Source organism: Carassius gibelio, chromosome B13 (genome assembly GCF_023724105.1).
Source record: "Carassius gibelio isolate Cgi1373 ecotype wild population from Czech Republic chromosome B13, carGib1.2-hapl.c, whole genome shotgun sequence".
Classification (NCBI taxonomy): Eukaryota; Metazoa; Chordata; class Actinopteri; order Cypriniformes; family Cyprinidae; genus Carassius; species Carassius gibelio.
The window spans coordinates 18,027,108-18,270,900 of NC_068408.1; the positions used below are offsets into that span (position 1 = coordinate 18,027,108).

Below are 243,793 nucleotides of genomic sequence, written 5' to 3' on the forward strand. Positions count from 1 at the left end.
ATAGTCATGAAAATAAAGAAAACTATTTGAATGAGAAGGTGTGTCCAAACTTTTGGTCTGTACTGTATATATACAGAGAAAAATCTGATTCAAAAAGTTAGAGCTGAGTTCAGAGAGTGTTTGCAAAGATAAGTAGATGAAAAAGGGAAAAAAAAGAGGCCGGTGGTGCATGTGTACTGTATGTATTGATTAGGAGAAGCAGGCAGTAAATATTGAGAGGTAATGAATGCAGTTATTGGCCACAAACTAACTTCATCCATCATCTTCTGACGCCAGCCGGATGTTCGATGACCCTTCTCATATTCACACATCTCTGGTTTATGCCTTTTCCTGCTTTGTGAGACAGTCTAATTAGCGCTGCACCTTTCAGACCTGGTGGGATTCAGGTCTTGTGCTTCTATATTTTCCTGTGGTAGGTTAAAATGCAGAGATAGTTCTCTGTTCCTGCATGTGACAGTTTAACTTTTATCTGCACCTTCAGGTAGTATAAATTAATTTCGCCATATGTGATAAATGATGCATTTTTACATTTGAAAAGGAAACATTCCAAACCTGTCCTATCCCCAGCTTCCAACTACACTGGATATGGACACGATGAATCAGTTTCAGTGGCCCCATTTTGTCATAACAGCGCACTGTTAAAATAACCAGTTCTTCAGGGTATGGAAGGCAAGAGATTGGACACATTATCATCACACACTTTTGAGAGTTCACTGAGTTAAGATGTAAAGCTGCTTTTCATTAGTCACACCACAGAGTTTCTTACAAGACAGATTGAGTAGTTAATCAGAGCAACATTCTGCAGCCAAAAGTGCAATTGTCCATGATTTAAAAGGTTTGATTGCTTCAAAAGGAAGCTACTGCCAAGTAGTTTCACAAGCCTCCCAAACTTTCGGTAGTTTGCTATTTCATTAAAGGTGCACTCTGTGAATTACATTTTTTTACTGTTATTTTTCATTTTTACTAGGGCTGGTAATTTAACGCATTAATTAGATTAATTATGGAGAAATATAACGCATTAAAATTATTAATGCACTTGCCTGGCCCTCGACCTATGTGGATCATCTGCCATTTCATACATTCAATTGATAACTAATATGAGGCAGGCCACAATTTACTGCGTGATGGAGCCTAGAGAATATCAAATGTGCAAATGTGATGCTCATCTTATACAACAGTTCATTAATATTGTTAATATTGTGTTATTTTAGACACAGTGTTGTCTGTTTTGCTCAATTTTGCCAACCAAAATATAAAGACAAATCAGAACTGTTCATCTCCGAGCAACCAACAGTGGCATTTCATTTCTTAATCCACATTTTGAACGAATTTGGTGAACCATTTGCCATGTTGAACCATTGGCATATGCATTGGCTTTGAAGTGGCGCTGCAAAGACCGATGTATGACATCAAAGTACCACTAGAATGATTCAAAAGTACAGGGAGAGTCATCTACTCTCTTAAGCTCTTGCTGTACTTTGATGTCACACACCGATCGGTCTGATGATGTTGATCCATTTCAAGTCGAACAAGCCTAATGATTCAATGAACCATTCATAAAGAACCATTTACTTCACTCCTAAATGAATCAGCCATTTGAACTAGGGATGTCAAATTTCGATTATTTCCATGATCGATCGTCGTTTAAATTAACGATCAATTAATCGATTAATCGTTAATACTGCAAAATGCGTCTATTGCAGGCACGCAGTCAGCGGTATGACAGGATGTGCAAAAGCCACACACACACACAAAACGCTTTCTCACTTGAATTAAAGAGGTTTTAGTCTGAATAAAATGCTAGTAGCAGGATTATAAAATGAATAGATGCGATTATGATCATTTGATAAAAATGAAGAGAGCGCGCCATACTTTTGAGGTCATTTTACTTTGTTGACAGTTTCCAATCCCGCACGGAGAACGCTGAACGCGCCTCTTTAAATGGTTTTGTGGTGCTCGTTGTTGTATTTTAAAGCACAATTGCAATGTTTTCAACTGACATTATTGTATAAAATTATCCGAAATGTGGAGCGCGTGTGACTGCGCTGCACATTAAGTGAACTACATCGGCGCTGCTGCACCAAAACACAGTTGCTCACATTAATTTGATCCTGCTGGATTCTGTCCTAGAAAATGTCAGATTTTTAAAAATCCGGCATACAGCGCATTAGATCGTGACAGTGCATGCGTGGTGCAGACGAGGATAGATTTATTTGGAGGTTATTGCTCATGTCTCATTCGGCACAAATCGAAATGTTTCCATATTCGCAATGTATTTGAATGTTAAACTATTATTTATAATGTAAACTAGGCTTGTACTTAACACGCATTCGCATATAGACGGAAAAGATGATCCTCTTCATATGAGCAAAAACGTCCTTGGCATAACAGCAGAGTGGACCGGTATACTACGGTCTATTTAAACTGACCAGTGTAACCTTTTAATGTTTAGTTGACATTTTATTTTGATAATGAACAGACTGCGATAGTTTGAATCGCTAGAATATACGTGTGCAGCAGGCTCCGGGGCGATCGAAACAGCTGAGACATTAAAAAAATATATATATTTTCCGCAAAAGTGTTTACTTTCATTTGTGCACACTCACAATAAAAACAGAAGATTTGTGCTCTTGTAAAATAAAGCAAACAAACAGAATGCGTTGTCATCCTTTTTTTTTTTTTTTTTGTGAACTTATGGAGCGCCCACACTTCTGTTTTAAATCCGTTAATCTTAATTAGCCTATTTAAGTCGGATATATTTCGCATAGCCTATTTAAAAAAAAAAAAAAAAAACATGAAAACAAATTGTTATTTTTATGTTGGGCCTATTACTTAGTAGGCTATAAATTTTCCTTAAAGCATCCCATTTTGTCCCAGGGCTTAGAACCTGTGCCCTAGTCAGGTCCACGCAGAAACTTGTGAACGATGCTCAGCGTCATCGTTTAGTGACAGCAGTGATAGCTCCAGGAATGTGTCGGTCACAGCGCGTATTAATCGCTGTTTTGAATCCAGCAATTATTTATTTAGAAATTATAAGATCTGATTATGACAAGTGTGGTATAAAAGCTTTGTTTATTAGAGGAATAATAGGTTAACTGGAAAATGTTAGATCGCGACCATGCTTTTGGACCCCATAGTCTTCATTTACGCGGCTTTGTTCTGGTTTGCCGGTTGGTCACGAATTTCCACAAATTCAGTATATTTAAGCATTGTTTCTTTTCCTAAATCTTCATAGTCTAACCCTCTAATTTCCCAGGTTTATTTTATTATCTTTCGCTTTTAATAACTGTTTTCGCATCTCTTACTGTGGTAAACATGGGAAGGGAAATTAAAGATTTCATGAATAAAGAATTCGTTCGATTTATTAATTTGTTCCCTTATTTCACTTAAATCATGGGTTATTTAGGGAACAAAATTAATGAAACATGGACAATTGCCACATTAATAATTCGTAGGAATGAATTAACAAGTTGTAGGAATGAATAGAGTACCTGTCCTGTCACTGTGTCCCGCAGCCCTGCAAAGCGCACGATATAAAACAGTTATCTGATGAAATGATTAGTAACTACATTTCTATTGCATTTAATGTTGAAGAACTTTTATGTTGTTTCTATTTTAGTGTACTTTAAAGTTTAAATCACATTAAAAGCTTAATTTGTACATTGTGAATGAATGATGATGCTTTTATATATCGTCACCGTCACTCACAGCCGCTCGCACGTGTTGAGTGCGCATGAGCCGCACGCAGCCCAACATTGAATCGGTTAACCGACCATCCATAGCCTTAATCGATTGCATCTCTTATCGACAATTAATCGATCATCGATTAATCGTTGACATCCCTAATTTGAACGAATCAAACAAATGAATAAATGACTCGATGACTTAATCATTAAGACATTTACCACCACCTACTGACAGTTTTAGGTAATTATTTAGAGTATCATTTCATTAAAGAAATAATTTTATATTTTCATAGTAATAATAATAAAATTAAGAAAATAAATTATTAAAGTTATAGTTCACCCAACCAAAAATGACAATTCTGTCATCATTTACTCACATGTTCCAAAAGCGTATATGTAATAATTTTTATCAAACAAAATATTTCTTGCCGAACCTACTTTTGTAATGTCTGTTTGATGCTTTGCACAACAATGGCTTTAAATTATCTTTTCAGAGTAATTTTTCAAAATTTGATGAGCAATTAATTAGATTAATTACCACATCATGTAATTAATTAGATTAAAAATTGTAATCGCTTACTAGCCCTACTTTTTAATAATTCAAAGTTTGGGGTCAGTAAGATTTTTAATTTAAATTTTTTTGATAAATTATATATATTTAAATAGATAGATATATAAAGATAAATATATTTAGCAAAAATGTACAAACATGTTTACATCCAGATAATATTTAATCTGGATTCAGACAGATTTACTAAAAAGAAACATTTTGTGTGTGTGTGTGTGTGTGTGTGTGTGTGCACATTTACCTTCCATTAAGCTCGCCAGACTTTTGCTATGCTGCTTATGTGGGCAGTGTGAATGCTTTAAACTGTTAATATGGGCAGCAAAATAAATATGCAATGCTTAAGTGCTATGTACATGAAACATGGCATTGCATTTGCATCATTCTATCAGTATAAAGGGCAGTAAATGTTGAATCACAGCTTGGATCGACACAGCTTGACTGGTTGGTTTATGTCTACGTCTGTAATGGAAGCTACATTCTTTTTCCTATTAGTGTGACTGAATTACAAACAGCTCTCTCTGCTAATAGAAATGTATATTTACCCCTTCTGTAAGTCATCCACTTAATGAATTAATCCTGCTGTGTAAACCACTTAGGTTACCTTCATATTTTTTCCTTTTTGCTTAGCATTTTTTCAAATGATCATTTATTAAAGCTGTCCTGTGGTGGTGACTTGTACGATCATGAATTCTTCCTGTCCCTTTTCCCCAATGGACCCTCACAATCAAGTCCAGAACACTATAAGGGCAACACACAAAATAATCAATCTCTGCCAATAGTCTGTCTGGACGAGACGCCGCACAACAATCTGTAGTCCTCAGTGACAAGGGAGTGCTTGTCTTAATGACCCTCAGTTACGCAGAGTGACTTTCTTGCCTCGTAAACATGTTGTTAAACATGCTGTTTTCCTGCTTTATGGGGGAGAACTCTCCCACAAATGGGAATAGGTGAATTAAAGAATATTAACTTGAGTAGTATGTTTGCATTTGTTTAACGTTTCTTGATCGAATAGCCTCTCATTCCTCTGTTATATGAATTCTGTTGGTTAAATTAGCTATGTGGCTATTGAGAAAACAATAAAATGCACTGCTTTCTGTTGTTTTTTTTAATTACGAAAGGACTAATGAAGCAAATAAATTAGCTTTTCTATTTCTTCATTAGAAACTAGGCTGTCTTTTAGAGACTTGTTGTTTGGATACTTTTATTGTTCTCCTGTATTTTCTTGTAGCGTGCTGAATGAAAGAATTGTGTTATTTTATTTTATTTATTTATTTTATTTTTTTTTTATTGTCAGTTCAATGATCAGAAGTACACAGATACAGTGTCAGACATACAAAATAAGAACAAAGCAAAATACAATGGAAAGGAAGAAGGGAAAAAAAAAAAAAAAAGGTAAAATGATAAAATACATTACAAGTACAGGGAATCACAAATTAGAGAGTCAAGGAAGGTTCTTTATATAATGCCAAAGAGGTGACCATATCTAGAATTGTGTTTTTTAAGGCAATGTATAGCAACAAACCTTTTATATACACACATTTACACACAAAAGGACAGCTTAGAGACTTTTGTCAAAAAACATAACAGTATTAAGTTAGAATAGCCAAGGCTAGTGCTACTTGTTTGACATTAATGTTGCCCTTCACTAGCATTTCTCTGGGCTTTTGTATTATAAGCCACTGTTGCCAAATATTATTATTGACCTTTTCTTTCCTATATGTGCACAGTTATTTACAGTGATTTTAAGCAGCATGGTTTCACAGCCAAGCTGTAGTCGAACTTTGTAGTGTAGTACAAGAGTAAACAGTCTTTCTGGGGGCAAGAGGTGTGCCAGGTCTCTGAGAGCCATGTCCCATGTTTTGGTTATGCGCTGTAAGGGAAATAGTATTACGAAATATTACGTAAGGGTTAATAAAGGCCTCTTGAAGCAAATCGATGAGTTTGTGTAAGAACAAATTTCATATGTTAATATTTATTAAATAATAATCTCTAGCTTCCGCTAACTGTTGCACAGGCATTGACGATAGGACTGCACGATATATCATTTCGATATCGATATCGTGATGTGTTTATCCACGATAGTCACAGTAAATGTTGCAATTAATGTGATGTTTACTTTGCTCACACACAGAAAATGTGTCTACACTGGAATGCGGCAGCTGTCATGTTACGCTGCCCAGCACCGCTAAAGTCTGTCTACACTGGGCGCGACAAAGTGACCGTTGCAAATTATTTTAACTTTGATTCAGTACATCAAAAAAAGAACGCAGCATCAGTTTAATGTTGGAGATTTGTCGCGCCACGCTGCATCCAGTGTAGACAGCATCCCTGATTATAATGGGTTTAATATTATTTTTTTTTGTTGCGCTGCGCTGCATCCAGTATAGACCGTATAACCGATTATAATGAGATTCCGGTGCTTGCGTCCGGTGTAGACAGGGTAAGAGCCACGCAGATGCACATGAACACTTTTGTAGCTTTAAAACAGATTTATTTGATTTAATTCATACATGAAAACTATGCAGTGTTATTTTGCAATTGATTTTTCAATTTCTGTATCTGAATACTGTTAGACTTACCTGAAAAATATAAAGCACTGTTTATTTTATTTTTTATTTTTGTTCTATTATATTTTTCTATGCTTGTAATTTGTTTATTTTCTATGCTGATTTATACAAAATCATCCCAATCATTTTTTATTTTATTTTATTTTTTTTTCAAAGAAATTCTAGTAATCCGGTGATTTTTATTCATATCCCAATATATACAGCAGAAAAAAGAAAAAAAAAAACTATTGCAATGGGATTTTTTTCCAATATCATACAGCCCTAGTTCATGAGAAAGTGGCATTCCAAAGTGTCACATCCACACAAGGAGAGGAGAAGACGGGTAAGTACTTTCGTGAAGCTTTATTAACATAGGATTTCAACAGAGCTGGTAAGTGTGGTCACAGACGGTGAATCTTCAAGCACTGATCAATAGGTGAGTTCAAGCACAAAGCTAGGCCAGACAACAAAGAGTCACTTCCCTTAATCGCTGTATCTGAATCTCCACAGAGTCACAATACGATCCACAAGAAGCAGGCAGAAGATCCACAAAGAGCGTCCATGTAATCTTGATTCCAGCCGGTGAGTGAATGAGTGAGGTGAGTATTTAAAGGTGTGGTGATTGCTGGTGCAGGTGCAGGTAATCAGTATTCAGGTGACGGTTCACGTGAGCGGTGCATGGGAGATTGAGTGGATGGTGACTGGCAATGGTGACTGGGGCTAAGGGAACGAGCTGAGGGTGTGACACTACCCCCCGCCCCACGGGTGACTCCAGGCATCCTAGAGCGGCGACGGGGACGACCACGACCTCTGGGAGCCGGGCGGTCCGGGTGTTGTCGGTGGAAATCTTCGAGGAGAGCCGGATCCAGGATGTCATTGCGTGGTATCCACGACCTCTCCTCGGGACCGAACCCCTCCCAATCTATGAGGTATTCCAGGTGGCCGTTCCGCCGCCGGGAGTCGAGGATCTCTTGGACCTGGTAGATGTTGTCTCCGAGGATTTCGGGTTGGTCTGGAGGGGGAGGCGGTTCTGGTTCTGTGGAGGAAGGAGAAACTGGATCAGTGTGACGTTTTAGCAGTGAGACGTGAAACGTGGGTGAGATCCGGTAGTGTGGTGGTAGGTCCAGGCGGTAGGTGACGGGATTTATCTGAGAATGGATGGTGAACGGCCCTATGTAGCGGGGACTCAGCTTTTTGCAGGGCAGTCGGAGGCGGATATCCCGAGTGGAGAGCCAAACCTTGTCTCCAGGTAGATAGACGGGATTAGGCGATCTGCGTCGGTTAGCGGTCTCTGTATGCCTCCGAACTGCCCGCTGGAGATGGACGTGAGCTGAGTCCCACACCCTCTCGCTCTCCTGGAACCAGTGATCTACCGCGGGCACTTCAGAGACTTCTCCTGACCAGGGAAACAGCGGTGGTTGATAGCCTAAAACACATTGAAAAGGGGTTAAGCCTGTAGTGGTTTGGCGAAGGGAGTTTTGGGCATACTCAGCCCACGGCAGATACTGGCTCCAGGTATCCTGGTGTTGGGAACAGTAAGTACGGAGGTACCGTGAGATCTCTTGAATCTTCCGCTCGGTCTGGCCGTTGGTCTGAGGGTGATATCCAGAAGATAAACTGACGGATGTTCCGAGGAGTTGGAAGAACGCTCGCCAGACCCTGGAGACAAACTGAGGTCCTCTGTCCGAGACAATGTCCTCTGGAGTGCCATAATTCCGGAACACGTTGGTGAAGAGGGCTTCGGCGGTCTCGAACGCTGTGGGAAGACCCTTTAATGGGATTAGTTTGCAGAATTTAGAAAAACGATCAACAACAACTAGAATGGTAGTGTACCCCCTTGAGGGGGGAAGGTCAGTGGCGAAATCCACCCCTAGATGGGTCCAGGGTCGGCGAGGAATGGGTAGTGGTTGTAATTTACCCACGGGAAGTTGACGAGGTGTGGTGGTAACGGCGCAGACCGAGCATCCGAGGATGTACCGGGTAACGTCACGAACCATGTTAGGCCACCAGTACTTCTGCTGGATGAGCGAGAGGGTTCGCCTGCTGCCAGGGTGTCCTGAGCCAGGTGACGTGTGCGTACTTTCCAGTAGGGGGAGTCGCTGGTTGGTGGGCACGTACATTAGACCCGTGGGTACCTCCGGAGGTGCAGGCTCCTCGAGGGTGGCGGCTCGAATTTCCTCGTCGATCTGCCAGAGGATAGGCGCGAGGAAAACGGAGGGTGGTAGAATAGAATCAGGCTTGTTGGTGTCTGGATCTGGTGAGTACATACGGGACAGAGCATCTGCTTTAGTGTTCTTGTGACCGGGTTGATACGTGATCTGGAAATTAAAGCGAGCAAAGAAGAGTGACCACCGAGCCTGACGAGCATTGAGTCTTTTGGCATTCTGCAGATATTGGAGATTTTTGTGGTCGGTGACAACAGTGAATGGGAACTGAGCTCCCTCTAGCCAGTGCCGCCACTCCTCAAGGGCAAGTTTAATGGCCAACAACTCACGGTCTCCGATTCCATAATTGCATTCGGCAGGAGAGAGTTTTTTAGAGAAGTACGCACACGGATGGAGTGAGCAAGGTTCACCAGACCTTTGAGACAACACGGCTCCAATGCCGTGATTGGCCGCATCAACCTCTACGACGAACGGCTTGGACGGGTCAGGATGTCGAAGAATGGGTGCCGAGGTGAAGAGGTGTTTAAGATGGCTGAAGGCCTCTCGAGCTTGGGGTGTCCAGCGCAGCCGGCGTTGACCTCCTTTTAGAAGGGATGTTAGAGGAGCCGAGTGCAGGCTGTAGTTCTTGATAAAGCGCCGATAGAAATTGGCAAAGCCAAGGAAACGCTGGAGTTCTTTCACCGTTGTGGGCTCCGCCCAGTTGGCCACAGCATCTACCTTGGCTGACTCCATCTGAACTCCCTCCGCAGAGATCACGTATCCGAGGAAGGAGACGGTAGTGCAGTGGAACTCACACTTCTCAGCTTTTAGGTAGAGGTGGTGGTCTCGGAGTCGTTGTAAGACGTGGTGGACATGAGTTTGGTGTTCTTCTATGTTCCGGGAGTAGATCAGGATATCGTCTATGTAGACAATGACGAATTGGTGGAGATAATCACGGAATATTTCGTTCATGAAACTCTGGAAGATGGATGGACTGTTAGCAAGCCCATAGGGCATGACCTGATATTCGTAGTGCCCGGCAGGGGTGATGAAAGCAGTCTTCCACTCGTCTCCCTCTCGGATACGGATCAGATTGTAGGCACTGCGGAGGTCGAGTTTGGTGAACACCTTGGCTTCACGCAGTTCCTCCAGAGCCGCCGGAACGAGTGGTAATGGGTAGGCGAACTTGACGGTGGCGTCATTTAGCACTCGATAGTCGATGCATGGTCGAAGTCCGCCATCCTTTTTGGGGACGAAGAAGAAACTGGACGCAGCTGGAGATGTGGACGGTCTGATGAACCCCTGATCGAGAGCCTCCTGGATGTATTCCTCCATCGCCACCTGCTCAGGACGGGAGAGTGGATATATTTTCCCATGTGGTAGCTTGGCACCTGGCAGCAGGTCGATACAACAGTCCCAGGGCCGATGTGGTGGTAATCGGGTGGCTTGTTCCTTGCTGAACACATCGGAGTAGGAGGAGTAAAGGGCAGGTCTTCCTATGGAGGTGGAGTGCAATTGAAGGTGCGGTGGCTCGGACTGTGAACTCTGGATTGGTGAACGGTGAATGTGACTCTGGCATCCCGGATCCCGGATCCCATGCCTGGATCTCCCCTGTGCTCCAGTTGATTTGTGGGTTATGTTGGACCAGCCACGGCCTACCCAGGACGACGTCCACGGTAGCGCGAGGAAGTACGAGGAGGGCCAGTTGTTCCCGGTGTCCGTGGGGCAGAACGAGTTCCAGCTCGTGTGTCCTTCTAGTTATTTTGCCTCCCCCTAACGGTGATCCTTGGATGGTAGTGATACGGTAGGTGGTCTCATTCTGGGTGATGGGTATACGGTGCTTGGTTACGAAGTGAGATGAGATGAAGTTGCTTGCGGCTCCGGAATCCACCAGGACATGGATGGAAAGATTACGTGAGTTAATTGTTATCAGGGCTTTGATATGAGGTATGTGAGATACAGATGGGGTAATGGAAACTGTACTCACCATTGGGCGAGGCGGACGGACTGGGCAGGCGTGGATCAGGTGAGTGGCCTCGCCACAGTATAAACACAGCCGCTGCTGGATGCGGCGTCTCCGTTCAGAAGCATCTAGGCGGTAGGAGTCGGTGATCATGGGCTCCTCCTGGTTTCGTTGAGGCGAGGGCGTTCTGGCTGATGGAGAGATGGTATATGAAGCCGGGGAGGCACAAGCCGAGAGGTGCTGAGCAACATTTATAGTTTTTTTGATGAATGTCTCGAGATTGACATTATCGTCGTAAATGACCATTTGCTTTCTGATCTGGGGCTTTAAACCTTTACGGTATGCAGCTAGCAGGGCAGTTTGGTTCCAACCACTGGTGGCGGCTAATGTCCGGAAACGGAGAGTGTAGTCGTGAATTTCCGTGGCTCCCTGGCGGAGGTTTAAGAGTTCATCATGGGTTGAAAGAGGAGTTAGAGCCATCCCGAACACTTCCTGGAGGTGGGTGGCGAAGGCATCGAATGAGGATAGAACCGGACTCTGGGAGTTCCAAAGAGCCTCCGCCCATTGTAGCGCTCGTCCGGTGAGGAGAGAGATCACAAAGGCGACTTTGGTGGCATCATTGGGGAATTTACTGGTATTCGCGTTGACGAACAGTGAGCACTGCAGTATAAACCCACTGCAGCCACTCGGTTCACCCGCATAGCACGCGGGACGTGCAAGGGGCGTGCTGTTGGTGGTGGTAGTACTAGTTTCGGTGGGTGGTGAAACTGACTGTAATACTTGGCGGAGAGCAGTCACCATTTCGGTGAACGGGTCCGAAGCCGCTCCCTGAGCAGCAGCGTTAACATCCATGGGAGATATGAAGTTCTGTTTTCTGGGCTGGAATCCTGTCACATCCACACAAGGAGAGGAGAAGACGGGTAAGTACTTTCGTGAAGCTTTATTAACATAGGATTTCAACAGAGCTGGTAAGTGTGGTCACAGACGGTGAATCTTCAAGCACTGATCAATAGGTGAGTTCAAGCACAAAGCTAGGCCAGACAACAAAGAGTCACTTCCCTTAATCGCTGTATCTGAATCTCCACAGAGTCACAATACGATCCACAAGAAGCAGGCAGAAGATCCACAAAGAGCGTCCATGTAATCTTGATTCCAGCCGGTGAGTGAATGAGTGAGGTGAGTATTTAAAGGTGTGGTGATTGCTGGTGCAGGTGCAGGTAATCAGTATTCAGGTGACGGTTCACGTGAGCGGTGCATGGGAGATTGAGTGGATGGTGACTGGCAATGGTGACTGGGGCTAAGGGAACGAGCTGAGGGTGTGACACAAAGGATGACGTAGGCTACCAGATTTTGCTGCTGAAAGTTTGAGTGAATGATTCAGTTGACTAATCATTAGTGTTTAGTTTTCTAATGAATCAGTGTTTTAGACCAAATTGGTTTAATAACATAGTGGCTCACTCTAAACACAGTCACTTGATGCAACGTACTGGCATAATGTAAGCTGCAAAAAGGATCATTTAAAAAATCTGAAAGTTGCCAGTTGCTATTAACTGAACAAAAAGAAATACTCTCATTGTGATAGCGCAAGTGCACAGAGCAGAAGCAGAGTATTTCAAAGCACAAGAAGCAGCACAACACCCCCCTGACTCTTTCTTTCTAATTATGCTTTTAAGTGCTAAATGAGCCCAGAGAGACCTTCCACCCCACCAAGCTCATGAGTCTCCACCTCCTTAGTTTTACAAATCAATCAGTGTGTCATTGGCGGAGTGTTTGCTGTGATGATATGGCCTCTCTCTTCCATCCCCATGATGAGCTCACATAGATCTCCCACTCACAAGCTCCCTATAGTTCACTTACAACAATGACCTTGTCAAAATGAAACAAGCAATCAGCAGATTTTAATTTGAGGAAGGGCCTGATGAACCCTTCAGGGTCAATCGTATAACTAACATGTAAGGGGTAAGTTTCTCTTCTCTGATGATTGTTTGGATATTTGTTATGATAATTATGGCCCATCATGCCTCTAGTCTACAGTGACATATGGTGCTAGGAGCTAGTGGGTGGTAACGGTGGCCTTGTTGGTGGCTATTTCAGACCGGTTTTTGACCTCTGAAATGATCAAAAGGTGATTTAATGAGGCAGGAGTCAGACGCGCTGTTCAAAAGCTCATCAGTAGAGAAATAAAAGTAAAGGAGGGCTCAAAAATAAGGATGTCCTGGAGTCAGTGTGAAAGAGTCTCCAGATAGCTGATGGAAAAGACAGACACCTGCCCTTTCAGACCAGTCTTGTACTGCCACAGAAAATGTTACATTCATTAATCTTGTATATCTATTTTATTATACCTTGAGAACTTTTTTTGTTGTTGAACTTAAAAAACCTAGTAGTAGTAGTAGTAGGCTATAAACCAATAAAACTAATTTACCATGTAAGCCATTTTTTCATAATCAAAAGGGTGTTTATAGTCATACAGTGTAATTTATTCCCCCTCCCCAAAACCTCCCTCCCAAAATTCTAAAAATGTACAGTTAAATTACAGAGTTTGGGTGGTAAGACGTAAGAGGTTGGTAAAAAGGTTGCATTTATTTAATCATAAATATTGATTTCTTTATTATATATATATATATGAAGTTTCGTGTAGAATAACAAACAGCAATATGAGTGCAACATTCTCGAAAAAATTTATATGCAGAGGGGACAGCTGCCATAACAAAAGAAAAACATCACAGGCTTCAACCCAGCTGCATTTATGATTTAGGCAATTCAAAAATCTCCAAGATTATTTTAAATAATGATTCAATCCATTTCAAACAACTGTTCAAAAAAATGAAACTTTAAATGGACTTGATAACAGGCCATTTGTGTTTTTTTTTATTGAACATAACCGACTCTTAGGCTAGGCGTTACTAGGCAGGCATAATTAAAGGCTAGGGCCATTACAAATGTATTGGATAGGAAAACAAGTCGATCAACATTTTCGGGGTCCAGAGCAGAGCGTTTTTTACTCACTATATGTCGCGCTCCGACCGTACTGATGTCCCAGGGACACTCAGGTACAGCTGTGCAAGGTGGGGGTATCGCTGTCAGCCTGTAAGTAGATGCGTGAATGAGGCGAATTCGCATCTACCGTGCCGCGAGACCTCCAGACGCACGTAAACGCGTCTTTACATTGACTTAACATTGAAATCATTAGCGCCAGATGCTCTATTCGCGTTTGGTGTTAACGCAGCATAAAGAGGTTGCTTTCGACGTCACTGGGTCTTGTAAGGTGCGTAAAATTGCTGGTATTTTCTGTCTAGCTTTTGCAAGGCATACTGCACTTTCGGAATTCATTTTCTTTTTCTGCTTGTTTTTGAGTTTTGTTACATCTATATTTTTTTAATTGTTTAATTATTTTAAAATTAGTAGTGTACATATTTGGTTAAAATCGATTCCCTATTTTTATTTTCGAAACTTTTTTTGGTTGGTCCGATCGATTGTGCAATCGATTTTCGAACTGAAAGTGAGTGTTTGTAGATTTCTTCATTATTTTGTTGCTTTGCTCGTGAAAAAGGCAGGAAGCACTGGCTGGCAAAAAATAAAAGAAAGAAAAAAAAAAATGTTTTGAGTCATGCAAACTATATGTAGTATTTGATTATGCCTTCTTACAAGTAAACTTTGCTGTTCCATAAAATTGCATGTGGAAATAACATTCTGTGCTTTTCAAAAATAAGATAATTTCTTCCACATCTGTGTGCCAGCAAAATGTTGGCAAGGTTTTCAGTATAAATAAGTTCATGCTCACCTGGAAAAATGGCTGTAACTCAGATATATAGATATCTTGAGCAACAGGACCTGGTTTTACTGGAGATTTTCCATTTTCTTCATCAGTCATTAATATATATATATATATATATATATATATATATATATATATATATATATATATATATATATATATATATATAATTTTATTTTAAAAAATCAGTAATAACTGCGTAAATATATTGTTATCTGTTCTAATGCACTGAGAGTCTACGTTGATGCACGTTAATGTGACATATCAATTCGCTGACACAGACCTGCTCAAACCGCCATGCTTGCTTTGTGAGAAATGTAATCCAGCACTGCTCTTTACAAATAAATTACATGGATTATCCACTGTTTAGTGAGTGTGAGTTATATACATGTTCCCACGTTGTTGCTAATGAAAAAACGATGTAAAAAGCATCTGCGAAAGAGAGAGAGTCTGTCCGTTTCTTATGAAGAGCTGGAAGAACAAACAGCTGTGATCTCAAGCAGCAAGAACTTATCGTCCCAAAAGACTTATCCTAGCACAACCATCTGCCACACACACATACACTGGATGGGCAGTTTCCAAAATGTTACGGGGAAAGAGAAGTGTTTTTAAATAGAATGAAAAAACTGGGTCAGATATACTGCCATGGATGAGGGGGTGATATGAAGGTAGATGATACCATCCAGTAAAACAGGCTTATGGGAAATACTAGCACTTATAGACAAAGGCATGTCAGACATTTGTTCAATAAAGAGGCGAACTGTATCTACAGCAGAGGCTTTATAGGGCAAGTTATTAAGAGGAAGGGCAGTAGTGCACTGGGATTTGTTTTCGTTGGATCCACATACTTGCTCTGAAGGAGACCTTTATTGATCTGTTCGTAATAGTTTGCTCTTCAAGGTCAATAGGGCTGTCTTAACAGTAGCTTTGAAATACAGTGAGACTGAATGTCTGTTTGTCACCCATGAATGCAGGAGAGAATGAGAGTATGTGCATGGTTCAATTGTAATTGTTCGTTTTTCAGTTTAATTAACTGATTCTATATAGAATTTGTTGAGTAAATCATGCCTTAAATGCAAATGGTCTATGATAGTCATGATAATGCAATAAATTCCATTTCCATTTACATTAAGATGACATGAATGAATGACATAAAGGTCAGTCATTGTTCCTTTTGTTCAGTTATTTGTAAGGCTTTAAATTTAAAATGAAAACCAGGTATTCCATTTGGCAGGAGAGTTTTCAATTACTCAACTGCCAATATATATTATATTCAGTCTTCTGGGTCTTTTATTAAGACATCATTTCCCAATTAGATTCTGTTTAATTCTGATGCATTTGAGTATATTTTCTATCATTTTTTGAGGATCAGGTTCCATTAATAATTTTATTTATTCAGTAATTTATTTCTTTAATTGAACTAAACTGGTGGCTGTTGTTTTATTTTATTCTTTATTGCATGCTATCACGTACGGACTGCTAAATCTGCTATTTATTTATTTTTTTCCTGACTTCACGTCAGTGAAAGTTTAATATTGGTACTTTATCATACAAATTAAGATATTTTAAATATATATAATATATATTCAGTAATATAAATGTTACCGAAAATTAATAGAGATTGTTATTTAAAAGATATATAATTTATTATTACAATTTATTACAAATGTATATTAGTTAAAAAAAAAATATTGCAAATCAACACACAAAAACTGCTGCAAATGCCACAGGAAAAAAAAGTAGCAAAAATTCAGCCATTTTCGGTCACAAGACAGGAACAGCAGCAGAGTGAGTAAACGAGTGAAAGAAAGCATGAAACATGCCGTTCTCTTTTCTTTCCCCTCCAACCCATCCCCAGAGCTTAGTAATCACACATGGGAAAGTCTTAGTCATCTTGATCATTAATTAACCCTTGCTCAACCCAGACCTTTGTGTCTTCCCGGGCAGGCAGATGCTTGGAGCATTGTCTAATGAACCCTTTCCACCTTCCGGCCATGCATTTCACCCAACAGTCCTTTCTCTGTTTCTTTATTAAGTTACCGCTAACTGACGCAATCCTATACAGCCAGGTGGACCATAGCAGGGAGCAAGATAAGTTTGAGATAGGGTGCTTATAGTTCCCTCCACATGGACAAACTGAGCTCACAAAACAGACTGGAGTGGCTCCTCAAAGCCGATTGAGCAGGACAGATGTCCTCACAACGGAGCATTCCCGATCACTGGAGCAAATCGCATCTCTCAGTCAGACTGCGCTCCAGCCTTGCATACTGATGGTGGAGATGAGATGTGTCTGTGTGTGTAATCACTTTGGGAGACCGGTGTTTCGTGTCTCGCCGGCTGGTTCAAGGAGAAGATGAGAGTCGAGGGCAGAGCAGCGAGGTTGTCTTTTGTCTTTTGTCCTGGATGTCTGGGCTGTGGTTTATTCCCACCCACTCTTATCTCACACAGTCGGCTGAGAGAGCCAGGCAGTGACCAAGACAAGCAATTGGCACGTACAAGTCCTGAGAGAGACAAAACAGCAGGAGAGAGTGACAGAGACAAACATTTAGCAAGCTAAATGACGGTTCATTGCATAAAACGCAATAAAAGACTGTCTTGTGTTTGTGTACGCCTCTCACTTTATTTATTTTGTCTAGATGTGCAGAACATATGAATTAGGTATGTGCTTATGCAATCATATATTGTAAACAATCTACTTGTCGGTGTTTGTTTCGAGCAGACTATCAATCTGTGCATTAGTAGATTCATTTTTTTCAGGTTAGGTGGCAACATGTAACTTACTTTATGACTATGAATTTGTTTAACCAATTCTTTCAAAAAGAAATTATGAAGAAGTTTAACATTTACATCACCATCAATTATGGCAAAAAATGGCTGACTGTGAGAGAATGAGTCAAACACACTGATAATTTCAGTAAAAGAACACACGATTATGTGTTAGTCTAAATCATTCATTAAACCCATTTGGTTTAATAAGAATGTTGATTTACAACACTAATTGTTTCAATAATGAAAGAAGTGACAGACTTTGAGTGAGTTATTCAAATCATTCACTCAAACGGTTCAATAGAACAAGCAACTGTATAAGTCAGTGACCCAATGCATTGAAAAACCCTAGTTCATTCAGGAGAAACAAAAAGGATTGTCTGTATTCATTCAGTGATTCATTCACAACACTAATTCAATTAGTAATGAGTGGCTGACTTTGTGAGTGATTCATTGAATCATTTACTCAATTTAAATACACTGATTCATTGAGCAAAAAGAAAATGACTCACTGATTCATTTATTCCATTAATTATTTACACCAGTACTTCCCAAACCTGTCCTGGAGGACGCCCTGCCCTTCACCTTTTGTATGTCTCCCTTATCTAACATACCTGATTCCACTCATCAGCTCGTTAGTAGATACTGCAAGAAATAAATTCTGTGTGTCTGATTAGGGAGACATACTAAATGTACATAGCAGGGGGGCCTCCAGGACAGGTTTGGAAACCACTGATTTACACAATACTCAGCATTAACTTTTTGTTTCCTGAACTACTCCATTTAAAAAAGATGCGCATATCACCAAAGCAGTGCGTTTATCCCGGGTTCTGAGGGATCCTACATGTTGATTCCCCACGTATAGTGTGAGCAGTCCAATCACAACTCGACGTTCGGACCGCACAGTGAGCGCATAAAAATCGTGAGCTTTGGCTTTACATTGCATGCAATCTACTCGTACAGTGTGAGTTGGTACCTTGCCGAAATCGCACAGTGTATGCCCGGCTTAACTCTGAAACTTTGGTACGGCTAATATTGTAGAGATGGCCTCTTTTTTTCCCTGCAATTTACAGTAATTTCAGCATATATATTGTAAGGTCATGTGTTTCCTGGGAATCAAACCCATGATTGAACCCTGTAGCCTAAGTGTCTGCTAAATAATTAAATACAAATGCTAGATAAAAGTAGTGGCATTTTATTATTTATTTGGCATTTTATTATGTATTATGATGTATTTGATGCTTTTTAAAGCCACAAGTTAGAGAAAAAAAAAAGTTCTACAGATTGGGTTTTGATTCTGCTTATTAGCAGTTGGGGTGATCTTATTATTCCTGCAGTATTTAGTGCAGCACTGTATGATCTGATGATGCTGGTCACTGCAAAAAGAAAGAGACAGAGCTAGCGCTGGGCACTAATTACCTCTAGCCTGCCGCCACTCAAGTGCCAACATCTGCTGCAATCAGTTCAGTTCTGCTCTCAGCCGAGGAGCTATTGAAGAGAAAGCCTCTCTCAAGAGTCAACAAGCAGTGAAACGGCACCAACTCTACACTTATCTCTTTCTCCCTTTATTTTAAAAGACTGCACTGCAAGGACGGATAGTTTGAAAGCAATAAGGGTTGTAAAAAAGTGTGAGCTGCATGCATTTATATGTATGTGTGTGAGAGTGGGAATTGTGAGCATATGTGCCTTTCAGTGTGTTGTAATTGCCTCGAGTCTTGTAGATACGGCTCATGTTACATTTGCATATGCCTTTACCAGCCTATTTATACTCGTTAGCAGTTCCTGCTAATGGCAAGTAAACCTGTTAGTCAGCCATATGCTCTGTTCAGTTGCTTAATACATGTTTGCGGATCCAAACCTGTGCGACTTACTTTCTTCTGCAAAAGATATTCTGAAGAATGTTGGGAAAGAAACGATATTAGATCCCATTTACTTCCATTATATGAAAAAAGTAATTCTCAAAATATTCTGAAAATTATCCTTTTAATTCACTGTGGTGCCTTTTACAGGATCCATATGAGGTGGCAGTTTGAAACACAGTCCACATGTATAATTAAATATGAATCTTTCTTTGTTTAGCACATATGTAAAAAAAACAAACAAAAAAAAAAACAGTTCAGCATTTAGGTGGTTATTTTTGTTTTTTCCCCTGTGTTTTTATTTGCTTTATAGTGCACAAATGTCTCACAGCAGGTCTGACCTACATTGGCTTATACCCACCTTTGTACTTCATTTAGTGTCCTGACTTCCAGATTTTAAAATTTATTTCTCAGGACTCTGGGACTTTCTGGAAGTTGTTTTTATTTAAATTTTTTTTACTCTCAAATATAAAATTATTTCCTCCTCTCCTTGTAGACTCAGGCTAAGCTCTAGTGTATAGACATGCTGTGATGTGAGAATCTCGCTGGCCTCGTTTCCGGATGCCTGTGGAGACATCCCCTGCTGTCAACCTTACAGGCCTCACTTTGGACTGCTAAGACAAAACGTGTAACCATGTTTTCCCGGAGGTAACGAGATGCTAAATTCGAAGACACTATGGGAAAGAAGCAAGCGCTCTTAGGGATGCCGGAAGTATGGCTCTGAGACGCAGCATCTCATTCCCTTTGGGTAACCATGGTTGCATACAGTACGTAACCTGGAGACGTTCCACTTCAGCAACTCTGCTGCGTTCAAAGACACTGCATGGGAAAGAGTATGCCCAAACCGCCAGACTTGCAAATCCCTGTCTAGTGTGGAAGAGCACAGCTAAGAAAAGAGAACAGCAAAGCCAGGAGTGGCTCGCATAACAAGGCAAAGCATAACAAGATGAAAGTGAGTGGCATGGGCCATCCTGCTGCGTTGCAGATGTCCTGCATAGACACACCTGCTAAGAGGGCCTTGGAGGCTGCCATACCTTGGGTAAAGTGAGCCTTGATCCCCCATAGGTGAGGGGAGATCTAAGGACTCACAGGCAATATTAATGGCATCAACTGTCCACCGACTGATGGTCTGCTTCATTGCAGGAAGACCCCTCCTAGGGGGACCATAGCATACAATCAGTTGGTCCATGCTTCTCCACTGGGCAGCTCTGTGGATGTATGTGTCCAGTGCTGGTCTGGCTCCCTGAAGGAAGAAGGACAAAAGGCCTGTAGCACAATAGGCTGAGGTGTAACAGAGGGGACCTTCGGGACATTACCCCCTCGAGGGTAAATAAACACTTTGGCCATGCCAGGCGCAAAGTCTAAGTAAGAAGGGGCCACTGAGAGGGCCTGAAGATCCCCAACTCTTTTTAGAGAAGTAATACCCTGTAGAAAAGCAGTCTTAACTGTCAGATAGCGATCAGAGTGTAGCGGATCTGACCCGAACCAGACAAATTAAAGAGTCGATCAGGACTGTGGTTAAAACACGAGCCGAATTCCTCCGAAAGGCAACAGGAAGTCATAAATCATTCTGTGCCACAAGTCCCAAGCAAGATAACCAAACAACCAACTCTTTCACAGAACAGCTCTCAACATTAACACCACTAGAACAATCATTGACAATTTCAATTCGGAGAAGAGATTGTCAAATTTGGGGCGAGTAATTGAGATGCAACGCCGGACATCACATGTTAACCCATTAAAGTAATAAACAAGATTCTTGGATTGACTTCCCTCCCACCTAGCAGAACCCGACTGAAATTCCTAAGGGGGGACTTTGAACATTCGGTCTCCGCAGAAATCTTTGTCAGATAATGGCACAGAAACTGTCTTTTCTACATATATATGGACCAAAATGAACTCAAAAAAACTTATGAATATCAGTCCATTGCTTCACTCCATATTCATTTATGTGTAACCCACACATTTGACTATCATGTTTATAATCACTTATTGTGTATGTTTTTTAATAACTATGAGATAGCTTATGGATTCATAATCATGTTTGGTATGTATTTGTTTGAATCTGCTTGCTTGAAACAGTCATGACCATCAGTTATTTGTTAAATGAATCATATTCTTGTTATAGGAATCATGTCCAAAATTAGACACTGCAAGAGCGGGAAAATTCAGACCACGTACTTGATAAGATAACATATGATTTATGATACCCCCGAGCCAAGACTATATCTGATTGGTCAAGACAACATTTGAGGTGTTGGCAGTTTAAATACTTAGGACACCGTAAAATTTTGCTTTAAGTTGTTAGCTTTGCTTCTGCTACTAGTCATGCCTGCTTTTAGCCTTTGCTTTTAGCCATGCTTTTAGTCATCACTGTTCTTTGAGCGCGGTTCCAGCGTGCTTCGGCCTGCACGCCTGCTGCTACTTAGCCATGATGAGAAGAAACACCACCTAGTCTCATCAAACTTTACTTCTTTTCTTTTCCGTTTGAGAGTTTCGTGTTCTGAGTTAAGTTTTGTAATGCCGTGTCTCCGAGCCTGACCTCGAGTGCCCTTTCAACTTCAACCAGCCCACATAACTCCGTGTCTTCAGCCAACGCACAAACACGTGCTTCCCAAGACGTCACTTCAGCGACTACTGAACTTCTAGCCACTCAGTGACATCGGGAAACCCCTTTCTACGACAACTTTACACAGGAGATGCAAGTAGTACCTCCAGACATTTGTACTGGTGTATCTAATATAATTTTAACCTCATTGAGGAACTCAATGCGAGGGTTAATTAGTTGATTGATGGCTGTTCATGTCTATGCAATTTCACGTATTGCTGTAAACTTGGGATTCCACATTTTCATTCTCTTAAACTCCTATCTTCCTGCAACTTGTATGACTGTGTGAATGCATGTGCTTATGTGTTAGATTAGTTTATATGCCTTTGATTTATCTTATTGAGCCTTATTCATATTGAAAAGAGAAGTATCTTGTGTTTTGTGCTTACAAGTTAATGTCTTAAACTGCCGATCTTGTTACTGTGCTAATTGATAGTGTTTTAACTATACTTTGGATAATTATATCCAGTGCAGATTTGTTCAAATTCCCTTTAAAATCTTAAATGATTCTCTTTGAGCTAAATTTACTTGTTTCCCTTACAAGAGATATCTTCTATGGGTTCGAAAGAAGACTTACAAAGAGCTTCTAGCACCACAGCCAGGTCCCATGTCCCAGTCAGTCGATGACGCATTCTGAGGGACAGCACTCGATGGTGATTGGTTGGTTGGCTTTGCCGGATGGCGCTTCGTTCGCAAGACTTCCTGGATTGCGGGTTGCTATGCAACAGAGTTTTCTCTAAGTCTGGAGTGAATCTTTCTTTGACAAAGTTCAGCGAAATGAGTTTTGAGTGAGCTCTTGGTGTTTTGAAGAGTACACGCTGGACGATGGAAAGGTAAGCACAAAACATAGGCAAAAGCCCAAGTCACTGCAAGCAGGGCAAAAAGCAAAAAGCCTGTCATTTGGTTATAAGCGTGTCCATCTGACCCATCCTTCTTAGTGCGACAGCCAATCAGATATTGTCTTGGGTGGGACCTACACCCCGTTCTCCGGTTCTTGCATGTAATTAACGTAATGTCCACGTGATCGCGTGTGTCCAAACTCCTGAGAGTTTAGTTTAAACACTATAATTAGTAAACTTAATAGTTTAAATATGGTGCATCCTACACACATCTACTTAATATAAAAAAATCGAGAAATCATTTACCCATCAAGTAGGTACCAAAATACAAACACTTCCCATAGTTGAGGTGGAAGTCAATAAGGATTTAGCCGTGATAAGTGTTTAACACACAAAATTAACTTGAGTAATATAAAGCATGCATAAAACAAGAAATACACATGTATGAGGCAACTTCTGGTGATAACTGAGGTAGAAAACCCTACGAATAGGCTGTAATGGAAGTTAAACACACAGAAATAATTCCACAGGTTGTATAAAACATATATGATACTTTAAATATATGTGATGTAAAAACCTGGTGATCAATTCAGCTTATTGGAAGCAACTTTGAGACCGTTGTTTGTATTAAACCACAAGTGGGTTAAATTTCAGTCTATTGGTTTTGAAAGACAAAGTCTGTGGAACTTATAGCTGCAGAAAGATGTTCCCTGGTTTAAGTTTTATTTGGTGATCCTGTTGGGTTATTTTAATGAAATGGACTGTTCAAGGATAATCCTACAGCGTATTCAAGACAAGCACTTCAGTGAAACATTAGAATCTGAATAGTGCATTCAATGTGGGGGCATGGTCGCATTAGAAGATAATGAAAGGAGATGTGAAAAATGTACATTGCGTTGTTTTTATATAGATTACTTGATCACAGAATATTTGTTTTCGGCAGCACTTGTTTAGTTTAAAAGTAGACATGTCAAGCTTTCTATAGATATCTCTCTCATGTCTCTGCGTTGAGTATTCACTGAGTTACAGTTAATTTTAATGACGCGTGTATAAATGAAGATCAGCATAGAAAAAGGCTGCAGACAGCACACCTTGTTTGTTATCTTAATTATATAAATGCACAAATTTGTTATTATTTCTTTATGCAAAAAAGTAGAACCTTTACAAATTCTATTGATGTATTGCTCTTATCTGCACGATCAAAACTGAAAGTATATTTTAAGTTCTTTTCAGGGTAATCAGGAGAAAATGACTTGCATATACGCATTAATCGACTCCAGAGGGTTAAGCAGGTCGGCTTGGTACACCTGTAACACTGCCATGGTGTGCAGACACGCACCAGCCTGACCTGTGTCTTACTATCTTGCCCACGATTTCGACACATCAGTGCTGTGCGGGCATTCGATCCCAGAGAGCGGGCAGCGGATTTGGCTGGTGAGGAAGGAGATAGAGGCTCGCCCGTCTCCATTCCCTCCCTCCTCAAAGAGAGCCTTCCGGGAGCGAAGTGAGCCCCCTCAAGAGCCATTGCCGCATGCTTTACCCACGAGTCATCAACGCACAGACTGTGTGTATCCTCACTTGTAATATAGCAAGGGCAGGGAGGAACACACAGCCTGAAACATTGCTCACTTTCGCGCTTATGCTTTGTTTTCTCTGTGGCCATGAACATTGTGCTTATGACTTACTTATAAGACAGACAACACCAAATAAGACTCACAACAGAGATTTTGACTGACACAACACAGAGCGCTTCGCTGAATGATAGAAAGCTAAGCCCTGGTCGCTACATCACCTGCCTACGACGTCTCGCCCTTCCATTGGACTGATTACACATGTGATTCAGACCGTGGTCATGCTGGGGGCGTTCCCATAGTGTCTTCGGACGCAGCTCGAGTTCCTGAAGGGGAACATTAACTTTATAATGTGCAATATTTTGCATACTAATCCAACAGAAGTTTTGGAGTTTTGGGGTTGTTTATGCCTTTTCTGCTTTCTCTAATAAGAATCTATGCCTTAGGGTTGTGCTTACAACTTTTACTCTTTGTTGCTGGCCTGTCTTGCTTCTGAAGCAGGTTTGGATGCCACTGGTACTGACTGGCCTCTAACAAGATGGTTAAAATAGGCCTGCTCACTTAGCCCAGGGAAGAGTGAAATAAAAGCTTAGCTAAAAGCTTTGGATGAGACTGACCTACAAAACATTTCCAAACAATGCTTGTTGTGTTACTGTGCCATAAGTTTTGATGGCATAGAGTGGCTTTGTTATTTGGTGAAGTAGAGAACACATATTCACTTTACAAATTCACCTGTACTTCTTTCCAAGCAGCTTGAAATATTAGAAATATTGAAAATGTATTCTAAAACTACATTTGTTAATTCAATTTGGGTTAAAAATAATAATGACAAATATATGATGAAGACTAGAATAGGGATGTGCAACAGTGATCGAGTACTCGACCGCGACAGCGATGATTGATCACGTAAACGATGATCGAAATTATTTTTTATTTTTTTGATTGGTTATGGCAGCACGTTGGGCAGCGCCCTGATGTCTGATTGGTTAGCTTCCCACTTGATGCCTCAAAAGACGTTAGAAGACAGCTAATCATGGCCTCAAAGTCACGTAAGTGATGGCTGGTTTCCCTTTGGGAAGAACGATGAAAATACAGTCCAGGGTTAGCTGTGCAGCGCCAAGTTGTCACACACATACAACAAATATAATCCGCTATCATCTAAAATGTGTACATAAAATATTTGTCGATAACAGAGCGGAACTCAGACGAGCATTGAATCACCTGTCGTAAGACCTAAATGCAACGCAGGCAGAACCGAGAAGACGACAAAGCTATTCGCTGAAATGGTGGTGAAAGATTTGCTGCCCATTAGTTTCAGGTACAGAGAAGGTTTACTTGTCCAGTGGTACCTGGCTGTTCCTGCAACATCTGTTCCAGCGGAGTGAATTTATTCCACTAAATGTGAACAGGCTGCGCACGCGGCTCTCATCTGAGCACGTAGAGCGGCTTATCTTTTTGAATAGACATTTGAATGTTTCACCGGTCGTGGTAAATATAATATCCATTTTTAAAAAATAATATTATTATTTAGTTTTGAGCTTAAGCCATAGTTAAAATATCTAGGCTATTTGGTCTCTGTTTTATACCTCATAATAGTTGTTTGGTTAAACTTGGTGAACTTTTTTCTTTATTTTTTAAAAACTACATTTCACCGCTGGATCTAAATATTCTGCTAAAGTTATACTGGAAGATAATGTTTTGTAAAAAAAAAAAATGCAGTTGAATTAAGTAACAAAAAAAAGAAAAAGTATCTTTGTGTGTTAATTTTTAAATCACAGACAAATAATGAAATTTATAAAAGTCTTTATAAAATAAAAATGCACTGGATATATTTGTAGCTAATTACATTAAACATATCCGTAGAGATGACGAAAATTATTTGTTTGTTATAGTTTTTATCTTAAATATATTTTAAATCTTATTCAATTATTTAGCAATAATCAGTGATTTCCATGCTGTTAAATAATATTTAAATAATATTTTGGTTTATCAGAAAGAGCAAATTGAATACAAAATATTAATTAAATATTAGAATACATAAAAAATAACGATAGTGACACTAATGTGAATTTATTGTACTTTCGTGTTTGTAAAGCGCAATCCGAGTTACACTTTCGGTCAAGTTCACATCTGCATCCGGAGATTTTTTTTCAGATAAAAGTTGCAAGAGCTAGTCTATGTCTGATTAATTAACATGAACAATTATATCATATCAGCGATTCGTTTCATGCTCATATAAGCAATGCACGATAATGATATTGCTCTTAAATGTTTTGCAGCCAAACTTTTTTTTCCGTCATATTTGTGGGCATAATTCTATTCATATGGCTTTGAAAACGCGCATGTGGTTTATGGAAAATAAAACTTAACTTAAAAATACAGCTTAATTACAACTATTACACTTAATAACGTAGATGAAAATATAGCACAAATCTGCCATACATTTACAATGAGAACTTTATAGGAATCTATAGTAAAATCTGTCCTTGCCCATCTTTCAGCGCGCTGTCATTAAAACGCATCAGAGGAAGCTCGCGCGCGCTTGCGCTCTTTCTCTCTCTCTCTCTCTGTCTGACGCATAACTTAGCATCCTATTGTGCTGATACAAGTTGTAATATTACGTCTGATATGCATCTCAGTTATCTGATCTATCATAGGATGTGTCATAGAATTAGCTTCCGTTTATTGGTATACTCTTCACCTCAGACAGATATTTCTTGCTCCTTTATTAATAACATTGCTTCATCGTAATCATTATCTAACCTGTCCTAATCACGTGTTCATGTTTTCATAGACAGATTTTCATTTCAGATTTTTATTTTTTCATTTTCATAACAATTTTCATTATATACATATGCCCATATATATATATATATATATATATATATATATATATATATATATATATATATATATATATATATATAATTTTTTTTTTTTTTTCATCAAATGTCTATAGAGGGACGCTTCCAGGACTCAAAATGTTAGCTTGAGGTGCTCTTTGGGATAATCATAATATAGAACAAATAGGAAACTCCAAGGCACTCTCTTTTAGAAAAATTAAAAAGCCTTTATTTTATGGCTTGGTCATCATAAACCTTTAAAAAATTCTGACGCGTTTCGGCATACAAGCCTTTAAGTTTTTAAAGGTTTATGATGACCAAGCCATAAAATAAAGGCTTTTTAATTTTTCTTAAAGAGAGTGCCTTGGCGTTTCCTATTTGTACTATCTATCTATCTATCTATCTATATATATATATATATATATATATATATATAATATTATTATTATTATTATTATTATTATTATTATTATTATTATGGCTGTGTTCACAAGTTTACACAAGTTTACCCCTTGAAGAATGTGCAAAATGTTAATAATTGAAACAAAATCATGAAAATTGCATGTTATTTTTTTATTTAGTTCTGTCCTGAGTAAGATATTTCACATAACAGTTGTTTACATATGCTCCACAAGAAGAAGAATAACATCTTGGTTACGTATGTAACCCTCGTTCCCTGAAGGAGGGAACGGAGACGTTACGAATGGGATCTCGCCCGAGAGCCCAATCACCTTCGAGTGGTACAAAACCAGCCAATGGTACACAAAGTACCTTGGTCTGCGGAATTTGCATCGCGAGCTCCGCCCCGCAGAGCGGGTATATAAGGAGCAACGTGAGCAATTCGCATTCAAGTCTTCGCTGAGGAGACGAGCCAGTGACCCGGCCATTCAGCGGAACAGCGATGTGGCAAGGGGACGTAATGTCTCCGTTCCCTCCTTCAGGGAACGAGGGTTACATACGTAACCAAGACGTTCCCTTTCAGTCGGTCACGTTCGACGTTACGAATGGGGTCCCTTACAAAACGCCACATGGCTGTCTTCCAGCGACCCGTGTGAGTGATAGCACCCTGTCGTGAGGCCAGCACGAGTGAGGGCCTATAGCTCGCACAGAATACACTGGGTAGCATATTCCAGCTGGACATATGCTAGCAGCCTGCCTGCCCGTGGGAGGACTTACAGAAAGCAGGTATCTACCAAGGTGGTGATACATAAAAACTCTGAGGTACCCAGCCCGCAGGGTGGAAGTTTCAACGACAGAGCTGGCAAGGGGCTTTCCAAGGCAAAGACACATGCTGCGGAGAGACTTACTGTGGACATACACACGTGGGATTACCCAGAAAGGGGAATCACGACACATGGAGGCACCTAGTCCCACACATGGCTGAGCAAGGGGCATGTACGCAAGTGTTGGACATCAACAGTGCTGGAGGAACCCAGGGTTCTGACTGAGGAACTCACCTGAGGGGAATAGCGCAAGCATCCAGTCCGGAGTGGAATGGCGCAGCAAGCGGATTGACACCGAGCAGGTCCTTACTGGCCCGAAGGGGCGAGTACCCGGGAGGACACGGGCTCTACACGGAGATTATAAAATCTCGCGAATGTGTTAGGTGTCGCCCAGCCCGCAGCTCTACAGATGTCTGCTAGCAAGGTGCCATGCGCCAGCGCCCAGGAGGAAGCTACGCTCCTAGTTAACCCTCTGGAGTCTAAGGGTATTTTTGGGGCCTGGAGAAGTTTTGTCATGCCCTGATATTTGTGCTTTTTTCCGTTTCTTATAAATATCTAAATGGGTAAAGTCTAATACCACTGTAATCAGCACAAACTGGGCTATAATAATATGTGAAATGCATGCATGTACATGATTGTATTTTTGAGAAAAAAATGTTATGCATGGTTAGTGAAAAACTAAAAATGTTAAGTCACTTGAATAAGGCAATAAAACACATACATAAAATTGGTTGCCGGAAAAGTTGAGAACTGGAGCTTGTAGCCTAGAATTTTTCTTTCTAAATTATGTGAAAATCATCTTGTTTACTCATTCACAGAAAACAATATATTGATTTAAATTTTCTAAGACACTTTTTGTTGGTAAAAGTCATATGTGAGTAGGCGTCAACTATCATGAATATCATTGTGATTTACACCTGAGAAGACAAAGGCCTGCATAATGAGATGCATAATGAGCCTCTCATTCAACTGTGCCACTCTGAGGGAGGACTTACAAGAAAGAATGTGAGAACAAAATAAAAGTATATAATTTTATGTTTGTAGTTTATTAAGAATATATTTAATTATCCCACAACATAATTTAATATCCACTTGGGGGAGCAGTTAAACAGTTTATTAGGAACAATCAAAGTTGACTTTCAAACTAATTTTTTGGCATCCTTACTGCAGTCACACAGTCCTTCAGAAATCCTTTTAACAATCTTATTTTCTACCAAATAAACCCCATTTATTATTATCATCATCATTATTATTATTAATGTTGGAAAGAGCTGAGAATATTTTTCAGGTTTTTTTAGGGGGAATAAATCGAAAGAACTGCATTGTTTTTACATTTGTTAGAGTTATCTCTATTTGTCACATTTATATTATTTACATCAAGCTTTTGAATGGTATAGTATTGTATATTGTTATTGAAACTTCATAATGTTTCACTTGATTATACATTTAGTCAGGAATTATAGTTTGGAAAAAGTTTTTGGAAAAAGTCTGACTAGTAAAATGTTTACATTTTATGTGAAAACTAGTACAAATAAATAAAAAGAAACTTACTCATGTTTATGATCTCTGCTGAATAAAGTGCTTCATTCTTTTTTCTGAGGAAATCCATTTCTCAAATCCTCAACCACATCACATCTTTTTGGGGTGAATTATGTCTTATTCCTCTCATCGCGAAGCAAACAGTAAAATAAGATAAAAACTTGAAGAACAGTCTCGCTGCTTTTTCTTCTGTGTGGGCGTATTCAAGCCGCGCGCTTCAGTTTGAATCTGAATAGCGCGTTAAGCGCGGGGGCGTGGTCACATTAGATATAATGAGCGGATATATGAAAAATAGACATCGCGTTGTTTTCATATGGATTACTTTATCTCAGAATATTTGTTTTCGGCAGCACTTGTTTAGTTTAAAAGTAGACATTTCAGGCTTTCTATAGATATCTCTCTCATCTCTCTTCGTTGAGTATTCACGGAGTTACAGTTCATTTTAATGACATGTTTGTACATGACGATCAGCGGAGACAAAGACTGCAGACAGCGCACTTTGTTTGTTATCTTTAATTTATAAGTGCACAAAGGTTCTTTGTTATTATGTCTGTATCCAAAAAAAACTAGACCCTTTACAGATTCGATTGATGTATTGCTGTTATCTGTACGATTAAAACTGAGAGTGTAATTTAAGTTCTTTTCGGGGTTATCAGGAGAAAATTACTCAAAACTCATATATGCGTTAATCGACTCGAAAGGGTTAATTGAGCTCGCACCCCTAGGGGGCATGGCAGGTCTCGAGCCTGATAAGCCAGGACAATAGCATCCACTATCCAGTGGGATAACCTCTGCTTGGAGACAGCCTTTCCCTTCTGCTGGTCTGAGGTCCTAAGGCACCGAGTTCTGTCAACGTAGGTGCGGAGCGCACGTACTGGACAGAGCAGCACCAGGGCTGGGTCTGACTCCTCCAGTGGCAGCGCTTGCAAGTTCACCACCTGATCCCTAAAAGGAGTGGAGGGAACTTTGGGCACGTACCCAGGCCGGGGTCTCAAGATAACGTGAGAGTTAGCCGGCCCGAATTCCAGGCACGCTTCGTCAACTGAAAATGCCTGCAGGTCCCCGACCCTCTTCACCGAAGCCAAAGCCGTCAGGAGCACAGTTTTCAAAGATAAAAACTTTAGCTCTACTGAGAGCAAAGGTTCGAAGGGAGCTCTCTGCAGTGCTGATAGAACCACTGCGAGGTCCCAAGAGGGGACTTGCTGAGGGCGAGGCGGATTGAGCCTCCTTGCTCCTCTCAGGAACCTGATGATCAGATCGTGCCTTCCAAGATACTTACCTTCAACAGGGTCATGGTGAGCCGAAATGGCAGCCACATAGGGTGGCTGAGGCTGGAAAGAGACAGTCTTCGTTCCAACCCCTCCTGAAGAAAGGAAAGCACTGACCCAATCGGGCATTTCCAGGGGTCCTCACGCCGTGAAGAACACCAAGTGACGAAGAGGTTCCACTTCAAAGCATAGGCATGTCTGGTGGACATGGAGCGTCTCCGAAGTGTTCCCAAATCAGCTGAACCGACTGGGGGTGGAGTCTCCATTCCCCGGGCGAGACTGCTGTCGTGAGAGCTCGTGGGCTGCACGATTGAGTCTGCCCGGAATGTGAATGGAACGAAGCGACCTCAGATGCTTGTGACTCCACAGGAGGAGATGGTGAGCAAGTTGCGACATGCGGCGGGAGCGTAGACCACCCTGACGGTTGATGTACGCTACGGTCGCAGTGTTGTCCGTATGGACCAGAACGTGCTTGTCCTTCAGCAGGGCCCTGAAGCGGTGCAGAGCAAGACGTACTGCTAGCAACTCGAGGCAATTGACATGCCACTGAAGTCGGGGTCCTGTCCAGGAGCCTGACGCAGCATGCCCATTGCACATGGCACCCCAGCCCATGGCAGAGGCATCTGTTGACACAACAACATGTCTGGACACTGGTTCTAGGGGCACGCCGGCCCGTAGAAATGAGGGGTCCAACCGCGGGGTGAAGTATCGATGTCAGGCCGGAGTGATGGTCCCTCGCAGCATGCCCTGTTGCTATGCCCATCTCGGGACTCGGTCGTGAAGCCAGTGCTGAAGCGGTCTCATATGGAGTAGCCCGAGCTGTATGACTGCCGCCGTGGACGCCATATGCCCCAGGAGCCTCTGAAACAGTTTCAGTGGAACCGCTCCCTTGCCCTCGAATTGTCTCAGGCAATTAAGCAGTGACTGCGCGCTCATTCGTAGGCTGCACGAACATGGCGACCGAGTCTATTCCCATACCGAGAAAAGAGATCCTCTGCACAGGGGAGAGTTTGCTCTTTTCCCAGTTGACCTGAAGACCCAGTCGGGCGAGGTGTCTGAGCACCAGATCCCTGTGCTCGCACAACCGAGAGTGAGCTAGGATCAGCCAGTCGTCGAGGTAGTTGAGGATACGGACACCTTGTTCCCTGAGAGGAGCCAGGGCTCCCTCCGCGACCTTCGTAAAGACGCGGGGAGACAGGGCCAACCCGAATGGGAGAACCATGTACTGATATGCCTGCCCCTCGAAAGCAAACCGAAGAAACGATCTGTGTCGAAGAAGAATGGAGACATGAAAGTACGCGTCCTTCAGGTCGATCGCTGCAAACCAATCCATCGGACGAATGCATTCGAAAATGCACTTGGGCGTTAGCATCTTGAACTGGAGTCTGTGCAGAGCTCGGTTCAAGGCACGCAGGTCCAGGATTGGCCGTAACCCACCTGTCTTCTTGGGTACTATGAAGTAAGGGCTGTAAAAGCCGGACTTCATGTCGGCTGGAGGGACTCTATCGCGCCCTTTGCCAGCAGGGTCGCGACCTCCGCGCGCATGACAGGGGCATCTTTGCCCACCATCGTCGCGTGGACACCCCGAAACCTAGGAGGACGCCGGGTGAACTGAATTGCGTAGCCGAGCCTGAGCATCCGGATGAGCCATCGGGAAGGCCTGGGGAGCTCTAGCCAGGCTCCCAGGAACCGAACTAGTGGGGTCAAGGGGACTACAAGGCGTACCCACAGTGGGGCAGCGTGGTGGAGCAGACAGCCCCGGCATGGGAGGCATAGCGTCCCTTAGCGGGGGCGGAGTGCGGGAAAGCACGGCCGTCAGCTTGGGATCGGACTCGGACAACGCTGGCACTCCCGAGGGAGGCAACACAGCTGAACCCTCATCTCCTGAGGACTCAAGCCCGCCTTGTGATGCGGCGATCGACATACGGTCCTCTTCGCGAGCCCCAAATGTGATGTCAGGAGCCTGAAAGGGTCCAGCAAACTCATCCGGGAACTCAACCGGCTGCGGCGTATGTGAGGGGGGTGTGGCCCGAGGAGCGTCGCTTGTCGGGGAAGCCCACACTGTAACCCTCAGATCACCCTGGCCACCAGCCGAAGTAGCTCTCTTACGAGAAGAAGAGCTAGAACGGGGTGTGGCAGAGGGGACTCTATACCTTTTAAGGTAATCGAGTCTCGATCTCAACACCGAGATGGTCATGTCTCCGCAATGAAAACATGAGCCATCCACGAACGCAATCTCAGCGTGCTGGAAGCCCAGACACGTAACACAGCGATCTTGACCGTCACGAGGAGCAACCGCACCCAGAAACACACGGGCGAAATGACATCTTTAAAAAGACGCAAATCGGCCCGTATCTCTTTTTGTGAGAGAAAATGTCTCCTTTAGAGGTGTTGAAGCGCTCAGGGGAACGCGGAAGCTGTCGCAGGAAACCCAGACGAACCGCTGAATCGCGCCGTCACACCAACACCAGCTCTTGCTTTTAAACACTCCGGTGATTGCTGCAAGTGATGTGCTCGGCTCCAAAGCGAAAGCTTGAATGCAAATTGCTCACTTTAGCAGACCCAGGTACTTTGTGTACCATTGGCTCGTTTTGTACCACTCGAAGGTGATTGGGCTCTCGGGCGAGATCCCATTTGTAACGTCGAACGTGACCGACTGAAAGGGAACTGAATTTATAAAAATTACCCCATTCAAAGGTTTACATACCCTTGAATCTTAATATTATGTGTCTGAGCTGTGAGCTATGAGCTGTATACATTTTAATAATATAAAATCATCAGGAAAAGAAAGAAATATGAATCCTCTGAACATTTTTAACATTAACATGTAATTGTTCTCTTTGTTTTTTTGCGAATGCTCGTCGCTTACAGTTAAAGGGTTAGTTTACCCAAAAATTTAAATGATGTCATTAATAACTCAGCCTCATGTCGTTCCAAACCCATAAGACCTCCGTTCATCTTCGGAACACAGTTTAAGATATTTTAGATTTAGTCTGAGAGCTTTATGTCCCTCCATTGAAAATGTATGTACGGAATACTGTCCTTGTCCAGAAAGGTAATAAAAACATCATCATAGTAGTCCATGTGACATCAGAGGGTCAGTTAGAATTTGTTGAAGCATCGAAAATACATTTTGGTACAAAAATAAAAAAATAACAACTTTATTCAGCATTGTCTTCTCTTCCGGGTCAGTTGTGAGTAGGGTTGGGAATCGTGAGAAATTTTCCGGTTCCAGTTCCACCTAACGGTTCCGGTTCTGATTTCGGTTCCATTAAAATCATTAAACAATTATTAAGAAATAGTGGTAAGGAAAAATGCACAATACTCAACTACTCAAGGCTCAATACTGTTTATTACTTACTGTCAACTTAACTTAAAGGTTGGCAATGTCAAAATGCAACATGTATTACAGTGTAAAGACCTTCATAAGTGGGGTGGGGTATTTTTAGAAAATTTTCGGTTCGGCTTCTTGTTCCATTTAAATGAACTATTATTGTTTTCTTTTTACTATTTTACCTTTAGTAAAAGTAAGTAGGTAGTAAGTAATGTTGAGTAATGCTAGTCCATCAATCAGCATGTGTTTCAAAGTTGTTTTTTACACAATCAATAATGTTTTGCTTTTCAAGCAGGAATAAGCTTGTTGGCCAAATAGTCCCTTGAGGGCAGAGACACTAATTTCCCTTAATTAATGAAATATAAACGGTTAAACTTATAAACATGTATACACACTCTCCATAAAGTCCCTATTTTACAAATAATAATGCAGTCAGGAGATGGTGTGATGCAATGAGTGGTTTCCACATTTTTAAACATTTAAAATGCATTAAAATAAATATTTTCTATCACTTTGTTTATCACTCTTGAAATGACCTGTAAACTAAATAATCTAACCCTCATACTTGCATAACAATAGCAGTTTATTTATTTAGTGGTCGAAGTTGAAGCCAGTATGTATATTAATGACAATATGGGACAAATATAATGTAATTTAGTGGCGGCAGGGGCAGCGCGCTGCTGTTAGATGTACAGTCAGGCCAGTGACACACTGGCTACGTGGCGTTTCGAGACGTGCGTCTCATGCAGGCAGTCTAACCTGTTAACATGGGAGCCGAATTCAAAACGGACATGCCACGCAGCTGAGACGCTTGCACCAAGCATCCAGTGTGTCGCCGGCCTCAGACAAAACGATGTGCACAGTTATCAAAGGCACGAGTGTACGTACAGTCATGGGAAACAATGTGTTCGGCAATTAAAGACGCAACAGCGCAACGATTTTGTGGAATGCGCGTTATTGGAATCAATGTGCTCAGTAATTAAAGAGGCAGGGAGGTGTGTCTGTTATTCACTTCGTGACATCCTTTACGGAAAACGCTGAATACTCATAACAGCGGTGCAAGGCTGCTCACAGCGCAGGGGGGCTTGGTCACAATTTGCACAAGAACAATTTTCGGAACCGAAACTTAGAAATTGCTCACGGTTCCGGTTCTTTTGAAAAAAAAAGAACAAAACCGGTTCTGAATAAGAACCGGTTTTCGGTTCCAATCCCTAGTTGTGAGTGCGACTGCTGTGACAGTTGACATACGACACTGCTGACGTGCTATCTTTGTTAATGGGTGCGCCAGAAAACACGTCAGCAGCATCATAAGATTCAGGCTATACATTCTTAGTAAGATTCAGGCTATACATTTATTTTTTACCAGTATGTCTGTTTCCGGGGAATTGAACCCACAACCTTTTGCGCTGCTAATGCAATGCTCTACCACTGAGCCACAGGAACATAGCATGTGCACATGTGAACTTGTTTAACAAAATTCACTTTCCTGCTTCAGCAATATAAAGACATTCTGTAATTTCAAGTAAATTAAATTAGAACTGTAATTTCCTCTAAGTTAAATGTGTACATGGTTTGTGGAAAAGCTGATGGTCGCTCATAAACTTGATTGGGCGTCCTTCTCAAAGCGTAATTTCAACACCAGCATCAGTCCAAATTTCTGAATGTTTTACACTGGTTGATAATGCCATAATGTCCATCCGTATTACCTTCTCATGTGAAGGGCATAAGACTGCACTCTCCCATCCTCTCTCTCTGTTTGTATGCTTTATTATCCAAAAGCAAATCTCCATGGGGATGCTGGTGGATTCTGCCTTACGGCCCTTGCTGGAGATTGGTATTGATCAAAGATTGATTGGGTGGACTCCTCGTTAAGGGGATGTCGAGATGAAGCTGTAAATCTGCTGAATCATATTTTAGAGGCCGACTCGCATTGATGTGGCTCACCGGAGGCCTCTTTTTAATTGGTGGGGACTTTCACCTTCTTTCCTGCCTTGTTTTGTTGGGATAGAAAGGATTAGCTGGTCCAGGGAAATCAGAGGGAAACGACCAACCTTGATTAAGATATCTGACATCACACTGGAGATATTACAGTTAAGAAAACCTTTTTTTTTATCATATATGTTTGTTTCTGACCATACTGAAGTCAAAATAAAAGATGGCTCTTGAGGCAAAGAAGACTGTTTGCCTTCACCTTTAAAAAGACTATATTGGAAAATCTAATTAAATTCACAATTTAGAATCAGAAGTCATATCAAAGGGTACTCTATTTAAAGTCAGAGTTTTAGATTTCCAGCAAAAAAAATCCTCTGACTCTCTCTTTGAGAGAGTTCTGTGACGGATGTTAGGTGAAAGGTATTGGGGTCACAGTTGTTGTCACAAGAAGTGGATATGTCTGTGCTTGTGTCCTACAACTCTGTTAGCTGTGACTTACTCAACCTTGAAGTCAGGAGACAACTTCTCGACAAACACTAATAGAATAAAGATGTGCTGTCAGTGGACTGTGACTGCAGTGACTGAAAAGTTGAGCTAAAGGTGAGGTCACACTAGTTTGTGCTTTATTCTCTCTCATTCATACGCATACAAGCATAGTATAATTGAAAGCAAAGTACATGTGAAATCTTTTGCTGCTTTCTAAAGTTCATATTTGGTCAACCGTGACCTTGAAATATGATTAGTGAACAGATGTATGACCAGTAGAGGATGTAAACATCAAAGCTTCAACACAAAGCATTATAGTTCCTTGTAAGCCTGGAAATATAAGAGAATTTCAAAAGGGAATTGGAATGGAAAATTCCAATTACAGGAATGGAAAAGTCATGGGAATCTTAAAAGGTCATGCAAAAGTCATGGTAAAAAAATGAAGGTCATGGAGATTACTATAGTGAATATAAATGATTTTGGTTGCGCTAGTTTAGTTTTTGTTCGGCCCAAAATTATTCTCTGTGTGTGGCATAAAGAAATGCTTCTTTATTATCCTTTTCCAGTCATCACAAATTACTGGAAAAGTTATGAAAAAGTCTATTCAATTCTAAACACAAACAGATATATAATGAGTCATCCAGATAAGGAAAAACATACTGGTACAAAGGGATTCCAAAACAGAATGAATGAACAAACAAACAAACAAGAAAGCAGCTCAGAGGTTTTATTTGTTATCCATACAAATAAGACCTTAAAGAATGTTTTAGAATTACTCCTTTTTCTTTTGTATATTATAACAGCATAATTTCAAGTTAATTCTGAATTATTTCCAGATATCTGTTGAAAATGGCAAAAAAGAAACTTTTCCATGATACTGTATTTTAGAGATAATTTTTTAAAATATAAATGACCTTTGTATATATCTTTTTTTTAAAGCGTTATTGCACATACACCCAAAAATGAAAAGTGTGTCATTTGCCCACCTTCATGTCATTTTTATGTTGAAAATAAAAGAAGATATTTTTAAGAATGCTGGTTATCAAACAGTTGATGGTCCCCATCGAATTGTTTAGTATTTCTTTCCATACTATTTCCATACGTTACAGTTGAACCACTGATGGCAGATGGGCTATTCTGACAATTTCTTTCATACTTTTCTGGACCTTGACAGTGTAATTTACTTGGCAGTCAATGGGACTGTCACAAGCCTCCCGGTTTTCATCCAAAATTTCTTAAATTGTGTTCCGGAGACAAGCTTTTACGGGTTTGGAACAACATGGGGATATGTTATTAAATCTCAAAATTTTCATTTTGGGGTGGAGTAACCCTCTAATGTCACTCAAGTGTGTGTTTATATGTTGTCCCTTGAAATGTGAGGTGATAAACTGAGCACTATAGATGTATTTAACACTATGACTATAGCTCTCTCTTTCCGTCTCTTTCACACCTACACTCACGCAGTGGAGCTTGTGAGTCCCTTAAGACTAAAATGGTACCAGTTTGTGCACAACACACTGTAGATAGAAAAGTGCCAGTGGCTCGGAGGTAAGATTTAGCACTTTGTGAAATCAGAGGCTGGTCTTTTGAGGAGTAATTGCACTCTGGGCTGTTTTGCCTCTGCAGTTTAGAGGGAAGAGGTGATAAAGGAGGTATGACAAGTAATGGAAGGAAGGATAACATACACCATGGCTGAGAGCTATTCAGAACTGATTTGAGAATTACTTTCAAATGCCAGTAGCTTTAAAATTAAATTGCCCAGTTTAAATTGAGTTAACAAACAGGATTGTAATTTAGATTTTAAGTTAAGTTTGAGACATAGATGGAATTAAAATGGAATTAATTTCAAAGAAATTCATACAGTGTACAGTTTCTTGCGAATGTATTCTTACCCCTTCAATTTTTTTTTCACATTTTATTATGTTGCTGCCTTATGATAAACTTCTTACAATAATTTTTTCCCACATCAATCTACACTCCATACACCACACTGACAAAGCAAAAAGAGAATCAGGGCTCTAGACTAACTTTTTGCACTAATTTTGCATAAAGTTTAGACCGCATCGCATTTAACACCACAGTCTTACAAGTTCACTTTTTTTTTTTAAATCGCTGTCCATATAGGCAATATTGACTTGTAGCCTAAATGATTGATTAACATTCTGGTCAACATAAAGTTCTTTATTTGAAGCACAATTCTACAAGAAAGGTAACTTACTGAAAACGTGTTGGTGCTTAAAGTGTTTCATTGAGCTGAAATTTAAACTTAAAACTAAATTATGTGTTTTAAGGGCTTCAGACTGAACATCTCATGGCTCAATGTCTTATGGACTATTCTCCATTGCAGTCACATGCCCCTCGGATAGCCAACTCCTGTAGTTTGGCTTTCTTGATTTTTGGCCTCGGCTAAACCAGCTGGCCACAACACTCTCTCTAGCATCAAAATCTTCCAGACTTGACCCTTCTACACTGATTCTTATCAGATCTTCCACTGTGCCTGAATGAAGCGATGCTCTATTGTCTGATTTGAACAGCTAAACAGTCCATAAACAGCTTATAATACTGTTTCTGCTATTAAAATAGTTCAGTTTTGTATGTAATAGCGAAGTGATTATATTTTGTTACTATTTTTTTTTTTTTTATTAAGTTAATTTAGTAAAACGTTTGGAGCATTTTTTGTTTGTTAAATATAAGTTTTAGTGTTTTTTTTTTAAGTGATTACCAAGCACCCAGTGGCAGACCGTGAGCCTATGTCTGATCAATTTAGCCTTCTCAAATCATCACGATTTGCCTAAAATAAAATCTATAGATATAAAACAAGTTCAAGCATATAACCCAGACCAAGATAAATGTGCGCTATATCCAATAGATTGTGCGGAGACACTTTAGGACCTGGAGATGACAGCATGATCACTTGGATTTTTTTCAGTGGATACACTGTCATTTTTGCTCATAAAGGTAAGAGTAATACATCATTTGTAACAGCAAAGGGTGTATTTTTATTTGTGTGCACTCACAATATCAACAAATGTTGTGCTTTTATAAAATAAAGAAAGCAAACATGGTGCGCTTTCTGCCATCTCGTCGTTAACAAGAGTACTGACAAGTTACGCAATATTGCGTTCATTATCAAAGGCGATTCATCTTCGATAATGAACGTGATATTGCGTAGCTTGTCAGTGATCTACGGCTCTGTCTATTAAATACTGCTCCATTTGAAAGCAGGTGATGGTGATTTACCACAAATCAGGGAACAGGCTTTACTGATGAAATGCAGGTGACAATCGCATGCGATATATCGCCCATCTCTAACAGGAGTACAAAAATTAACCGAAACTCAGTGCAAACATGCCTCACAGACATGATAAATATATCTATAGAAAGCTTTAAGTGACTACTTAACCAAATAAAACAAATCGAAAACAAAAACTCTTTCATTATAATCATAATCCGTAAAGATACAATTCTCTCTAAGGGTGTGTCATCATGAGGAGATGACGAGTCAGGATCGGCAACTTCATCCTTGCAACACAGACTCAGAAAACACTAGTTTATTAGAAAATAATTCAAATATCTCCTTACTATTCCTCTGTCACATTTATGGAAATTTTGCCAGTGCTTAGCAGCAATCTTAAGCCTATTGCGTGTATTTGAACACAGAACTGTTCAGCTGTGCTGACAGCATGCACCTACTGCTGTTGGTGGGACAGTGTTGCGCCATTCTTGACAGTAGCGATAGCACGGTCTTGTGTCGTTTCCACCAGCGCAGCAATTTTTTTCAGCACTTATTGATGGATGTCTAAAATATAAAAATAACGAGAAGTCTAAAACAGGTGGGAAGCCCAGCCCGCATCTGAACTATGACGTGAAAATTGTCTCGAAGCCCGGCCCATCTGTATCGGGCTGAAATGTAGGGATTTAGTGTCTGTTGTCGAACTTTACAGAGTTACTGAGAATTTTTTTCCCTCTAAAAGATTTTTTTAATTTCACCATAGACAGATTAGGTCGCACGTGCAACAAAATTAGTCACACTCTAGAGCCCTGAGAATTGTCACAACTTAGTAAATTTATAAAAAATTAAGAAACTGAAATAAGTACATTGAATAAGTATTTATACCCTTAACTAAATATTTAGCTGATACACCTTTACAATCTCAAGTATTTTTTTGTTTGATGCAACAATCTTTGCTCATCAGCATTTGGCAAATATCTGTCATTCTTCTCCTCATCCTTTCACCTCTCAAGTTCTGTCAGTTTGGATCGGGGCAGATGCACATTTTCAGGTTTTTCCAGAAATATTTGATTGGGTTCGATCTCAGGCAGTAGCTGGGCCCTTCGAGGATATTCACGGAGTTGTCTATAAGCCACTCTTGATGGGTGCTTATGGTCACTGTCCTATTGGAAGATGAACTTTATGCCCAGTCTAAGTTTCTGAATGCTCTGGACTGGGTTTTCATCAAGGCTATCTCTATATTTTGCTGCACCGAGCGTTCCATCTACTCTGACGAGTCCTTCTCTACCTGCTGCTGAAAAACAGTCCCACGGCATGATGCTGCTACCAGCATACTTTACTTTTGGGATGGTATCTGCAGGTGATGAGCAGAGCTGGTTTCCTTCAAAAAAGATGCTAAGAATTGAGGTTCGTCAGACCAGATAATCTTGTTTCTCAGAGTCTGAGGGTCCTTTAGGTGCTTTTTTGTAAATTCCAAGCGTGTTTTCATGTGTCTTAACTGAAGAGAGGATTGAGTTTGTCCACACCACCATAAAGACTGGATCAGCAGAGTGTTGGAGTGATGTTTGTCCTTCTGTCGATTTCTACTATCTCCACATATGATCATGGAGCTCAGCTAGAGTGGCTATCAGGTTCTTGGTTACCCCACTAACCAAAGCCCTTCTCCATCAGTTGCTCAGTTTGGCCTATAGGAAGAGTCCTGGTTGTTTCAAACGTCTTCCCTTAAGGCTAACAGAGACTACATGCTTCTGTTACCCATCAATAAAGCAGATTTTTTTCCACAGATGTGTGGCTTGATGCAAACCTGTATCAGAGAGAGCTGATGATGAGGGCTAATGTGAAGTGAGGATGTGATGATGACAGCTAAATTGTCACACTCCTCCTCCTCCTCACCACAGTGTGAGATGTCAACAGAGTGAGATTTACTCTTGTCATCCTTTTCACACACTATCTAGGGGAGTAAGTGAAATGAAGAAGAGAGAATCCCATTGGTCTTAGCACCTTAATTACTTCTTCTTGTCTGTCACTCCCCATCGTTCCTTTTCCATCTGGTTTCCCTTTTTTCCTTGCTTCATTTTCTCTGTCAACTGTAGTCTTGGTCATAATCTTGGACTGAAAGTATTTGGCCCATTTATAAAGAGGTTGTATGAGTGCAGAGATGGATCTGACAATCAGTAATGTTCTGCTCTGCTCAGCAGAGTTAGATAACGTCCCCAGCTGGACCCGTTCAAATGGAAGCCTCCTCGTATGTAACCATTGATCTACTTTATTCACAATGGACCTTGCACATAAAGGGAGTTTTTATGAGCTTTAAGGTAACTCGAAGAATCCTTTGCACTCATAGTACTTCGCTATACCTTCATCTCTTCCACCCATCCCAACAGAGTGTCTAGAGGGGTCTTGGCTTTGCTTATGTTCCACTTTGATTGACTAAGATCATGATCTTACTGATCTGCTCAATGGGACATGACATGACAGATAATATAAGTTACTAAATAATTACACGATTGCGATAGAGAATAAGAAGCTGACATCTGATTTCTTCAAGTGGTCATATTTGCCATGTTTACTATGGTAATGTTAATGTTTAGCGTGCACAGTCTTTTGCATCATTTATGAATATTTCTGCCTTGTATGGTGATTATAATTCACATCAGATCAAGTTATTACAAAAACTCCTGCGGACTGAAAGTGAGTTTTGAGCTCAACTTATAATAAAAAAAGTGTTTATTGCTGGTGTTATAGCTGTTAGCTTTCTGAAAGGATCCGCAGTGCAGACTCTCTTATTTTTATAAAAGCCCCCAAACAAAAATCATTAGGCTATGATAGGCTATGCTACATGGAGCTAAATTATCAGACAAGATGACAGATAAAATGTTACTAAATAAATGCACAATTGTGATAGAGAATAAGAAGCTGATGTCTGATTCCTCCAAGTGGTTGCATTTACCATGTTTACTATGGTAACGTTAATGTTTAGCGTGCATAGTCTTAAAATATTTCTGCCTTGTTTAGTGATTATAGTCCACATCGGATCAAGTAATTTTGAACACTAGCTGCTGACTAAGAGTGAGTTTTGAGCTCAACTTATTTTTAAAAGTCTTTAATACTGGTGTTAAAGCTGTTAAACAAACAAACTTTTTTTTTTTTAGCTATTCAGTCACCCTTTTTATATTACTCTGTATATAAAATTAATGGCATATAAAACGGTTCTTAAAGCCACTGTATGTTATGAATTATCTTTTTGTCACGCTATATGCTAGTGCTATTACACAGACTTGGGTAATTACACAGTACAGTTAATCTGGTAATACTTTAAACAATTTATACAAAATTATATATTTAAAGTATATTAGTATACTACCATTCAAAAGTTTGGGGTCAGTACTTTGTTTCTTTTCTTTTTATTTTATTTTTTCAATTTTTTTCTTTACTTTGTTTAGTACTTTTCCCAGCACAGATGCATGTAATTGATCAAAAGCAACAATAAATATATTTTCATGTTACAAATGCTGTTATTCTGAACTTTCTATTTATCAAAGAATCAGCAAAAAAAAATAAAAATAAAATAACAACAACAAGAGGTTAAAAAGTATCTCCATATTAAAAAAAAACACCAAATCAGCACCTTAGAGTGAAATCTGAAGGGTCATGTGACAAAATAATGGTGTAATGGCTTCTAAAAAAATTAGCAACCTTAAACTTTTGAACTTTGGTAAGTTTGCTGAAGTGCAAGGCTGTGCAATCCAGCATAATCATTTAGCAGTTGGCAATAAGATAGAAATGATATATTGTGAAGCTATTATGCAATAAGTCCATCATATGGAGTAAATGTTCTGTATGAGCTTTCAGTCTGTGTTCTGCCAGTTTACAAAAATGCCTGAGGAAACAGACCACAATTATGCTACTTTAGGAGCAAAGCAACTTGGTCCTTCAGATGTTACTGAATAAAAACAGAGTGTGTCCTGTTTTTGTGAGACACCTTGCTTTCATGGTGACAAAAGAGCTTAATTTTCTGTCTGTGCTTGGAAAGTAAACAGGGTTTTCTGTTAAAACCGTACTGGAATGAGCCGGAAATTACACTCTCTTATCGGCCAGAGTTATTGTGCACCATTCTGAAGAAAAGAAAGACATCGTGGATGTTTACAATGACCCACTATAGACCTATGCCTGGGTGCTATTGTCACCTAAGCTAGAAAAGGGTCACTGTGGTACCCATTCTATCAATTTGTATTTAGAAAGGGCTTATTCATAGGTATATGCTTTTGTTCCGTCTTGCATGCCAACAGGCAATGTATAATGGATGCCTTAGCTACACACATAATAAATTATTATAAAATAATTATATTGCAGTCTACAAAGAGATGTTACAGTGTCAAGTGTTGTTCTTCCCATAATCAGAAAATGAACTTAAGTTTATTTTCAGTTTATTTCGTTTATGAACTGAATTAATAAGCAAATCATAAAAGCAGTCAAATCAAATTTAATGACTTTGACTTTTATGCACTTTTGCATTCTTGAAATTAAAATAGTAGAGCACAATGAAGAATCATTATGTAAAAATGTGGTTTTCTGAATAATTAATTTAGTTAAAGGTGCTGTAGAGAACTTTTGTAAAAAAAATATTCTTTACATATTTATTAAACCTGTCATTATGTCCTGATAGTAGAATATGAGACAGATAATCTGTGAAAAAAATCAAGCTCCTCTGGCTCCTCCCAGTGGTCCTATTGCCATTTGCAGAAAGTCATGCGCTCCCGGTAAAAAACAACCAATCAGAGCTGCGGTCCGTAACTTTGTTTGTGTTCAAAATGTAGAAAAATGAACATAATAAGCGAGTACACCATGAATCCATTTTCCAAACCGTGTTTTTGGCTTGTCCTGAATCACTAGGGTGCACCTATAATAAGTGTTTATATTCTGACTATTTTAGATTGCTTCGGGGGTACCGCGGCGGAGTAACCCAGTACCTTTGTGATTCTTCATAGACATAAACAGAGAGAAGTAGCTCCGGCTACAGTCTTCTTCCGCAAGATGCAAGCAGTTCTGTTTATTAACCGCTAGAGCGTCAAAAGTTCCCTACTGCAGCTTTAATTTGACTGAACATAAAAAACCAAAGCAAAATAACAATCATGGCAGCAATAGTGTTTTATTGCTGTATGAATCAGGGTTTTGGAAAGAATCAGTTGAATGAAAGATTTAATGACTTATAAAAACTTGTGTAAACTTGTATCATATTAAAATGTATAAATGATTGGGTTGTATTTTTTTAATTAGCTGCTTTGAATGCAGTGAGACTGCATGTGTGTATTATTGGATAATTGTTTGATTAAAGGTTTGAGTTATTACATCAGCCCCAGAAAGCATTAATCAGGATAAACCCAGAGGAAACTACATTGATCAAGTAAACCAGCCTGGAGGCTGTGAAGTTCAACCATTACCAAACATTGTTTGTGATATTAGTGTAAAAATATGATGAAGATCAGCTATCATTAATTACTCCTAAAAGTTTATTGTATTTAATCTAATATGCTGTATTTTTTACTTCTGTATATTTGTATTTTCTTCAGAAAGATAAAACAGCTGATATGCAGGCATTTATACCGTCAGATTTTAAAAAGGTGTGATCTTTTGTTTAAGTGTAATGAGTTTCTGAGGAATGGGAAACCTGTTTGTGTGCCCTCAGTTGTGTTTGAACAATACCATAATATATTACCTGGCTCCCTATACTTGATTTTGATTGGTGAATTTTGGCAATCTGCATATTTTTTTGTACAATTACGAACAAACTACTTTACTTGTTCATATCAGTCTCTTTCATCTCACATAATGAAATAATTTCAAACCAAACAATATTTCATGTCCATTTATGTATTTGCTAAGTAGCTGTGTAATTAGCTGGATAATATACAGTGAGCCATTTATTATCGCAGAAGAATTTTCTTACGGATGATAAAAACCCTTTTATTTGGGGGGGGGGGGGTTATTCTGTGACAGTGACCAAACTGACTGTACTTGTCTTAGTATATATCAAAACATTTCTAAATTTAAATTTAGTTCCTTTAGTTCTTATTTGTTTGTTATATCACAAATTTATTGAAATACCACAATGTCCTTCACCTCCTGAAGGACTAGTCAGGGATGATAAACCATTCGTTCTCTACTAGTGAGTTTCTTTTTCTCTTGACCGTGGCACACACACACAGACATAGCCAGCTTTAATAATCATCGCAAGTGACTGTCCTATGAATCATCTCACCACCCTTTACCTTGACTTTCCCTGATACTCTCATGTCTGTACTCCTGAGAATTGATAATGCATACCAGTTTGGAACAAGAACATCCAGACTCTCACGGATGCATATTCGAATGACTCTAATCAAATTCAAAAACACTGAGAAAACATCTGTTGTGACACATTTCTCTTCTAACTTTTAACTCAGTAAATAAGTCATCATCAAAAGTTCATCTTAGGCAGTGTTTACACCTGGTAATTAGATGTTAGTCCACTCACAAGCTAAATAAAGGTTCATAATGTGAGCACTCATTTGGTCAAATGCATACAAACACCCACAACAGACAGCCTACTGACCTAATCCTTTAAACATTATGTAACATGTTGTTGAAGAATGCTAGACAGATGGGATTTTGGTTTAAATTTGGTTTGAAGGCGAAAAAAAGTACAATGTTTACAATGTTCTCTTACCAGTCCTGATTCTAACACAAACCCGCAATGTCTGAATGTCACTTCACTTTCAATGTTTGGCACAGTTCTGAGGCTATCATAGCAGAAATGAAAGCTACTGCTCTCCATATCATTTTCAATTGTCTCCTTGTGTTCATAAGTAAATTGCACCAGCCTATTTCACAATATTAGATCAAAAGATCAGAAAAGCCCATACATAGACCCTCCTCTCAAAGACACCAGGAAAGTGATTGAAAATAGACAATAGAGATGAATTAAAACACCAAATATAAATGAAAATGTCTTCCTCATCTACTTGACCTTATATACTCCCACTTGTATCAACTCCACGTGTCAAAACAGATTTCATATATTCAGGGCTTTAAGTGAGCAAGTCTGCTTTCATATGTACACTTCAGGCTGCTCCTTACACCACAATGCAACACAATTATGGTGTCAAATATATATATTAGGGGTGTAACGGTTCACAAAATTCACGGTTCGGTTCGATACGATACACTGGTGTCACGGTTCGGTTCGGTATGTTTTAGATACAGCAAAAAGAAAAAATTGGCAGATAAATTTCCTTGATTTAAAAAAAAATCATTTATTAAAACTAACAAAGTATGTTTTTTTTTTTATTTATTTTTTTTACATTGAACAATGATGGAGCTATTCTTTACCCATCTTCTATGGTGTTTTCTTAGCAGCATACTGTATAAAACAAAAACAGCTCCTTATAAAAAAAATGAAAATGTTATATTGTTGTAGTAGTTATGAACAAATGCAAAGATGTAACATTTTATATGGAACTCTATAACTCTTTATATTGAGTATTTTTACTCAATTGGTTCTCTATAGGGCTTTTGTTTTTTGGAACAAAGCAGGATACGGTCTGGCTGAAATGGGCTCGTGAAGGAATATTGTTATGGGGCTCAATTACATTAACGTGTTCTTAAAACCTGCGCTCGCTCACTCAGTACGCGCTGAAGGCTCGTTGCAAAATGGCTAAAGGGTCTTTCACACAGGACGCGGTATGCGCGGTGCTGGACCCTGGGCTCAGCGTTGCCCTTCAGATACAATGCGATTTGTGCTGCACTATGCCAAGAGGTGGAGTTTTCAAAACTGCCCGTGAATACGTTCTATTTATCACAGTTCTTCTATCTAATAACGTGCAGGCCTGTTAATTGTATCGTACTGCTCAGGAAATTCCGACACAGTACAGTACTAGTCCATTTTGATTTCCGTGCTTGTTTGGATGCCCCGATCGATTGGTAAAGTGCACCCAAACACCAGACCTGTTGGTTATTGGAGGATCTTCTATTTCTGGTCTGTTAAACGCATTGGCCATTTTGCAACGAGCCTTCAGCGCTTACTGAGTGAGCGAGCACCTGACTGAGTAGCCTAACATAAACATATAAGTTGGTGTTTTTTTTTCTTCTTCGGGGGTGTCAGGGGCGTTGCCTGTTACGTCGTATGGGTTATTGGGCTACCTTGTTGAACGCATATCATTATATTTCACAATTTTTTATTTATTTTCCAAATATAATTAATTAGTCCAACGAATGGACGGTTCAATACGAATACGCGTATCGTTACACCCCTAATATATATATATATATATATTAGGGGTGTATAAAATATATATTATAGTATAGTATAGTATAGTATAATATATATATATATAAATATATATATATATATATATATATATATATATATATATATATATATATTATAGTATAGTATAGTATAATTTTATTTTTTACTTTTATAATAGCCCAGGCATACCTATATACAAATTTGTAAGAGGAAAAATGTAAACGATAAACCAACTGAATAGCTGATTCTAAGTGATCAAGGATTTAGGACGTTCCAGTTCAGGCCATTGCATGGCTTCTGCCATTAGTGGCTACTCATATAACATAATCAATGATGTACATCAAACGCAGCCATGGACGGACCCTTGACTCCTTAATTTTGAGTGAGGGAGCGAGTTTGTTTCATATGCACATAGGGGTGTGCCGGTTTCAGAATTGGTGATGACGGTTATGACGTGAGTCAAATGTGACGGTTCATAACATAACCGTCGGGCTGGGGGGGGGTGTTAGTGGATCTACCGTAGAGTCAATTGGTTGTTCTTGGAGATAGCGGGTTAACTCCGTGTCAGCGCGCGCTCTGATCGGTAAAGGGGCAGAGATTTCAGACCTCCATTTATTAAGGAGATCGGTCACAAAACTCATCATCCGAGCCAACGTTTTTGGAGCAAATTTCAAAGCCGCACCCGCCCGCCATCCGCTGATTGTTTTGCGGTCTATGGCCATGCAATGCTTTGCTGATGCGAGTCGCAAAAAAATGCCATTGTCTGTTCTAGAAAGGATGCAGCAAAGATATTTAATGCTATTGTATGAGGCATAGGCCTACGCTGAGTTTCATTTGCGATGAGATGCGCTCTAGTGCAGTGCAAGTGAACGCGGCTCGCTGGTGCTTCCATGTCGGTTATCATTGTCTGCTATATTTGCTTTTTATTTATTAAAATACACGCAATTGGTTGATGAAACATTTATTAAAATTAAGACAAAATTTGTACAAAACGAAATTTGTTTTTAAGAAAGGTTTTCTACAAAGCAAAATTTTATGAAGTGGTAAATATCATGTCTGACGATTTACAAAACTTCATTAAGTGGTAAAAACCATGTCTCCCGATATATTGCGCATATTATGATCCTATCTAAAAAATGTTTGTAAAAAATATTTTAATGACACGGTTTTGGCGGTTATAGAGTTCTAATGACGGTGTTCAACTATAACCGCCGGTCTCACGGTTATATACGAACCGTCACACCCCTATATGCACACTTCAGGCAGATGCATAGACCACAATGAGACAGAGGGAAGTCTGCGAGTGAAGGGCATAAAAACCGGACTGGAACGCAGCCCATGAGTTTGCCTACCATTGGTATGAGAGAAGCAGGGCTTTCACTCTTAACCAAACTAACATTACCAGCTAATAAAATGTTTGTGCTCTTATAAACATGAGATGCCCATAATAGTATCCATTTGTAGAGTCCCAGCCCTGATGAATGGATAAGTGTGAAAAAAGCTGCGAGGTGCAATGGTCAAAGATATCCATCTAGTGCATATTTACATAGAAAAATGACTAAAAATGCAGTGGAGCTTTGTAAACAGCTCAGAGTAATCACGTCATCTCCATAAGATGAAAATGGTCCTGTTCACACATGATCTCTTAATGGTATCTTACCAGAGTATGTGAGCAGAGTGGAGTGGCAACAGTTTCCCCTCTGTGCTCCAAGCATTCAATAATCACTCCATTCCGGATTCACAATTTCCCGCTCCTCGCTCAACTGATCAGAAACACCGCGCCACCTTCACTCCGCAGCTAAATTGTTTCACTATGCTTAAAAAATCTAAGTAATGATATTAAAGGAAAAATAAATGCATAATACTAGAAGAATAGTTTTAACATGTTTTATTCGAACACTACAATTAGCCCAAGTCCTTATTAAATGATTGCTTAACCTTAGCTTACTTGTCTGTGCAATGTCTCTCTCTACTATGGCGAAGCTGAGAGTAGTTATTTAAGAAACAGAAAGAATATGCTTTAACTTTTGAATGAATTTTTTTGAATGAATTTTTCTTCATTCTAGAATGTATGCATGTGATCTGTACATTATGTGCGAGCTTGTGTGCTCTGTCTGTGTGCAGCAATGTACCAGCACATTAGTTTTGAGCTGAAATGAACAAACTGTACAACTTACAGTTGTAAGTTGCTTTAACCTCCCGCACTCGTCCATTGCCATTTTAACCTCTGTATGTGACCCACATATCTGTCAAGCTAACTGATTATGTTTAATGCATGAGTTGGCATATTTTGTGCTTGTGACAGAGCGGTAGCGGAACGTTCTCGGAGCGAGTAAAAACCTCAATGCTCTGACTTTCAAAAAATCTGCTCCTAGCTCCATGCAAAATTACGCCACTCCACTCCTCGCTCCACTCACATACTCTGTTACTTATAGAGCCCGACCGATATGGATTTTTGGGGGCCGATGCCGATATTAACTCGAAAAGAGCCGATTTATAAGCCGATATTTTGATTTTGAAAATAAACTGGATATTAGACCCATTTCCTATAAACTGCACTTACACAACATTCAATAGCAAAATATCTGCCTGTTCTATGTATGTGGGCTGTATAAACCATTTTCCAGAAGGGATTTATGTAAAAAAAAAAAAAAAAAAAAAAAAAAGAAAGCCTTAGATTACAGTCTCAATGACTAAACAATTGCACATCAAAAGTATATATTTTTTAATGATCAAAAAAACTGATTTTAAACATTTAACACTTTTACTTTCTTCCAGTTGAAGCTGGTTTTAACAGTCTGTGTGTGTACTGTAAATAAATTATAATACTAAAGTTTAGGTATTTGCAGAAGTAGTCCCACACTTTGCTGCTACAGCATTCACCTTTTTCAGCCATCTGTAGGCAGAAAGAGAGACAGAGAAATAATAAGTATGTGCATTAATAATATCACCATGAATCATTACTCATGTCATCATTAGAATTATAATAATAATAAACAGGGATCTCCTACATAGGCAAAAATGAGAAATATATATATTTTTTTTATTTGTCAAGCAATAGGTATTACCTACTTATATTTAACTATATTATTTCAACATTGTCCTGTTATGTCTTTAAAGCTGCTTTGAAACAATATGTAAAAAAAAAAAAAAAAAGAAAAGAGTTCAGCTCACATTTATTTACATGTCCCCTCTGGTTTAATAATTTCTGACGCACCTACTGTAACTACACTATATTTGCCCTCACAGACACATTCACAACGGACCCGTATATATTCTCCTCTTCTCTTTGTGCAGTCTGAATCAAAACATCGTCATGCGCTGGCCAACGTAAAGTTAGCCTACTGTTACCGGAAGATTACGGAATCAATTCGAAGTTGATTCCGAGAGTAACGTGAATTCACCAAATTGTTCTCTGGACCTGAGGGTAGCCTCTTCTGCCTTGCTTCTTGCTAACGGGATAAATACATGTTTGCTGCTGACCGAAAGGAGGAACAACAGACTATGAAAGAGCTCCCACTAAAAGTTTTTAAAACTCCGCCAACGCCATAGCGCAGCGCAAATCGCGTTGTATCTGAAGGGCAACGCTAAACCCAGCGGGCAAGCACCGTGAATACCGCGTCCTGTGTGAAAGGACCATTACGCGGTCATTATGTGGGAAACACACCGCAATAGAATAAGAATAAGTTAAATGCTAACGTTATAGTTTGACCTCTTATTAACGTTCGCGCTCTTCCACTGATAAACATGGTATTAGCTTTGTGGTTAATCTAATATAGCAATGCATTAGCGGCTGTAAGTGATGTTGTAGAATATTTAGAAGTGATAATGATAGGACCGTTAGCTAGAACTACCACTGTTTTTATAAACAGTGTATGAACTAAATCTACAATCATTTCACATGACGAAACAACAGACTCACCTGGGTGGCTTGGCTGATCGCTTTCTTCTGTAGTGAATTTCTGGCGCTGTTGTCAACTCTGGGGTTATAGACCTCCCTCTGGTGGGCAAACTATGCAACACTCATAACATGAGTGAAGCATGAGACTCTGTTTCTCATGTTTCATCGGCCGTTATAAACGCAGATGCCGATTTAAATGCAATTAGCACATATCGCCGATAATATCGGTCGGGCTCTAGTTACTTACAGGTAATTTACCAGTAAATACTTTATTTGAAAAAGGGGCTAAACTCTGCATATGGTGTGAATTTGAATTGCTTAACATTCATCTGGGGAAACAAAGTGCATTATCTCACTAGATTTGTTACAGAAATTGTTTATAAAACTTTGCCAACACAGGAGAATACATCAACCTGTTTATAAATATGCCATTCATTGTACATCACAATTTCAAAATAAAAGTTTCTGAGTTTGCAAATATAAAAACTGATTTAAACGTTGTTTAGTCTTGCTGTAAAGTGAACTGTCACCAGGCCGTTGGTGCCCTCTGCAGGTATTTGTTATAATTTATAATGTACTTAAAGTTGGTTATTCACATTGTTTATAGGCATATTACATTATGTATTTTAACAGTGTTGTTCAATAAAACCATGTAATTACTTGGTTTTGATATTTTATTTGAGCCCATTATTATTGCCTATCGGTAGTTTAATATATAAATACTCATATTAAAGCCTGCTTTTCACTTAGGTCTGTTTGTGTTGCTAAAAATATCAGATTACTCAGTTGTCAAAATAATCAGTACTTGATTAGCAAAATAGTCATCAGTTACAGTCCTAAATTAGTTAAAATATTTAAAAATAAAACTGCATATGTTTTCCTTTTTGTGATGAAAAGATGACACTGAAAATTTCTTAAAAACAGTATTAAAATATAGTCTCTTTCTAGTGAACCAAGTATCTTTATCTTGTCTCGTCTTGTGAGCTAAGTGTATTGTCACACCCCTAGTGTCGATAAGCGGTGATATATCTAATAATTTTCCAAGTGTATGAAATAGCTTTCATTCTTCAGGTCAACCATATATTCATGAAAAAAAAAATCAATTTGAATAAGCAAACTGATAACTTTGCCATTGTATCATTTCAAATGTTAAAATCACAAGAGTCATTGCATGCTCGGTTTTATTTTTTATTTTTTTTGCTTCAACCCCTGTATATTCCTTCCATTAATCCAGCACAAGAAATATACTCTTTATTATGTCTATTAAACAAATTTATGTAACTTATGATTTTTTTTCTTATTATTTTTCTTTTTCTTCCTGTATACAGCAACTTATGCGAGAGCGCCAGCAGATGGCCAGCCGTCCGTTTGCATCTGTTACAGTGGCACTTGAGGCTCCAGAGGAAGAAGAGGAGCTTCTGCAGGGCCAGGTGGAGGTGGGTAACTTCAATCATAAGCTTGTAGATATTCAATAGTTATTTACCTATTATCTTATTTTACCTACTCAGCTCGCTATTACTGTATGATCACGGCTATCAAAGTGAACGCGTCTATATGAACAGAGAGAGTGGATTATTTACTTTATGGCACATTTGTGTTATTACCATTTGTATAAGTGGCCATTAGCACATCAGCACTTATTTGCATCTTAATTCATTGTAAATGCTGCATTTCTAGCAATCTCAGGATTTTCTGTAATTGGCAAACAAAGTTAAATCTTTTTTTTATTTTTCTTATTATTCTTATTTTTCTTACTCAAATTATTCTTATTGTATTTTTCTAGTGCTCAAATAAATCACTTATATGATGTCTTAGTTTCTGCCTAGTGTTTTGTAAATGAAAAAAACTATGCAGCGGTATCTTTACTGACTAAATAGTTTGTAGAAGCCTTCAAGACTATTGGGAAATATTTTTTCTTAAATTTGGGGGGTTGGGGGTCTAGACATAGTCTCAGAAAAATATTTGCAGGAGTCTCATTTTTCATGATATCTTATTCAAATTTGAAATAGAAACTCATGAGACTCATGGGAATGTGGCTTTCAACCCATTACTTTTCTAGATTGCTCCAGGACTCATTTCATGTATTGTTATATCAAATAAAAAGATATTTAAGTGAGGTAAAAAAAAAAAAAAAAAAAAAAAAATCAAGGCACTTCAGTGTCTATAACTTTTAATATTTTTGAGCATTATCAATTCTTGTTAATAAAAAGTAAAGCCCAAAGTGTCTTCTTTCCATAGACACCAAAATTATGTTTGTAACACACTGAAGTAGGAAACTGTTACAATTAAAAGTTAGGTAGAGCACTTTCAGCTGTGAGTCCCAAAATTGGGATGGGCTGGCTAACAGGTTAAGTTTATTTTGCCTAATAAATGACACAAACATGTTTTATTTACAGTTGTTTTTTTGTTTTGTTTTTTGAAAAAAAAAGAAATTCATCCTATTATTCAAAAAAATAATCGACAAACTCATTTAGTTAATTAGTTGCAGCCCTAATGACAATGACTTTATACATTCTAGAGGTCTGCAAGCCCATTCGGGCTGGGCTCGGGCAATATATATATATTTTTTTACAGATTTGGCTCGAGTCGGACTTGGGCTCATTTAGCTTCTCTCCTTTTATTGTGCCCATATACGCGCATAGCACACATAGGCTACTGTATGAAATACTGTTCTAATTATTATAGGCTATTTTAAATGTTATACATCGCCTATGCAACCCATATACACACGCATTAGCATACAGGTGAAGGTTGACCATGCAGAGCATCAGGGAGAAGTTGGTGCGTGGGAAGTTATTAAAAGTTCCAATGCTTCGGGAAAAGCTGTATTTTGAAAGAGTTTTGATTTGATTAGCACTACAAACAATGAGCCAATTGTTCATGTGCAGTGAATGCCATCTCCTCATTAGACGTTGTAACAATCCACTTACTCTTCATCAACAATTACAATAAGGGATTTTACAGTACGCTTCAAGGGCATAAGTTGGATCCATTTGTGACTGCAGATATCATTTTGATCAAATCAAAAAGAAAAACAACCAAAAAAAAAAACACATCATACTTCATAAATTGCTTAAAGTGCGTGTATTGACCTCATTTCTCATCTTCTAAACACCCTTTTTCATTGTACCCCCACCTAACTTACATTGCACATAACCCCGTACCTTTAAAACAATTACAAATTACATTGCATAATCGACAAGGAAATTCAACACCATAATAGCCTTCAGAGTCCATTAGAACAATTCACCAAGTCCGTTTTTCCCAGTCTCTTCCAATTCAGACCACTTTAAAACACGTTCATTTTGCGGCCGTTTGACTCCACAGCGATTAGAAGCAGTACCAAGTCAGTTTTTCCCAGTCTCTTCCAATTCAGACCACTTTAAAACACGTTCATTTTGCGGCCGTTTGACTCCACAGCGATTAGAAGCAGAACACAGCGGTTCACACATTTAAACCCCCGCTGCTTACCACACAGGCATTTTGCGACCACGCAAATCACTCGTGGAAAATATCGTGCTCGGACCAAAAGTCCACCACCGGGCCCATCGTTCCGACTTCCGATTAAGTGAACGCAGGTCTTGCTTCGCCGGGCATAAGCGGAACTGTTTTTTTTTTTCCCCTTCCCTCCGTTTGCGTTCCCCTTATATACATCCGAGTCCACCCATCATTAACATGTTCCACCTCATACTTTCTCCTCCGCATCACGTTATCGATCTTCATTCCCAGATCAGATATACACAGAGTAAATGAGACACAATATGCATACAAAATACATGACGATAAAAACAATAATAATCAAAAAACAAAACAAAAATCGTTCATGTATACAATAACATGCATGAAACAGACTCAGCTAATGGGCACCATTACATTCCCCCCCCCCCCCCCAACCTACGGCTTGGGGCTAAAAAAAAAAGGTTTCAAATTAACTACATTAACTGTATCTGATTTCCCATCATTCAACACCCCGCTAATTCTATACGTTATGGGACCTAGTCTTTTCTCTACTTTAGCTGGCCCTAACCATCGTGGTGCAAGTTTAGCAGAGAATTTACTTTCAGCTTTAGACAAAGGATGAGCCCTTACCCAGACTAGATCCCCGACTTCAAAGTGTGCATCTCTGTGTCGTGCATTGTAATATCTAGCTTGTCTAGATTTGGCTACACCAATATGTCTATGCACCTCTTCCTGTATTTCCTGTTGCTTCTGCAGAGTGTTATATGCTGACGTATCCGGCATGGGTTTAATCAACCGCTCAAGTGGGCCTTTTATATTCCGTCCTAAAGCTAGCAACGCAGGGGCCACCCCAGTGGTTTCATGAACAGCTGTGTTTATAGCTAAACGGAATTCCGGTAACCATTTATCCCAATCCTGATGATGCTGACCAACATATGAAGCTATCATTGTTTTCAAAACTTTGTTTACCCTTTCAGTTAAATTAGTTTGAGGGTGGTAAGCTGTGGCTAATTTCTGTACCACTCCCCAGGATTCACACAACTTATTCATAACTTGGCCAGTAAACTGGGGTCCACGATCTGAAACCAGAAAGGCTGGAACACCCCAACGGGTAAAAATTTCATTTTTCAAAATCTGACAAACTTTTGGTGTCTTAGCATCCCTCAAAGGGAAAAGTTCAACCCACTTCGAATAGTAATCTACAACCACCATCAACATCGTATTACGGGCCTTACTCACAGGGAGCGGTCCCATAAAATCGACACCAAGCATTTCCCCAGGGGTCAAAACCTCTACTGTTTGCATCTTCCCTACTGGTTTTTTGTTATCACCTTTATACCTCTGACAGGTAATGCACGTACGAACATGATCCCATACGTCTTTCCTAACTGATGGCCACCATGCCACTTCTAAAATCTTCAAAAGGGTTTTCATTCTACCTAGGTGGCCACCAAATGGACTATCATGAAAATAGGAAAGAAACTGTGATTTTAACTCTATGGGAACAACCAATTGATAATTAGACCCACCATGTTTAGATGGCACAACCCGATACAACACTCCTTGTTGTTCTTTATAACCAATGCGTCCTGAAGTAAAATCTACATCAGGCTGCCTTAAATCTTCACACATAGTATCCGCTCTTTGACCCTTCTCAATGTCATGCATGGTTACAGGTAGCTCTGCCCACAACGTTTTTGCCACAGCAACACACACGTCACCATCTGGCAACTCTGGTGCCCTGGACAACGCATCGGGCACTATATTACAGCACCCTTTTCGATAATGTACCCGAAATGTGAATGCTTGCAACCTCAAGATCCATCTTGTCAGTCGTGAAGTAGCTTTTGGACAATTAAAAGCCCAAGATAAAGCACTATGGTCTGTAAATACATCAAAGGTATTGCCCTCCAAGTAATAACGCCATTTCTCTACTGCCCAGACCACTGCCAAGCATTCTTTTTCTGCCGTTGAATAATTGGTCTCTGCTCCTGTCAATGCCCTAGAGGCGAAAGCAATAACTTTTTCCTCACCGTCCAATTTTTGCATCAGGACAGCCCCCAACCCAACATTGCTGGCATCAGTATACACTTGAAATGAATGGGCCGAACTTGGAAAAGCTAATACTGGTGATTGCAACAATACCTGCTTTAACTTCTCAAAAGCTACCTGACATACTGGTGTCCAATCCCAACGTTGCCCCTTCTTCTTCAAATTATTCAAGGGAGCAATGATATCTGCCAGGTGGGGAATAAACTTATGATACCAACCCACCATGCCAATAAAGCGCTGTAAACTTTTCAAATCCATGGGCCGAGGGTAATTAGAAATTGCCTTCACCTTCTCTGGATCAACCTCCACACCATTACCTGATACCACATGTCCCAAAAATACTATTTCGGACATGAAAAAATGGCACTTTTTTACATTCAAGGTAAGGTTAGCTACATGAAGCTTTTGGAAAACAGCCTCTAAATCTCGCAAGTGCTGCTCTGATGTCTGTGAAAAAACAATCACGTCATCTATATATACAAAGCATATTGTCCCCTTCAACTCTCCAAGGATATTTTCCATGAGCCGTTGAAAAGTGGCCCCAGCGTTCCGTAGTCCAAACGGCATAACCTTAAATTGAAATAACCCTTGAGGCGTTATCACAGCTGTCTTTTTCTTACTACCCTCGTCCATGGCCACCTGCCAATACCCGCTCTGTAAATCCAATGAACTAAAAACCTGTGCACCCTGCAACGACTCTAAAATTTCGTGCACCAAAGGCATGGGATATGCATCATGATGGGTTTTCGCATTTACCTTACGGTAATCAACGCAAAAACGAAAAGTCCCATCCTTCTTTGGTACCAAAACAGCAGGGGAAGCCCATGCTGATGACGATGGCTCAATAACACCCTCTTCCAGCATCTTTTTAACATGCTCCATAACAATTGCTTGTTTCTGAGATGATACCCTATAAGCTCTCTGTCGCACCGGTACCTCATCAGTGGTTAGAATCTCATGCAATGCAATATCAGTTTTCCCCCTATGCTCAGTCCACACCGACGACCACTTTTCCAGCATTGGTCTCACAATTTCAGGTTGTAAATTTAACAGTGGGCATAAAACTGGCTGAGACGTCGACTCCTGGACAGCATAGTAAAAATTCACTTGAGACGCTTGCTCTCCCCATTGCAGTGAGTTACCAGCCTTCTGAATAAACTTATATTCTTTACCCCCTTGTAAGATGTACTTCCCAAGGTAAGGCTTTAACGTAACCTGACCTGCACAAAGAAAATCCAACCCCAGCAACAACGGCATATACAACTGAGTGTCATCCAATATGTAGATATTAACAACTAAATGGGTATCATGTAGGTGAACGAGTAAATTAATCTTCCCTATGGCTCGGCTTTCTTGCCCATTAGCCATCATAAACTTTTGACCGATACAAGGATCCAAAACCTCATTCTCCTTCTTAATTCTTTCCCACAAACTTTTACGCATCAATGAATATGTACATCCTGTATCGAACACCGCATCTCCTTCGCAACCCCGAATTCCAATGGGTGCAACCAAAAGGTCAGGAATTGCTGAAACAATGGCCACGTCAGCATCCCTTCCCCTATCGTGTCCCTTTTTCCCTGTCTTTCTCAAAGAGCGATCCACACCAGTCGACTGCACTCTGGACCAGTACTCTTTGGTATTGCTCCAATCTTTTTCAATCAAGGAACCTATCTTTACCAGCTGTTCAACCGTAGGTACCAAACCTCTCAATCCACTGGCCAATCTGGGGTTGCAAGCATTAAGGATACGCCTAACTATTTCCTCTTCTGTCATATTTGGTCGCCACTTTAAACACAATGCTCGGTAATCATATGCAAAATCTCTCAAACACTGTGTTGGAGCCTGTACTGTTGTTCGCAACTGTTCCTCAATCTCAGCTTCATAGTCCATAGGAAGAAATGCTTCTAAAAAACTTTTCTTAAAATCTTCCCATGTATTTACCTTAGCACGAGTTGCCAGCCACCAACTTCGGGCTGGTCCTTTCAAAACAGTATTTAACACGCCTAATAACTCTTGGTCACTCATTGGTCTTAGAGATAAAAAACTTTCACACTGTTCAATAAAATCCGTAACATCAACAGACTCTCGAAAATCACCAAACTGTGGAAAATCCATCCGAATGGGAGGCTTCACGGGCGTAGCTTGAGACATAGTTCCGGAACTCCCTGCTCGCCCACTAACTACAGTTGGCGTGGAACTATCTGCAGGTGTCCAGGACAAACGACTCTTCTGAAAATTCCTCTTTAGCTCTTCTTCCCATTTCTTATCTCTACGCTGAAGACATGCTACTAAAGTCTCATCTAAATATTTCAATTTATCATCAATATACTGTTTCAAATTCTCAGCCACTCTGTCAATTGAAGCTCGAACTGCATCTTCTCTATTCAAGATACTATCTACCGACTGCTTATGATGTTCTTCCAAAATATCCAAACGTTCTCTGAGAAGTTCTAACTGCTCGTCTACTGAATTTTCTTTCTTTCCTACAACAACCTCCTCTTCCTCCCTCTGATCTATATACATCTCATCCAAAAGACTAGCCAGCTCACTAACCTCATTTCGTGACGTTTTATCATGGCTCAACTGGTCAACATGTTGATCACCTTGATCTATACTTTCCTCCAACGATACACTCTCCATTTTCCCCCCTATGTTACTGTGGCGAGTGGGGCGGGGCCGAGAGGCGTGGGAACAAGGAGTGAGGCCAGGTGTAGTGATTGAAGATGAGCTACACCTGAGCCCCACCGCTAGTATCGAGTCCCACGTAGGAGATGGAAGGATATAAAACTGGAGTGACGACCGTGAAGGACGAGAGAGGACCAGGCCTGGGACATTACTTTATGTTTGCTTTTTATTTATGCGCACCAGTCGTCCGTGAGGGGCTGGTGCGCCGTTTTGTATTTACTTTTGATTATTAAAATGTATTTTGATTGTGCGCCGGTTCCCGCCTCCTTCTTCCCGATGAATATGGAGATTTGTTTGTATCGTTACAGTGGTGCCGAAGCCCGGGAGAAGGAGGGACGCGCTGCTGAAGATCCCTCGCCGCTGTGGTGAATCCGCGGTGCCCTCGAGCAGGCGAGGTATGTGCCGCCAGGGACGCTCGAGGCGGTGGGCTGGAGCGAGTTGCCGGGGACGGGCGAGCTCGCTGCCGACCGCCCACGACAAGGAGGGGCGGCTGCCGTCCGTGAGGGAGCGGAGGAGTCGGCGCCGTTCGCCAGGGGGCCGGAGCCTGCCGCCTCCGTGACGGAATCCGGAGGGGCAGGGAACGGGGGACTCCTGCCGCTGCCCAAAATCGGAGGAGCCGTCGCCGTCCACCGGGCGGCGGAGGAGTGTCGTGCCGTCCGCCGAGGGCCGTCCAGTGCCACCGCCGGGCACCGCGGAGGAGATCACCCAGCCGGTGGAGGGCCGAGCAGCAGTGCGTCTGGGAACCGGATTTTTTTTTTTTTTTTTTTTCCTCTCTCCCCTCTCTCGTCCCTGTCGCTCCTCCTTCCATCTCCTTTTCTCTCGCCTCGTCTGTCCTACCCCCAGGTTCCCGCAGGTCCCCGTGAGCGGTCTCCCCCGGAGGGAAGGGGGGGGGGGGGGGGAGTAGAGCGCAGTCTCGGGAGTACCCCCCGGCCTGCGAGGGGCGATGGGGGTATGTGGCGAGTGGGGCGGGGCCGAGAGGCGTGGGAACAAGGAGTGAGGCCAGGTGTAGTGATTGAAGATGAGCTACACCTGAGCCCCACCGCTAGTATCGAGTCCCACGTAGGAGATGGAAGGATATAAAACTGGAGTGACGACCGTGAAGGACGAGAGAGGACCAGGCCTGGGACATTACTTTATGTTTGCTTTTTATTTATGCGCACCAGTCGTCCGTGAGGGGCTGGTGCGCCGTTTTGTATTTACTTTTGATTATTAAAATGTATTTTGATTGTGCGCCGGTTCCCGCCTCCTTCTTCCCGATGAATATGGAGATTTGTTTGTATCGTTACAGTTACATTTATCACTGATTTGTATAGTGATACAATAAATAAATCCTATATGCAAATAACAACAAAATTAAATTTGCTTACAGCACATCAGGAAAAAAACAAAAAAAACAAACAAAAACCAATTCATACATGCAGATCAGCATCACTAAATACATCCAAAGTTTCCCCGTACTGGCCACCACTCTGTAACAATCCACTTACTCTTCATCAACAATTACAATAAGGGATTTTACAGTACGCTTCAAGGGCATAAGTTGGATCCATTTGTGACTGCAGATATCATTTTGATCAAATCAAAAAGAAAAACAACCAAAAAAAAAAACACATCATACTTCATAAATTGCTTAAAGTGCGTGTATTGACCTCATTTCTCATCTTCTAAACACCCTTTTTCATTGTACCCCCACCTAACTTACATTGCACATAACCCCGTACCTTTAAAACAATTACAAATTACATTGCATAATCGACAAGGAAATTCAACACCATAATAGCCTTCAGAGTCCATTAGAACAATTCACCAAGTCCGTTTTTTCCAGTCTCTTCCAATTCAGACCACTTTAAAACACGTTCATTTTGCGGCCGTTTGACTCCACAGCGATTAGAAGCAGTACCAAGTCAGTTTTTCCCAGTCTCTTCCAATTCAGACCACTTTAAAACACGTTCATTTTGCGGCCGTTTGACTCCACAGCGATTAGAAGCAGTACCAAGTCAGTTTTTCCCAGTCTCTTCCAATTCAGACCACTTTAAAACACGTTCATTTTGCGGCCGTTTGACTCCACAGCGATTAGAAGCAGAACACAGCGGTTCACACATTTAAACCCCCGCTGCTTACCACACAGGCATTTTGCGACCGCGCAAATCACTCGTGGAAAATATCGTGCTCGGACCAAAAGTCCACCACCGGGCCCATCGTTCCGACTTCCGATTAAGTGAACGCAGGTCTTGCTTCGCCGGGCATAAGCGGAACTGTTTTTTTTTTTTCCCCTTCCCTCCATTTGCGTTCCCCTTATATACATCCGAGTCCACCCATCATTAACATGTTCCACCTCATACTTTCTCCTCCGCATCACGTTATCGATCTTCATTCCCAGATCAGATATACACAGAGTAAATGAGACACAATATGCATACAAAATACATGACGATAAAAACAATAATAATCAAAAAACAAAACAAAAATCGTTCATGTATACAATAACATGCATGAAACAGACTCAGCTAATGGGCACCATTACAACGTGCCTTTAAGAAATGCATCTATACGGATTATGATTTTGATAAAAGAGTTTTTGTTTTCAATATGTTTTATTTTGTTAATTACTAAAGCTTTCTATAGGTATATTTATCATGTCTGTGAGACAAGTATTCGCTGTGTTTCGTTTTTTTGTTGTGAAGCTCTCCTATTCAAGACCAGACGGCAAAAAGCGCATTTTTGTTTTCTTTATTTTATAAAAACACAACATTTTTAAAATAAAAGTACAAAAATAAACCAAAAACTAAATAAAAGTAGACCCTTTACAGTTACGAATGATGAATTACTCTTACCTTATGAGCAAAAAATTACGGCGAACTACAAAAAAACATGCAAGTGATTACGCTGGTGCCACCATGTCCTGCAAAGTGCTCATAGCTTCCACTCTCTGCACTAACAATTGTATAGCCTATTGCGCACATTTATATAGGTTTAACGTTTAAACATTGTTATATGCTTGAACTGTTTTAGTATATCTATAGATTTTATTTTAGTCAAGTCCTAATGACTTGAGAAGGCTAAATTGATCAAACATATATAATTAGCTTACTGTCTGCTGCTGACCGCGTTGTCATTAGCTACTTTAAAAAACTAAAACTTAAATTTAACTTACAAAAAATACTCCAAACGCTTTTCCAAATTAACTTAATAAAAAAAAACCTAAACTAAATATATTCACTTTGCCAATACATACAAAACCATGAATTTGAAGCTCATTCAGAGGTTGATTAAACAACATCTGATATAACAGTGTAGAATCCATTCAGCGTAATTGCATAATATACGGGTGAATATTGGCTCATTAGGCAGCAAGGCCAAAGATCAGGGCCATCATCACATTTCATGCCTAAGCTGATTGGTAAGCACAGGCTGCGGATGGATGCCTTCACTGGCCCTGAGTGGTTCACTCACACTGACTGTTGCAGTTAGAGTGGAAATGTTTGTAGTCCAAGGACCCTATCATACATGTGGTGCAAGTGTTTTTGCTAGTTTCAGCCTGATGCAGTTCTCATTTTCCTGTCCTGTGCTGCATTGTTTAAATAGCAATTGTGCGCTCATGTGTGTGCTGGTCTAAAAACGAGGTGTGTTTAGGTGCATTGCTGCTGCGTTGCTATTTTGAGGAACTGAAAATGGACTCAAACCTGGTCTAAAGTCTGGCGCAATGTTTTTCCTTTGTTATTTAAAGAGTGCATTAGTATATGCGGGTCCACAAAGCTCTTTGCTTATTAAACACACAGGGATGCACAGCAGCACACAAGCATGCCAAATATTAAAAAATAAAAGGATTACAATGCAAAAGAATATTACTGGATAGACTACATAAATATAAAAATGCCTACATGTCATATTGGATAGTCATTTAATGTATAAGGATTAGGCTACCTATTTGCTCATGCACAAGCAGCTCAGTTTCCTGTCTGGAAACACAATCTGTCTCTGCGCTTGCAAATTCCGCCATGTAAATAGCAAATCCTTCATAGCACGAGTGCAACTGGCTCTTAAAGGGAATGGGAGATGAGACTCTGATCGGTTTATTGCATGCTACGCCCAATAAACACCCATTACTCATTAGGAGGATAGGGACAACCCGTTTAGACCATGCACCCGGGCGCACTGACCATTTTCCCATCATTAAACTAGCAAAAGCGGATTCGGATACGTGCTGAGTGCACCTGTGCCGTGCACTTAAGACAATGCATTTAGATTGTTAATATAGGGCCCCAAGTATCTTCCACATAGATAAAGTCAGCATTTGACTATTTTACACTACTTTTCTTTTCACAGTGTTTAATTTCATTGGTACATGTTATAACAAGTTGAAGTGAAAAGATCACACATGTTCAGACTGGTATTACTTTGTCACTTTTCCTCATTTAACCAGACTGTGATTGAAACTGATAGCATGCCAGTTGAATTGATTTAAAATATTTTGATGATATAGTGAGAGTTCCTCTTCAAATTGGTCCTGTTAGAGTGGTTTTCACTTGTTTTCAAAGATGCAGACTTTTTCAAGAATTGTTTTAATGCCATCTGCAATCATTGACCTCTTGTAAAAGTCAAGCAAATGTTTGGCTGTCTGTTATTTATTGGACGGTTCCTTTATCTTGCGCTGCATACATCTGTGTGGTGTGGCTGTGTAGGAAGAGTGTGTTGGAAAAGAGCTCTGGGAACATATGCATGGAAATCTGGATGTGCTTTCAAAATACGCCCAAGCATGTTAGACTTTTTTAAATAGCTGCAATATAATTTGAATCATACTAGATAACTGCTAATTGCTGGAATAACATACTGAGTGCTAAGAGTGTGCTAGACCTGCTGTTCTCATTATCTAGACTGAAGCGTGTGAGAAACGTTCAATGACTGAGCTGTCCTTACTGTTACCTCTAGAACTCTTCAGGTGCAAACAACATCTGCTGCACCAGAGCAACTGTACTCTGATTTTTTTAAATGAAATGAAATAGGAAAAACTACATGCAACTATTATTTTAATTATTTTATTTTTAATAAACTAAATAAAATGTATAAATATAAATAATTTGTATTTATATTATTTTATACCATTATTTTATTATTTAAGACCATGATTATTCTAAATAGGAACAATGTATTTACAAATAAGCCCCTTAGCACTGAGTTGTTGATAACTTGTTGATTGAGATTTAAATCAATAGTGTTAAATTATTTATAGATTTTATAGAAGTGTTCCAAAATAGGATCTAACGACAAGCGTGAAATATCAAGCAAGTAAATCACTGGCTGCCATTTGCTATGCTATTGTGCCACATCTGATTGCAGCAGGCTCTATGACCTTGTTGTATTATAAACAAGAGGTGAGACATTAGCATAAATCTTCACATCAGCATCCATATAACGTCCATACAATGTAATAAAACTAATGAAGCTACAGCCCAGAGCACCTGCATTACGCCAAAAGCATATCTATTTTTCGTGAGGACTGATCGATTGCAGTCCAGTGTTTTTGTAATGCTGGGAGAAATTAATCAATTTCAGATGTAATGTTATAATGTGCCGTATTTACCTTCAGTGGGTAATGTGGAGATAAAGACTATTTATGACACTTATGAGCTGTCTGACTGGGGAACGGCAACTATTATTAACACACGTGCAAAAACGCACGTACACATTCACAAGCTTTAAAACATTAAAGGTGCAGGCTGGAAATTTTTTAGACACACAGTGCCATTTGGAATTTAGTATGATTTGTTTATTTTTTAAAAGAAGTCTTTTATGCTCACACATGCTGTTTTTATTCATTTATTTTATGTATAAAAATAAAAACTATGTTGAGTAAAATAATGTTTATACTTTAATATTTTACATTTAATTTATTTCTTTGATGTCACAGCTGAATTTTCAACATCTATTACTCCAGTCTTTTGATTTTTACCCTATGATTTTGCTATTCAAGAAAAAATTCTTATTATTATCATTGTTGAAAACAATCTTGCTTCATTTTATGTGAACACTTTGATTAGAATTTCAGAAAGTAAAAAAAAAAACATGAAATATAAATATTTTGTAACATTATAAATATATTTACTCAAAGATTTACTAAAATTAATCATTTCTTTAAGAAATGTAAAAAGTAGTGTACATAAATAGCACTTTAAAGGCAAGATGGCAGGTAAAAAACAAAAGAAGTGGAGATTCTTAATATAATTAATTAAATACTATGTGTGTCTGTGTGTGTGTGTGTATATATATATATATATATATATATATATATATATATTTATTTATTTATTTATTTATTTTATACAGTATACAAAGAATACAGTAGAAAAAGAAAAAGGCACTCTGATGATTGCTCTCAAATTGATAGTTTTACTGTTTTATGCCTATATACATAAAAATAAAAATAAAAACACCTTATTTCTGAAGCTGCTTTAATATTAGTCTGTTCCTTGAGTTAACACCTCTCTTTCTCTCTGCTAGGCATCAGTAATTCGCTGTACTCTGGCCAAATTTGCTGTTGATATTAGGTAGCTGAGAGTGGTGGGAGCGATCAGGGAGATGACAACAGTAGCCCACTGAGCAGGGACCCAAACATCTGTTCTGTGAGCTGTCTGTCTCTGGACTGCTCTTATCAAAACAATCTCAGCTGTTTGAATACACAGCAGTCTCAGTGCCAACTCTCATGAGTCAAAAAAAAACAAAAACATATCTACCCCATTCTCCTCTCTATTTCTGTCTGTCATGTCTTGCTCTTCAGCAGAAAGTGGTGGATGACATTAAAGGACACTGACATTCTCTACACACTTTCTCTCTTTCTCCCTGTAGGCAGATCTTCTGTCTTTAATTAATTCAGAATACTGAGAAATCTCACGTAAAATATCAGGAAATACAGCATATACATATAGGAGTGAATTCCCTATTTTATCGCTTTATCGTGTATATATAACAGAACTCACTTTTTGATTCAAATTTTTGGGTGTCAATTCGGTTTTAGAATGCAGTTGTCACTCTCGTAAATTAATTAAAAAATAAATGATTTATTTTTCTTGTGGGTGTGGGAGGGACATGGTGGGGCTTATTTTATTGTAAATTGTTATTTTTGTGTGTGTGTGTGTTTGTGTGTTCTCATTGTGAGTTTTTTTATTATTATTATTATTTTTTTTTATTTTTTTTTATTTTTTTTGGTTTGATTTGTATTTGTTTTGGGTTTTTGATTTTTTTTTTTTTGTTGGTTTGTTTTTGTTTTGATAAGGTTTGTTGATTTTGTTTTTTTTTTATTTATCTTTTTGTTTAGTTTCATTTTGTTGCTATTTTTTCATCTGCCAGGAACAGGGCCATTAAAGTGCCCCTATTATGCCATTTTTAAGGTTGCTAATATTGTTTTATGAGTTTCCTAAAACAGGTTTACATGCATGCAAGGTCAAAAAATTTTCGTTTTCTCAGAAAATACTTAATTTCTAAATGATTTATAAATGTCTCGTGCAAAGCAGTTCAAAGAATCAGGGTGTACTCACACTGCCAGTTTGAACCGTGCCCGAGTGCGTTTGACCACCAAAGCGCGGTTCGTTTGACTAGTGTGAGTGCTCCGAATCGTGCCCGGGCGCGGCTCGATTGGCCGGCCCTGGCCCGCTTGGAAGAGGTGGGCCAGGGCACGGTTCAGTTGGACTCGGGCGCGGTTCGCATGCAGTGTGAGCGCTAACCGTGCCGGGGCACGGAAAAGGACGCTTTGCATCAAGGTTTTGCGACGCTCCAAAACCAACATGGCAGGGAAAGGGTCGCTTTGGTCTACGGCAGAGGTGCAAAACGCATAAAAAAACTAAAAACTGCAAAGTCCTTGCTGCACTTCAGCTGGTATCTTGCAAACATCCTCATACGAGCAGCACGATTACGTGAAAATGTTCGCGCCACTAAGGCGACACATCTGTTTAACAACAGGCTGTCGACCAAACAACACAAAATTATCCACAAAGAAAACAGAGCGATGCACTCCATTGTGTTCATAGAGCGCCGCTCTTCCTGTTTATCCCGAAACCGTCGCACCATAATGACGTAAGCGTGCTCCGGCACGAATGCTGAAACCCTATATGTGAGTGCAGGCCAGAGGGGAAGTGGGGAGGGGGGACAATCGTACTCGGGCCCGGTTCATGGCAACCGTGCCTAGTGTGAGTACACCCTCAGTCTCTCTAAACCCCTCATTTCCATTAGCCTTCAATGCTATGATTGGTCAGATGGCACAGTCCTCTGTGATTGGTCAAGAACCGTAGAGAGATCTCTCTATGGCGCTGGATTGGTCTACTGCGTACAGCGCATGTCAGAAACGAAACGTCAATTGCCATGACAGAATGACTGCCCTGTAGACTTGTCAATACATAGAAAAGATGGTATGGATTGTAGCTTACCAACTCAAGCCGAAGTCTGATGATGAAATGGCTGATAGACAAGAGACTGATTCACAAGCACGACTGGAGCAGGGAATTTTTCAGTGATAAGTGTCAAGTGTTGACATGTTTGTGGTAATTATAAGATGTGATCAAACAAACTCTCACATTATAGGATACAGCGTCTGTGTTTGTGGGCAGGCAATTTGGCGACCTTAAACGTGTGCGGACATTATGCAAATGTGTTAATTCGTGACGTAGAGCCATAATGGAATAAGATTCAAATTTGTGACTACTCGTTTAGGCGATTTTGAGCCGACCCTTTGTTTTGGATCAGCTTCACAACTTTGCAGATAGTTTATGTTCACATACAGCTACACGATACACTTGATGAAAGGTAATAGTCAGAAAGGCATAATATGGGCACTTTAACACTTTGACTATGTTGCATTTTCAAAACATTGTTTGTTTGAGTGGTTTGACAATAGGCGGTTAATTAACAGGCACATTTCACCTTGGAACAGCCATGTAGTAAAATCTATGATATCAGCAGACAAGGGGAGGTTCATCTGTTTGGTTTTTCCATCTCATATTTCACAGTTTTTGGACACTTCAATCAAAGCTAGTCCTATGCGAGCTCCACATAAAACTTAGCTCTGCGTTTCTAATGTGCATTTTGTCTGGGTGTTGATTTCTGTCACCTCTCATCTCTGTGCAAAACATCTTTTAGATCGATGATCCATGAATGGTTTTTATGAGCCGTCCATAAATCCTACAGCTGCCCCAGAGCACAACCACACTCAGAGCAACACTGAGTACAAGTAGTAATTTCAGTGGGAATTGGTCATTGTCATATTTAACAGCGTACTTGTATTTTCCTTGGAATGACCCAGAGCGAAACACACACATTTAATTTGCTTGATCAAATCTGGCGTCAGTCTTCTAAACTAAATTACAGGCTGAACAACTCAGTTTGCAATTTGACCTATAGTTAATCCTTGACTACATCACTTAACCCTTATTTCTAGGTTAACAAATGTCAATCTTAATAGACTTAACCAAAACTCAAAACCCTATTTAACTGATCCTTAACCTAAACCTTGACCTAAGTCATTCATGGTCCCTTGAGGACAATGTGCCATTTGGAGAACATTTCACCTCCATTTTGGATTCTTCTTAATCAAACCCAATATTGGTGTCAAAAGGCAAGGCTCATAAAAGTGCAGACACAGATCACAGTCTATTATTCATATTAGCAGTGTTTTGTCTGCATTCTCTTCCCTGTTTCCACTCAGCAGTTTTGCTGCTCTGAGAGATTTGACTTTGCCCGTCTCATGTTCAGCTGATCCTGCATGTTACTGTTAAACAGACATTGCTCAGCTGCACAAGCCAGATAGATCTAAACCAGATGTTATCTTGGGCTACAAAAGACTGACAGGTGAAACTAAATAGCCTCTCGGTCTGTTGTCCCTCCAGAACAGCAGGTTAACAAGTCAACATATGCTTGTACAGTACAAGGTGACAGAAGATTTTATTTCACATTAATGACAAGGATAAGAGGATGTTGACAGAAAGTTTGTGAACATAATCAAATATATACAGATATCCTCTACCTGCTGCTTTTTATGAAAGGAAGATGGGATAAGTGTTTTTGTCATTCATATACAGTTTGGTTCATATATACTTAGACTCTGACACAATTGTAATAATTTTGTCTCTGTATGGCAGCAGAATATGATTAAACATCAATATGAAATGAAGTGCAGACTTTAAGGTTTAAATTAAGGTATTGAACAATATTACCCGGAAGAATGAATCCCGTTCCCGCCCACTCCCTGATTGTATATTTTTTGGCTGGAATCTGACAGTTACAGTAAAAAAAAAAGAAAATACAGTAGGCTACAGATCACAGCATGCCAACTTTAGTAAAATAAAAATTTTAAAATGTTTATATATACATATATATATATATATATATATATATATATATATATATATATATATATATATATATATACACACACACACACACACACACACATTGCACACACATTAAATTTCATGTAAATCATCCATGCTAACCTGGGTCACGCTCAAGGTCACATGACCCAGACGTTTGTTTGCTTTAGCCTAATTATTTTACAGAAGCACTGCGTTTCGTTGTTATTTGGAGTGCACACAAATAAACGTCGAAAGATTGATAACTTTTATCTGTATGACCAAAAATGACGGAGTATTTTGACAACAATTCCAATCTGTTCTGAGCATTTTATAATCACTCCGCTCCGTGCTCACTGATACCAGAAACACCACTACGCCTTCACTCCGTGAATAAAGTATTTCAGTGTATTTCATTGTTATGTTCATAACGAAGCCTATATTAAAATAAAAATTAAATTAAATAACAGGAGAGTTTCAAAGATGCTTAGGCTATTGTGTGCAAACTTTTTTTATACTTACCACATGCCAAACTATTAACATTGTCAGAATTAAAAGGTATAATTGCTGCATTCTGCTGTGAAAATTTAGTTTTGTGATGAAAATAACAGTACACTTTCGTCATTTATTTTATCTACAGATCGATGCATGTATTACAGATTTCTGCTTATTCAAAATCAGAGACAGATGAAGTAGCCCTGTAAGATACTTTTTTAAATGCATTACTGGGAAAGCGACTGCTTATGAATGTGCTGAATCTGTTTAAATTATGCTTTAACCTGAAAATATCCAGTAAAAGGAACAGACAAACTCCTTGAGAACTAGCCTGTAACTTCCCGCTCGGTTACTGCCGTCATTATAACCTTCTGATCGGAGAGATCCAATTGTACTCGTAATGAAGCAGTCTTGGAGCGAGTGAGAACCACGACAATCCGACTTTTGAAAAATCTTCTCCTCGCTTCAGTCAGAATCACACCGCTCCTCTACACTATAATTTGCTGTTAAACTCCATATAACTCTATATACAGGCCAGAAACTAAGCCTTTTTTTGCACAGGCCTATCTAAAGGGTTAATGGTCCCACCTAGTGATCAACTGTAAAAATAACAAATGTTACCTCTTCCCAACAGGGGAAACCACCAACAATCAAGAGTGCATGATTATATGGTGTCATGGCTTTGCATCAAAAAATGTCATTACAATGGAAGTCAATGGGGCAAAAACAGCCACCAACAATAAATGAGGGAGAAAAAAGTAAAATCTAATGCTGCACAAAAACTAACAATACATCAAAGCCAATCTACAGTTACTAATCTTTGACATGCCCAAGACTATCATAAAAGGTAAAAAAAATATCCAGTCCACAATTACTTTTTATATTGAAAATATGTCATTTTGTGTGTGTTTTTTCTTCCCAAATCAGTGACATCATTTATGAACTTGGTAATTAAAGAGTTAAAATCTTGGATTTTCTTTTTAAACATTTGGTAGTTTTGATCAGGACTGAGGGTGATTAATAGATTTATGCAAAAAAAAAAAAAAATCTTTATCTGAGACATTTTTACAGCATTTTAATTTAGTGGGTGTTTTCATCCCGAACATAACAAAAGGGTAGTGAATTTACCCACAGTATACTGTTGAGTTTTTGAAAAATTTCAAGCATTTTCCCAAAATAAGTGTAAAAATAAGATTTGTCACCAATCATTCCATTAGCTGAAACACAGAGAAAGTTGTTGCCAAAATAAGACTCAACTTTACCCCCTAGTGGACGAAAACGTCCCCAACAATGCATATGGGGTATTATGTAACAGCAAGTCATTTGTGCAAGTACATTTGACTTGCAGTTTTCCAAAACTTAATCATTTTTATTTGGTACCAGCTGCAGTAGTTAATGTTGTTTTATATTATACAGCTATCATTGAGCTAAGGTATACCCCCCTACCACACCATCTATCATTGAAGAACCTGTGTTACACAGATATGGCATATTCATGGTAGTACACATGAAAATAATGTATTTATCCGTCATTTAAACTTACATAAACAGAAATCCTGTCTCCCCCTCTAGTGGACCTTAAGTGTAAGACCTTCATCGCTCAGATAATGAAAGTCACTAGGATTTTTTGAGAAGGAAAAAGTCTGACCAGTTACAGCGACGAGTCAAACGAGTCTGAAGATCTGAGCTGAATTTGGTGAAACAATACAATTTTAGTCGTTGTCAATTACTCTCTTAATAAATGATAATAATGTTCAAATATATGTCGGCTTTCTCAAGGCCAACAAAGAAGACTAAAAGAAAAACCATTCAATTTAGTATGGAATAAAACTAATATTACTAATTTATTTCATAAATTTAACTATATTAATTTTCCCAATTAATTATTAATGTCACACACACCTACCTAGTGCCTTTTGACTTAAAAGATGAGAGTGGTAAATGTTACAGACATATTATCATGGAACTGTTCAGTCTATTATTGATTTTTTTTTCCACTTCACTTTTATCCAAGGAGACAAAACTATTTGCACTGTATTTACAGTGGGACAATATTCATACAATACTATAACCTAGAAATAATTTAAAGGCGTGACTTGCAAGTCACAGCAGCACGAATTATGTGCGCAGCAACATCTGACTCAAATATTATGTTAATTAACAGTGAGCGGTGGTTTCAGACACTACTCTTATAAGACTCTTATTCTGAAAGAATTTAAGATCGAGTTGAAGGCTGAGCGATTCGACCAATCAGATGAAAGGAGCGTTTCAGCTCCGCCCACAAGTGCGTATGAAATATTGAAGCCATAAACCGTTTTTTAAACCCCAAACGACAAAATGAGAAATCAAGTCAAAAACTCATTTTCCGTTTGTTTACCTAGATGGAATAACGAATAAACAAGCCATTTTTCCATTTCTCGTTATTGAATTCATGTTCTCTCACTTGAATCCTCTTGAGTCTTTCGTTTTCTGATTTTTAATTGGAAACGGATTTGGAATGGACGGAAGATACTCTGATTCGCCTCCATCAGCTAACAGGTGCGTCAGAGCGCGCGTCACGAGCCATCACGAGAGAGTGCCAGAATTCAAATATGCTTGAGGCTTATATCTTTATAATGATATACTGTATAGTTTGTCAAGATTAAATTTGTCCCGTTTCATTTAATCTATTCATAAATGTTGACACGTGTGAACACGGGGAGTTGAGGACGCCCGAGCCTGAGTGCAGGTCAACAGGTTAATTGATGTAGAAATAATGAAGGAATAGCCCACTTTCTGAATATGGCACTTATCACATGCTGTGTGGTATCTGTGTCTGGTATCGGGGCATTTTAACGAGTATGAGCATGAGTATGAGTACAGGAGCTCAGTATCGGGGTGCATCCCTAATAATTATTATCAAACTAAATTTAAAATAATAATTTCAATATTTTATGAAATTATTAATTATTATTTGATTTCAGTGAAACTAAATTAACATTAAATTTGATGGCCAGATATGAACTGAATTGGAATTAAATTATATTTTTCCTGCAGGCAAGAATTCTGACCCGGTTTTATTTTGGTTACTGGCAAGCAAGCTTTCTCTATCTTATTGGATTGGAAGTGGGAGAGGACGCAGGCGTTTGTTTGTTCGCCGCTTCTCCACCTCTGCCCTAGTATTTATTTGTTTTATTTGCTTTATTTTTTTAAAAAAACTTGTTTTATTAGTTTTAAAATCGCAGTTTTAAAATTATTTTGCGAGTATATCACTTAGCTTAGCGAAGCTACAACTGCTAAGATTGTTACGGTGCTTGGCTGACTGGTCAACATTTGGATGGATTTATGTCTGATTTGGCTGTGGATTGTATCACCTTGTCTGCGGACCAAACTGTGACAACGAGCATCGGCTGAATGATCACTGTTAATGTTGGGCAAATTCTAATGGCGTCCAGCATTATCGTCAAATATTCCATCTCGCAGCTGCTGAGTTACAACCAGTGGTTACCTCCACCCTGCATTCCTGTCATAAAACAGCTCGGACTTCTCCGTCGACCCCGGTATGTCCATAGAAGTTCCCGCAATAAGTTTGTTTACCACCAGCATAATGCTGCTTCAATTCCTTCCATCTGGTCAACGACTGCACGTGTCGCACCTGTGGGACGTCATCAGAGCTCTGGCGTTATTGGACATTGTAGCAACCGCCCGCCTCTTTTTCCTCTGAGAGCCGCTAGTGCTGGGCGAAATAGAAATCATGGAGTGGATTACAGTGTATTGCGGAGCTTACAGAGACTTGGACCAAAAGATCTGTCTTCCGCCACTATGGAATTATTTAATACACAATCTCTTACAAATAAATCTCTTCTAATCTACGATCATATATTGGATAAAAAGCTGGATTTTATGTGCCTGGTCGAAACTTGGCACAAACCAGGGGATTATTCAGTGCTTAATGAAGCCTGCCCCCAGGGCTACTGCTACCTGGAAAAAGCCCGCAGGTCTGGTCGAGGGGGTGGTTTGGCCGTCATCCATCGGGCTGAATTGAAACTTTCTCCCCTGCCACTGCCTGACTTTATTTCCATGGAATGCTTAGCCTTTAAATGCAAACCTCCTCATTCAATGACAGTGTTGCTCATATACCGTCCCCCCAAATCACACTCTTTATTTCTTACGGAAATACATGACTTACTTACATCACTTTGTTCAGTGTCATCCAACATTGTTATTATTGGTGATGTAAATATTCATGTGGATAACCCCTCTTGCCAGCTGTCAAGAGAGTTTTTGAGTCTGCTTGATTGTCTGGGTCTCCAGCAGCATGTGAAGGCCCCAACACACACTAGGGGGCACACTTTAGATCTCGTTATTACTGACTCTGTCCCTATTAAGAGTTTAGATGTTTATGATCTGGGTGTGTCTGATCACAAGGTGGTCTCTATGGCTTTCACATTTCAATTGCCTACCACAAGACTCAAGCGTCAAATGTCCTTCAGGAACTGGAAACACATTGACCAAAACTCTATGACTGCAGACCTCAAACAAATTTCTTGTCCAGCCATCTCAACTGTAGACGAACTGGTGGACCACTATAATGCATCTTTGAGCAGTGTTTTTGACCTCCACGCTCCTATTAAGACACGTGAAGTTACTTTTGTATGCTCTGCTCCCTGGTATACACGAGAACTACGTAGAATGAAAATGGCAGGCCGTGCCTTGGAGCGTCATTACAGGAAATCGGGACTCACTGTCCATAAGCTTGCATTTCGTGACCATCAAAGGTCCTATTTTAAGTCCCTGAAAGACGCACGTTGTCAATTTTATTCAAATCAAATCAATAAAAATACAGGTAATTCTAAGCAGTTGTTTGCCACAATTAGCCATTTTTTGGAACCACAAAAGCCTTCTTCCACTGAAGTGACTAAGGAGCGCTGTAATAATTTTATTGACTTTTTTAGATCAAAAATCAGCAACATCCGCTCCTTAATGCCTGGATCATATCCCCCACCTTCACCTGCCTTAAATCCTTTAATTGGGAGTTTGCCATCTCTCCCATATTTTACTGAGTTCTCAAGCAGCCAGATTGATGAAATTCTGCGAGGAATGAAATCAACATCCTGCACATTGGACCCCATTCCGACAGTTCTGCTTAAGTCATATTTTCCTATTGTCAGTCCAATCATTACAAAGGTAGTTAATCTTTCATTACAAACTGGTCATGTTCCACCCTCTCTTAAAGCAGCTGTTATCCGCCCGGTCTTGAAGAAGCCCTCATTAGACCCAGAGGAGCTTGCAAGCTACAGACCTATCTCAAACCTGACTTTTTTGTCAAAGGTCCTGGAAAAAACAGTTGCTTCCCAACTTCAGAACCATCTTAGACGTAATAATCTGTTTGAGAAGTTCCAGTCAGGCTTTCGCTCAGCCCACAGCACGGAAACAGCACTGCTCAGGGTGACAAATGACCTACTGATGACAGCTGATGCAGGATCGCCATCACTGCTTATTCTGTTGGATTTGTCTGCGGCCTTCGACACAGTGGACCATACTATTCTCCTGGATCGACTCCATCATACAGTTGGACTCTCGGGGACTGCACTGCAGTGGTTCCAGTCCTACCTGTCTGGCAGAACTGAATGTGTTATGTTGGGAGGATGTAAGTCCAGGCTGTCCACCGTTACATGTGGTGTTCCGCAGGGGTCAGTTCTTGGTCCCATCCTTTTTACCATCTATATGTTACCTCTCGGGCACGTCATCAGCAGACATGGGCTGTCCTTCCATTGCTATGCTGATGACACGCAGCTTTATATCAAAACTGTCCCTAACCCCTCAGAAGCCATCTCTCACCTCACCGCATGCCTTGAGGAGATAAAGGCATGGATGAATGGAAATTTTTTACAGTTAAATAGTAGTAAAACTGAGGGACTCCTTGTTGGTACCCCCCATCAGATTCGTTCTTTTCCTATATCTCAGTTCCTCTTTGATGGCAAGATTATTACTCTCTCCTCCTCAGTCACAAATTTGGGGGTTCAGCTTGATGCACAGTTGACCTACAGCGGCCACATAAAACATCTGTGTAAGACATCATTTTATCAGCTACGAAAAATTTCCAAACTCCGCCCCCTGTTAACTCTTCCAGATGCAGAGAAACTTGTCCATGCCTTTATCTCCTCAAGGCTGGACTACTGTAATGGACTTTTTGTTGGGATTCCTGCTAAGGACATACAAAAGTTGCAGTACATCCAAAACAGCGCGGCTAGAATCCTAATGAAAGTAAGGAAATTTGAACATATCACCCCCATTCTGAAATCACTCCATTGGCTCCCTGTTTCTACCCGGATTGAATACAAAATCATTTTGTTAACTCACAAATGTATTTTCGGCCAGGCACCATCATATCTCAAAGATTTGATCAATTTGCAACTTTCAAATCGTACCCTCAGATCATCAGGAAGCATGCTCCTTCAAGTTCCTTTCACCAAGCTTTGTACTATGGGGGGTCGAGCTTTTTGCTCTGCAGCCCCACAGCTTTGGAACCATCTTCCTGTCCAGTTGCGAGTCACACAGAGACTGGACACTTTTAAAGCAAACCTAAAGACTTTTTTATTTAGGAAAGCATATAATTGCTGAGCTGTCATGTTTTAGTAATCTGTGATGTTTTGATCTTGTTATTTTATTGTAGCACTTTGAGATTCCCCCAATGAAAAGTGCATTATAAATAAAATCTATTATTATTATTATTATTATTATCAGTACTGTACATTGCAGTCAAAGTTTTATTGGCTGTTCAGCTAATATTAGTTAAAGAGAGTCTGGGAAAGAGCCATTAGCCGATGGGGCTGGTTCAATAGTGTTGTAGTCCAAGGGTTATAAACCTTTCATCAGTCATTCCATTAGCAGTCTAATATCACTCTCTGCTTTGACTCTACCTGAGCTCTCTCAGCCCAGAAAAGATAAGAGTGAATCTCATAGTTATCTCATATAGGCCTGATTGGTCAGTGGGTGTAATTTCTATGTGTACACACACTGTTGACGGATGTAATATACAGTAAAGTATGTTTATTTAGCACAGATAAGGGGAAAAGGTAAGTGATATTCAGGTGAAACTGTACTTAAAATGTTTTTGGGTCATTAAGTTTGACTGATGACTGATAAGAAATGTCTATTTTTGAATAAAACAACTGGAACGTGTTTGAAATATTTGGTTAGTGTATTCAAACAACTTTTGTTGGCTGAAATCAACAATTTTAAATCATTATTGTATTCATTGTTAAATTGATAGCTATGCAAACAGTTTATTAACTAATTGTTTTATGCAGATAATGTTGAATTGAAGCCGGTTTGTTTCTGATTTATGGAGCCAAAATGATATTTATTTATTTGATGTTTGTTAATTGATTGATTGTCATAACCGTTCACCTAGCTCCCGATGAAGACCATTACCTGGGTAGTAGGTGTAGACTAATTAACTGAATTTATATTAATGTCCTTATAAGATACTTTATCTCTCAGTTGATGTACTATTAATGCATTTCACACATGTTTTTATCTCACTGAACTGAACTGACACTTTTGCCTTTTTGCTGTTGGATAAAAAGGCTTCCTGTCTGCCTTAGAGATTAGTAATGATTAAGAGTTAAACCCTCGTTTGTCAAGGAGGTTCAGAGTCTTAGGTCAAAAGCCCTGAAGGGGTCTGTCAGGAAAAATGCGTTCATCCAAAATGCAACTGCTCATCAAGAATGTCTTTGCAAATCCCGATAGCTTCTTTCTTATCTTCTAAAGATCAAAAGGTCTCCAAAAAAGAATGAAAAATATTTGATTCTTAAGAATATCCCTAAAATATTTAAAGGTGTTCAAGTTCTCCAGGAATGCTGTTACAGTGCATTTACTTCTATGGATTTGTCAGATTCTTTAGTCCAAAGTGATTTACTTTGCATTCAGAATATTTATAAATAAAAAAAGAAAATCATATTATAAATGTTTTGATATGGTATACAAATCAAATGGACATTTATTGGTTTAACATTAGTTAACATTTATTAACATTTATAATATTGATGCATCCCAAATATTTATTCATTTGTATGTTCTTTACGCTAACACAGAAGTACAAAACAGATATAGATTACCGTAAATGAAAGGAGAGAAGATTAGAAGAGAAGAGAAAGTAAAGAAAATAAAGAGTAAATACATGACAGTTTGCTGTATCTTCTAGAGACAGAGGCACTTTACACATAACTGTGATAAAGGCTCCTTGACAAGCTTTAATCTGTGCTCAAATATGTTGTTTTGCAAAGCTTTATTTTTGCCTAGACTGCAAGTAATTATGTTTTTCATCAACAACAGATGCTTTCATGGCAGACGCCATGGCCTTGGGTTGAATTTGCATCATCTTTCATAACTGGCAGAGGACATTCATATGTCGAAGCAGGTTTAGACGGCAGTTGGTTTCGCACCCGTAACTTTCTGCATCAGTGAATTTAATTTCTTTCAGTACTTCCTTAAACTGCCTCTGCCTCTCCATTAAGAGTTTCTCTTATTTCCTAATGACAGCTGTGTTCCTTCTCTCCCTTTGTGTTTTTAATCAATAGCTTCATTCTCACAGAGAACCGAAAAAATCAATAACGGATTTGGAGCAAACAGTTTCTGAAATGATGGGCCGTGTAATGTTTCATGCTTGTTTTTCTTCTGCACTTGTGAGCCGCCCATGTCTGAGACTCTGAAAATACATTCATCTTCACTCGTAATAGTGGTAGAGGGAGTGAAAGACACACTCCTCCTTTTGCTTTGGAGGGTAGAAGTCATGGCTTTTGCAGAGCATTAGGGAGATGATTAATTTGTTGTTCGTGTACATCGTACGCCGGCCTCTCTACCCCAGAGCAGTAATAGGATCGTACACTTACTCTCCTTTCCGTCTCTCTGTTTCCCTCTCTACAATTAAAATGGAAATTTGGCAAAGGGCCTCGGTGGCAGGACGGTCCTTTTTTATCCCCAGGAACTGGCTAATGAATCTGTCTGTGGAGCTCCACATAACCAACACAATGAGCTCCCCGAAGACCTTGAGCTGTGCACTACTGGAGGCCTGGAGCATGCTGGGAGGAATGTTGGAGGCCAAATGTGACTGAAGTGGAGAGGCAAACTCCCTACAGTTATATATGTTTTTCAAGCAGTAATTCAAGTGCAGTCACACTCTGTCTTTTGTGTTCTGTCTCTGGGAACGTTCACACAGCGGCAGAATACTGCTGTTAATTCTGGTTTTGGGTGCTGAATATGGTTATATTCACGTACAGTTTGGTTATAAACAACGTGACAGCAGTGTTTTATTATAGTGATGAGTGGCTATGGTTGAATAGTCATCCTGCAATTGTTTTCCTATGGATTTTTGTTGTGAATGTTTTTTTTGTTTGTTTGTTCTTTTGAGGCAGTGTTTTATGCTGTAAGATACGGTATATACATTATCCAGGGATTCTGTGAAGAGATGGTTTGCCCAGAACGTCATATCACTGTAAACCTGTATGACTTTCTCTTTTACATGGAACACAAAAGAACAGTGTTTTTTCCCTCTCCATACAGTGGAAGTTAATGGGGTCCAGTCTGTTCTGTCTATAGACAGAAATACTGTAGTTGAAGCATTCTTTTGTGTTCCACAATGATATGAGTAGAATGAGAAGATGATTTTGTGTGAACTATCCCTTTAAGACTGATTAGCTGATTCAGGAAACCCAATGACTAGTTGATTTTGAAAATGTAGTATTGCATTTTTGTCTTATTCTGTAATTTAAGTGACCCTTTTTGAGTGTCTTAATTCAAATCAGTTTCTCTTTCATTGTGAAACTATTTTTGGAAAATCATTTCAGTTTGTGAACTGGCTCTTCATTGTTTCTCAGTCTACTAGAGCCAAAACTTGATTGCAGTTATTTTTAATGTTTGGCCATGAAACAAATCTAATTCAAAGTTTACTAACTCCATATTTCCTTTGAAACTAAATTAACAGAGTTCCTAGTAACTCTTCACTGGAGAAACAGAAAATTGAGGCCGATCAGTGAAAACAAACAGCTCTGTCTGTTGCAAGGTAAATGCAGTGGATCTAGTTTTGTTTTAGGATGGTCAATGTGTGTGTGTGTGTGTGCATTTGTTTAGCAGGCAATATTTTTTCAGTATTATTTTATTATTATTTTATCATTATTATTATTTATTTTTTGACTAACTATCTAACACGCTGAAAGGTCAGATTTGTTCATTTTTATTCCAAATGTGATTAAAAAAAGAAATAATATTAAATTTAAATATTAATATTAAATGTAATATTAATATTAAAAAGTAAACAGTAGTTTCTTTCTGTATATTGTTCGACAATGTTTTTACATTTGCTATAAGTTAACAGACCATTAAATTGCTTCAAGAAAATGAAGAAAATAAACAAAAAAAGAAAGAAATACTTGCAGGATTTGCCAGAGTTACCCAAGATTATGACATCGTATCTTAATTAAAAAGTTTTGCAAAATCTGGAAGTGATTAAAATAGTTTCTTAAAGCTGGCAACGTATTTCTGTAAATATTGAGTTCTTATGGCATCTTGACCAAACAGTCAACAAACAGGATCCTCTAGTTTCTCTCATGGTTGTCAAAAGCCATTTCTGTAATAAATTAAACACGATTTTTATTTTATGTGCAATGCTACACATCTGATTTGCAGGAGTACGCACTGAGATGTCAAGGTAATAAAACACTCAAGGCTTAAGCCAAAGAGGCCCATCTATAGAGCTTATCGAGATGAATGGTGAGATGAACAGGTAGATGTCTCCACCTTGAGAATAACAGGCTTGGCCCGTTTTGAAATGGTGACCCACCAGTTGAAAAGCACTAATCTTAACCAGTCAGTGCAGAAAAGCAGAACCACAAGGCAACTAAAAGCACAACAGCTAGTTGTGTAGACTGCAGCTCGCAGGCTGAAAATAAAAGACACCCGGCGAGAGTGTTTCTGACACGCTTCGGATAACCTGCCAGCCACCCCGCATCGCTCTATGTTATTTAATCTCCTTTTCTCTCCCCTCTCTCTCTTACGTTCACTGTCTCTCCCCATCTTTCTCTCTTAGCATCTTTCTTACACTCTCTTCATCTCTCTCTCGACCAGCAGATGGCCTGTTTGCCTTTTTGTCTTCCTCTCAACTCCAATTGTTTCCTGCATTTTTGCTCTCTGTCGGGCCAACTCAGCACAAACAGGCACACACGCACTCACGCTAATGTGTTTCCCATGGTACTGACAGGTGTATGAGTAAGTGTGCCTGGCGCCGTGAGGCAAACACGATGGGCTTGCGTGGTGTCTGCTCAGTTTTATAACATTCCTGATGCGCAGACTGAAACATAACACAGACCTAAACTCAGGAGTTGTTCAACTTTCTCGAGCGCTGCCCAGACATCTTTTAGTCTACAGTTCCAGACTTAACCTATGCAGGGAACTACACTACACAAGTTTGTCGCTCAAGTTCCACCAGTGGAAAAGGTTAGTGTAGTTCCCTGCTATGCCTGATGTATTTAAAAAAAACAGTATTTAAATGTGTTTATCTAGTGAAGGCATGTTTCAGCAATTACGAGGATAATTTTTGACATATGTTGATGTCAGCCCCACCTCTGGGTTCTAATGATCTTTTAAAAATATAATGCTTTTAAAGTTATTTTAAGTTAATTTTAAAGTTACTTCGAGAGTTAGTTCAGAGTAATACTTAAAAATATACACAGGTTATTTTGATTATTAAAACTTCAATCCCTTTTTGATTAATCATTATTTCTTCTATGATATCATTCTTGAATCTAAAGGCAAATAATTTGCAGAAAAAAAAAGCATTATATAATACACATTGGCCCACATATTCCATAAAGGGATAAAAAATGTTGTAGAAACAATTTCCACTCGGAACTGATTATTAATTAATTGATTGTTAATTAATTATAAAGAAATGGCCAGTAACACTGAATTAAACATGAAATTTTGAAGCACAAAGAATGAAATAATAATTTATTGTAAAATTCACTCCAATAATTAGTTTTATTTACAAATAAGAAAAACATCACTGTAAACAATGGTATTAACACCTTATGATAATGTTGTTAACATTAGTTATCTAAATTAGTTAATAGCTAACGTGAATGGTACTTCCACAGCGTTTGTTGATTATAGTTATTGTTAATCTAAATATTTACTTTATTTTAAATTAAAACTATGTTTTTACTACATTACTACATTTACTATATTTTTTTAAATTAAAAATCGTCTCTGACAACTAACATGATAATAAACATTTTTATTAAGTAACATTAAGAGGTTAATAAAGGATACATTTATGTATAGGATAACATAAATGTAAAATCATATTTTATTAATATTGCAAGGTTGTTATTCACATATCATTCCACAATCAGGCAGTAGATGCTGCAGTAGTGTTGAGACGGGGTCCCGGTTATATATGCTGTGGTGGTTTTATTCATGAACTAATGAGCTGATGGAAATCTAAAGAAGCCTAAACCTCCTGAGTATTTGCTGGTAAACAGTAATTCATCTAGATTTGACAAACATGTTCTCCTGTTACTGAAAATATGCTCAGTATGTTGATGAGGAGTGTGTAAGGATCTTTTCTAAAGGGCAGAGAGACTCTAACATTTAACCAGAAAACACTGAGTCTGATCTGGAAAGGGCATCAGTCCACTCTCTCTGAACTGATAAAGAAATATAAAGTGTGCGGGATGCTACATGCCCTTCAGGTACTTAGAGGATTCAGCCCACCATTAAACGCAAACTGAATGTGAATGTTTACCAAAGCAACAGCCTTCTCTGTTTGCATCCAAGTATTTTAAATCTATTATTTGTACAATATAGTTCAAACGTTTGGGGTGAGTACAATGCTTTAATACTTTTATTCATAAGTACTGCATTCAATTGATGAAAAGACATTATAAAGATATTTAGAATATTACAAAAGTTTTCTATTCTAAATCAATTCTGTTCTTTTGAATGTTCTATATATTCATTATAAAAATATTAAGCAGAACACCTGAAATGTTTCTTGAGCACCAAATCAGATATATAAACAGTTATTTTAATTGTAATAATATTTCATAATTTTATTCAATAATTATAGTTGTTTTAACTGTATTTTTATTAAACTTTCTGACTCCAAACTTTTGAACAATATTGTGTTTTATATGTTTAATATTAGGTTTTATAATATTTTGTAATATTTCAATTTGAATAAGGTTTTATATGGTTTTTAGTGAATTCTGAACTTAAGAAATAAATATGAATTTATTAATTTTAATCACATTGTAAATATGAAATTTCAAATGAAATGCTCTTTCATGAAACACAGGCAGAACACAATAATTCATAAATCAATAACTGCTTAACTGCACTGAATTAAGCTATTTAGGTAGAAGTGGTTAAAGTTTTAAAACTGGGCGCCTAACAGCCCCTCATTTTTGGTTTGGTGCACTTAATCTGGCACAAAGACACTGTTATTAGTTTGGAATATCAAAGCCTGGGCTATTTTAAGTTTAACTATTTTAAGAGTTTCAGAGTAAAAAGTCATAACTATATAGTATGGTCTTAGGCCACCCTTACAAATGCTGCTTTTTAAATTGCCTTTTTCTTACTGCTTGTCTAATTGCTTGTCATTTAGCAGGGAGTTACATGTCATTTAGCAGGAGTTTATTATCCAGAACAACTTACAGTACTGTAATTACAGAGTCTCACTAGTACAGCAAGGGGTTAAGTGCCTTGCTCTAGGGCATAATGTTAACAGAACTGGATGTTGGGATCAATGTTATGATTTCAGTAACTCTACATCACATGGGCCTGTACAGGGAGTCTACAGGCCTTACATTTTCATTTTTCTAGAAGACACATTTATAGTAAAATGCCTCACACAAAAATGTAGTCACTGTTTTTGATGATTACTTAGATATGATTATATCAATGCCAGTAGATGCATCTAATAATTCTGTAGAATAGCTTATAAATGACATGAATGTAATTTTTAAGTTTGGCTTCTAAATTATTTTTATAGCATTGTGTTTTTTTTCTAAATTGACTTCCTAAAAATTATTAGTGTTGGGCAACAATTAATTTGAAAAAGAAAATGAATAGCGACTATACAAAAGATTCAGTAATGAATTTGAATGTAGTGTATTCCACACACAAAAGTGCAATAAAATTTGGTTTGCAAAAACTTTAAACATATAAAGTATTTATTTTACAGCAGTATTCCCATTACATAGTAGCAGTTAAAATATTTTTTGTAAATCTCCTTTTCATACAACTCGTGTATTCTTCTTGTGATGGTGTGTCTTGAGGGAGGCTCATATATGCCATCATTTGTTGTGATCTTAAGAGTGTTCGCCTGTTTTTGATGGATGCCTGCTCTCATTAGTTGAGACGCCTGATGGCACCCATCCCAAACCAGTACGGATCAACATCCCATCCCTCCTGTGACCCATGGTTTTTCCTGTATGTGTATTCAGAGCCAGTGAGCAATGGACTTTCAAAATAATAATAATAATAAAACTGCATTAATGCACAATAAAATGTTTCTCTGCATTTATTAATTAATGTGTTAACGCGTTAATAACGTGTTAACTTGCCCAGCCCTAGTAAAAACATATTTTACTGTATACATTTTCCAAGATTTCAAAATGAAATCTGATAAGAAATCAACTCCTGAAACAAGTTATCTTCATTGTGTTTGATTATTATATATTAGATTTTCTTGAATTTTCTTCAAATATTGACTCAGCAATGCAGTTGTCCCAACTGAATCTGGTATCAATAATCTTAAAATATAAATAATACCAGAGTCTGCTCTCTGTTGTGCCATAATGTTTTGTCAGCTCTGCTGATCATGCTTTGCATTCCATACAGTATATACTTTCCAATTCTTTAAGGGTAGACATCTGTGGTGGTTGACAGAAATATGGCTAAGAGACATGGAACATATTTACATACTAACTGAACAGTTTTGGATTTGATTCTACTTTATAAGCACTCTCTCTCTCTTTCCCTATTGACTTTCCTTTATTTAATCAAATTAATATTTATTCATTTGGCAGACATGAATTTCCAAAACAACTTTAGTTTGTGTATACTTTGCATTATTATTCCTTGGACTTGAACCCATGACCCATGACCTCTTACAGTTCTTACCAAGCTCTTATCGTTCTCCTCACCAGCGTTTAGTATCTCTCATTTATGACAAAGCCTTTTCACTTTGTCCCTCCATGATTCGCAGACCTGATGGCCACTCAACTAACGTTCCCACTGTTTTACAGCCCATTTTTGAGAGTGGAACAGGGGCTTCACATTCAGTGACCGATAAAGTTCTGGCTGTAACATAAGACCAATGTGGGTGCATAATGTTTGGAGGCAGCACATTCAGAATTCAGGACACCACCTACCTCAAAATCCCATAGAGCAGTCAGAGCCCCTTAGGGCTGCTCAAGCACTTTGGAGTGGGAAGACGAAGAGTGAAATGCAGAAAGTTTGCTAAAAAGAAAAGCTCTACCACATAAGGCACACAATGCCTCAGGTGAAATATGTTAACACAAATACAAGTTTTTAACAAGCCCTTTGTTTTTCTAAATGTCAAATATTTCAATATCAAAACAAAGTCAGAACATTGTTGATTTAAAGGGAGATTTTAATGGTAGTCTTTATTGAGCATACCATTGAAAATTCCTTTGAGAGTATAAGTGTTGACTTTGTTTTGATATTTTTTATATATATATTAAATGCACCTGTATCAGTTGTTTTTGAGTGTAAATGTCAAATATTAAAATTACTTTCCATCGGTCATGAAATGTCCTATACTATAAATGTCACATATGAACACCCACACATTTATTTTAGTAGTTATTTCCCTAAAGGAACAGCCACTATGGGATCTCAGTGAATCTTGACCACTACCCGAGACCTGAAGTCCTCCTCTGAGGGCACCTAGTGCCCCCTTCCTGATTTATATGCTGTATTACTTAGCTTGATTAATTTGGATCACCTCACCACTCATTCTGAACAGTCAATCTCTCCGTTCACACCATGGATCAATCTGTCATGAAGAGTCCATCACTTCACTGTTAATGCCTTTCTTCTTGAAGGTGTCATTTTAATAAAATAGCTATTAACAATGATTAAAATTAAATGTACAAATATCCTGCCCAGCTCAAGTGGATGAACAGGCTGCTGTATAAATCTAAGCTAATGAAGGCTTTTAAAGAGATTAATGCTTTACCCAAGAGAAGCCAAGTCCTGCTTGGATGCACACTCTCTCTCATGCTTACTTCCATTTCCTGGTGTCCAGAGCCACTGCAACAGGTGCTACTGGGAATATATTTTCAGAGCCACCGCAAAATATATTTGGTGGACAAATTCACGTTGAAAACGTATTAATGTTGTTGTATTAAAAAAATAATTATTGTCAACAATTAATAGTGATGTTTCATTTGTTAATAATGGTTAACTACATTAGTTAACTAACTAAAAATGAACAGCACTTCTGTGGAATGTATTAATATTGGTTAATTATTAATTTAAACTTTTACCTACACATTTTTAAAATCAAAAAATATATTTGTTAACATTACTAAATGCACTGTGAACTTACATGAACAAACAAAGTACAGTTATGTTTTCATGCTGATGACGCACTACAATAATAACACAGTGTCTTCTGCTTCTGATGTTATTTAAATATAAAGAAAATAAAATGGGTCCTAGAACTGACCCTTGAAGAACTCCCTTTATAAACACGCATGACAGATGAAGTACAACCCTCTAAGTTCACTGATTTTAAGATGAAATGTAGTTGGCAAATCATGCAATAGCATTTTCATGTCTGAAAATCCAAGTGTACAACTTCTTTAAAATGATCATCCTTGTCAAAAGCCTTTGATGAATTCTATGCTCTTTGAGGTTATTTTGGGGAGGATATGGTCCAATCGCAATTTAATGTATGAAAATATGGAGTGTACAGTATAATTCATTGTTATATTATTATTTTAATATTTTAGTTTCCTAGAATGCATGTGTTTGTATGTGGTCCAATACATTAGATAGCTGTCAAAGTCAACTCTTTGTAGTTTCATCCATTTGCATAGAGGACATTACTGTATGTCATAATTAGGAGACAAAATGTTTATACATTGTCAAACATTTTTTCCTTTTTTTCTTCATAAATAAGGAACATATTGCTAAGTGCAATGTTAATGGCCATTGTATTTTAACATATGTTCCCAAGAAGCTGCTCTTTGGCAGGTTCAATTGGAAACTGATTCATGAAGGATTATTTGAAGATTAAATGGAACCTATTTCCACATGTTGATGAATTCATCATCTCTGAAACCTAACACAAACATAGGTAGTACAACGTATAATTAGTCTGTACGCTTCAGTACTTAAACCTATTAGCCGTATCTGTCAGAGGAAAAGGAGAAAGGACAAGAGAATTTGTGCTTAGTCAAACTATAAGAGTTTTTGAGAGGGAAAAAGAGCAAAGAGGATGATGGTAATAAAGAGTTAAAAATAGAAGTAAAAAGGAAAAAGAAAAGATACTGTGCTGCGGCACTTTTGTAATTGTGCCCTACTTCTACGTCCATCCACACAGCAGTCATTGATTAGAGATCAAAGGGTAAAAGCTTTGGCTGGCAACTGCTGAAGTGAAGCATCTCTGTCACTGAATACCTTAGACCAGATGTAAACATTGTACTCCTCTTTGACCTCTGCGGTCACTGTGCACCTCCCTATAGTCAGACGGCCTGAAGCCACAGTGGAGGCTATGCAGTCACAGGCATTCAATACAACTGCTCACCCTCAGCCGTGACCTTCAGACCCATTACACCAGTAGTCATAAAGCTCTCATAGTAGGTGTACTTCCTTTTGTCTTAAATTCATTCACTTGCAAAGACAGTCCAAAATCAACATTTTGCTCTTTGTATTGATGATGAGTGGTTTACTTAAGGTGATTGAATACTTATATGCCCATGAAACTGTATTTTGCATCATTTTGCTGTTAATTAGTGTTCATCATCTGGTTGATTAAGTCTTGTATACATTTTTCTGAAAATTTCTGTCAGATGCACATAAACTGACAGTCACCACTGATAAGCTACTACTAAGTATTGTAGAAAAAATTCTTAAAGTTGCTTTGCAATGATTTGTATCATAAAAAGTGCTATACAAATAAACTTGAATTTAATTGAAATTAATAATTTGTATTACAAAAAAAAAAAGTTTTCCTAGATCATCTTTATCACTTTCTTTACCCCTATTAAGTTTGCATCCCTGATACTTAACCCACATGGAGACTTGTTGAAAAGTCTCTGTCTAAAGTACAAAAACACAAATTTGTAAAAACAGTGATGCCATGCACAAGTATATTACGTTCACATAGTATTTTGGTAACTATTGGATAGGGTTGTGATGGTGAAGAAATTTTCCCACTGGTTAATTGACATGTGACAACATGGTATTACCATTGGTGGGGTTTAGTTAATTAACAAAACAAATAAAAATACACCATGCTATATGCCTAATGTAAAATAACAAAATACTTAGGCTACACAAAGTTTAAGCAGGTATATAAAACTGAAAATCGACAAACACTGTGGAAGCAAATATATATGAAACATAGAAAGTTTATTAGCTAAACATAAGAAAGCTTGGGGGCATGGCATATACACATGGATGTAAAGTAAAATAAATAAAATACACTAAATTTTAATAATGTAAAAATCAGCAAACACTGTGAAACCAATTAAATAAAAAACAAATACATATATTTATATATATATATATATATATATATATATATATATATATATATATATATATATATATATATATATATAAAAAACTACTTCCAAAACCACCTTAGATAAATGGCAAAAGTCAAAAGGCTTTTCAAAATCCCAAATATTGCAAACAGGTGCTTTTGCATTTCCAGTTTCTAAACTAAATGTTCTGCTGTCTTGTCTTTTACCATACTCTTCTTTTCAGTCTGCATGATTGACTCTCCTCACAGGACTGCCATGCTTAATACATCATTTTAATTTGTTTTACGCATCCTTGTGAATGGGGATCATTTTGACAACATTGTCATCAGTACATAACAAAAAAATTTATGTGAGTGGCAGAAGTTTAAATAGTTTATAAATCTTTGATCACGTACAAAATTAAAGCTAGCAGATGTGATGTCCTTAACAAAACCAATATTTACTTACTTTTGGCATTGATCAAGAGCTAATTTTGGACCCTGTTTAAAAATCTATAAAACACAGAAAGCTGCAATGGTTTAGATAGGAAAACATACAGAATTAATGTGATTTGGGAGAAAGTGGCAAATATTTTTCCCCCATGTACTACTTATGTTTACACTAAACTCTTTATTAGCAAATATTATGTAAGCTGGCGTTAACATATGCAACCCATAATTTAAGAATTCTTTCCTATGTTTAGGTTCCTGTCATTCAAACACTCTTTTAATGTGTGTAATGCAGCTTCTAGAATAAACAAACACCCAGCAGTGGGGCCAACTGTATGCATTAATTTTTAAATCTCTGCCCATTTTGTTTATGCACTATGAACAACCCTTAAAATGCAATAAGAAATCCACTTTTACCACCTGATGGTGCTTCTCTGTGTAGTTTAGGGGTTGTACTGCCCTCATTTACAGTCAATCAGTCATAAGCTTTATTTACCTATTGAATGTATGTCGCCTTAACAGATGATGGGATCCTGACATGGTTTTGTTGCAGGCTTAAACTGAAATTAGTTAGGCCCTTGGCCATGTCGAAAAGGCTAGTTTTAAAATTTCAAATAATCCAGAGAGTGACAACTGAAGGAGATTGGACTATAATGTTTGTATGTGAGCATTAGCAACTCCACTAAAACATGGGATTTATTTTCTGTGACAGAAGTGAATTTTTTTTTTTTTTTTTTTGGTGACAGATGTGCTGTGTTTGGGGAAATATAGAGGTGTCTATATATTACCCACATACTGCTTCGAATCAACCATTATTGTTCATTGACCATCAAACAGCTACCATCTAATAGAGGATCATCATCTTGGGGATGATGGGAAATAAGATGGACTTCTCAATCTGTTGGACTCCTGACATAATAAATTGATTATCCTTATGTCTCATGAATTTTGACAATGATGCTGAGATGCTCATTGATGTCTTTATAGTTCATGTCCATATGATGTCTGTAAAGATGTCTTGTTATAAATATTAAGCAGTCATGTTTAATAAATGAATAGTTCTTGCCATCAAGTCCAGGGCAACTGCCTCTCCACATGCATTCTAAACACTATTTGGTTTGGTTTATGAGTTTTAATACATTTGAGTAAGTATAGAGAGCAAAATATGGTACTTTAGAGATGCTACAGTAATTTCACGTCAATTTGACCATCAAGTTTTGCATCAGACTATTACTGATGGCAGTTTCATTCAGGCATTCAAAGGCATTTTGTTCTTGTGAAGTACAGTTCATGGCCTGTTCTTTCAGGTGTCTATATAGAAAGAGTGAAATGGTGAAAAAAGCAAGGACCCCATTTATAGATACTTCATCACTTGTTTAAACAGAAAGCTGTTAAGGGAAACCTGCAGTGCATCTTTGAATGAGGCACCTTTGCCTTTTCAAAGAAAATGCTGGAAAAGCTAGACTGAAGCTTAAATGGTCTTAACTGCATGCTTTAACATGTGTGAATTTTCTTAAGTGGAGGCAGAGAAAAAATTCAATACAAGCTTCTTGTGTTACGCTCAGTCTCATGTTTTGCAGTAGATGCTATCTTCAGTTTTATATATTATTATACACACTACTGTTCTCTTGTGGTCAACAAGGCTGCATTTATTTGATCAAAAACACAATAAAACAGTAATGCTGTGAAATATTGTCACAAGTTAAAATATTTTTTCTATTTTAATTTTATTTTAAAATGCAATTCATTCCTGTGATGACAAACCTGAATTTTCAGCATTCATTACTGCAGTCTTCAATGTCACGTGATGCTTCATAAATCAATATGCATATTCTAATATTCTGATTGATACAAGCTTGCTGAATTAAGGTGTTTGTTTCATTCAAAACAAACAAATTTAATATACTCCCTTTATATGGTCAGAGTACCGGTATATACAAAATAGTGGAGTCACTGAAAAGTTGGCATCTGGAAACAAATAAAGATCCTAACAGTATAAAAGTCTGCCAAGTTAATCTCTATGTTGTAAAAGTGTTGTTAGAGCCCTGCCTGGCAGAAGACCAATACAATTAATTAACTCAGTCATGGTTTACTAGTACTGAGTAATTTCTGACTTGTGGGTAATTAACTTGATTTACATGAATCTGAAGTAAACTATTTATGTCACTAGTATGACATAAATAACTTTTTAACAATTTCCCAAATTAATTAATTTATCTGCTATGAATGGCCCTGTGTTGGACATCATGAATTCTGGTAGCTTTTGCCACTGTACTGTTGTTGTAGGAAAAGTCCATATGTGTCTTGCAGTGAATTAATCACTCTTCTTTTCTCTCAGGCTGGTCCCGTAGCGGTGGAGCCATGTTCTGGGAATTGTGCTGCTGTGCAAACATTGCTGATGAGTCTTCCACGGGCATCTTCTGGAGTGCCTCCCCCCGGCCAGTGTGGTGAGAACTCTAAATTCAATGTTTACTTAACATTTTTCGCTCCATGTTTAATTTTAACATATGGTCCTATAATTATTTTTAACATACTTATTTTTCACTAGCAAAAATCTCTGAAACACAGTTTTAAAAAAAATGCATTAACTGGGAATCGAACCAAGGCTGAGGAATGTGGATTGAGTTTCATCTTAACGTGCACTTGCATAGATACATATACATAGATTTATAGCAAAACTCCCTGTAGCACAGTTTAAAAAAGAAAATAGCATTTGCATTGGCCGGGAATCGAACCCGGGCCTACCGCGTGGCAGGCGAGAATTTTCTACAGAATTTTAGGGGTGAAAATGGACTACAGGAGATATGTTTTTTGCAGTTTTTATGTGGCTTAGTTCAAGCTTTTCCATGGTGTAGGACATATCTTCAAACATTGCCCTAAGATGGTGATAAAGTAATATATTGTCCATTCTGTTATTAAGCACTTTTTCATCTTCCATGAGGCCTTTACAAAATTGATGTAAGAAAAATATATGGACATGTTATTGACAATCTTTAATTGTTAAGTTTAAAAAATAAGTATATGTTAAACTGACATGTTATACTGATGTTAATATATTTAGATGCCTACATCTTACTTTTGACAAGTGCATCTGCAAAAATGCTTATAAACATCTAAATGGCTAAAGTCTAATCTCACTGTAATCAGCACCAACTGGGCTATAATAATATGTGAGCAGCATGTATGTACATGATTGTGCTTTTGAGAAAACAATGTTTATGCGTGGTTAGTGAAAAAGTAAAAATGTTAAATCACTTGAATAAGGCCATACAACACAGCTTGTAGCCTAGAATTTTGTCTTTCTAAATTATGTGAAAATCATCTTTTTTACTCACTCACAGAAAACAATATATTTATTTATTTTTTCTAAGACACTTTTTGTTGGCAAAAGTCATATGCGAGTAGGCGTCAACTATCATGAATATCATTGTGATTTACACCTGAGAAGACAAAGGCCTGCATAATGAGCTGCATAATGAGCCTTTCAGTCAGCTGTGCCACTGTGAGTGAGGAGTTACAAGAAAGAATGTGAGGACAAAATAAATGTATATAATTTTATGTTTGTAGTTTAATTAGAATATATTTAATTATCCCACAAAATAATTTCATATTTACTTGCAAGTGCAGTTAAGCAGTTTATTGGGAACAATCAAAGCTGTCTTTCAAAGCTGAATTTTTAGCATCATTGCTCCAGTCACACAATGTTTTTTTCTACAAAACAAAACAAAAATACATTTATTGATATTATTATTATTATTAATGTGGAAAAGAGTTGAGAATATTTTTTTCAGGGTTTTTATTTATTTAAATTTTTTGGATAAATTGAAAGAACACCATTTTTTGTTGCATTTGTTACATTTACATTTACTTGTTGCATTTATATTATTTACATCAAGCTTTTGAATGGTATCGTGTATATTGTTATTGACTACGTTTACATGCAGCCAATAACCCGTTCAAAACCACAATATTAGCAATAACCCGGTCGTGCACGGCCATGTAAACACCAGCAAAAACTTGGATATGCTTATATCCCGGTTTTTAAAAACCGGGATATTATACCTGGGGTACCCCTTTTCTAACCCGAATATTTGGTCTTGTAAATGCGTTTCGGCATATCCCCATCAAAATGTGTGTTCTGCGCATGTTCTATTCGCAAGGAATCTTGGTCTTTTGAGTAATGTTGTCCGTGCGTCGCTATTTACATCAGGATATTGGCGACTGATTACACATTCCATGTATACAGGAGTAACTCTCTCTGCTCACGCATGTAAACGGGTTATCCCGAATGTTTCAGAAACCCGAATAGTGACCTTAACCCGACCATAACCCGAATTTTAACAGCTTGTAAACGTAGTCAATGAAACTTCATGTTTTACTTGATTATACATTTAGTCAGGAATTATAGTTTGGAAAAAGTCTAAAATGTGTACACGTTATGTGAAACCTAATACAAGTATATCAATAAATAAAAAGAGACTTATTTTTATGATCTCTGTTGGATTAAGCGCTCATTCTTTTTTCTGAGTTAACTGAGAAGATGCGCCAATAAACGCTGAAAATTAACGTGATTTGCGCATCTTCTCTATTAACAACGGCTCTGTGTAGTAACAGCTACTCTATGTGAAATCACGCACCTGATGGAATTAACCGCTGATTAGAGAACCGGCTTTACTGACGAGATGCGCATAACGATCGGGCGATCGTGATCGGAGCATCCCTACTGCAGACAGCATACCTTGTTTGTTATCTTTATTTTATAAGTGCACAAAGTTGTGTTGTTATTATTTATGTATAAAAAAAATAGACCCTTTACAGATTTGATTGATATATTGCTCTTATCTGTACGATCAAAACTGAAAGTGTAATTTAAGTTCTTTTCGGGGTTATCAGAAGAAAATTCCTCATCACTTGTAAACACGTGAAGCCACTCCAGAGGGTTAAAGGTGTAGTATGTAATTCTTGGCCACCAGGGGTCACTCAATCAAAATAATAACATAAGACGTACTTTGATGACGTCGGGAAAGAGCGTAAGGCTCATGGGAGTTGTTGTTCATTGGAACACGCGCCATGTCGCTCCCTATCATTCCTCACTCATTCTAACTTAGTATTTTGACAATCACGTCTTTTCGAACGGAGAGATATAGACGGTTTCAACGGCAACAACATAAACAAACGTTACTGCGCATGAGCGCTTTTGTGGACATAACTTAACTTCCGGTAGACTTCCAAATAGAATCAATAACAACAGCAAAGTCCCTCTAGAGTAGAGATTTTTTGTGAGCAAAATGTTTGCTGCGTGGATCCGACGGACTTAATGAAAATGCAAATTCATTATTTGCCAACAGTAGATGTTCTAAAGCATAGACATAAAGCGTGAGAAATAGAGGTTTCCCCAGTAACAGCTGTAAACGAAGCAGAGCTGGTACGCTCACAGGCTGCTATCAGGCATATAACATGCAAGTCTTCCTTCAGAAATACAGCGATATAAAAACACCTGTGCCTCGTTTTGATATTTAAACATAAATGAATTATTATTATTATTAAACGTGCGGTACGCAACGTTACTCAATGAAGTCTTTTTGAAAAAAGATCAGTTTTAAAATTGTGGCGAGTCTCAAAAAATAAATAAATGTATGGGAAACACATCCAGCAGCACATCCACCTGAGCCCAACTTCAGTCTACTCATAACCTTGCCTTTAACTGCGTTTGTAGAAGGCACCGCAGCCAGACCGATATACACGACCGTGCGCCCGATGAAACAGTCTATATGAATTATGAGACCCCTATCAAGTCAATATTCCATCTAGCTAGTAGTAATATATGTTAAAAAACACGGCCGCCTTTCGTTAATAATTATAATTACGTTATACTATGATATCGAACAAGTTAGAGAACTGCATTTGAAGCTACTTTATTCAGCTAGATATAGAACAAATGTAGATTTACATGAGAGCTAGTCCGTTTGCGTTTTACACAAGACATCATCGTTTCACAAAATATACGGATATATAAAGTTAGCTGAATGGATGCATACCTGTTTATCAGAATCCAAGCGAGTTCGGCATCTCTCTGTAGTTTCAGCTTGTCACGAAGCTCTCTCTATCTTGGAAATGCAACTCCAATATTTACCCGTGTCTTGTTGCTTCTCTTGTCCCAAAACCATCTCGGGTCATTTATTTCACCCGTGCGTTTGCGCTTCACAGAACATGCAGGCAAAGCATAATCATGATCCATAACTAAGTTATTGATTGAGGTTTAAATACGAATATAAACAATATAAATATAAAATATAATAGTCTCGATAAAGGCTACTACTTTTTCTTCTGCGTCTCGTCTTTGTTTCTGTTCACCTTTGTATTTGGCGATTCCGCAGGAAGTTAGATAAACTAGAGGGGTCAAAGTTTATATGACGTCATAGACGGGCGACAAAACGGAAATAAAGAAACGTGCCGTGTCTTCGAATTAAACTATAATTTTCTCCGGATTTGAAAGTTCGTGGAAACTGTCGGGATGATGTAAGTACACAACTAAAAAATATATATAACATAGATATAGTGATTTCTGCTATTTTTAAAGCAGAAAAATTACATATTGCGCCTTTAAGTCAAAGTTCACCCAGAAATGTAAAATTCTGTCACAATTTAAACACAAAACAAGATCCTTTGAGAAATGTTGGTAACCAAACAGTTGCTGGTAGCCATTGTCTTCCATAGTATGGGGTGAGGGGGAATTCAGTTACCAACATTCTTCAAAATCTCTAAAATATTTTATAATTATTATTATTATTATTATTATTATTTTTATTATTATTATTATTATTTTACTTTATTTATTTATTTATATATTTTTGCAAAAACAATTGCACCAACTGTTTCGAATTATAAGTATTATTATGTTTTAATTCAATTAAAAAAGTAAATAAATAAAAATAATAATTAACAGTGAGCATTACTTATGGGATGCTCTGTGCATCCAGATGGTGTAGTTATGACATCTGCCAGTTGGGACTAATTAGACTAACCAGCCAAACACTGCCCTTTGGTCTCTGGCTGTCTACATCTCATATTGTTCTCATCCTGTCTAACATAGATACCTTTCCTCACCCTTTCTCTTTTTCATTCTCTCATTTAATTGTCATTTTTTTCTGTCCTCGTACTGAGTTTCTTTGTCTCTGTGGTGTGGCTGTGTTCATCATGTAACTGTGATGAATGAACTGAAAAATGAGCTGCTGTAAATGGTACTGCAGCAGGAAGTAGCGGTTCAGAGATGCAACACTTGCGGCACTCTGCAAGCCAGCAACATCTTCTGACTGCAATATGACACTGACACCACTGCACCTCATTGAAAGACAGAAAGATAAAGAATGGGAGGGGTGGGAAAAAAGGAGAACGAGAGGAATAAAGGATTAAAGATGAGGTGAAAACAAGAGATAAAATGCATGTTGGTAGTCCAATACTGCTGACTGATCAGAGGAATATATCTGACAGGGATAATGTTATCCCCGAGGAAAATCAAATCCAAATACTCCAAAACATTCAGTAAATGTACGCCTTTATCTCTTAAGCCAGCCGCCTTATTCCAGCACGCTAACTGTGTGGTCTGTGAGGGCCTAATACCTGCTCTTTCATTTAATGAACACTGGCACATGTGAATCTGTAGGCTCCTGCGCTGCTGCTGCTCTTGATAAAGACTGAAAAGGCATATTTGGCCTGATACTCTTCACGCTGAAGGCATATGACAGATTTTTGGAGATGGTTTGGTTGGGATGCAGGATGCCTTTGTGTTTTACAGACACATATAGCAAGGGTGAATCATAAAATATGCAACAACATTTCACCTTGAATTACAGTAAAATTTAGAGCGATTCGGCCTGCAGCATGTGGTAATGTCACTCATAGATAATGGAGAATGTGTAAACAAGCCTTAAATCAAAAGAATGTTTATGTTCAATATTTTATCAGTGTTAAGGCAGAATTGTGGTTGCCTGAAGGTCTACTGAAGTGTTATTTTCTTTAAGAGGAAGTGTGTCATTGCTGCACCAATAGCGATGCCAAAAAGAAAAAAATAAATAATAATAAATATTGATGAAAACAATGATTTAAAAAGTTCTCCAAATTTCAAACAGTCCTATCTGTGCAGACTGTCTGTGTATAGCCTAAAAGTAACCACACACGTCATCTGTGCCTGAATTTGCTGTGCTAATTTATGGGTCTTCAAAGCTAGACCGTTGCATTCAGGAATTACTCGGAGAAGATTGAAAATAGCAATAAAAACATCAGAGATAAAATGACAGCACTGTTTGAGTTTGGACGGTAGGTAGGGGGGAAAAAAGCATAGGCTTCAGTTAGCAATTCCATTTGATGCTGCTATTGGTGCAGAAATGATGTACTTCACCTTTAACATAAAGAAGGGCTGTCAAAAAGTTAGGAGATTGCTTATGCACTTAGGCCTTTTGCGATAGTCGATAAAACAATTAATTGCACAATTTAAAAAAATTAGCTCGATAATTTTTTCGGCCGTAATAATTAATTGTTTCAATTTTTATTTAAATAATGTAACATGTAATGATGTGGGGTTAGTCTAGAACGCAGCCTGTGGACAGCCCGCGGTAGAAAACACCCTCTCCGATTGGCACGGTAATAAAGAGATAACGTCTCACTAGAGTGGCCAGCTTTGGGAGGAGCTCCTTTCATTTGCTTATGGATGTTTGCGTCTCAAGTGATATTGCACTGTACTTGCACTACTGCTTTATTTTAATACCGTGTAGCATATTTTGCAAGTAATAACGTTGCCCTTTCTCTCGAAATGGGCCTACTTTTCAATCGCTTCATTTGGCTTGCTCAGCTAAATATGTCTGTAGGTGTGTGGTTGCATGTGTGAATTCACACACAAACACACGCGTGCGTGCGTCGTTTTCTCCTTCTTTCCAAAGTGCTCGGGCAGTTGCGCTCCTGAGGCGTCGGTTGTTTGCTAAGCATCCATCAGCTGCGATCTCCTTTACAACAAGGACATTTCAGCAATTGATTTCCAACACCGAAAAACCCTTACTGTAACTCTGCTACAAGATTTATTTTCGAAGTTAAAAACTCAACAGTTTCACCCCGAAGGAAGCTGATTGAGTTGGTTCTTTTCACATGACCTGGTGCGCTTGCGTCATTCCGCTCTAGCGGTTAATAAACAGAACTGCTTGCGTCTTGCTGAAGAACATTGTAGCCGTATCTACTTCTCTCTGTTTATGTCTATGAAGAATCACAAAGGTACTGGGTTACTCCGCCGCGGTACCCCCGAAGCAATCTAAAATAGTCTGAATATAAACACTTATTATAGGTGCACCCTAGTGATTCAGGACAGGCTAAAAACACAGTTTGGAAAATGGATTCTTATTATATACATTTTGTAAATTTTGAACACATAAAAAAGTTACGGACCGCAGCTCTGATTGGTTGTTTCTTACCGGGAGCGGATTAATTTCTGCAAATGGCAATAGGACCACTGGGAGGAGCCAGAGGAGCTTGATTTTTTTCACAGATTATCTGTCTCATATTGTACTGTCAGGGCATAATGACAGGTTTAACAAATATGTAAAAAAAAAAAATTTTTACAAAAGTTACCTACTGCAGCTTTTACTCGATGATGTGCAGACGTACCTGAAAAAAATTAGCGTGTTGCGAGCGTATCTCTTCCATTATGAGCACGCATACCACATTTGAAATAACGAACTTGAGCGCCCAAAATTAAGTGATATGTGAATGTCCCCTTCATCGGTCAAAATGTTTACTTTCGGTTAAAGGTTAAACAGTCAATATAAGCATCCCTCATTTGCATATAAACTTAACATAACATACAAAATTAACAAATTTTAAGCCACACAAAGTCAACATGTTGTTATTTTTTGCTCTGAATCTGCCATAAAATAAAGTAAAAGTTTATTGATCTTTGAAAAGGTGTACTTGCGTTATTATGCCATTATCATTATATTAGTTGAAACTGGTCTTAGAACGACAATATTATCGTTTATCGCAAAAATTTCTTGGACAATTTATCGTCCAGCAAAATTTGTTATCGTGACAGCACTATATTCACTGGATCCTGTTGTACCGTAGGTCACTAGATACTTTAATAGTGGTTCAATATAAAATCAATGTTTGGATATGTAACATCAATTATATATTATAGATGTGTATAATGCAGCTTACTGGCAATTCAATACCTCTCAAGTGTGATATTTCTTAAAAGTTGTGGTGAAGGGTAAAGTAAGGAGATATGTCAATATAGAAGACATTTGGTGTGAATGGTTGTCTTAGCTTATACTTTTGCTTTCATCTGAAAAGCACTCAAGGAGAGGACAGATAAGGGTCATGCTAGATCAAATCTGAAATGTGGAGCACAAACAATTTCTCTGAAGAACAATCCATGTACAAAAACCCAGCTACCTGTACATATATATTTGCTCTTGAAAGTTTACATTGTATGAATGTAAATTACAGGCTGTCTTTTTATGTTTTAAGTTATTTAGATCAATAAATTGTGCTTTACGATTAACTAAAGACTTGTTATGCATAGTTCTTCTGTTTTGCTGTGTGACGACATTACATGTAGGTTAGGTATTGGCAAAATGTATTCATTTGTTCCTGAAGATTCTGTCTTAAGGCCCGTTCACACCAAGCATGATAACTATAAAGATAGCGATAAAGATATAGTTCTAAAAATCATTCTCAATATTGAATATCAATATATCGTTCTCAATATTAAAGAATAGCGGAGTCCACACCACAACTATAACGATAATGGCACAGAGAAACTATATCATTGGAATCACTTTCAGAACGATTTTCTTTTCTGATGAATGATAAAAACATTGTCAACCAATCAGAATCAATCCTGCTGTAATGAGCTCAAGAATTTAAAGCATCAGACGCGCGTCCGCTTAGAATACACAGACAATATCATTCGCTGGTTTGGACGCTAATATCATTATCTTTATAGTTATCATTCTTGGTGTGAACGGGCCTTTACTCTTTCATTTCCCCAGAACAGTCCAGCAGTAGTGTGGCATCTTGAGTTTGTCTTTTGGTGTTTCTGTTCCTCTGTATGTTGTTTAGAGAACCTACTTTTGGTTGTTTCTCTTGCTTAAAAATGATTTAGATGGCAATATTCAGGCTTTTTAGTAATCTAAAAAAGTAGACGTTCTAGTAAAGTTTGGGAAGCTATAAAGAGAATTTGGAAGAGACTATAAAAAGATTGCTTTTTTCTCATTCATCTCAGTCTTTTCCTTGACAAGGGAAATATTTCAGACAGCAGGTCTGCAAAAAGCATTAAAGAGAATAGCTTTAGACTTCTCAGTGTACTTGTTTGGTTTATAAATTAGACGGTCATGTGGAGGTCATATTCCTCTTGAGCCATGAGTGATATCACTTCCTGTCTTTTCATCCTTTGCACTGTCAGCATCTTCTCACATCTCGTTTTGGGCCTTTAATTCACCTTTTAATGCAAACTCGATTCAAAGTTATGGATTGCAATCAAAATGAAAGCCTATTCGCAACCCATTTTATGTCTGTTATGAGACATATTTTTAAAGTGAAACTTGATGTTATCTTGCAGAAATCGATTTTACTGTACCAGAATAGAGCCTGATAGAGTGTGAGTTTGCAGAAACAATACTTAAATAACTATTTGGAATACTGCTTAAAATTAGCTGCAGCATTCAAACATTTGGAGTCAGAGAAAGATGTTTTAAAGAAATAATACTGTTAATAACAAAGGTCATGTTAAATTGATCATTGATTGATTGACCCTTACAAGCACTCGCACATCCACACTTGGTGAATGTAGCAAGTTTCACACTAAGAGTCAGGTACATGCAGAACATCTGTTTGTAAGATACCAGATTGATTCTCCTGTCAGTACAACCACAGCTCTAAGACAACGTATCAGCAGAGTACTTGCAAAAGACATTCCCACTTTTCATCCCTCTCAACTGTTTATTCAGATGAAGAGGTACACCGCCAGTGACTGGGACAGTCAAAAGAGGTTATAAAGTGAACAGGTAGCAGTAATAAAACAGAGTGAGGTCATATGTAATTTTTTAAGTGGGAAATTTCAGACAATAATTTCAGACTCGGTGTGCAATGACCTTTAACCCTGTCAATCAGAATATAGGTTGATGACCATGACATTGGCTGACAGTTTTAGAGAGTATCCTCCCAGTATGCTTTTCCCGTGTTTTTTTTTTTTTTTTTTACGAGAAAGTCTGCAGTGTCTCTATATTGCCTGTTTACCCTTTTAAAATTTCCATTTAGTGCATTTAAAGCACAGTCAGCACCGTAGGGAAGTCGCATAGGGAGTGAATTAGAGTGCAGTCTTTTGATAGTTTTATAAGTGAGCAACAAAGCCAAATTGATTTTATTCTGACCTGCTTTATCTGCAACTACAATCTGTCATGGCAGACTGACTTATTTATAACCTTTTCAAGCAAATGCCTTTCAGGGTACTTAAAAAATATTCCTCTTTGTGGAATCATAATGCTTATCATTTTGTAAACAAAAATAATATTACAGGTTGTCTTGGCTTCTGTACAGCATGTTGCATAAGTATTGCCAGATTTAGATATTATCATTCAAAAGTGTAACTGTTTCTAGGTATATAGGTTGTCACTGACCAGCACATAGTTGATATGCTGAATTTGTATGACAAGATTTCAGTTCATTTAAAAAAAAAAAACTTGTTATTAGAATGTTATTAGCAAGTATACACAGGTTACTCAAGTGAATGAAAAAGAAAAGAAATAGACATAAACTACCATTTTAAAAGGAAGTATTAAACTGACTAAACGTAAATGAAAATAAATAAACAATCATAATCATAAACAATCATAAACAAGTCATTAACAATTTTAAATAAATGCTGCTCTTTTGAACTTTGTTCACCAAAGAATCAGTTTCCACAAAAATATTATACAGCACAACTGTTGTCAGCATTGATAATTATAATAATTGTTCCTTGAGCAGCAAAGCAGCATATCAGAGTAATTTCTGAAGGATCATGTGACACTCAAGACTGAACTAATGTCTGCTGAAGATTCAGATTTGCCATCAAACACTGTAGTTAAAATTTGTAATATTCACAGATGAAAATTTTGTAGGCCTACTTAAGAAGTTATGTGCATTTCTTAGAATGAATTCAAGCAGGATAAATGTCAAGCCAAATGAGCCTGTGCTTATATTTCCTCTAAGCTACACAGTATTACACCATATTTTAGATTTGAAACATTTAACTTTTAATATTTTTATATTAGCCTAAAGAAATGGTGGTTTACTTTTCATCTGAGCATTAAAAGTGATTTTTATTAAGTATTTCATTTATTTTAATAAAACGTGAGGCACTGTATAATTTCACTCCCATTATTTGGGCCTAAATAAAAATAAAGAAACAAATAAATTAAACCGGACTACAATTTAGTTAAATCACCCTAACTGAAAAGAATGGACGGTTTAATAAAACGTCCTCACGTTTAAACTTAGGTTCTCTTAAACGCAAGTTCTAATCAACAAAGTGCACACAATGTAAAAAGAGCTTTATTAATTGAGAACTTTAGCTATTTTACAGCAAGCCGCCTTTACTTGATTTTATACATTTATATATTTATATAAAACTCAAAAAAAAAAAAAAAAATGCAGACGTGTATACTATTCCTTAAAATATCAGAGTGCCATATTTGTGCGGTGTGATGCACAACATTAATTATTTGTCATATTTTATCTTCCTTAAAAATCTTGTTTGGTTTTATTTTGTATAATTGCATGTAAATAGTAATTAACTTTGTAATGCATATGCAAAATGTGAAACTGCAATTTTATTCACAGTCTATAACATTTTATAATTATTTTTGATTTAATGCAAAAGAGATTTATTAAAACAAGTATATGAGAGTAATGCATCCATTTAATCTTGATCAAAAACAACTAATGATCAGCGATTTGTAGCGACATCGGGCATTAAATTAACATCAACTAGCTGTCTCAGTTGTAGTCTTGTGAAAATGTAATTTTAATGCGGATCCCATGCTGTAACCTAAAAGAAATGTGCTCTATTACTATTTATATTCAAGTTTTTGTCCGGAAAATTATTAATGTGCATGCATGACAGGGAGTCGTCTTCAAGATCACTTAAATTTTTTCCTGATAATGAAATAACTTAAAATTGGGGTGCCTCACATACATGAGAAATATATCTACAAAATCTTGAAATCTCTACTTTTAAACGAACAAATTCAAAATGAAAGCAAATACTCCCTGATTATGTAATATGTGGAGGTTGCATTTCTCTTTAAAGGCACGTTTCATGTGGAGAGAGTTGGCACCATGAATGTCATCTTGCAGCCGACAAGAAAACATTAGTTCATTAATAAATAATTAAAATATCTCCTTTTTCACAATTATTAGGTTACTTCTGCCTGTGCTTTGTGGCAAACTAAATGCGTGTGTATATTCCTTCTAGACATCTCTGTTGAAGTTTTTAAAACATTTTATAAGCATTTGCAAAAATTCTGCTTACAGAATGGTCTGTAACAGAGAGATGTCAGATCCTTTTTTTTTTTAATGGTCAACCTTTCTCCATTCTGCAGATACTGTTGCTTCTGGTTTGTGCATGGTAAATCACAGAAAGTCTACAAAATATGTTGTCTCCCAAAAAGGTATTTTTTGTCAAGTCCGTAACATGTGTATTTCCAAAATCTAAAATAGTCTATAAAACACATTCATAGACGGACACTTTTCTGATGTCTGTACTCTGTTTGGGATTTACAAAACATAAAGAGATGGTTCAAATATTGGTAATGAATACATTCTGTTAGAATTTAACAAAATATAAAAACTGAAAATAGTACAAAGCAACGCATTAAGATCAAAAGTTTTTATCTCTTTGGCAGACTCACGTCTCTTTCAGCCAGTTTCTTTGTCTCGCTCTAAGAGGCGCCTCATGTCTCCTGAGAAAAAAACAAAACCATATTATATTGTATGTAATACTCTGTATGCTGTTGCAAAAATTGCAGAAGCCAAACCAATGGACACGCTGTATCTAAAAAAAAAAAATTAATAAATAAAAAACAGCAAACTGCAGAATACACAAATCTGTATTAATAATGTTATGTATTATTAAAAAAACACAATCAGGATTTCTAAAATCACTTCTACCACTGGACCATAGATGAACTTGATAAACCAAACTTCCATTATCCATTGCATGTTTGCGCATTTAAGACAGACACGTTCTCATGTCCCAATAATAAAAATAAGAGTGTCATCAAGCAGATAATTATTGTGTGTTTATTATAGTATTCTAATTTTTATCTAATTGGCCTTTAGAGCTTTGCATTTCAGCCCGAGCTCGACATGTTCAGACAGACATGGCAGAAAGTGCATCCAGTTTATTTTCTCTATTTAGCAAAAGCACATTTTGTTGATATTCATGTGAGTTTACACAAAAATAAGGGTACACCATTTACAGTTCTGAATGAAATATTAGTCTTATATGTATGAGCAAAAAAGACGGCGTACTTCAAGTTGTTTCCACTGTTATGAAGAACAGGATGAAGGGATCGCACTGGCGCCTGTATTAGCCTAATAAGCGTGCTTCAACTTCCACTTTCAGCACAAATGCTTTGATATAAGCCTAACAGTGCACTTTTAATTAAATGTTTAAAATAACATTGTAGTATGCTTTAAGTGTTCTATATCTTCAGATTTTATTTTAAGCCGTGATGATTGGAAAAGGCTAAATTGGTCAAACGTGATTGACTCAGAATTAAACTCATTGACTCATTTTTCTTAATAAGGAAACAATGAGAAATGTAACTTTTAAATTAAAAACAAAACTGAACTATTTTAATGGCGAGAGAGAAAAGAGACACGGGCTCCAGTCATACTGTAAGCTGTCGACCAAGCGCCAGCATAGGACTTAAAGGGTAAGTTCAGCCAAAAAGGAAAATTATTCAATTTATGACTCACCCTCATGTCGTTCCAAACACGTAAGACCTCCATTCATCTTCGGAACACAGTTTAAGATATTTTAGACTTTGTCCGAGAGCATTCTGTCCCTCCACTGAAGGTGTGTGTACGGTATACTGTCCATGTCCAGAAAGGTACTAAAACATCGTCCAATTAGTCCATGTGACATCAGATGGTCCGTCAGAATTTTTTGAAGCATCGAAAATACATTTTGGTCCAAATATTGCAAAAACTAGGACTTTATTCAGCATTGCCTTCTCTTCCGGATCTGTTGTGAGCGCGTTCACTGCATTGTAGTAATATCCGGTTTGCGAACGAATCACTCGATGTAACTGGATCTTCTTGAACCAGTTCACCAAATTGAACTGAATCGTTTTAAATGGTTCGCGTCTCCAGTAAGCATTAATCCACAAATGACATAAGCTTTTAACTTTTTTTAATGTGGCTGACACTCCCTCTGAGTTAAAACAAACCAATATCCCAGAGTAATTCATGTACTCACACAGTACACTGACTGAACTGCTGTGAAGAGAGAACTGAAGATGAACACCGAGCTGAGCCAGATAACGTACGAACGAGTAACTCGATCATTCTCAATCTCCATTTACAAAACAAAATATAATTCCAGTCAGTTTGCAACGCCATGGCCCTGCAGCGCCGGTAATAGGCATTTTGGTTGGCAACCTACTGTATTATCGTCCCTGTTTTGATTTCAGCAAATCAGTTTGAGCGAACGCACATAACCTGATTAATATTCATGAATCCAGCAGCTCATTAATCCTTAGTGACTTTTATGGCTCATTTCATTGCTGACTCCTCTGTCACCATACAGGATTATGCTGAGTATGTGACTGGGTACATTACCACTTGTGTTGATAACATTGTACCCACCATACAAGTCAGGAAGTTCCCCAATCAGAAGCCCTGGATAAACAGTCAGGTACCTCACATGCTGCGTGCTCAATCTCTTGCATTTACATCAGGCAACGAGGCAGAGAACAAAGCTGCAAAGTACGTAGTGAGAAAAGCCATTACAGTGGCTAAAAGACAGTACAGAGAGAAGCTGGACAGTTTCTACTCTAATGCTGATGCTGGGCGAATGTGGCAAGGCATGCAGCATCACAGACTACAAGACCACCACAAGCATTACTGTTAGCTCTTCAGACAGCCTACTGGTTGACCTCAACACATTCTATGCCTGCTTCGACACAGAAAGGAGGCACACACACACTCGGACCACTCAACTCCCCCCTACTGTTAGCTGCGGTACACAATGGTTGAGGAAAATCATCCCAGATGATCTATATTGATTATAGCTCCGCCTTCAATATGGTCATCCATCAAAAAATCACCCAAAAACTGAGAGTACTTGGACTACCCCCCACACTTTGTGACTAGCTCCAAGACTTCCTGACTGGCAGACCCCAGTCTGTTTTGGGAAATAGGACCTCAGACACTGTCATAACAAACATTGGAACCCCACAAGGGTGTGTTCTCAGTCTCATCCTCTACACATTGTTCACACATGACTGTGTAGCCTTCCACAAGGACAACACCATATTCAAGTTTGCTGATGACACAGCAGTGATAGGACTGCTCACTGGCGGGGATCAAGCAGCCTACAGGAGAGGTGGCCAGTCTTGTGACATGATGTTAGGATAACAATCTTACCCTCAACACAGACAAGACAAAGGAAAGGATAGTGGACTTGAGGAAAAAGAGAACTCACCAGCCACTGTTTATCCAAGAGCTTGAAGTGGAGAGGGTAAGCAGCTTTAAATAACTGGGGGTCCACATCAGTGAGGACCTCACCTGGACACTCAACTCCACCCAGCTGGTTAAGAAAGCACAACAGCAGCTGTACTTCCTGAGGAGGCTGAGGAAGTTTGGCATGTCACCTAAGACCATTAACAACTTCTACAGCTGTGTAGTTGAGAGCGTCTTGACCAGTTACATCACTGCGTGGTATGGCAGCACTACATTGAGGGACAGCAAACGTCTGTAGAGAGTGATGAAGACTGTTGAGAAGATCATTAGGACTCCACTGCCCTCTATGCGGGCCATTTACCATCGCCATTTACCAGAGTCCACAGAAGAGCTGCATCCATGATTAAAGACCCCACCCACCCTCAACACAGACTGTTCACACTCCTGCCCTCAGGATGGAGGTTTATTAGACTCTTCAACAGGTAGCTAGCTAGTGGATTTAAATATTTGTAATGTTAGTACTGTATTTAAAAAACGGTGCCATTTTACAAATTTTCTTTACAATTTACTAGTCAATTGCCAAGGTGTCCGTAGAGGGTTGAAACTATATTATTACATTTCACAATATCACTGTTTTTGCTGTATTTTTGATCAAATAAATGCAGCCTTGGTAAGCATAAGAGATACAGTTTTGAAACAACTTTTAAGCAGTAGTGTATAACAGTGAAATAAGTGGCAGGAGGTTCTGGAGCATGCACCGCCAACTCTGGAAAAACTGTAGCAGACGCCATTGCCTCTGGAGACACAGCTGTAAGCACCACTAACTTTGGAGGTTCTGCAGCATCAGCATCATAGTGGACGCCACCGCCTCGGGAGCTCTGTGGTGATGTACGCAGCCCAAACATACCATAAAGTGATCCCCAGTATGGGAAGTGCTACAGACAGGGAAATCAGTTCAGGAACAGAAGGATTCAGGACTAGAATGAATGGTCTTTGGGGATACCAGCTGTGCCTGCTGATATCAGCGGTAGATGCACTGTTAAAAGTGCATTCACGCTGGATGCCAGTCAGGAATACTGACGAACTAACCTCGGAGATCTGGGTGTAACAGGCAGGAAGTGACGTGACTCTGGACGAGCAGCTTTGATGTGACAGGTCTCTGCATGGTCAGCTGTGCCGTGACGAGACTCTGGACGATCAGCTGTGATGTGACGAGACACTGGACAATTGGCTGTGACATGATGAGACTCTAGAATGGCAGCAGTGACCAAATGGGACGTTGTTTGCCGCCATTTTGCGAACAGACTCTGCTGTCTTTGCCATTATGTGAGAGTGCTCTGATACGGCCGCCATTCCACGAGCTGATTGAATCACTGGAGTAGCAATCATTGTACTCGAGTGTCCTGGAGCTTGACTAAACTTTGCGTCTGCCATTACTGGCATTGATGCAACATTGCGCTCTTCCTCCATGACACCCACAGTCCATAAACAGACAACAAAGCGTAGTCCAAAAATTGTGATGTATGCAGACCCTCGTGAAAGAGCTGAAATTTATTTGTATACACCAACAACAAAACAAACAGACAACAAGTAGCACACATGCTATGGTCTGGGGCAAGCAAAAAATTCTCCAGAGGCAGCGAAGGCCAAAAGAGCAGATGGAGTCTCCAGCTTTATCCACAAGCTCTCCCTCCAGGAGCCAAACAGAGCAACCAAGTGATTGATGACAACTAGGACCAGATGATCTTCATTAAGCTTTTGCATGGAGTAGGGAGAAGAGAGATGGACAGAAAACAAAACACTGCCAAGACAAACCGTAATCAACATAGCAGCAATATCAAATACCGCAAAAATAACACCAAATAAAACAAAATAAAAATTACGCCTGGGGATGTAACACCATTGATTAATGCCATCACAGAAAACAAAACAAAAAAAAAACAGTCTGGTTACTGTGTAAAGCGATCATGTGCCTTGTTTAAGGATTAATAATATTCTTGCTGTGTCCATACCTGGCCAATGTCCTTTTGAAAAGTTGATGATTTCTTATGTGGCCGAGTATTCTGTAATGGAGTGAACAGGTCGAAAGGCATGCGGGTCCATTTGAAAAGCTTTATTTAAAGACGTGGTCAAAACAGGCTAGGGTCAGACAATGGTGCACGGGTATATAGAGGGCAAGACAAAAGAGAACTACAGTAAACAGGCGTCGGACAATCAACTGCAAAAGTAATATAACAGGGCAGGACTGAGAGATAATCCAGGGTCTCTGCAATAGTTCAGGCAGGGGCAAACAGAGTTCAACCGGTAAGACAAAAAGGAAATCCAAAATACACAGGCAAAAATCTGGTGGCGAACGGACGGAAGACCAGGGACAGGATTGGTGACAGAGAGCACATTTTCCATATCATGCATTTAGTTTTATTTATTTTTACTTATACCTTTACCTTAGACTACTTAAAGGTCCCATATTCTTAAACTTAAAATTCCTGGCTTTTTTTCATGACAACTTGGAAAGGGTCTAGGTGCTACTGTATGTAACTACTATATAAGTTTCAAAACAGTCAATCCACCGTCAAATGCACACAGCCTGAATAAAGAAGCTGTGCGTTTTCACGTGCCGTGACTTCCGTAAAAATGTGACGTCAGAACAACTCAGACACTGCCTTTAGTCACTACCTCGATCACTGCCCATCGTCCCACCAGACAACATTGCATTCCAGGGGTAAAATAGTTTTTTTTAGAGGGGTTCCCCTGGTAAGATTCACACTTCAGGGTTTAAAAATTATGTTTCTGGAAGCTAAAGGTGTAGCATCCCACTGAAGCGATGCTTCTTCTGAAGACTTCTTAGATGTGTTCGACTTAAAGTAGTGCTGCTTAGACCGATAGGTGTGTGTCAAGTACCACGAGAGCGATAAGAGACCAGACGTCTACTTATGGTTTCTATCGCCGTACTTTGATGTCATACACTGATCAACCTTCAAGTCGAACACACCTCTTTACTGTCACATGACAGTCTTATCGCATCCTCTGTGGTAGAAAAAAATATTTTTTTCATATTGCTATATTATCAATGCGATTCAGCCCTCTATTGTAATGGGCCATTATATGTTTGCTGCTTATAGATGTTACTACACTTCGAGTGAAGTCAACCTGTGGCTAATTCAATTGAATGGGCATGATTTGGAAAGGCACACATGCCTTAATAAAAGGTCTAACAGATGATAATGCATATCAGAGCAACAAGCCCTGAGGTCAAAAGAACTGCCTTTAGAGCTCAGAAACTGACGAAAGTTGTCACAAAGGTTTTTTTGTTTGTATGGGTTTTTTTTTTTTGGTTTTTTTTTGTGCTGTATGGACTGTAAATTGATGTGGGGGAAAAAAGTAATTTAAAGAACTTTAACATAAGGCTGCAATGTCACAAAATATGAAACAAAATAATACTTTTGTACTTTTGTAAGGCACTGTGTATTATTGATTGTTTATGAATGTTTATGTTAAGGGTGTTGCGCAGTGATACACAGACCTGTTGGGTGAAGTGGTCATAGCTGTACTGTATCGTGAATAAAACACAGCTGCTGACCAATCAGAATTGAGGACTGGAACTCCCTTTTATTAATAAATATCATTATCTGTCATGTGGCAGTAGCTACCTAAATAGCTACAGAAAAAAATATGAAACGCCATGAGGGTGAATAAATAATGACACAACTGTCATTTTTGAGTAAACTATCCATTTAATTGCTGTGGGCCTCTGAGAGGATGGTTTAAAACCTCTTTGGTCAGCAACTGAAAGGCAAGATCTGAGGTCTGCTAATGTGGAAAGTGATATCAGCTGTATCCAAGATTTATAGTAAAATTAAGCAGCAAATATAATTATAAAATATGCCACTTAAAGCTCAGTCATTTCAGCTAAAGAAAAAGAAAAACTTTGTCTTTTCTTCACTTCTTCACTTCTAAACACCATTAGCATTCATTACAGCACTGATGTTTGCATGCTAGCACTGTAAGCTGTTGTCACCTATGCTGTCAGGCCTGTGTTGTACAATAAACACCAAGTGAGTTCATTACCTTAACCTTAATCACACAAGTAACATTGAAGTTAAATTATGTTGTTGACCCCCCACCACACCAGATCTCTCATCCAGCCAATGGCTTGAGAATGACGGGTGAAGTCATTATGACTCAAGGAAATAGAAAGTCAGGTTGAGAGTGTATCCCCTCTCAGAGTAACCTTGGCGTCACACTGAGGCTGGAGTGTGGCTGATTGCTTGTGGAAAACACTCATCATTTGAAAGAGTGACCTTGGTGTGGCATAATGACACTTTGTGAAGAGGCAGGTGGTGCGAAGAGACAGCTGCTCATTCGGCTCCCGCAGAGACATTCTTCCGATTATCTCTGGAACTTGTCTCACGCACATTGCTCACAGCAAACGCAAGCAGTGGCGGGAAGGCATTTATGCTTCACGTGGACAAGACAACGGCCGTTTCCAATAATGGAGGAGCTGTAAAGGGTTCATTTACAGTGATGCATGCCTCGGGTCAACAAAGTCTTTCTGATTACCTTTAATGGAGTTCTCGGATTCGCACATCCTGTCTCAAAGTGCAGGATTCATCAGGGCTAATCATGCAAGCAGTTCACCTGCCAAAGATCACAATAATGAGTTTGATTTTCCATTAGCCAAAAGCACTTTAGCCTTCTCCTCATGCGCACCTGATTTGACTTACCCTCGCAATTAATTCACTTGAGACGGACAGCTCTCCTCGGCGGAAAACATTTTGTTCCTTAGAGGATCTCGTCCTATTGTTATGTACAATGTGTGCTGTAAATAAATCCATCTTATTCAAATACTGGGTCAAGAAGGTGAATTTGAACTTTGATATTTTGAAAAAGCAATTGAAAGAAATTACAATCACTACACTACAATCGTGCTTTGGTGGAATAGTGCAAAAATATTAGGTCTATCTATACAAAGTTGTACATTTATATGTTGTTTGTTTGTTTCATTCATTCTTGTATATAAATTATTTATTATATATTTTTTATTCATCTGTATTTAGTTAGTTGTTTTATTCTTTCATTTTACTTATTTTTTCAATGCAGGCTTTATTCAGTCACAACTCTATTTCTTACTAAAGATCACATCTGAAAGTTATTAGCTCTCATGTGTGCTTATTGTAAATACGTTCAAGAATTAAGCTTTAAACTCGTCAGGGTAGCCAGTATTCAATAGGAATCTCTGATGTGTAAAACATCAACACATGCTGTCCAAATTACACAAGAGCTCAAAGAGCCTCTGCTCTTTCTCAGAGCTTCTGTCCTGAATACACATTGAATGATGAATGTGGCCTGTAGCATTATGAGTCTGATCAAACTATATCAGATACACCACATTGTTCCCTCATTTCAAGATAACAAAGGTAAACAATGAGCTTTCAGAGGCTTTTTTATCTTAGATCTTACATGTACAAACAGAAAAACACCCCTTCTGCAATACTGATAATCTTATAATTTTATCCCAGTAATAAACATTGGCACTTTTTCCTTTAAAACATTTATTTTTGCTAGTTTTCACATGTATTTTAGCATAGATTTATATGATTTTCATCCGAGCTGTGATGCTGTTTGGAATGTTTTCCAAAATTCCCAGTTGTCAAAAGTGTATACATTTGTAGAAAAAAAAAAAACACAATAAATATCAATGTGATCTGCACTGATGGTTGTAAGATGAGCTTGAACTGCTGTGATATTGACAGAGACTGAGGTTTGTTTGTTAAGTGTCGGTGTGTTCCTATCAGGATGCTGTGCCTCACCTGCTGCACTTCTGAGTCCTCTTCTTTGAAACTCACTTCCTTCCCATTCTCACATCTCTTCCTTCTCCCCACAGGCATTACCATAGCCAGTGCTCTTACTGATACATCGCAGCAGAGGGCCGGCGACTTCAAAGACAAGGGCTTGAGTCTAAAGAGCCGTAAACAGCAGCACACGGTGCACCAGGGAACCTGCGTTTGAACCAGCCCACTGACTTCACTGGACACACTGATTCTCAGCTTTTTTTCTCCTTCTCTCTCGTTCGTTACCACTACAAGGAGATGGTGTTGATGAGCGGGGAGCTCTTGAAGTGTAAATGACAAAGGAGGGTCGAGACATTAGTAGTCCGTGTGTGGCTCCTCCTGAATTGCACGCTCCATAGTGGAGCTCGTATTCCCTCAGTATTGCTTGAACCTCTGTGGAGGACATCTGCATTTTGATTGCACCCACTGGGTTTCTGTTTTCAACAGCTGTTTCTCTAAAAGGGAGGGAGCGTGTAGATAAAACTCCCTCGGACCCAAATTAGTAACAAGTTTCAGGCCAGAATTAATCATCTGATTCAGAATAAACCTGCCTCTACTTTCAGGTTTTTTGTCTTGTTATTTAGTAAAATGTCTGTTGATGACTCTTTAATAGACTAATTATCGTAAGCCGAGAACTGTATTTGGTACATACTGTATGGTGTTTTGTAATGGTCTTGGTCTGTGGAAAGTTTAATTTTAGTGATTAGATTGGATTTGTCTTATAAAACTGATATTTGGGTCTTCTAGTGGCCATACACAAACTCATGCACTTGACCACATGAAATTAAAACTGGAGTTTTGGGCTTTTTCTCCGTATATTTTAGATTTGAGGTTGTCTAGATGCTACACTGAAAAGGTTTTGGTATAGGATTCACTCATAATTACAAAGAGCAAAAAGGAACATACTGAAATAAAAGTTTTTTTTTTTTTTCAAGTAGAAGGACTGTAAATATATACTCCAGTAATCTTTATTTAATTTATAATATATATATATATATATATATATATATATATATATATATATATATATTTATATATATATATATATATATATATTTATATATATATATATATATATATATTTATATATATATATATATATATATATATATATATATATATATATATATACACATTATGCTGGCTAAAATTCTGTTTTCACCCTGGTGAGCATATCAAACTTTTTGAAGTTTTGAATGGAAGAGTACATATTTAAATCGTCTCCTTCATCTTTTTTTTTTTTTTTTTTTACAGGCTTACTACACTTGCGTGTGTTTGTGCCTGACATAAAAGAAAGTATATGAATCATCAAATATATTTGGCTACAGATTTACCTTATGGAACTTTAGCTGTCATAAACTAGTGCTGCATTTATCAGACAGAGTGGTTGTAATGAAACAGCCTGTGATAAACAGATGTTAGTTGGCCAAGTTAACCACAGCAAAAATGGACCTAAAATATTAGGGTTCTGTGGGCAAAATCATTGGTTTGTATTTTAATTTGTTCACAAAATCGTCAGACTACAGTTGCCATTAGTACATATAGTATGTCCAACTCAGTGTTGTTTAATTTTAATAAAGCCAAGAAACAACGGATTGTATTTGTATATCTAATTGTGTATTATAATAATGTTTGGTTTGTTTGCTTCAGATAGTCAAGACATGTAAAAGACATTTCATTTCTTAATATGAAAATGCATCAAGTTTATTAAACTAAAGTAGGCTCAATAAGTCATACATTTCCTGCATAAAATTGTTATTGTATTTCTCTATTATGTTTATCAACCCAAATGTGTTGAACTTAAGCCCTTTGTTATATTGTCTGTTTTTTTTATTATTATTATTGTTTTTTTTTTTCATTGCAGTGTTGATTTAAATTTTTAAATTGAACATTTATATAACGTGTGTATAAATGACTTCCGTTCAACTTTAATCTAACAAATGTATCACTGACTGGGTTGTTGGTTCATTTGCACTGTTACACAAGCTATACAGGTACAGTGTTATACTGCAATGCAGAAAAAATATCATTGTGTTGTCTCTTATGTCTCAAAGGCATTTGTTTTTGTTTATTTATTCTCATTTGTGTAGTTGAGTCATAACCTTTGAAAACTGTATAAATGTTGATGAGATTTCTGGTTTTGCAGCATTATGTAATAATTTACAATATACAAAATCAACTTTAAATAAATGAAGAGCAGCCAAAGACAGTTTGTTCATGTTTATGCAGAAATAAACATTTTGATAAATCTGTTGTGCTCGCAGATTTTTGAAACTGCTCGCATGATCATGAGATGCAGTAAATGGGTCTTGCAGGACAAATCCTGAGGGATGAATGGTATTTTCCAAGAACAAGGAACAAAGTAAGGCCTGAAACAAAAATTAATATTTTATATATATATATATATATATATATATGTGTGTGTGTGTGTGTAAGAGTAGCTATTTCCATGCTCACTTTACTGATTAATCGTCTATTAAATCTGTCCATACCATCTATTTATTTGGCTCACCAAGTCATTAAAAAATGCTACAAAAAACCCACATGGATTTGGAAAGCTGTTCAAATATTATCTGCACAAGCACGCAATGGTTTAATGCACTTATTGATTTTTTTAATTAATAAAAAAAGAATTCACATACGCTTGTAATTATGTGCTGTTGCCACAGGTGTTAAACGGAACAGAGTATGGAGATTCATATATGACAGATTAAATGACTTTTTCAGTAAGTTTGCAGTATGATTGTAGACAGCTGTTAAAATGTTGTACTTGTTAAAGCTGTTATTGGATCATCTGTCACTCTGGATCCAACCCAGCAAGTTAAACATCCAAGAAACCCTCCCGTTTGGCCTTATTGGCAGCCCTCTGCTGTGCTTTGCTATGTTGATGCATAGGCACCGGCGGCGCCAGGGGGGGTCTTGGGGGGTCTCAAAACCCTGCCAAAAAATGCCTTGACCCCCCATTTGACCCCCCCAGCCTCTTCCTGATTAAAAAATATATATATTCGGGATAAAGATCCAAAAATGTTTCTCTTCAAACTACGCAGAACAATAATAAATAATAATTATTTCGACATTTATTCATACACTGAACCGAGAACCGTTTCTGTCGGACGCGTCCGATTCGAAAACCGATGAGCTGATGATAACTGCGCATGCGTGATTCAGCGTGAAGCAGACTGACACAGAGCGCATCTGAACCGAACTGATTCTTTTGGTGATTGATTCTGAACTGATTCTTTGCTAATGTTATAAGCATAGACAGTAAAAGAAATATAAGCTATAAGTTATAAGCGCGGGTAAACCAAAGGCTTGAATGAAGGGCAATCATCGCCAATGACGGCATTACATCGAGCGCAAAAGAACCGGTGAACCATTTTTTTTCAGCTGGTTTATTTGATCGAATTGTCCGAAAGAACCGGTTCACTTGAGCACCTGCTCCTTTGCCCCTTAAGTGCCCTTTTGTCAAAGCAAAATTTTCTCAATTTTTTCTTTTGTAATAACATAAACTTTTGTGAATGCCTGCCCACGCCCAATCATAATATTAGTACAATTTATTAATAATAATTTAGCCGTAAATAAAATGACCAAAATGATGACAGTTCACCTGACTACGACCTCATCCAACCGGGAAGATTCCTCATGCTGCACGCGCATTTTTTAATTGCTAGAGGATATTTTCAACATCGTGGCAGCTGGTAAGTGGTGTTTCATTCTCAGCGAAGTGATTTTGGTGTTTATTTACTTATTATTATTTTACAAGAACGATGTGATGTGAGAACATGCAGATACGTTGTTTATATTGCTGTGTGTAGCCTGTAGTGTAGAAGTAACACTAGCGTGCTGTTTGAGGGAGAAAAGTTTCACAGGCATCGAGGGGTCTGGTCTTTTTTATGTTATTTGAATAAACTTTTATTATATTACAGTACTTATTTATTTTTAACACGTAAAAATAATTATCACAACACTGGTAAGGCTTATTCAGATTTTCTCATTCTCTGAATTATCATTATAAAAATAAAAACAATTCAGAAATGAATTAAAATATAATTATATTTTAAATGTGATGCAAATATTTTTTCTACAAAAGCAACAGTGTTTACAACAGCAAGACCACTTTAGCCTGTAAACTCAATAATATCTATCTGGAAATAAATGTAAAAATATCAATGTCAATAAAAATGCATAATATACCTGACATGAAAGTGCAGTGTGAAGGATATGAATAACAAATGTAGTCTGTCATTTGTTTACATTGCAAAGGTGTTTTTGTTGTTTAGTAGCAGAAATATGCAGTTATTAGCCATGTCCACTGTATTTTTTGTTGGTTTTCATGAGACCCCCCTTGAAAAGACCGGGACCCCCCCATTGCCCCCCCAATCAAAATTGTCTGGAGCCGCCACTGTGTATAGGCCAAAGAGAAGTCATCAGTTTCCATGAAACTTCTCAAATTATTAAACAGAGTAAATAGAAATGCACGTGTGTTATGTGTTTGTAAAATTATATTTCTGTCGTGACAAATTTCGGAGGGATTGGCATTATGATGTACATCAGCAGTCCCCAACCTTTTTAGCACCAAGGACCGGTTGAATGTCAGACAATATTTTCACGGAGCGGGCTTTAAGGTGTGACGGATAAACACAACAAAATAAAATGATACGACTGGCATAAAAATGGTGGTATATTGTATATATAATAATAAACATGAATCTGCTGTGTATTCATATGCAACTTTATTAGCAGCGTCTCGTAACATTGTGCCAACACCATAACTTGAGTAACATCCTCTCTGCCCCCTAACTCACTTTTTTTCACTGATTCTGGTCGCTATAGTGCTTTAAAAATAAGATACACCACAAAAAAAGAATATAAAATCCATGAAAATAACAGAGCATCCGGGCTTTTTCAAAATAAAAGATTGTTATGGCTCAGCGCACTTCTACTCTGATATTTGTTCTGGTCCTGTCAGTGCAGGGCTGTGCCACAGTGTTATTTTGTGTTGAAAATGTAAAAAATATATATAATGAGCGAGTACATCATGAATCCATTTTCCAAAACGTGTTTTTGTCTTATCCTGAATCACTACGGTACTCCTATATTAAGTGTTTAATTTCAGACTATTTTAGTCTGGTTGGGGTCGGCAATGCTGCAGAGTAGCACAGAACCAATGTGTCTTGCCATAGATGTAAACAGAGAGAAGTAGCTCCGGCTACAGTGTTCTTCCGCCAGACACGAGCACCAAAAGTTACCAACTGCAGCTTTAATGTAAATTATTTATTTCTTCTTGTGCGGCCCAGTGGTTGGGGAACACTGATGTACATGACATTGGTAATGTGTTTTTTCTTGGCGGAATAGATCTGCTACACTGCTGCTGATGTGGCAGAGGAAGTACTGAGATGTGCTACTGCCACTACATCCACAACATGCTGTTTTGAGCATGCAAGAAATACTACTGCAGCAAAAATAAATAACCCCATTGTAGCATGAATCGCCCTGTGTCAGATCTATACAGGTGGAGCTGGGGAAGGTGGGGGGTTTCTGAAGTGCCCTGCAACTGCTACAGCAAGCAAACACTAGCCAAGTATTTGAATATAAAGCAGCAAGCTTATTGGCTGTTGATGGAAAAAAAAAAAAAAACAGATGTGCCAGGAGATAATGATGTCATAATCTGAGATTAAGTTTGACCTATCTGACTGCACCATCTAGAGTTTCATGCCAGAACTTTGTATTTTTATGACTCTGCTGTGGTTGTTCTACAAAATGGACGGTAAGATGATTTTTAAAGTACATTTCTTAAGTTTTTAAACATTACATCAGTTGAAAATATGTTTATGCATTAATAGGCTACACTATGCCATTTTAAAATGAGTACATTTAATATTTGTTGGGATATAATTATAGGTTTAGAAACATAACATGATTGATAGTTTAAGCCTTGAGTCATAAAACTACAGTAGACAGTGGTTCTTTTATTTATCAGAATATTGCTGATATGGATTCAAAGATCTGTTTAGTACTGATAAATTGTGTTATATACAGAATTAAAGCAATGGGGTTATCAGTTTAAGATTGCCACTATTGACTAACATAAAGTGTAAAGATTAATTAGGGGAAAAAAGAGCAGACCTTAAAACTTACATTAATCATGTTTGTTATACCTGTATGTATGTATGTGTGTGTATTTATATATATATATATATATATATATATATATATATATATATATATATATATATATATATATATATATATATATATATTATTATTATTATTATTATTATTATTTTTTTTTTTTTTTTTTATTTATTTTTTTTAAATGTGCATATGGCAAGGAGACGATGAATACAAAAGGTTGAATATTTTAAAATAAATAAATGCACAAAAATAATATAAAGTTACTGAATTTGTAAAATTTCCCACCATGACTCATGTTTGGCTTCATCTCACATGATCATGGCATCATGAACTTGTCATTATCAACGCTCCTCTGCCTATTTGAACAGCCGTGGTCAAGACGCCTCTCATGTAGAGACTGATGTGTAGGCCGGATTTAATCTTTACACCATTATGCTCCATTTACGTCTGGTAATTGTTGTCGTCTGATGGTGAATGATCAATCGTCATGCAGTCAGACTACAAAGCCTGCAGTTGTTTTAGGGTCACTTGTACCCACATAGTGAGAAGAATGATTCTCCTGTTGTGCGGTCTGTTCACAGCAGCCCACACCAGTGCTAATAGAGACACTGCTCTCTGTTCACCAACCAGGCCACAGTGACGATGTGCCATTATGGTAAATGGATTATTGTGTCCAGGATGAAGTCACATCAGTCAGAGTCATCAGGTTGCTAATATGAGTCATGATGATCCGTTTGGTTTTTTAGTGTTGAGATGATTATACATAGTGAGTAAAAGAGTGACAAAGCTACTCAGGATGATTATCACGCATCCTCATTACAAATGAAGTCGGAATAGCAAGCTACTTTCCCATAACCATTCTGCCATTCGGTTAATTGGTCTTTATGCCTGTGTGTATATACTGCCCACAACTGCTCTGAGCAAGAAAAAAAAAATACTTTGCAGTCAACTCACTTCCAGATGTGTATCAGTGAGTAAAATCTGTTGCAGAAATTCCTATTCCCATGAATGGCTTTTTCATTTGAACATGGCAGGTGGTGATGATGTTTGTGTTGTCATTCAAACTATAGGCAAAGAGAAGACACACAGCTGCAGGGGTGGACGTAAAGGTGCTGTAAATGATTCCTTTAGGGAATGGTATGCAAAAAATGATTACACGTCATAAAATATATCACTGAAATAGCAGTCCCGAGATATATAACACACAATCTCCATGACAGCTCTACTGTCTGTAAGCAGTAAAATAAACGGTGGCCATGAAACAGGATCAGATTCTTTGTTTAACCAATAAGAATGCTTTTGGGGGACTTTCTGTCCGTCAATCATTGTTCTCGTCCACAAATGTCCACATATATGGGAAACAAGAAGCCATAAGCGTAATAGAGAACTTTACCATCCTACCAGTTTTAGCTGCCTAGATACCAGAAGGATTTTTCACATCGGAATCTTAAAGAAAGTGTTGCAAGCCATGAACCAAACAGTAGAACACAACATTAATTTTTTTTTTTATTTGAAGCAAAAAATATTAAAAAGACAGGTAAAATAAATAAATAAATAAATCTCTTCATGGATACAATTTTTAGATTTTTACTTCCAGAATTGACTGTTTCACCAATGACTTAAGACACAAAAAGACGTTGCACTCAATTACTTATGAATGGGAGAAAGCGTAACATGCAGTACTCCAGCTCAGATTGTTATCCACATGTGAAGTCATGATGTAAGCAATGCTGTTTCTGGATCAAAGCCTTCCCTAGTAAAACTTTATTTGCACGATGCACATTTCTTAATATTATGCCTAAAATGTGTTTTAATATTACTATTAATTAATTTATAAAAAATGTAGATTTCAGTATGGAGATAAATGTAAAGATTATAGTATTACATTGCATTGCATATACAATTAGCACCGTTTTGTTGTTTTATTTTGTCATTTGAAAACAAGTGGATAGAAACGGTAAGTGTCCTGAGATGTGATCTTATATAAGACTTCACATGCGCATTGGCTGGTCTAGCCTGAACGATAAGCTTAACTCTGTTTGTGCATAGGAAACATTTATGAGACAAATTGATTTCAAATAAGTAATTTAAAGTGGCCCCTATTATGGATTTTTGGAAATTATCTTTGTGTGTAACAGAGCTCTAAGTGAATGAAAACATCCAGCAAAGTTTTAAAGTCCCCATAAAATCAAAATTAAAAATCAAAAATGAAAGTTTTTTTGTTATTAGTGTCAGTATCAGTATGTTAGTCTTAACGATATCTATAAGCAAAGTCCCTTTTATTTTAAATCACCAATGAAATCTGATAACAACTGTATCATAAATGTTGTTTATTTTGCTGAAGCGTTGACTGTTTCTATAGCAACCGGGACCTCCAATGGCAGCTGCAGTGCTGACTTTACTGATTAGCGATTGGCTCTTTTGCTCAGATGGTGGGGCTTCGTTAGATAGAGTGGCCATATTGAGTGTTGCATTGTTCCCCATTCAAAACTATACGAGTGATATTTCTTGGGTATTCTATAGTCTTTGCTATAAGCCAGTTTGCTCAAAAAAAGTGACAATATTCGGATTTAAAAGATGACAGTGCAGATTTAAACAAAATGCTAAAAGGGGGCGGGGCTGCTCAATATGTCCCATACTGTCTTCCAGTATCAATTTAAATTGTCACCAAAGCCTTGTGAATGCAGGGTGATTATCGTGCGTGCTTGTCACCTGCGTTTTTTCGAGACGTTTTTTTTTTACATGTGTTTTTGTGTTCATACCCAAACGATTTTTGCTGGTGATGAGCCGAGTGAACATGCAGATTCATTTCCTAACATAAGATGGCGCTTGATGAAAAACAGAAATACAACGGTACACATCGAATCCTAATTGATATGCAATTCCTCTCCATAACAACTCCCTCTTGAATGAAAACTGAGCCATAGGCATTTTTTTTTTTAAATGACGCTTTTATGTCTGGTGCTTTGCATGTTTTTGTGCACATTCACATTGGTGCCCTTTGTTTAGTCACAAGGAATTAAACATCAGTTATAATCACGCAAATGATCGTACCAGTGTGCACAAGCCTTAAAGGTTGCAAGGTGCACAAGCCTTAAACCGATGCAACCGGTTCTTGACTCGAGAATGAGTCAATCTTTTGTTCGTTATCTGGCTCGGCTCGTTGTTCATCTTCAGTTCTCTCTTCACAGCAGTTCAGTCAGTGTACTGTTTGAGTAAATGAATTACTCAGAGATATTGGTTTGTTTTAACTCAGAGCCACATTAAAAAAGTTAACTTAAACGGTGTTCCGAAGATGAACGGAGGTCTTACGGGTTTGGAACGACATGAGGATGAGTTATTGATGACATAATTTTCATTTTTCGTTAAACTAACCCTTTAACGCTGCGTGTAAGGTACTTAACACTGAAAGTGTACCATGTATAAAGTTATTGTCTCTCAAAAGAAAGAGTTGACTCTGAATCATTTAAACAAGTTGTTTTTAAAAAGGATCCCAAGCCGTTTCATATTGATGTCAACATGAAATATTAGCATATTGTCCGCCCACTTGAAAATGTTTTCTCTCTTATTCCAAGGTCACCAGCTACCAGATCTCGTCTGTATCCGATCAGATGGTCACTGAAGTCACCTGGATCCACTCACAAATGCTGCTTTATCAGCCATAAAATGGAAATACAATCAACCGATCGGACCAATCACTGTAGATTAGCATTATGTAAAGGAGGGTTTTGGAAAAATAATTCGTTGAGCGAAAATTTGCATATTATAAGTTGTTGGGGACTCCCAAAACTAAAATAGGAACCTTCCATTACCCAAAATAGGGACACTTTAATTGTAAGTTTTGTTAACAGCTTTGGAGAATTTGAAGATTTCCCATTCAATGAGACAGGTGCTGAACTTGCATGACTGTAACAGCTGTCTGAGAGAAATGACTTGCCTTAAAGGAACATCGGTTGCACTCTATGAACTTAAATTGGTTTTCATGTGTGCCAAATAAAATAGGAAGACAGAGGGAAATGAAGAGGCCAAAAGTGACGAGATAAAGAAAATATGTGAACATTGGCAAATCTCTGAAGGAAGCAGAGCGCTTCAAAAAGCTAAAAAAAAAAACTGGAGTTGAGCTTTTGATCGACAGGTAAAATACCAGTTGTTGAAAAAAGCAGCATGTCTAAATCAGTGGTTTAATCTGGCGCAAATTCTAGAATGGACTCCATCTTTTCCAGACCATTTGAAGTGAATGTGTATCAAAAGTTTCACTTTAGTTTTTAGGATCTTCAGCAAAATATTCCCAAACTCTTTTGGTAGATTGCTGAGACCTGCGCACTTAAATACACTCTAAACCATATCAGTTCACTCTAAACAAACAACACACTGCATATCATAGTAAAGTAGCAATCTTCTGCATACATATTGTCCCTCGGATTTCGAGACACAAACTGCCTCAAGACACTGATCAGACTTGCATGAGGTAGGTGTTCATTATTGGACTGTTATGGATGTGATGTTTGGGGCTGCCATGTTAAAGATAGCTGTTCTCCCCAGCCGTTGTTTGTTAGTGTCCCACATGCCTGAAGCTCCTGGGCCTGGCCCCTGACACCACACAACATGAGCCAATATGAGCCATGCTGCCAGCTCTCTGCATGCTAATGTAATAGTATTATTCCATACTTATTACAGCCCCTAAAGCTATGCACACATAAAGTCTTTGTAAATATTATCTGTTTTGTGGACGTCTGTGAGGGGTCACATTCATTCATTAGATAAATATTTCAGGATTTCATTTTTTATATCATCAGAAAGAAAATTCAGCTGAAATTTCTTTAAAGATTCAGGATGAAATGTCTTTGAGAAAGGATCTCAATGAAAGCATTAATTTATAATTAATGCTAATTAAACAAACAATGTGCAATTATAGTTGGGATATGTTGTCACTGTGTTTACAAAATTAATGTCAATAAAGGGTGACAGTGCTTTCTGCTGAATTTGTTACAAATATTGCACAACTAAAATTAATTATACAGCAATATTTATATATGCTGCTATACAAAAACATACTTTGTGTTTGATGTTAGTAATTTGATTGTTATACATAATTATGGACATTGTAATGTGAAGTGTGAATGGCTTATGCTCTTCTTAACAGTAACCTGGTTTGCTTTACATCATCATATTCCACACATTTCATAATGTGTTTTGAATTATATTTAAAGATAATTAAGAGCACAATGGTTAATATATGATTGCTACAAAAAAAGTGCACATGCCTTTTTTCAGTTTAGTGCTAATTTAAAAAGTATACATAATACATTTGTTTTTGAATGGTGCACACTCACATGAGATGAAGAATACTAATACTAATAACAGTTTTCAATAAAAGTTTTAATTGTACACGCGGTTACATGTGCGGTTACCCCCTCGCTGTCGCCAGTGTAATTTTAATTCAACATAATGCATTACCATTCTCTACTTACACAAATAAACGTGAGAATCAGTAGTGCACAGCCAAAGAAAAGGTCTGAAGCCAGAAAACACAAAAGGTCTGTCCCAAATCGCATACATATGCACTATTCTATAATGTTTTTTTTTAGTATGCATAGTGTGAGTAGTGCATTGACACTGAAAATTTCAAAAAGAAAAAGTGTACTTTAAATACCTGGAAGATGCAATTAAATAAATGAAAAAATGAAGTGTGGAATGTTGGACACTTCATGCACTCAACTGTCACAGCTTTAAAAGGGTCATATGACATTGCTAGAAAGAACATCATGTTGTGTATTTGGTGTAATGCAATGTGTTTATGCAGTTTAAGGTTAGAAGATGAATCGGCCGGCAGATTCGACTAAGGACACGTGGGCAGTTTGGGCAGTGTTATGCAAATCTTCTCACAAAGTGATGTAGATGTGGGGGCTTGTTTTAGCAAGGCGGGTGTTGACTAGGGGTGTCGTGATATATGTGGTAATGAAGATAACCGTGACATTCAAAGCAACAATTATCAATACTTTGTTCATTTAGTGTTAGAAGAGTGTTAGAAGAGTACTCTACTGATCCATGGACAATAATTTTAAATGATAATAAAAAAATAAAAAATTTGAAAAATAATATAATAATGTTGTGTAGTATATAATACTATAGACAGCCAGTTTTACTCACTGAAATATTTATTCATTATAAATAATTATGTTAGAATTGTATTGGAGTTTTACACGCATGCTATAGAGTTAATCTGAGCCCTGCATTAATTTGGGTGGTGACAGCTATTATGGGAGTGACTTGATGGAGCTCAGGAGATGCAGATAACTTGAGCTTGACCCTCAAGAATCTATAATTAATGCTGTCAAGTAACAAATCTGTTTCAAAGATAAAATTAAATTAATTGCTAATAACAACATTGAGATTAAAAATGTAAAGCCACTAGAAATCATGAATATAAAGAATCATGTAAAAAAAAAAAAAAAACACTGCACAGTTCATTTATCTTTTATCACAATTTCTTTTATCACAAAGTCTCTTTATAAAAGTCCAGAAATTTGTCAAGTTTTTTATCAGGTGTCTTTTTTAATTATATGATGTCATTACGTTGCTGTCTAGCCTCCAGCCAATCATTGCATTTCTGACCGTGGTTTCGAATATTGATACATCACTTCGGGGAACAAGGGAATGTGCACTAATCTTAGACAATTTATAATCCAGATATTTTCATCAAATCTGCTAATTCGTTTGAAGTATCATTATTAGAAGATCTGGCATCTTTCAAATCATCTCAGATGTATTAAATGAGGTACAAAGAATGGGCAAGAGGTTTGCTCCTGTAATGTTAGTTGTTTGCTTTGTCGTTTTAGGTTTTATAGTATAGTGCAAGTAAAAATGCCGGTTAACAAACCAGGCATATGTAGGGTACCCACAAGTGACATCATTTTTATTTTATTTTTGGCAGTACAAACTATTCAACCTCATTCAGGATGTTGCTAGTTGATAAACTGAACAACTGTAGGTCATTTCTACAATGTTAGTGGTAAATGCTGTTACTCTATCAGATATATAGTAAATAAATAATGCAAGCTTGAGACCACTGTGTCAAGTCTGATCATTAAAATGCACCCAAATCTGACTCTAATTCATGTCAGTTAGGCTTCTCTTGTTTGGTCAATATTGAAAACTCAGCACAAAGTTCGTTGTCAAGATGTTTATTCATTTCTCATGACATTACAACAACAGTTCAGTACAACAGAGCACTATTGCTGCTCTTCATTGCTATCGAATGTTACTTGATGCTTTTCTTCCACTTGTGCAGACCCAGCAATGGTGTAATTCAGATTGTGCCAGTTAATGTAATCCCCAAATTTGTATTTGGTCTTTGCCTCCATGTAGGTCTTAATCTGACGGATGGGCAGGACTTTTCCATGTACATGCACATCTGCTATGAAACCTGTGAAGGCATTTAGTTGGTCGAACCCTCCATCATATTGGGTCTGATACTGTCCGAGTGTTATGACCGGATTTCCTTTGAAAGGTACTTTAGGGCCCACTTCCTTCTTAATGCTGGCTACTTTATTCACAAACATCTGGGCAAGACCGCTGTTGGCTTCCCAGGTCGCACACACTGAGATCCACTGATTGTGGTTAAACACCAAACCATCCAACTGAACCTTGAAGTTATGAATAGTCATCTCGTACTGTTTGACGTAACCTAACCACCGTAAAGAAAAGTCTTGAGCGTACGATGGTGTAGCCAGAGAAAACAGACATGGGTCGAGACTCATTCGTTCAGTGTAGAATCGCAAACACACGGTGGCTCCAGACATGTTCATGGATTCATTCGGGTGGAGCTTCACCCAGGTGTTGGTGTTCAGCTGTGGGAATGTGATGACCTTCCCCCTTAAACATTTTCTGTCTTTTATCGGCTCTGTTGTTGATATAAGTAAAGGTTTTCAGCACTTAAGGCATTAAAAGCTCTATAATGTGAAATGACACTATGTGGTTGACCCACACAGACAGCAGTATACAAACAAAATAAACTGACAAAGGCTGTCTAAAATATTATTATTATTTTGCTTTGTCCAGTAGTATTAATGAACTAAATTCAACATTATTATAGCCAACGTTAATTAGGTGACCTCTATTTTAAAAACTGTAGTAGTCAGCATTTGAAGTGGATCAAAAAAGTTAATTAACATTTTGGTTTAAGGACAACTTTGATGAAAGTTTTTGATCCACTTTAAATGCTGACTACTGTATATTGTTAGTATTACATACTACTTACGGGACAATGCCAAACCGCAAAGGACAATAAAGAAAAGGTATGAAGCAAGTCTCTCCATGGTCCTGTTGGGTCGAGTCAGGCATGTGAGAGGCACCTGAGCACTCGCTCTTGCTCTTTTATTCTGCACCACTGTAGTGACTGAGGACACAGCATGTTAGTGATGATTCAGCAGTTTGGTTACATACATAGATAAGGAGCAGGGCTGAACGATTTGGCCAAAAACTGAAATTTGTAACTTTTATTCTCATATGAAAACTTATAACTGCTGCTGAGAGATTTAAGCAAAAAGAACAAAGAGACCACATTTTGCTTTCAATGGAATAGCTGCTTTTTATGAATGTTCACACGTGGGTTCAATCTTTATGAGAACCAACTAAAGCCACTTTCTGTGGGACTTTGGTTATATTTATTTACATCTTTTTAAGTTATTATAGTGTCTCAGTCCATATTGCCATTTTATTTATAATGATTGTGCAGCACTCACTGAACTGTTGCTATCTCCTTTTGTAAACAAAATGATTGTTAAGGTTAAATTGCTAAATTCCTCTTATTCATCCTCCAGGTGAAAACAAAACACAACATTTTAATCATCAACATTTTAATCGTTTTCATAGAATACTTTTTACATTTTCACAAGCTAAGAATAAATGTGACAGATCGTGGAAGCGTCTGGTTTTGTTTTTATTATTTTTATTGATTCTCTGGAGCAATAAGATGTGGATGTAGTGAAATATAGTTTTTACAGTGTAAGATTCTTACTGTCCTGCTCCCATCTTCACAGCAACGTTATGTCGCAAACCAAACCCAAATACAGCAGACCACCACAAAATGCCTGCTTAAAATCCACAACAAACCGCATCCAACAGCCTTTATTACATTTCCATCATTCATGCTTGGTTTTTTAATGTTCATACTTTTAAAGTTCCCATACTGCTTACCAGCAGAAAAGACAAAATTACAATAAATAAACTCATAATGCAAAAGGATACAAAAATAAGTTTTTTTTCCCCCTTTCTTTTTGGCTTACCATAAAACAATAACATAGTGGTATAGTAAATACATGGCTGTGTTACATCTCCTTCATTTGGGATATAGGACAGGACAGCAATAATTACAGATGCAAGTCTTCAATCTGTACTGTAATATCTAAACAAAATATATACTGTGTATACAGTTATTAAGAAAAGCGATAACTCTTATCCAATATGATAATACATTGTACAACCAAATCCCAATTCAAATATAGCAGGCTCTATAAACATAGTTCATGTAGAAGTATATATGTTTGAGTGTTTATTATTTCTTTATTATTTTTTTTTATGTAGCACTTAAAATGTCCTATAAATAACATGGAATACAACAATACAGTATTTGTTTTTGATCAAAAATGCCACATGATCCAAAGCAGCATGTCATAGACTCTTTTAATGTGTACCGCTGAGCTGGTTAAACTGCACATGCCTCGTACTGCCATATATAAGACTTCTGTTTTTTTATTTTATTTATTAATTCATCATCAAGAATTCTGACTGGTTTTAAGTAATTGTGATGCAGGATCACAATACTGACTCTTTCAGTAACTTTTGTATAGACATACAGTACAAAAAACTGGCTACAGTATATATTACATACATGACTACTGTAGATTGCATGTTTCGTTGGGGCCAAAGTATGAAAATCTCTGTCAAAGCAACATCAGAAAGGCAATATACACTTGATAGATACACGGATGCCGGTAAGTTTAGCCTTGTGAGTGGTGATGCAATTTACAGATACTTATATAAGCAATTGTAACATAGAACCTTGACACATCGTTTGATTACACAAGAATCAATGCTGCTGCCTGGCCTCAGTCCATGTTTTCTCCCGTAAACTGTGACAGAGGAGTTATGAAACCCCAGTTCTATTGACATATCCATCCAGTCAACCCATGACCTCATCCTCAACCTTCAAACAAACACATACAAACAACATTTCACATTCACACATGCATCCACACCATAACAAACCAGAGCAAAGTTATCAAATAGGCTCCTTCATGTATTTTCAGACAAAGCTACTGTCCTGTTGATCATCCAGTAAACTCCCCTCTAAACCCTCCTTTCACTTTCTGTGACTAGATGTCTTGTAAATGTCTTTTGATATGTTTGACCTACAGATGGGCCGGTAATGCTATCGAAAAACTACGGAGAAGCACTATTAGTGAGAATCTAATTTTCACCATAATGTAAAAAAAAAAAAAAAGATTGCAGAAGACAATTCGTAAAAATAAACAGTGACCACGTCTTAAAAATTACATTTTAATAGTTTCTTGGTTTTACTTTGTGTACCAGTGAGCAATGGATAGTGCACACTGTATTGTTAAGTGCACAGATAAGATTAATCTCTACTGCTGTGACAGGAGTCCTTATGATTTCTGGACCTCAAACACGTAAACGGCACAACATCACATGGGAATGCTGCAATGATTCCAGGGTTCTCTCGCATTTCTTTCCCATTTCATCTTCTGATGCGAAATCAGGAGGGAAGAGAGACAGAAACTCGAGTACACCAAGACCACTTTGTTTTGTTGCATCGACAACATCAACAAAATCTCTTAAAGGGGTCATATGACGTTTCTAAAAAGATCATCATTTTGTGTATTTGGTGTAATGCAATGTGTTGATGGGGTTTATGGTAAAAAAAAAAACACATTATTTTCCATATAATGTACGTTATTGTTTCTCCTCTATGCACCACCTTTCTGAAACGCATGGATTTTTACAAAGCTCATTGTTTTGTGATTGGCCGAATGCCTTAAGCATGTGACGGATATGTTACGCCCCTTAACATACTGCGATGGCGTCTCGCAGCAGGACGAGTCTCAGTCCAGCTGCTCTGCTTGTGCACATTCCATCATCAGTTCTCTTTTAGCAGTTCAGTCAATGCAATGTTAGGAATAACTGAGTGACTCAGGAAATCGGTTTATTTCGCATCAGAGGGAGTGTCAGCCAGGTTTATAAACTGAATAATTTAAGTAATTTGTGGATTAGTGCGTACTGGAGATGTGAACCGTTTCAAACGTTTCAGTTCGTTTTGGTGAACTATTTAGATCCAGTTAAATAGAACGACTCGTTCGTGATCCGGACATCACTAGAACAGACAAAACCAATACAACCCATTACAAATGAGGCATTTGTTGCATCCAGTGGGGACATGATTACTAATTATAATGAGTTATACGGTCTTTTTATGCGTTGCATTGAGTATCACGCTGCGTATACATAAAACTATATCTGCATTTGTGATTGGAGAAACAACAAACAACAAGCTCTGCTCTACACTGCTCAAAACTCGCATTTTAATAAAATTGGCAAATTATTTAAATATAAAAAACTTACTTACAGGCTGCCTCACTTTTATAGAAACAGGCTACTCTCATGGCAAACAGTCCTCATCCTCTATAAAATACGCAGCATACATCTGAATATTTGGGTTGAACTGTTCTGGAAAAGTGTTGTAAATACAACTTAACCACTGATTTCTAGTTGTGTCCTCTTTTGGAAGACCAAACAAAGTAGTTTAGCTTTCACAATGAAACACACAGCGTCTCCACAACATGGCGGCGGCAGCAACAGAGAGAATAAAAGTTACGTCTTCTTTCTTTGTTTGAACCTTTGGGCGGTGTTATGCAAATCTTCCCACATCGTGAAGTAATTTTTTTTTAATATTTAATTTTTTTTGTTTACTTTTATTTCATTCTTTCCTAGCTATATTTATGTATATTTCATCTGTGTTGTATTCTTTAATAATTGCACTGTCCTTGGAGCGGACCTGACTCACATTACACTGCTGGTTATATATGCTCTATATAACTGTGTAGCTGACGAAAAAAAAAATCTTGAATCTTGAATCTTGAAGTAGACGTGGGAGGCGTTTTAGGTAGGCGTGGAAGAATAAAGAATATCTCTTTGGATTTGACACTTTAGTCTTTGCAACTTTACAGATCTTCTTTATGCACCAAGAGCTTGTAACACTCCAAAGAGAAAAGAAAAATTGAATCGCATCATATGACCCCTTTTTTAAAAAAAAAGAACAGCTAGAGAGAGGAAGGGAGGGACTAAGAGAGAGAGAGAGAGAGTACCGAGTACAACAGATTGACCAGGAACAGCTATCGACTTTGTACAAATTGTGACTGTCCCTGTTGTATGTTCTTAGGTGGCTACAACATCGCTATGGTGAAGATGCAGTGCAAGGAGGTAGCCAGCAGGAGCAGCAGAGAGCTAAGGCCTGATAGAGTTGCCTGCCGAGCGGACGAATTCCTGGAGATGGTGTTGGAGGAGCTGGGGTCATCGATCTGTGGGTCCTTGGAGATACACAACAGTGAACAGACAAAAAAGAGGATGAGCATTTAGTCTTACCAGCCTAAAGGTGGTCAAACATGGCAGAGTTCAGCTATTTGATTTTGACATATTGTTCCATTATGATATTACCTTGAACTTTTCTAGGAATTGTATGTGTTTGTGATTGGCTTTTCAAGGCTTTTAGTACACCATAATGCATTGCAAAAAACCTGGACTTTCACCTTGCAAAAAATAAATAAAAAAACCCTGGTTCATTAAAAAATAAAAATGCCATTCTGTCTGAGTTATACCCAACACGGGTTCAGATGTCTGTGAGATTAGAAAAGCACTTTGATTCAGCAATGAAACGGTTCTCTGAAAAGAGGTCCTCATTTTTAGGGCATTTTGGGTCTGCCGCTGCAACACTAAATGTCATTCTAGCATATAATGTTGCTTTTATTATGTACAATGACATTTAGTGAACTTTAAAAGGCAGAAGATAAGCAATGTTCACATTTTGCCGTCGCCCAACGCAAAGATCATGTGCATACCGGGCAGGAAGAGCCCTCTAGTGCCAGGTCAAAGTTCAGCCAAAAGGGGCCAATGTGACATGAGATAATTAATGCTTTGTCTGTCTTTTCTTTCATTATGATTAATCATTTCAATAGCACTTGACATATATCAGAGATATGCTTAGTTTGAGATGTGCTGTCAGTTTTTATTCTGGCATGAAAAGAAGTATGTAAGCATACTTACCACACATAACACATCTATTGTGTTGTTTGTATTCAGCTTCTGAGCCTAGAAAGGGGGGAAAAACTCAGTTAAAGTAACTGGATATAAGTTAATAACATTTTGGACCAAGAAAACCCTTACTAGACAACATATTACAACAGTTCTGCAGGAGGATCCACACTAGATAATCAATAACAAAATAGTCCGACTGCTGTTTATAGCTTCGATTGTATATCCATTAATTGCATTAGTAGCATGCTTTATAATGATATTAACAAGTCTACTGTGATTCTCTTTTTAGGTAGTGCCAATATAACAATAGAGAATTAAATGTGTGCACAAGCTGATATTAATATTAATTATAGCAGGTGGGTTACTTGAGGATCCTCAGTTTGAGGGCACATTGTATTTCTCAGATTTTAGCATTTCAAATGTAACCCTCCAGAAGCCTACAATTTAGTATGGATTTCACTTCCTTGTGTGTGTGTACTTGGTGTATAGGTATGTGTGTCTTAGAAAGTGAGAAGCAGTGGTGATATAGGAGACCTGGTGACAGTATAATGAATGGATTCCTGTGTGTTGGCGGTTCGGTATCCTCCTGAAACTAGCCGACTTGAATCTACGCCAGAGCCCAGCATGATAAAGCAATGCCTTTATAAACAACATTATAAACAACCGCGTCAACAGACCGGCAAAAAGAGGATTTAAGGTTTAATATCAATGATTAATCTCTCCCAACGCGAGAAACATTTTTAAAATTAAGAAATAAACCAACAAAAGTCTAGAAAGTGTGATGTTCAGGCAAAAAAAAAAAAAAAAAAGAGTTGGATAATTGTTCTCTGTACACATCAAATGCTGTTTTAATTACATTGAAGCAAAATGCAAGATATGGCACTTTAATAGTGTGAAAAAAAGGAACACAAACCTCATGAAATTGGCCCTTAATCTCACTGAATCACTTGACAGCATACTAAGCAGAGAGTTTCTCACTTTTATTATATATTTAGAATACGAGTTCACACTGAATGCAGAGATCTCTCTCGTACTGGTAAAGCAGAGTGTTCAATAATTTAGCAAATATGCCCAATACTTGCATTCTGACATGCTTTTATATAAGGTATCATGTTATGTCTCTTTGTTTGAGGGTGTCAGTGCATATCTGGCTCTGTCATTTTACCCAAAAATACAAAAACCCTTTCTATCACATAACTGAAGGGGGAATTAAACCACTTGGCTGGCTGTAAACATCTCGGTTCTAAACAAGAGGCAAAAGCAGTTTGATATGCAACAGAGGCTACATTAACATGGCATTCATATGCAGGAGTTGTCTCGCTAGTTTTCCTAGAGGTCAGCTGGGTGTGCTGTGATCATTTGTAACCGATGAAGAAAGACTGACAGACATATCCCATGAGTCTGCACTCTCCGTCTCTGTTCTTCTCCTCATTTTCACACTGACAGCTGCTCCCCCTCAGAGGACTACGTTTAGCAGTGAGGCTAATGCAAAAACATGTAAACTCATTAACGCCACTTTCTCCTGCTGCTGCGCTTTTCTCTGTTGAAGTGTCTGGGTCTGGATGCATGCGCGTGTGCGTGCCCTAATGTCTGTGATTATTTATTAGCCTTGTTTCTAATTAAAAGACATGCTGTATATGACCAACTCTAACCCTGGCTGTGTGGGTCTTGTTGTTGGATTGAACTGTTGTCTAAAGGGATGTATCTTAATACATTTATGCATTTGGCAGACCCTTATATCCAAAGTGAGTAGGATTGCATTCAAGGTATACATCAGTGCGAGGTATACTTCATTAACAGTGCACACATTTCTTGAAAATTGAATCCATGACCTTGGCATAGCTAACGCTTTGCTATACTGTATGAGTTACAGGAATGCTGTTTAGTCAAAAGTCTAATTACACACAAAAGTTCATTTTAGGCCAGTGAAGAACTGACCCTCCCTGACTTCCCCTCCCTGTTTTTTTTTTCTTCTCTCTCTCTCTAATAGAATTTTGGTGCACATTTGCCTTTGGCTTTCTAAGTTGTGGTCTAAAAGACACTTAATATTCAGTTATATTGCCAAATAGACTGCGCTGACATTATCGGATGAGAACAAAACTTGAACTGAACTGAGCTGGATAATGACACCATTGTCTCCTGTAGAGAAGCTTTATAGCTGAATCGACTTATTTTCATAGTTGATGCATTTGGTTTTAAAGCTATATAGAATCAACACAACACTGACCTGAGTTAAATAGCAACTCTATTGTCTTCTGTAGAGCTGCTTATAGCTGAATTGATGAAATTTCATAATTGATAAACTGTTCTAAACTGAAATATTAAACAGACTTGAGCTGAATAAGGACATTATTGTCTTTTTTTAAGCTGCTTTGCAGCAGAATTTGAATTTATTTCCTATTTAAAGAAGTTTGCTTTATACAGTGAAGCTACTTTGAAATCATCTATATTGTATAAAACACTATAGATATAAAGGTGACTTGGCCGATGATGTTCAAAACCCTAAATACGGACATTTAGGATTTGATTTGTGTGATTATTATGTGGATTGTATTTATATATTTCTATTATATTTGCTACAGATAAGTATATAACTATTCGTGATAGTATATAAATTTATTTATTAACTCTTAATTTAACTCAAATTAATTTTTTTTGTAATGTTGTAAATCTTAATTTAGCCTAGATAGTTTAGTAATTGTAATTTCTGTCTTGCATTTATATAGTTTCTAAGTTTCCTTAAATTTTTATGTATTTTTTACTCTTTAAATTTGAAATCAAATTTACCTGCCCATGAGAAATATTTAGTGGAGTCACCTATTATTTATTATAGTTATCTTATGTAAATTAGGCATATGCAACCGAACCATTCCCTTCCTAAAAAAATAATTTTCAAGATTAACAGAGGTATTTATTAACGTCTAACATATGAGGACCACAAATACATCATCTGTTTTAAAACCCTGCATAAAACCTACAATGCATACATGAAATTTGAAGATCTATGTCTGCAATAGTTGCACTGACCTGGAGGCTTCCACAGAACTGGTAAAGGGAGTTATCCGCCGGATTGAGATGTGTCCCTGGCTCTATGGCATTGGGTGATCTCTCTCTATCTCTGTTCCTCTGGGATGGTGTTGTCATAGTGGTGGTTGTTTGCACTGGGGGCATTGGCTGCCAAACGCTCACATCCGTCCCATTTCCAAATGCCTGGATTGCATTACCTACATAAAAAAAGCAAAGATGGTTTCTTCCTTATATTAAAAGATACAATGAAATATTTAAGACTTTGGATGGCCAATACAACACTAGTTTTGCCTCCTGTCTTGATAGTCTGAGAGATGTTTACCATAATATAAGAGTACCCAGAGATCTATGACTGTTTATTATTGTGCATATTTGCTTCTCCACATATGAAAATCAGGAAAAGACCAGTTTTTGCCCAAACTCTCAGTCGGGGCCTCTCCAGTTTTCCTTAGAAGTAGGACCTACTGCCTCATTATATGGACCTCTGAAAGGCTCTTGCTCTCTCTGCCATCTCCACTGAAACAATACAGACAGCACACTCTTTAGCACAAACACTGTCCGTGTCTGTGAAGACACAAAATCCAAGAAAATGTGGTACAGTATGTGTAGTTGTTTTACTTTGTGAAGTTGTTCTGCGGTATCAGAAACGTCCATCCTGTCTCACAGTGCTTAGTTCTGTCTGTCACTGCACTATATTTGAAATCTGCTTCTCTAATTTTATCATACTCACATGTAAATCATTTGAACAAACATGATAAATGTGTTGTTAGCTATTTTTAGTTTTCTTTCTATCTCTCTAGGAAATACTGGAAAAGCCCCGCAGGCTCCGAGCGCTTTGATCGTTGTTTTGAGTCTATAAGCCCTGACACATTTTCTTCAGCAGATGAATCGTGTAGTTTCCTCTCATGTGCATGTCTCTCAAATGAGTCATGTTCTCTGAATCCACCAGCTGATGTCTGGAGACCTTCATATCCATAAGGTTTTAGGTTTCAAAGAAGAAAAAAAATGCACTACAAATAAAGGCTACTGTTTGCTGTTTTTGTAATTTTTTTCTTTATGATGAAATGCAGACCAGCTTAAAATAAGCATGCTATTCTGATGTAAAAAGCATTTGTATTAAGATGTTTTTTTAGCAGCGCACATTTACACCCCCCTTTTTTTTCTAATTGAATAAAAAAATTGTAAAGTTTGGTGTCAAAAGGGTTGTTTTTATTATAATTTTATTTTTTACATTAATACCTTTTCATTGTAACAAAGTTTGTTTGAGTGACAATGAAGATTGGAGTGAGGGCTTCTGAACATTCAGCTCATCAAAATAGTTTCTATCACATAAATGCAGGCTTGGTGAACATAAGATTATTTACTCACTTAAATAACAACTATACTCCCCAAAATTATGTATCTACAGCATAATTGATTTGTTTTATTATATTTATTTGTTTTCTAAAATAAAAGTTCATTTCCAGCTTTAAATTTTCCAGCTTTAAATTAAGTCAGTGCCTCATTTATTAAACAAACATAAGGCAGAAAATTGGGCATACAGTTGTTTAAACACAAAACTTGGAATTTATCAATATGGACGTGAGCAGTGGCTACGATCAAATCTCAATCGTGTACGCAAGTTTTTGAGTCACCTGAACTTGCCCGCAGCATAGTAAATATGGTGGAGAATTGAAGAATTACATCAGTTTGTTCATTTGTATTTTCAAACATGTCATTTTTATACAGGGATTTAGCTTTATATGCACAAATGGCAGCGTAAACAAGACACTGATGATTCAATCGTCGCATCATGCACTTGCAATGCTTCGGTGAAAGGAGAAAAACAGAAATTACGTCTATAAAAAGAATAAAATAGTTAGGATCACATAAAATATATAATAGGCCAGGGATCCTCAAATCTGGACCTCGAGATCAACTTTCCTGCAGAGTTTAGCTCTAACCCTAATCAAACACACCTGAGCATGCTAATCAATGCCAATTCATGTCTTTGGGATCATTAGATAATCCCAGACAGGTGACTTTGATCAGGTTGGAGCTAAACACTGCAGTGCATTGGACCTCCAGGGCAAGATTTGAGGAAGGGGGTAATAGGCTATAATATAATTAACAGATTAACAAAAGGATAAAAATTAATATAGGTAACGCTCGTTTTTGTAACACCCTTAATGCATTTTATTTCTTTTCTTTATATTTGATTTAATCCATCTAGTCGCACAGGCACCTCACGCACACACAAACAACATTAGTTCTACCGTTGCCTGACATTTCAGCCATTCATCATAAAAACGAAGATGCATTCAACCAAACATAAAAGTCACAGTGTTATTTTAAAACGTCCACTGTAAAATCAGCATTCAGCGCTCAAACAAACATTTTTGTGCATGTGAAGAATTTCGTAAGATGAGATTGGCAGCTTACAAATGTTTTATGAATCACACGCGAACTCTGTCGTAAGTAGATTTGTTTGTATGGATCTGCACTTGTTTCTACGTAGATTGATAAATAAGGACCAGGAAACACTCTTATTATTGTGTCAGTGCTTCTACACCAGTTTGAAGTTTGAGTAATTCCACCATACTCTGGAAGCTATGATATAAACGTGAAAAATATTCTTAATAATGTTTGGACAATGTCACTGTTTCACTCAATGCTATCTGTTCTGCTGAAACACCCGCCTTTGTTGAGGACGCTGTATTTCAAGGGCAGACAGACGCATAACGCTCGGGGGCTAGTGTAGGGTGTGAGGCCAAAGCGCTTCGTCATAGCCTCCTAAACACCCAGATACTGACGGCGCTGGGAACGAACCCCCACAACTGTCAGGATGTCTTAACACTGAAATCCCCTAATGAGACACGAGAGAATGAGGTAATGAGAAGGAGAGAACGAGAAAGAAAGATAGAACAATAAAGAAGCAGTTTAACCCAGTTTAACCTCCTGAAGAGTCTCCTTCAACATCCACTCAAAGCCCTCGGCACTAAAAGAAACAAAATAAATTAAGCTCAGACTGATCACAGATATACTCTTCCTACAATGAAACCTTCCTGCCCATTCTGGTGAAGATCTGAACATTGAAAACTATCTCTGTTTTTCCTGCAGTGGTTTAGAGAAAGATTTTGACAGGTCACTATTCTCTTACGTTTATCATAGTTTTTTAACACCTTTTTGCCCTCACTACTTTTCAACACTACTTCACAACCGTAAATGGTGTGAAACAATTTGTGTTTTGCATAAAAGTCCTAATAATCCATGTAGACTCTCAGTCAGGGTGGAAAATTAACAGCCACAGAGTCTGAATGCAGCAAATACTTTTGTCATAAAGGCTGCATATAGCTACAGTATTAACACAAATAGTTTCAGATAATATTTTTATTTTAGTTTTTTTGTTATGGCTTAGTGTGATTATCAAATCACAAAAGCTGTGATTTAATAATAATAATAATAATAATTAAAAAAAAAAAAAAAAAATATATATATATATATATATATATATATATATATATATATATATATATATATATATATATATATATATTATTATTATTATTTTTTTTTTTGAATGGAAATCTTTTTTCCTTCTTTGACATCATTTCCATATTGATATATGATTACAAAATTTTGGCAAAAAATGCAGCCCTTACAAACAAGTACAGCAAACCTGTTTTTTTTCCCCATTATTATTATAATTATTTTTTATTGCATTACAAAACACAATTCCTGTTAGAAGAATCATAATCAGATTTTTTTTCTTATTATGTATTCCTATTGACTTTTAGCAGTGGACTGTGGCAAAACTTTCTTCTTCTGTGAACTATTTCACCACGAGAAACTTAGTTCAAGTGCTGTGTATTGAGGTTTGAGTAGTGCCATTCACCTGACAGTGCTTTTTAAACTGACCCCTGCATGGATCTCTTTCAGTACTATACATTTTTGTAGCATTTCCAGGACTTTCACAAGCCCTCCCTGAAAGCTTGCTTTTTGCTATTACCACTAAGTCTGTATTCACGCCATTCTATGAGTGAACGGGAACAAAACAAAACACTTGGTGCATTCAAAGAAGTGTAGCGAGCAAAAGATATATAGGAGAAAGTGTACGAGAAAGAGGTGTACATAATAGGAAGATGGAAGAGGCTTTTTAGAGGCAGAGGTAAAAACGGGCTGACAGACGGGGAGCTAAAAGCCTTAGAAAACAACTCAGACAAACAAGAGTCTGAGGAGTTGAACAGAGCAAACCAGATCAGAGGGAGAATGAGACAAATGGACAGTTAGGAAGGAAATGGCACGGATGGAGGCACAAAGTTTAAACGAAGAGAGAAAAAAGCTAACAGAAGATATGAGGAGGGATTGACAGATTGCTTACATCTTTACGTCTATTTTTTATATCATTAACTAGAGGAAGATTAAATGAAACTGACTCTTTTTATATAACCACAAGTTTCCCAAACAGTCTGTCATTAGACTACAGCACTTGCACAACTCAAGTATGAAACCATTAAGTCAGCAAAGTTTAAATACTGTCTCATTTAAATTTCAAATTGACAAAAATTGACATTAGATTTGATAAGTTTAATTCAAAATCACTTCAAAGTTCTCACTTGGTGTCATTTTATAAGCTTTGAATGTTATATATATATATATATGGGCACTAAACGTTTTTAATTTTTTATACATTTTAATTTTAACTTGTTAATTTTGTTTAACATTTCTCAATTTTGTCTTTATTATGATAGGAGGGGGGCGATCAGGAAAGGTCCATGAGCCAGGATTCGAACTGTGGACGGCCATAGCACTACAGCGCTATATGCATACCTGTCAAGTATCCCGTTTTGGCCGGGAAAGTCATGTATTTTACCCTTCTTTCCCGCCGTCCTCCCGTATTAGTATTTTCCCGTAAGTCTCCCGTATTTTTATTATTTATTTTTTTTACCTGCGTTATTAATAAAATTATAATAATAAAAACATTCCCAATCTGAGCTCTGTCACTAGTCTCGCGATAACTCCCACCTGTAGTAGCCTGTCGCGAGGGGTGTGTGAGGTCATATGACATGAGTTATAACGTGGGAAAAACAACAACAACAAAAGAAAAAACAGAGACGGATGATGGATGCTACAATAGAGAGTGAAGGCACACCTGCCAAAAAACCAAAACCCATGTGTAAATACCGTGATAAATGGGACAGCGAATTTACTTTTTTAAAGAATGCAAAGTCTGCAACAAATTGGTACAACAACTCACTAAAAGAGTAAAAGAAAAGTTATGTGAAATGAAAAGAAAAACTGTTAAAGAAAAGCAATATGAAATGAAAAGAATGTGTGGAATTAAAATAAAAGGTAAATGTAAAGACAAGCAATGTTAAATTAACAGAAAATATGCAAATAAGCCTTTAAATAAATGCTCTTCATATACACCCTTTTGTGTTTTAATTTGGGCTATAACACCTGTCTTAAAATGTAAGGGATACTGGAGCTTTGTTGGGGTGGTGGGACTGCTCGCAATGGGCGCTGGAAAATTTCCCTTATTTTCAAATCCAAAACTTGACAGGTATGGCTATATGTTGGCACGCTGTCAGACTTGTGTTCCTGTCTTGTTGAGGTTTTCTCCCCATGTGCTTCCCGTGAACTAGTTTCTCCCTCTCATTTTGATTAGCCATTTAGTTAAAGTGTGTCCCGTTAATTAACCTCATTTGTCTATGTATTTAAGCCCCAATCTGTTCAGTCTTTTTTGTTTGTTCGCTCACCTTTATATTATGCTGTTTTCCCTCACCATTCTGCCCGTGGTCTAACTTTGTTCATTAAAAGAAGTGAGTTTGAACTGCACTTCCTGTCTTCCCCCACCTTCCTGCATCACCGTGACAGATGACCAGACCAAATAATGCAAACTGGGCTGAGGACCAGCTGTGGTGCCTGTGGCAGGGCGGTCAGCCTTTGGAGGGGTATGTAAATGCATTAAGAGTAAAATAATCAAATAAAAAAAAATTCAACAAGTATAGGCCATTTCTAATAATATTATCCTTTTGTTAATCTGTCAATCATATTATAACCTGTTAAAAAAATTTTTGTGTGTGATCCTATCTATTTTAGTATTTTATTTTTTTATAGACTTTATTAATTTTTTTTATCCTTTATAGAAGTTAAGAATGAGAATCATCCTCATCCAGCCTCCTCTGAAACACACCTTGCCTCTCCAGCTCATCCCACTCCGGGACCCTCCATATGCCTAAACAATGGTTTCGATTACCCATATCCTCCCGTGTTTCCCTGAGCTCAAAAATGGACTTCTAACAGCGCTAAAATGCTGGCTGAACATCCATGAAAATACATGTCTGTAAAATCACCAACAATCTCCAGAGAGCTGGAGTGATGCTCTTACAATCTACTGTCCACAGGAGACTTTGACACAGAGTTACAGATGCCACACAGCAAGATACAAACATCTGACCAGCAACAAAAATACAAAGGCAAGATTAGAGTTTTATGGATAGATGAGACAAATATTAACCTTTATCTAAGTGAATGGAAAGCAAAAGTGTGGAGAAAAAAGGAACTGCAAATGATCCTAAGCATCCAGCCTCATCTGTAAAGCTTGGTGGAGGTGGTGTCATGGCATGGGCATGCATGGCTGTCTATAGAACAGAACCTCTTCATTTTAATGATTACTTAATGTAGGATGGCAGTAGCAGAATGAATATGGAAGTGTACAAAATGATCTTGGCTACCAATATTCAAGAAAATGTCACCAGTCACATCAGAAAGTGCTTCACATTAAATCAGGACACTGACCCAAAACACCCTGCCAATTCAAGGAGTTTATCAGAGAGAGAGAAAAAAGTAAAGTCTTAGATTGACCAAGTCAATCTTCAAGTTTAAATCCGATTTGAACATTAAATTCACCAGCTGAAGAGGAGACTAAAGAAAGAAACTCCCCAAAACAAGCAACAGTTGGACTTTGGCTGCATTAAAGGCAGGAGAAAATCATTTCAAAGCATAAGACCAAGAGTCTGCAGTTGTCTATGGGTCACAGACTCACTGCAAGGGATCTGCAACTAAATATTAGCTTTTAATCTTTTACATCATTAAATTCAAACGTTCCAATACTTCTGCTCACATCAAATAGTGGGATGAGCTTTAAAAGTGCTTTTATTTGGTAAAATATTAAAACATTTATGTACTGAAACAGCTAATAATAAAATGTGACATTCTGTAGTTTTGTCTCATGTTTATCTTCTAGTCATATTTACAAATGTTTTGATTCCACAGCAAACAGATACATTTTGTCTTTACTGTTCCAATAATTACGGATGGCACTGAATATATATATATATATATATATATATATATATATATATATATATATATATATATATATATATATATATATATATATATGCTATTTTGCCCAGCTCTAACACAAGCTACACATGTAAATCAAAGCAGAAACTCACGCAGGCAGCCGTTGTCAGTGAAGAACTCGGTGAATCTGTCACATTCCTCTTTGCTGTTGCCGCTGCTGCTACAATCACAGAATGGAGACACACTGATCTTGGGTGAGCGCAGATAATTTGGGGTCATCACCGTGCCTGGAAAACAAAAGTACATGTTGCGTTTTCAAAATTAAAGTATCAATTTCATATTTTATTGGAATTTGATTATTTCAGCCTGAATGTGTACAGTACATATCAAAACATAAACCTTTGTCATAATAAAAATAATAATAATGCTGGTGCAGTTTGCCTCATAAAAGCCATACTGTGGGGGTGTGACAGTGTTAGCCGACAGAGAAACAGTCTCCCACTGGTAGAACAACAACAGGAGCTAATCACAGATTAATAGCTGCACTGCTGTATTCCCACATGTCCAGCTGCTGTTTCTGTGTGCTGCACACACAACTTTGGGAAGACATCCAGCACAAGCAAAACGCAAAGAAAGAACTAGAGAACAAACGTGTGTTCTCAAAGTCTTTCTCTATATAGATCTCAGTGGATTGTGCTGAGAGTAGAAGTCACCCAGTGGTAGTTAACGAGACTGAATCATCAGTATATAACAGGTTGATGTGTGTGTTTGTGTATTCACCGTGGATCCAAATTAATATTAAATGTACTATATTAATAATTCAAAAATACATTTTTGTGTTTATAGGTATATGTGATAACTTGATTTTTAAAAGTGCAACTATTCCCCAAGACCATCATTTTAAATTTACCATATTATTAATAATAATAATAATAACACACACACACACACACACACACACACACACATACACATACTGTATATGTTACAGGGCAAACTCACCAATGAGGCCAGAGTATGACAGCAAGCAGTCAGCATAATTCTCCTTCAGACAGCCAGAGAGAGAGCGGGGCTCCGGTTGACAGTTAGTGAAGAAATCAGCCAGACGAGACCTAAAACACCACACACACACACACACACACACACTTCATATTACATAATTCTCACCTCTTCCTGACATCTATTCTAGTACAATGAGTACTAATGACACCACTTTATAATTAAATACAGTTCATTATGAATGAAAGAAAACATATGTTGCCAAATCTATTTGAAAAGCAAACTGCACACAGTTCTTGGCAGTTAAAAGTGTTGGAAGACTCTCAGTAGCAGTCTGTGGCAGTGTTAAGAATGGAGAAGGAATGTGTTAATGAAAGTGCTGTGCCGTGTGTCCTAAGACAACATGGTGTGAGACTAGAGTCGGATCTCTGCACAACTCCGCCGAACACCTTGCTACAGCTAGGGGCTACACCTGGCTTCAAAAAAAGCATAGGAACAAGAGCAGGATGGATGCAGCAAGAAAGACAAATAATGAGGAAAAAATGACCAGAATGGAGCATGCTAACTGTACAGACCTGGAGCGCAAGTGCAAATATATTCCATTTATTTGTATGAGTGTCTGAGTGTGCCCCCAGAATGCGGATAATGTCAATCTTCTGATTGAGCAGGGTCATTAGCTGTCACACTCTCTGTGCCTAAAGACGTTTACTTGGCAAAACTACATCCACGTTGTGCTAATGAATCCTTAACAAGCCACTTAGCAGACTCTGGGGTTGCCTCCTTCCTGCACAAACCAGATTTAAGGCTGCAGTTTTTTATTGCTAGACTTCAATAATCACCACAATCGTCCTGGCGATGTGTTCTCCTGCCTTACCTTAATAAATGCTTTATTTCCCAATAGATGCAGTTTAGCTGCTCATGGCAATGTCTGTCCCTATTGGTGAATGTGTGTTATTACAGATGGCATGTTGTGATGTTGCCTCTCAGATTCAGTGAGGCATTTCTTAGCACCTCTAAATAGCTCATTTTGCACTGCCATGTGTTAATGCACACAAGATAAGTGTTGCCATGAAGTGTGGATGCATTTGCATGTAAGTGTTTGTATGTGTGTGTGTGTGTGTGTGTAAGAGGGTGAAAGAGAAGGATAGCTAGGTATTCTTAACTTTGTGTATATACTTTATTTACTCGCTTTACAACTGTAAAGTTTGAGACTGCTAGTGAAATGGTTCTTTTATTTTTATATTATATTATATTATATTATATTATATTATATTATATTATATTATATTATATTATATTATATTATATTATATTATATATTTATTAGACCGTTAGAAATTATTATATTAATAATATTTTAAATTGTTTTTAAATGTCAGTTCTTAATTACATTAGTTTATTAAGGGACATATATAATTTCAATCACATACTATTAAAATTATCACTATAACATGTTGAAATAGATTGGAATATATTTTATTGTTTATTATCTTATAACAATTTAAGTGAACACTGAATGATAATAATAATAATAATAATAATAATAATTTATTTATGTATTAATCTTTGTTAATATTAGTTAATAAAAATATAAATGTTCACTGTTAGTTCAAGTCAGCTCAGTTCTATTAAATAATGTTAATAGATATAACTTTTGATTTTAATAATGTATGAGTAAATGCTGAAGTTATCATTAAAAGATTAATTAATGCTGGTAACTCTTTATTTTAAGGTATCTTTGTTACACATTATATGTACTTACTATTAATAATAGGTTGTGCATAATTACATGCAAGTAACCCTAACCATATATTAAGTACATATAGTTATAGTTAATTAATATTACTCAGTACTTATTGTAACATTATTGTGTACATTGTAACAAGTACACCTTAAAATAAATTGTAACCTAGATGCTTTAGAGGTATTTTTTAATTGTTAGTTCATGCTTACTAATGTAGTTAACTAACTAATAGAAACATATTGTAAAGTGCTTTTGATTTTTTAATTGAACTTCATTACATTAACAATATTAAGAAGATGCTCATGAGAATAATATAATAAGTTGCCTGTTATAAATGAGTTGTTTGAGGCTCAGACCTGCAGATGTAGTTGGTCTTGCAGGACGCTTGCAGTGCCAGGCAGTTGGGCTTCTCCTTGTCCTCATATGAACAGGCTGGTACGATGGTCTGGCGTCTCCGCTCAGAACAGGCCAGCTGATCCCCCAGAGGACAGGAGCAGAAGAGCATACCGTAGCTGTGCTTGGGCGGCACCTTGTCGAAGAACTGCCGCAGGGCCTTGTGGCACTTGCGTTTGTTGCAGACTTCAGCCGTTGAGACTCGGCTGGTGCAGGGGCTTATGTAAGCCGAACGGTATTTCTTACAGGTGTCGTTTAGGTTGCAGGCCTTCGCTGCATTCAGGCAGTTGTTCTCCTTTGCTAGCGCTGGCTCACCTGCAAAGACAAAGATGCATGGTATAAAAGACAATATAATAAATATAACACAGATACACTCTGTCCGTCAATCATTTGTGGAGAGAGAATGTGCAGTTGAAATGCAGCTAAACCAGCTAAATTGCTTTAAAATGGCTATATAAAGAAAACATTTATAAACTGACAAAAATTGTTTACTTTTTAATAAAAAAAAATATATATATATATATAAAAACAATGGTAAAAAAAGTAAGACAAAGAAAAAAAAAAGAGTCTGATATTATCCACATCTCTGAAAACTATTTTATTTGAAAACCCTACGGTACTGACAGACACGTGAATTAATCATCCCAGTTTCTGCAGGTCTTCCAAAACACAGAGGCTGTTTAAAAGGAACCTGTTTTTTGTTTTGGGTTGTTTTTTTTTATGTTCAATGGAACAGTGCTCATCCCTTTGGATCCCTGCAGCCTAAACAAACATCATCTTGGCCGAACAGGGGAGTCATCAAAGCGGCCAGCATAGCTCTGCTCGCAGGTCAGCTGCGGCTAATTGCAGGCTTTCTAACACATTTCTGGAGACTTGCTGAGCTACAGCAGCAGCAGACGAAAATCACACAGTGTATGCTTGACTTTACATGGAAGTTTCAAAGCAGTCTTATTCCACTTGGTGAAATAACAGAATAGTCAATTTAGGAATATATCCCCCTGTCAGAAAAAAAAAAACTTTTTTTTGTTTTTCAGTTTACATACAATCTAATGGTAAATATTTTAATATTCCGCACCCAAACCTTAAATCAATTTAGAAAATTCTGCATACACATTTGACTGATATTCTATGCAGCTCCCAGTGCTCTCTATTAGAAATGAGAAGTAATTTGTCATACATACGAGATTTGAAGTGGACATGGATTCATAATTTACATTTCATAGTAGTTGTGCTCATTCAAAGCATTGTTAATATATATATATATATATATATATATATATATATATATATATATTTTTTTTTTTTCAACAAAATGTATGCATGCTTCTGAAGTTTATATCACAAATCCATTTAACTTTTTTAATCCCTCCTCTTCAATGGCTTTTTTTGTGGTATATAACTTTTCATTTTGGTATATTACTGATAAAGCTGCACAATGATATGTAGAAAAACTGAAATCACAGCTCAATAGCCAGGTTTCCATTTAAAGCTGAATATTTAACTTTTGTGCAAAATTAGAATGTCGCATAAAACATTTGAGAATAAGCACCATGTCCACCCAACAGGTCAAAGAGAACAAAATTATCACTCCCTGATAAACGGGCACTAAATATAACAAAGAAAAGTGGGAGAAGTCAATGAATATAATACTTTTCATATATAATAAAATTATTTGTGCCTCAGAGTGAGCAGACAAAACACAATGAATGTGGTACTTGCTCTCATAAATGCCTGCTGTTCAGGAACATAGTCTTGTAACAGTTCTGGTGGGCAATAATACAGAAATACTTTGACAACAGACTTTGCCCAGGCATTTCAGAATGAACATTGCAACATTTCAGGTGCTCTTCAACAAGATCCATCTGCTGGTCAGGTTATGCCATACTATCGCACAAACTCACTTTTTTTTTTTTGATGCGCATGGAGGAATTTATTGGACAAATGAGTTACCATCTCCAATTATTCGCATGAACCCTTTTTCACACAAGACAAAAAACACCAAAGTGAGCTAATTATTATTATTTTTTTTATTTGGCGTTTACACCACTCGTTTCTAATGCAATGCTTCAAAATGCGCACTAACACAGGGTGATAAAAACATAGCTAGTGATCTCTACCAAGTAAAAAGCAGTTTTTCTGATGATGTAGCAAGATACACTACCATTCAAAAGTTTGAGGTCAAGTGAGCTTAAGTGAATTTTTTTAAACAAACAAACAAACAAAAAATCTTAATGACCCCAAACTTGTGTGTTTTCCAGAGATGCACTATGACCCCTTGGCCTTCTATAGAACAATGTAAAATAACACCGCTCCACTCCATCTGTTAGCCGTCTGAACTGTAATTCAACACACACACACACACACACACACACACACACATACATACAGAAGCATGTACGGACATTGAAAGTCCATCAGCCCAGTCAACATCTGCTCATTCAAGCCCTTCAGCACAGAAAAGCCTCTGTCTCTCTCTCTCTCTCTAGAAGGGGTGCTTATCTGTGTGTGGAAGAAAAGTGGAATGCAATCTTGCCTATTCATAAGCAGTGTGATGTTCTCAGTCAGAGCATCAGACATGCACACACACACACACACACACACAGGCACTCAAAGCAAGAAAAAAACCCCCTCTCTGCTGAGTTCCACTACTGTCAGATGACATCATCAAAAAAAGAGACAGTCTGTGTGTGTGAGTGTTTGCAATGTGCCCCTCTGATCTGGTGCCCTGAGGCTGACAAGAATAAAATACCTATTCTGTTGTTTGGCCAAAGGGCTTCAGGTTGAAACTATCCTATACAGCTGTCTGGATCCTTCACCTGTCGTATGAACCCTTAGAACCATATGTCACACTAAAGAGACTGACCAAATTACACATGAACACTGTCTAAATCCACATAACATTTATTGAGCACTAAAAAGAAGAGAAAAACAAGTAAAAAGTTGCTATGGCGAGTAAATAAAACAGATTTACTTGTTGACTGGTAATTTCATACAAAAATTGCATAATATAGGGTTTAAATCAAATTGTAGGAGCAATATTCCAACTCCCACTGATGTAAGATACACGATTCAAATCAAATTGTATACTAAGTAAAATATCTGTCTTGACTTGTGCCTTTTTCAACATTTTTCTTTTTCATTATCTGCATGTGGAATGAATAAACTATAAGTAATCTAATATAAAGCTTTTTTTAAACATTTTTTTTGTAAATTATTTTTTTGTAAAACATTGAAGTGCACAGACAAAGAGTTAGATGTAAATTAATTAAATGTAATTAATTAATAATCTTATATCATTTAGAAGTCTCTCATGCTCATCAAGGCTTCATTTATTTAATTAAGCAATACAGTAGAAATTGTAATACAGGTGCTTCTCAGTAAATTAGAATGTCGAGGAAAAGTTCATTTATTTCAGTAATTCAACTCAAATTGTGAAACTCATGTATTAAATAAATTCAATGCATACAGACTGAAGTAATTTAAATCTTTGCTACTTTTAATTGTGATGATTTTGGCTCACATTTAACAAAATCCCACCAATTCACTATCTCAACAAATTAGAATACTTCATATAATCAACAATAATAATAATAATAATAAAAAAAAACATTTAGTGAATTGTTGAAAGTATGTTAATTTACTGTACTCAATATTTGGTAGGGGCTCCTTTTGCTTTAATTACTGCCTCAATTCAGCGTGGCATGGAGATGATCAGTTTGTGGCACTGCTGAGGTGGTATGGAACCTGAGGTTCTTTGACAGTGGCCTTTCTGCTCATCTGCATTGTTTGGTCTCTTGTTTCTCATCTTCCTCTTGACAATAGCCCATAGATTCCCTATTTTTTTGTTATTTTGTTATTGCTTTTGTTAGTGTGGGCAGGTGCCAAATCCTGCTGGAAAATGAAATCAGCATCTTCAAAAAGCTGGTCAGCTGAAGGAAGCATGAAGTGCTCCAAGATTTTCTGGTAAACGGGTGCAGTGACTTTGGTTTTCAAAAAACACAATGGACTGACACCAGCAGATGACATTGCACCCCAAATCATCACAGACTGTGGAAACTTAACACTGGACTTCAAGCAACTTGGGCTATGAGCTTCTCCAGCCTTCCTCCAGACTCCAGGACCATGGTTTCCAAATGGAATACAAAACTTGCTATCTTCTGAAAAAGGGCCAATGAAAACAGCCCATTTCTTTTTCTCCTTAGCCCAGGTAAGACGCCTCTGACATTGTCTGTGGTACAGGAATGGCTTAACAAGAGGAATATGACAACTGTAGCCACATTCCTTGACACGTCTGTGTGTGGTGGCTCTTGATGCCTTGACCCCAGTCTCAGTCCATTACTTATGAAGTTCTCTAAAATTCTTGAATCCACTTTGCTTGAAAATCTGCACAAGGCTGCAGTTCTCTCGGTTGGTTGTGCATCCACAATTTTTTGTTCCACTCAACTTTCTGTTAACATGCTTGGATACAGCACTCTGCCAGCTTATTGGCAATGGATTTTTGCGACTTACACTCCTTGTGAAGGGTGTCAATGATTGTCTTCTGGACAACTGTCAGATCACCAGTCTTCCCCATGATTGTGTAGCCTAGTCGACCAAACTGAGAGACCATATGAAGGCTCAGGAAACCTTTGCAGGTGTTTTGAGTTGATTAGCTGATACACCATATTCTAATTTGCTTCAGCTTCCAATATTAGAATTTTAGTGTCAAATATATTTAGAATTCTCATGTATAATTTATTGGGCTGTGTATCACCAGGAAAGTCACAATATGATATGCATCAAGATAAAGAGGCCACAAAGACGATAGGTATCATGATACAGGACTGCACTGAATTTCACCTCAGAATAATTTAGTAAAAAAGCTGTTTATTAAACATTGCATACTATAAGGACATTGCTAACTATAGACAGAACAGTCACTTGACCTCTGCATTATGAAGGCCTCCATAACTCCATAAGCAGTACAATATAGGTAATTGCATATGTTTCATATTTACATTGTACACACCCCACCAGGTAAAATATTCTGATTGTTTGCATCCTGTTTTTAAGGCCATAAATAGTAATGTATTTACTCTAATACAATTTATATTGTACTTTACTCATTCTAATATATTTAAACCATCTTAACATTGCTACCTCGCTACCTCGATACCTCGCTTTGTTCTCAGGGAACTGGGGTTATGTAAGTAACCTAAAGTTTATCCACAGTGGAGAGAGCGTGTGCACACATGGTTGCCAGGTTGGCAAAGATAAGTAACACAACTTAGCAGATATTTCTGTATTGCGCAAGTGGGAAGCTCTGTTTCAGGGATTACGTCTCTTTATATTACATAAATCTGGTTGTTTTATTTGCGGCTAGATTAAACCTTGTTATAGCCCATATATTATGCTCTATTCATTATTTTTCTACTCCATTTCAAATGATGTTTTTGTATTCAAATTAAGCGTGGTCTACTGCACATGATACTGATACAGAGACAGCTGGGTAGATGCTTGTATTGTCAAACCTCTGTGGCGATAAAATGTCGTCATTTAAATCAAACAGCACTAGTCCTTTAGAAATCATTCTATGCTGGATTTGCTGGAAATGGATACTTTTTCTCAATATTTTTTGATGAATAGAAAGTTCAACATTTGAAATTAACAACATTTGAAATTTAAATGGATCATAGCAATGTATAAAGTCTGTTACCTTTGATAATTTTAATGTTAATGTTAATTACTTTGTGTAATAATTTTAAATAATAATAATACATATAAAAAAATATTAATAGAGTAAGAAAGGACACATTTTCTTATTTCATTTAGCAGGTACTTTTGAACCATAATGCAGAAATATGTTTCACATTTGCAAACAATAACATCACACATACATGCTGCAGCTCCTTCACCAAACACATTGGCCATCTGGCCTAGAAGGTGGAGCAGGAACCCCCTCCCCTACAGTGTCTCATCTCTGACACAACCTCAAATTGATTAGTTTCTCCTATTTCCATCCCCTTTAGCTCTAATTTTCAATTAGCAGGAGAATCAGTCTGAATAATGACCTTGAATGCTATTGGAACAAACCTGGGGTGTGCTTACAGATCTGCTTCTCATGTTTTATTTGGACCTTTGTTATCCATCTGTTCTTTCCTTGAGCCAGTATGGCAGCGATCCAACTGGGCAAATAAAGACTTGAAATTTATTTTAAAGGAAGTTGTCATGATTATAAACAAACTCATAGAATGCAGTCCTAAATATCTATGAGAAACTCATTAATGCATTGAAAAAAATTACAATAATCAGTTAAGATCACTGTTGGGAACGTTACTTTAAAAAAGTAATTAAAAAAAACTAGTTGGAGCTAACATAATCACTTAGGTTTGTATTTGTGTAGATCAACATGCAAAGGCGCTAACAACAGTTCAGTTCTCAGGAATATTTTTATAAAATGTCCAAATCCTCCCTATTTGCCATACTGTTATATCTTATAAAATGTTCTCTAAAATATAACTATTAACTGTTAGTATCAGTTTTTTAGAAATGCAAAGAGTATAGATGTTCCAGTTTAGTAAAATCAGAGCAATGGGACCATAGTCAAACTTTTAATTCTGTCATTCTGTCATTCTCTCATCTGTGCTGTTTTAACATAATTCCTCTCCAGGATCAGACAGCTGAGGCTTGATTAAATCCTAATAAAAGCCTCATGTGAGGGTTAATGGGGAATGTACAGTGAAACAAGGAGGGGAGGCCAGCACACTCCTGTCATACCTTATCTGGAACTGTACTGTCAGCAGTAATTAGCAAAGAGGTTGAGGATTTGATTAAAACAACACCGTGATCAGAACCTAATGTCCTCTTGAGTGCGTGTGTCTGTCTCTCTCTATAAATCTATAATCAGACTTCAGGTGATTGTCAGTCACTGGACTGCAGAGAAAGTAAATGAAGAGACAGACAATAATAGAAAAAAGATTGTAATGAGACTAAAAGGATGGAAAACATTAGCAAATTCTTTGACTGAGACTGTTGTTGTGTGTCCAGGTTTATTTTTCCCTGCGGTCACACAGATGTAGTGTTTGATAATACAAGGTAAGGATTGTGTTTGATAATGGGCTTTAATTAGTCACCTTTATATGGGCACGTCTCTGCTTTATTGCGTGGCACATCTCTGCCATTTTCGTTTGTTTTTGTAGCTGAGAACTTAAAATAAAATTGACTTTGAAGAGTTACCCCTGTTGCCTCCCATCCTTACGTGTTATTCCCCACCAAGGGTGTAACACTAGTGAATGCTATCTAGCAATTTAAATTTCAGGCATTAACCTCATTGGCTGCATATGCAATTTAAACCAATCAGCTTGTTCCAAGTAGTTTAACGCTGTGAATATCATCAATTTGTGTTAACAACTCATCAGCCTGCACCATCTAGAGTTTCATGACAGAAATTGGCATTTGTACAAATGGAATCATAGAGAGCTATCTTTCCTTGTTGACTGAGTGAACCAGAGAAGCCAAACAGTTGGGAAGAAGACTGTCTTTTTTGTACTTTAGCTCTTTTTAGTGCTTAATAAACTCCCTCTTTCCACAAACAATCCTCCGGTGTAATAATGGCAAATGAAACTATAACTCAAGACCTCTGTAATTTATCCCTGAAGCTCTCTCTATCTCTCCTCATTCTTTCGACCAAGGTGGCGTGCTCTCGGAGAAGGACATTCCTCTAAGAGATTTCATAAGGATGCATTGGGTTTCAGAGGTGACTGGTTAAACCCTGGGGTAATGGAGAGTTTGGTAAGGAAGCTGGTCTTTTCAAGGAGATTTTGGATCAGAAAATATTAGTTACAGTTTGAGTAATTTTGCATAAATTAGCATTTGATGCCTTGGCTATGTGATTAGCCCGAGGGACTTAGAAGCAATGGACATTTTATTTTTGGGCATGTCGGATACTGTATCTCCACTTTTACCAAAATGGAAGTTTGTTTGAGAAGTTAACATCCCTCACACACATACGCACTCCCTGCAGCATTAGCATCACCATCCTGCCAGAACCCTCGACTGATGAGGATTCATGGCCCAGACTGCCTGCTCGATCCCGGTCCTGTACACAAACATGATCTGTGAGGCATTAATATGCACAACACCCCACCTCCCTCCCTCCCAGCCTGTCACAGAGATATACTGTCCTAGCCCCAGAGTACCAGTGCACTGAGAGACATCCGTTTCAGGGAAAGTTATACTATTGAGAATCATTAGACCTGCTGCTCTATTTGCATGAGTGCAAGAGATAGGATAGCTGTGATCTATTTCCCATGATTGGAAGTGATGAAATAGAGCATGCAAACAAATGCATGTTGCTGAATCATTGTTCAAAAAAATAACTTTTTACCATGTACAAATAAGAAATTGAAAGAATATAGAAAAAGTAATGATTTGTATTCATTGTTTAAGAAGGAAAATGTTTAGAATGTATGGTCTGTGACCCACACTGGTGAAGTCCAAATGTCTGTTGTCATAAATTATTTTTGGAATGAAAACAGTCACATTGTGAAATATTGTTACAATTTAAAATGAATATTTTTTAAAATGCAGTTTATTCCAGTGTAGCTGAATTTTCCGAAATCATTCTAATATGCTGATTTGGTGCTAAAGAAATATTTTATATTATCAATGCTGAAAACTGTATAATATTTTGCGGAAACTGATACATTTTTTGAGGACTATTTGATAAATAGAAATATCTGTGAAACTAACATTTATTTGAAATGGAAATCTCTTGTAACTTAAGTCTTTTCTGTCATTTTTGTTCAATTAAATGCAGGATTGATGACTGATCAAAAAAAATATTTGTGACCCCAAATGTTTGAACAGTAATGTTTATTTATTAAAAAAAAAATAAAGGAAATAAAAATTATGCGAAAAAGTTATTTCAAAAAAGATTAATAGAATAATAATAATATGTTAAATGAGTAATATCTTCTCCCCTTGGTTTCATAAATTAAATAAAAAAAATGCATACTACATATTTTAATAATAATATTGATATTTTCGGCCTATTTGATTGACCTCAACTTAACCAGTGTCAACAGAAAGAGACTGAGGACCATCTTAGCACAACAAAGCAAGAGATGCTGTTTGCAGAAACTAAAAAGCTGCAGGTCTCGATGAACATGGCTGAAAACAACATCATTACTGAGTTAGATTAGGCAGCTTGTGAAACAGTATTTCAGGTCCAGCCATGCTGCTTTCATGACTTAGAATAACTTTCCATTTCATTTGGAATTGATTAACTTTCCAAAGTGAGACAGAATGACCCTGGGTGGTAAAAAATTTGGTAAAAGAGCATCTATTGCTAGAGGCTTTAAGTGCAGTTTAAACCTCCACAGTGCAATCAGACTAAAGCAGCAGTGCTTTGCCCTGATTGGGCCATACATGTTACATCAAAACTGGCAGCACTGATAGAGGCCATCTGCTCTGGAGCTCAGAGAGCTGCATGGCTTACCAAACACCCTTAAAATGACAGCTAAAACTACTATTGAGACTTGTGAGGCATCAGACAGCTCCAGTAGTATGACATACGTCACAGCCATCACTACATTCTTTATCACACCGCCGACTGACTATATGTGTCAAAGGTCACGCTGAAGTGAAGAGACATCACCCAAATCCGTCAAGCAGTGCTACTCATGTGTGAATCCTCTAAGAGAGTGGGAAAGATGTGGGAGGGAAAATACTTTAACAGCAGTCACGTTCAAAAGGCGCCCACTGACTGAACTGCTCATAAAGGACCGAAAGAGTGAGAGATCACTCTGAGCTAATGCGGAAACCCAGTGGGAGTGGAATATCAGTGCGGCTATCTAAACTGCCAGTCATCTGCGTCTGCCGCACTTCTAAATCATACAAATACTGTGATATTTCTCTCTGCTCGCATTCAGTAACAAAAATACAGAGACTAGAGCCAGGGGCTTTGTAATGAGCAAGCAAAATATGGCTCTGAGGTGTAACAAACGGCATGTTTTAACATGCTTTCTCACATCATTTCTCTCACACATACAAACACCCCTTAAGTGATAGTGTGGAATGAATGCAATTCAGATTTACCATAATTTAAACAACTTTTCAAGTAGTCTGCTTTCTATTCGCGATTCAGGATGGCTGATCCACCAACTCAATAGTTTGACTAGTTTGTCTACAAGTTTTTTTTTTAGAGTCAGTGTTTTCATAACATGCTTTGAGATTGTGAGAGACTTGGCCATTGCATTGCATCTCACACCATAAATGTTGTGTCAATAAAAATAGTGTCAGGTTAAAAATAGCTGCAATGGACAGAAGTAGTGAGAGATCTCCCATATTGTCATGTGCATCTGAGAGAACAAATAATCCCCCCCCCCCCAAAAAAAAAAAAACTTGGTACTTGGTTCAGTCCATTGAAGTCTGTTATATATATATTTGGTTTAAAAGCAATGCATGGATGAATCGTTCACAGTAAAACTAAAAATATGCATTTTAAAAAGCACATCTCTGGACCTCAAGCATTTGGTTACATTCGTATGTGTATCTAGCTGATCATTAACGCATGAATGTGCTTTGTGTGGTGGACCCTAAATCAGCCCAATTATCCAGGGCTAAGGCAGTCTAGTCAACTAGTTTTTCAGACAACCCACTGACTAGTTGATTATAAAAATATACAGTTTTATGCATCCCTACTTTCTTTGCCAAAATCTTGTTTGAAAATTAAGCATTATAAAAAAGATACTGTCTTGTGTTACTGCACAAAAATGATGAATGCCTCTTTTATATGAGATGATAATTATACATACTATATATAAATCAGTGCCCTACCACTTTAAATAACTATATAAGACACTAGTAGTTGGTGGTTCTCTGTGTTCAGCGGTGCAAAAGTCATCAGAGAATATAATCTTGCTTGTTCTCTCCACAGCTTTAAGAGTCCGTGGTCTATTATTATCTCCGTGATATTTCTCTCTGCCATCCTTGTCATCGCTCAATGTCAGCTGCCAATCAGAGGAAGCATGCAGAGGAAATGAACAGTCTGTTCTAAACGCTGAAAACTACAGCTTTCATTCAGTTTGAGAGGTTACGACAGGGATTTATACATCTGAAGGGATTTTCAGACACCCGAAATAAAGAACTCTCAAAGCAGGAAACATCTGATTGATATATATATCTCACAAAAGATGGTGGCATATAACAACTAAGAACAACACAACAATAATAGCTAGAATGTATTTTAACGAGAAATACAAAAATAGTATTTCAGCTGAACTGTCCCAGAAAACGACTGGTAAATGACAGCTAAAGGAGTGCACTCATATATACAAACTGATTAAGTGATTAATGTAATGTGACTTAATAGCAGACGTTAAATCTACACAGTTCCAGGTTACAGTTTAAAAATGTACATTTTGCTGAAAAACAAACATTGTCTCCAGTCTATCAACCTTTATAATTGGGCTGTAGTGGCGCTGAATTCACAGAGCATTGCAGTGATTGATGATACTAATTTTCTAAGCGCTGTCTTCAACACTTAAAGTGCATATGACCCAGTTCTCTTAGATGTTTTTAATTTAACATACACTCTGCCAAAGTAAGCCCTGAAGATGGATGACTACTGCTCTCCCAATTCTGACAGGTAAAGTTGAGGATCGCACAGCAAAAACCATTGTGAATAATGGGCAGGGACATGGGCAAATAGAAACAGAGAGCAACAGAGAGACCGATAGAGAATGAAGATACACAATAATAGTATAAATATTCATGATATTTTGGTATATCAATATTTTTGATATATTTCATCAGCTTTTGGTCTTTTTTCATCGGGCACTACATGCACTTTTACAAGTTGTTTGAACTGAAATGTGTGATGACAGTGTGTGTACACAACCACCCTATACTGAAAAAAATCCAAAAAAAAAAAAAAATCCAGTGTTTTTTTTTCTTTTTCTCGTTAAATCTCAGATGCCTGTCTGTGTGAAGTCATGCAGACAGGCCCCTCCCACGATAGTTTGATTGACAGTGGTGTTTCAGCACAGACTGGACTGGTGTCTCACCTCAGACCCGCCCAGAGTGAGCTGTCATCAGTCCTCCATTGTTTCACCGCTGGAGCAGATGTAGACAAGAATGACTCCTAAGACACTGAGGTGTTCTGTTGTTGGATGTAATAATGAACATAGCAGTCGTCATTTACTCCAGTCATCTGAGCCGCTGAAGACGCAGTGGATTTTGTTTGTTTCCGAAGGATTCAGATTATGTATTAATCTCAATGTAGAAAAATTTACACTTAATGTAATATTGGCTATTGAATTTTTTTTTTTTCCTATTTGATGATTGAAATTATTTTTGCCATCATTCTACACTCAAAATACATGGTAATCATGATCTCCACAAAAATTTTAAGTAACTGTTTTTCACATATTTCTTGAGCAGTAAAACAACATATCCAATACTGTAAGAATGATTTTTGAAGAAAAATATATGCTGCCTAAAATTTAGCTTTGCCATTGCAGAATTTTGGCTAATCATATTTTCCCTATAGAAAAGAAAGAAAGAAAGAAAGAAAGAACGAAAGAAAGAAGTGCTTCACTGCTCTCATATCTAATTGGCGGAGATGTAGGGTCTCTGGAGAATCTGTCTCTCTGCCCTCAAAGAAACAGCAATGCTGCAAAGATATTTTTTCACATCAAACACATCAACATGTTCCTCTCTCCTGTATTTTGTTGCTTCTTTGAACGCTAAAAACTGCTGGTGCTTCATTCAATGTCACAGCTGCAGAAGTTTGAATATTTTGTATCTTACTTAAAAAACACCACCACCAAAGTATAACAGACATGGATGGGGGGAGGAAACCGAAAGCAATGCAGATATGCACAACATCCTGGTTTTGATTATTCCCAAACTGCTCGCTTACACTAGTTGCGGGTATAGGAACCAGCCAATGAGCTCATTATTACCTAATGAGATTACCTAATGACTTCACAGGGGTTCCAGACCCAATAACTGCCAGATAACTTCCCCTGTAATTATTTGGAAACACCAGTGTACGCTGTCTCGACATTGAGCCAATATTTTAATCACATTGTCTGAGGGCTTCGTAGAGCACAGCAAGGCTGGTTTGTTGGAAATGCTCTTTTATTTGCTGGATTAGCGATGGTCATGATTTAAGCCACAAAACCATTACCATGCACCAGTACCACAGCTGTTTTTTGCCATATTAAATACTAGAAATGCAAGTCTAGGGTGCATATAACTTTTCACATGTATTATCCAAGCATAAGCTGATATTATTTTCCATTATGATTGAAGTAGATTGTAGATTGAAGTTTGTAGAAGCAACACGACTTTAGCACTTGCATTTGAACTGGACTGTGCACACAAATCATTCACCTTGATTCCCATTTTTGTTTTTTAAGTTTGTATAGCGACACAAGGGATTGTACGTGATAACTTTTCAAAATAACGACTGTGCACTTTTCCATTGCATTACTTCCATCATCTCCATGAACGCATGGCACATAATTAATGGGGCTGCATGAGAAGTTAGAGGATGTAACAGTCGCCTGACTGGGTTTGTCGGGCCTCTGGCGGCATGCTTTACTGTGGTCAGGCCCGATATGCTTTATGACCTCTAATTAATACCCATTACTATGGAGGTCAGTCAGGACATGCTGGTGGGTTATCTACAGGACTATAAACCACAGCACAATGAGAATGACTACATCCATCACTCATATGGCTCGGACTATGATAGAGAGAGATGAAGAGATGGTGAAGGGACAGAGCAGGAAAAAAAGAAACACAAGACATTCATAATAAACGAAGGGGAGAATCGATAGCCGGGGAAGATGTGATGTTGAAATCTTTCAGTGTGAGTGTTAGTGATGAAACCCAGACAGCCATAAATAAAGAATTAACAGTCTTGAGGAAAAACTGAATCACAGTAGTTCCTATACTCATGCATTAATAGTTGAGGAAATGAACAATTTTACAATATTAAGTTCTGTAAAATAAAAGGTTCTAACACTATATGACTAATACAATTGCATGACTTTTTCATGACCTTCTCAATCATTCAGCAATTCTATTTAAAACATAATAAATGTATTTTTCCACAGAATTGCTGTGGCAGAAATCCACTTGGAATTAATAGATTTAAATGTTCATATTTATTAGTGTACAAATGATTCCCAAAGGGCAAAAACATATTATTTTAATAGATGATTTAGCTTTTTAAACCTCCATGCACACTTTGCCATCCGTGATGATCATAACATTTGCTGTCCAAAGAATCACACTGGAAAGGCATCACCTCAATGAAATATGACCTTTCATTGTTATTAATTTCCATAATTTTAAACATTTTTATATTCCTTTGCATACATTACCATTCAAACGTATTTTATGCTCACCAAGACTGCATTTAGTTTATCAAAGATTCAGCAAAAACAGTACAACTGTGAAATAATATGAACATTTTTAAATACCTGAATACTGAGCAGCCGTTATTCTATCTTTAAATTTCACATAATGCTTTAGAAATCATACTTATTTGCTGATCTGGTGCTTAAGAAACATTTATCAATGTTGAAATTAGTTGTGCTTCTTGGATTTTTTGGAGAAACAGTCATACTATTTTCAAGGTTTTCTGATGTATAGAAAGTTCAAAAGCTGAAATAGAAATCTCTTGTAACATTGAAACATTTTCTGACACATTTGATCAATTGAATGCATCCTTGCTAAATAATCCCTTATTATTACATGCATTTCCCTTTTTTTTTTTTTTTTTTTTTGGCAAGGGAGAAAAATAGTACTGACAACACATTTTGGACCAGTAGTGTATCCAGCATAATAACTAATACTAAATAAAGAAGGGCATTTTTCTGGCCACATAAATCTCTTATAAGATACCATGCATACAGAATCAAAACAGCTATAGAATACTATGAAATCCAACTATCCAGCACAAGACTGACTGCACAGCTCTGGTTATGGATGAAAAGTAGTAGTCATTCTCAAAGTTAAAACATATACTGCACCAGGGATCACTGCTCATATCTCAGACTATGGGCCCTATCTTGCACCCAGCGCAATTGACTTTGTACACCGACGCATGTGTCATTCCTATTTTGCACCTGCGCAAAGCGCGCTTTTCCCTCCACAGAAGCACGTCGCTAAACTAGTGAATGAACTTGCGCTCCCTGGGCGGTTCAGCGCAAAAAAGGAGGCGTGTTCCGGCGCAAACAATCCCTGGTGCTATTTTGCTTTTCCATTAAACAATTGCGCCACTGACCAGAAAAAACCTAGTCTAAAGTCAGTGGCGCGTTGCGCGTTGTTCATCATGCTATTTTAAGGGCGCATGCTTGACCATAGTGTATAGCGTGCACAACGCGCATACACTTTGCTCATGTAATCTACACAGATGCTACAGTTATTTTTGCAAATCATAAATTGTTACACTAAAAAAATATTAACACTTGAGATGACGGAAATCATTGTGGTGTGCCGCGAAGATGTGAAAAAATAGGCATAAATCTAGCTTACAAATTATTCAGGCTAATTGTAGTAATTAAGGATCAGACATGTTTGAGGACATATATGTATATAAGGACATCTGACAAATTGGTTTGTCCGTCAAGAACCAGGAAAAAAAATTGATGAAATAATTGTGTTTATTTCCTCCCACGCCTGTGTAACCGACGCTTTTTGGGTGGGTTTCTCCCATCCCCATACAACACAACTTCTCTGTCTTTCACTGCTCTTACAAGAACATCAGTCTCCTCGGCTGTGAACCGCTCCTGGCGTGCGCCTGGTAAATACGCCATAATAATAGCAATCCATAATGGAACTTGCGCACCTGCTTTTAAAGGGAATGTTGGATGACGCTCTGATTGGTTTATTTCACGTTACGCCCAAACCACACCTATGAATAATGAAGCTACTTCAGACCAACCCATTTTAGATTTGCGCCGGGCGCAAGAGCCATTTATCCCACCGGGAAATAGCAACAGCGCCGAGACCCGCCCACAAACTTACTTGCGCTTCGCGCTTTGACACTTGCGTTTCAGATCGTTAAAATAGGGCCCTGAGTCAGGGTGCCCTTTGCATTTGCCTGCTACTTCAAGAACCAGCTAAATGGAGCCTTAAGGAGTTAGAAAACTAAATAAACACAATGTCCTGCAAAGTTCTGTTGAAGAGCCGGTGGCTACTGCATCACTTATCAGCCAGCCCAGACGGAATATAGAGACATTTTAAAGCTTTTTCTCTGCTGAATATTTGGTTGAAATGAATTTAAACATGGTAAAATGTGTTAAATGAAGCTGAGATTGCCATGCTCTTGTTAAGCATAATCAAATAAACCAAAATATCTCAGACACACACACACACAATGGTAGAACTCGGGGAATAAAGGTAATTTCAGTTCTATGGAAATATGCAAATGCAAATTCTATGTGCTACTGCTCATCAGGTCACTCTTTCCTATCAATTTAGACTGTATATCAGCAAGGTAGCCATTTTTTAGTTTGGCTCCATTATAATCAAAAGAAACCAGTATTTTCCCCGACGAAAAAGAACTGTCATTTGTCCTTTGATTGTGAAGAGGGAGGAGATCAGACATTTTAATATGGGTTATGAGTTTGGTATGAGCTTTTCTGACAGGCCTAACTTCAGTCTAAAGGAAATTGGATGACAGGAGATTAAAGTCACAGTCTGGACTCTGCAGCATTACAAGACAAGTGCCAGGACTTTGATTTGTACTTAGAGTTAAGTGCCTGAACCCTGTGATGTATATTTAAAGACCAGCAAAGTGCTTAGCAGTTGAAAGGGGAAATTTTAAAAAGAGGGAATTCTGGGGGCTTGAGTCTTGTTCTGTGTTGAGTGTGACTGGTGTGCGCTGGTGATTCTGCATTACTGCTGAGCCCTGACCTGCTGTAATGGACTGCGTGATGGAAGAAATGTCTAGTTCAGCAATCGCTTTGAGCCAGAACGCAAGAAATTGACTCATATGCCGATCAATAGTCTGGTAGTGTGCCGCTAAATGAACGTACCACTGGACACATTCAAAGATTTGTGTTCATCAAAGAACAAGTCCATTTTTGTGTTTCATGTAATAACTCCACTCCGGATAGAGAACAGAATTATTAGGCACAACTTAACATGTCATCCAACTCCCTTTCCAACTGACTGAAAAGGCCAATGCAGTGCCATATGAGCCATTCGCAAGAGCTTCCAGCAATAATTGATTCCAGAGCGCCATTGATGACTTGGAACATGGGCGCTCATATCATCTCCTCAGGGGTTTGGCGTCCTATGGGTTTTTGTTCCAGCTGTGTTCTACAACAGCTCATTCGACTAATTAGCAAGTTTTTCAACAACAGGGGATGGTTTATTAATAATGACAGTTTGGCTTGGAAAATCATAAGTTGAGCACGTACATCGGATGTGCAGTAACTTTCACAATTCAAATTGTCCTCCCCAATTGGGCCACAGAGGTTGTCTTTAGGCTTAAACCTACGTTTACTTCACTATATTACAATTAAATCCTAATCTAATCATGACAAACTATATATCGTTGGAAAGGTCTAAGACGCCTAAATAGATATTTTACCAATTTTTTGTTAAAAATTATGTAGGAAAAGTAATAGATTAATTCATGGCAAGAGTGCACCTCAAAAAACATCATAAAAGGAGTTCTGACCTTTTTTTTTAAAAAAAGTCTTCTTTTTCTTTTTCTCTATCACACTTTAGAAATCAGCAGAAATGATATATAACTTGAAAACTTAAAATCTCAAAAATCATTCTTTGAAACCCATTTTAAAATCAAACATTGCATTACCATGAAAATGGTACATCAAATTCATGTTACAAAATGTTTTCAGTCATGAATTATAAAAATTTAGGTTTGGATTATGCACTTTCAAGTCTATGTTAAAAAATGTGAGTGACAGTTAACAGGATATACTTACTGTATATACCGGTACTTAAATGTATGTTTGTATTTATATACACATTTTATTTTGGATGTGATTAATTGCAACTAATTGATTTGATAGCACTAATTAAACTTGTTTACATTTTTACAGTAAACATATTTACTTTGGTATAAAAGTATTTCATATAAATGCTAGTTTAAACTTTCTATCAATAAATTCTGGGTAGACAAAAAAAAAAAAAAAAAAAAAACATTTTCCACTAAAATATAAGGCAGCACAACTGTTTTTCAATGATAATCAGAAATGTTTCTTGAGCACCAAATCAGCATATTAGAACGATTTGCTAAGGCTGAAGACTGGAGTAATGGCTGATGAAAATTCAGCTTTGTCCTTACAGGATTTTTTTACATGTAAGTGTATATATAGTACATCGTCACAAAAAAAGAAACTTTGACTAACATCATGAGTGGACCTCAGGGAAAGAAAAATAAAACATAAATAACATGTGACATGATTTAAGAGTGTGTGACTTGTTTAAAGTACTCATAACAGCTGTCTGATGCTCAGTGAATTATTGGGAGAAAAGTGAGTGCCAGGTTGATGATGGAGCTGCCTTCACAACAGGTGTTTTAGCGTTGCTCTGTGTGTGTTTGCATGTGTTTGTCTAGAACCCATGGCCAGGTCTGTGCTAAGCAGTGCCAGGCTATAATTATTATTATTTTTATGTCCCTGTGGCTGTAATTAATGGCTCTATTCTGGTGTGTGGGATGATAAGGATAAACCCTGGTTAGCATTAGTGTCATGTACTGAGTTTAAATTTGCTCATGAATGATGCACTCTGCCATTACTCAAGGTCAAAGATCATACAAACTCTCCCTTCATGCTTCACATTTCTGTCTCTCAGTCCTGATGTAAACTGTGTGTCAAAGTAAATCTCAGTTTTTCTTTGTACCCTTAATTAGGGGAATTAACACCTGAAATCTTCTGGTGCACTTGCAAGATCCATTTGGCAGGCTGCAGCTCTGCCGTGGTTATTTTAAAACCCATAATTTATCTTAAGGCTTAATCAATCCTTTCTACTTGTTAAAAACTATTTAGTTTTACATGAATCTGGATTTGTTTTTAAAGGTTCTGTTATGAAACAGACGACTGGGGAGAAAACTTTTTTTTTTTTTTATTAGTGCTTATAGGCAGGTGTGAGGACAATATGCACATACCCCGCAGAAAAACAGAGACCACCTGCTTCCGTTTACATCCCATGAGCCCAATCTGCGCCTGTGTGACATTTTAAAAACATATTGAATCGAACAGCCCCCTTCTGATTTCTCTTTCGAGATGCTAAGGAATTCAATACGTTAGGATTATATATTAAGAATTACTATATACAACATTTGGGTAATTTACTATAGACTTTATTAATTTTTTTTTTTTTTTTCTGCAGTGTCTTTTTCCCCTCTCTGGTGTTTTGAAGATGGCGTGCCTGCAATGCATCAGATGGTGCTTTTGTTGAAAGCTTTTTGGTTAGCTGTTGCAGTGTGCTGAGCAATGGCTGCTGACGCTGTGCAGATGACTAAAGTGTTTGAAATGTGGAGTATGGTGATGGAGCGTTTACAGGCCCGGGAAGAAATGTGTCTTTCAGCACAACTCTTCTCCTGACATGTGTTTGGAAAGAAGAGCAAACCTAAAGTTTTAACTGGTCAGAAAACCCAAGGAAGCAATCATCCATTGACACTACTGACCTGTAGATGATGGAAAGGGACGCCAGATGCAGGGAAATGAAGTGTTATCTAAATGTTGTACATTCCTTACACTGATAAGATGGAGTTATTTTACTCATGGATTTCCCCACAATGTTGTAGATCAGATGACAACATTGTCAAACATATTCATTAGTTTAAAAAGTGTAAAAGTTCATGCATATGCATCCATCCATCCATCCACCCAGATAGATAGATAGATATTATAATATTAATTAATATTGCACAATATATATGTTTTTACTGTGTTTTTGATCAAATAATGCACCCTTGGTGAGTGTAAGTAAATATTTTAAAAATCTTACTGGTCCCAAACTTTTGAATAGTAATCATGCAAATTAACCGTCAACCCTAGTAACCTACACTTTATTTTCTTTAAAAGGTACCAAGTGTGTTAATTTGTGAATAACATTATTTACTGACAATGAATTATTTAATATAACATTTTGACAGATCTATTAACATTTAATCACTGATGATGTTTAGCAGGTATTTGTCACCTAAAACATTGATTTATCATCAGGTTTGAGGTTCAAGATGCTATGCAAAAAATGACTCATTTCAGAGAGAAAGAGCGGCCTTTTTAAAATGTCTTCAACCTCAGTTAATTTGCTCTCTCAGTGGAGCAAATTTGATGTTATGAGAGATCCCTACAGATTGACTGGACACACATGACCTGCACATGGCATTGTGGGATATCTGTTCTGAGTAATCAGGATAAGCGGAAAGCTATGAGCTTTAATGAGGCAAAAATGGAAACAAATGGAGTGAGTGTTCCCATTACTCTTCTGTGTGTCCAGGGAGACAGAGTAAAAAGAACAGAGGAGGTGCACAGGAGAGGTAACGAGAGCAAGAGAGACTGTACTCAACTGAATTAAATGTCTCTTAATCTGTTTGTGTTCCATCTGAGCTCAGACACATCAGTTTTAACTTAAAAAAAAGGAATTGGAAAGGACAAAGAATAATGGGAAACAAACAAGAAGAGAGTGCATGATTACATGGATCATGTGGATACTAAACGTAAGGGTAAATTAGATTAAATGTGTTAATTGTATTCATGTAGAATACTTGATATGTGATGATATCAATTAAGATTTCTCAAAATGTATAAGCACATCTAGATAGCAGAGCATCAAAGCAGGGTTTGTAGTCAGAACCCATAATACCATGAACACCTACATAGAAAACCAGACCTAAAAAAAGCACAAAAAAGTACTAGTATGTTAGTCACACCTCATCTACTCTGACAAAACTATGAAATCAGACGTTTTTAGAACCTGATAACACGAAAGTATCTTTATTGTTTTGACAGCATTGATTAACAGAGGATGATATGTCTGTAAATTTCTTTGCAATTGGATTTATGTTGATATTTCTTCTATATAAGTGACTAAATGCATGTTTAAAACTGAGTTGTTTTATTATTATATAGTGTTATTGTTCATATGCCCACCTTGTTCGTAAAGCAGTTCATTTCATTCTATAAGTGCCAATTCCAATTCCAAGGAAGAGTTCACCCAAAAATTATCATTCTGTCATTTACTCGCCCTCATGTTGTTCCAAACCTGCCTGACTTTCTACTGCAGAAGACAAAAAGAGATTTTTGATGAATATCCTGGACACACAATACTGATAATAAAAACTGATAAGGACTGGGACTATTCAGGCTCCAAAATACAAACAAAGAATGGTCCTTATGATTTGTGTACTACTGTATAGTCTCTCAAAGGGTTCCTACACTTTACGATCACTAAACTTTCATGACTTTTCCTTTTTAAGTGTTTGTAAATACTAGTCATTAGTCATAATAAAGTCATTTTCATTCAGATTTTCAGTGAATAATTGACTAAAACACAAAAACTACCACGTGAAAGCACACTGGTTGGTGTTTATGACACTTTATATTGCTTTTGCATGTAACTGCATACAAAAAAAACTATAAGAGCTCTATTATTCACTGACGGCTACTGCTGTGAGTTACTTGTGATTGAAAAATCTGGAAGTGAAGCCGTGACCTAACTTCATTTGTATTAGCTACAATAGGCTACAGCTCAAGATTTATTACGCTTGGATTACTTTGTTTTTGCTTTGTGGGATAAATGTTCAACTTTGTTTACAGATTTGCTGACTCATGAGTTTGGATGACAACAAGCTGGAACTCCGCCGCTGCTGTTAATGCATCTGTGAGAACATTTACGTCCTGTTCGCAGGGGCTTCGAAAAGTGAGTCGTGCCACTACACATCTATGCTGGAGTAACTGTAGCCAGTCACAAACACATATACGCTTGTGCACAGACCAAAATGATTCACCCCATAAACACAGGGATGAGGGTTTGGGGGAGAGTTGCATAATGTCTAAGGATTTATGAGGATGTGCAGCATTTTGTTGCCATAGCAACTTGCAATAAAAGGTATTCTGAAATACCCTATTCATTTTGAAAATTCACCAAACATCTCCAAGGCAAGTGATTATAATACATTATAACTATAATCTCCTTTTCCCCCTCATAAAACCATATTTGAAAATGCATTACATGAGTCAACCTGCACATTATTAAAATATCTCACAGCAAAACCTTTGCTGGGAAAACTACAATGCATCAATACTGCATCTTCTGGAAAGAGGTCATAGACAATCAACAGTGAGTCCCTATAGGATATCTATAAGTTACATGCAGTGGTAAATTGCTGGTTTTTTTTTAATAAATACATATAATTTTAGATTATTTTTTTTTTCATTTTCGATGAATTATAATCTCGTCTGGTTTGCACATTTGAAACTGTCCAGCTGTCTGTCCAGTCCTGTTTTTTAGTGTAAATACATGAATAGACACCCATTATTATTCAAATCCCTATCCCACTATCCACCCATTTGATTCCTCACTAAAACCCGCACATGCTATTAAACTGATTTGTGAACGGTGGAGAGAATGAGAAAATGTATTCTTCATTATCTTTCAAAGTACACTATACAGTGTATTTAAAACTCTAGACTAACTTCCCCACTGTTCATTATATATTTAAATAATCAGTATTCTCCTTACTACATAAATACATGCGGTCTAAAACATCTTTTTGTTGCATGTGAATCCATGTAATTATCATAATAAAATGCATATCTGCATAATTCTGTTTCATGTTTTAAAATAGCAAATATCCCAGAACCTGTATTTCATTATCATCCTCAGTCCAGCCAAAGCTGTAACAATGGCACTGTTTAAAGCAACGCGCTCATTGTCATTATTATTTGTTAAATATGATAGACAGAGACAGAGAGAGAGAGAGAGAGAGAGAGAGAGCAACAATAAATGAATTCGCTTTTAACTGCTCCTGATGTGCACAATGACTTCATGTGCATAAACATTAAAAGGAGGCACACATTAATTAAGCACGCAAAATCCACAGAGAATGGGAGGCTTTCATTGCCCTACAAAACTAATGAAGAGTTAGTGCAGTGCTGTTTCAACCTGATGTCAGATTTTCTTTCATTTATTCATCCTCTGTTGTTTCAACTTGCTGCTTTTCTAAGAAAACAGACTTCATTATTTACCAGCGCTGATACTGTTCAGTCACTGAAGGGTCGACACTCATACAGAGTTCAAGTACAAGATAATGTACAGCCAGACAGTCATTAAAACCAACCCAGACAAGGTGACCAGGACACTGACATGTGCTACGTGGCTAACAAATAAATAAACACATGGATATATAATAATGGATTCATCTAAAATTGAGTTTTCACATTTTTCTTGTAGGTTCAATCTAACCAACTTCTTACGTTATTTACATAACATATATATCTTGATGTTCCAAACCTGTACAGTTTTATTTTATCCTTTGAACTAAAATGGAGTCATACAGTATATTCTGAGTGTTCCAACGTTTGTGAATAAATTGTTCAGGCCATTTTCGGGACAAAATAAAATGGAATATTCAAAAGAACCGATCCAAAAGAATGATTCCTTAACTGATCCAGTTCTAAAGTCACTGACTGACTTCATGTCGTTTCATATCAGGTTTGAAACAACATGACAGTGAGTAAATTATGTCAGGATTTAAAATTTTGGGTGAACTATCCTGTTAACAGTAAAAGCACTTACATTTGTATTATGTGCACATCTGAGCAGTGGTTGTTTGTTCTTGCCTTCATAGTAGACACTGCATGCTGTAGTTCTATTGCATGTTTCTCTAGGCAAAACAATGCCCTCATATGATGCTCAAGCTTTACAATACATGTCATTCAACAAGAATGATTCAGAACAGTTGTGTATTATTTACCAAATACCCTTGTGTACCACAAGTATAAACAAGCCTTGGCTCACAGCACCAGAGCGAATTTCTAAATTAAAATTGGTTGATGCCACTGTGAATTGTATATAGAACAATACAGATTGTTTGATTTAACAGACGAAAACAACAGTCGATTGACCTTGACGTGCCAATCTAGTCTCATTCTGTCAGTCACATTGTAGGATGCCCTTCAATGAAGCATTCAGCCACACTTGCCAATATTAACTACAACAACAACAAAAGACAAATGCCTTTGGCGTTTTCAGTTTACCCTCAGAGCCTGGGATAATAGAGAGGCTAATTGGGGGAGAAGTTCATCTACAGACGACTGAAATAGTCACACGGGTAAGGCGAGAGGAGAAAAACATAGAAACAATGAGAAAATGAAAAGTAAACACCACAGAACAAGGGAAGAGACAGTAAAAATGGAAAGGAGTAGATGTGCACAGAGGAGATTAAATGAAAACATATGAGAAAAGTGAATATGTAAGATAGTGTCACGATGGACTGGCACGAGGTGCCTGAGGTGGGTCTCGAACCCGGGTCTCCCAGTCAGGGTAAGTTAGTTCTCTACCTCTGGTCTACTGGGAAAAACAGTTTCTTAGAAGACCCATGTGCAGAAGGAAGGGCAAACTCAGAGGCTCAGGTAACCCAAAGGCAGGCAGTCTTTACTTGATCTCAGTAGTAAAATATAAACAGAATATCAGTTACAGCTTTACAGCACCAAACAGAAGGTAATCCAATAAGCAACTGGAAAATGAAACTTAACAGGTCTACAACACAGGTAGTACATACTGGGTAGGCTCAAGACTGAACACAGCACAATGAAACTGCCAAACTTAAATAGGTCAAAGAACAGGTGGAAAACATTAACTTAATGAGCAGTCTTAATTAAAGAGTTCACGGCCGTTAGTGCCACCTAGTGGCCTGGAAAGTTCTCATTAAGGTGCAGGGGGGTGCCCACCAATGGTTGGGAGAGTAATTACATGTGGTAGCAGACAGTGCTCCCTAGTGGCTTGGAGAGTAATTACAAGAGGAGTCTTACAGATAGAAGGTAATATATGCATGTGTGAGTGTGTACACATGCTTCTCAGTCTTTCTGTTAAGCTGATAACTGCATTGTTGCATGCATTTTAAATTCATAGTGCTTAATGTTACGAGACCTCTTAATCCACAGAAAATCAATGCCTAATAACCTATGAAAATGTACATTTGCTCTTTTACTATCGCCAGAGGCCCAGTCATGCACTCCGGGGGCCCTTCTTTCAATTCCCCCGCATTAGCAGTAAAAACCATAAACCACCATTAACGACGGAGGATTTTTGTGAGGCAGTGAGGCGGCTGGTCTGCGCTCATGCCTTTTGGGACAGAGATCAGCTCCAGGAACAATGGTTGTATGATAAAGACAAGAGAGGGAGGGTCTGGAATAGGTCTCTCTCTTTTTTTATCAAGATGAGAGGTGCCAGAAGACATTGGAATAACTGAAGTGAAATACATATTTTTTTATTTGTTTATGTCCTCAAAACTCTATATATTGTACTATATGAAGTTGGTAATAAATATGCAGCATGGTAAATACACTCTCTCTCTCTCTCTCTCTCTCTCAAAAAAAAAAAAACTGTTACAGGGGTGGTACCCTTTCCAATATTTACAGTTTAGGATATTTTAGGTACTAACATAGAAGTATTAATATATAACATTTAAATATAACATCTAAAAAAGATCTTAAATATACATTTACAAAATAGATAATGTACATTTTCATTGCATGCCTTTAAGTGATATTTTCGGAGTACTAGTGTGTTTTGGGATATATATGGGGTATATATCACTGTATATTAGTACTATGGCATTGCCACCACAGTACGTTGTGTGCATGTGTCTGCAGAGGGTGTTTTTAATCAAATTTTGAGTGCAGGCTTGTTTGTTGGTGTGCTTGCGTGACGGTAAATGTGTTTTTGGCTAAGCCTGTGTGTATGAGCTTGTGTAATTGTGTTGTCTCCGACTGTCAGCTCCACTAAGCCCCAAACCCCCAATACCCACCCCCCAGCACACGGCTGACCTGTTTCCATATAAACACAGGACGCTGGAGGCAGAATGCTGAACGGCGAGCTAAAGCTTAGACATCCTGAGGATGGACGCCTCCGAGGCTTAGGGTCCCTCATCTCCCAGCGACAGAGCTACCAGACCCAGCCGGCCGTCCTCCCTGCCACCCAACTATAATTACCAGACAGAAATGCATGTACGTGCTTACCGCCTGCAGGGCTGATCTCCAGCTGCCGTGATATTAACTCCATCAGGTCTTGTGCTGAAAAGAGCTTTATCCCTCAGCTCTCAGGAGAAGCTCGGCACAGCCATCCCCTTAATAACATACATAACTTCTCTCAAGCACAACTTCTTCTCCATGTCCCCCACAACTGAAATACTGCAGCTCATAGGGGGAGAAAAAAATCTATGTCCTATTTTCTGCTGCCAGTGTATAAAGCATGGGGAAGATTTTTAATCAGTATTTTTGTCTTAGCTTCAAGAATGTCTTATTATCCTTTAAACGATTAATTTGCTTGGGAAACAATCTGTTTGAGATTTTAAGACTTATATATTCTGAATTAAGTTTATTGTTCTCAGTATATGAGCATTTTTCTCTTTTGAGCTCATACATTTTTTGTTGTGTTGTTAGATTTATGCTCAAAACAAAGAAAAAGTATTTGCCAACAAACTTAATTCACAACATATTTGTAGCAGACCAGTCTTTATATATTATTATTATGCAATTTGTAGAAACGTATCTTGTTTCAAGGATATTTTGATATTCTTTTTGGAGATAGATAGATATATTTCAATTTAAAAGTAGTGGGATGGTTGTACAAAAGAAAACGTATTAATGCTTTTGTGTTCTCTTGCAAAACTTTTCCGTTCCCCTGAGAAACCTTACCTTTGATCAGAAAACATTTGCTTACTGTCTTGCTAAATTATTGTGTTCTTCTGAGAAATCTATATTTCAGTGTTCTTGCAAGTGAACACATACTTTCTTAGTGAAACGCAATACTTTTGCAAGAGAACACAAAAGCATTGAATATATGAATATATAAATATATATACACACACACACACACACACACACATATATATATATATATATATATATATATATATATATATATATACATAAAGCCTTAATGTGACCTACAAACATAGCATCTTTAAATGAATGATGAGGGAGCCATCATATAATGATGTGGCTATGAAGATTTCTGTTTCTGGTTAATGACATGTTATTAATCTTTCCTCTGCTAGGCAGATATCACAAGGTTATAAGCAGAGTGCCCTTTCATGGACAACCCCCAAAAACTTGTTGTAGATGCACATGAACACTTATGATTGTTTAAAGTCAGTTTAGCTGGGTGCATATAATCATCACCTGAACATACTGTATCAAGACAATCTACAGAAATCATTTTATCAAATAATGTTAGAGAATAATATGGAAATCAACTCATAACTCCATCAATGCGGGTGTATAAGAATTCACTCACTGATTAAGCCTAAAATATTTCTACAGTATTTGTCTGGGAACATACAGTTCCACAATATCAACATATGCAATTACTCTTTTTTTTATGTTTGTGTGCGAGTGTGTGTGTGTATGTATGTACGTGTGCGTGCCATTAGAGTGAGTGAGTATTAACAGGATTTACTTCAGGATCTGGTTACTAATTGGCACATTACTATGTCAAATATTCACCTAAATTATTTTGTTACAAGTAAGATTTGATTGAAAGCAGTGTCTCATGTCAGATTGAGTTTTATTAGTACAATAGCACAGATGCCGTCTCTTGTGGCACCAGCGGGGTCAGACGGGTGAGACAAATTGGAAAAGTCTGCTGTGAAGTATAGCAGCAGACAGGCCATGTGAATGAGAGGGGGAATGAAAGTACGAGTTCAAGTTTCAGGGGGGACTGTATCAGACGATGCACCTGTTCTCCCCTCTGAACCAGTGCTGGTTGAATAAGGAGGGCGGGTCATGTGTCCATTGACCATCTGCTGTTGGCTTAAGTCACAAAACACTCTCAGGCAGGTGCACAACACTCACTCTACCATTACAAGTGCTGTGCCAGGACTACAAAATAGTACAATGAAATGCTTTATACAAATATTTAAATCAGTTTCATGTCTCAGATTTGATTGTGAATGCATTTAATCTTAATCTCAGCAACAGACAGTGTGCCCACATACCAGAGTGCAGTATAATATACAGTATGAAAAATGAATATGCATTTTGAGGTTTGCAGATTAGCAGTGTTCTTTCGGTAGTGTTTTTAAGGATTAATTTTAAGTGAGCGTGTAATGAAGGCAAAGATAATCTGTATGTAAAAATGGATGAAAGGATCATGAATAATTAATATTAAACATCCGCTGATACCAGTATATAATAATAACTGATTTGTTGCGTTTCCTAGCTTATGTTGTTGCAGTATCAACTATTACTGATAAACCAGCCTCCAAAGCACATCAGATCTCACCCTGAGTGGGTGGTCAGAATGAGCTGGAAAATGGCTTTATACATGTATGACAGACTAAATGAATAGAATTATTCATGAAACTGACATTATTATACAACAGCATTAATATACATTACCGTTCAAAAGTTTAGGTTCAGTAATATATATTATTTTGCTTCAAAAGAAATTCTAACTTTTGTTCAGCAAGGACAAATTAAACTGATCAAAAGTGACAGTAAAGACATTTATAATATTACAAAAGATCTATTCTATTTTTGTTTCGGTTCTTTTCAACTTTCTATTCATCAGCAAATCCTGACAAAAAGTATCATGGTTTCCACAAAAATATTAAGCAGCAGAAGAGTTTTCGATACTCATGATAAGAAATTTTTATTAAGCATCAAATCAGCATACTAGAATGATTTCTGAAGGATCATGCGACACTGAAGACTGAAGCAATGCACTGAGAATTATTGTTTGCCATCACAGGACTAAATCTAAAAAGTAATAAATAAATGCAATAATATTTCACAGTATTACTCTATTTTGTTGTGCTTGAACATACTTCAGTATTCACTTTAAGAGACACCAGCAACATCACAATCCACCTGCTGATTTGGTGGAACAACTCAGGACTATTGTAAGAACACAGCGGCTAACTGGTGAAAAAAATGTCATTTGGGTTTCTCTGCCTTGCAGCGTTAGCTGGTGAGATGGACATTGAGAGCCCATTAGCAGCTGGGAGATTGTGAATAGAGAAATCAGTTTTGAGGTGAGCGTTCAGTCTGCAGGGACTGATAACCATCAGTCTGCTGAGAGGTTTGTTGCTTGAAATTAGAAGGAGATGAGTTGTTGAGAGAACGACTTGAACTGTGGGTGTTTAGCCAGTTGAATCAGTCCGCTGGTGTGTAATCTTTTCAGGGGATTCATCCAATCAGATTGCATTCTGCCCTGCAGTTTTGTTTTTCCATGTCTCTTTTACAAACATGCAGTCACTTACACTTTGCACATCATAAGGTTTGTAAGTCAAAGAAATCCCTAACTGCCTTTCAGTTGTCTCACGTCTAGATGCTGATCAATAAGGCGACAAAGATTGATCTCCCAGCGGGTAGATCTTTACACAAAAGATCAACAACTTTACACAAGCAACAGATGCAGAATTATGGACTTTTGATGCCCAGTGTGGCTCACACACACACACACACACACACACACACACACACACACATACACGTCTATGTTACTAAGAGGGGACTATCGCTCTACACTGACCAAGAGGGGACCAGTGTTTCTGGTCATTTTTAAGAAACAAAAATTACATACAAAATTTTCATTTGAGGTCTTTTTTCATAATATAACTGAAAAAATGCATTTTTAATTTTTTTTAAAAACATGCCAAGTGGGGACCTGAGTGACGTCTACCTATCCAACAGAGGACCTCCATAGACTGCAATGCAACTGTGTGTGGAAACATTAGGGCAATTGTACCAAGTGTTTCTTCACAATCTAACTGTATTTAAATGCAACTCTAAACTTTGAAACATTCACACTATATCACCATTGAAGAAATATTCTGATAGAAATCCAAAATGTTTAATAAATTAGTATGATTTTCTGGGCTTGACACTAATACAAATGCACTTCTCAATATATGAATGCAATCACACAGATATATATATATATATGTTTCAGTCAAACCAAAAAATATTAAGACAAAACAAACAAGATACTATAGTTAATTTGAGGATAGCAAAAATAAAGTAAAATGAAGAGCTCTTTAAGATAACAATTGCATGTCAATACTTCTGTCAGTAAAGAGTGCATGTGTTAGATAAAATGAGTTTGGTCCCCAGTTAGATGGTGACGTGTGACGCCTGTTAGACTGAATCACCTCTTCTTACATCACAGACACATTAACATTATATGTTAAGTTAAGAAACAATATTATATGTTAACTTAAGAAACAATATTATATGTTAACTTAAGAAACAATATTATATGTTAGCTTGCTGCATTGAAACATTTCAGTTGAGTTCAGTAAAATATCTTTTAACCAGGCTACTTTAGCTGTTTAACACTGACATTTTTCAGAGGCTCCATTTTTAGGGTATTATCAGCATTGCCATTATATTCAGAAATAAATAAATAAAATAAAAGTAATTTGTTAAATGTAAAGGCAACCAAACAGATCACGTCATGCTTCACCATCTAACTGGGGACCGGTTTGATCTTGGAGGCTAATATTTCTTTCTTTTTTTTTTTTTTTTTAAAGATAGATAGATAGATAAATAGATAGATAGATAGATAGATAGATAGATAGATAGATAGATAGATAGATAGATAGATAGATAGATAGATAGATAGATAGATAGATAGATAGATAGATAGATAGATAGATAGATAGATAGATAGATAGATCTGATCTGAACACTTAGGTCCCCTGTTAAATGGTAAACTGCGACATCTCTTTTGCTTTGACATTTCTTGCCAATTTCATGTTAACTTTGAAAATATTCAATTGGCTAAATTTCTAAATCAATGTTACAATCAACATATATTGTAACTTTATATTATCATCCTTGCCATAGCATTCAGAGATGGTGAGAATGTGAAATATTGTTAAATGTAAGGTCAGCCGATCAGGCGTCACACTTCACCATCTAACAGGGGACCAGTGTGCTTTAGTCTAGTGAAATCACCACTACATGCACAGACCTGTTGCTGTGTATGTTTAGTATGTACAGTTTAGTCTGTGTGGAATTGTTTTTATTATTTGACTTTTTTTTTTGTTCAACACAAACAAAAATGACCCTCAGTGGCCGATAAGAAACATCAAAAGAGGATTCGTTGTAGAGTGTTTGACAAAATTAATGTCTTGTAATGTATAATGTATGTTCAGAATACAGCCGAGTGATCCCGCGATCATTAAATCGAAACATGTACGCGTATTTAAAAGGGATTTTAATACCCCGCATTTTGAGAGTGACTCCCTGATGCTCTAAAGTTAGGATTGATAACATATCTAGACTGTTATTAGTATGTAGACTATAACAGGTTTTGTAGTTGTCTATAGATCTGTTATCTTTCTCTATTTGAACTTTGAATATATAGAGAGCACTTATTGTTTCTACTTAATACGACTATTATGTTATTTGTTATGTGTTTATTTGTATGTTCAGTTTGTGAAAAGGAGTTCACTTTCAGTCAGTCACTCTCAACGTCACATCGGTGATGACCGACACATTGTGATCCCAATTCTAGAAGCTCATAATTCATGTACGGTTCCAATGTCTAAAGAGACTCACATAAAATCATGCAGGAGAGAATCCAGGCAGTTGAACAAAACCTTTTACACAGCTTGAGTGTTGTTGTTTTTACTGCATATGATAATTCATACTCAGAAAGTAGAACTGAAATTATATTTATTACAAGATGATTTTTCCAGTCAAACATTTTTAGACCAGAAGTTGGTCACTGAGATTCCTTTTTTTTATCTGTAAAAATCTTGTCTTGTGGCTTGAGTTAAGTGTTGGCATTAATGCTAATCAAACAATAAAAGGCGAGAAGAAAAATAATTACATTAATTTCTCAAGTAAAGCATTATTAGTTTGTTTAATTTACATCAACAAAACAAATTTACGGGTTAAAAAGAGCAGAAAGAGCTCTTTAAGGTAACAATTGCATGTCAATACTTCTGTCAGTAAAGAGTGCATGTGTTAGATAAAATGAGTTTGGTCCCCAGTTAGATGGTGACGTGTGACGCCTGTTAGACTGAATCACCTCTTCTTACATCACAGACACATTAACATTATATGTTAAGTTAAGAAACAATATTATATGTTAAGTTAAGAAACAATATTATATGTTAACTTAAGAAACAATATTATATGTTAACTTAAGAAACAACATTATATGTTAACTTAAGAAACAACATTATATGTTAAGTTAAGAAACAATATTATATGTTAGCTTGCTGCATTGAAAAATTTAAATTGAGTTCAGTAAAATATCTTTTAACCAGGCTACTTTAGCTGTTTAACACTGACATTTTTCAGAGGCTCCATTTTTAGGGTATTATCAGCATTGCCATTATATTCAGAAATAAATAAATAAATAAAAGTAATTTGTTAAATGTAAAGGCAACCAAACAGATCACGTCATACTTCACCATCTAACTGGGGACCGGTTTGATCTTGGAGGCCAAATGGGAATTTTTTTTTTTTTAATAGATAGATGGATAGATGTATAGATAGATAGATAGATAGATAGAATAGTGCTAATGTTGATCTGAACACTTAGGTCCCCTGTTAAATGGTAAACTGCGACATCTCTTTGGTTGCTTTGACATTTCTTGAAGATTTCATGTTAACTTTGAAAATATTCAATTGGCTAAATTTCTAAATCAATGTTACAATCAACATATATTGTAACTTTATATTATCATCCTTGCCATAGCATTCAGAGATGGTGAGAATGTGAATTATTGTTAAATGTAAGGTCAGCTGATCAGGCGTCACACTTCACCATCTAACAGGGGACCAGTGTTTTTATTTTATTTTTTTATTTACTGCATTAAAATCTTCAGTTGGCTCCAGTAAATTAGATGAACAGAATATCTTTTAACATTTGCACATTTGTAGATCCAACTGAAAATTCTCAATGCAACAATCAATATATATTTTTGAGTTTTGACCTCCATGTGTGTATTAGTGTCAGGTGTTGTATGGAGAGCTACAATAAAATACTTTAAGCATTGGCACTTTAGTCGTTTAACACACTAACATTTTTCAGAGCAGCACTTGATTTAGGGGCTCCATTTTTATTATCAACATTGCCAAGAAAAGTAAAACAACAAATCAAAATGAAAATAATAAAATATGTTTATTTTAAAAAAAATTAAATAGTTCAAAATTACAGTGGCTTACATCAAAGTTATAACAGGTCTAAAACAGAGTCCCAAACAGTAGCTGAAAACAGCTGTAGTCAGTCATTTCAATGCTATGACGCACTGATGCTGCATGTACATGGACCTTCAGTGTCACGGCACAGTTAGGACTCAACACTGATACTCCACATCACACGCTCTCAGGGTTTATGGGCTCAGTACTGTTCACCCAAACTTCTCTTAACTGAAATGATTCTGTTGAGCACAAAGTATTTAACTGTTTTCCAGTCTCTTCCATTATCCTTTAGAATCCTGTTTGCATTTATGCATCTTTCACAGTCCACTTTTCCAGGAGCCTTCATTTCCTCAAAGTAGATCTTGAAACAGTGTGCTATGACTTTCCTCTCTGTTTCTGACCAGGGCTTTCTGGCTCTTGCTATTTAACAAAATTAAAAGATAAAAAATATATATAGTGAATAAATATATGAATGAATAAAAAAAAAATTAATGTCAGTAATACATACTTCACAAAGTTGAAAAAAAAGTGGTCTGATGAGGGTGTTGTCCATCCGTCTGTAATGGACCAAGCATCCTGCTACCTGTAATATAGAAGATTCATTTATATCAATGTCTAGTAATGGCCACCTGACTAAGCTGTACAGAATTAATACAATTAATAATGATAATGTCATGAACGCTGAAAGTGACATGCAGAACAATTCAACAAGTGCTCTTTTTTTGTAAAACTGATTTTATCATTGCATACATTAAACTTGTTGACTTGCATCCCCTTTAATACTCAAACCCAGACCCAAATTAAAAGATGTAATTCATGTAATAACACACTAGTAATTCATGATTAACCTAACATTTTAAGGATCCAGAATTGTGCATTAGTTAAGAATAAACAAACCAGTAATTAATGATTAACTTTTTCACAATTATTGAGTGGCACTTACTAAGTGATATTCAAGTTTATTGACCAGAATAAGCCAATAATTATTGATTAATTAATGCATTATTCTGGATTACTAATGCATTATTCCCTTAAAATAAAGTGTTAAAGTGTAAAGTTTCACTTTACAATAAGTCAGGTCAAGTCAATTTCTATTTATAGAGCACAACATTAACACAACCATCATTGATCCAACGTGCTTTACAAGAAAAGGTTACTTTAAAAGCAACAGAGATCAAAAATTAAAATAAAAAATATGTATATATACACATTTAAAAAAAATAAAAACATACATCAAAAGAACCGTACACCGCATCACGCAAATGCAAGAATGAGTCTAAAAATGAGTCTTTAAGTTTGATTTAAAAACACTGAGCGATGGACAGGACACATTAACTAACAATGAGAAATACATTTGTTTAAATATTTAAGCTTTGTTAACATAAAAAAAAATACAACTGTTTATTTTTTGTTAATGTTAGCTCAACTACATTAAATAATATTTATTAATACATTATTAAAATCAAACATTGTATTTGTTAATGATAAAAGTAATGTTTACTAACATTAATAAACACTTTAAAAGTGATTTTCATGTTAACTAGTGTTAACCAATGACATCTTATGGGAAAGTGCTACTATTTTATGAAATATAGTAAAGACCATACCAATGCGGATTGTTTTTTCTTCACTTTGATCAGTAATCTCTATTGTGTTGTAGTGCTATCAGCTCTGTTCACGCTCTCTCTCTCTCTCCCCCACAAACATTCACACCTCTCACAGGATCAACACCTGACCAGTGAGTTTGGGATCAGGAAGACTGGTTTAATGTTTTTAAAAGAAGACTTTTCTGCTAATCAAGGCTGCATTTACCTGATCAGAAATATTGTAAAATGAATTTAAAATTGTGAAATATGTCAGCATCATTACTCCACTCTTCAGTGTCAAATGATCTTCAGAAATAATTTGAATTAGCAGAATTGATGTTCTTTTATGATCAATTATTATTGGTTCTCAGTCATTAATAATGATTCTTATATTATCAGTGTTGAAAGCATATTTTCCTGCTTCATAGTTTTGTGGAAACTGTGATATATAGTACTTTTTAGGATATTCAATGAAAATAAAGGTCAAAATTACAGCATTTATTTAAAATAAACTGAATAGACCTATATCGAGATATCTATAGATATCTTGCCTATATATATACATATATATATATATATATATATATATATATAGAGAGAGAGAGAGAGAGAGAGAGAGAGAGAGAACTGTTACTTTAAACTGTGATAATATTAAATGCAGACTTGGTGAGCAGAATATTCTTTTAAAGACATTTAAAAATCGTACTGATCCCAAACTGATTTAACATTGTTTGTAACAAGTTTGCCAAGTTAATTCCATTATTTTACATTAAAACTCAAAGTAAATTTGATTTACTACAAATAAATAACAATTCATGAAATAACTCAGAAATATGAGCTAATTGAAATAGAAATGTACCTGTCTCCATGAGCTGTCAGGATCTCCGCAGTCGAACATCATTTCTTCTCCTTTAGTGATGTTTGTGGTCACAAATGCACACAAATGTGCTCTTTTCTGTTCATCAACAATCTGTTGGTCACAAACACATACACACACACATATTATTTTTAGAGAATACATACATTTATGATACAAGTTTAATATGTGTCCCAGTTGTTTTCGAGTTCCAATGATTATCAATATTAAACATTTTATCAAGTATGATTATCAGTACAATCTTTATAACAGTGCATCAAAATTAAAATACACATAATATTCAAGCCACTGATTATCTATAATTTCTGTTTCTGTATTTTTTCACACTGCACACTATGAACTAGTAATAACATTGCACAGTGCACTTCTTGAAATTCATAAGCTACTATGCCAAGTACTTAATTAATATTTGCAGTCATACAGTATTGTAGACCGAGTCTTAAATGATAACTTACCTTTCTCTTGACTCTTGACTGAAATGTGTCTTTATCTTTCCCAGATGCGATGAATTTCAAAGCTTCCTTTTCAGGACAGACTCTTCTGGGTCTCATTTTCCTGTGAAATATTCAAGATTTTTTTAGGGTACACTGCATTTGCCAAAATGAAAAACAATATTTAGAAACAACCACAAAAAAAATCTATCAACAAATGAACAAATATATACAGTAAATAGAGATTAAACAGCACTAACATTTACTAAGAGACTACATGCAAATTTTAACAGTCTGCGTGCATTTTTGCATTTTTGGCAGACATTTATTTTTTAAGGCTTCCATTTACATATTATCAGAATCTAAATTCAGAATCTAAAACTTACCTTTTCAGTCTTGAATGGAAAAAAGAGATGAGAAATGGCCTTAGTAGGCTTTGTTGTATGTGGTCCCTTGTAGGCAATGTAGGAATCTCAAAAAGCAGTTTGTCCTTCAAGGTTTTGGAATTTTATTTCACAAAAAACTAAAAAATTAAATGTAGATTCTGTCAGGAAAACAGTATATATATAACCCCACCCAGATATCTGGAGCGTGATTGGATGAGACTCAGTTAGCCCGGATACTGTTGGTACTGTTTGCTGTGAGAGGGCAGGTGATAATGTGGAGACATTAGTGTTATTAGCATATAAGAAGAGAGCACAATCAGTTTAGCAGACGCTGCTGGGGGAATTGGGGGATGTGGGGATTCTTTAAAACAAGTCACTTTGACCGGGATTGGTTTGCTTTAAGATTATGTAGCTTGAAAAATAATCAGGGAATTTTTTTTTTTTTTTTTTACACTCAAGGGCATTTAGTCCAAGAAAGATTATAAAAGTATTAAAAACTATTTGTGTTGTATTCAAAGTCTTCTGAAGTCATACAATAAGTTTGTGAAAAGTTTCAACATTGAGGTATTAATAACTGAAAATAATTCCACTCCATAAACACAGTCATCATAAAATACAGCTGAATTTGAGTTTGAGATAAAAGACATCAAAACTGACGTAATAAATGTCCCTGTCCACAGCGTTTGTCTGCTGATGCAAAGGTATCTTAATGAAACCAGTGAAATACCCTGCACATGGAAAAACTGCATTAAATGGGCAAACTAAAAATTGACGCCAAGGGCTCCTGACCAAGAGTCAAGGATTGAGAAAGTGTAAAAGACTGTCCCCAATGAGACTGTGAATTGTGACGCCTGTTCAATATTTCATATTCTGTCTATCTATGAAACAACAATGTTGATAATAACACTAAAACAGCCATTCTTGCCATCAGAAATAGTTAAACTTAAGTAAAAACATAAGATAAAGAGTGACTCGTCAGGTCGAGATGCAATGCATAAGAGAATGGCCAGCATGCTGATGACTGGTCAAACAGAAGCTGATCATACAGATGTTAATCATACAGATGACCGGCCATACAGACCGCATCGACACGGATAGCTGTCGTACAGACCAATCGCTCTCGAGCTGGAGGAAGTGCTGCTTTATAATCTCAGAACATTCACTCACTATTAAAATGATTCTGGCTGCTAGAAGGGAGAACATATCCTACAACACGAGTAAGTTCTACATTTTCTAATCACTTATTCTACAAATGTTGCACCTATGTTTAAACATGTTTAACAAAACTGTCTTTCCTTTTTTCTTTTAAGAAAAGTCAAGTCAACAGTTCACATTGTTCACTCTACACAAGAATTTCACTTCATCAGAAAGTTCAGTCCTCAAAAAAAGGTATGTTGCTACTCAATATATTTTGAATATAAAATGTTCTGAATACTAAAATATATACTCCCAAAAATGGAATTGCCACAATCAACAAGAATCATAAATGTCAATCTCATTTCAAGACAAGTAAACCTCTTAGTGTTAGTGTATATTCATCTGAATATCTTTCAGTTTCAGGGACCAGCTTTAACGTTTAAACCTGTGAGTTTTGGCTGTCCATGTTAAAGACTGGAAATGTAACAATAAAATAAACATCCTATAAACACATTTTTCAGCGATTATGGAACCTCCAAAGATTTGAGCCATAATTAATAATGTGTATTGTATATTTTCTATCAGCTGCATGCAGAATCTGGATTGTTGGGACAGCTACATTCGACGTTGGTGAAAAGCGAGCAAGGGAAACCATGGGCACCAATCTCAGTGTGTCCTCCCAGGTCCAGTGTTTGGGGTGACCTCCTTCCTTTCTTCCAACAGTGTCTTAAAGAAAGAACTGAACAAATGAAGTTTATGCTTTCTTCAATCGACCCGAGGCACCGCTGGAGGAAAGGTGGACAGAGTCAGGAAGTTTGTGAACAATGTGATGGCCAAGTTTGTTCTCTGTGTTAATGGAGCATTGTCCATCATCCACACATAGTGTTTGACAAACCTGAGCTATATTTAAATGATGAGGTTCATTTAAGCCCTAAGGGAAATGATATATATATATTTTTTACTGATATTATCCAGTGTTTGAGAGACCACAGACCATAAACCTGTCGCTGGATTGGTGCATGTTACGGGAAAGAAGGTCTCCTGTATTAATTTTAAGTACCTGTAAAAGTACCCAGCAGTGTGTTCAACAAATGCCTGACTTAATAAAAGTATTCCCCGGACTTACTGCTATGATCTTATTTTATTTATCTAGCATTTAAAAATAAAATAATATACAATGCCTAAAATATAAACAGCTTCTTTGCAAAAATGTTGAGTTTCAACCTAAATTTAATAATAATAAATTAATATCTGGTATAATTAAATACTATTTGTATCATTTCATTTATAAAATACACTTAAATAGACCTGCTTTCTTTTCTGGGCTTTGCTTGTATGTCCAAATACCTGTTTGCTGTGAGAGGCCAGGTGATAATGTGGAGACATTAGTGTTATTAGCATATGAAGAGAGGAGACCATCAGTTTACCAGACACTGCTGGGGGAACTGGGGGTGTGGGGATTCTTTAAAACAAGTCACTTTGATTCAGATTGATCTGATTTAAGATTATGTAGCTTGAAAAATAATCAGATTTAATTTTACTTTTTTATAATGCACTAGCCAGGAAAGACCATCATACACATTGTAGATACTGATATATATATATGTATGATTCAATGTTTAGGTCTCCATTTTGTTCACTATTGAACGGTCATTTCTACACAGACTAAACTGAACATGCTAAACTTACACAGCAACAGGTCTGAACCTGAACTGTACTACTAACGTAAAAAGATTAAGAACACCGCATTTAAAGTCTTTTAAATCATTGATGCAACTTATAAAAATTACATTTTCTGAATGAGGAATTGTTTTATTTTTTTGTGTGGCTTAACGTCGGGTTTTGAGTAGACTTTTCTATTTAAATTATTAATTTTAAGTTTACTCCGTGACGTCACATTGTTCTAATCGACGTTCAGAAGAATCCATTCAACACGGCGGATAATCACAAGCGACTGGAGCGAACTTATGGAACAACTTGTAAGTACATCAAAACAATTGTGAAAATGTCTTATTGAATATCACAGTAAAGGGATGTTTTTATTTTTGGGAAATGCTGTTTTTACACAGCGCCCAAGTGATTTTGAATGCACATTGATTTGGATTCTATTTCAGCATCACTGCTTACAGTATGATGTTAACGTCAAAGAAGGACACTAATCTTAATGTTAGCTGGCATTTCGTCACTAAACGATTTGAATGTCACTGATGTTAACTGTGATGTTCAGGACTGTGTTTCTCAAAAGCATAATGAGCAAGTCGATTGTTGAGACCATTTGGTGTCAAATGTTTCTACGCTCATCCTAGCCATACAGTGCTCTTTTGGGGAAATGCCCTGATAAACGTGTGTTTGTTTGTTTTTTGGTCTGTTTTTAAACAACTAGCTTCTAAGAGTACTAATCCAAAATTAGGTTTAAGCTTACACACAGACATGAATATTGTAATATATTAAAATTACAAAAGAAATGTACAAACTTGTAGTAAACCTTTACAAATCTTTCTTAAACTGCAGGCTGAGCTGGATGCTGAATAGAACAGAGTGAGCCTCAACACTTCAGGTACTGTAACTTCAAGTTGTGTGAAGTGTCCGAACATAACAGGACACAGATTTGGCTTTCTCTTTTCCAATGTCGGTTAAACACTTCACGTTTTTGTGGTTTTCTAGGTTTCACCATATCAGAGACCTGCAGGATTTCACAGACATTCATCACATTCTAAACGTCTCATCTTCATGTGAGGGCAAATCACAAACACTAACTGCCTTTATCACCGTTTTTTTATAATTATAGTTTTTTTTTTTTTACATGATGTCAACATGAAAGGAGCCCTTCATGCTTTCCCAGTGTACATGTGTGAGAATAAATGTTCTTTAGGATATGAAATGTAAGAATTAACTGCCATAATAGATCTGAAATAAGAGTGGTGGAATTATGATGTTAGAGCTGTGCGTTGCATTGAGAGTTTTTCAATTTATGAATAAAATAATGGCTGTGGTAAACATAACTTGACGATGCTTCTATTTATTTTCTACAGTGTAAACTGCACACACTCACAGCCTAAAACTTTCTTATTTAAATTAAAATTAAATTAAAAATTAAATTTATGCATTTAGCAGACGCTTTTATCCAAAGCGACTTACAGTGCATTCAGGCTATCAATTTTTACATATCATGTGTTACCGGGGAATCAAACCCCCAAACTTGCGCTTGCTTGCTTATTTTTATTATTTTTTGCTTATTTAGCTATTTATTAAAAACATGGTTTTTCAAAAATGAACATAACTGCTTCAATATTTGTGTCTGATGTTGTCTACACTGGATGTGACACGATCCCCATCAGTGAAATGATGCTCGTTCTGTTTATGATCAAATTTACTGACACTACGTTCAGATGATGTGACACTATAGTGTGATGTCATCAAGTCTAGACACACTTTCAGCTCAGCGGGGCACGGCACAACTCTCACGTTCGGTGTAGACACGGTTAGACAGTGTCTGCTCTATTACAAATCATTTATATTTAAATCAATCAATAAAAAACCTAAACCTGTGGCATTACAAGATGGAAAATATAGCCTAGAAAATATATTTCCACTTGCTCTGTCCTCCGTCCATGACACTGTCTCACTGCGGAGCTGCAGTTTAATCTGAACAGCTCTGAACGCTGAGTGAATGGTTAGATGCATGATGGGCTAGTATAAAAAACAATAAGGTCTTTCCAGCTTTAAGGTAATTCTGCCTTATATATATATATATATATATATATATATATATATATATATATATATATATATATATATATATATAATCTTGTCTCAGTTTTAAATTTGACTGTTAAATTATAAAGAATGACATTTTAACTGCTTTTGAACTACTTCTTTGTCATCTGAATATTGATTTTGAGTAGAGGGAAAATTAATTAAAATTGTAAATCAGATTTTTTGTGTGAAAAAATTAGTTTTTTGTTTGTTTGTTTTTTAGGCCATATCGCCCAGCTCTAGAACGATCCCATGGTGAATTACTCTTCTGGGTTCTGATGTTAAAGTTCCCCCCACTCTGTTGGCATTACATATTAATGTCTACTTTAGTCTCTGACGATAAAGTTTTCCTCTCTGTGCTTATTCCAGGATGAATTGTGTGAGACATCACTGACACAAGCCCCTCTCCTGCTGATTGTGTTATCATGGACAATGAAATGTCCTGCAACACTGCAGCTGTGATGAGATGATCTTCCAGTGTTTCACATTCAGAAATACACATAACGTGCGGTTTAAAAAAGGCTGAATATTTTTTTGAGTTTTTGACTCTTTTTTTAGTTAGTATTTGTAATTTATAAAGTACCAAAATAATTGCTAAATGAAAAACATTATGTATGATAAACAGTTTTAAGTACACTGCACTTAAACATTAAGCAAAAAAAAAAAAAAGCTTTTTAGCTTGACTTGACTAAATTAATTCATGTAATTATTATAATGTATAAGTAAATACAAAAATGAGAGTTGCTTAATTATTCTTTTTTTTTTTTTTTAGATAATTGGTGTCCACAAAAAATTGAGTATTTAGAACTTATGGGTTTTTAGAGTGTAGAAGTGATGTGACTAAACTAAAGCACACTGGTCCCCTGTTAGATGGTCAAGTGTGATGCTGGTTGACTTTACATTTAGCATCCTCACTATCTGTGCATGCAACGCCAATGTTGATCATAACACTAAAATACCCGTTTAACAAACACTGTAAAAAGATTTTAGGGTAAAAAAATAAAACCATATTAATACTACTAGTGAACAATCAAAAGTAATTTAAGTAATTTTTAGTAATATAAGTAATATACTAATATACATTATAGTCAAAATTGTGTATAAAGACAGATAATATGTGTAACTCATATGTCATTATTACATTCAGAAATAATGTAAAAAATGGCTAAATAGAATTAAACTTAGTAGGCTTCTCATGGCAAAATCAGCCAAATAGACGTCACAATTCACCATCTAACTGGGGACCAAAGTCATTCTAACAGAATCTCTTGTGTGTCTATTTCCACACTGCTTAAACTCTACAAGTGTTCTACACTGGTCACATACTGACAGAAAACACTGTTTATCCACATGCAGGTACTCCATGGCTGTGAAAGAGGAACCTTTAGCATCAAAATGCAGAATCTATGGGCAAATGTTATTTCCTGATGAAATAATATATTGGGGTACACATACTCATGGAAATTTAGTGCAAGAAAGATTATAAAAGTATTAAAAACTATTTGTGTTGTATTCAAAGTCTTGAATACAACTATAAACTATAAAAATAAGTTTATGTGAAAAGTTTCAACATTGAGGTATTAATTGCTTAAAATAATTCCACTCCATAACCACAGTCATCATAAAATACAGCCGAATTGAGTTTGAGATAAAAGACATCAAAACTGACGTAATAAATGTCCCTGATCACAGCGTCTGTTGATGCAAAGGTATCTCAATGAAACCAGTGAAATACCCTGCACATGGACAAACTGCACTAAATGGACAAACTAAAGATTTACACCAAGGGTTAACTGTAAACTGACATTAAGAACTTTTACTTACAAACTGTTGTTAAAATTAAATTTAAGATTTTAAGATGAAATGTAAGATTTTTTCAAGCATTTTTTACAACATCTGCTGAATAGTTAGTAAAATATGCTACTCATGTCAAACACAATTGTTTTTGACAGAAAAAAAGTTGTGTTTCATTAAACTTGAAATAATGTAAAATTTGCGTATTAAACGAATAAAAACTATAAACACCGTAGTCCACGATAAACCCTTTAAATTTAACAGTATTCGTCAGTAATAGCTCCTTTAAGCTCCAGAATCTTTATAAGTGCGTTTGTTATTCGAGAAAGGGCAAATCAACCAGACATGTGTCGCACATCACCATCTAACTGGGGACCAAACTCATTTTATCTAACAAATTCACTCTTTACTATTAAACGTACTGACCTGCAATTGTTACCTTAAAGAGCTCTTTCTGCTGGTTTTACCCATACAATGTCAAAAGATTTGTTGGTGAAATCTGAAGTGTAAATTTGGTTCAATGATGTTCAATAATTTTTTTCACTTGAACAAAATCAGTTCATTTCAATGTTTCCATGTTTAGGTCACCATTTTGTTCACTACTGCATGGTCATTTCTACACAGACTAAACTGTACATACTAAACATACACGGCAACAGATCTGTGCATGTGGTGGTGTTTTCACTAGACTAAAGCACACTGGTCCCCTGTTAGATGGTGAAGTGTGACGCCTGATCGGCTGACCTTACATTTAACAATATTTCACATTCTCACCATCTCTGAATGCTATGGCAAGGATGATAATATAAAGTTACAATATATGTTGATTGTAACATTGATTTAGAAATTTAGCCAATTGAATATTTTCAAAGTTAACATGAAATTCTGAAGAAATGTCAAAGCAAAAGAGATGTCGCAGTTTACCATTTAACAGGGGACCTAAGTGTTCAGATCAACATTAGCACTATTCTATCTATCTATCTATCTATCTATCTATCTATCTATCTATCTATCTATCTATCTATCTATCTATCTATCTATCTATCTATCTATCTATCTATCTATCTATCTATCTATCTATCTATCTATCTATCTGTCTGATCAAATTATCATCACTGATAGGACCTTCTCAGGAATGGGTTTTGATTGCATTCATACGTTGAGAAGTGTACTGGGGTTAAGCCAAGAAAATGTCAAATAAATGTAAAAAAAAAAATAATAATTATATATATATATATATATATATATATATATATATATATATATATATATATATATATATATATATATATATATATATATATATAGTTAATTATAAGAGGCATTACCTCTGCCCTTGAACTGTTGACAGCTGGCTGACTCTAATTATATTACTACTTTTTATTACTATTATTATTATTATTTGAAAAATAAAGAAACTAAGTACTAACAAACTAACTATAATGACACTTCTCAATGTGTCAGTATTATAAGTACATATACGTATATTGTGTATGTATACAGTAAAAACTACATTTATTCAGACTCCTTGAACATTTCACACACTATCACAGTTTATTTGCTATAGTTTAGATAATGGTAATAAAAGATGACAAGAACTCAGAGTTAACCTGTCAGAACAAATTCATCTTGATAATATCAGATAGCACTTAAGCAAAAAATCGTCAGGTCTATTGGCAGAATAATTTTTATAAAATTTACTGGTAGTCTACTTTATGAGGAATTTTTGGTTATAATATGTCAGTTTTTCAAAATTATATATTGATTGTTGCATTAAAAAAAAGCACACTGGTCCCCTGTTAGATGGTGAAGTGTGACGCCTGATTGGCTGACCTTACATTTAACAATATTTCACATTCTCACTATCTGTGCATGCAATGGCAATGTTGATGATAACAATAAAATACCAGTTCTTGATATTCAACATACACTGTTAAAACATTTTGGGGTAAAAAATATAAAAATAAACTTTTTTTAGCATTAGAGTGAAATAATAATGCTAATAATTCAGACACTATTTTGCCTCACTGTAATGTGGTCCTCCTGGATGTTCGAGAATATGAATGTTTTAAGAGTTTATAAGAGTTTAGGAGTTTAAAAGACTGGTTTGTGTTCAATCTCCTCTCAGAGCCCCAGAGTCTCTCTGGAACAGCAGGCATTCAGACAATAGAGGAGTGTGAACGACGTGTGTGAATTTGCCCTTACAATTCCTGCCCCGGCCTACAGGGGCGCTGCTGAGAATGAGTTTAAACACACACACACGTCCAGGTCCCCACTTGGTCAAAATTAAAAAAACTTCACCAGGGGCTTTTTCAGTTGATTTTAGCATGATTTAAGGCATGTCTAACAGGGGACCTGAAAAATGTCCCCTCTTAGCTCTGAGGTCCCCTGTTGGTGAGTGTGTAACGACACCATGGTCCCCTGTTGGATAGGTAGACAAGTACACACACACACACACACACACACACATATAATGGTTTTTATACTGTACAAACTGTATATTCTATGGCCCTACACCAACCCTACACCTAACCCTAACCCTCACAGGAAACTTTGTGCATTTTTACTTTCTTAAAAAAAAAAACGCATTCTGTATGGTTTATAAGCGTTTTGAAAAATGGGGACATGGGTTATGTCCTCATAAGTCACCCTTATGAGCCATCCCCATGTCATTATAAAGAGTTGTGTCCTGAAATGTCACAAAAACAAGAGCACACACACACACACACACACACACACACACACACACACACACAATAAGTCAAACATTTAGGGTTAGAAAGATTGAGAAAGAATGCATTACATTGATCAAATGTAACATTAAGGATATTTATAATGTTTGCAAAACATTTCTATTTCAAGTACTGTAAATGCTGTTCATTGTTGTTCAATGTTGTAACATTGACAATAATTAGATTTCTAATAATAATTAGAATTTTCTGTTACAAGAATAGATATATATTAACAATAAATTAAAATATAAATAAATTAAAATTAAAATATTAAAATAAATGTTAATTATTTTCAATTGTAATAATATTACACAATATTACTTTTTAAATATATTTTTGAACAAATAAATACATAATTGGAGAACATAAAAGACTTATTTTAAAAACATTAACCAAAACGTATAACCCCAAACATTTTGAATATTTAGTAACAGTCTGAATTTTTGTAATTTCTAATGGGTGATCTGTAACCTGTAGTGCAGTCACATTAGGCCTTAGGCAGCTATTTGGGCATTTGAAGTGTGTAACTTCTGTGCCACTATCATTGTTTTAAAGTGCCACAGAACCATGCAGATGCATGCAAATGAAGTAGTTTGAAGTTGGGTAATAATATTATAAAACTTTAATATAATATAAGCTAGGACATCTAACCTGTTACACATACATACAGTTTACAAAAAATTTGAAAGAAATGACAATGCAAAATACAATAGAACATCCACAGAAATGTTCTCATAAAAGAGAAGCGAGGGGTGAAATCTGTAATAACAACAGAGTTATTAAGCCACCAGGCTGGCATTTCCCTTTATGAATATTAAACTGTGCCTCTGTTGCACTTAACCTGCTGGGGAATTTCTAAGTCATCACTACTATTTCAGACCTGCTGTTTCCCGTGCACTCCATTCTTTATATGTAAATCTGAAACTCAAGCACAGAGTCTGTGTCTCTCTCATAAGCAGCCCAGTAAATCCCTCCTCATCACACTGTGGGGATTTGGTCTGTAATACTACTGCCGTGACTAGGAGGGAAGGAGAATTAAAGGAGACACCCAAGCAAAACCAGGCTTTCAAGTTTGTTCTTTCCTTCACTTTTTGCTCCAGCCCTGTTGATGGGTCAACAGCGAGTTTTCGAGTGGTCTAAAGAGGTGGATGCAGGTGTGGGGCACCAGTCTTGAATAGACAGTGTGCTTGCCTCTCTGGTGTGCAGCTCTTCTGACTAAATGACAGGCAGAGCAATTTTCTTCAAACGGCTCCCTGTGGGCAATGATTGCCCTAGGCAGAGGCCTTTTGGCTTGTAGTCGTAAACCCAGTACTGTAGTACTGTGTGTGTGTGTGGACATGATTGATTGAAACGAAGAGACTCTTACGTTACAGGCTATAGAACAGGCAGACAGATGCACAGACAGCTTAAGGACCCAAAACATACCACTGGAGCACCAAGTCTGACAACCCAGTGTGTATAGAATCCAGTGGCATTCCTGTCCTTATAAACTGTGAATGTGCTGCATACCCAGGCCGTCTGAGAGAATGAGTTCAAGGGCTAATTAATATAAACATGATTAGAAGTTGAAACCTTGTTATTTGAGATGTAACTCAAAGCTTAATAAAGTATTGTGAATAAGTATGTCAAATAATTAATGTGAAAACCGTAATTTTCTGTAAATCTACATCAGTTATAGGAGCTTCCAGGTGAGCGATTTCTCCGCAGCTTTCTCATCTCCGCTCTGTTGCTGTGACTCGTCTGGAATGTTGAAATGCGCTCTCAGTGTTTTTCTGGTATGTGGCTGATTTCATGTGCGCTAAAGTGCTCACCCAGACGGGAAAATGCACTGTTGCTGTCCGATCTCGATTGCCGAAAATAACATGCATGTGAAAATAACAAACATGTGTTTGATGCAAAACCAACTTGACTAAATCATATGAAATAAACATAACTGTATATTTTCATGTTTTCTCAAGCAAAGCAAATTTTGAAAGTCCACTAAAAACCTATCTGATCATATACAATGTTGAAGATGTTGTATACTTGATTTATACTTATGTCAGTTACATTTAAAGTCTTTTTCTGATTGTTATTGTTTTTGCAATGTTACTTGGCAATATTTCAAAGATATTATTATTATTTATATTTTATTATTATTATTTATTTATTTTTTTTGGGGTTGGAGGGGGTATTTTGCATGGTCTATCAATGGAGTAGTGTCAGCCGGGTGGGATTTTTAACTCCTATTCACTGGAATAAAAATAAATGAATAATAATAGACATAGGTGCGAGTGAGGGTTCGAATCTGCATTTTGGTTAACTATTTTTCTCCCTTTTCAAATTTCAAATCACATCACATCAAAAAAAGTATTTATTTTTAATAAAAATGAAGAAAATAATCAAAAAGTTTAAAATAAAGTATCAGGGTAGGGTTAAGGTAGGTGTTATATTATTAAATTATTATCTATTTAATATTTTGAATTCAAATGTAAATTTACATTCAAGTTATCAATGTATACAGTTTTATAACGTATTAAAATGCTGAGGAGCAGATATTTGTCACTATTTGTAAGTAATTAGCAGAATATCCTGCTATTTTAACATACAAATGTAATCTATAGCTTGCCCTTAGTGTAAATAGCCTCTACTGTAACTAGATGGTCAACTGTTTCCAGGAAATTTCCAAAGGGTGGACTAATAATTGTTATCCAATCCGATTTAGAAATACTTATTTAATGTTATCTGTGTTATATTTAATCTGCATGTGAACCTCTATCATGAGGGTCTTTATAAAGATATAAATAGTGCAATAGCAACACAGATACATTTGACCATTAAGTAACTGCAAAAACACATGAAAGGCATTAAAATATTTAGATTATTAACAACTAAAGTTATTTATTTAGTTAGTAAAATCAAAATGACTTAAAACTAAAAACTAAAATAAAAATCAATAAAATGAATACAAATTACAAAATTTTATAACAAAATTACTAAAACTAAATTAAAGTGAATATATACAAATATTTAACAAAAAAAATCATATATTAAATTCTATAATTGTATTTAAATATCAGACTTTATACAATCATATAGATATATATATGCTTTAAAAAAAAAACTTACACAGAGTAAGTATGTGAGTCAAGAGATGATTAAAGGGACAGTTAACACAAACATTATGAGTTATACTGTATAAGGAAATAGTGGGGTTCATTTTGGTCCAACTTTAAATGGAAAAATACAGTTTAAATGTTCTTCAAAAAAATAGAATAGAAAGTCATACTAATTTGGAATGACTTGAGGCTGAGTAAATGATGACAGAATCTTTTTATTTAAACATTCATTCAACGAGTGTCGGGTTTGTTGATAACGAAGAGGATATACATATATTGTACTAACAGATACTGTACATGTTCTGTTGAGCCTCAGATATACTTCTCTCACATAAATAAACACACCGCAGGTTTTCTATATGCATGCTTACGGTGAAGAAACACACACACACAAACACATGTATAGATGTACCCCAGACAGGTCCTATTACCGCCCACTTCCTCTATACACACTCTATCGCTTTCCCTTGTTCTTTCGCTACTTCTCTCATGCGCCTGACTTCTCAGGTTTCGGTGAATCAGACCTGGTAAATAATGTATAAGGTACAAGCTGTGAAAACCTGGACAGCACTGTAGGCAGCAGGTAGCGACTAAATGAAAGTTTAGAGCATTCAGACAGACGGCATTCACTAGTGCTGTGCCGTATCCACCCACAGATAGTGGTATCTTCATACAGCTCTGCTTCGTTTAAAGGTGCCTGTCAAAAAAACAACATTTAAATAGTGAAATGGATTCCTTAGTGCCTGTTTGGAGAAATGATGCCATTAAGGGCAACAGAACGCCACTGAAGGAAACTGCTAGGGGGAAATGGTGTTTTACAAATTGGCAGACATTTTCTTGTGCTGAAAGTCAAGTAGATTGCCAAATGACTAGTTAGCAGGCTGAGAAAACAACAACAAAAAAATGGTCAAACATTATGATTTATTTCACATTAGGACAATGGAGAGATTGGCATGAGCACTTCACCGCTAAAGGCTTTGCTAGAGGTCTACCACAAAACCAGAATTAGGGGTTTGATATTTGATTCATGCCAATGAGTTTAAATCCATTTACTAAAAAGAATAACTGAAATGCATTCAGTGCAGGTTACATTATTTTGCCCGTATGCTGCGACAAATCTTTTTGGGTAAATCATTAACTTTCACTTCGAGCATCATGCCAAATTAATTTCAGCAATTTTGACAAAAGGTGGTGTCCACATCGCACTCAGTCTCCAAATTTGCACAACCTTTCAAACTTACAGTGGTCCATATTAGTTGGGAATTGTGAATGAGAATATTAGAGCCAATTTCAGATACAGTCATTGACTCGTTAAATGTACTTTAAGGCTATTGGTTTGTGCTGTGGTTTTTCAGGGCAGGAAGGTAGCCAAGTGATTCAAAAGAGAGATACCTCAGTGAACTAACAATATGAGTCAGTGCATGCAGGAAAACAAAATTCAAAAACAGAACTAGATAAAATCATATCTGCTTCCCCACATACAACAAGGTACGAAAATCAATATCTGTAAAGTAGAATCATAACTTATCCAATATGAGCTAAATTTAAAAACTAATTCTGTAAACACCTCCCTCCACAGTCCTGCTGGGCAAAAATAGTCATTTCATTTAAAAGAGAAGTCATGATCAATTTTATCTCTGACTGTTGTGATAACTGCAACTGATGCTCTAGAAAAAAAGAAAAGAAAATTACAGTAAGCTGGTCATTTTTTTAAGCTGAAAAACTGGCACTTTGGAATGGGTGGCAGTGAGATGGCTCTCCAAAGTGCACGCCATAAATTCATAACTGCTTGTCTATTCCCCTGTAGGCCAGCTGCCATGCCAGCTTGGATCCTGTTAATATTCTAAAACTGGAACATAATTTCAAGGTCTCCGGGAATAGCCTGCTCTTTCTGGCCTTTTTATATTTATTTATTTTATCCAGAGTCACCTGTCGAGTGGCTATGATGATGCATGCATGACTGAGCCTGGCCCATTCAAATCCTCCGGGTTCTTTCACAGAGGGCTCGCTGACCTGCTTCCTGCTTTCATCCCGCCTCTAAGTACCGATCACATACGGCCAGGAACTAAATCAACAGCACATGAAAGGTGCCGAGCATGGAGGAGAGGGGCCACATGGCTAAACAATCCCTTCCCTATCATGTCGTAAACAGCTTGGAATGTTCACGCAGAGCTGAGCACATTCACCAGTGCCTCAACAGCACTGTCTGTTATGCAAATGAGCTGGGTTTCATTTCTATTCCACTGTTCTCAATAAAAATATTAATATTACCCCGCCTGGTCTGTATGTTTACTTGGCCCCTGTCTGGAGGCTCTGAATGCTAATATATTTATCTACAATTTAAATAGTGATACACACTGTAGCACACATAAAAATGAAAAATATAATAATAATAATAAAAAAAAAAAAAAAATATATATATATATATATATATATATATATATATATATATATATATATATATAGTTATTATTTCTCTTTTTTAAATAAAACTGCAATAAATAAAGTATTAAAAAAGTTTTACTAAATTAATAAAAAATGACAATCGTTATGGAACCAAACTGACATCACACGATCATCCGAATGTTATTAACTTAACCTCTGTAACCACTATGCAATCAGACAGTTTTATTAACTGAATAAAGAAACTTAGAAAAGCACATTTCTATAATGATATTTTGGTCACACTTTATTTTAAGGTTCAATTCTCAGCATTAACAAACCATTAACCATGATTTCTGCATTAATAAACTCCTAATTTGCTGCTTATTACTAGTTTGTAAGGTATTTATTAAGTTTGGGTACTGGGAAGCATTAGGGATGCAGAACATGGTCATACAGTATCTGTACTTTATAAGCACTAATAAATAGCCAATATGTTAGTAATAGGCATGCTAATAGGCAAATAGTTAATAATGAGAATTGTTCCCTTCTGTATATTAAAATGTTACTGATATTTGTTACTAAAACATTTAAATAGTTACTGTACTACTACTTTCAACATGACACTGGACAAATGCAAAAACGATTTATGATGCAATGGCCAGTGACATTTCTTGACGTATATGGCTGCATTGGTGGTTCTCTGAAGAGGATTTAATGGCACACTGATTCTGAGAGGGCTTTATCGTGCAAACAAATGAAGCACATCACATCAGGCACTCAATTATCATGCATTTCTATCCAATAATAAAAACAAAAACACTAATGACCTCTCTAATTGCTGTTGGATGACTTGTGAACTAGTCGACCACTGTGTTCCATGTTAAATATAAAAAGGTTAGATTATCTGACCTATTTCTGTGTCTGTGCCCTGACTGAGAGGAGAAGTTGATATATGTGTGTATTCCTGTATGCATCCATGTTTCCCTGAGGCGTTCCTTGCCACATACAGCATACTAATTCAAATCTTTCATTCATATTCATTGTACAATAAATTGCTATTCCAGACATAATCTGAATAATGTTTCCATATTCAAGCTCTCTTTTCACTGTTCTGTTGGTTTAATATTAAACTTACGACTTTACATTTCAATATTGTTTTTTATAACCTTTTAAGTTCACAGTATGCCAATAACAACCCGCCTTTCTAGCTTTTGAAAAAAAGATCATACGGTTTAAATAAGGGTCTCTGAGTTTTCCATTAGTTTTGAGTCAACAGGTGAAAGGCAGTCAGAGAGCCTCTTCAGATAACATTTATCTGTCATTTTGTGTTAAAATGACAACAGTAAGGATCCAAATCAGTCCTCTGTGGCACTAAGAAAACAGCATCTGAGGCCAAGGGAATGAGCGCCACTTGTTCAGTAGTACAAGAGGGAAATTGCCCCCCTCTGCAGCACACACAATATTGCAGGTGCTTAAATTATTCATCCTGTAGGAACGCTAGGGTCTTACTCAGAGCCAGAACTCCAGCCTCTTAATCTCCACTTTATATTCCATTTTATATTTTACAGTTTTGTTTACTCCGAAAGGGAGATAAAGAGCTCTTTTCCCCCCAAAGGCATAGAGGTCTAGCTTTGTTCTTACTATTGAGAACAAAGAAAACAGTTGTGTATAATTTTCATATATCACTATGCAACATTTTCTGTCAGTTGTCTTCGTCTTCCTGGCAAACAGGCATAAGAATCGCACACATTTGGTTCTTGCGAAATTGTGACCCAAATAATGCCAAATGAATGAATTACCCAGGACTTGCACCACTACTCATTTTAATAGTCAACTTAGTCAGAAAAGTAATTGATGAGCTGTTTGTGGTCATTGTTTAGCTTATGTAAATGATTCAACACATGCCATTTAGCTTTCTATGCTATTTCTGCCAAGTTGTGCTGATTGATGGAAAGGGTGTGAGTGGAGATGGAGAATATTCGAGCAAGCACTCATATCTCCATCACCATATTCATGCTGCTTGCACTGAAAGTAAAATGGCATACAGAGCACAATAGTCATGTAGTTTCTGTCAATATTTTGTGCAATACTTGATTTGTTTCAGGGAAGATACACATACATTTTGTCTTGAATTTTAACAAACCACATCTCTTACAATACCAATAACGTTTTATTTATGCAAAAAAAAAAAAAAAAAAAAAAAAAAACATGGTTTAAATCTTGTTAAATTTCTATTGAAAATCAGTGATCTTGTTGTGACTTGCAGAGGACATATAAACTAAACTAACACGATTTAATGTGAATGAGTAGCTACTATATTTTAATTAATATTTAAATTTAAGCAATAAGCAGACATTATTATCCAGAGTGACTTACAAAAGTGCATAAGCATTAAATATGAAAACATTGTGACCAGACAGATGGAGTGTAGGCAGCACTAGCTGTTTAGCTGAATGAGTTCATGTATACTCCATTGTGCCTTTTTTTGGTGCAGCTGGCATCAGCTTTGAGCAGAGAAGCAAGAGGTAGCAAGGATGCAGGGAATATGGCTTCGAGACGCAACGTCTCATTCCCTCAAGGAACCATGGCTACATGCGTAACCTGACACGTTCCGCTTCAGGAACTCGAGCTGCATCAAATGCTATGGGGAACGAGGTGCCCATGCCACCAGACTTCCACATCCCTGTCTAGTGTGAATCTGAATAGCACAGCTAAGGTGAGAGAACAGAAGAGCCCGGAGTGGCTCGCATATCAAGGTCATAGAACCAAAAATGGAGGTCGTGGACTATCCCGCAGCACTGTAGATGTCCCTCATCGATACACCTACTAAGAAGGCCTTAGAGGCCGCCATACCCCATGTGGAGTGAGCTTTGACTCCCATCAGCAAGGGGAGATCAGAGGACTCATAGGCCAAGCTGATAGCCTCAACTATCTAACTGCTAAGGGTCTGCTTAGTTGCGGGAAGACACCCTTTTGGGAGGACCATAGCACACCAGCAGTTGGTCCGTCTTTCTTCACAGGGCAGCTCTGTGGATGTATGTATCCAGCACTCGAACTGTACACATTAAGTTAAGCTTCTTCTGGTTGGGCTCCTGGAAGGAAGGAGGACAGAAGGCCTGCAGCACTATCAGTTGTGGTGTGACAGAGGGAACATTTGGAACATAACCCACTCGAGGGTATAGAAATGCTTTGGCCATGGTGGGTGCAAACTCAAGATGAGAAGGGGCCACTGAGATGGCCTGATGATCTCCATCTCTCTTTAGAAAAGTAATAGCCATCAAAAAAGCAGTCTTTATAGTCAGATAATGGTCTGATATCTCCTCGAATTGGCTCAAATGGAGCTTTACAGAGAGCCTCTAACACCACAAGTCCCAGGGGGGAACACAGGACTGTACTGGAGGTCTCAGCCTCAGCGCACCATGGAGGAAACGTGTAACTAGGGGGTGTCTACGCACTGACTGATCATTGAAAGGGACAAAGTAAGCAGCAATGGCAGCCACATAAACCTTTATTCTTGTTATTATTTTTCTTCATTATTATTTTACTTTCTTTTATGTAAAGCACTTTGAATTACCATTGTGTACGAGTTAACCCTGCAGAGAGCCTAGCTTGGAGAAACACCAGAAATGTACCAACTGGGCAGTTAGTTTGGTCAAGCTGGTGGTCTCTGCACCATGAGGTGAAGAGTTTCCACCTCATAGTGTACAGTTTCCTCGTTGAGGGACCTCTGGACTGGAGGATGGTCTCAACAACCTTGGCTGAGAGACCGGATGCTATGAGCTGTGCCTTCTCAGGGGCAACACCCACAGTTTCCACAACTCTGGGCGGGGGTGAATAATGGTACCTTGCGCCTGTGAGAGTAGATCTCTCCTGACTGGAATCTCCCATTGAGAGTAATCTCTATCCCAGTAGGGGTCGCCCTCTGAAGTCCTGACCTCCTCGCATCAGAACTTCTTGGCCTAGGACTTCTTAGCTTCAATGACTGCCCTAATATCTGCTTTTGGCTTAGAAGTCCCCGGCCCAGAGCATTGCTGAGGCTGTTTTTTTGAGCTGGTATGTGGAGGGGGCATCTCTCGCCAAGATACCCCATGAGCGATGAGAGAGGATCTTATGGAATGATGGCACTTGCTTACGTGTCTCCTGGTACCTGATGACGATAGAGTTGACGGTGTCACTGAACAGGCCAGAAGGCTCCATTGGGGCGTCCATGAGGCAGACCCTGTCCCTTTCTTTTATGTCAGACAGGGTCAGCCATAAGTGCCTGTCCATGGCCACCATAGCTGCCATTGACTGCCCGATGGCACGAGCGGTCTCTTTGGTGGCAAGGAGGGAGAGATCAGCGATCCGCCTTAGCTCAGTGATGTTATTGGACTTGATCTCCTCTCCCTCATCAAGCTCTTTCAGTAGGTCAGATTTGTACGCCTGTAACACAGCCATTGTGTGCAGACACGCACCAGCCTGACCTGCTGCTGCATACCCTTTGCCCACCAAAGCTGAAGTTGTTCTGAGTGACTTGGAGGGCAGCACCGGAGCTTTCAGAGATGATGTAGTGCCGGAGGGACAGATAGCTTGCAAGCATCTGTTCCACCCATGGCATCACTCTGGAACCATGCTCTCCAAGCCCCTGCCACTCTGCCATAATAGTCTGAAGCATGGATGAAGAAGCAGGTTCAAAATTGCAGATTCCAACTAGTGATGTCATAATGCAGATCGGGAAAAAAGGTAGGCTCCAGTGTGGAGGTGGTTGTCTTGCCCGCAGTGGGGTCGCTCCCTCGAGAGCCGATTTGGCATGCATCGATCACAAGCAGACCACACACAGGTGTGTATGTATCCCTGCTCATAATATACAGGTAGTGTGGGCAGGGAGGAACACACAGTCTGAAGCATGATCTGCTATCGCCCAAATATTTTGTCTTTGCTTCGTTCTTAGACATTGTGGAGCTTATGGGAACAGACGACACTAAATAAGACTCACAAGACAGACTGATAACATGCACACACAGAGCGCCTGCTGAAAGACAACAAAGCTGATGCCAGCTGCACGGCACGTGCTTTTATTGCTTTCTGGTCACTTACGTCACCTCGCCCTTGATGTCACGCCCTTCCATTGTCGAGTCGCTCAAGCTTAAGGCGTTCCCCAAAGCATTCAAAATAGCTTGAGTTCCTGAAGAGGAACTAAATGTTTTCATAGTATAAAAAAGCAATAATCTGCTCATCTTCTTTTCAAGACTTTGAAAATATGTATTGGTTAATATTCATAAATCTTGTCTCAGTTCAACAGAACTCACTGTATTACATTTATTTTAGTCCGTTCACCTTCTTTTTCTATTCCCCAGGCCACCTACAGCAAAATAAGAACACAACCCCTTCTAACTGCAAATCCCAGCCATTAAAAACCTAAAAATCAGGGAACACAATGGAGAATGCTTTATTTTGTTAATAGCATGCACAGTCATCCACTTACTCCAGTTGTTTACAATGTATATAAGTGACGTATTTACCCAGAATAGCCCAGTTTGGGTGAGCCCTTCTGTTTCTACTGGGGTCTTGAGGTTCAAATGGTCTTGACCTGCCCTGGGACCCTCTCCCTGGGGCCACGGTGACAGGATTGCTCCAGGGACCGCCATTAGTCCCTCCCTCTGCAAAGAGACTCACTGTCCTCAGTAACTTCCACTTAGTCAAGTGAAAGTTATTTTAAAGGACGCCAACTGAGTTTAGGAAGAACATAAGGTGGGCTATATTAATTGGTCCTTTTAAATGAATTTTAACAAAAGAAGAATCTTCAGATGCTACTGTGATACATATTTTCTTGTTAATGGAATGTTTCTGCTGTCATAGTAATGAAAGTAATTTTTGCATTTAATGTCAATCAATCACATTGCAGAGCAATTAACAGCACATCTGAAACAGACAATGTTCAGCTAAACACAAAGAGGAAGAACAGTACACTGGGGAGGCGAAGACACAAAAACAAGATTAAAGCCATATAACACAAAGCTGGAAAAAACACAAAAGGACTTGACAACCTGGAACACCTAACAAAAAGAATACGGAAGCTAGTCAGACCAAAGGACCCAAAGACTGTGTACAACAATGAAGAAGATGCATTCACAGGCAAAGAAAAGGAGATGGCAAGGTTAAAACGGGGAATCAACATAAAGCAGAGGTGAGACAAAGGAGAATTATGGGAGTATAGTTCTAAACAAAACTAAAGCACAGGAAGTCTTAACCCAGCAGTTGAATGTATGTACTTCCTTAATAAAATAATAAATAGGATGTAAAAAATAGTATGTCCAAATCTGCAGTGTTTATGAAACTGTATGTGAAAAAAAAGTACACTTTGCTTTCCCATGAGGCCATGGAACAGGAGTAAGAGAAGTCAAATAGTGCAAACAGTGATTTGGATGATTTATGGCAATGTCAGCATTAAAAAAAATGAAATAATAACAAAATAAAAATGTTACTCAAATTGTAGTATGTAATTTTAAATTTTAAAATCACTGAATCAACATGTTCAGTCAGAATGTTTTTTAAAAAAAAAGACTTGCCAAGGCTGTATTTTTTTTTAAACAAAATAAATTAAAAACAGTAACATTTTGAAATATTATTACATTTTAAAATATATATTTTAAAATGTAATTTATTCCTGTGATGGCAAAGGTGAATTTTCAGCAGCCATTACTCCAGTCTTCAGTGTCACATAAGGTATAACATGATCACTGTCACATAAGGTAACAACTGAAGGATTTTACAATGTATGTCCAGATTGTTGGAAGCAGTGCAATACAGAAAGGCCAAGATACTTTTGAGTGCTGTTGAGATACTCACTCCCATCACGACCCATAGCAATCAGTTACTTAAGAACTGCAAAAGTTAAATAAACAATATAAAAAACATATATACACATTAAAAATAGCAAAACCATTTTCTAGGAATTCTAATTCAACAACAATGAGAATATATTTACTCTGCAGTCTATGAGATATTGTGACTAGGATTGATGGTAAATTAATGATGTTGTTGTGATCGTTGGAGGCCTTTATTCTTCAATTTATATTTGTAGCATAAATAGGAGTGAAATGGGAGCAAAACAGAGGATTTGAGTGAGGGGGGTTAATCGTTTGTAAGACTGGGACACAGCCAGGAACAGCTGGATAACAGGGCAGCTGTTTTTTCTTTAATTATTTATTATTATTTTTTTGTAGGTCCTGGACGTTTGTGAAGAGCAGCTGTGATTAAACGAACAGAGAGAATAAAACCGAGAGATGCACTAAGAGGAAGTATGGTGCGTCTAGTCTGGTCCAATTGTAGGTCATGAAGCAAAGGCATGATTAGAAGAGTCAGAGGCATGCTGAGATAAAAATCATGTATTAATATTTCTTTTCCCTCATAGCTTTCAACTTTCATTCATTTGCAACTTTTCTCATTCTTTCTATCACTTTCATGCCGTGCCAGCCTCTCTTTTCCTTTGCCACCAAGTGCTTGCCAAATCCTCTGTGAACCAGAGGTCTTGGTGAGATTGTGCTAGCCGTCTCCTCATTATATTGAAAGGCTTTAAACTCTGAGCGACAGACAAAATTTTCAAGAGACTTCCAGACAAAGCCATTTCTCAACTGTCTGGACAACGCTAACAACACTGGGTTCCAAAAGTCAGAGACCACTAATGAAATGCTTCTAATTTGCATAAAAAAACCAAAAACATTTAAAGCTGCTGTAGGGAACTTTTGATGCTCTAGCGGTTAATAAACAGAACTGCGTCTTGCGGAAGAATATCGTAGCCGGAACTACTTCTCTCTGTTTATGTCTATGAAGAATCACAAAGGTACTGGGTTACTCCGCCGCGGTACCCCTGAAGCAATCTAAAATAGTCCGAATGTAAACACTTATTATAGGTGCACCCTAGTGATTCAGGACAAGCCAAAGACACGGTTTGGAAAATGGATTCATGGTGTACTCTCTTTTTATATACATTTTGAACACAAACAAAGTTACGGACCGCAGCTCTGATTGGTTATTTTTTACCGGGAGCGATGGAGTTTCTGCAAATGGCAATAGGACCACTGGGAGGAGCCAGAGGAGCTTGATTTTTTCACAGATTATCTGTCTCATATTCTACTGTCAGGACATAATGACAGGTTTAACAAATATGTAAAAAATATGTTTTTTACAAAAGTTCCCTACAGCACCTTTAATACAGTTTATTTATTTAAAATTGCATTGTCAGGATAACCGTTTGAGTTAAATTGAGCTGATGTGGACAATTTTTTTATTCATTAATTTATTAGTATTCATTTATTCATTAATTTAGTAGTATCATTCATTAATTTATTAGTATTATTTTTTTTTAACATAGAATTCTAAAATGGATATTAGTTAGTATGCTTTTAGTTTAAATGTTGGTGTAGTTGTATAGCAGCTGTTTATAAATCCCTGTGTAGTTATTTACAGGATTACTACTTCCTAAAAGTCAATTTATTACTGTCTCCAGTGTGCATCACTCCCACCTGTTTAAAAAAAAAAGAGTAATTATGTGGTTGCCCCGTCTACCTGCTCCCTTACTGGCACTTTTTGCTGTGGTAATTGTGTAAATTTTGCATGCATCTGTGGTGACTGGCCGAGGCTGGAGCTGGCACAGACATTGCCCCTACTGATTCCAGCTGTCAGCAGTGTCTATTAACAATGATGAATCACTCCCCCACTTCTCAATCCAATCATAGAGACCACAGCAGGCCTTAGATCTGGTCACCTCTGACTAAATGATTTTTGGACAGCATGGGGCGGCACGCCAGAGCACCCGGTCAACACTTTGTGTTAGATTACGCTATTAGCCTGCAGGCTTCTGAGCTTTACATCTTCCAGCCTGCCCTTGTAACTGTGGTATGTTACTCAAATGACAAAGCAAGACACACAACCACCACAACATGTAGAACTCTCTCTGTTTTTAGCAGCTCTTTGTATTCATACTGGCATGCTAAGACACACACAGTAACTTCTTATGTTGTCATATCTGAATTATGATTAAACTGGGTCTCTTAGAGTCTGATCTATAACCTATAACAGAAAGTTTGGCTCAGCTATGCTCAAATTAATAGAAACAACCTATCCAAATTTAATCAGTTATTATTATATTATTATTATTTTTAGTGTTGGTGTAGTTACTGTATTTTTTCATTGCAGGACAGTAGACATTTATGGCATTGCACCCATATATACACATCAAAGCTGTTAAAATTAAAAATTATTGAAATATTTTAATTTAAATGAAAGTGCAATAAAATGTAAATAATATTTATACAAATATAATTATCACAATTTTAGTTGTATTTATTAACGTATTATAAAAATGTAATTTTTTTAACTGAAGTACAAACATTACTAATTCTAAAACTGAATTTAAAATAATTTAAAGGGAAAAAAAACTAATAAAAATGACAAAAAGTACATAAAATTATTACAAGATAAAATAAAACTTATTCTAATATTAATACGTATCATAATAGAATAGAAACAATTCTAAAATAACACTGAGACACAAGTACAGACACGCACAACCATATTTAACTTAAAATAACATTAGAAGAAAAACAATTTTACAATTAAGTGAAATTAGTTTTTCATGCTGTTATCAGTGAGAGTGTTTGATTTCCCTATGCTGTTCCTCAGAGGAGAGCAAAACAACAGCATGAATAAATTATGAAAGTGAACAGGGGCTGCCATAACACTAAAAACTTCAACAAACTGCAAATCTGCAAAAACCTTTTCACTGCCAGAGTCTTAGGTAGAACAGCTGAATATGCTGCCACAGCTATTACAGCTGCTAAAACACAGACATATGCAGTATCAGATATTGGTGATGTAGGCCTACAACTTTTGAAAGTCTAAAATAAACATAGAAAGCATTTCATTGCCAAAAATACTATACTGAATTGCATAGGTAGAGTTGTTACTGCAGCATTCTGCATCATAAAGTAGATACTATCACCTTTTTCATCTCTCTTTTCATCCGTGTGGCACTGCAGGTTAGAAGTCAAGGTCAATGGGTATCAATCACTTTTCTTATATAGCTTTCAACTTTTCTCTTACCATCTCTCTCACCGTCAGGAGAATGTTTGACCTCCAGAAAGCAGAAAGACAGATGGTGGACTGGATGTGATGGGGTTATGTGATGAGCCCTGTGCAACATAAAATCTAGTTGACATCATGCTGTACAGTCAGTCTGTTAACATTTCCCTCAAGAGCTCCTCAGTCCTCCATCGAAGCCCTAAATGTTCGCTGCACGTCTCTACACTTCATCAATGGCATGTAGCCAATAACAAGCTCAGTGTTGACAGGTGAGCTTATCTCATAAAGGGGAACACGGTTAATCAAGATCAACGGCTTTCTATTAGTTTTGTTACCCAGATCGTACACTGGACATCACCTTGGGACCCAAAACAGTAAAAAAAAAAAGTAAAAAAATATTTAACAAAAATGACCTTTATAAATTGCTTTGTATATTAATATTACCATGTAGTACAGAAAAACATTCCAAGCTATTAACACCTTTCTAAACGAATTAATATTTTCTAATTGATGTAGATTCATTTATATATTGCAATATATAAAATAAAAATAATAAATTAATAAAAGGTTGTAAAGAATAGATTAAAAAAAACAATAATATGAGTAAAAAAGTTTTAGTACAAATGACAGATGTAAGAGTATATTCTCAAGAGCAAAATCTTAAAATAAAACAGATTTCAGTTTTATTTTTTCCCAAATTCCGTTTTTTCCGTTTTAATTTTTCTGGATTTAATTGACCTCCTTTTTAATGGTTAAATTAAATCGTATTAATCAAAAAGCATGTCTAATTAATTAAAATCATACAACGTATACATTTCCACATCAATTTATTAAAAGTTTAACAAAAATTACATGTTTATGGCCCTATGAAATGTTTTATTTTTTCTTCACCATAGGTTTTATTGTCACCTAATTCTGTGTTTTAGCATGTCTGATTATTTAAATGCATAAAAACAACTTAATTTATAAAACCATTTCTTAAAATAGCCTTATGAATTTTTTTTTTCTCTGAAATTCTGTTGTGTATTTAAATTTTTCTGGTTTTCAAATGAAGGCATAAAACATTCATTTAATTTATCTTTTAATTAAGGGTACAAAAAAGGGGATTTACTATAAAAAAAATAAAATATGGAAGAAATTGGAAGTTGTGTGTTACCTGCCAATCTAACTGCAATAGATGAACCATCTTCACAACCCAATCGTAAGGTATTTCCCTGCACTTTCAAGAATGGAAAATCAAGGAGCTTCTCATCAAAGTGGTATGGACAGTTTTCTTGGTTGAAGTACAGTTTAATTAAAGACGCGATTTTCTGTAGGGAGTTTGTTGTTATTTTTATTGCCTTTGCAGAATATTGCAAAATAAAGGTGTAACTGTTTTTGCAGTTTGTCTATTTTTTCCCACTCTATAAGGCTTTATTATTATTTAAGTCTTTTTTTTTTCTAAAAATATTTTTTTTTTATTTTTAAAAATAAAATTCCAGCCTACACCACTGCCGCAAGCGTCACACACACTTCCGTGTCTGTAATAAACAAAGCCCCGCTTCTGCTCCATTCATTAACACAGACATGCATAACATGCAGGATTCATATTTAAATATACCTTTCTGTCCATATCGCGATCTGATGTAAGTGCAATGACCTACTTTTCATTAATTCATTTAAAAAATTGAAAAATTCCGTGACATTCCGCGTTAAACTGTAAATTCCATTGTTATGATGTAAATTCCAATTTCGTCTGCATTTTATGCATCGCGGAAATCATAGGGCCCTCCCTACATTTGAGATTTTATCAGACTGCTTGTATGGAACTGCTTTGCATTTCACTTGAGTTTTAACATGTCCTTGCTGTACTGCAACTGTATACATGAGCATTGGCAACAGAAAGATACTCCTCAGATCCATCTAAACGGAAGAGCTAAGGCGACAGGAAAAAGAGAGAAACAAAAAAATCGATGGTTTCTTGTACTCACAGCTTCAAGTTTCTATTTTAACATGGCTCGCTATTGATTAGCTTTCATATCTGAAGTCTCCCTGAGCAGCAGCTCACTCCAGAAGGATAGAAGAGAGTTTAGCAGAACAAAACCCAGAAAATAGAGAGAAGGAAGCTGGGAAATGATAGCCTGATCCTTTCTTGGCCTGCATGATCCACACTAACAGTCCCTGCTTAAACACGGTCAGAGTACAGTTGCCAACATGAAAGGATTTTGAATTGCGTGATGGACTTTCCCAGAACAGCACCGCGGTGCACAGATCTTTTATAGAGGGGAATGGAGGCTGACTTCGAAAGGTGAATTGTTTAAGGAGAGCTTGCCAAGTGCTGTGCTCCCACTCCCGCTGAAATGAAAGGAGTTTTGGTGCTCTGTGTCAAGAGAGGCATCAAACACATGTGCAACAGAGAGCAATGCTGGGTCGGCAGTGTGTGGAAACAGCACAACTGTGCAGAAGTGCCATGTCTTTGTCAACATTAAATACTTGCTAATTAAAAACCCACACTACAAAATACTTGTACTATAATCTTATATAAATTATGTTCATGTTCTGCTGTCATGGTGAGTTTCTGGTGACCAGCATACTCTGTGAAACAGTGTGTTCTCAGTCTGGAACTGATTAACCTGAGCGCTGCTCCGGCACTAGCTAGGTGTTGACAGCTTCACAGCGTCATGTTAGTATAGGGATTTTCTGAAGTGTTGTACGGCAAGTTTAGAAGGTCATACCACTCACACTGCCTAAAGTTGACACCAAAGGGAAAGGGACTGCTAGAACCATCTTGCTAACCACAAAATTGCAAAGTAAACATACTAAATGTTGGGAAACAGACAGACAGATAGATGTGTGATACATATTCTGAGTGCTAGATGTCTTTCATGTCTCCACAATGGCAGCCAAACGGTTGTTACAACAAAAAGCACTCCAGAGAGGCCACAAAACAACAAATTTATACAAAGTCTCATCCTTATTCATAGCCGTGCTTTCTGAAATTGTTTGATGTCCTGTTCTTTTTCTCATGGCTACCCCATCATTTAGGCAATTTCAGCCCAGCCAACTCAAACAGCACAGCAGACTGGCTATTACACTTTGTGTGTAATAGCCAAACCCCCTCGCCCCGGCCCCATTCATTTCACAGGGTCACTGAACGCTGAATGACAATTGGATGATATTGCCAAGGACTTTATCAACAAACTCCCAATTTTACAACATGCATCTCCATCACAATAATGGCTTTTGTTTTTTAAACTTGTGCATTTTTATTTCCCCTCGCAACAAGACTACACTACTACTGCCGAGACCAAGTTCAGATATTGTGCAACAGAACATGGTAGAAAGAGATCCTGCTGAGATACAAAAAGAAAGTGTTTCAGCATAGGAGAGTAAAGAGTGTTCAGGCGCTTACTGTAGTTTATCTTGGTTCTCCTCCTGCATAAAGCCTAATGATGTGGAGGTAATGCAAAGTCAACTCAGATCAGAAGACAGGAGAGGGCCAAATAAGTGTGAATAAACTTGCTGTGAAACGTGGTGCTTTCCTCACTCCTTTAAGCATACCATCTCTACTTACTAATACCCTCTATTTCCTTGCAGTTTTGAATTATAGTGAGAAATCCCACCCAGTTAAGATATCCCTTTTCTAAGGTTTTGTATAATCACACCTAAAACCTTCCACCACTATTGAAAAGACCAGCATACGTTGCCTTTTGAAAGCCAGTGTTCTGCTGTCCCCTCCAGACTTCTTAAAAGTACACCCATAAGAAAATTCTGTCATCATTTACTCAGCCTTTTTGTTCCAAACCTGTATGATTTTATTTCTGTAGAACATAAAATAACATATTTTGAAGAATGTTGTTGTTAACCAAACCAGTTCCCAATTAATTCTTTTTTTTTTTTGTCCGTACAATGGAAATCAAAGGGAATCAAAACTGTTTGGTAACCAACATTTTTCAACAAATGTTCTTTGTGTTCCACATACAGATTTGGAACAACATTGAGTAAATGATGACAGAATTTTCATTTTCGGGTGGACTATCCGTTTAAATAGTCTAACCGGTAAAACACTCAAAAACTTCATTCAGGCCATGTGAATGGGATCTCAGTCAACTCCCCATCTAAACAGTTTACATTCCCCTCTCCTCACCTATTTGTTGATATTTCAGGCCATTTAGAAACAAGACATCTGCATTTATGAGTAGAGGGAGACACACCTGCAAACCCAATCCATCTGTAGCAGCTCTACTATAGAAACTAGAAACTATGACCCCTGCGTCACCCTGTCTTTGGATTTGTTTTATTGGCATTGAGGCATATTAGGGCACTTCAGGCAAATAAGGGGCAATAGTACTAAGAAAGAGGAAGCCCTGCAGCATTCAATAAGCCATTTAATCGAGTGGAGAGCAGACATCGATACAGGTAAAACCCAGCAGGATACTCAGCAGGAAACAGACTGGGGGAGAGGTAGTTTTCATGTGGACTCAGTATGTTTCTCACAGGCAACACACAACTGTGCTCAACACCGCAATAGAGCACAGCTGTGTTTTATAAAGGGAGGCCGTAACATTAACATAACATTTTGCGTCTGGCAAAAATATTTTAATTTATTTTATAATATGCTGTCAGCGATGTCATGAACAATATATAATTTAGTTATTTAAAGTGTGGGGTTTAAAAGAAAAAAACTGGACCAAAAAACTAGTCTTTAGTTGCTGGGGGTATATTTTAAGCAATAGCCCAAAAACTTAGTATGGGTCAAAATTATAGATTTTTTTTTTAATGCCAAAAGTCATTAGTATTTTAATTAAAGATCATGTTCCATGAAGATATTTTGTAAATGTCCTGCCGTAAATATATCAAAACTTAATTTTTGATTAGTAATGTGCATTGCTAAGAATTCATCTGGACAACTTCAAAGGCTTTTTTCTCAGTATTTAGATTTTTTTTTGCACCTTCAGATTCCAGATTTTTAAATAGTGTATCTCAGCCAAATATTGTCCAATCCTTATAAACAATACATCAATGGAAAGTTTTTTTATTCATCTTTCAGATGATGGTTTTGTGGTCCAGGGTCACAAATGGCTGTTTAAAAATGCAATTATGGTAAAAAGTGCAGACATGTTCTATTTCTGAGATTTATAGCTGTTAAAATGATTATCTAATATGACATAAATGAATTATGTAACACTCAGCTAACAAATTAATATTCACTCTTCTAAACTACAGTATCAATGTAAAATATTAAATATTATATAAGGTATTAAGTATTGAAATTTATATTCAAAGGTCTCCTAAGTTCAATTACTGGCCAGACAAATTAAAGATGCAGTTCTATAAGTGCACAAAATGATCATAAGCATAACTATATTGCTGAGACAGTTAGACTCCCTTATTGTTACCATATCTCCACCATATTAAAACAAACACATAATGTAACTAAATCAGCCCAAACAGATTAACATGTAAATTTAATTAAAACAAGAGTTAATCTTTAATCTTCTAACTGTTAAGAAGGAAGTGATAATAACTCTGTGACCTACTACTCACACACATCAAGACTGTAGTCTGCTTTGTCTCAGTGTCTGTGTCATAAATCCCCATGTAGGTGGGGAACTGATTCTCCGACTGGCCTGTTCTTAGCTGTGGAACTCAGCCGTCAATCAACATAAAAAGCTTTCCAACAGGGAATAAAGAGCACCCTCAGACTTAGAGCACTCTTCCGTAACTTTCTGCACGCACAGCCACAAAGAGAGAGAGAGAGAGCGGCAGGGAAAAGTAGCAAGGTACATGTTATTTTAATTACTGTGGTGTTTACCACCTTATTCCGGTTCCCTAAGGGAGGCTCTACCCAGGCTTTGTGGTTCTTCGCTTTCATTATTTTGATTGACATGACTTACCAGTGACATTGCATTTGGATGGTTTAAGTTTCCTCTCAAGTTTAAATGTTTTTTTTGTTTTTGTTTCTTTTTACTATGAATCTGTAACAGCTGGGAGTCAGTCGCTGACACACTTTCAAACAGTAACCATTATCTATAAGTGAATGTTACCAAAATATTAATTTACCAATAAAATATTTATGAGAACAATATTAATTTACCAATAAAATATTTATGAGTACATTTTTATTCATATAAAACATTTGATTTATAATTGTTTTGTCATAAATCATGCATTCCAAGAAGCATTACAAAATATTAATATGCAAGTTGGTAATTAAATTAAGTGTTGTTCTCTTTCCTTTACCCTCTCTGTTTAATGTTAAGAAAATAAGTTGCTACAGAAAATGAAAACTTTCAATCCGACTTCATCTGGTGCTGCTAAACCTTTGCTGTCACCATCTGTTTTGCACACCTTTGACAGCGCTCTTTTTTTATTTATTAGGGCCCTCTCCATTCTGAAGTAGGGAACAACATTGCCACCTAGAGGATGATCCAAGCCAGCATCCAGCATCTCAGGCCAGATTCACACAACCCCTGCAAACCCTTACAAACATTTGCCTCAGTATCCCAAGCCACATTTAAAAAGTAACTTCATTGCAGCCCCTCCCCCAAATAAAACACATTCAAATGCTACTGTCACATCAGCAACACCTCGCATCGGCTGCATCCCCATACCAAACTATTGCATTTCCCCTAGAGTTGGCTTAAGTGGACAGCATTAATAATGGTTCACTGAGCACTAACCATGAACATTCAGAACTATATCTCCCCATGCAAGATCCAGAGGATCAGAGACCAGAAGATAGCATGCATCCACAAGGGCATATAGAGGAAAAAGAGGGAGGAAAACAAGTATGACATGGGAGAAAATACCATTCCCACTTGTTAAACTACACCAAATCAAAGGCTTTTTCCACATAGCAATAAAACCAACAGTCTTTATTTGATCCACTTGTTGTTAAAACAAATTAAGCAAATAAAAAAGCACATCCTACCTGAATAGATGGGAGCAAGTCGAAATATATCAGAAAGCCGGCTGTTCACAGGCTCATATGGAGAATCCTCAAGCAAATCATTCCCTGTAATATTAACAAATAACATGTGACTAAATACCAATAATTAAATTCTACATCAATTATGAAATCTTAAGTGCATCATAAATGTAATGATTAAATATGAGGGTCAAACTATAAATCTGTTAGTTGGTATTTGGGTCATTGATTCATGAGACGTATTTACATTTCCGGAGGCAGTTTCTGGTTGATTAGCTATACTGGTCAGTTGAGCCCCCCTCCAGCACACACACACACACGCATATACTCTAACATAAAGCATCAGATGACCTCCTCACACTCCATAAACTTTAATGGACACACTTCAGAGAGGCATTTGAAGACTTTACAGTGACCCTATCTGATAACAGAACCCAGAAAAGCAACTTCCTTAGCTTAGTATTATTGGTTGCTAAGCATTAAAGATAAGCAATGTAAGAAAAAAATATCATTATAACTTTATACTGCAATTTGAAGCTAAATATGGTCACAGATTCATGTCTACAGTGCACCGTAGAAGAAGGCAAGTCCGCGCACCCTGTAAATGCTGATAGATCCCCCAGTAGATGCGCAGGCAGTTCTTTTCTTTCTTCATGCCTCTTTTACAGCGGCAGTTATACAAAGGGCTCTGCTTTAGAGCGTCCAACGCAAGCCGGCATTCATCCTTCGCCTCCACTCCAGTCACCATACTGAAGTTGGTCTCCCTCCCCGCCAAGCACTGCCTCATAGTTCGATACTTTGTGCTGCATCCCGGCTCCTTCAAACACAACTCGTTCGCCTTCACACAGTCCAGCCGGTTTGAGCTAGTAAAGTAAGACTCCTCGGCAGATAACAGCACATCTGTGGAGGACGACAGTAGAAATAAGCATATCACGGAAAGGATCGAGTTTTATTGAAATGCCTCAACAAATAGGCTACTCGAGACTGTTACAAAAGACATAAATAAATAAATAAACATTGTATTCGTTAAAATTGCCTACTTATTTTTTTTTTTTTTTTGTAGGCTACATGAAACATTTCTAGAGTTGATATTGTTCAATATGATAAGGATTGAATAAACTTAAGGTGCTTTAAAGATTAGAATACTAACACGAAGATTTAAGCAGACTTAAGGGGAAAGTAAAACAGCTGATCCTCGAAAGCTAAAATATGCCCTAGTTACGAGACAACTGTAACATCATATAGACTAGAATATATTTATATATTGGACAGAATCAAGACTACAATATGACATCTGAGTTTTAATCTTAAATACAAAAATGCGCGTCTGTGTAGGCTATTGCTGTATAATTTTCAAATTAATCACTGAATAGTCTATGAAAAATCGCATTCAAACTCACCCAACAGTGGTAAAACCATGTAAATCGCGGCGAAAATCATTGCGTTTTTTTATCCGTGGGTAAGTTCTTTCAGACACGCAATTTATTGTTTTGGCGATCAAAAGAATAATCCTTTCTCATTCAGGTCCATTGAAACATCGTTGGTCACAATATAGGCTACATCCAGAGTAGGCTATATAAGAAGAAAACGTTCCGTAACCTGGTCCAAAATTGTCACTAGCCTATATGGAATGGTTTCTTGGGTTAAGACTCATAGACAACGCAACAAAAAGAAAATGAGTCGCAAGGCAGCAGAATAAAACTCCAGCTCTCAAGATAGTATGCTCGTGAGACTGAGCGCGCGACAGCACTGTGGCATTCAGTTGCGCTGTAACCCAAACCAAAAACCACACGCGAAGCGCTTCTACGTGCAGTACGACAACAAGACAAAGACGTCCAGTTTTGCCACTCCAAAACTTATAGTGTTTACTGCTCTCTGTTATTGTGTAACTATATATGGGGGTTATGCATGTTGCTTGCTTTCTAATTCTTGTAGGGTAAATCATTTACACGTATTTTCCCGCGTATCAAAGTCTAAATATCCAAATACTTATTCGATAAAATGCTACGAATACTACAAATACATAGATATCAGTGAAAATATAGTTTTGTTTCATGCACGATGATCACATATTGGTGACACCAGCATGAAAACCGTCCCTTGGCAGTAGTAATTTACCAAACAAGCAAAGACATTTTTATCATTAAATAAAAATAAACTTAATAGCCTAATAGCCTACACATAAATAATACAGTTTTATTTAAGAACGTTATAATAGGCTACTTATTTTGCCATGAAACGTTTAAAATTACTTTTTTTTAATGTAATGGCAATATTTGAATAGTATATGTTATGCCTTTCATGGTCAGATAAAGTTTTGGTGCGACCTCTTTCATAGTAGTTTATTGCTGGTGGAGGTCGCCATCTGTCGGTACGTTTGCACATCTTACTAATGAAATGACTAGACCAGTGGTTCTCAACCTTAGCAACTTTAAGGCTATGATTTTGCTATATATATATAAATATAACAGCAACAATAAGGCCTACTTAAAATAAACACTAACTGAAATAAAACATTTATTTGTTAACTGTGATAGTTATTAATAATAACTACTGTAATAGTTGATGCTAAAAAGAAAAAAAAATGAATTTGTCACTGTTGAAATGGTAAAACACTACTTCTCTGTCTCTGAAAAGTGAAAAAGCACACATATTTTGACGTATATTTTACATCCAACAATTGATTCTGGGAAAACTGAAAGTTTGTTTGACAAGATTAAACACTGAATGGAACATTTTTTGGGTTATCAGAGGTGAGTGTAGTTCCTGATTTTTCTCCAAATTAAGAAATCTGACATGTTGAGTCCTGTTCACAGTGACAATGTTTCTACTAAAACAGAGTCTAAGTGTTAACAGATTTCATATTTTTTAATTATTATTTAAATATAATTAGTTTAAAACATTTTTTTTAGTACAGTACATCACTTTCCAGCTGAGTACCAGAATATCCTTGTGTTGAGGACACAGGTGTGTGGATTACATTCTACTTATTCTCTCCTATTAATGCTTTTTACAGTTTAATGGATTCATAGTTAACTATGGTTAAACATAAATCAATTTCCCCTTATCAATGAGATTAACTTTTACATGAGAAAAAAATCGAAACCTTTAACGTTTATCCGTATGTCCATATAGTTAATTAAGGATCAATTACTCTGACCAAATCTATTGACATCTGTTCAATCAAGAGTCATGCTTCTTGTCTGGTTTATGCATTTCTCAATTAACCTGAGTTCATTTCATTCTAATAACCGTAAGTGGAGAACTGGGTCTCTACAGACCACTGGTGACAGGAAGGGTTCAAGATCATTTGAAATATTCCCCTCACCTCATCGCTCTCTCTCTCTCTCTCTCTCTCTCTCTCTCTCTTTCTCAATGGGAATTATCTGAATTGTAATAACTAAATCGATTTGTACCAGGCCTGGCTCCAGCTCTAAGATTTAAGGTGGGCCGGACAGTTGGGGTGGTGAGTTTTGGATGGTTTCTTGGATGTGTAAATAATAACCGTATTGATTTAAGAATTTGATTGTAGAAGAAAAAGTCTGAAAAACACGAAAATCATTTTGCAAATGAATGTCAAAATGATATAGTCACCATCATATTAACTACCACTTTAATGTGCTGCATGGCACCAAATCAAGACCATTCTTTCCAGCAGTGTTTGGGAAACTGGAGAAGGTAAAGAATGACATGACAAATACTGCTGCACCAAATTAAAGTTATTGATTGCTAACTGTGCTTATAAACGCCAAACAATAGGGAGACTGACCTTTTAAATTGCACTTTAAAGTAGGAAGCCAAATGACTGAGCTATCTCATGGGCTTTCAGGTGGTGTGTGTATGTACTGCTCTCCTAGTGGATCATCGCGGGGTAGGCTACTGCAAGGCTATTTATCAGACGCCACTGCCATTGTCAGTATCCACTCTTTCATGCCCTCAATGGGGTAGCACCAGAGCAACTTATATGGTCTGGTCTGAAGTATTATTAATGAGAATAAAGTCACTAGTGACTCCAGGTACCAAGAACGGATTCCTCTTCTTTTGCCATCTGATATGGATTTATTTGCGTTAACATGAATTAAAGTGAATAATGAAGGAGAGAATCGTTGTTGTCGCGCATGCGTTTGCGCACAGTAAACAGGTGGCAAGACCGCGCATGCGCATCGCGTGAGTAGGGAAGCCCAATAGCCCACTCATCTACTACGTTTATTTTGAAACGCTTTCCCCGCGAAACAGCAAATACAAACTAACCTTTCCGGTTTCCCCCCTAATTATTATTGTTGTAATAATAATAATAATAATAATGAGTCTAGACACTCTATTTGAGCACATTTTATTGACAGAGCAGCAGGTTTCAGAAAATATCAAGCAGCTTCATGAAGGTAAACAACAGATCAGTTAACGGTCAATTTGAGATGAGCTCGCGAGTGTTTTTAAACGTGGAAAACAAAACAAAACCTTAAATATAATTATTTCACATTACATATTTCAATAATTCTTACGTTTGTACAAAATTAAGCCTTTGGAAATGTTCGTTATTTCCCTCATTCAGTTAAAGCTGCCATCAAGAGTGTACAGGACAAAATAAACTCCTCACGTGAAAAACTGGAGGTAGCACATCGTGAACTGGATGAGAAGGTATGTATGGTCGGTTACCCAGTGTTTAAAAAGAGACACATAATGACAGATTAGAAAAGATTAATTTCCCTTTTCATTTTTCTTAAGTGTTATGTGAATGTAGCCTATAGGCCTAACGTTTCATCAGATAGAAATATTGCCACACAGCAACGGATGTGCACTGTCATACATCTTAAAGTTTATCTGTGCACAAAGCTGATATGCAGTATTAATATCCTTTGGCGCTGTGAAAAGGAATTCTTTTTCATGATTAAAACACTTCATCTAATGGACAGGATACATTAAAATGGAGTGGATCAATTCAAAGCGGCACTGCAAAATCAATCTCGTTTCTTTCAGATTACATTAGTATTATTGTTGAAAACACTTAAAAAATACAATTAACCTTGCAAACATATGGTATACAGTTAGTTTGATTCCAATGTCAGACGTAGTAAGTCAATGAACGATTAAATCATTTGATTAAAGAGGTCATTGCATGAATACTGAGGTCAATATAGAGACATATGTGACCGGTGTAATCTGCGTTGTGTTTTTTTTCTCAGTAACCAGTCGGACATCAGTTGACGGTTCTTCATTTACTGTTAAACATAACAAGTCTTTTACAGTGTGTTTTTCGCCCTTGTCTTTTCTCTCCCATGCACAGACAGCGCAGAAAGGGGAAGAGGAAATGGTATACAATTTTCATACAAAATTAAACAAGTGACAAAACAACATACCTGTTAAACATAACAAGTCTTTTACAGTGTGTTTTTCGCCCTTGTCTTTTCTGTTAAATGGAGGTCAAGTGCAACACAATTAGCACATGCTTCAAGTGCATCGATTCACAGAAAATGGATTAAATTAAGTGAAAATGCAGAAATAATCAAATATGAATGTAAAATAATATTATATATGATTTAAATAGAGTTTTAAAGTATAAAAGTGATTTTTAAAGCAAAGATGAAATTAGATTGATCAGAGCCAATTAGAAACCCACCTCTCCCATGCACAGACAGCGCAGAAAGGGAAGAGGAGGCGCAAAGACAGGAAATTAAAATCAATTCTTCCGTCAGAAATTTAAAGGGGAAAGTGCACACACAGACATACATATTCAGGTATACATTTTGAACAGTTTTTGTGTAATTCTATAAATGAAATGAACATTAATTTCCATACCCGTTACACTCACCCCCCTAGAATTACACAAAACTCTGAGAAAAACACAAAAAAATCTGTACACTGGTCAAAGAATTACATGGTCCACACTCTAAACAATCAGTGAAGACAGTCAGCAATCAAAAGCTTCCCAAAGAAAGGATAAAAATGTTTTGAAATTGGCCAAATTTCATCACATTCTGTAGACTTCATCAAGGTGCCCATTACACCTCGTACACTTAGACCACATGCTCAATTAAGGCAAGTTTTACTTAGAAAAATCGAGAAACAAAAGCAAGTTGCAAAAACTGCTAATTCAAACATGAATTACTGTTGACCCAGAATCCAAACCTAACAGGGTCTCAAGTTGAACCATGGATTCAATAAGTCTGCGCACAGGTCTGATAACTCTTCCGAACCTGGTAGAGTAATGATCAGCAGTATTTAAACCAGCTACAGGACCTAGCACAACAGGTACACTGTCATAGACAGGATTTTGGGGAGAAGGATCAGCACCAGCACCAGCCACAGTATTGTCATCAGCCACTGGCACAGCAAGATGTGAATTTGGCTCCTGTTGGCAGGGCAACTGAGATTGCACCCATGAAGCAGTGCGGTCATCATCGCATATAGCTACATTGGAGATGTTGGACATTGAGTCTGCTTGTGAGAGATCCTCAGTCTCATTCCGCTCATCATCTGCAGATTCAATCTCAGCAGCGTAGGAACAAGTGTCACTGTGGGTCTGGACAGTTAGACCACCAGAGCATATTGGATCAGACTGCAAAGGGACACTGCAGGTAGGTGTTCCAGCATCCTCTTGACCAGAACTATCCGAGTCCATGTCAGGCAAAGGGAGGAAGTTCACTTGCAAAAGAAGATTGCGATGTACTGTTCGCTCATTACCAGCTCTGTCACGGATCTTATAGACATGTATGGAAGGCTTTGAGGCAATGACAGTGTATACAGATGGCTCCCATCTGTCAGCAAGTTTCCGTTTCCCTCTACAACCCTTGTAAGCCACGAGCACCTGGTCACCAATGGCTAGAGGAAGGCCTTTAACTCTTTTGTTGTACTGGTTGGACTGGTGTTTTTGTTCTTGAACAGAATTCTTCTGCGCCACTGACATAGCAGACTGGAGATCCTTGATGAGCGATTTAACGTACTGGTTGTAGTCACAAACTGACTTATCCCGCAGAACACTCTGGAACATAAGGTCAACTGGCAACCGTGGTACTCTGCCATACATTAAGTAAAATGGGGCAAAACCTGTAGTTTCATGTGCTGTACAGTTGTACACAAACGTCATGGTCTGTACCAACTGCGGCCACTTTTGCTTAGATCTAGGTGGAAGAGACCTCAGCATGTTACCTAATGTTCGGTTGAATCGTTCAGTACCACCGTTCCCCATTGGGTGGTAGGGAGTGGTTCGAGACTTGTCAATGCCAGCCAGTTCGAGAAGCTCAGCTAATAGTTCACTCTCAAAAGAAGCCCCCTGGTCAGAATGGATACGTTGGGGAAATCCATAGACACAGAAGAAGCCGTCCCACAGTTTCTTGGCCACTGTTTTTGCGGTTTGGTCTGGACACGGAAAAGCATGTGCCAGCTTTGTGAAGTGATCCGATATAACTAAAACATCCACAGATTTGTTATGTCGATCCTCAGCAGACCAGAAGTCGATGCAAACAAGCTCCAGTGGGGCTGTGGTTTTGATACTCTCCAAGGTGGCTCTTGCTGCAGGCTCTGGAGTTTTGCTGAAGACACACCTGGTACACTTCTTCACATAGTCACGCACATCATGCTCCATATCAAGCCAGAAAAACCTCTGACGGGCCAAAGACAACGTACGTGGCTGCCCTTGGTGACCAGCTAGGTCGTGAACACCAGAAAGTGCTTGACGTTTCAAGGTTTCGGGCACAACAAACTGAAATCTCTTGTGCCTGATGAGCGGGTCTTTGATAGCTCTGTACAGGATTCCATTGAGCACCGAAAGTTTATCCCACTGCTTCAGAATCCGCAACACATACACATTTTCATTGACACGTTCACGTTTCGATGGTCTGTGCTTTCGGTCAACATAATAACACACTCTTGCAATGACAGGGTCTTTATGTTGATGTTCTCTTAAGTCAGTCAGGGAAAAGGAATGAAACACTTCACCACCGCTGATCAAAGAGTTAAGATGTTCTGTTAATGATGTTGCTCTACATTCAGTTCCTATTTCCCATTCATCACAGGAGGACAGAACCGAGGACACGTCATCCGCAGACAATGATGTATCCAGCCGGACATCAAATGGATCTGACCCTAATGTTTGCGTTTGGCAGGTAAGTCGGAACACTTCTTGCACACTTCCATCCTCAACACTGTGTACTTGCCTCAACAGTTCAGAATAAGGCTCTGACAGAAGCCGCTGACTTACTGGCCTAACAAACGGATCCCTACTGAGTGCATCCGCCACCACGTTGAGTTTCCCAGGAACATATTTGATCTCAAAAGAATATGGAGCAAGTTTCGAGACCCAGCGTTGCTCACATGCATCCAATTTCGGCTTGGTCATAATATATGTAAGCGGATTATTATCAGTCCAGACTGTAAATTCATGGCCTTTAAGCCAGTGACTGAATTTGTCACACACTGCCCACTTAAGAGCCAAGAATTCCAATCTGTGTGCAGGATACTTTTTTTGGCTGCGATTCAAAGCCTTGCTAGCAAACGCTATCGGTCTAGCCTTGTCTTCACCTGCAGGTATCTGAGAGAGTACAGCACCTAAGCCGTCTAAAGAAGCGTCAGTGCAGAGCAGGAATGGACGCTCAAAATCTGGATGAGCCAGCACTACACAATCGACAAGGGCCCGTTTCAGTTCCTCAAAGGCCACTTCACAGTCCGGGGTCCAGTCCTGAGATGTCAACTCCCGAAAAGTGCCTGCTCTTCTACGACCACCAACACCTTTCACTGAACGTTTCAGGCCAGCTGTCAGGTTGAATAAGGGTCTGGCAATACGAGAACAACTTGGAATGAAGGCCTGATAGTACAGGACCATACCGAGAAACGATCTGATTTTTTTCTGTGAAGGTGTGGTTCCATCTTCCTTCATTAGATCCTCTTTTCGAAAAGCAGAGATGACTTTCACTTTCTCTACATCTACTGAAACACCAGTACCATCTATCACATGGCCCAGGAACGTTACGGACTTCCTCAGAAAATGACACTTTTTAGGAGCTAGCTTTAGATTGCTGGATCTCAATCGAGAAAATACGATCTCCAAGCGCCTCAGTGCCTCCTGTTCAGATGGAGCGAAGACCAACAAGTCATCAAGGTAACAGAGAAGACTGGAAAAGTTAAGGTCACCGAAAATACTGAGCATCATGCGCATGAAAGATGCAGGGCTATTGCAAAGGCCCTGAGGGAGACGATTATACTCGTATAACCCCATAGGCGTTGTGAAGGCAGTGTATCGACGGTCAGACTCATGGAGTGGGATGTTGTAAAATCCTGAAGTTAAGTCCATGGTACTGAAAAAGGCATTACCTCCTAAGGCTGCAAGACAGTCAGATTGATGTGGTAAAGGATGGGCGTCCTTGAAAGTTTTAGCATTGAGCCAACGGAAATCGGTACAAACTCTCAAATCACCATCTTTTTTCCAGACCATCACTAAAGGCGATGCGTACTCACTGACAGACTTACTGATTATGCCTTTCTCCTCCATTTCTGACAAAACTTCTCTCAGTTTCTGGTAGTGGGCAGGAGGGATGCGGCGATAAGGAAGACGAAATGGGCGTTCATCATAAAGATGGATCCTGTGCACAAAATCCTTTGCCTCTCCACAATCCAGTTTATCCTTGGAGAAAACATCATGGTAAGATACAATAAGAGCTGCCAGTTTTTTCTTCCACATCTCAGAAACATCACAGCCGTCAATGTCAACATCCTTCAAGCCGTAGTCTTTCAGTGACTGCACTGGATCAGCGGGCAAGGCAGTTTTGAGTGGATCTGAATTGGGAGTGTCAAGATGAGTTCTACTCAATCCCTGCATAACAGTGAGGTCTTCTACACATAGACAGGAAGAAACATCAGCCAGTTTAGAGTTGCGGCGAATTGTCACTGACGTTGGATTCGGATTAAGTATCTTCATTGGCACCCATCGATCACCCCACATTGGTGTTACTACTCTTCCGACAAGAATGCTTTTAGGTGCTGAACGCGCAGTGGTTGGCTCAACAATTACAGTGCTTCCCGGGGAAACAGGGACATTTGCGGGCAATTTCCCCCAAACAAGATACTCACGTCTGGGAAGTAGAGTGACTGCCTGACAGAGTTTCACAGTACCCAGTTTATCAGGCTGCTGAGGGCCAGACCAACGGGAGATGCAGCTCAAAAGCTCTAGGAATTGCTCACACTCAGGATTACCGTTACAGCAGGAAACAAGTTCCCAGTACTTGTCATGAGATTTCATCTTCTGTAGAATGCATTTGATCACGTTGCTTCCAATTATGAACTCGTCTCTTTGTCCAGGCACTACAAGAGTTGGAACAACAAACTTAAATCCATAAACTTCAATCTCCAAGTCGTACATACACTTTGGCTGAATTGTAAGGCCACCACAGCCAACCAGAACCACATTACTTGGAATTGCTTGAGGATGTGAAAGAATACCATCAGCTTGCAGCTTGGACTCACCCTCTTCACTAAGCGTGCAGGACATACTACCAGAATCCAGTAACCCCTTTAATGTGTATTGGCCACAAACTATCACAGGAGCATAAAACAACTCACTCGCCCCATCAACTCTCTGAGACCCCACATATAATACAGTTTTGTCTTCTGGCAATGACTCGCAGCTGTTCATGAAAACATTTTGCACATCTGCTACTTCTGTGAGGGAGATTTTATTACAATTGCCCATGTTACCCCTCTCATCACATGGGCTACTCAGTTTAACTGAGCAGTATCCGAGGATGTTGCTGGGCATGCTGCTTTGGGACAGTCACTCTTAAAGTGGCCAGGACTAAGACAGTGACGACAAAGCCTGTGACGTCTACAGTGTGAGTACGTAGTGTGCTCCTTGGATTTACAGACCCTACATGCAGAAACTAAGTTGGTCTTGAAGCCTGAAGTTTTGTCTGCTTGAGCCTGACTGGGTGAAGTTAAAGAGGCAGTGCACAATGACAGGACTCTATCCATCATGCCAACCATATGTTGGAGACCTGTGTCTGGAGAGAATGGAACAGCATTAGGATTAAGATGACTCACAGCAGGCAGAGACTGGGCTGGCAAAGAAGCAGGCTGCTGAAGAGAACTGGACGCAGAATTGTGACGTGCTGTAACCGTGCACTGGTTGCAAGTTGACAAAGACATGGTGTGCTGTGTCCTTGACGAAAATCTCCTTGAATCCCTCTGATGACTATCCAACCGCTCCTGTACCTCAGCGGCACTCCACTTCTCAGCTGGTTTAAACTGAAAAGACATAGCAAGACTTGGGTCTGGACAATGTGAAATAAACATCATGACAGCTTCTGCAGCGGGATCCTCAACACTCTTATTACGCCTGCGCAAGCACTCATCAGCAACATCTATGGCCTTGTTAAGACGTATCCAGTAATCCATGGGACTTTCATCTGCTCTTGGGACAGTATTATAAAAGTCAGCCATAGGCATATTTGAGTAAGCCAACTCACTGAAGTTGCGTTTCAGTATATCAAACACCGCACTTGGAAGTTCACTGGCATTCAGTTCAGGGCGGCTTCGTAGGGACACCTTAACAACATCTCTCGCTTTTCCAGCCAGTCTGCTCATGATGAGATCAGAAACATCAGTTTGCGGTTTGCATTTCATTCTGGTTAAATAACTGCACATCATATCCTCCCATTCATGGACAGTAAATGAATCACTCTTATCACCCCTGAAGAATGGTGGAGGTGCTGAATCTTGCTGAACTATCACCTTCAGACTAGATACATCAACGCACTCACTGGGGTGCTGAGACTGGCAAGGAAGATTAGGCTGTACTGGGCTGGGCTGGTGCGCAATATTAAGGCTGGCTGAAATACTTTCCCCTATTTTGTGAGCCAAATCTGAAATTATGCTTCCTAATTCCTCTGAAGAAATTACACGTTCAGTATCTGAGCGTGTAATTGGGGTGGAGCTAGCTGTTGGGCCAACAGAAGCGCCGATTGCAGAATCAACTGTGTGCATATAATCCAGACCCACATTAGCCAACGCTCTCCCTCTCCCATAATAACGAGATGTAACTTCAGACATCCTCCTGTTGTGATAAATTTCAGGCCCACCACCCCTGCCCATAGGAAAAGTTAAATTAGATTGTTTAGCAGGGCTGAAATCTTCCTTATCAATATCCTCAAACATGCCTCGAATCAAAATGAAAGCACTAAATTACAAAAAAAAATTAATATGCTTTAAACAGCAAAACCAATTTTTCATACAAGATCCTGGAAATCAGAAATCAATGCAGTTAATTGTCAGTATGAACACAGTTCAAAGAGTAAAGATAGACTTTTCTTGATGGATGTAAAATATATTCTTACTCTTGAGTCCGTCAGACAGAGTTCCACATTTAAAACGCATCAACTGACAATAATTATATTTTCAGATAAAGGATACGATGCTCGAATGTCAATGAATCACCACGAGGTCCTTATCACAGTCTCTCTCGATTAACACACATCAACGAAGAAGAAAAAAAAAGATTCCCGGAGAGGAAAGTCGTGGATGAAACTCTTTAAGTTACCGTTCCTTTAAGACGAGATGTCAAACGCTGTTCATCTCACACAGGTGCGCTCTTTATCCGCGAGCACGGAGCCGCTGCGAGCGATGGCGATGAAGAAGACCGGGAGAGAAGATCGGCGAAGCCGGCGAGCCGTCATGCAACCACGGCGATCTGCGAAGCGCTGATCTGAAGATCCGAAATGGTCACGGGCACCACGTGTGACCGGTGTAATCTGCGTTGTGTTTTTTTTCTCAGTAACCAGTCGGACATCAGTTGACGGTTCTTCATTTACTGTTAAACATAACAAGTCTTTTACAGTGTGTTTTTCGCCCTTGTCTTTTCTCTCCCATGCACAGACAGCGCAGAAAGGGGAAGAGGAAATGGTATACAATTTTCATACAAAATTAAACAAGTGACAAAACAACATACCTGTTAAACATAACAAGTCTTTTACAGTGTGTTTTTCGCCCTTGTCTTTTCTGTTAAATGGAGGTCAAGTGCAACACAATTAGCACATGCTTCAAGTGCATCGATTCACAGAAAATGGATTAAATTAAGTGAAAATGCAGAAATAATCAAATATGAATGTAAAATAATATTATATATGATTTAAATAGAGTTTTAAAGTATAAAAGTGATTTTTAAAGCAAAGATGAAATTAGATTGATCAGAGCCAATTAGAAACCCACCTCTCCCATGCACAGACAGCGCAGAAAGGGAAGAGGAGGCGCAAAGACAGGAAATTAAAATCAATTCTTCCGTCAGAAATTTAAAGGGGAAAGTGCACACACAGACATACATATTCAGGTATACATTTTGAACAGTTTTTGTGTAATTCTATAAATGAAATGAACATTAATTTCCATACCCGTTACACATACTATAGGATTCTGAAAGCAAAAGCTTCCAGATGTGTCCTATTCACATAAACTGATAATCAGTTGATGCAGTGAAGGTAAATATTTGCAATATATGTTTAGAATTTTCACAATTCATAAGTTTTGCATTGTGGCAAGTTTAAAACATTTAGTACAGACTCCTTGAATGACCTCAATGATCCACCTGAGATAGTCACAAACGACGTGTCTAATTTTCTGCGTAATATGTTTGGTTAGACCAATGCTTCCCATGTAATTATGAGACATAATTTGCTTGCATTCTTTGAAGCCCAGGTAGAGAATAATTACCTGGAGGATCCTTGATGTCTTTCACACTTGACTGAGCTAGTAAAAGAAGAGAAGCTTGGACTTGAATTCAAAGCGCAGTACCATGCCAATTACAAAGTGACCTACAAACAAAATGACATTAAATGCTTGTTTTCACTCAGTATCCTGTTAATCTTGAGTACCTATAGAGTAGTACTGCATCCTTCATAACTCCAAAAAGTCTTTAGTTTTATTCTATTCATAAGAGAAAGATAGTCTGTACCGATTTTTCCCGGAAAAACACGACCGGATGCAGGCGTGACGTGTGGGAGGAGCTAAAGAATCACGAGCGCCAGTAGGCTTTTGCGTTGAGAGCGCTTGGAAGCTGTGACACCGTGAGGACAAAACCAACCAAAACAAACCATGGCTAACAGTCAGATTCAGCTTATATTTAGGATCCAGAGTCAGATCCAGAGGCTGAAATTTAACAAGAGCAGCATCAGCAACAATGTCTCTATGTGGTATATACTGAAACTGTATATATTTGCTTAGCGGTTTTGGAAAATGACTAAGTTCCACTTTGTCGTCTTTTTATTTTATTTTTATTTTTTAAGATGTACATGTGTAAAGTGCAGTTTGATGACAATATCGCATGTTGTTTACTTGATGTGCTTACGCTCCGATAGCTAAGTTAACAACACAGAGATATTTGAAGCAGTTTTACTCACCGCCTGCGGTTCCAACACACGATCGTGACCCTTTTTCGTTGGGACTGCATTATCCTTAAGAAATAAACAATACGCAAATCCGTCGTCAAACTGGACCTTGTTTGTAAAACAAGCATCTTCGAAATGCAGGGGAACAAACACAAACACTTGCACAACTCTGTTGATGCTCTGTAAAAATAAACTCCATCCACTGGTCCCTTAATGCTGTTTCTCTTTTGGTAATCTGTGCAGGGTTGTCTTGCCCTGGCAACCAAAAACACACTCCTTTTGTGACATTTCGCGACGCTCTCGCTCTGATCAGTGAAGTCTGTTGTGCTCTGAGTGCTCTGCTATACGGGAGCGCGCGCTCTTCCGACAGACGTGCCCTCAGGACCCATATAAGGAAATTCCGCTCCATCTTACGTCACACAGAGCCATACTCGAAAAAAACTTTCCGAAACTTGTGACAAACCGGAAGGAGTATTTTTGGAACAGAAATACTCCTTCAAACGTACAACTTAAGTTTTGAAACTTTGTCCATGTTTAGCATGGGAATCCAACTCTTTAACAGTGTAAAAAAACTCAGTATGCATGAAATAGCATTTCATCCCCCCTTTAAGCTTACCTTAACCATCAGCACTGAAGCCACTGATCTGGCAGATGAGCAACAAGCTGTGCTGCCGCATGTGTCTTTGTGCAGCTAGTTAGAAAACGCCACTGCTGTGAATGCAAAGTTTATTTTGTGGGATGCTTCATTTGGGGGACTATCTGACACAAGACACTGATCAAATTCATGATTAATTTGTGATCCTAGTCTCAGCTCCTGGCTGAAACCAAACTGCAGTTTGTATTGATGACAAAGCGACAAGATCAGCTGGAAAGGCAGAAAGAGGAACTCCTTGGACTGCAGAGAGATCTCAAAGAAAACCTGGTACATTCAACCTTCCACAATGGAGTTATATTCCTTCTTTTTTTGGAAAGACCATTGTCTCTTTATTACACACTTCATTAAAACACAACAATGTTAAGTCTGAAACAATATTACTAGGATTATGAAATAGTTCATGAGGACTGATAAAGAAAGTTTACAGACACAGCATTATCCATCATCCACTACAATGCATATGCTGAAGTGTTAAAATAATGCTTTTGTACTATTTGTAATCTGCATAATAGCCTTTTCATTATTTTAAAATTCAGGACAGACTGAAAAGAGAATCATGTGAAGAAAGAGAGAAATTCTTGAAGGACATGATAACTTTCAACAATGAATTCAACCTAATCAGCAACAGAAATGCTGTTTTTCACACCCAAACCCTATCTAAAATCCAGAGCTTAGAGCTTGAAGCTCAAACTCTACACAAAGGTGAACGTTTCTTTTATTTATTTTTTTGAAAGTATTTAAGGCACTGCACATCAGTGCTTAACAAACAAGCAACTGTATATAAGACAGATCTGACCTAAATTAATCTAGTAGTTGCTGGGAATTAATGGTTTACAGTCACAGCTGAAAAACATAATATAGGCTTGCACATAAGTTTTATTGTCAGGCAATTATCCATCATTATGTATAGTACTGTTCAAAAAATGTATGGTTGGCAGGATTTTTAAGTCTCAGGATACAATACTTTTTTTGGAAAAAAAACAAACAAACTATAAACTCATAAACAATTTTAGGAGCTGTTTCGATTTTGATAATATTTTAAAATGTAAAACTAGATTTACAGCAGCCATCACTCCAGTTTTCAGTGTCACATGATCCTTTAGAAATCATTGTAATATGCTGAATTGGTGCTAAAGAAAGAAAGTTGCGGGAATGTTGAAACAGTTTTCCTGCTAAATATTTCTGTGAAAATTGCTATGCATTTTTTCTCTCACAATTCTCTGATTAATAAAAAATTCTAAAGTATAGTCAATAGTCAATAGCTATCATTATGTAAATAATTCACCCCCAAAAATTTGGAAACTATTTGAACCAAGATTAACAAGCACTGAAAAACTACCTAGCCTTTGTTGACACACTGAAATGTGTCATTCAGCTTGCAGAAAATGCACGGTTGTTTCTCAGGTTTAGATAAAAAACATATACGAAAGTATAAAGATGGTGAAAAAGCTTTGTATTCAGAAGGCATCCACAAAGTTATCATCGAAGTGGTTCTTGTTCTTCAAAGACCTGTTTGTTGTAGCTTTAACCACCTGCCAGCAGGTTACTTAAGTTGTCACCTTTGCTGTTCCTCAGAGATGGACTTGCTGAAGCAAAAGAACACTTTGCTAAGCTCCATGAAAGAAGAGAAAAGGTCACTAGAAGCTGAGCTCCAGGAAATACAATCACAGCTTACAGGTAAAACAGGGCTCTGCTCACTTAAGAACTTCCTCTGATAAAGGTTAGAAATATTAAAGTGTCTAAATAAACCTCTCATCCCTTCAGTTTTCTGTTCATCTGCAGATACAGAGAGAAATCTGAAGGAAGCAGTAGCTCTGACAGAGAGTTTGAAGACAGAGAGGCTCATGGTCCGTCAGAAACCCTTGACAGACAGCACCTGTATTAGGCAAGAGAGTTCTCACCTATCGTAATGTTAGTGTGATAGCATGATCCATAAGGAGCGTGAGTAAAGATTGCTGAATTTCCCTTCATCAATCTCTCCATCTCCCTCCTCCTTTCACTTCACCATGTGTAAATAATACAGCATTAGGTCCATTCTATTAATTAGGTCTTTGATATGTTGCTTACTATGTCCGGTCCAGAGCTGTTAAACACAACTCCTTCAGATCAGCGCCCCACTAAGAAGAGATGATTGAAAGGGGATCGATAGCTAGTCTGTCTCAGGAAGAAAGTTCCTCCACTGGGTTGCGTAAATCATATGTGGGGGTAGTGTGTGGAGCGTAGCACAAATCTTCCTCATTAATAGGACAGGCTGTATAAGCTCACAGGATGTGCTGAGGATGAGGCTTTTGGGACAGCGCTGCTAAGCTCAGGATGTGTTCATTCCTCTCCTATGTAGTCATGAATCACACTTAAACACATACCCCCATCGTGCATAGGGCAGTTTTTCCAACTATTGATCTTCTGCCATGGAACACATGGCAGTTGAAATTAACATTGTCTAAGTTATGAGAGACTTCACATCCCAAACTTTACTACATGGCAACGTTTTAGATTTATTTTGCTAATGTGAAGATGCTTCTGGTTTTAAATGGATTATGACTCTGAATAAGATTTGTTTTAATTTAACAACCAGACCTCCACGTTGATTTCCAGTAGTATTTAGTGAGCTTATTCACATTCCTTATCTGGAAGTCACACCAAATAAATAAAAACATTTGGTTGTTGTAGTTGTTTTTTGTGTTAATGCAAATGTAAACAGCATAATTGTTCCAAACTTTATCAGTAAATGCTAAAATCACTTTTAAAATGTGCACTCAAATAAAACATTATTTTATGTTGATTTGCTTTAATTGATTACATCCTGGAAACACATTAAGCTGGAACAAGAACCATCTAATTTTAAAGATATTTTCTTATTCTTCTTCTAATGACAGTACGCTGTGACTTTCTTTTTTCAAAGCAATTTTGAAATCTAAAGTTGCTCATTTAATTATGTTTTTATATGAAAAGTTAAGTATCAGCACAGTATATATTCAGTTTTCATTAGTCATTTAAGTCATTTCTTAACTGTACAAACAGAATTGAGGATTTCCTAGGCTGTGGTGTGTGGATATATTTTGTCCTTAAGGCTTGTTTTTCTCTTAAGGTTGTAGATTTAACCTGATAAAATAAGATTCTATATCATTCATATAATTTTTTGTGGTTATATTCTGTACTCCGTGAATGTGTGCTTATTCAGTGTCTGCTTTTCTTGTAGTATACTAAGGATTTAACTGTGCTCGCTTTAGCAGAGACACCCCTCAGGCTCTGCTGAAAATATATGCAAATTTCCTGCAATCATTTCCCTGAATTTGAATTGATGTATGAATATATGAATCATTTATATTGATCTATCTAACTTTCTATAACTAACTAGTATTTAGACTGATATTAACTGCAAATAAGCATTTAGAAACTAATTTCTAACAAATTTGTATTAAATAACTTTCAGAAAGTACACATTACAGTAATAGTTCTCTGCGCAACACAATCAAAGAAATGAACAAAAATGCTAGATTTTTTATTACTATTTCACATCGTTCACTAAGTAAATCTTTATCTTCTTTTTAGTTCTCTTAAAATTATGGAGTGTAAATTTGAATGATTTGAACAAGATTTTTTTTGACTATTTGAAAAGATATGATGAATGCATTTGTCATTTTAAGCTTGTATGGTTTTCTTTGAGCCTCATGATTGGTTAACCATTACCTGTTCTCTTGCATGTGCCTGTGTGTGCCATTCAGACTCAAGAAAGAGCTGGAGTTATATAAAGAAGAAGAGCTTGAGCTTCTGCGAGAGACCCTCAGCTCTGAGATTCACTCCATGCAACTGGTAACTATGTTTTTTCAAACACAATGAAATTAAAAATTTTCTTTCTCATTGACACTACTACTACAATCTACTTATACCTAAAGCTAAGGCACTGAAGAAGTATTTTAAACAGTTTAGTCTGAAAAATAGACTGCTATTGAGCGTTTTAGGCACATGCTAATAGGAATGTGTTTTGTATCATATACACAATGAAGAAAACTTTTTTTCTTTGCAGAAGTTATCACAGAAGGGCATATTTTGTTGAGAGTGCTTCAGTGAGACTTCAGCGTGTGCTTCAAACACCCTCTGTGTTTTGTAGGCTTTTAAATGGTTTTATTCAGTTGGTCATATACTTCATGTAGAGTTTAAACAATATTGTAACAATTATAGATTAGATATTGCTTATTTGTACTATTAAAAAAGTTTAACTAAACATGCTCTTTCTAGAGTAGAAATGTTCTTCTTATTAGATGCCTGTCTTCATCTCACGCAAGACATTGATTCTGTGTTAAAACAGTCACACTGCAGTTTTATCTAAAATGTTGATAATACTGACATCTAGTGGTTTTGTTGCAACAATTCATCCCCATAGAGAACATTTGAATTAGTTTTTATCTATGCTTGCAAATAGACTAAATTGCATTCATCTAATTTCCAAAAATAGGTTGCTTCTTGGTTATTAAATATGTCATTAAACATTTTGGACACAAATGGAAATTGACTATTTTTGCTGTCTAAAGAAAATCACTCATGATTTCTCAGCATGGTGGAATGTTGCACGTCTAGCAATCATGTTTAAAATGAACAGGGACAGATTCATTGACCTCAGGCTATGATTGTTAAAATTGGACTGGTGCACATCTGCTATTAAGATGATCTGTCTGATTCTTGTCTCCTCCTAAGACCCCAATGGGAAGATTATTGCAGCCACGGAAATTAAATCCTCTGAACCCTATTAATAATAGGCTGCTTTATTTTCACATTGTCTGAGCATATTTAATTGTATACTGTAAAATTGCTTAGATTTTTTTAAATCTACCCACAGCATTTAGAACTGCTAATACTTAGAATAAAAAATACAAATAAAGAGGTCTAAATAAATAAACTATTAAATTATGATTTACCTTTGTCATTTAAAGGGAATTTCTGTACTGGGCCTTGTCATTATGAAGAATCATTAGTTGTTATATCATGTAGGGTAATTCCTTAAGTGTGAAATGTTCCATAGTTTTCATTTTATTAACATATTTGCACTTACATGACTCAAGTCAAAAATTATTAGTAAAATGAGCTTTGCACAGAATATGTCAGCTCTGAACAATTTTTAGATCTCTTTAATTCTTGTTTTAGCCACAGAGAAGGCCGGAAGACTCTGTTGATAGTGTAATGCCTGCCTTAACCAACTCTGATGTAAAGATATCTGTGATGTTCCTCGTTAGTTGTTCATCACTCTTTAGTTTCTGACAGTCCTGGCCCACAGGGAAGTATGCAGAGGGGGCTCCTGACACTGCAGTGTGGGACTCTGCAGAGAGAAGTTAATGGGAGATGTAAAAACATCTCATTCAGAACACCTTAGGATGCAGTACTGTAGTATTCAGGATTTACATTAGAGAATGGTACCAGTAAAACTGAGAGATTTCTTCGTAATATAGTCAAATGTAAACAAACGTGCATGTGTAATGTTTTCAGAACTTACTGTCGCATATAGCCAGCCTGTTGCCACCAATAAACTGTGTTGTCCACTTGTCTTTTGTGGCAGAACTGCATTCCTCAAACAGCCTTGATCTTCTTAAAAAAGTGAAATCATAACCCTGTTTGCAAGGAAAGATTAAATACAGAAGAATAAATGTTTTGTTTTTAGGATAGTGGTGTATACCCTATAGGACTGGCATGGATTCTATTTAAGCTTGTTGTCGATATTTTGGGTTGTCCACTGGGAGGTGCTTATGAATCAGTGGGTTCTGTCTGTTGAAGTCCGTTAGGGTGGAACTTGCACTCTTGCAACCTGTCACAGCGGCCACACTTTTGCGCTTCATTGCTTGGGTATGTCATTTGCATCAAGTGTTCAAGTGAACACGTTTGTAGCACGTTTTGATTAGGTTTATTTATACATTTGGGTTTTAACAAATTTTCACATTAAACAAAATTCAAATAAAATGTTATTCAGTAGTTATAAATACTACTGAACAAATGTTATTCCCTATAAAAGTAAAGAAAAAAAACAGTTGCAAACATTTTACAAAACTGTATATACTGTTTACACGTTCTTAAATCAAGATACATTTACTACAGATGCAAAATGAAGTATGAAGATAAGAAAAGTATTGTTTTCTGAAACGTTTATCAAAGGGACTTTGTGATTAGTGTGATTACTTTGTGATTACTTTAGTCAGAAAAAAATAAATTGATTAACAGGGAAATGATATTATTTGTTGACTCCATTGGCAGATATTTATTTTCATTTCTTTCATTTTTTTTTTTTTTTGCAGTGAGTGCAAAATTTAACATAGCTTTATGAATTTACGAATTTCTGCTTTGATTTAAGACCTTTTTAATACTTGCAGAAACCCTAAACTCAGAAATGTAATTTATACTTTAAATTGAAAAGCTGATGCAAGTAATGCTTAAACTAAAATAATAATAATAATTTAATGTAAATTGTAAGCATACATTTTCATTTTTATGTTGTCTTTTTATAAAAAAAAAAAGCAAAAATTAAATGTGTTATTATTGCAATGAAAATAATGTACAATATAGTACCGCATTGCACATAGGTTTACAGTAGGCCTTGTGCTTCACAGATATACACAGCAGGCCTCCATCCTCTGGCACAGCTGGAGATGAACAGTTTGCTGGCAGTAACCTTCGTAACTCTGTGAAGAGAGGATCTGTTGATTAATTCACTGACATAAATTTTATCTGTATAATTTTCTGTCTCTCAACTATGGGCCCTATAATACATCCGGCGCAATGTGACGCAAGGCACAGCACAAGTGTGTTTGCTAGTTTCAGTTTGATTTACCCATCCAGTGCCACGTCGTTTAATTAGCAAATGCATTTGGGCCCATTTCTGCGCCCATGGGCGTGCTGGTCTAAAAAAGAGGTGTGTTTATCAGACGAATTGCCGGCACAATGCTATCTTAAGGAGCTGAAAATAGACTGCGCCATAGACCAGATCAAACCTGGTCTAAAGTCTGGCGCAATGTTTTTTCTTTGTTATTTAAAGAGCGTGTTAGTATAAGTGGGTCCAGAACGCGTGTACACGCTGCTTATTAAACACAGGGATGCACAGCAGCAAACAAACATGCCAAATATAAAAAATGTAAGGATTGCAATGCACACAATGCACCTGCGCCGTGCGCTTTACACTTTGTGTTTAGATCGTTCAAATAGGGCCCTATATTTAAATGTAATCGCATAAGGTACATATCTGATACCAGTGCGTGCCATGCTATGTTTGCAACTGAAAACGTCGTATGAGATGATATTACACTGTATTGAAGTTTTGGGGAAAAAAACAGCCTATATGCTATTGAGGAAAACATTAATAAGTAACATTACATATATGCTATTGAGTAAAACATTGTAGGATAATATGATAGTATGTTGTTTAGAATCTTTTTCGCAGGGGGTTATTAAATTACCTTCATTTTGTTGCCTCTGGATGATTTCACTCAGTGTTTGTAGTTGGTTAAAAATGTTTGCATTTTGGTATGTTGTCCATGTAATAGATAGCATTTCAAGGCAATTTTTCAAATCCTAAAAAAGAGAGTTTTATATAAAAATCTCATTTTACTTTTATACGTACATGCAATAGTCAACAACAATTTTATTACAATTACATTTTGTATGTAAGTAGATAGTTTGAGTCTGCATTATACTGTAGCTGTAGATAATCAATCTATACCTGAAGCTGTTGGTCAATCTGCTCATAAGTAAATTCAGAGGAAGAACAGGAAGAATTATTTCCATGAGCTGTTGTCAATAGAAATGCTGTAGAAAATCACAAAGACATCTCCACTAAAAATCTTTATAGAGATATAATAATCAAATCATTTAAGATTTAGAATGTATGATGTGAAGTGATCTAAACAATGCTTACCAAAGAGTAAGTAAAGCATCTTCCGTGTTCTGCTCGTTGTACATTTCATGTTGTTAATTCTGTTGCAAAAGACTCATGTGTCATGCTTCTAAATCTTTCTGTTTGGGAAAATGTATTGCATCACAGGTTAATGTGCACTCAATGTTGACCAAATTTCAACACACCTGCAATGAAAATGCAGAATTTCTAATGTTTTGAAAGAGTTTGTGTTTAGTTCATATCTTTATTTTATTTTCTGTCATGACAATCAGAAATGGACAATGTGCTTAATGTTTTCACTGTGACTCAGTGACAGACAATTTGCCACTATATAATAAGTTGACTTGACTTAGAAAAAGTGAGGAAACTGACTGCCTTAAAATTCCTAAGTAAAGTAGTGTGTTAATGTTTGGTTTGAATAACTTAAAACAGTTTGTACAGAAAATGTGTTAACCCTCTGGAGTCTAAGGGTATTTTTGGGGCCTGGAGAAGTTTTGTCATGCCCTGATATTTGTGCTTTTTTTCAGTTTCTTATAAATATCTAAATGGGTAAAGTCTAATCTCACTGTAATCAGCACAATCTGGGCTATAATAATATTTGAAATGCATGCATGTACATAATTGTGTTTTTGAGAAAAAAATGTTATGCGTGGTTAGTGAAAAAACAAAAATGTTAAATCACTTGAATAAGGCCATAAAACACATACAGAACAATGGTTCCTGGGATTTTTGAGAACTGGAGCTTGTAGCCTAGAAATTTTTTACTCACTTACAGAAAACAATATATTGATTTAAATTTTCTAAGACACTTTTTGTTGGTAAAAGTCATATGCGAGTAGGCGTCAACTACCATGAATATCGTTGTGATTTACACCTGAGAAGACGAAGGCCTACAGTACTGTTCACTTAAAATAATTAGTTCTTATTAGTGTTCACATTACTTAGAAAATATTAAGAAACCGATTGCCTTAAAATTAGCAAGCAAGCTAAACTAAAAACATCAAGTAAAGACAAAAAGCAACAACCTATATAAAATAAACTCTATAAAGGATCATGACTGTTTGTCAATCTTTGAGCTGAAACTAACAATCAACATACATTTATGAGAAAATTTAATAGTGACAATAAAATAAAAAAAGGTTTTCACATTATTACATTGTTTTAGGAGTAGAAAAATATTTTTGACTAAGGTTCAACAATGTATAACTTCAATTAAAAAAAAAAAAAAATGTTTTTACTAACACAAGCTTAAAGGGATATTTTACCCAAAATTTTAAATTTACTCTCCTTTGTCATTCCAAACCCCAAAAATGTAACTTTGTCTTTGAAAGACTACTTTTAAGGTAACCTTAGAGACTTCTGTTCCTTCACTGAAAATCCAGGGAACCAAATTTCTTCAGATTTTAATTGAGTGGATATGATTTGTTTAAATACACCTTAATGGCCTTTTAAATAACGTTTTTATTAACAAGATTCGGGAGGAGCGCATCAGATACTTAGCCTAATCGACACAGGTGGACCACAATCAAGTAATCAATCCCATAGTATAAATATCACTGACTTACCTCCATCCATTGACGGTTTATTTTATTGACAGCAGTAGTGCCGACTACATGAACTAGCAGTTTTAAATATAGTATTTTATATTTAATGCCAATTTATCATTACGTCCGAAAGTATATTTTTAGATTATTGGTGATTCCATAGGCTCTTTTCGTGCACCTGCATGGTTAAAATGGCAAATAGTAAGCTCAAACAAGAATAAAGAATCTTTCTCTTACTCCACCCATGCACGATTACATCGTCGATATGTACCATCGATCTCACGTGCTGACAATATGAAGATTCGACAACAACCACATCGCTGATTCATGGCACCTATTCGGGGTACACTGGCACAGGAAATTCAATTTATTTTTGCACACTTAATTTTGAATACAATGACTGCACCAGGATTTTTCTGACTCGTTATCGGAAGCAGCTCATTGGATTTGCTAAACAATTATTCAAGTAAGCCTCACAGCGTCTACCCTCGTAGACAACCAAATCATCCTTAGTATCGAACTCCTTGTTAAGCGCTGCAAGAGTGCTCCCGGTTGAGCCAACCTTCGCCTTCTCCGTTCAACTATCAGCTAAGCTTACTCGTATGACATTGCGAGTATTAAACTCCTGTGAGATGCTTTCTCGCTTAAGCAATCTTGGACTTTCCATCCGACCACCAGCGAAACTTACCCGATTAATGCCCGATTAATAAAACAATCTCAATTTTCCCTCCCTGATGGCTGGAGAGACTACCCATCCGGTGTCACAAATTTAATAAATAAATAAAAAAAAAAACACTGGATCCCAGCCATAGCCTCCCGGCCAGGTAACCTTGCCTTTTCTATCCTATGGCCGGCAAGGCTTCTCTCTTCGATGCCAGGAGCTCGAGCTCCCATCGGATGCTGACAAAAGCCTCCCGGCCAGACAACCTCACCTTTTCCATTCTGCGGCCAGCAAGGCTTACCCGTTCGTTGCCAGGAGCTCACACTCCCTTTGGACGTAGGTGAAAGCCCCCGGCTACCCTTTTCGCCATTCTGTCTTACGTACGGTTAGGTTTACCCATCCAATGGATGGAGTCGGGGCTCCCATTGGATGTAGGTGAGAGCCTCCTGGCTAGACAACCTTACCTTTTCCGTCTTTTGGCCGCGAGGCTTAACCGTTTGATTCCGGGAGCTAAGCTCCTGTCGGACGAATGTAAAAGCCTGCCGGCTAGACAACCTTTTCCGTCCTTCAGCCAGAGAGATTTACCCGTTCGATTCCTGGAGCTAAGCTCCTATCGGACGTCGGTTAGAGCCTCCCAGCTAGACAACTGACCTTTTCTATCCTTGGCCAGCGAAGCTTACCCGTCGGTAAGAGTCTCTCGGCCACGCAACTTACCTTTCAATTTGACGGTAGGCGAGGCTTAACTGTCCGAGTCTCAACCTCTCGTCAAATCCTGCAAAAAAAAAAACAAATATAAAAAACTCTCAGCTACCCTCACATCTTTTAACCCCACCTGGCGAGGCTTACCCACTCAATGTTCTGAGTTTAATGCCCCATCGGATGCCGCGAGAGTCCTCCCAGTCGGGTTTTCCTTTCCACTCTCCCTGTTCGGCGAGGCTTACCCGTATGATGCGTGCGCTCCCTTCAGACGTCTGGCGAGAGTTCTCCCGGTCGGGCCTATGCTTGCCGACCGCAAGTGAGTCTCATCCATCCGATGCCGTGAGTCGGGGTCTCCCTTCGGATGTCGCCAGAATCCTCCTTGTTGGCCAGCCCAAAGCTTTTTATCTGCCAAACCGAGAGGACCCAGACGTCCGTCATCCTGAGTCTCAATTAGGCATTAGGCCCTTTGCTCACTCAATAGCAGGGGCTATCAGCCAGTAGGGCCCGTACGCCGACACCGTGACCTATTCCGGTCGAGGCAACTCGTGTCCTCCCGGTCGGGCACCACAACCACGCTGCCTGTCCTCATTGGCCGGTTGGGCTCACCGTTCCAACGCCACAAGCTCCCGTTGAGCATCGGCTCGAGATTTGTGTCCAATGGAAAGAAAGACTCAACATTGAAGAATAAAGGCTTCTTCTCTGACAGGAAGGCCACGAAGAACTGCTGTGCTCTGGAAAGAGAGTTAAAACAGAATTAAATGTCAAATTAGTCTGAATAAATGTATTTTAAAAATGCAATGATAGTGCTCTGAAAAACAAGTTAAAGTTAAAACAGAGAATGAAATATCAAAGTAGTTAATATATTAGTTAATATGACAGTAAAACAGTTTAGTTTAAGAAATAAGCATTGAAGCTTAACACATATTTAACATGCTCAAGAATTTCATAATGCTTCAAAAGAAGAGCTCTCTTTTCGCAAAATAAATAAATAAAAAATCCAATATTTATATTTCCTTTGCATGACTCATTTCACTTTAATTCTTCAATTAAAGGAAACAATATTAACATACTAAATTCTTAATATATTCTTACAATACATCTTTTTATTTACAAATCATTGTGTGGAGTTCGAGCATTTAATGTTAAGTAATCCTAAATTAAAATATATAGATTATAACAACACATTCAAAAAAACATTACATATATCATATATCATTCTCCCAAAAAAAAGTTTAGGGAGGAGATGTAAAGCAAGTATTTTGAGAACCCTTCCATGAATCTGAAAATTTAGGTCAGAACAGCTTTACAAACGATTTAAACAAAAAATGATTTGCTCATGTTTCATGAATGAGTCCCAATAAAAAGAAATAAAACATAAAAATGTTCATTGAAAACTTGCCATCAAAGATCAGTGATGCAAAACTGTTGATTTCAATTAGCACATTCCAAGACAATCAGATTAAATAACATCACATCCAATGTACTGTAGCTGTGCATCGCTTCAATATTTAATCTAATTATTAATATGGTTGATTTATGTATAATAACAGAGCAATTAAAAAATATGATCAACATGAGCTGACTCACCTTACCTTTCCATGTGCTTCTCCTGTCAGAATTACGTTGCAGATCGAACTGCGCATGACCACTCGAAAACGTAAAAAATACTCATTATTTAAAGTACAGCTTACTTGAATCCATTTACCTTAATACGTAGCTTTCTGTACTAAAACTTTGAGATTACTTGGTTAAACTTAGTAAGGTCCACAAACTTATTCAAAACAAGTTCATTTCACTTAATTTTATTAGTAAGATCATCAGTTACATTTTACAGTAAGCTTCATAACTCTTTTGTTGTGTTTTTCAACTTGTTGTGTTTTGCTCCCCTGCATCTCTAGGATATTTACTTGCTCGCTGTTGGTCAGAGTGGTTCTGGACTTAAAAGCTTTATCCTAACATAGACTTTGGCCCCTTGGCACCTCCATCGCTCAACAGGTTGCCTTGACAGTAACCAACTGTGCCAATATTTATACCATTCACTTAAAGGGATAGTTCACCCAAACTGACATAATTTACTCACCCACAGAGTACCGTTGTCTGCAGAATTTGCATCGCAAGCTCCACCACGCTGTGCGGGTATATAAGGAGCTGGCAGCCGTGTTTTACCGGGCAGCTGAGAGCATCAGGCTTGAGTGGAATCTTCCACCCTGTCCAGAGCGGTCGAGGCTGGATGATTGGTTCCTTCCTTTCTTTCCGGAAGTGCACCAGGAAGTGACCAGACGAGTGAATTTTCGCATGCATTCGTACATTGGATTGGTTTGCAGCAATCGACCTGAAGGACACGTACTTTCATGTCACCATTCTTCCTCGTCACAGACCGTTTCTTCTGTTTGCTTTCG

General features: G+C 37.5%; 5 protein-coding genes and 2 long non-coding RNA genes across 12 annotated transcripts in view; 3 read left to right on the forward strand and 4 right to left on the reverse strand.

The window, feature by feature from the left end:
• atrnl1a (attractin-like 1a) overlaps window positions 1–115,113 on the forward strand; it is a 314,332-nt gene extending 199,219 nt beyond the window's left edge. The window contains exons 28-30 of the mRNA XM_052572190.1: window positions 53,699–53,806; window positions 92,950–93,058; window positions 114,211–115,113. Coding sequence (XP_052428150.1) covers window positions 53,699–53,806; window positions 92,950–93,058; window positions 114,211–114,335 — 342 coding nt within the window. The 3' untranslated portion in view covers window positions 114,336–115,113. The remainder of the gene's footprint in view (window positions 1–53,698; window positions 53,807–92,949; window positions 93,059–114,210) is intronic.
• A 12,347-nt stretch (window positions 115,114–127,460) lies between these two features.
• apcs (amyloid P component, serum) lies at window positions 127,461–128,671 on the reverse strand. The gene is made up of 2 exons (XM_052573020.1): window positions 128,553–128,671; window positions 127,461–128,195 (listed from the first exon to the last, which is right to left on the reverse strand). Exons 1-2 carry the CDS (start codon window positions 128,608–128,610, stop codon window positions 127,525–127,527), a joined length of 729 nt encoding a protein of 242 aa, XP_052428980.1. The 5' UTR covers window positions 128,611–128,671; the 3' UTR covers window positions 127,461–127,524.
• Window positions 128,672–129,133: 462 nt separating this feature from the next.
• gfra1a (gdnf family receptor alpha 1a) lies at window positions 129,134–217,438 on the reverse strand. 2 transcript variants are annotated; one of them, XM_052573022.1, is made up of 10 exons: window positions 217,000–217,438; window positions 216,197–216,499; window positions 215,603–215,686; window positions 204,129–204,266; window positions 147,038–147,389; window positions 144,941–145,050; window positions 144,091–144,225; window positions 136,649–136,845; window positions 133,631–133,675; window positions 129,134–132,897 (listed from the first exon to the last, which is right to left on the reverse strand). In XM_052573022.1, exons 1-10 carry the CDS (start codon window positions 217,037–217,039, stop codon window positions 132,754–132,756), a joined length of 1,548 nt encoding a protein of 515 aa, XP_052428982.1. In that variant the 5' UTR covers window positions 217,040–217,438; the 3' UTR covers window positions 129,134–132,753. The 2 variants fall into 2 exon arrangements, with proteins under 2 accessions (XP_052428982.1, XP_052428983.1); XM_052573023.1 differs by lacking the exon at window positions 204,129–204,266.
• LOC127970432 (uncharacterized) lies at window positions 180,975–183,986 on the reverse strand. Its single transcript, XR_008156613.1, has 4 exons — window positions 183,726–183,986; window positions 183,364–183,463; window positions 182,891–183,001; window positions 180,975–181,028 (listed from the first exon to the last, which is right to left on the reverse strand). It is a non-coding gene; the product is annotated as an uncharacterized LOC127970432 (long non-coding RNA).
• On the forward strand, window positions 184,193–187,557 carry LOC127970433 (uncharacterized). Of its 4 annotated transcripts, none has more exons than XR_008156617.1 (4): window positions 184,193–184,942; window positions 185,036–185,114; window positions 185,280–185,344; window positions 185,448–187,557. It is a non-coding gene; the product is annotated as an uncharacterized LOC127970433 (long non-coding RNA). The 4 variants fall into 4 exon arrangements; XR_008156616.1 differs by having other exon boundaries at window positions 185,280–185,309; XR_008156614.1 differs by having other exon boundaries at window positions 184,193–185,114.
• Window positions 217,439–219,762: 2,324 nt separating the features above from the next.
• ccdc172 (coiled-coil domain containing 172) lies at window positions 219,763–235,100 on the forward strand. Of its 2 annotated transcripts, XM_052573285.1 has the most exons (9): window positions 219,763–219,981; window positions 220,152–220,237; window positions 223,612–223,701; window positions 230,768–230,884; window positions 231,154–231,319; window positions 232,193–232,294; window positions 232,400–232,502; window positions 234,343–234,430; window positions 234,645–235,100. In XM_052573285.1, exons 1-9 carry the CDS (start codon window positions 219,903–219,905, stop codon window positions 234,672–234,674), a joined length of 861 nt encoding a protein of 286 aa, XP_052429245.1. In that variant the 5' UTR covers window positions 219,763–219,902; the 3' UTR covers window positions 234,675–235,100. The 2 variants fall into 2 exon arrangements, with proteins under 2 accessions (XP_052429245.1, XP_052429246.1); XM_052573286.1 differs by lacking the exon at window positions 223,612–223,701 and having other exon boundaries at window positions 219,765–219,981.
• Window positions 235,101–235,622: 522 nt separating this feature from the next.
• On the reverse strand, window positions 235,623–239,403 carry si:ch1073-126c3.2 (uncharacterized protein LOC555816 homolog). Its single transcript, XM_052573287.1, has 6 exons — window positions 238,512–239,403; window positions 238,317–238,402; window positions 238,054–238,168; window positions 237,170–237,282; window positions 236,106–236,220; window positions 235,623–235,931 (listed from the first exon to the last, which is right to left on the reverse strand). The coding sequence occupies exons 1-6, from the start codon at window positions 238,558–238,560 to the stop codon at window positions 235,756–235,758; spliced, it is 654 nt and encodes a 217-aa protein (XP_052429247.1). The 5' UTR covers window positions 238,561–239,403; the 3' UTR covers window positions 235,623–235,755.
• Between the last annotated feature and the right edge of the window lie 4,390 nt (window positions 239,404–243,793).

Coding starts and splice junctions, on each gene's coding strand:
- ccdc172 (XM_052573285.1), top strand. CDS start 219,903: ATGAGTCTAGACACTCTATTTGAGCACATTTTATTGACAGAGCAGCAG. Junction 232,295..232,399: donor AATACAATCACAGCTTACAG/GTAAAACAGGGC, acceptor GTTCATCTGCAG/ATACAGAGAGAAATCTGAAG. Junction 232,503..234,342: donor ACAGACAGCACCTGTATTAG/GCAAGAGAGTTC, acceptor TGTGCCATTCAG/ACTCAAGAAAGAGCTGGAGT.
- apcs (XM_052573020.1), bottom strand. CDS start 128,610: ATGGAGAGACTTGCTTCATACCTTTTCTTTATTGTCCTTTGCGGTTTG. Junction 128,196..128,552: donor TTGCGGTTTGGCATTGTCCC/GTAAGTAGTATG, acceptor TATCAACAACAG/AGCCGATAAAAGACAGAAAA.
- gfra1a (XM_052573022.1), bottom strand. CDS start 217,039: ATGATTTTCGCCGCGATTTACATGGTTTTACCACTGTTGG. Junction 215,687..216,196: donor GATCTATCAGCATTTACAGG/GTGCGCGGACTT, acceptor TTAATATTACAG/GGAATGATTTGCTTGAGGAT. Junction 136,846..144,090: donor CACTGACAACGGCTGCCTGC/GTGAGTTTCTGC, acceptor TTTTTTATGTAG/GTAATGCAATCCAGGCATTT.
- si:ch1073-126c3.2 (XM_052573287.1), bottom strand. CDS start 238,560: ATGAAATGTACAACGAGCAGAACACGGAAGATGCTTTACTTACTCTTT. Junction 238,169..238,316: donor AGATTGACCAACAGCTTCAG/GTATAGATTGAT, acceptor TCTCTTTTTTAG/GATTTGAAAAATTGCCTTGA. Junction 236,221..237,169: donor GTAAACCTATGTGCAATGCG/GTACTATATTGT, acceptor CCTTGCAAACAG/GGTTATGATTTCACTTTTTT.